The sequence below is a fragment of the Erythrolamprus reginae genome, chromosome 2, assembly GCF_031021105.1.
Source record: "Erythrolamprus reginae isolate rEryReg1 chromosome 2, rEryReg1.hap1, whole genome shotgun sequence".
In the NCBI taxonomy this organism is placed as follows: domain Eukaryota; kingdom Metazoa; phylum Chordata; class Lepidosauria; order Squamata; family Dipsadidae; genus Erythrolamprus; species Erythrolamprus reginae.
Window position 1 is genome coordinate 46,133,595 of NC_091951.1, and position 232,661 is coordinate 46,366,255.

General features: G+C 40.0%; 4 protein-coding genes across 4 annotated transcripts in view; 2 read left to right on the top strand and 2 right to left on the bottom strand.

The window, feature by feature from the left end:
* The window catches only part of SLC25A20 (solute carrier family 25 member 20), a 47,001-nt gene extending 39,550 nt beyond the window's left edge, over window positions 1-7,451 (top strand). The window contains exons 8-9 of the mRNA XM_070738095.1: window positions 1,814-1,938; window positions 6,143-7,451. Of these exons, the coding sequence (XP_070594196.1) occupies window positions 1,814-1,938; window positions 6,143-6,205 (188 nt within the window). The 3' untranslated portion in view covers window positions 6,206-7,451. The remainder of the gene's footprint in view (window positions 1-1,813; window positions 1,939-6,142) is intronic.
* Window positions 7,452-70,615: 63,164 nt separating this feature from the next.
* On the top strand, window positions 70,616-154,229 carry PRKAR2A (protein kinase cAMP-dependent type II regulatory subunit alpha). Its single transcript, XM_070738096.1, has 11 exons — window positions 70,616-71,369; window positions 90,332-90,367; window positions 122,378-122,430; window positions 122,812-122,895; window positions 132,757-132,863; window positions 137,200-137,353; window positions 145,784-145,885; window positions 146,632-146,706; window positions 147,189-147,254; window positions 148,392-148,530; window positions 150,290-154,229. Exons 1-11 carry the CDS (start codon window positions 71,099-71,101, stop codon window positions 150,421-150,423), a joined length of 1,221 nt encoding a protein of 406 aa, XP_070594197.1. The 5' UTR covers window positions 70,616-71,098; the 3' UTR covers window positions 150,424-154,229.
* Window positions 154,230-158,484: 4,255 nt separating this feature from the next.
* LOC139158410 (monoacylglycerol lipase ABHD6-like) lies at window positions 158,485-176,915 on the bottom strand. Its single transcript, XM_070735717.1, has 8 exons — window positions 176,803-176,915; window positions 175,355-175,511; window positions 173,679-173,792; window positions 168,864-168,996; window positions 166,967-167,124; window positions 164,952-165,006; window positions 160,620-160,720; window positions 158,485-158,661 (listed from the first exon to the last, which is right to left on the bottom strand). Exons 1-8 carry the CDS (start codon window positions 176,913-176,915, stop codon window positions 158,485-158,487), a joined length of 1,008 nt encoding a protein of 335 aa, XP_070591818.1.
* A 29,682-nt stretch (window positions 176,916-206,597) lies between these two features.
* On the bottom strand, window positions 206,598-228,159 carry LOC139158411 (monoacylglycerol lipase ABHD6-like). The gene is made up of 8 exons (XM_070735719.1): window positions 228,050-228,159; window positions 224,574-224,730; window positions 222,809-222,922; window positions 220,960-221,092; window positions 217,093-217,250; window positions 213,124-213,178; window positions 210,887-210,987; window positions 206,598-207,303 (listed from the first exon to the last, which is right to left on the bottom strand). The coding sequence occupies exons 1-8, from the start codon at window positions 228,157-228,159 to the stop codon at window positions 207,127-207,129; spliced, it is 1,005 nt and encodes a 334-aa protein (XP_070591820.1). The 3' UTR covers window positions 206,598-207,126.
* Between the last annotated feature and the right edge of the window lie 4,502 nt (window positions 228,160-232,661).

Genomic DNA, 232,661 nt, shown 5'->3' on the forward strand with positions numbered 1-232,661 from the left:
TTCCTAGAAATTCAGGCAGGTTGATAAATCTAAGACTTCTGTAAGCAGGAGGGGCAGGAGGGACTGTTGCTTTGCTCTGTTAGTGCAGCAATGTGAAAATCTTACCTTATAGTAAATAGTTTATTTTATTTATATTTACATTGGTACCTCATGATACGAACTCCTCGTCTTACGAACAACCCGAGATACAAACCCGGGGTTCAGAAATTTTTTGCCTCTTCTTACGAACTTTTTTCTTCTTACGAACCTGCCGCCGCCGAGAAGCCCCGCCACCCGGCTGTCGCTTTTTGAAACAGCCGGGGGACTTCCCAGCGTCCTCCTGAACCCGAACGCCAAACCCGAACTTCCGGGTTTTGCGTTCGGGAGGCCTCCGAGAAGCCCCCCGACTGTTTTAAAAGGTGACATCCGGGCGGCGGGGCTTCTCGCCGGCCTCCCGAACCCCGAACCCGGAGGTTCGGCAAAGGTTCGGGTTCAGGAGGCCGCTGAGAAGCCCCGCTGCCCGGCTGTCACCTTTTGAAACAGCCGGGGGGCTTCTCGGAGGCCTCCCGAACGCCAAACCCAGAAGTTTGGGTTTGGCGTTCGGCGTTCGGGAGGCCGCCGAGAAGCCCCCTGGCTGTTTCAAAAGGTGACAGCCGGGGTGGCGGCGTTTTTTTGCGGGGGGGGGGTGTTCGTTGCACGGATTAATTGATTTTACATTGTTTCCTATGGGAAACAATGTTTCGTCTTACGAACTTTTCGTCTTACGAGCCTCCCCCGGGAACCAATTAGGTTCATAAGACAAGGTATTACTGTACTTATAAAATTTATCGGGCTCTCAACTTACCAAATGGTAATTCTGGGTAGCTTACAGTCATAAACATGTGTTTATAAATCTACATTAAAACATGATAAATTATAACCAAAGGGGATCCATGGAGAGTGCAGGGACAGAATGGGGGGGAGGTGGGATCTGTTGTTACTTGAGGATATGCAAAACTGCAGAAAAAACAATTGCTACCAACCTGCCTTCCATTGAGGACTTGAATACTGCACAAGTCAAAAAGAGGGCTGGGAAAATATTTATCCTGGACACAAATTGTTTCAACCCCTCCCCTCAAAACTCTATAGAGTACTGTACACCAGAACAACTAGACACAAAAACAGGGTTTTTTTCCTGAATGCCATCAGTCTACTAAATAAATCATTCCCTCAACACTGTCAAACTATTAACTAAGGCTGCATTACTATTAATATTAGTCTTCTCATCGTTCCTATCACCCATCTCGTCCCACTTATGGCTATATGACTGTAACCTGTTGCGTGTATCCTTATGATTTATATTAATATTGATTGTTTCCTCATTGCTTATTTGACCCCTATGACAATCATTAAGTGTTGTACCTCATGATTCTTGACAAATATATATTTTTTTTATGTACACTGAGAGTATATGCACCAAAGATAAATTTCTGTGTATCCAATCACACTTGGCCAATAAAGAATTCTATTCTATTCTATTCTATTCTATTCTATTTATTCCATCCCATCCCACCCCATCCTATTCCACTCTACCTATTCTATTCCTTTTCCATTCCGAGTCTATGGAGAGGGGCGGCATACAAATCCAATAAATAAATTAAATAAATAAATAAATGAATTGTGAGATGATTAGGGACTGAATCATTGAGAGCAGGGAATCAATTAACTATTGTTCATTGAGGAGCATTATGGCAAGAGATAGAACTAAAGAGGATTGGGAAAGAAAGGGGAAGTTTGCTGAAAGCCTCTTGGGGAGGATGAGGTTCACAAAATGTATCTTGTGTTTTTTCTACAGCTCCTCCAGGGAAGTATCCCAACGGCTTCAGAGACGTCCTGCGAGAGCTTGTTCGAGAGGAGGGGGTGTTGTCTTTGTACAAGGGGTTCACCGCTGTGATGATCAGAGCCTTTCCTGCCAATGCAGTAAGCAAACGCTACCTTTGACTTCCAGTTCATCCATTTAATCATCGGAGAGGGGCGGCATAAAATTCTAATTAATAAATTCATTTGTTAAATTTATTGATTGCCCATCTTACATAACGGTATCTCTGGGTGTCTTACAATATGGGTAGTTCTCGACTTACAACAATTCATTTAGTTAACCTTCTAAAGTTGCAATGGCACTGAAAAGATAGTGACATACCCCGAAAATAAGACGTACCCCGAAAGTAAGGCATGTCAGAGGTTTTGCAGAATTTGCTAATATAAGGCACCCTCCGAAAATAAAGTGTAGTTAAGTTTACATAGGGTACGGTGGAAAAACATACGGTACCATTCAAAGCTGTTCATAGTGGTACCGTAATAATGTGGCGTCCCCTGCTGGCTCCTTCCATCGCTTTGTACCGTCCAGTAAAGCAGACACAGTCTGCTGCTGTCTCACCGCCATTACAGTCTCCACTACAGTGCGTAGACTGTAGCTCCTCTGGTGGCCGGAAGCTGCAATAGCGGGAGTATACTGTTGTACCATATAAGTGCCGTCGTTTGTGTGTGTGGGTGCCATACTGACAGATACCGTACCGTAATCAGTGTAACGTACGGTATACTTTCTTTGGGGGTGTCAGCTTTTCTGCCTGTGAATTTGTCTTATTTGAGAAATATAAGGCACCCCCCGAAAATAAGACGTATCACAACTTTTGGAGCAAAAATTAATATAAGACAGTGTCTTATTTTCGGGGAAACACGGTATGTTGCAGCATCCAGGTGATCAAAATTCAGACTGATTGGCTACCAACTCATATTTATAACGGTTGCAGAGATCCCCTTTTATGTCCTTCTGACAAGCAAAGCCCATGGGATAGCCAGATTGAGATAACAACGGGGTTGCTAACTGGCAGTGATTCACTTAACAATTGAGGCAAGAAAGGTCGTACAATGGGGCAAACATTCACTTAAGAAACGTCTCACTTCACAACAGAAATTTTGGGATCAGCTGTGTTCTGGTTTCTGGTAGAAGTTTAGTAATTACAAATAACTCTCATTAAATGCATCATTTCATGAATAAAGCAACTCCGTTTATTTCTCTGCTCTCCTATACTTCAACACATTCCAGACATCACTCGGTCCGTTATCTCTCTTAGCCGCGTTTCTAACATTCCTTTTCTTGCTTCACTTAGACAAGATTTATTCCTAACTACATAGCTTTAAAACAAAACAGCAGCACTGACTAAATACAATACAAAATACTTTGGCTTACATTAGCGTGGCGAAAACGCATCCATATTTCTTTTCAGCAACGTTGAAACTCCACCCTTCTTCTCCACTAGCCCCTTGACATGTCAAATACCTCACTACAATATTTAACCCATTCCTCTCCTTAATATCTTCTTCCAGACCTTTGCTCTCTACGTTTCTGAATCCTTCTGAATTTAGGGTTAACCCAGTGAGTGTCTGATTCTTCCTCGCTAGATCCTGGACTCATAGCCCCATCCTGTGGCTGGCCTCCCACCTGTCCTACTACCTGTAACCCCGGGCCCCCCACTACTTCATAAACACTATCTGAATCCGAGTCCTCAATATCTTCATCATCCTCCAACTGATCAGGAGTATGTACAACAAGCTGTGGTCATTTAAGTCGAGGACTACCTCATGAAAACAATAAAACAAATGGAAAACAGTAATAAATCAACCACATGCTTATTACAAATAGTCATCATTTAGTGACCACAATTTGGATCCGTGCCCTGGTCATGAAACAAAGTGGCTCTTGAAAAGACATAAGATCCAGTGGGAACTTCTTGGAGACCACTGAAATAGCTGGCTATTGTTAATTTTTCTACATAAAACTGAGCATCAATGTGCATACTATTCTGGATGATTCCCCAGTTCTCCAAAGCCTCTTTTGGAGAAACAGAATGCCAAACTTATTCTACTTTCCTTCCTTCGTCTCCAGCAGGTCTCCTTTGACCGATGTTCTACTTGACTGAACGCCTAGCTATTATATATGTGCCTATGCAGTATATTTATTGGAGACATTTCAAAGGTTAATGTTGAAACTGTCCCTTTTTTGTGGGTATTGTATCTTAGTAATTATGTAGAGCAATTCAGGCTGTGAAACAGCACATTATTAACACACAAATACACATGCATATACATATATTTTCCAAACTTACAAAGAACTGATAATTTATTATTTTATTATTTTATTTATTTATTTATCTATCTATCTATCTATCTATCTATCTATCTATCTATCTATCTATCTATCTATCTATCTATTTATCAAATTTGTATGCCGCCCCTCTCCGCAGACTCGGGGAGGCTAAACAAATAAACGGAAACTAATCTATAATAGACTAGATCTATTTTGAGTTATTTAGCTCTCATCAGCTAGCCGTACCCTTCTAGTATTCAGTATTCAGGAAGCAGTATGCTCCCTCCCATATTTGGGTATACAAGGTGACAACAGAAAAACATGTAATACTGTATTTCCCTGGCTCAGCTGATAAAGGGAGGAGAACCTGGGGTTTAGAGGGTAGAAGCACTGCCTAACAAGGCAAAAGTAGCCCAGGTTCAAATCCTAGAAGAGTATGGCTAGCTGATGAGAGTTAAATAGCTCGAAATACATCTGTACTAGTCTCCCTTTATTTTTTTATCAGTTCTTTGCAAGTTTGGAAAATATGGTCTTTGTTTAGGTGGCCCCTGCAGTGGAGCTGAAAGGCAAAAGGAAGCAATATGCTCCCTCCCTTATTTGGGTATACCAGATGACTCAACAGAAAAACATCATCATCATCATCATCATCATCATCATCATTATTATTATTATTATTATTTAGATTTGTATGCCGCCCCTCTTCATAGACTCGTATGTACAGTATGTATGTATGCATACCAAGCACTACAAGAGAATAATTATGGAAGCTATCAGAATAGAGAAACACCCCCACAACATGAATGTGACTATATTTGTGTGTGTGTTATGTATATGTATGTATGTATGTATACACACATACACACATATACATACATATGTCAAGTCACCTGGTATACCAAATATATGAGGGAGCACACTGCTTCCTTTTACCTTTCAGCCCCACTCCAGGGGCCATCCAGGCTACAAACCATATTTTCAAACTTACAAAAAATTGATAAAGAAATAAAGGGAGGGTAGAGGGTAAAAACACTGCCTAGCAAGACAAGCAGCCCAGGTTCAAATCCTAGAAGGGTATGGTTGGCTGATGAGAGCTAAATAGCTCGAAATAGATCTATACTAGTCTCCCTTTATTTCTCAATCTGAGTATTGCATTGGCAGTTCTGTGTTAGCAAAAACTTCAGAAGAGAAGGATTTAGGGGTAGTGATTTCTGACAGTCTCAAAATGGGTGAGCAGTGTGGTCGGGCGGTAGGAAAGGCAAGTAGGATGCTTGGCTGCATAGCTAGAGGTATAACAAGCAGGAAGAGGGAGATTGTGATCCCCTTATATAGAGCGCTGGTGAGACCACATTTGGAGTACTGTGTTCAGTTCTGGAGACCTCACCTACAAAAAGATATTGACAAAATTGAACGGGTCCAAAGACGGGCTACAAGAATGGTGGAAGATCTTAAGTATAAAACGTATCAGGAAAGACTTCATGAACTCAATCTGTATAGTCTGGAAGACAGAAGGAAAAGGGGGAACATGATCGAAACATTTAAATATGTTAAAGGGTTAAATAAGGTTCAGGAGGGAAGTGTTTTTAATAGGAAAGTGAACACAAGAACAAGGAGACACAATCTGAAGTTAGTTGGGGGAAAGATCAAAGGCAACATGAAAAAATATTATTTTACTGAAAGAGTAGTAGATCCTTGGAACAAACTTCCAGCAGACGTGGTTGGTAAATCCACAGTAACCGAATTTAAACATGCCTGGGATAAACATAGATCCATTGTACGATAAAATACAGGAAATAGTATAAGGGCAGACTAGATGGACCATGAGGTCTTTTTCTGCCGTCAGTCTTCTATGTTTCTATGTTTCTTTGAGTTCTTTGTAAGTTTGAAGACACACACACACAAATTTTTTTTAAAAAATGTGAACAATGTGAATTTATGCATATACTGTACTTCAGCGATGGATTGCTCCTGATTTGCATGTGCACAAAACAGTACCAAAATCATTTAGAATCCACCACTGACATACTTTTGTTTTTTCAGGCATGCTTCCTTGGCTTTGAAGTTGCCATGAAATTTCTTCACTGGATTGCACCAGGTTTTTGATGACCGAAAAGGAACCCGAGGGCAAGGAAAAGAACTGCATTGTAATTGCATTGGAGGAGAGAAAAAAAAATAGAATTATGAAATAAGCTATAAAAGGACTCATTTTCTACTAATCTTTTTTGCCTTACGCTTTCTGGGTGGTGCCCTTTTTGCCGTTTGGAATCTTGAGCCAAATCTCCTTTTGTGGAGAAATTCAGGAGAAGTTCACAATCACACTTTGCCTTCTCAATTCCAAAGTACCAAAGTGGTTATGCTGTTGATAGAAGACGTTGCTGCTATTAACAGGTACCGATGTTTATCTGCCTCCTTCTCATTTTCCTGTGATGAACAAAGGAAAATGATTTTAATTTCCCTCTTTATATTAATTTTTTAAAAATGCTGGTTATGGTGCCAAGGACCTTCCAAGAAGCCATGTGATGCTTGGAACTGGCCATAATGCACTTAATTCTCAGGACGGAATTTAAGTAATAGATAATACTGATATAAAAACATATGATTGCACTTAACAGGTTATTTGGCGCTGTTTGCCATGGTTTCTTGTTAGTTCCTGTGGAATGAATGGGAACATCTGAACAATTTTGTATTTCTGTTCATGCCTTATTCATGCCCTAGTAATCCTTGCTTATACAACACAGTTGTAGTACGTATTGACCACATGAGCCTTGTGATCTCTGATGCAAAATCCATGGCATTATAATTGCTTCTTTGACATAATCAATAGGAAAAGAAAGCCAGCTGGGAGAATAGTGCAAAAATTCTTAAAAAGTCATCAAAAATAAATAAGTATTAAATTAGTGAGCACATGCTATGTGTTTGTGTTTGATGAAAAACCTCAAATAAGTGAATAGCAGAAACTGGTGTAAACCCCTATTACTTTGGCTGGCATGGGCAGTCAGTATAAAAAGGCCTCTAAATTCACCTTTGGTCCTTTCTGGATAACTAACGATACCTTGAAGACAGTTTTACAAGAGGTGGACAATCTTCTTGTACATTATTATGTATTTTGTTATTCCTGGTGCCTAGGAATGTACTGCAATGGTTCCAAAGCCATTTGTGCCCCATCCCAGCAAGCTTTTAAAGTTTTGAGGAACCTGCAATAGGATAACTAACTACAATGCCGTTCTGTTTTAATGTGATCCTCTCTTACACTCATATATGGGTTTTTAAGTGCATCCCATGTACAAACAGCGTTTACAAAATGTTTCACTGGAACATGCTGAGGACTCAATAAAAGTTGTATATTGGTTTTCTTGTTTGTTTTGCCTCTTGGAAATAGCTGTATCAGTACTGGAAACCCGCCTCTTTCTCATAGCATTTTAAGAAAAGAGCCTTGATCAATGGGAAGGGACTGAGAAGTTCCTGAAATTGCATGTGTGACTGCAGCAACAAAAAGTACTAGAGTGGAGTGTTCATAAAAAGTTTCATTCTTTTATCCATTTTAGAAAGACATTCAATGCATTTCCATCTTAAATGGACACTTTGGAGAATTAAGTCAAAAATATCTGTTGAGCTTTATTGAAACGTGCAATTGTTTTGCTATCGTACATAAAAACAACCAGATTCTCCAAATATTAAAGGAGAGTTCATCGAACGCAATGAAGCTTGGTTCTACTTTCCATGAAGTATGGTTTGGTTAAGTTTGGTTCTACCATACGTTACTGTATAATGGCTTGCATTGGGTGCCGATCGGTTTCCGGTCACAGTTCAAACTGTTGGTCATGACCTTTAAAGCCCTACATGACATTGGACCAGAGTACCTCCAGAACCGCCTGCTACCGAATGAATCCCAGTGACCGATAAGGTCCCACAGAGTTCGCCTTCTCCGGGTCCCGTCGACTAAACAATGCCGTTTGGCGGGCCCCAGGGGAAGAGCCTTCTCTGTGGTGGCCCCGGCCCTCTGGGACCAACTACCCCCCCCCCGGAGATTAGAACTGCCCCCACCCTCCTTGTCTTTCGTAAACTACTCAAGACTCACTTATACCGCCAGGCATGGGGGAGTTGAGACACCTTTCCCCCAGGCTTTTTTATACTTTGTTTTATGTTTGGTATGAATGTGCTGTTTGGTTTTTAAAATAATGATAGGGTTTTATATGTTTTTTAATATTATATTTGTTCCACTACTATATTGTTTTTATTACTGTTGTGAGCCGCCCCGAGTCTTCGGAGAGGGGTGGCATACAAATCTAATAAATAATAATAATTAATAATAATAATAATAATAATAATAATAAGCTAGTGAAAGGAGAAATTTCTTTGTCCTCAGTCCAAATCCCATTCTTTTGTAGCCCGTCCTTCAGACAGAAAGAAGGTAAAAAAGAATTATTTGATATCAAGATAATGGAACATGAACTTCGATGGGTCAAGATCAGGTCATTTATAGTGGTACATTTTGTGTCAACTAATGCACTTTATAAGAGAAAAGTCTGGTGTTCTGATTCTTTCTACAAGGAGCATTTTGGAAGGAAGGGTGAAAGGTTTATGGATGGACCTCTATAAGTTGTCCCAGAAGTGCTTTTTCAAAGAATACATTCTTGATTCTCTTGAAAATACAAGGAGGGGATAGTCTTCTCGTGGCTTAGATGTTGTATTTATTGTTGACTGAGAGACTCATTTGTTTTGCCTGAGATAGAATGGCTGTGTTGATATAGTTTGGATTATCTCAGAGGCTGCCACAAAGAAGAGGGAGTCAACCTATTCTCCAAATCACCTGAGGGTAGAACAAGAAGCAATGGGTGGAAATTAAACAAGGAGAGAAATAACTTAGAAGTAAGGAGAAATTTCCCGACAGTTAGAACAATTAACCCGTGGAACAACCTGCCTCCAGAAGTTATGAATGCTCCAACACTGGAAGTTTTTAAGAAGATATTGGATAACCATTTGTCTGAAGTAGTGCAGGGTTTCCTGCCTGTTGTGGTTAGCTCTGGCCCAGCTCCTGCTCCAAGAACTGTGGGGGTGGATGTGGGTGAAACATCCAAATGTCACAGGCCTGTTTTGCTGCCAACAGCTTCGGGCAGCAAATTATCCTCTGAAGAAGGGAGTGACTGTGAGATGGGACCTTCAGAGGGGGGTCTGCCAGGCAGCCCAGGAAGAAGCCAGTCATCATCTTCCTTAGCTTCAATAGACTCCGATGAGGAAGCAGTGATAGACCCACGCATGCGTAGAGCTAAGTATAGAAGAGAACAGCTTAATAGGTATTACAAGAGATAATAGAGTCCACCTGTGGTTGGGTGGGGTTCAAGTAATTAGGGCTGCTGTTAAATGGGCAGCGTGCTGGCCTTGCAGTGTGGAAGATTATCTGATCGTGATTGTGGATTTTGCACTGCCGTTCCAGATTTTCCCAGGACCTTGAGTATGGATTTCAGGACTCTGACCATAAATCATAGTGAGTTTACAACGTCTGAAGAGGAGTAGCTGTGACGAATTCACAGCTACTGGTTAATTGACTTGAGTTCGTTGTTTTTGTTATTTCACTGCATTCAAGTTTGTTTGTTTTTAGAAGTGAGCCCTTTGAATTCAAAAGAGGGTTTTTCTTTTATTTTTCTTTGGATAAAGAAACTATTGTTGCCTTTTCCTGTGTGTGTGTCTGTTTTTGCTACTTTTACATTTAATTGAAGGCTCGTGCCAGGAGCCGGCAGAACACTGCCTAAGCAGGGGATTGGACTAGAACAGTGTTTCCCAACCTTTTTTGAGCCGCGGCACATTATTCATATTTTCAAAATCCTGGGGAACATTGAAAGGGTGGGTGGGGGGTGGGCTAAAGAAAAGTTTGGACAAAAAAACCCTCTCTCTTCCTCCCTTTCGCTCTATTTCTCCCTCTTTCTCTCTTTTCCTTCCTTCCCTTCTTTCTCTCTCTCCATCCCTCTTTCTTTCTTCCTCTCTTTTTTGCTCTTTCTCTCTCCCTCCTTCCCTTCCTCTGTCTTTCTCTCTTGCTATCTCTTTCTTGTTTTTTTCTCTCTTTCTTGCTCTCTCTCTCTCTTTCACTGTCTCTTGCTATATGTCTCTTTCTTTGCCTCTCTTGCTATCTCTCTGTCTCTCTTGCTATGTCTCTCTTTCTTTCTTTCTCTCTCTCTGCCTCTCTTGCTATGTCTCTCTTTCTCTCTTGCTATGTCTCTCTTTCTTTCTCTTTCTCTTTCTCTCTCTGCCTCTCTTGCTATGTCTCTCTTTCTCTCTTGCTATGTCTCTCTTTCTTTCTCTTTCTCTCTCTGCCTCTCTTGCTATGTCTCTTTCTTTCTCTTTCTCTCTCTGCCTCTCTTGCTATGTCTCTCTTTCTCTCTTGCTATGTCTCTCTTTCTTTCTCTCTCTCTCTGCCTCTCTTGCTATGTCTCTCTTTCTCTGCCTCTCTTGCTGCCTCTCTTTCTCTCTCTGTCTCTTTCTCTGCCTCTCTTGCTGTCTCTCTCTCTGCCTCTCTTATATGTCTCTCTTTCTTTCTTTCTCTCTCTCTCTCTCAGCTGACTGCAAGCGGGAGCCCTGACGGCAGCTGGACGTGCTGTTGGACGCCGTATATGCCAAGCCCGCAGCGCCAGCAGTACGGCGTCCAGCAGCACGTCCAATCGCCACCGTCAGAGCTCCCACTTGCAGTCAGCTGAGAGAGAGAGAGCTCCCGCCGCCTGGAGCTCCCTCTCGCCGCCGCCATCTCCCCGCGACTGCCTGCGGCCGCTGCAGCCACCCCCCCACTCCCCCCGCCAGTGCCCTCCCGCAGGGCCCCAAAGGACACTTGCCGCCGACGCCAGGGCCCGGCGGGAGGGCACTGGCGGGGGGACCGGGGGGGTGCGGCTGCAGCTGGGAAAGGGAAAGGCGCAGGGAGGGAAGGCGCAGGGAGGGAAGCTGCCTGCCCGCCTGCCTCGGGGAGCCGCGCTTGCAGCTCCAAACCAAAAGGGCAACCCCCCGCGCGCTCCCCAGCCCCGGCCCGCCTCTGCGGCCCGGCCCGGCCCGCGCTCTCTCCTGTCCTCTCCTGCCCGATGTCGTGGTTTCCGGCGCTCTCCTGCTAGGCCCCAAAGAAGGAAGGCGGGAAAAAGGCACGAAGAACGAAGCTCTCCTTCTTCTTCCTGCCTTCCTTCTTTGGGGCTCAGCAGGAGAGCGCCAGAAACCGCGGCATCGGGCAGGAGCCGGGGGACAGCTGCGAGCGGGCGCTCCAGGTCGGCACCGGCAGCGCCCTGCCCAGCTGGAGCTTCCGTAGCTCTGCGGCACACCTGCCAGTGTCTCGCGGCACACTACTGTGCCGCGGCACACCGGTTGGGAAACGCTGGACTAGAAGACCTCCAATGTACTTTCCAAGTCATTATTGTTGTTGTTATTATTTCTATTATTTCAACAATACAACATAGCAAACGAGATCACTATGCTGGATTTCATATTTCATCACCAGTTGGGCGATTCCCAAGCACCTAGGACTGCGTGATTTAGCGGCAAATTATGTGTGCCGACCCCAGTAAAGCGGCCTCTTGCAATTGACAGGTGGAGATTTTGTCAATTCCGATGGTTTTCAAACGTCTGCTGAGATCCTTTGACACTGCACCCAGCGTGCCTGGGACCACTGGGACCACTTTCACTGGCATATCCAGAGTTGTTGCAGCTAATAACAATAACAATAATTATTATTAACAGTATTAATAATATTAATTATTATTATTCATTGTAATTATTATTATTATTATTATTATTATTATTATTATTATTATTATCTTTCATCTACAGTCGCTTATTAATTGACCAACACTGCTGTTAACATCTTGGTTTTTTTTACACTCAAGATAATCTGAAATCAGTTTTCTCAAAAACACGCCATCTATTGCGTCAGACAAGGAGAATGAAATCTGCACTTCTGAATTTACGAAAAACCAATAGCTGGCTTTAAAACACTTTTCCTGTATATTGTTTTTCAATGGGAGGGAGGGCTCTTTTTAAAAAATGAATAAGTTAACTCACGATGCCCAGTAGTCAGTCTAAGAATACGAGAGTTAGTCATTGTCTCAATTACATAAGATGAAGTACTGAATTGCCTCTTTCTGCAGTATAACTGCATCATTCAATGTTTAGATCATCCTGAAAGATGAGTAATTCATTCCCTCCCACTTTAAGAATAGCAAATAGGAACTTCCTGGGGGTAGGCTAAATTCCAGCTCAAGTCTTAGAATATATCTTGAGTGTTTTATTTTAGTTAGAAATCTTTGTGATATAAGATTCCATTATTGACCTTGATTTATTGACCTGGGATTTATTGACCCTGATCAAAATATTGTGTGTGTGTGTGTGTGTGTGTGTGTGTGCGTGCGTGCAATGGAAGAGTTTCTTGAATGATAGCAATGCTCAATGTCTGTATTATATACAGCTGCCTTTTACATTGGCCGCCATGCCTTTTGACATAAAGCCATAAAGCATATATTGCACAAAGCCATTTGTGGGATGTATTTGGTTTTAGACTAACATATTGTATTAACTCTGACCCTTGTGGTTTGTTTAATAACTATGGTTAAATAAAGCTTAGAATACTGTGTGGACTCAGTCATTTAATTTAACAGGCGCTCCAAAGCAAATAAATTATCCCTCTCTTTTTAGCTTAGCACGGTTTGGATTCAGCACAGATCAATTAATGCTTGGTGCAACTGAACAGTTTCAGTTTAGAGCACAGCCATAACTCTCATATAAATCAGCTAACAACTCATATATTAATCCATTTAATTTACATGCCATAGTGTAACTATAAATGCCTGGTGGAAGGGTGGACAAGAAGTACACTGCTCAAAAAACTAAAGGGAACACTGAAACAACACAATATAACTCCAAGTAAATCAAACTTCTGTGAAATCAAACTGTCCACTTAGGAAGCAACACTGACTGACAGTCAATTTCACATGCTGTTGTGCACATTCAACTTTGTACAGAACAAAGTATTCAATGAGAATATTTCATTCATTCAGATCTAGGATGTGTTCTTTGAGGGTTCCCTTTATTTTTTTGAGCAGTACAGTGATACCCCGTCTTACAAACCCCTCGTCATACAAACTTTTCGAGATACAAACTTTCATACAGTTAGGTTGCAATCGTTATGAAAGTCTTACATACATACATATATACAACATTAGAACAATTTTTAATATTTACTCTGAATGAACATATACTGGTTCACTGCTAAGCAAAGAGTCAGATGGTCAAGTTTCAAGTTTTATTGGATTTATATGCCGCCCCTCTCCGAAAACTCAGGGCGGCTAACAACAATCATGAACAATATACAATAAAATCCAATACTAAAAGCAAATTAAAACCACTTAATACATAAAAACCAAACATACATATAAACATACCATGTATACAGTTGTAACGGCCTAGGAGGAGAAAAAAGTCTTGTCAAACATAAACAGAAGTTACAATTTCTTAATTTATCCTTTTTAAAATTTTAGTTTTATCAAATCCTTTTGTGTACAGCTCTGTGCAGTTGAAAAATATTATGTAAAATAAATTTGGAAAAATTCTATAATTCTAGCTGATGTTTAACAAGCAGTCTCCGGAGAGGGGCGGCATACAAATCTAATAAATTATTATTATTATTATTATTATTATTATTATTATTATTATTATTATTAATTATTAGTTATAAACTTTTGACGGTGAAAACAATTTTCATCTTGTAAGATATGGAATAAGTGAAGTAACATTCAGGCTGCTTTTAATCTTATTCCTGGGAATCTAATGTTTTCTAGGGGGAAAAAATGAAGTAACCCTGCATCTGCCTAATTTTTGCCTATCCTTGTCAAATGATATTGAACGCTGCTGAGGTGAATGATGTAAATTCATGTTTTCCTACAAAAGAGCAGATGTCAGGCCAAAGCCATTGTTGATTTGGAGACTTTGGCCTGCCACATTTTATGTTTAGAATGTATCCTTGCTGTGGGAACTTGGGAGGGGCGGTTGCATGAGGGATATAGAGATGTAGACATAACAAATTCCTTCTAGATTCTCTTTTTTTTTTTTAATAAATTTTATTGATTTTATAAGTTTACAAAAAACAAACGTATAACAGTGCACAGTGCATGTGCCCATCACCAAACAACACACACCCCCCATCACCCCCACCACCCCTATAGAAGGATTCAAAGACTTTTGAATTATTTGTCTATCTATTGATCCTTGGCTCTATCTTGAACGCTTTTTTTTTTTACTAAAAGAGTGATTGTAGTTTATTTTTCGTATTTACATCACAGATTCTACTTAACATATAATCTTTTACCTTGTTCCATCGCACCATCAGCTTCTCTAGTTTATTCTCATCAAAATTATTTAATCTTATTTCCATAATTTCAAAGTGTATGTAATCCACCATGTACCAATACCAATTCTGTAGTGTCCATTTTGTAGAGTCTTTCCATCCTAATACTATCACCGCTTGAGCACTTTCCAATGCTACAGTTTTAATTTCTTTAGATTCTCCTAGTTCCCTATATTTAATTAAGATTGCTGTTTCTTTTGTAATTATCCAATTAATATTTAACATTTTATTAATTTCATTCTGGACTACCTTCCAGAATTTCTGTATTTCTATACATTCCCAGATCATGTGCATAAAGATTCCTTTTTTCTGGCATCCATGCCAGCATTTACCTTTCTCTTTCCCCTGGTAGTATGCAAGTTGTGCAGGTGTATAATACCACTTATGTAAGATTTTTCTTCTCATCTCTTTAACTCTCGTGTTTTTAATCTTATATATGTTTACTATTATTTCTTCCATTTCTCTTTCGTCTATTTGTAAGTCATCCTGCCAACATCTTGTTAGACTTTTAACTACCTCTTCTTGCCTCTGCAATAGCATTCTATATATGTTACTGGCTTGTCCTTTACTTTCATTTATCTTTACCCTTATTATTTTTTCCAAGTTATTTTCTTCTCGTAAGAAGGCTTCTTTATTCTCACTTTTATTTAAACATGTACATATTGCATTAATCTGCAACCATTGCTGTTTACCGATCAGCCATTCCAATCTAGTTCTACTAACTCTTCCATCTTTCTCATATAGCTGTTCCATTCTCATTACCCCTTTACTATTTAATATTTTAATGATTCTAATTAAATTAGCCTCATCCCCTATATTCAGTGCATGCAACGTTGATAGCTTGGATAACTTTATTCCACTTGTCCTCTGCCATTTAAGCCATATTTCTAAACATGCTTTAAAAGAATCACTTAGGGTACTGATTTCAATTCTATTCCAATTTTTAAATAATAATTCTTTATTATTTATATTATTAATTTCTCTTTCTAATTCTACCCATTTCTTTTCCCCCCATAGCTGTAGCTCGATTAACCTTTCAATTTGAAATGCATTTCTATATATTACTAGAGATGGGCTTCCCCAACCTCCTTCTTTTTCTTGTGCATACTGCCAATGCTTCCTTATTCTAGATTTTTTCTCTCCTTCAATCCAAAAGTTTAGTCTATTATCCCATTCTCTTAATTTTGCCTTAGGAAAACTGCCCGGTAAAACTTGAAACAAATACATCATCTTTGGTATTATCATCATCTTAAGGGCCCTTATCTTAGCCATTCTTCCTAAATTTTTTCCCTTCCAATTTTTGATCTGCTTCTGGATTTTTTTCCATATTAAGTTATAATTGGCCGTTGTTATTTTGGATGGATTTTTAAATAACCAAATTCCCAAATATTTCATTTTTTTACAACCTAGTTTCAATCCTGAAATTTTTTGAATTTCAATTTGCTCTTTGGGGCCAGTATTTAAGCATATTATCTCTGACTTTTCTATATTAACCTTAAGCCCAGATTGATCTTTAAATTCTTGAAGTAATATCATTATTTTTTTCATCATTTCAATTGGGGTTTCAGACATTACTATAGCATCATCTGCAAATAAGTTTAATTTCAATTCAAGTTCCCCTATTTGATAGCCTCTCCATTCCTTATCATTTCTAATTTTATTTGCTAAGGTCTCAATTGCTAATGCAAATAGCATTGGGGATAATGGGCATCCCTGTTTAGTTCCATTTTGAATTTTAATCATTTCTGTTCTATTGCCATTTACTCTAATTTGAGCTACATTATCCTTATATATTGTTTCTATAACTTTACAAAATTTATTTCCCATATTTAAATCTTTACATAGTTGAAATAGGTATTCATGATTAACTTTATCAAAGGCCTTATAAACATCTAATTTTAAAATGCTTAATTTCCTTTTGGTACTGGTAGCATGATGTAGAACATTAATCACGTTTCTTATTGGTTCAAAGATTTTCCTTCCTTTCACAAATCCATATTGATCTTCTCCAATTATTTTTGGTAATATATTCTCCACCCTATTTGCCAATATTTTCATAAATATTTTGTAGTCCTGATTTAACAAGCTAATAGGGCGATAGGAACTAGGATCCATTAAATCACGATCTGGTTTTGGGACTGTTATAATTTCTGACATTTTCCACGTCTGTGGAGTTTCAAAAGTTTCCATTACATTATTAAACAATTTCTCCATATACGGTAATAATTCGTTCATATACACTTTATAATATTCAGCTGTAAAACCATCTGGACCAGGAGCTTTAGCAGGTTTCAATCCCTTAATAACTCTAGATATCTCCTCACTTGTAATTTTTGCATTTAACATTTGACTGTCCTCTTTCTTTAATTGCTTTTTAACCTCTGAAGTTTGTGAAACAACATACTCTTTTTTATATAATTCCCCATAAAAGTCTCTCATTATTTTTTCCATTTCTACAGTATTACGTTTTATTAGACCATCCTTATCTTTTAAAGCAGAGATAAAAGATTTCTCTTTTCTTTTTTTTAAATAATGTACCATTTGCTTCATAGATTTCTTGTTCCAGCTTCTAATTCTATGTTTCATAATCATCTTCATTTTATTCCAATTTTCCTCATCAAGTAATTGCAATTGCTTTTTCTTAAATGATAGTAATAAATTCCATTCTCTGTTTCTTGTAATTTTTAAAGTTTCTTGGATTAATTCTATCTCTTTTAATAGATTATTCCTCTTAACATTCCAGGATTTCCTAAGGAAAGCTTCCGTACTAATGCAATTACCTCTCATCACTGCTTTATGTGTATCCCAGACTATTGTTTCTTTAACCTCGCCTGTTGCATTAATACTAAAAAATCCATTGAGTTCCTTTTGTAATTTAGTTCTGCTCTCCTCATTTGCAGAGACAATGGGGTTATACCTCCAAATTCTTTGTTTGTTACAAACCCCTATTTCTAACACAGCTAACATAGGAGCATGATCTGATAGCCATATGGCTTTCACTTCCGCTTTCTTCAACTTAACCTTATCTGTTTTATTAATTAACATATAATCTATACAGCTAAATTTATTATGTCTTGCAGAATAGAAAGTGTCTCTTTTAACCACATTTTGATGAAGGTCCATCATATTAATTTTATTTAAATGTAACTTTCTCTTATCCCCCTTCCCTGTTGTTAGTTCCAAATTAAAATCACCTGCTAAAACCACTATACCTTGCGCAAAATTATCTAATTTCCGTTTTACATTTATTATAAATTGTTTTGCATTTACGTTAGGGGCATAAATAACCGCTAGAGTTACTAGATTATTTCTTATTTTCCCCTTAATAAATAACATTCTACCATCCTTGTCTCTCTTAATATTGCTTAACTGAAAATCCACTCTTCTATGAACCATTATTGCCACCCCTCTGGATTTATTCGTTCCTTTCGAATGATAAATTCTTTCCCATTCAATATTTGTTACTAATTTATTTGTTTTTTCCCTTCCCTTATGGATCTCCGACAAGAATAAAATATCTGCCTTACAGTCTTTAGCTAGCTTCATGATTCTACATCGCTTTTTCTGTGATGAAAGACCATTTACATTGAGAGATAGAAGGCTTAGATCACCCATTTACATAAACTAAATGCATTTCCTCTTTCAACAAAACAGAGCCTACCGGAGAATTGTTTATTTTCCCAAAGAATCCACACCCTTGTGCCCCTCCCCTGACCTTCCCACAGGGGAAGGCAACGGAAAAAAAACCTTCCGTTACTGAGAGGCACTCTTAGATCTACGTTCCCTCTGAAAGCCCTCCCTTCTCCCCCATTTTACAAAACAATAAAAGATTCCCCCCTCCTTCCCTCCTCTCCCTTTATTAACTAGCGTGAACCCCCAACAAGAAGTACAAAAGTATGAAAAAAAAAGTTAATTAGTTGAAAAACTTAATACCATATTAGCATGACAACTCAGTTCAGTTTATTATTTTTTCTTCTGTCTGGTCACACGAGGCTGATCACGCTTCTCCGATTGCAGTGAGGCCAATTCTCTTTGAAGTTCGGCAATCTTCTCCTCCTTGGTTTGTTCTGACTCGCGAAACTGTTCTGCTGCATCTGGCTGGTCGATCGATGCCTGGGTCTGCATTGCTTCCTCTGGATTTAATCCCAATTGTAAAAGCAGCTTCCTTCCTTCTTCTAATGACTTTGCCTGGAAAAATTTAGTATCTTTAAACACAATAATGGTGGCAGGATATCTCCAAGAAAATTTTATCCCATTTTCATACAGCTGAGAAGAGATCTCTCTCATCTGGTTTCTCATCTTGAGAGTCTCGGCAGATAAATCTTTTAAAACACGTATTGGAAAGGCTTTGTAGCGTAAGTTTAAAATCTGTTTGAGTTCTTTAAAAATCTCTGCAGCTCTTCTTTCTGAAAGAAATCTGATAACAATGTCTTTTGAATCACCCCTGCGAGGACCAAAAGCCCAATGTGCTCTTTCAAATTCTTGCAACTCACATGTAACTTTGTTCTCAATGAACCACTGGAGGATTTCTTGAATAAGTTGTTTGCCCCCCCCCCCAAAATCTTTGGGGAAGCCTCTCAAGCGTATGTTAGCACGGCGCTGTCTATCTTCAAGATTAATGATACGAATTTCCTGGCGAGATTTCCCCGCTTCCAGTTTTCCAATCCTTTGGTCTTGAGTTTTTGTTTGTTGTTTCAGTTCCGCCATTCCGGTTCCCAGTGCCGATAAATCTTTTTTCATCTCTTGGAGCAATTTGCCCATATCAGCAAAACCTTTAAGCAACGAGTCCATCTTCTCCTCCAGCTCCACAGCAGACGCTATCTTCGCTTTGTTCTTACTTCTTCACCCAACCGCGTCAAAAAGAGTTATTTACTTCAACTTTTAACTCCTTCTGGTGAAGTTTTTCGACAGTTTATCCAGTTCACTCTCCTCTCAGTCCACTTTTAGTAAGCTAGAGAGGGTAGTTAAGGGTTAACTTTTATTTCTTTTTCTTCATGTGGGAGAGCTTTCCCTTGGTGCGTCAATCCTGGCGACACATGCGTAGATTTTGTCAAATTCCTTCTAGATTCTCAAGGTCATCTTTTGTTCAGTATTTGCCCGGAAGCTGATAGGAGTAGCGGACACATTGGCAGAAGACAACTGGTTAACATGATGGGTGTGGGAGCAAGGAAATGAAACTCGGTGGAGAAACCCTCGTAGCTTTACAGTCGGGTTTCTCACAGATGTGTCAACATATCTCTGTTAATAAATTGGAACTTTGAGGAAATCCATGCCTCAGACTCTTGATTTGATTTCAGATGTATTTGGAACCCTGACAGCAGACTTATTTGTCTAGTTTGGTGAATTGAATTATAGTGCTGTGTATTGTGCTTTGGCTGGATGGGGATATGTAAATACAGTGGTACCTCTACTTACAAACTTAATTCGTTCTGTGACCAGGTTCTTAAGTAGAAAAGTTTGTAAGAAGAAGCAATTTTTCCCATAGAAACCAATGTAAAAGCAAATAATGCGTGCGATTGGGTAAACCACAGGGAGGGTGGAGGCCCTGTTTCCTTACAGGAGATTCCTAGAGAGGCCCCATGGAGACTTCTCTCTGCCTTTTCCAGTCCTGTTTCCTCCCAGGAGATTCCTAGAGAGGCCCCACAGAGGCTTCTCCATGACTTTTCCGGTTACAGTTTCGGAGGCTCAGGTTTGTAAGTGGAAAATAGTTCTTGAAAAGAGGCAAAAAAATCTTGAACACCTGGTTCTTATCTAGAAATGTTTGTAAGTAGAGGCGTTCTTAGGTAGAGATACCAGTGTATAGTGTTAACCACAGTCAACGGTTCATTCCTTTTATGGGAATTAAACAACAGCTATGTGATCTAGGAAAAGGAGTGGCTGCTTTAAGAAGCTGCAAATGAGTGCCACCTTTTGAACCTTTGCACACATCTGCTTTTACATCCAAAGTATAACAAGCAGGAAGAGGGAGATTATGATCCCGCTATATAGAGCGCTGGTGAGACCCCATTTGGAATACTGTGTTCAGTTCTGGAGATCTCACCTACAAAAAGATATTGACAAAATTGAACAGGTCCAAAGACAGGCTACAAGAATGGTGGAAGGTCTTAAGCGTAAAACTTATCAGGAAAGACTTAATGAACTCAATCTGTATAGTCTGGAGGACAGAAGGGAAAGGAGACATAATCGAAACATTTAAATACGTTAAAAGGTTAAATAAGGTTCAGGAGAGAAGTGTTTTTAATAGGAAAGTGAACGCAAGAACAAGGGGGCACAATTTGAGGTTAGTTGGGGGAAAGATTAGAAGCAACGTGAGAACATATTATTTTACTGAGAGAGTAGTAGATGCTTGGAACAAACTTCCAGCAGACGTGCTTGGTAAATCCACAGTAACTGAATTTAAACATGCCTGGGATAAACATATATCCATCCTAAGATAAAATACAGGAAATAGTATAAGGGCAGACTAGATGGACTATGAGATCTTTTTCTGCCTTCAATCTTCTATGTTTCTTTAGGCCTGTCTGCAAATTAATAAGATGGACTGATAGAAATTGAAGAACACCATTTCACCAAGTGCTGGAATGTTGCTGTTCCATTCTGCATGTCATTTATTGGCTCTTAATTGTAAGACTGAGCTAGGGAAACCAGTAAAATAGCCTTAAGCAGGACTGTCATAAAATCGTAACTTAATGGCTGAAGTCTTGATGTGCAAATTGATTTGGGGCACAGTTGCTGAAAAGAAAAGCTGTTGTTTGAAGGTGGAGGAAAGACCTGAAATGTAACTTAGCCTGAGCCCCTAGCCATTACAGTGATCCCTCGATTAGCGCGGGGGTTACGTTCCAAGACCTCCCGCGCTAATCGATTTCCACGTTATAGTGGTGCGGAAGTAAAAACCACCATCTGCGCATGCGTGCCATTTTTTTCATGGCCGCACATGCGCAGATGGTGGAGTTTGCGTGTGGGCGGCGGGGAAGACCAAGGGAAGGTTCCTTCAGCCGCCCAACAGCTGATCTGCTCCGCAGCGCGGAAGCAGCGAGGAGCCGAAGATGGGGTTTCCCCGTTGCCCAGGCAAAGGGGAAACCCCATCTTCGGCTCCTCGCTGCTGCCGCGCTGCGGAGCGGATCAGGTGTTGGGCGGCTGAAGGAACCTTCCCTTGGTCTTCCCGCCGCCCAGGCAAAGGGGAAACCCCAAGATCGCTTGCCGCTTGCCATATTGCAGCTTGGAGCCTTGCTTCGCCTCCTTCGCTGCAATACGGCAAGCGGCAAGCGGCAAGCGATCTTGGGGTTTCCCCTTTGCCTGGGCGGCGCTGGGGCCATGCGGAGCCACTCATCTAGGGGGGCGTGGACCGGCAAGGTGCCCTCCGCTCTCTCTCTTTCTCTCCCTGTTACCGGTGTGGTATAAGAGAGAGAAAGAGAGAGAAAGGAGGGCGACTTGCCAGTCCACGCCCCCCTGGATGAGCGGCCCCGCATGGCCCCAGCGCCGGACTCCGCCGTTGCCTCCGCCCTTGTTCGGCTCTGCAGCTGAGAGGCCACGTCCACCCCCTCCTCGGTGTCCCCGGCACCCAGCGTCCCCACGCCGCCTCCACCTCCCGGTAATGCGCCCGACCTCTGCCTCTCTCTTTCTCTCTCATATACCACGCCGGCAACAGGGAGAGAAAGAGAGAGAGAAATGATAGAAAAAAGGTGAGAAAAAAAGAGAAATGAGAAAATGATTGAAGCAGAGAATGACAGGAAAGAAAGAGAAAGAGACAGAGAAGTGACTCTTGGTGATGACGTATGACGTCATCGGGTGGGAAAAACCGTGGTGTAGAAAAAAAACCGCGGACTTATTTTTTAATTAATATTTTTTGAAAAACCGTGTTGTAGCGTTTCGCACTAATCGAGACCGTGCTAATCGAGGGATCACTGTAATGCAGTTAATTAGAAAGTTATCTACACCATCCTGTTTCCACCAGGTGTGTTTGTGTATAACATTTAGCTTATTTCATCCCGGGAAAGTAAGAGTGGTATCAACACTGTAAATGCAACTGCCGTATTTTTATTTATTTATTTATTTTGTCCAATACACAATGAGGGTTTTAGTGGGTATATATCTATATACACATAGTAAAATACATGATGAAGGTTATAGAGAAGATACTCATAATAAAATATATCTATGAAAGAATAGAAAAGAAGATATAGTAATAGAACATATCAATGAAAGAATAGAGGAAGAGATAGGAATAGAAGAAAGATATAGGAGATATAGGAGAGCAATAGGACAGGGGACGGAAGGCACTCTAGTGCACTTGTACTTGCCCCTTACTGACCTCTTAGGAATCTGGATAGGTCAACCGTAGATAGTAGAATATAAAATGCATCCTTTTCTCCTCCCTAAAATAGGATGGAAATGTTGGTGCATCTTATACACAGAATACTGCCACTTTAGGCCTCCTGAAGCCCTGCCCATTTTGGAGCCAGTTTTTCGCAAAAACAGGGTGCGCAGAGGGTTTGGGAGGCCTGCAGAGTGCTCCTTGGGGCTGGGGGAAGGCAAAAACATCCCCATTTTTGTACAAAATGGGTCCATTTTTTGCAAAAATTGGGGTGGTCTTGCATTCCCCCAGCCCCCAGGAACACTCTGAAGGCCTCACAAACCCTCGGTGGGCCCCAGTTTTTGCAAACAAAAAAAAAAGGGATACGCAGAGGGCTTGGGAGGTTTGCAGTGTGCTTATGGGAGCTGGGGGAAGGTAAAAACCTCCATTTTCTGAAAAATGGCCCGTTTTTTGCAAAAACGGGGGTGTTTTTTGCCTTTCCTAAGTCGTTAAGAGTACCGTACAGGCCTCCCAAACTCTCTGTGCTCCCCATTTTTTGCAAAAACAGGCAACAAATGTGGCGTGCGGAGTTTTTGGGAGGCCTGCAGAATGCTCATGGGGCTGGGGAGGACAAAAACTTTTTTTTCTTCTTCAAAATCTTGGTGCACCGGTGTGTCTTACAGTCCGAAAAATATGGCAGGTCAATAAAACATGAAATTGTTGACAAAGGTCTGCTATTTCCACATGCTGCCGTATTCACCCTCTCTGGGGAAAAGAAGCTTTTAGTTAAGGATGACAGGGCCGAACTTTGCAAAGGATCCAGTTTCAAAAAGTTGCTGACCATCAAATGCTGCTCAGTCATGAGGGGGGTCAGTATCTCTTGTGGTGAGCTGCATCCATCCCTATCGTCTCATTCCTGGAGCGCTCCTTGATGGAAGGACCAGATCTGTCCTTACTGTTTAAGGAAGGAAGATAACATTTGGTATGATGTACATTGCTCACCCTGTTGTCTCCATAGTAACCCAAAAATCCACAAAGAAGCTGAGAGTCATTGCTTAGCAACATGAGGCTGTTGACTCTTATTTGCTACTTTAGTTATTGAATCTGTTGGGATCTTTGACTCCAGCATGGAATGTAGGATATAAAACATTTAAGTCTAAGAAAAGTATGTACATCTGTATTATCTTTTCTAGATAAGAACCGGGTGTTCAAGATTTTTTTGCCTCTTCTCAAGAACCATTTTCCTCTTACAAACCCGAGCCTCCGAAACTGTAACCGGAAAAGGCAGGGAGAAGCCTCCATGGGGCCTCTGTAGGAATCTCCTGGGAGGAAACAGGAAACAGGGCTGGAAAAGGCAGGGAGAAGCTTCTGTGGGGCCTCTCTAGGAATCTCCTGGGAGGAAACAGGGCCAGAAAAGGCGGGGAGAAGCTTCTGTGGGGCCTCTTTAGGAATCTCCTGGGAGGAAACTGCCAGAAAAGGCGGGGAGAAGCTTCTGTGGGGCCTCTCTAGGAATCTCCTGGGAGGAAACTTCCAGAAAAGGCGGGGAGAAGCTTCTGTGGGGCCTCTTTAGGAATCTCCTGGGAGGAAACAGGGCCAGAAAAGGCAGGGAGAAGCCTCCGTGGGGCCTCTCTAGGAATGTCCTGGGAGGAAACAGGGCCTCCACCCTCCCTGTGATTTCCCCAATCACACGCATTATTTGCTTTTACATTGATTCCTATGGGAATTTGAAGGCAAGCTTTTCTACTTAAGAACCTGGTCACTGAATGAATTAAGTTGGTAAGTAGAGGTACCACTGTACAGTGGAGGAGAAGTTTGCATTGTAGGTATGACATGACTGAAAAATCCACCACAATTAAAAACTATCCCATCAGTTGCTGGTATTGTTCTTTTAATCAAGGTTGAATAGGTGTTTGTATATCAGCTGCAATGTTTTGGGATTTTTTATTTTAGAAAAGCGGGTCAACTATTTTCCAAAGCATCATAAAGTGAGACAAGAAGCAATGGATGGAAACTAATCAAGGAGAGAAGCAGCCTAGAACCAAGGAGAATTTTTTTTAGTTGAGAACAATTAATGGAACAGCTTGCTTTCAGAAGTTTTGAGTGCTCCAGAACTGGTAGTTTACTTTAAGAAGAAATCTTGCACACTATATTAAGAGACCTTCTATAGAATGACAGGGCATAGTGTTAGGTGAACTCGGCAGTCATTTTTGCTGAGTTCAGTTCCTTGCCTATGCTGTCAGAACAATCATGAAAATTCTGCTAGGCAGAAAATTAAATGTAGACAACAGTGTGAATGCAAGTCAACTTTGTTTGGATTAATTTAATGGGAGAAAGGTTCTACTCCTGAAGCAAGGGTGATCAAGATCCCTAGAGAATTAAGAATCTTGTCTAAATTATGTCAATGGAGCTAGAACAGGGGTGTCAAACTCGATTTCATTGAGGGCCAAATGAGGATTGTTTTTGACCACAGGGGGGATGGAGGGACGTGGCAAGAGTGGGCGTGGCCAGCTCAATGTCACTCATGTTGCGGGTACCTGTAGTGGCCAAGTGCTAAGGCAGGACTTCCCTAAGACCCTCACTCACTCTCATTATAGCATTTAGCATTAACGTTTAGACTTATATATACTGCTTCATGGTGCTTTTACAGTTCTTTCTAAGCAGTTTACAGTATTAGCATATTGCTCCCAACAATCTGGGTCCTCATTTTACCCACCTTGGAAGGATGGAAGGCTGAGTCAACCCTGAGCCGGTGGTGAGATTTGAACTGCTGAATTACAGCTAGCAGTTCGCTGAAGTAGCTTTATAACCAACCAACCAACCAACCAACCAACCAACCAACCAACCAACCAACCAACCAACCAACCAACCAACCAACCAACCTTCCTTCCTTCCTTCCTTCCTTCCTTCCTTCCTTCCTTCCTTCCTTCCTTCCTTTCCTTCCTTCTCCCTCCCTTCCTCCCTCCCTTCCCTTCCTTTTCTTCCCTTTTAATTCTCCTTTCTTTTTCCTTCAACTCTTTTCTTATTTTTTCCCTTTCTCCTTTCTTGTCCCTGTTTTCACTGGCAGAGGCACCCTGGGCTGGTCCTTTGCTGTTTCCATTGCGGCCCCATGGCCTTTAGTTTGACAACCCTGAGCTAGAAGGACTAACTGATTTGGCAGCGATCTTGAATCAGATCACGCCTATGCAGACTGTCTGTGTCTGTGGATTCTGGAACCTCCCCTGGTTTTTAGAAGAACTGTGAAATGAAACTCTGCAACTGGTGATACCTAAAGTGCTTCTAAAGGAAGATTGAGAGAAAAATAATTCAATCCAACCTTCCTTTTAGTGAGAAGTTTATTGAGAGTGTGGTTTGCTTTCCTGAAAGGTTATTTGGACCATTTTCCCCAGTCTGATTTTAGTTTGGGTTACAACAGTGCTTCTCAAATAGTGGGACACCCCTCCCGTGTGTGTGTGTGTGTGTGTGTGCGTGCGTGCGGAGTGATGCCAGGGAATGTGCTTTTTTTTGCTGCAAGGAGTAGTAGTAGTAGTAGTAGTAATAATAATAATAATAATAATAATAATAATAATAATAATAATAATAATAGGATAATATCAGGAACACACCAGACATCATGATTGTGGAGAAAAAGAAAGTATGGATCATCGACATCGCAATCCCAGGAGACAGCAGAATTGAGGAGAAGCAGCTAGAGAAATTAGTGAAATACGAAGATCTAAAAATCGAGCTGCAACGACTCTGTCAATTGCAAAAGGCCGCTTTACTGGGATCGGCAAACATAATTCGCCGCTACATCACGCAGTCCTAGGTGCTTGGGAAGTGCCCGACTGGTGATGAAATACGAAATCCAGCATAGTGATCTCGTTTGCTGTGTTGTATTGACATATTATTATTATTATTATTATTATTATTATTATTATTATTATTATTATTATTATTAACATTTGTATGCTGCCCCTCTCTGAGGACTCGGAGCAGCTCATAACAACAATACACAATGTACAAATATAATGTTAAAAAGCAGTTTAAAACCCTTCTTATAAAAAACTATCACCCAACCTAACGAACCATACATAAAAAACCATAGTAGCTAAGGGGTGTATCAGTTTCCCCATGCCTTGCGACATAGGTGGGTTTTTAGCTTTCGAAATGCAAGTAGGGTGGGGGAGTCCTAATCTCTGGGGGGGAGTTGATTCCAGAGGGCCGGGGCCGCCACAGAGAAGGCTTTTCCCCTGGTTCCCGTCAGATGGCATTGTTTAGTCGATGGGACCCGGAGAAGGCCAACTCTGTGGGACCTAATCGATCGCTGGGATTCGTGCAGCAGAAGGTGGTCCCGAAGATATTCTGGTCTGATGCCAGAATATGTGGAGATGTAAAGCTGGGTATCATCAGCATACTGATGATACCTCACCCCATGTCCTTGGATGATCTCACCCAGCGGTAGGGGGTTTTTTTGCACCGAACAACAGCACACAACACAGAGCAGGAGGTATGAAGTGCAGATAACAAAGCCTTAAGAGACACCATGGAAAAATATTTAACAGGGATGAAAAGAAAGAAGAGAGACTGAGATAATGAGACAAACATAACTCTCCTGAAAGCTAAGACAAGAAAATATGACAAAACGTATGTAGCGCTTGTCTTCACTGGGACTATGGTGGGAGACGAGGAAAGACTGGTATGTTGACTATGTCTAAAAATGTTGGCAGTGAACAGCATGAAGCGAAATAAATTAAGGCATCACTTAAACACATTACACCCCAATCATATTGATAAGCTGCTTGAGTTTTTTCAGCAAAAACGTGCCAAATATTGCAAACAATAATCCTGGCAGAGAGTTTAGGGGGGCGTGAAATGATAATTTCTTCCCCGGGGGGGGGGCATAACAAAATAATTGAGAAGCACTGGATTACAATATTGATCATGCTAGTGAATAATCTCTGGAGGGCTTTGGATGAGGGTGGGCCCTCCTAGCAGGGGTGGGTTCTGGATCCTTTTGTTGCCGGTTTGCTCAGGGTCGTGCCATGCGTGTGCAGCAATTAAAAAACAGCTTCTGCTCATGCGCAGAAGCAAAATTTAACTTCTGTGCATGCGCAAAAGCAAAATCCAAGATGGCGGCACCCACGGAGACACCGACAGAACTGACTCTGTGACGTCAATGCTGAACTACTAGCGGTTCTAAAGAACTGATTAAAACCCACCTCTGCCTCCTGGGTCTCCGTACCATTCATCAAGGTTCCTTCTGGAATAGCTTAGCAGGGGTGTCAAACTGACGGGCCCACACACCGTTCAGGCCACGTCCATGCCAGCTCCGTGAAGGGAAAAAACCACTGTGACATGTCACGCGATGGCAACGTGACGCAGCGAGTTTGGGATAATGGTTCTACTCCTTCTGATGCCAGTTAGTGTTGATTGGAGGTGAGGGATCTAAGCCCAAGGCCCCAGGGTTTGGCACTCCTCCTGCTCCTGTTTAACATACACATGAAGCTGCTGGGTGAGGTAACTTATCAGAGTGAGGAAGTGTCTAGACAGGCCGGGTCCTTTAGAAAGCCACTCATGATGTCACCTCTATTTCAGGAGATGAAAGAAGTAGTTAAAACTCCAGAAACACTTTTGGGGTGATACGCCAATCAAGCAGACATTTTGCCTGACATGTCTTTATCGCTATTTCAGACTCAAACGGCCTCTTATCTCCATGATGCCTTTCAGGATAAGTTTTTTTATTTTATTTTATTATATTTTTATTTTATTTATATGACTTACAAACATTTAGACATCAAACAATACAACATTAAACATTTACACTTAATATATTTACAAGATTTATTTTTTAACAATTCTATTTACTATACCTTTTTCTTGATTTCCACCCAATTGTAAATTTTTTCCCACACTTTGTAATAGTCCTTATTTTGTTGATTTTGAATTTCGTATGTTAATTTGCTAAATTTGGCGCAGTCTAATATTTTTTTAATTACCGTTTCTTTGTTTGGAATCTTATCTTGTTTCCAGACTTGTGCATATGCTAATCTTGCAGCAGTAAGTAAGTGATTTATTAAGTAGTAATTTTCTTTGCTATGTTTGCCTCTAATTATGCCTAATAAATACATTTCCGGTTTTATTTCAATTTTATAGCCCAATATTTCTTCCATCCATGCCCTAATTTGAATCCAAAATTTTTTTGCTTCGTTACATTGCCACCATATGTGGTAGTATGTTCCCACTTCTTTTTTACACTTCCAACATTTGTTACTAATGTTTACATTCATTTTGGCTAGGCGTGCTGGCGCATAATGCCATCGGAAGAACATTTTATAAAGATTTTCTTTATATGGTGTTGACAAAGTCATCTTATAATTAACTGACCATAGTTTTTCCCAGTCTTCTAGCTGAATTGCATATCCAAAGTTGGTCATCCAAGATATCATGTTAGGTTTAACAATTTCTTCGATGTTTTCATAGTTTAATAGATAAATATACATTTTGGTTATAAATTTTTTGTCAGATCCTGTCAATATTTTGTCTATTTCATTTTGTTTATTACATATTCCAAATTGTACCAAGTCCCTTTTATATCTGCTTTGAATTTGGTAATATGGAAGCCAATCTATTACTATACCTTCCTCTTTAAGTCTTTCTCTAGTTTTAAGACTTCCTTTAGTATTTAATAGGGCTTCGTAGGTTATTTTTTGTTCTTGGCTTATTATGTTTGGATGAATTTGAGCTTCTAGAGTGGATAACCATCTGGGAATTTCGTTGTAATGTTTTTTCCTGACTTTCCGCCAGTGTGTCAATAGTGTATTTCGAATTTGGTGTTGTTTAAAGTGAGAATGTTTTGAGTGTTCTTTTTCCCACAAATGTGCGTGCCATCCTTCATTTATATCGTGGCCTTCTATTGTTAGAATTCTAGGATTTTCAAGGTTGACCCATTCTTTAATCCATAGTAATTTAGTGGCTTGGTAGTATATTTCTAAGTTGGGTAAACCGAATCCTCCTCTTGTTCTTAAATCTTGTAGGGCTTTCATGTTTATTCTAGGTTTTTTATTGCACCAGATAAATTTAGAAATTATTTTATTTATTTTAGCAAAGAACGATTTGTTTAGTTGTATTGGTGCTGTTTGGAAGAGATAGAGCCACCTTGGAAGTATATTAGACTTTATTGTATTGATCCTTCCCATTAAGGATAGATTTAACTTTGACCATTTTTCTAAATCTTCTTTTGTTTTTGTTAATAATTTTGTATAATTTAGTTCTTTCAGTGAAGAATACCTTGTCGTAAACCAAATCCCTAGATATTTAATTTTCTTTTCTATTTGAAAACCTGTTTCTTTTATTAATAATTTGTTTAAATCTTGATTACAATTCTTGGTTAATATTTTAGTTTTGTTCCTATTTATTTTTAAGCCGGCCACTTTCCCATAGTTCTCTAATTCTTTTACTAAATATATCATTGAGCTAACTGGATTCTCTAAGAAGAAGACCAGATCATCAGCGAAGGCCTGTGTTTTATAAATTTGTTGTTTAATTTGGGTGCCCTGTATTGATGATTCCCCTCTAATTCGGTTTAATAGTATTTCTATAGACATTATATATATTAAGGGAGATAGTGGACAGCCTTGTCTCACTCCTTTTTTAATATCGAATGTATTGGTTAAATCTCCATTTATAATTATCCTTGCCTTTTGTTTGGAGTATATTTTATTTATTGTATTTTCAAAGTTCTCTCCTAAATCCATAGTATTTATTAATTTTTTGAAAAAGTTCCAATTGAGGTTATCGAAGGCTTTCTCAGCATCTAGAAATAGCATTGCAAACTCCTTATCATTATGGCTTTCATAATATTCTAGCATATTTAATGTAATTCTTATATTATTTCTAATTTGTCTGTTAGGTAAGAAACCATTCTGATCAGAGTGTATTATTTTGTTTAATATTTTTTTAAATCTGTCTGCTATTATTGCCATATAGATTTTGTAGTCTACATTTAACAGGGATATTGGTCTATAATTCTTAATATACTTTGGATCTGTGTCTTCTTTATGTATCAGCGTTATGTTAGCTTCTTGCCATGATACCGGGCATTCTCCGTTCGTTAACATTTTATTATAAATTTCTAATAATAATTCTCCCGTTACATGGAATGTTGCTTTATAGAATTCAATTGGGAAGCCATCTGGGCCTGGTGTTTTATTATTATTCTGTTTCATAATTGTTCTTTCCAATTCTTCTTTTGTTATTTCTTTGTTTAATATTTCTTTATCTTCTTTACTTATTAAATTGATTTTACATGTCTCTAAATATTTTAATATATCTTCTTCCTTAATATTTTCTTCACTATACAATTCTTTATAGTATTCTAATGCAATTTCTTTCTTTTTTTTTAACTGGTAATGTGTTATTTCTTTTTTATCTGTTAATTGTTGGATTAATTTCTTCTCTCTTTCTTTCCTCAATTTATACGATAGCCATCTGCCAGGTTTATTTGCGTGCTCAAATTGATTTTGTTTTACTTCTCTTAGTTTCTTAGTTACTTCTTCTATCTCTATTAATTCTAGTTTGTGTTTTATCAGCATAATTTGTTGCCTTATATTAGGGTTTCCTGGGTCTTTTTGGGATTCTTTTTCTAATTTTCCTAATTTAAATATCCACTCTTTTTGATTTTGTCTTTTTTCCTTGTTTTTTCTTGATTTATAGGCTATTGTTAAGCCTCTTTGATAGGCTTTTGCTGTATCCCATAAATTCTGGAGGGAGGTATCTGGATTGTTATTTTCTTTTAAAAATAATTTCATTTCTCTTTCAATCCAATCTATATATTCTTGTTCTTTTAATAATTGTAGATCTAATCTCCAACTCCTATTTTTTTTCTCCTCCTCATTCCATATAATTTTTATTGGGTTATGATCAGCCCAATCGTTTTTATCAATTTGAATTCGTTTTATTAAGTTTCCTATCTTATTATTAACCCACGCCATATCAATCCTAGACCAGCTTTGGTGCGCATTGGAGTAGAATGTATATTCTTTTTTATTTTGGTTCCTTGTTCTCCAACAATCCCTCAGGTTTAATTCTTCACACATCTGATCAAACGTTTTTGGCAGTACTTTTCTTTTTTTATATCGATTTTTATTAGCACTTTTGTAATCCTTAATGGGATCAATAATACCGTTAAAGTCACCTATCATGCAAATGTCTTCTACTTCTAATTCAATCAGTTTCTGGTGCAAGTTATAGAAGAATTTTTTTAAATTTTTATTTGGTGCATAAATTACTACTAATGATACAAATACATTAACAATTTTAACTGTCATGATTAAAGTTCTTCCCTTTTTATCTGCATATATTTTCCTTGGATCTAATTCTTTTTTAACGTAAACTGCAATCCCTCTTTTTTTGTTATGTGATAAGGACGTAAATACTTTCCCAATTTTCTCATTTTCTAATTGCTTTTCATTTTTTTGTGGAATGTGTACTTCCTGTAGACAAACAATGTCTAAATTTTGTTTTTGTAATTTATTGAATATACTATTTCTTTTCATAAATGAGTTTAAGCCATTTACATTAATTGAGATTAATTTAATTTCTGTTCCCATCCCCCTTTAATTCCTTATTTGTCTTCTGTTTGTCCTGTTTTCTTTCTGTGCTCTTGTCAATATTCTTTCTTCCTCCTGTACTATATCTTTAGAAGTTCCTTCTTTCCCGCTATCTGATTCTACCTGGGGTTCTTCTATCTCTTTTTGACTTCCTGTTTCCACCCTCTCTTCCGCTATTAATTCATCATAAAATTCTTGTGCCATTAGTTCGTTATTTACTTTTATTTTTTTCCTCTTCCATGTGATAAGCATCCCCTCCGGAATTAACCATCTGAAGGTAATTTTACTTTGATTTAACAAATCTGCCAACGGTCGGTATCCCCTTCGATTGTCCCTTAATTTTTTTGGGATTTGTTTAAGAACTCTGATTTCCTTCCCATTATGAATTATTGCTTCGTCTTTTGTAATTTTCAATATTTCATTTCTAATCTCCTTTTTTACACATCTCACGTGTACTTCCCTAGGAAGCTTATGTTTTCGGGCGTAGTTGGTGTTCACCCTGTAAATCTCATCTATTCCATTAGCTGTTTCTTGTTTATCTTTTTGTAATATATTAGCTATCATTTCTGTCATTGTCTCTACTAAATTCTCATCTTTCTCTTCTTCTACATTTTGGAATCTGACGTAAAATTCTGCTCTATCGACCTCAAAATTAATTATTGATTCTTCTAACTCTCTATTTAATTGCATCAATTTATCATCCATTGTTGCTACTTTTTTGTCATTTTGTTCTACTTTCTTTTCAATTTGTTCTATTCTCCTTTCATTTTTTTCCAAAATTTGATGGATTATTTCAATTTTATTGTCCATTTTTTGCATATCTTCCCTCATTGCCTCATGGTTCCTATCTAATTTTCCCTCCAGTTTGAGCATTGTTTCTTGAATTGCCATTAATGCCTCCTGCGTTGTTTGTGGGGTGTTGCTAATATTACCAGTACTGCTGGCCTTTTCTGTTGCTAACATGCTAACTATTGATTTTTGGGTTGAGGGGGAGCCAGATGGTTTTTTTGTATATTTCTGGAAAGTTGCCATTTTAATCTTTTTAATTGATTATTAACTTGAATGACTAATATTTTCTTGGAATCAGATGAGTCTAATATATAGTTAGACTTAAGGTATATAATGCGCTGTTAGACTTTTAATATTGAGCTACTTGTTGATGAGCTGTTATTGTTATTGTTCTTTTCTTATATTCCCCCCTTTTTCCCCCCTCTTCCTTTACTCCAATAGATCAGTATAATTCATACAATGTAATTCAATATATTCAATAGTAATATTAATATTATTAAGCTAATATATATATTCTAAGTATAGATATTGTAGATATGTTATAGCTGAGATAGAAATAGGAATACAGATTAATTACTTATTTCGTTGTATCGTTAATACCATTCACTTCATAGGGGTTCAATTCATCCAGAAAATAATAATAATCAACCTTTCTATTTGTTGTGGGGTTTTACCTAATTCTTCGTCCTTAGATTTTTAAGTTCACATTCAGGTTCAGTATATCAGAGTTCAATCAGGGTTCAATCAAGGTTCAATCAGAGTTCAATCAAAGTTCGGTCAAATTTCTTTTTCTTCCGCTATAAATAGCAAGTCATCAGTTAATCCGTTAATCAGGGAGAAAGTTAATTAGTGAATCAGTTATTCAGTTTTTTCGATTTAGGGAAGGTAAAGAGGAGAGAAAAGAGATATAAATAAGTGCTTAGTTAAGCTAACTTCCTCCTCCCCCGATGTTCCTCTTCTCTGCACCTTCTTTTGGCTCTTTCCGCTTATCTCGTCAGCTTCTGCAGGCTCCTTCGTCACTTCCAAGCACAGGATAAGTTGACTGTATTGGGGAAAAGGAATCCTCAATCTGAGTATTGTATTGGCAGTTCTGTGTTAGCAAAAACTTCAGAAGAAAAGGATTTAGGGGTAGTGATTTCTCACAGTCTCAAAATGGGTGAGCAGTGTGGTCGGGTGGTAGGGAAAGCAAGTAGGATGCTTGGCTGCATAGCTAGAGGTATAACAAGTAGGAAGAGGGAGATTGTGATCCCCTTATATAGAGCGCTGGTGAGACCAGATTTGGAATACTGTGTTCAGTTCTGGAGACCTCACCTACAAAAAGATATTGACAAAATTGAACGGGTCCAAAGAAGGGCTGCAAGAATGGTGGAAGGTCTTAAGCATAAAACGTATCAGGAAAGACTTAATGGACTCAATCTGTATAGTCTGGAGGACAGAAGGAAAAGGGGGGACATGATTGAAACATTTAAATATGTTAAAGGGTTAAATAAGGTCCAGGGGGGAAGTGTTTTTAATAGGAAAGTGAACACAAGAACAAGGGGACACAATCTGAAGTTAGTTGGGGGAAAGATCAAAAGTAACGTGATTTAGCTTGGATGCTAGACTGCAGCATGTGATCAAAATTCAGGTGCTTGGCAGACGACTCGTATTTATGACGATTGTATTGTCTTAGGGGTCATGCAATCCCCTTTTGTGACCTTCTGACAAGCAGAGTCAATTGAGGAAGCCAATTTCACTTAACAACCATGTTATTAACTAAACAACTGCACTTAACAATTGTGGCAGGAAAGGTAAAATGGACCAAAACCCATTTAACAAATGTCTCAATAAACAACAGAAACCTAGGGTTCAATTCTGGTCGTAAGTTGAGGACTACCTGTATTAAATATTCTGTGGATTTAAAACATACTTTATCCAGCAAAAAACCGCCAAAACCAACTCGTTTACTTGTTGATTTGTTTCCAGACTCGATTCAGAGGGCTTGTTTAACTCTCTGTAATTCTGAAGATCCATAAGAAAAAAAAACCACAATCTGCAAGTAAGATTAAACTGACATTGTTGAACAATCATACTAAGTACCTGAGGAAAGAAGCAATGAGTGGTTTCTTCCTGGGCTCCGTTCCAAGATTTGGGCTTAACATATGATTATCAAATTTGTGAGTGACACATAGATATCCCGCAGAGGGTAACAAGAACTTTAGAGGTCAAAACCCAGCAAATGAGTCTCAACAGAGATAACAGAATAACAGAATTGGAAGGGAGCTTGGAGGTCTTATAGACCAGGGGTCCCCAACCACCGGGCCGCGGACCAGTACCGGGCCGCGGGGCATGTTGCACCGGTCCGTGGAGTCAGCAGCTGCCGGCCCTCATGCCGCCACCCCCTCCCTCCAGCGCTTCGCCTCCCGCCGGCAAGAGGCCTCGGGAGGCAGGTTCTGCCGGCCACAGGACGATGGATGGGACAGAGGGGCGGGAAGGACCAAGAGGCTCAAGCCTCTTTTGGCTTCTGCCGCGGGGGGCTTTTGCATTTTTGGCTGGGGGGAGGCAGGAGGGCCAGCCTGACCCCCTCTCTCCAGCGCTTAGCTCCCGCTGGGCAAGAGGGCTTGGGAGGCAGGTTCTGCCAGCCATAGAGCGATGGCGGTAAAGAGGGGTGGGGAGGACCAGCACCCCCATGCTTAATCCCGCCCCCAACCACACCCCTTTCCGCTCCCACCGGGCCATGGAAAAATTGTCTTGCTGAAACTGGTCCCTGGTGGAAAAAACGTTGGGGACCACTGTTATAGACAAACCTGCTGCTAAAGCAGGAGAGCCTCTACCATTTCAGACAAATTTCTACTTTAAAACCTGCTATGAAGGAGGCAAGATCCTACCATTAATAAGAAAAAGACACAGGTCTCATCTGAGGAGGCCTGTGAGTCTTGGGGGATCACAAGTTGAACTGAGCCAACTGCATACAGGTAGTCCTCAACATACAACCATTTGTTTGAAAATATCATAGGAAGCTCGCTTCCTGTTATTCAGGATACTGCTTATGAGCGCTATGTGCCTAGAGCTCTGACAAAGCATTGTCACAGACACTACACACCCACCCACTTCATGGCCTGTCTCTGTTGCTCCCTTCTGGGAGGAGATTTTAAAGTATTTCTAGAAGGACTACCAGATTATGTAACAGCTTTGTTTCCCCATGCCATGTGAACTAGACTGTGCTGTTTCTCCGTGGCATATATTATATGTGCCTATATGCATACATGGCATTGGACCAGAATACATCCGGAACTGCCTGCTACCGCACGAATCCCAGCGGCCGATAAGGTCCCACAAAGTTGGCCTTCTCCAGGTCCCGTGGACCAAACAATGTCGTTTGGCGGGCCCCAGGGGAAAAGCCTTCTCTGTGGCAGCCCTGGCCCTCTGGAATCAACTCCCCCCGGAGATTAGAACGACCCCCACCCTCCTTGTCTTTCGCAAACTACTTAAGACCCACCTTTATCGCCAGGCATGGGGGAACTGAGACATCCTCCCCCAGGCTTTTATATTTTATGTTTGGTATGCATGTGTTGTATGGTTTTAAATTGTTGGGGTTTTAGATATGTTTTATTTTAATATTAGATTTGTCTCACTGTTATATTGTTTTTGTATTACTGTTGTGAGCCGCCCCGAGTCTTCGGAGAGGGGTGGCATACAAATCTAATAAATAATAATAATAATAATAATAATAATAATAATAATAATTATTATTATTATTATTATTATAATGTATGTATGTATGTGTGTATGTATGTATGTATGTATGTACGTACGTACGTACGTACGTATGTATTTATTTTTCCATATTCAGGTAGTGTATAGTGGAGGTGGAGACCCTTTGAGAGCTGTATGCACCGAAATATCATTTAATGTATTCTGATTAGTCTACAAAGTGACAATAAAGTTATTCTATTCTATTCTATTCTATTCTATTTCACTCTACCCTGTTCTATTCCTTTTCCATTCCATTTCGTTCCATTCTTTCCTTTTCTTGTCCTACCCTACCCTATTCTTTCCTTTTCCTTTCCATTTTATTCCCTTCTTTCTTTTTGCTATCCTATCCTATCCTCTACCCTACCCTACCCTTCTCCAGGTCCTGTCAACTAAACAATGTCGTTTGGCGGGCCCCAGGGGAAGAGCCTTCTCTGTGGCAGCCCCGGCCCTCTGGAATCAATTCCCCCCGGAGATTAGAACTGCCCCCACCCTCCTTGTCTTTCGTAAACTACTCAAGACCCACCTATACCGCCAGGCATGGGGGAGTTGAGACACCTTTCCCCCAGGATCTTTATATTTTATGTTTGGTATGTATGTGTTGTTTGGTTTTTAAATATGATAGGGTTTTATATGCTTCTTTTTTAATATTAGATTTGTTTCGCCATAACATTGTTTTTTATTATTGTTGTGAGCCGCCCCGAGTCTTCGGAGAGGGGCGGCATACAAATCTAATAAATTATTATGATTATTATGATTATTATGATTATTATGATTATTATGATTATTTTCCATTCCATTCCTTTCCTTTCCTACCCTACCCTACCCTGCCCTTTCCTTTCTTATACTATTCACAATTGAAACTTAAAATGGCACTTAACAACCATCACAGTATCCCCATGCTCACATGATCAAAATTTGGGCACTTGGCAGTGGGCATGTATTTACAATGGCTGTAGCGTCCTGGGCCCACATAATCACCATTTGCGTGTGCCTGCCACTTACATCTCCCCCACCCCACCCCCCCCTTGCGCCGGGCTGCCAAGCTGTAAAAGTTGAGGACCATTCTGCTAGGTAGGATATGCTTTTATACTGCTACTGCTGCCTCTTATATATTTCATTTATGTTACTTCCTCTTCCTGTTCTATTAAGCTTGTGTTTTAAGAATTCCAACTGTAAGTATGTATTTCACATTCTACAAAATTGGGATTATTTATTTAGCAACATTTCTATAACACTCTAGTCTGAAAGAGGTAAACCTTCCTTCGGCTCCAAATCACCTTGGAATCTCTCACCACGACTTCATTAAAGAAAGAGAAAGGGGGAAGTGTTTGAACTGTTCCATTCCATCTAGTGTACAAAATAAAACAGGAAAAGGGAGGGAGGCATTGGGCAGCATAGAAGAGGTCACCCCCCCCCAAACTGGATAGCATTATGTGTTGTTTAGTGTAACAACAATGTGAATAAAAACCAATAGAGTTTACCCTTATCCCGAAAGAAGGGATTGTGTAGGTGGAATATTTATCGTAGTTATTCCTATCCCTCTTTTATTTTTATGAACAACTCAAGGTGGCAAACATACCTAATGCTTCCTCCTCCTCCTCTTCTATTTTCCCCACCACAACCTTGTCAGCTGGGTATGGCAGAGATGGAAAGTGACTGGCCCAAAGTCACCCAGCCGGGTTTCCTGTCTAAAATAGAATACCCCATGAGACTAGACTTTCAATCCTGGGCCTAGAAAGCTTAGAACTAAAATGCCTTAAACAAGATCTAAGTATTGCCCACAAGATCATATGCTGCAACGTCCTGCCTGTCGGCGACTACTTCAGCTTCAACCACAACAACACAAGAGCACACAATAGATTTAAACTTAATATTAACCGCTCCAAACTTGACTGTAAAAAATATGACTTCAGTAACCGAGTTGGCGAAGCGTGGAACTCATTACTGGACTCCATAGTGTCATCCCCAAACCCCCGACACTTTACCCTTAGATTTATCTACGGTTGACCTATCCAGATTCCTAAGAGGTCAGTAAGGGGCGAGTACAAGTGTACTAGAGTGCCTTCCGTCCCCTGTCCTATTGCTCTCCTATATCTCCTATACCTTTCTTCTATTCCTATATCTCTTCTTCTATTCTTTCATTGATATGTTCTATTACTTTATCTTCTTTTCTATTATTTCTTAGATATATTTTACTATGAGTATCTCCTCTATAACCTTCATCATGTATTTTACTATGTGCATATAGATATATACCCACTAAAACCCTCATTGTGTACTGGATAAATAAAATAAAATAAAATAAAATAAAATAAAATAAAATAAGATAAGATAAGATAAGATAAAATAAAATAAAATAAAATAAAATAAAATAAATAAAATAAAATAAAATAAATTAAAATAAATTAAAATAAATTAAAATAATTAAATTAAAATAAATTAAAATAAATTAAATGTAAATAATAAATAAATAAATAAACAAACAAACAAACAAACAAACAAACAAAAATGGGATTAGAACTCACAGTCTGCTGGTATCTAGTCTTGGGCCTTAACTGCTAGACCAAACTGGCTTTCGGCTAAATCTCTGATTTATTAAAAAATCATGCAACTATCTGGGAGAGTCTAGCATGGGGAAGTCATAAAACTTGCAGTCGCCTTGTGAACCAAGGGCTATGCAATAAATATGAAAGGTAGGTCAGCAGGTCGGCGATGCTTCAGTAAAGTTGGCGGAAGGAAATATGGGGACCAAGGTAGGATAAATAACAATGTGCTTTAACAAAGTTCTTTCACGATGGACATTAGGGTTCCTACAGAGTAGTGACTAAATACCATCAAAAGCACAAGGAAGGAGGAAATGTATGATTTGCACATGTTTCCGCGGTACATAACGTACTCGCTTGACAAATCTGGAGATCAAAGTCCCTTATTAAATCTAAGTAGTGACTCCTATCTAGGCTTCATTAAAGGGAACAAAAGCTTTCTATTCTAAAGGAACATCCAAAGGTCATATCTGGTGTGCCAGTTGCAACTCTTTCCAGAAGAGAAGACTTTGATTACAGTCATTCACTCATACCCTTCCATTGGACTACAGTGTTCCCTTGATTTTCGCGGGGGATGCGTTCCTAGACCACCCGCAAAAGTTGAATTTCCGCGAAGTAGAGATGCGGAAGTAAATACACTATTTTTGGCTATGAACAGTATCACAAGCCTTCCCTTAACACTTTAAACCCCTAAATTGCAATTTCCCATTCCCTTAGCAACCTTTTAGATTATTACTCACCATGTTTCTTTATTAAAGTTTATTTAAAAAATATTTATTAAAGGTGGATGAAAGCTTGGCGATGACATATGACATCAACGGGAGGGAAAAACCGTGTTATAGGGGAAAAAATCGCAAAGTATTTTTTAATTAATATTTTTGAAAAACCGTGGTATAGACTTTTCGTGAAGTTTGAACCCGCGGAAATCGAGGGAACACTGTATTGCAATCTGCTGTACATCAGTTGCCCTTGAAGAATATTTGGAAGCCGCAATTGATCCAAAATGCAACTACCTGATTAGTTATGGATCTATCTTGCTCCCCTCATACAACACAGCTATTGTTAGAGCTTTACTGACAACCTGTTGACTTCAGGGTACACTGAATTCAAGGCACCAATTATGAAACAAACTTTTTATGGTTAGTTATTTATATGGGACTGCTTTTTCCCCATTGCATCTGCCCATCTAATTCCACCTTGGAGAGTCGCCATCATCTGACTTCCCATCTCCTGGCTCAATGAATGCCATTTGCAAGGGCTGCAGAACTATGTCTTCTCTCCTGCTACCATCTTCCTGGGGAACAGCATTCCACTAGACGTTCAAATGGCTCAGTGTTTTTCAACCAGTGTGCCGGGGCACACTAGTGTGCCGTGAGACATGGTCAGGTGTGCCGTGGGGAAATTAAACATGGGTCCCCAAGCTACGGCCTGCGTGTTGGATATGGTCCACAGAGGCCATTTATCCGGCCCGCCGCCAGCCGCCTCCATCCGAACATAAACATTCCCCTCACAATCCCTCCAGCTATCAGCGACAGGAAGAGTGGAGGCACAGGGAACGCTCACTGACCAATCACCTTCTAGGATTCATCCCGACCACTAGCGAGGAACCAATAACAGGCTGCCTCTCATCCACACCCAGGAAGGTCCCCGCTGGGGCTGCCGTGCACTTGTCATTGTATGGCCGCGGTGAGTGGTTGAGGCTGCTACTTCTCCCCATGGCTCCAATTTATAATCCTGGTCAGGACTGTCTGGAGGTAAATGTTGCCACCACTAGATGAAGCCTCAGCCTCAGCTGGTTATATTTCTCCTGATGGTGTATATTATTAACTATATGTATAATATGTACTGTGTTAGAGTGTCATTTTGTGTCATTTTGGCTGGTGGTGTGCCCCAGGATTTTGTAAATGTAAAAAATGTGCCGCGGCTTTAAAAAGGTTGAAAATCACTGAAATAGCTCCCTTCATATTTAGAATATTCTGACCTAGCTATTTAGAGAGGCCCCCTGATCTGAATGATTGTGATTTCTCTCTTGAGCTATCAAAGGTGCTAACCGAGATTTCCTAAATTGGTGTTTTATTCTTGGGTCATACAGAAGCAATTTTATTGCTCAAGCTAGGTGATGTTAGGGTGGGGTTTTTTTGTATGTTCAGAGTGTAAGGTGTACTTTGCATTTTGGTGTGTGCGTGTTATGTATGTAGGTAGGAGATTTTGGATAAACTTTAAGGGATTTGGATGAAGCGTTATAGACTCAAGTTTCAAATCCATACTTAGACAGAATATATTGACTTGGAATGAATGTTGTCTTTTCAGTGCAACCAGCCTTACAGAACTGATGTAGAGTGATGGTGAACCTATGGCACAGGTGGCACACGGAGCCATGTTTGCTGTCAGACAAGCCATTACCCTAACTCAGCTCCAATGTGCATGTGTGCGCCAGCCAGCTGATTTCCGGGTCACCTGGAGGCTCTGGGAGGGCATTTTCAGCTTCTGGAGAGACTCCGGGAGAGATAGGGGAGGACATTTTTGTCTCTGTAGCCTGGGGAGGGCCATAAACGAGCCTACTGGGCCCACTAGGGTTTGAGAAATGGGCTATTTCAGGCCTCCAGAGGACTTCAGGGGGGGGGCATTTTTACAATCCCCAGGCATTGCATTATGGGTGTGGGCACTTGCGCATACGCGATAACACACGCACACACACTTTTGGCCCCCGAGGGGAAAAAGGTTCGCCATCTCACTGTTATATTTATGAAAAAGATGACCTTCAATTTAGGATGATTTCCCCAACCACAAAATAGGAAAAGACAAACAATAATCTGCGTAATGCTTAGCTTCCTATCTTGTTGACTTACGCTTGCCAATTCCAGCTGAAATCACTATTTACACTTCCCAATACAAGTGTATGTGATACATCCATGCGTGCCTATATGCATTTTGTACATACAGTATTTCCATTAGGAGGGAGTGTAATAACTTGTTGATTTTTAGATGTATTGTTGATTTTTCATGTATTGTTATGTTGTTCTGATATGTTGGCCTGCACTGGTTGCCGATCAGTTTCCGGTCACAATTCAAAGTGTTGGTTATGACCTTTAAAGCCCTACATGGCACTGGACCAGAGTACCTCCGGAACCGCCTGCTACCTCACGAATCCCAGCGACTGATAAGGTCCCACAGAGTTGGCCTTCTCCGGGTCCTGTCGACTAAACAATGTCGTTTGGCAGGCCCCAGTAGGAAGAGCCTTCTCTGTGGCGGCCCCGGCCCTCTGGAATCAACTCCCCCCGGAAATTAGAACTGCCCCCACCCTCCTTGTCTTTTGTAAGCTACTCAAGACCCACCTATACCGCCAGGCATAGTAGGAACTGAGACACCTTCCCCAGGCTTTTATACTTTATGTTTGGTATGTATGTGTTGTTTGGTTTTAAATGATAGGGTTTTATATGTCTTTTTCTCTTTTAATATTAGATTTGTTCCACTGTAACATTGTTTTATTATTGTTGTAAGCCGCCCCGAGTCTTCAAAGAGGGATGGCATACAAATCTAATAAATTATTACTATTATTATTATTATTATTATTATTATTATTATTATTATTATTATTATTATTATTATATTGTGAGCTGCTCCAAGTCCTCGGAGAGGGGCGGCATACAAATCCAATTAATAAACAATTGTTGCTATCTCTCTTAGGAATACATATAATAAATGCATTGTAAGATGGCTGAAAGTTAGTTTTTTAATATTTCCAATATTTATTACACTTGCAATGATACTGCAGTTTCATCCTTCACCTCCTGGTCATCCTTAAGTAGGCCATAGCTGTTGTCTTCTTGCCTGAAACTAGAACTGTGGGGAGAAAATCAATCAAAGTGTCCAGCATCTTAATGAATACACAAAATATTGGATTGCTTTTGCATAAACGTTGTAAAGAAGAAAGTATTGCTGGGTAATGCAGCACTTAAGGGGCTGTATTAGGAGCAGAGAAACCCAGGCCAGAGAGGATCCAAATCTCACTCTCTTTCAATCTAACGTGCACAAAAGGTTTACTACTTTGGGGGAAAAATGGGAGAGGGAATGCTACATACGTTGATCTGGATCTATAGAAGTGGGGGGGAAATATAAACCCAACCAATAGTCTTCTTATAAATTAAGTTGGCTAATGGGATTGCAGTATTTGTGTATGCGTTTTTCATGTTTGTGGTTTGGTTCTATTGGTTTATTTTAAATTTGGGAATGTAAATAAAGATATTACAGTCACCCACCATTGTTCCTCCTAAATAAAAGTTGCAAGTATAAACATCAGTGTTTTGTACTCATTTTCCTTGTTGGAAAGATTCCTAAAGAGACAAGATAGAATGAGAAGACTAATAGCAATGCAGCGTTAGTGAATAATTACAGTGGTGAGGGAATTAATTTTTAGTGTTCAGGAAAATAGAATAGAATAGAATAGAATAATTCTTTATTGGCCAAGGGTGATTGGACACACAAGGAATTTGTCTTTGATGTCTATGCTTTCAGTGTACATAAAAAGACAAGATACATTTGTCAAGAATACTTAATGATTATCATAGGGTACAAATAAGCAATCAGGAAACAATCTACAGTGATCCCTCGATTTTCGCGACCTCGATCTTCGCAAAACGCTATATCGCTATTTTTCAAAAAATAATAAATTAAAAATACGTTCGTGGTTCTCTCTCTCTCTTTCCTTCTCTCTCCCCCCCTCCACTTGCCCACGAGAAGAAAAAAAGCAACCTCTGCCGGGCAGCTCCCCTTGTGCCCTCGCTTTGTGCCTGCCTCTTGTCCCTCTCTTTTGGGGATTTTTTTTTTCTTTTCTTTTTTCGCCTTTGGTCTCCCATTACTGTAAACCTGCTGCTTGGCCGCCGCCGAGGAGAAGCAGAGGGGGTGGCTGAGGCGGCGGAGGCGTAGCGGCGGCGGCGGCAGGCGAGCTTGGAGCCTTGCTTCAAGGGGGTCAGACGCAGCCTCGGCGAGCCGAAGGTTTCCGCGGCTCTGACCCAGAGCAGGAAGGGCTGGTGGGGGCGGCGAATCCACCTCCCCAGCCACCGGATCCACCATCTGCGCATGCGCGGCCATGGGGAAAAAGGGCGCGCATGCGCAGATGGTGTTTCCACTATATCGCGAAAAATCGATTATCGCGAGAGGTCTTGGAATGTAACCCTCGCGATAATCGAGAGATCACTGTATATCAATATAAATCCTAAGGATACAAGCAACAAGTTACAGTCCTACAGTCATAAGTGGGAAGAGATGGGTGATAGGAACAATGAGAAGACTAATAGCAATGCAGCGTTAGTGAATAATTACAGTGGTGAGGGAATTAATTTTTAGTGTTCAGGAAAAAAATGTTCTTATATCTTGTCTTGGCGTGCAGAGTTCTATAGCATTGTTTTGAGAGTAGGAGTTGAAATAATTTATGTCCAGGAAGTGAAGTGTCAGTAAATACTTGCACAGCCCTCTTTTTGACTCATACACAGTATATAGGTCCTCAATGGAAGGCAGGCTAGTAGCATTTTTTTTTTTGCAGTTCTAATTATCCTTTGAATAACTGTGTCTTTGTCTTGTTGGGTTGCAGAATCAAACCAGACAGTTATAGAGGTGCAGATGACAGACTCAACAATTCCTCTGTAGAACTGTATCAGCAGCTCCTTGGGCAGTTTGAGATTTCTGAGTCGGCACAGAAAGAACATTCTTTGTTGTGCTTTTTTGATGATGATTTTGATGTTAGGTGACCATTTTAGGTCTTGAGATATGATAGAACCTAGGAATTTGAAGATTTCTACTGTTGATACTGGGTTGTCTAGTATAGTAAGAGGTGGAAGTATGGGTGGGTTTCTCCTAAAGTCTACCATCATTTCTATGGTTTTCAGTGTGTTCAGTTCCAGATTTGTTCCGGTCGCACCACTAGTTGTTCAACCTTCCGTCTGAATGCGGTTTCATCATTGTCTCAAATGAGACCAATCACAGTTGTATCATCTGCAAACTTCAGTAGTTTAACAGATGGATCATTTGAGAAGCAGTCATTGGTAGATAGAGAGAAGTGGTGAGAGCACACAGCCTTGCAGCGGGAGTGTGGGGGAGGGCTGTGCTAATTGTACAGGTATCTGATGTGATTTTGCCTAGCTTCACCTGCTGCTTCTGTCTGTTAGGAATTTCCATTACAGAGCTCTGAGTAGGAGGTTTGACAGTTGATGAAGTTGTGGGGAAACATTGGCACTGTTGTGTTCTTGACTGCATTCACTTTATGGTGATCTTGAAGAGGAACATTTACTTTGTCTGCTCATAGTAAGAAATATTACTACAGTGGTACCTCTAGATACGAGCTGCTCCACATGCGAGTATTCCAAGTTACGAGCCACAACGCGAGCGAAATTTCTGTTCGACACCCGAGCTCAAATTCGGGATATGAGCCAAACTTCCGCTAGGTGGCGCAGGAATCTCCTTGCTTCCGGTTATCTCGGCGCGAAAAACAAAGTCTAAAGGCATTCGTTCGAGATGTGAGTTGATCGACTTACGAGCTCGGGTCTGGAACGAATTAAACTCATATGTTGAGGTACCACTGTATTATCCCTGATTTGCAGCTGCTACGATGAAGGGATACAAGATGGCTTAATTGTATAAGGCACCTAAATGATTCTGCTTTCAACCTATCAGGACAGAAATCAACTAGAGATTGGTAGAAGTTTGAACATAGTCAATGAAGCATTAGATATGGAAAATATGGATATATCATATATACTGTAGATAATGTAGTATATTAGAGTATATGGTGGTATAAGTATATGGTATAGCCATATTTCTTCAGCACTCCACGGACTGCATTGGCTGCTGATTGGTTTCCGGACACAATTCAATGTTGGTTATGACCTATAAAGCCCAACATGGCATCAGACCAGATTAACTCAGAAACCGCCTTCTGCTGTATGAGTCCCAGCAACCTGTTAGATCTTACAGAATCGGTTTCTCTAGGTCCCGTCAACTAAACAAAGTCATTTGGCGTGACCTAGGGGAAGAGCCTTCTCTGTGGGGGCCCTAGCCCTCTGGAATCAGCTGCCCCCAGAGATTCGCACTGCCCCCACCCTTCTCGCCTTCCATAAAAGTTTAAATACCTATCTCTGCTGCCAGGCTTGGGGCCATTAGACCTTGCTCCCTGGCCAACGAGTGTAGTATGTCTTGCTGAGTGAACGGGAATGAATGATTTTAAATGTTATTAGAGTTTTAAAAGTTTTTTAGTTACCGGTATATTAATTGGATTTTTTAGATATGTATATTGTATATTGTTTTGATATGTTGTGAGCCGCCATGAATTTGGCCATGAAAGGTTTCAAAATTCTGATTGAAACAACATTCTGTTAGCTAGAAATGGTTTTTTCAACCAACATTAAATTAAACAAATGATCAATCCACCAACACAGACAGATCAATCTGATGGAGATAACAAGGACACCAAACAACGACTGTGTTTCCACAACATGATGAGTCACAGATTTTGCTTGGCTAATGCTTTCAAATAGGAAAAAAGACAACCTAAAAACAATGCTAAAAGTTCCAGTTATTTCAATATCTTCCATCAAGTTGATCTTGCTTTAAAGCTTGAATAATCATTTATAGGTGTAATATGACTGTGTGCACTTTGAGAATAATTGGGAAAAAATACTTCTGCACAAGTCTGAAAAATACCTTGGCTTCTTTAAGAAATTGCAAAAGCCCAAGGGGAAAAAAGTGAGGTCGTTTTGGTAAAGAGCAGAGAGATAATGTGCTTGACCAAATCTAAAACATCCCTTCTGAATCATTTATTTGCATAGTCCCAATAAGGAGGGCCTGCTGTCCATGAAGATTCGCCTTCAAATTCCATTCATAAATTCATTTCTAAGGTCTATCAAACTGGTGGCTGCAAGATCTTTTTTTTTTGCAATGGGCTCATTGCTCTGGGATGTTTTAATAAATACCTTATAACATCTTGACTGTTTTTCACAATTACAATAATAAAAACAACAACAACAAAGGGCAGAACAGCATGTTAGCAATAGCACTTTTTAACAGAGCCAGCATATTGCCCCCACAATCTGGGTCCTCAAAATGATTGCAAATAGGAACATAAAGCATAGGGTGCAAATATTTTTAAAGTTTTCAAAACTTGATTGATCACCTTTATTTTAAACTGTTCACGCTGCAACAATATCGCCAAAAAAGCTTCTAGAGTTGTTAACCTGATCCTACGCAGCTTCTGCTCAGGCAATCTCACACTACTCACAAGAGCCTACAAAACCTTTGCCAGACCCATCCTTGAATAGAGTTTATCTGTCTGGAACCCATACCACATCTCAGACATTAACACCCTTGAAAACGTCCAAAGATATTTCACCAGAAGAGTCCTTCACTCCTCCACTCCAAACAGAATATCCTACGAAAATAGACTAACAATCCTGGGCCTAGAAAGCCTAGAACTACGGCGCCTAAAACACGATTTGAGTATTGCCCACAAGATCATATGCTGCAATGTCCTACTGGTCAATGACTACTTCAGCTTCAACCACAACAACACAAGAACCCGCAACAGATTCAAACTTAATACAAACCGCTCCAAACTTGTCTGTAAAAAATATGATTTCAACAATCGAGTTATCGAAGCGTGGAACTCATTGCCGGACTCAATTGTGTCAACCCCTAACCCCCAACATTTCTCCCTTAGACTCTCCACGATTGACCTCTCCAGGTTCCTAAGAGGCCAGTAAGGGGCGTACATAAGTGCACTGGTGTGCCTTTCGTCCCCTGTCCAATTGTCTTTCCTTTCTCTCACTTATCATATATTTTCTTTCTTTCATATATCCTCTCCTCTAAGTTCACTTTACCCTTATATATATTACTACATGTCTATTTTTCTTCCTATGTATTTGTGTATTGGACAAATGAATAAATAGATAAGTAAACACTGAAGCACATGAGTTTTCAGAGTGTAGGGGAGTTTTTTAAAAAGTCAGTTTGAGTTTGCCTTATTGAATTGTGTTGAATTTGTTGAATTGTGGAGATGAGTTTTTTCTTCTTTGTTTTATGTACATTTAAGAGACAAGGTGATCATGGTAAACCTTTTGTGGAGCTAGAGATATAAATAAATTAATCAATTTTTCAGGCTATCGTGGTCAACTGGCTGTACTTACTGATATTCCGCTTCCTCTGTTACACATTCTAATTCGATTTTAAACTCATGTAATTGAACAATTAGTTTTAAGGAGTTGAGGTTGATTCAGGAAACCAGAAGCCCCACATCCCATTTCAATTCTGTACAGCAATTTATTTACCTATAAATGCTCTTAATTCCTGATTATTCTAAAACCACAGCAGGTGATGGCTATTGGAAACACAGCCCCAGGGGCACACTTGCTGATATTCTGAGAAAAATGTTTCTAATGATACCCAATTTGCTTCTTAAATTATTTGTAAATTGAGCACCATGCTGTACTACAAGCTTAATTAAAAATAGTACTAACAAACATAATGGAGATGTTGTAAAGATTTTTTAAAGTGCATTGCAAAAATGGAGGGCATTTGATGCGTGGATTTCAGCTTACAAAAGCTGTTTAAAACACATTCATTAATTTTACAGAAATAAATATTTAAGCTAAATAACGCTAAACAGCTTGAAGTAAATGAACACATTAAAAGGTACTTTCAGGGGCTTGCCACAATATAACTTTAGCTTATACAGTGGTACCTCTACTTAAGAACTTAATTGGTTCTGTGACCAGGTTCTTAAGTAGAAAAGTTTCTAGGTAGAAGCAATTTTTAGGAATAAGTTAAAAGCAAATAATGCGTGCAAACCCATTAGGAAAGAAATAAAAGCTTGGAATTGGCTGCCCAGAGTGAAGAGAGCGTTTATTTTCTCTGGGCGTTGGTAGAGGTTTATTCCCTCTCCAAGTGCCTTTCTTTAGGCACTTGGAAAATGCTTTGTTCGCTCTGGACTGCCAAAGCCTCCTTAAGCGCCACCAAAAGGGTCCTCGGGCAGCCCAGAAAAGCCCAAGATGTTCGGGATTAAAGGGGGAATGGCAGGAAACTGGCCGGGCCTTCGTGCTGCTCTCAAATTTCCTGGGAATTTTTTTCAGGCTCGGGTTCTTAAGTAAAAAATGGTTCTTAAGAAGAGGCAAAAAAATCTTGAACACCCGGTTCTTATCTAGAAAAGTTCTTAAGTAGAGGCATTCTTAAGTAGAGTACCACTGTACAAGAAAACTCCCTTCAGTAAAATGGAAACTAAAAGGTTATAGAGTCAATCATAGTGTAATGGAAAGTTGATTTTGTCTCCTTTTATCCTCACTCCCCATGTTTGCCTTTCCCAAGTTAAAGTATTATGAAGAAACAAACTACATTCAAACACTGCTCTAGGCCCAGCATAAATTGTGTTAGCTATAGTTTATTCAGTAAACAGTGGTTGAGCAAGCCATGGCTTAGTTTATAGCCTAACTGCAATTGCAGGTAGAGAATGGAAAGTTCCTTCCCTATTATTGGATCTTCCAAGCAAAAGATGCTGATGTGGTGACTTCATAGAAACATAGAAACATAGAAGACTGACGGCAGAAAAAAACCTCATGGTCCATCTAGTCTGCTCTTATACTATTTTCTGTATTTTATCTTACAATGGATATATGTCTATCCCAGGCATGTTTAAATTCAGTTACTGTGGATTTATCAACCACGTCTGCTGGAAGTTTGTTTCAAGGATCTACTACTCTTTCAGTGAAATAATATTTTCTCATGTTGCTTTTGATCTTTCTCCTAACTAACTTCAGATTGTGTCCCCTTGTTCTTGTGTTCACTTTCCTATTAAAAACACTTCCCTCCTGAACCTTATTTAACCCTTTAACATATTTAAATGTTTTGATCATGTCCCCCCTTTCCCTTCTGTCCTCCAGACTATACAGATTGAGTTCATTGAGTCTTTCCTGATACTTTTTATGCTTAAGACCTTCCACCATTCTTGTAGCCCATCTTTGGACCCGTTCAATTTTGTCAATTTTTTTTGTAGGTGAGGTCTCCAGAACTAAACACAGTATTCCAAATGTGGTCTCACCAGCATTCTATATAAGGGGATCACAATCTCCCTCTTCCTGCTTGTTTCCTTCGACAGCTTAGACTTCCTTAGACTTCTCCCAATGCTACACATGCCAGTGGAGCCAGTAATTGTTTAATCAGATCACTGCCTTTGTAAGAGTTCAGAAACAGCTGACTCAGACCAACCTCCTTTAAAGAGCCCCAGAAATAGAGAGAGAGAGAGAGAGAGAGAGAGAGAGAGAGAGAGAGAGAATTTATCATAGATTCTAACACTTTCTATATTGCTACTAGTCTGTGTTACATTCAATTGTAATAATGATTTATTTATTAAATGTATAGCCTGCCCAACAAGTCTGTGAAAGACACTTTATCCAAACTAAACTTCATAATTATACCAGAAATGAAATGATTATAAAATTAGGGGGGGAAATGAAGTATGTAGAAGCAATGTGGAGACATTCGTTCTTCCACAAAACTATGCTTCTGGAAAGTTATATCTCACTATTTTTTATCGGTGTCTAGTTGAATTTCTATTTTTTACACTGACACATCCAAATGAAATACTGTACTAACAAAACAGCTGCCATGTATCTGTAGCAGCCCTTTGGTTTTGAGGAAGCAAAATTCCCTTTCTAGATTAGGGTGATTGTCTTTAATCCTGCACAGAGTTGAAAAAAAGCAAGTTCCATTAAAGGCAATGGTTTCAGTAGTCAGTTGCTGTTGACATGATTAATGTAACTGTAACAATTGAAATGATTGCCATAATTGAGGACAAACCAGTTTGTATCAGTTCCAGGACTCACTGACCCATGGATTAACAATAGGATCTGTAATTGTATAATATGCTAAGATAAAATATGATTAATTCGTGGTTTTATACTTCATATGAACAAGATGAAAACCTGCTGCCTCCTGACTTCACTTCCTTAATTAATTTACAACATTTATATGGCTGTCCAACTCAAACAATATGACTCTTGTTGCCATTCAGCTCACTAAATGTATAAAAGAACAATACCAAATGCCATTAAAGCAAAGAAAAAGAAATAATGAAAAGGATTACAATATATCCCATTAACTGGGAACTCATTTTGATCCAAATGCTTGGGGAAAAAGCTAAGTTACTGTCTTTCTGAAGGCTTCCTCTAGCCATATATTGGGTATATTTATTTATTTATTTATCAAACAATTATAGGGTGATAATTTGTACATATTAAACATTAGATAAGTACAGTAATGACAAAAAGTAACAAAAGAAGACAATAGGGCAGGGACCGTAGGCACAATGGTGCGCTTATGCACGCCCATTACAGACCTCTTAGAAAGGGGGAGAGGTCAACTGTATATAGTCTAAGGTTAAAGGTTTTGGTGTTAGGAGTAGAAACCACAGAATCAGGAAGAGCATTCCAAGCGTTGATTACTCTGTTGCTGAAGTTGTATTTTTTGCAGTCAAGTTTGGAGCGGTTGACATTTAATTTAAATTGATTTCGTGCTCGTGTGTTGTTGCGGTTGAAAGTGAAGTACAGTAGTCATTAACAGGAAGGACATTTTGGTACATGATCTTATGAACTATAATTAAGTTGGAACGGAGACGACGGAGTTGTAAATTGTCTAAACCAAGAATTTCAAGTCTGGTGGAGTAAGGTATTTTGTTGTGAGAAAAGGAATGAAGGACTCTTCTTGTGAAATATTTCTGGACTCTCTCAATTGTGTTGATGTCAGATATGCAATGTGGGTTCCATACAGGCGATCTGGATTCTAGGATTGGTCTGGCAAATGTTTTGTAAGCTCTTGTTAGCAGTTCAAAATTACCAGAGAAGCTGCTGCGAAGGATTAGGTTAACAACTCTTAATGCCTTTTTGGCAATGTTGTTGCAGTGGGCAACAACATAATTACATATATTATATTTGTAAATGGCTCATAAACTTCCTAACAAACATGAAGCAGCAGGAGAAGCTAAGCAGAATCCTATCAGATACCTATAAAATCAGCATAGGGGCCATTAAGGCTGTTTGTTTGCTTGCTTCACCTCTCTCTCTATACCAATGGTTGCATCTCTAATGATCCACCTGTTAAACTAGTGAAGTTTGCAGGTGAGATGACCCAACAATGATCGGACTCATTCGAGACATTGATGAATCTGCGTACAGACAGGAGGTTGAACAACTAACCTGGTGGTGTGACTGGAACAATCTGGAACTGAATACACCATAGAAATGGTGGTAGACTTTAGGAGAAACCTGGCCATACTTCCACCTCTTACAATACTAGACAAAATAGCATCAACAGAAGCAACCTTCAAATTTCTAGGTTCGACCATATTGCAAGATCTAAAATGGACACTTAACATCAAAAACATCATGAAAACAGCACAACAAAGAATGTTCTTTTGGGCCAACTCAGAACGCTCAAACTGCCAAAGGAGCTGCTGATACAATTTTACAGAGGAATTATTGTGTCTGTCATCTGCACCTCTATAACTGTCTGGTTTGATCCTGCAACCCAACAAGACTGACACAGACTTCAGAGGATAATTAGAACTGCAGAAAAAACAATGGCTACCAACCTGCCTTCCATTGAGGACTTGTATAGAGCACGAGTTAAAAAGAGGGCGGTGAAAATATTTACGGACACCTCTCATCCTGGATACAAATTGCTTCAACTCCTACCCTCAAAATGATGCTATAGAGCACTACACACCAGAACAACTAGACACAAGGAGTTTTCCCCCGAATGCCATCACTTTGCTAAAAAAAAATTCCCTCAACATTGTCAAACTATTTACTAAGTCTGCACTACTATTAATCTTCTCATCATTCCCATTGCCCATCTCCTCCCACTAATGACTGTATGACTGTGTACTTTGTTGCTTGTATCCTTACAATTTATATTGACTGGTTCCTAATATGATTTGATTGCTTATTTGTATCTGGACTAATATTAAGTGTTGTACCTTATGATTCTTGACGAAATTGTCTTTTCTTTTATGTACACTGAGAGCATATGCACCAAAGACAAATTCCTTGTGTGTCCAATCACACTAGGTCAATAAAAAATTCTATTCTATTCTGTTCTGTTTGGAAACTTCTCCAAACCATTGAATGATATATCAGATTGCCCATAGACAGGAATAGATAAACTATATTTTTCAGAATATAAGACACACCTTTTTCCTCCCTAAAAGAGGCTGAAAATTTGGGTGCGTCTTATACTCTGAATTTATTTTTTTTTTAAAGTTTTTTCCCCAGCCCTAAGGAGGCACTAATGATCTTCCCAGCTCTTACCTTTTATTGTTTCTCTCTGAGAAGAATGTTTTCCAACTCTTAAGTCTTTGCGGGTTTTTTTTATTGCTCTACTTGCTCAGAATGTTTCTTTCCAGCCAGAACCAGCTCCTAACAATGTTTCCAACTCTTACCAGCTTGCAAGCTTTTTCATTGTTACTCTCTCCAAGTAAGGTTTTTGTTTAAGCCCTAACCAGGAGATAAAATAATGATCTGAAGCTGGCCAGACTAAGGATGCTAGCTAGATGAATATCTGGTAGGCCGATTTGCCCCCCTTTTTCCCTCCGCAAAAACTAAGGTGCATCTTATACTCCGGTGTGCGTTATACACTGAAAAATATGGTAGATAACCTTGATGAGTCCCTCTCTCCAAAGGGCAGGAACTATATATTTTGTGGAATAATTATAATTTCTACAATATTCAAGGGATCCCTTCTTGACCGGAGATAAAAGGTAAACTGAGTATGTGCCCGGTTGTACACATTGGTATGATGAGAATTTGAGATCAGGTCTTCTGGTTTGAAATTACTCCTCAGCAGGAATGTTGATGTTCCACACTCTTGCTTTAACTCGGTGAAGAATGTAGTACTGCAGGCTACTTCTGCTCACTGCTGGTTGCCTGCAATTTGGCAGTTCAAATCTTATCAGGCTGAAAGTTGACTCAGCATTCCATCCTTCCAAGGTGGGTAAAATGAGGACTCAGTTTGTTGGGGCAATATGCTGACTGTAGAAACTGTTTAGAGAGGGCTGTGAAGCAATGAAACGATATATAGGTCTAAGGGCTATTGCTAATGCCACTTCAGCCAGGAAAGATATTGGGAAGCAATATTGATAGTATTTTATAAGTACAGTGATACCTCATCTTACAAACGCGTCATACAAACTTTTCGAGATACAAACCCAGGGTTTAAGATTTTTTTGCCTCTTCTGACAAACTATTTTCATCTTACAAACCCACCGCTGCCGCTGGGATGCCCCGCTTCCAGACTTCCATTGCCAGCAGGTAATGGCAATGGAAGTCCGGAGGTGGGGTTTCCCAGCGAGGGGAGCCTCAGTGAAATCGCAGCATTACAAAAACACAGAGGTCCGGAGGTGGGGTTTCGAGGACTTCGGTGTTTTTGCGATGCTGCGATTTCACTGATGCTCCCTTCGCTGGGAAACCCCACCACCGGATTTCCGTTGCCAGTGAAGCGCTCGTTTTTTCGATGCTGGGATTCCCCTGCAGCATCGCAAAAACATAGAAGTCTGGAGGTGGGCTTTCCCATGGAGGGGAGCCTCAGGGAAATCCCAGCAGCACAAAAACTGGTGATTCGGCTGGCAAAAGGGGTGAATTTTGGACTTGCACGCATTAATCGCTTTTCCATTGATTCCTATGGGAAACATTGTTTCGTCTTACAAACTTTTCACCTTAAGAACCTCATCGTGGAACCAATTAAGTTTGTAAGACAAGGTATCACTGTATATCCAGTTTAGTATTCTAACAATATGTCTACTACCAGGTGTCAGCTCCAGCTCAGAAAGTTTTTCTAGCAAGCATGTAAAAAGACAGAAAGCCAAATGAATGTCTTTGGCAGTCTTTCTATAAGGCTACAACAGGTGTACAACCAGCGATGGGCTCCTATGGGTACGGTCAGGTACGCAGTACTGGTAGCAAAATTTTGATTTTTTCCTCCCCTTTTTTCCCCCTTCTCGGCTCTGGGTATGTTTTTTCTATTGTAATAAATGAGGTTGAATGTGTACAATTTTAGAAGAGTTGTATGTGTACACACACATATAGTTTATATAGTAGATAATGTATATTTTTGGGTGCCTGTGTGTAATATGTATGTACAGATATGGCATATATACATAGAATTAAATAGTATATTTTGGATGTTCAGTAATATTAAATAGAGAGGAAAATTGTATCTCTTTGAGGCGAAGAGAGGCCAGGCACCCTAACCCAAACCCTTGATGTGAGTAATGTCAAGTTGACCACCTTTAATCACATGACTTTTCAGCCACCCCAATCACATGATCATCAAGCTGACGACATGGCCAGCAAGCCACACCCACAAAATAAGCCACTCCCACAGTGTGGTAGTAAAAAAATTTGCAGTCCTTCACTGTGTACAACTCACTTTCCAGCCTGGATCCTTTACATCAAGAAACTTCTAAAAAATCCTCTTCTGACATAGGAGAAATGTTTTATGAAATGTAAATAGGACCTATGGAAGGTATAATTATTTATTTTTTTTTTATTTTTTTATTTAAATTTTTTATTACAAATATATACACATTTACATACAATATATGTTTTATATTAATACAAGGCTAAATCAACGCGTAACAAATACACGAACAAACAAACATGACAAACAAAAAAAAAAAATATTCTTTAAAAAAAGATCTAATTGCTTATTTAAGTACATTAATAACAATAACTATTCACTTAGCATATTTTATAATATTTGTACTTGTATTCCCTTCAGGAGGTAAGTTTTGAATGATTTTTGATTTTAAATTATTTTCTGGTGAAGCATGTTGTGTCCTCAGCGTATACCATTTTCTCTTGTAGGTTGTCACTGTTTTTTAAATCATTTAATTCTTTCTTATCCGCCTTCTTTTATTCATATTCAATTTCTTTAATGTCATACAGATCTTTTTTTATAAAAAGGTTTTTTGTATATATGTCTTTTGTATATATTTTTTTTCTATGTAATGAAAAGGATATAAAGTATTGTTAATTTGATTTTTTCTTTTGAATTTTATTTCTTTTCTTAAACCAGTTATAAAGATGTATCCAGGTTTTATCGTGTTCGGAATCCTCTTTGTTTTTTAATTTAATTGTTAGTGCGTCAAATTCAGCACAATCTAATATTTTTTTAATTATCAAATCGTCTTCAGGTGGTTCGGGTTGCTTCCAATTTTGAGCTATCGTTATTCTAATTGCTGTTAATATATGAATTAATAAGTAGTGTTTGTTTTTTTCAATTTTTTGATCTATAATTCCCAGGAGAAAGGCTTCAGGTTTTTTATTTATCTTCATTTGTAAGATCTCTTCTATCCAATTCTGCATTTTGTTCCAGAATTTTTTTATTTTTGAGCAGGTCCACCAAATGTGGTAATATGTCCCCATTTTTTTGCACCTCCAACATTTTGGGCTTGTTCCTTTATACATTTTGGCTAATGTTGCCGGTGGAAGGTGCCACCTATAATACATTTTGTATATGTTTTCCTTATAAGCTGTAGATTTTGTTAATTTATAGTTCTTGGTCCAAATTGATTCCCACTTATCTAAATTTATGCTATAACCAAAATTTTTGCCCCAACTATGTATACTATTTTTAACGATATGTTCCTCCATTTTATAGTGTAGCATATATTTATATATTTTGGAAATCATTTTTTTTTCTTGGCCTAAAATTATCTTATCTAATTCTATCTCTTTTATTTGTATTTCCTTCCTTTTCCCTTCTTGATATTTTGATTTAATTACGTTATACGCCCACCAGTCGATTTTGATTCCAATTTCTTCTAATTGTTCCCTAGTTTTTAATTCCCCATTTTTTTCTAATGTTTGATAATAATTTAACATTTTGTTTAGTTCTCTTGAGTTTGGATATATCGTCGCCTCTAAGCTTGAGTACCATTTGGGAGTTTGGTGATAGTACATTTTTTTGATTTTTTTCCAAGTTGTGTATAACGAGTTTCTTATTATATGTTGTTTGAAGTAACTATGTGTTTGTTCTTTATTTTCCCACAGGATAGCATGCCACCCTATTCTCATATCGTGTCCTTCCAGTATTAGAAGTCTCTTATTTTCCAATTTAAACCAATCTTTCAACCAATCCATAATTGCTGCAGTATAATATAATTCGAAATCTGGTAGTGCAAATCCTCCTTGTTTGATATTATCTTGTAGATATTGTATTCTAATTCTAGGTTTTTTTCCGGCCCAGACGAATTTTGTAATCATTCTATTTAGTTTTTGAAAAAAGTCTTTTCTTAATATAATTGGAATCGTCCTAAATAGATATAGAATCTTGGGTAAGATAGACATTTTTATTGTTGAGATTCTACCTATGAGCGAAATAGGCAATTTGTTCCATTTTTCTAATTTCTTTTTTATTTCTTTCATCAAAACCGTGTAATTATCTTCCTTTATTGTGATCGCTTTTGCTGTTAATTTTATTCCCAAATACTTAACTGTTTTTACTATTTGTAAGCCTAATCTGTCTTCTAATATTTTCTTCTCTGTATTTGTTAAATTTTTTGTCAGTATTTTGGTTTTTTGTTTATTAATTTTAAGTCCTGCTACTTTTCCGAATTCAGTAATCTCCTTTAATAAAACTTCCCCTGATTCAATTGGATCTTCTATATTGAATACTAGATCATCGGCAAATGCCTGAATTTTGTATTCTTGTCCTTTCAAATTTAATCCTTTAACATTTTTATTTAACCTTATCTGATTTAATAAGGTTTCTATGGCCAAAATAAATATTAATGGGGAAAGGGGGCATCCTTGCCGTACTCCCTTTTCTATTTTTATATTTTGCGTTAATTGGTCGTTTATTATAACTTTTGCCGATTGTGTAGAGTATATCGTCTTGATTGCTTTTATAAATTTTTCTTTAAATTTCATTTTGGTCAGTTGTTTAATGAAGAAGTTCCAATTCAAATTATCGAATGCTTTTTCCGCATCTAGAAATATTAGTGCCAAATTCTTTCCTGGGTTTACCTCATAGTATTCTAAAATATTTATAATGTTTCTCAAATTATTTTTTATATTTCTGTTTGGTAAAAAGCCGTTCTGGTCCGGATGTATGATTTCATTAATTATCCCTTTAAACCTTTCTGCTAATATTGTTGTAAAGATTTTGTAATCTGAGTTTAGTAATGCAATTGGTCTGTATTGTTTTATTAAATATCTTTGTTCCAAATCTTTTGGTATTAGTGTTATTAAACCTTCCTTCCAGGATTCAGGCATTGCTCCTTTGTCTAACACCTCGTTCAACATCTGTAATAATAATTTTTTGACTGGTTCATATATTTCTTTATAATATTCGGCTGGTATTCCATCTACTCCTGGGGTTTTGTTATTGTTTTGTTTTTTAATTGCTAGCTCTAATTCTGTCATAGTTATAGTTTTATCCATTCTATCAATGTTAGTCTCCGATATTTGGGGTAATTCAATCTCGTTCAAATATTGATCTATTTCTTCCTCTTTTATCTCATCATTCCTATATAGCTGTTCAAAATAGTTTTGTATTATCTTTTTTTTTTCTTCTATATCGATTTGTTTTTTTCCCTTTTCATCTTCCAATTGTTGGATATATTTCTTCTCTTTCTGTTTTTTAATTTTATAGGCAAGCCACCTTCCCGGTTTGTTTGCGTGTTCGAAGTAATTTTGTTTTACACTTTTGATTTTTTGGGCTATTTCTTCCTGTGCTATCAAGTTTATCTTATGTTTAATTACATCTCTTTTTTCTTTTAGTTCGATTTTTTTTGGATCTTTTATCCATTCGGCTTCTATTTGTTCTAATTCTTTTTGATTTTCTCTCATCTCCCTATTTTTATCCTTATTTTTTTTACTAGTGTATGCAATGGTTATCCCCCTTATATAGGCTTTGGTTGTGTCCCATATGTTTTGTATGGTTGTGTCTTCATTCCAATTTTTTTCTAGAAAGATATCTAATTCTTTTTTTGAAAATTCTTTGTATTTATTTTCTTGTATAATTTTTGTATTCATTGTCCATCTATTTTTTTTGGTTTGGTTTCCTCTAATTATAATACTTACTGGGTTGTGGTCTGCCCAAAAGTTGGGTTCTATTTCTGCTGATATTATCTCTTGTTGTAATTCTATATTTGTCCATATCATGTCCAATCTGGACCATGAGTCATGTGGGTGTGAATAATAAGTATACTTACATTCATCTCTGTGTCTTTCCCTCCACGTGTCTTTTAGTTTAAATTCCTCTATAATATCTTTGAGTTTTTCTGGTATTGTTTTTTTCTTTTTACTCTTTTCTTTACCTTTATAGTCTTTGTCGTAATCTATTATTATATTGAAGTCCCCAATCACACAGATGTTTCCTTTTTCAATTTTTATTATTTTTTGGTACAACGTTTTATAAAAAGATTTTTGGTCTTTGTTGGGAGCATAAATCACAATTAAATTTGTTTTTTTTTTTATTAATTTCAATTTCTGTTATAAGTATTCTACCCTCTTCATCACTGTCAATTACTTTTGGATTTAACCAGCTTTTGATATATAGTGCAATTCCCCTTTTTTTTTCGTTTGCAAGTGATGTGAATAGTTTCCCTAGTTTCGGGTGTTCCAATACTTTCTTATCCTTTTTCCTTACATGAACTTCCTGAAGGCATATTACGTCTAAATTTTGTTTTATTAATTTTGTAAATGTTTGTCCTCTTTTTTGAGGAGAGTTCATTCCGTTTATATTCACAGAAAATAATTTAATTTCCTTATTCATTCTTCGTCAACTATCTTGCCCTTTTGCTGCTTCTAAGCTCTCTGTAATTTTCTGTTTTCTCCCCTTTCCCCTTGCTTATCTTGTCTGTTCTCTCTTCCTCTATCTCTCCCTCCTCTTGGCTTGTTGTCTCCAGTTCTATGCTGCTTTCCCCTTCTTTTTTCAGGTGTTCTCGGATAAAGTTATCTGCTTGTTCTAGTGTTTCTATATTTATTTTCTTCCCCTTCCACGTTAGCATCACCCCCTCTGGCACTAGCCATCTAAATTGTATCTCGTTTTTTATTAATTTGTTTGTGAAGTAGTGGTAATCCCTCCTTCGTTCCCTAATTCTTTTAGGTATTTGTTTTAACACAATTATGTCTTTCCCTTTGTACGTTAAGACCCCTCTGGTGTTCCTGTATATCTCGTCTCTCAGGGTTTTTTTTGTAAATCTAAGGTGGACCTCTCTGGGGAGTTGATGGCGACGTGCGTAATTGGTTTGCACTCGGTATACCTCGTCTACGTGGTTAATTAGTTCACTATCATTTATTTTTAACTCTTCCGCAAAGAGTTCAACTACAGTCGCAAACAGGTTCTCCCCTTTTTCTTCGGGTATATTTTGTAGCCTGAGATAGAATGAGGCTTTTTCGAATTCTAATTGGGCAATGGCCCCTTCTAAATCTTTATTTACCCTCCTAAGGTCTTCTTCGTTTTTAGTTAATCTCAGCTTGTTCGCTTCTGTTGTCTCTTCCACTTGTTGAATTTTAATTTCCTGTCTGTCTACTGCTTCCTTAACATCTTCTATTATACTGTTAAATTTGGCAAAGTTTTCATTTACTTCCTCAAATTTTTTTTGTGTCTCTTGGTGGTTTTTAACTATAGTTTCTTGGGTTTGATTGGCGGATTCCTGTTGTTTTATCATAAATTCTTGAATTTTGTCTAGGGAATTTTGTAAGCTTTGAAGCGAGGGTGCCTGATCCTTAATTTCTCCTGTAACTATGTCGGAAGTTGAAGAGGATTTCTGCACAGCTGGTGATAGTAGGGTTAAATTACCCCTTCTCAATGACTTGGTTAAAGTCTGTTGAGTTGCCATTTGTAATAGATTTTAACCTTCTAATAATTAAATCAATATCTAATCAATCTATTCTATATCTAATCAATTAGTCAAATTACTCTTTAACAATTAATTCAGTATATGACCAGTCGAACCAATCAATTTATACAACTTATTTTTCAAAAAAGAGAAAGGGTAGAATTAATGCTTTCAATTATTATCGGTGTTTCAATATTTAAACAGTATTTAATCTAACTTAGCTTATTCTTTTCAGACTTATGCTTGATATTCTAACTTATATCTTAATATTTAATATTTAATCCTTAATATCTAATATCTTAATATCTAATAATATCTAATACTTAATGCTATAGTATTTAATACTTAATACTTAATCAATATTCAATATGCAATATATAATACACAGTTAATTAATTAATGGTTAAGAGATCAACAGTTGAGTAGTTAAGTAGTTAAATAATAGTTGAATAAATCCTTATAAATATTATATATAAACAATTTTTAAGAGTAGAGGTAGAGGTTTAAATAATAATAATATAGTTATAGCTTTAGCAAGTCCTTACATCAATTAATCACTTAATTAATTTGTTAGTTGATTGGTTAATTACATTTATTAGTATTGTTAGTTAATAACAGCAATTACTTTGATTTCATCTAGTTAGATTTCATCTAATTGTATTCCTGTCCAATCTGGTTTCTGTCCTTTATTTTCCTCTAATTTTATATATTGTCCAGTATACGTTTCTTGATCCTAATATTGGCTTTAGTCCAGACTATTGCAAAAGTAAGTGAATTTAGCAGTCCCACATTCAATATTCACAGTTTAGTAGATTGTAGCTTAGTGTCTGGTAGTTTAATTTCGCGTAAATTTCTAGTTTCCTATGGGAGGATCTGCTATGATAACGTTGATGACGTTGAAAAAAAAGACCAGCCCAGTCAAGTTGATATCTGATTGAGTCAAATTCCTGTCTCTTTAAGGTTATACCTTCTTGTATTTTATGGGATTTTAAGTCGTTGCGTAGTCCAAAGGCAAGCACAAACCAGATAGACCAGATAGACCAAAAGAACCAGCCAAACAAAACGAAGGGGCGTAGATCTCCACGATGTTATCTTGCTGTTTCTGCTTCCTGCTTTCGTAGCTCTATGTTTCCGGAAGAGGGGGAGGCTTAAACACGTAAATGTAACGTCTCACGCCGGGGGAGGTTTTTTTTTCTTAAATCCCCGCTTTCGCTGCTCTTATTCCACCTGGTGTTCCTGGTATTCCAAATGTTCGTGAAATAAAATCATATCATCCCCCGGTTATATCCGTCTTTAGTTCCCGATTTTTAGTTCCTGATTTTTCAATCTATCTCCGTTCCGTCTCCGCCCCTCGACCCAGCTCTCCTGTCACACACCCGATTCTCCTGTCACCGCACGCTGTCTCTTGCTTCTCCTGTCGCTCAACCTTTTAATCGCCGCTTCTTTCAATTTGAGCTTTTCTATCTTTTATCGTCTTTCCCACAGTTGTTCTGGTACACAAGAAGTTTCCGAATTCAAAATATGTTATTTTAGGGTACTTGCTGAGGTTCACCGATCTCTTCTCACTTCCTCCTCGATGTTTACGGGGCGGCCATGTCTCAGGGCCAGCAAACGCTGGCTTCTTTTTTGCCCGGTCCTGGCGGTTCAAAAAAGCTTGTGCCGGTGTGAGCTAGCGACTCTCACATCGGGCACAGCATAACCACCTCTTACGACACCCTTCCCTCCAAGTTGGGTGTCTGATCTTATATTTAAAGGCAATAAAAGTCGTGCTGGGAGAGCAGCGGTTCACTCACCAGCTCCGCATCGACCAAGCCCCGCCCCGGAAGTTCCTCGGAAGGTATAATTATTTATATAAGGTAAATATTTATATATTTTGTTTTTGCATATGGGAAATGCTGTTGTTACCAATCTAGGGCCTCTGGGAATGATACGTATAGAAAGCAAATAAACCATCCATTACAAATATCAGAGCATGATCTGTTTGGAAATCCAGTTAATTAGGATTTATTCAGTATACAGTACTATATTTAAGCTATGGATTTCCATAGTGGGAGAGTGGCAAAACAGGGATGAGAGAAGGAGATGGACTATGCTGCATACCATGTGGCCCACCCTATCTTATAGAAAACTGCCATTTAAGGTCAGTGAAAAACATTGCTGTATCAGCAGCCAAGAGCCAGTTGTAGGCAGGTTCTGTTCCTTTGGCCTTGGCAATAAAATCCTTGGAGCCAGTCTGCCCATAAGTTGCCTGGGAACTGAGCATTAAGCTGCTTTGAGTTCTCCGTAAAAAGGCAGATAAAAGAAACATTTTGGAATATGTGGGTTTTGCTTTGTGCTTGAGTAACCTTCAGAGATATTAACGGAATGTTTCTTGTTATACTTTGCCATTTTACTGCTTATCATATTTCCCTATATATGGGCATACAAACACCAAGACCAAACCCATTGAAATTCTTTGCAACTTTGTCAAACTGCATTAGCAACCCATCTTTCCCCATTTTGTATGCAATAACTGGAATTGCATACAAAATTCAAATAAACTGAAACCATCACTGATATGTCCCAGCTTGAGGCAGAATGGATTTGTGCCAAAACAGAGGATGGCCCCCTGGCAGGCTGCTCACTAACAGCCTTGGAAAGAGAAATTAGCTTTTTCTCTTTTTTACTCTCAAAACCTTGGTTTAAAATTAAAGGCTCCCTGGCTCTAAATAGTGCTTCTAGCATATTCAGTTTAAAAATCAATTTCAGAAAACTTCCAAGCAAGCAGAATTAATATTTTGGGCAAGTTTAGCAAATGCTAACCTGAAATCAGTGAGAAACCTATAAGTATAAACAAAATGTGAAAAAAAAAATCCTTTCACTAATTATTTTTGCCTTGACGTTTTGCTTTGTGCATTTATCATGCTAAACACACCCACACTATTTGGTTCATAGTATTGAATAGGGTGATGGCACACACGTCTTGTACATTTGCAGCTGTATTTACAAAACAATTGCCGAAACTATGCACTTTCCTTTAAAAAAGCAAAACATAATCAAATTTCACTGCTTTTCATTAAAGCCTGCAGTTGACAAGCTGGTATGGTTACTTCTGTACAGCCATGGTTTATAGCACTGATTTTCAACCTTTTTTGAGCACATTTTTTACATTTACAAAATCCTGGGGCACACCAACAACCAAAATGACACTCTAACGAAGTACATATTATATATATAGTTAATAATATAGTTTCTAAATGTATTTATACTCACTTAGTGTGAAACCTGGACCTGTTTCTATGAACACAAAAGGGATATCCTGGCAGAAAGACACACAGGAAGCTCTTCCTCAACAGTTCTCAGTCTCTCTTTGTTTTTAGTTTTCCCTCATCCCTCATATATATAGTCCCATGTAACAACAACAACAACCCCCCCCCCCTATATACAGTCCCGCTAATAGATACTGGAGCTTTTACAAGGGTTATTTACAAGTTATTCCCCAAATAGTGGAGATTAAAATGAATTGGGGTGTATTGCAGCAGTGAGAACAGCATTTATAAGAAAATGTATAAGGATTTCCATGAAAAAAACATTCTTGCTGCTTCTTGATTGATATATAAGGCAAATGGGGAATAACAAGCAATCTTGAAGAGAAAGGTATTTATTTTTTATGCCACATTTTGAAATTTTGCTGGCCATGTGTTAAAAAGCTTTAGGGCTTTTTCTCCATTTTCTTTGTGTGAAAGGAGCAAATGTAAACATTAATTTAAGAAGCAGACTCTTTGTATTTCATACAACCATGCTTAAATGTTTTGTCCACTGCTGAGTTAAATGCCTACCTATCTCTATCAACCCTGCCTCTCCTCCAGTTTTCCTTCTCACTGACTGCTGAATGGGGTTCTCCTGAGTTTGGATATGCAGCCAGTAACAAGCAAAATGATTGGTTGATTCTTTTGGCTTTCCTTCTCTTAGAGTCCCTAAGGAATTGAGCGGCAAAGAAATTGAAGGAATAATAATAATAACAATACAGTAGTCCCTCGCTATATCGCGCTTCAACTACTGCGGCTTCACTTCATCGCGGGTTTTCAAGAAATATTAATGAGAAAAATCATTCGCGGATCTTCGCTGGATCGCGGGTTTCTGAGGAGGTCGATCGGCAGATTTAAACAGCCTGCGGAACTCGATCGGCAGGTTTAAAAAAAAAATATATCTAAAATTGTAAATACTGTTTTTAAATACTGTATCTAAAATAAATACTGTGTGGGAAGGGTTTATAAACACTTAAAACAATGAAAACTTACCAAACAATTACAATATAAATACTTAAATAAGTACAGTGATCCCCCGGTTATTGCGTTCCCGACCATTGCGAACAGGCTAATTTGCGATTTTTCAACCCGGAAGTCAAAACACCATCTGCGCATGCGTGCCCTTTTTTCTATGGGCACGCATGCGTAGATGGTGCCGGGCAGATCAGCTGCTGGGCGGCTTCCCTGGGTCTTCCCCCTCTTGCTGGCGGGAGGGCGAAGCCCCCCCCAGCACCCGCTCGCCCGCCGTTCGCCCGGCCACCCGCCGCTCGCCCGCCCTTCGCCCGGCCACCCGCCGTTCGCCCGCCGTTCGCCGCTCGCCCGCCCTTCGCCCGGGAAGTTCGCCAGGAGTCAGCGGAGAAGCCGCGCGCCTGTTTTAAAAGATCGGAGCCGGCCTGGGGGGGCTTTCCAGCAACCCCCGAGCCCCCAACCCAGGCTCGGGGGTTGCTGGAAAGCCCCCCCAGGCCGGCTCCGATCTTTTAAAACAGGCGCACGGCTTCTCCGCTGACTCCTAAAGCGGGGAAGTTCGCCAGGAGTCAGCGGAGAAGCGGCGCGCCTGTTTTAAAACGATTGGAGCCGGCCTGGGGGGATCGGAGCCGGCCTGGGGGGGCTTTCCCTTTCAGGGCGGGCGAGCGGCGGGCGCGGCAGCAGCGAGGAGTTTGCGTGGGCGGCGGGGAAACCCCAATCTTCGGCTCCTCGCTGCTGCGGCGGAAGTAAAAACACCATCTGCACATGCGCAGATGGTGTTTTTACTTCCGCAGCGCTACTTCGCGAAAACCCGCTCATTGCGGGGGGTCCTGGAACGGAACCCTCGCAATGACCGGGATAAATTCCCCATCGCGGATTTCACCTATCGCGGCCGGGTCTGGAATGTAACACCAGCGATAGGTGACGTCTTACTGTAATAATAATAACAATAATAATAATAAAAATGTACAGGGTTTTCTCCCTTTGAAGTAAATTCAATTCAGACTTAACTTGATTTATGTGCTGGGAGCGTGATCTGATGTTCAGTTAACTCTCTGTGTTAAATAGTTAAGAAATATTTGTTTCCAGAAAATGAGAAGGATTTGGGAATATTAATGGGACCTCTTGCTAAAGGAATAATAAATTTGCTGTCACTGACAAGCTCAGCCAAGGTCATAATTCTGAGTAGAACTTAACTCAAATAACCATTGCTTTCTTCCTCCTCCTGTCAGTCCAAGAGCAACACAGACATATTTATACCAACAACATACAATGGCGTCATCAAATCAATACCCTGTATGTTACTGATGCTTCTGGGTGTTAAGAACAGGCAAGTGTCAAATTGCTTGTCTATATGCCAAGTTCTGTGTTCTTATTTAAAAGTACATACTAAACTTTATTGTGTGTGTGTGTGTGTAGTAGCTGTACCTTGTACTTCCGAAGGGCCCTAAAGTCAATGCATAGATTTTGCAGACATATAGTTGTAATCAGCGAACAAGGTTTCCCTTGTAGGGAAAATGCACTACATTCATAACCTATTTGCAAAGTTCATTTTCAAAGATATTGACTGCTTGAGTAAACAACTTTTTATGCATGAGGAAAAATAATGAGTATTTCTTATAATAATCTTCAACAAATTTAACGTTCATTTAACTTTTTTTTTGTTCCTGTACATGCTGCATTTTTGTTTCATAATTTAAATCTAACCCATTAATTTTCGTCCATTAGGGACAGGACACAAATGGATGAATATTAAAAGTGGGAATTACTCGAAAGTCAGAAGGAAGAGCTGCAAACTATTAGACAACCATCATGGGAAAAGGTGCCTCTAAGCACTGATTTTATCTAGTTGAGTAATTCGATGTATGCAAGAAAACAACCAAGCTCAGGGAGCACCAAGGACTTCAAAGGCATCTCAGCCCACAAAAGCAAAAGGAGTGTGGGAAGTATCTCAGAAGGGACACTTCCAAATTTTCTGGAAAGTAAAAGTGCTTTCACAAGATTTTATCATTTTAATCTGACAATAAAAATAGGTTTGATACTCATGGTTTCCTGCCTGGACTACCGCAATAACCTGGATAACCTAGAACAGTGATAGCTAACAGCTACCACAGGTGGCACGCAGAGCCATATCTGCTGGCATGGGAGGTATTGCCCTAGCTCAGCTCCAATGTGCATGTGTGACTGGCCAGCTGATTTTTGGCTTTCACAAAGGCTCTGGGAGGAAGTTTTTGGCTTCCAGAGAGGCTCCCCTGGCTCCTATGGAGCCTGCGGAGGGTGAAACATGAACCTACTGGGCCCACCAGAAGTTTGGAAACAGGCCGTTTCTGGCCTGATGGGGGAAGCTGTTTTCGCTCTCCCCAGACATTGAATTGTGGATGTGGGCACTCACACATGCGTGATAGTGCACGTGCATGCTCTTTCAGCACCCGAGGGAAAAAAGGTTCGCCATCACTACCTAGAACTATAGAGCTGCTGTTAAGGAAATGAAAGCTTAGAATAAGTAGCAAGAGATACAAAAATCAACTTTTTTTAGTTATGTTCAAAGGATAAAGAACGAGCATGCCAACTGCTCAATAGAGAAGGTTAAATGCTAACAGGTAATAAAGAAAAATCAGAGCTACCCAACTCTTATTCAGTCTAACACCCCCCCCCCCCAACTCTTCACTAGGAAATGTATAGAATTTACCATAAGTTTGAAGTTAATAAAGTTCTGGTCAGCGAGTAACTCCTTACTTTGAGTTTACATTTCCAGGATTGGATAAATTGTATACTTGGAAACTAGCTGCAAGACAGTTTGTGGCAAAACATTTATACATTATCCTTCAAAAATCCTCCAGTGAAGTACCAAATGACCAACAAATGTTATTTCTGACCTTCTAAAAAGAAAAAATTTAGGGAACCAGAATGTCTGACATTGATCCTGAGAAGATTCCAGAGCACATCATAGATTAGTCTATAAACAACATGAAACAAATGCTATCCAGCCATGTACAAATCCTGTTAGATGAAACTTATTTTTTGGTCAGATTGCACATATACTGGGGACACCATATGCTTTTACTTCAGCAAATTTTTGACAAACTAAGTATAAATTGAATGGCCTGATAACTAAATGAATATATAGGTTGATGGATATATTTTGCTTTAGTGCTCCATCTATGACTTGGAGTCTTTCTCTAATGCAGCATGTGAGGCTCAGCTGGCTTGTTGAACAGCATACCAGAGGAATACATTTATTGTTTTATTATTTTAAAGTGTTTTAGGCTAGCAAGATTTTTTAAATGATTTACTGATAATTCATGAAAACATAATATTTTTTGCATGGAATCTCTCAATCTGAAAGACGACACAAAAGGAATAAAAACAACAAAGAGAAAATCTCAATACCGATAAAATTAAATATTTTACATGTAACATATGGTATATGCAAATCAGAAGCAGTTAAGGGCTGATAGGACAGCTTTGTGAGCAGTTTAACATTGCTATGCAATAGTGAGAATATAAAAGATGAAGTTGCGTAAGTAATATTCAAGTATAAATCATGTTGAGATTGAAGACACATTTTTAGATAAATATACAAAATGTAGCAGAAGGAAATATGGATGAAAAAATTAGTAGTTTAATACAAAGATTAAAATTTCCTGTCACAGAAGGAAAAACTATCACTTGGGAGCATTTGATCTCATGAGGTTTTTGTGATATCACTCAACCCAATATTATTACATCACCAAGGCTAATCTCTTGAAATTGAGGTTTTAGGCTCTTGCTAAATCTAAGATTAGCAAAAGCTAACTCCAAGTAGTCAGGTTATGAACAATCCGTAGTTTAATATATCAGAAATGAATGAGATATGCAAGTGATTAAATATAAAAGCTTGTTGGCCCATAAGACTCATGACCCTAGTGGCCAAATCCTAGTGGCTACAGCATTAAGGCCCTTTCCCTACTCAGTCCAAGAATCCAGATTAAAGTACCCTGCCACATAAGGTAATTGTGTACTTGTATACAACTTGTATACACCCAATGGAGTCTCGCACTTCTCTGGATATTTGGTGGCCCTTCCACAATTTGGTGCTTGCTTCCCTTCCATTGAGAAAAAAACTGAAGGCATCTAATCCATACTCAGAGCAGCATGTCTACCTTTTGTGAGAGGCAGGGTGGTAGAGATTTAGTTCAAATGTTTTTATCCACCAGGAAATACATTTTAGGGACCTCTTGGATTAGTAAAATAGAAGGGCTAGAAGGGGACAACAACTTTTGTTTACAGAATTGATAAGGAAGAGCTGGCATAAAACCTGCCAATAATTCCACTACCTGAGCTAACACTGATGAAATAGGAAAAGAAAATTTTGTCTTAGTTTTACTTTTTTATGTAATGTATTTCTTTTTTGCAATGTTTTTTTTAATGTATATAACTCAATAAAAATTATTTTTTAAAAATAGCAAGATAAAATCTTTCCTTTTACTCAATGTAATGCTTGTCTCCCCCATACATCAAAAAATAATGTCGCCACAACCAAAACATGATTTTTTTAAAAAAAAATATCCGGACTTTTATCTCTCCACCCCCCTTTGGAAAATCAGGAAAACTAAAAAAAAAAAGATCCGCTTTGGAAAAATGTTTACATTTGCACGTTTGACAAGCTTAATTCACATTTTTTCAAACTTGAGGTAAAAGCAGCTGGATGGTTAGTTGGTGGTTAATTGTCAAGTTTGAGCTGAGTGACAGTTTCTGAACAATTCTTTGAGAGGGGTGTGTGTGTGAGAGAGAGTGAGTGAGAGTCATTTACGGATTGGGAAAGTTACTAAAGAGTCGTCATCGCGTTGTTTTCCAACAATCATCGGGAAGACGACGAACCGACGCCCACCCGAAGCACAACCTCCCCCAACCCTTTCCTTTCCAGCAGCCGTCTTAAGAACCCGCGAAGGAATTTACGGTACCCAACGCGGGTCACCCACCTTGAAACCCAGCCTTCCTCTGCGCACGCGCGGCATCACACCGCCCACCCTTCCGTCTTAATAACAGTCGCTCCTTTAAAAACCCGTTCCATTCGCGCGCCCCTTCTTCGGCGTTGTGACGTCAACGATTCCACCCATATTTTTTTAAATTTCACGCCTCCTCGGGCGCCGCCGCCCCCTTTTACTCCACACCCCTTCCCCCCCCTCGCTCGCTCTCTCGCTCGCACTGTTGGCCGTTTCCTGCGCGTAGAGCGTTGTGCGCTTCCGTCCCAGTCCTCCCTCCCTCCTCCCTCCCTCCCCTTAGCCCCGCCCCCCCGCACCCTCAGTCCCTTTCTTTCTCGCGTGTCAGGCGGCGGCGCGAGCGCGGCTCCCTCGGTGCTGAGGGGGAAGAAGAGGGCTGGAAGAAAGGGGAGTGAGCCGCAGTTGGGAGGCCCCGGCGCCGGACCCCCGTTTCGGAAGCTCAGCGGGGTGGGGGCGGCGTCGGAGTCGGCGACGACGACGGTTGGCAGTTATAAAGGCGACTTCGGGGGGCTGTTCGTGTGTCTCCCCCCCTTTTTTTACTTGAATTCCTTTCGGCTCAACCGCCAAAATGAGTATCGAGATCCCGGAGGGTTTGTCGGAGCTGCTGCAGGGCTACACGGTGGAGGTGTTGCGGCGCCGGCCGCCGGACCTCCTGGACTTCACCGCCGAATACTTCACTCGCCTGAGGGATTCCCGCGACCAGCAGCTGCGAGAGGAGGCGGCCGCTGCCAGGGGCAAAGGAGTCAACTTCGGCGGGGAGCCCATGCAGACCGAGTCCAACGGCGAAGAGTCGAGGAGGGAAGCGGCGGCCGACGAGGACTCCGACTCCGACTTCGAGCGTGAGTTGGAGGGAAGGGGGGGGGGGGTCGCGTCTCTCGCCACACGCTGCGCAACCTTTTCTCCCCCCTTTTTCCTGGTGCGGGGGGGGGGGGCGAATCCGAAGGTCCTCACGTGCGGAAGATCCCCCTCCCTTTTTTTTTTGCACGCGCTCTCCACCCGTCCCGGCAGCTCTCAGGTTAGGATAAGGGAAGAGGCACCCTCCCCTCCCGGCGGGTCATCGGCCCCCGATTTTACGGTACTTCCAAACATGTCGTGAGAACGGTGGAGAGCGGAGGAGAGAAAGAGAGGAAGATAGCTCCCTCGCTGCGCGAAATCCTGCCCTGCCGCCCTCAAAGCAACCCGGGGGCAGCGGCGGGAAGCAGGGTATAGAAATTGGCCAGGTTAATATAGCAATGTCCAGAATATTTTAGATTAGATAGATAGATAGATAGATAGATAGATAGATAGATAGATAGATAGATAGATAGATAGATAGATAGATTAGACAGACATATACATATACACACACACACACACACACATGCCGCCTCTCTCAGTGGACTCGGCTCGGCTCACAAGATATAATGAATACACAGTATAATAAAACACATCTAAATCCAATTAACATAAATAATTACCTTAAAATATTCTAAGAAGCTAAACATTTGGATTAGATTAAATTAATATTGTTTATTTGGGATTTGGGTGGGTGGGGTGGATGGGGAGGTGGTGCTTTGAATGCGGAAAAAGAGGTGTGACCTTGTGTAGGAAAAGAAAGAGACCCCTTTTTAAACTGGTTTTCCTCCTTTGCCTCTCTTTGAGATGGCCCTGGAGAAAGAAGGGGAAAAGAAAAAGGTAGCTGGATCGTTTTCAAATTTTACTGCTTACATTTCTGGCCTCACTTCATTCTATATGCCTGGGCAGATTATATTATTTTGTCAGTAATAGAATTATCTTAGTCTTTGAACACAAGGACTATAGTACTAACAAAATAATTTATGGTTTCCGATCAGTTCTCCTTTGAAATTACATTTTCCCCCTAATGCACATTTGTGTCTCTCTAAATGTTGCTTATCTCCAATTTCCAGCATAAAAATGGTTAAAGATTATACTGTACTTCATCAATAGCTGTATCTCACTTGATTCAACTTCTTATCATAAAGGAGTAATAATCCATTCTGGCTAGTTAGAACTCTTTTCCCATATTTTAATCCTCTTTTCAATAATCCGGGTAATCACTAAGACTTATGCTCAATTCAATAGCCAATTTACCTTTATAACAATATAGCAAACATACTAAGGTGTATTTTATTCATTTTCCTTTACACTCCTGGACTCATTTCATTCAATATGTCTAGGCAGACTATTGCTCCAGGAATGGAGATGACTTTTTGAATGAAAATCTTTCCTTCTCTGTTCTTTTTTAAAAAGAGAGCCAGCTAAAAAAACCAAACATGCTTCCCATGTATTCCTTGTTTCTTAATTAAAGAGAAAGGGAGGGGGGAGGCCTTAAGGGGGCATTAAATGTCTTGTTCCTTAGATTTTAAAAGGTATGGGCAGCCTTTCCAGTGTCCAGGTTTTTCAGGGCAGAGGTGTGTGATCAGCTGTCTGTCTGTGTGTGTCTCTCTCTCTCTTTAATTTTTATGCCACCCATCTCCTGAGGGACTCTAGGCAGCTCACAACAATCATTAAAACATATAAATAATGTTAAACATATAAATAATATTAAAAGCTCTAAAAAAGTACAGTATTGAGAAGAAAATAGAGCCTGTAAGGTTGGAACACAACAATGTATGAATAGTAGTTTGTTTTAAAATAATATATAGGAAGGAGGGAGGGAGGGAAAGATTGGAAAATATCTTATCTTGAATGATATCCACTCCTAAAGGAATTTCTTGAAGATTCTTCAAGAATCTGTCTATATTTTTTCTACAATATTTTTTCTTGAACACAGCAGCTTTTTACATCTTATCCATTTTAACTCCTCCCTTTAAAAGACTATCTAGAGAATGTTTTCTGTATTGTCTCATTATTTTATTTAGAACACATTTTATACTTAATTGTGTAGGTAAGCAATGAAAAATATTGTTAAAACTCATTTCTAAATAGTTATTTGCATATTCTTGGTCCAAAATTGGATTAATTCATGTTAAAAATTGTCCAAAGGAGCATGCCAAAGTGTGGATTAATTATCTCATAATTGGAACATGGTGCAAGTAGCTAATCCACAAAGCAAGTGTTTAAAAGTATTCTGAGTACAGGGACCATAAATTTGAGAAGAATATACCATAATGTATCAGGATTCCATTACTGTATTTAGTTTACCACGCATTGGGGGACATTTAGGCAATCTTAGAATTAAGTGATATCAATGTTGTCAGACACACATTCTATGTTTGTAAGTGTCAAAAGTGAAGGTGCTGTTTGAAAACTTTACTGATAGAATAGTTAGTGACTAACTTTGGATTACTAATTAAGAGGTTGTTCAGTTGATGTTTACAGCTTTCTGATCTCCACCTAGTTACGTGCTATGTACTGAATATAAATTAGTTAACATGTTTCTAAGGTTGGTGTATGAGGGAAGAGGAAGCTTTCTGAGAAATGAGTATTCTGAATTGTATCTTTGTAACTAAAATGGTTATGAAGCCAAAGAGATACTTTTCCTGAAATGGGAAGCAGGAAACACCCAGTTAAAAAGCTGTTTTTGTACAGTGTGTACGAGGCTGTTGCCAGGGGGAGCAAAAGTGAACAGAAATGGAATGCTGTGCATTATGGGGCAAGTCTTCACTTTCTATCTAAGTGGTAAAATATTGGTAGGTCTTTTTGTAGAAAAATATCATTTCTGAAGACCTGAAATTAATGTAACATGCAATATATACCATGATTTACACAATTTTTAAAAAAATGCAGATTAATTAAATAGTGTCAAGTTTTACTAGGCATGGCAAATATTAACCAAAATGAATATTAACCTTGCTGTTAAATTTGGAAAAAATCATGGCATTTAAAAAAAAATGTGGATCTATTTAGTGGGTCCGGATTGTGTTTTTACCTCCAAACCAGACTTGCAATAATGAATTAATATTCTGAATTCAGAAATAGTTACCTTTATCACTATGAATGAGAGCAACTAATTGAAATAATTAAGATGTACAAAAAAAATTAAATCCGTTATTAACAATAATAACTTAGAATCTTAGTAGTTAAGTAGCTTCAAATGCCATTGAAATGATAGAGGATATAAATCAGAATGTTTTCTAGATACTTTGCAAAATATTTATGTATGGTAAAAATAAAACTTTGTCATGAGCCTTTAAAGAGTTATATCCATTAAATTAAACATTGTTCGAAAAGCACATGCATTTGTAGAGCATGCTTCAGTTTTAATTTGTTAAGGAAGACCAGTTTGGAAAAGAAAGCAAAAATACAGAGTTTCCTAGTAACTGTTAAAATAACAACATAGAATGGTTGGAGTAAAATGATAAATCTGATAGTGTAAACAGCAGCAGTTGGTGTACAGTAATTAAAAAATTCTGTCTGTTAACCATGTTAAGATTCATAACATACTTATTGGGAAGGAAGATTAATTGAAATAGATCAATTTTGACAAAAAATTGTTGAAATAAGATGCTGAAACAATGGTGATTATGCAGAATTTTAACATAACACAGTGGTCTATTTTAATTTGACACAGTTTTTTGTGAAAACTCATTAAAATAGCCAAAACACTCATGTTATTGGTATATTAAATATCACAGTACTGTACAAGAGTAAAATGAATAAAACACACCTTGGCATGTTTGCTATATTGTTATAAAGGTAAATTGTCTATTGAATTGATCATAAATTTTAGGGATTACACAGATTATTGAAAAGAGGATTAAAATATGGGGAAAGAGTTGTAATTGGTCAGACTGGATTATTACTCCTTTATGATAAGAAGCTGAGACAAGTGAGATGCAGATATTGATGAAGTACAGTTACCTTTAATCATTTTTATGCTGGAAATTGGAGATAAGCAACATTTAGAGAGACACAAATGTGCATTAGGGAAAAAATGCAATTCCAAAGGAGAACTGATTGGAAACCATAATTAATTTTGTTAATACTATAGTCCTTGTGTTCAAAGAATAAGATAGTCCTATTACTGACAAAATAATGTAATTTTTGGCATATGATAAATTCTGAGCAATGTTTAGTCTGCTTTTATTTTCTTTGGAAATTGATATATTTTGTCAAGCATTATAGGAGTCCAAAAGCCAGAGAGCATTGCTTTTTTTAAAGGGTTTTTGGAAATCTTTCTAAAATCTCTTGGTGGATGCTGTCCTTCAGACTTTTTAAAGCAACTATTATACTTAGGACAAAACAGGTTTGCCCTTAATGAGATTTCACAGTTGAAAAAAATAAATCTTTGTCACATTCTATTACTTTCAGGAGTATAGAATATGTATAATTGAATTATGAAATACAACATTGTCACTCTATGGTTCTACGGTATAAGAGCATTAAACCTTTAAAAATATTATAATCAAAAGGAATAATATAGATATGGTATTCTCTGTGCTTTTCTTTTTCACCTGTGTTCCTTTGGTTACAATATATGCCTCTCTTTATCCTTCACCTGATAGCATTTTAAGCAGATGCATTTTAATTTTTTTCATTGTAGTCATAAATCATTTCTAAAATGGCAATTATATTTCTTCTCCCCAAATCCCAAAAGTAGGATGAAATATTATTGACTTTGCTGGAGCTCTCTACCGTAATGATGTTATATCCTTGTTATTGTGTGTTAAAAGTAAATGTTCATGTCATATAGTTTATAACTATTGAACATTGTAATTGAACTCTCAACTGTATATTTATATCAACTAATAGCTGATTAGTTTATTCTGACATAGTAAATGTCTGTTGGGTATTCATTATGAAGTTGGTGCTTTGAGTATTATTGTTCCCTAGTTTATCCATCTATTCGTATGGTAAATGTGTCAAAATTTTAAACTACTTTGGGAGTTTGGATGATGGATTAATTCTTATATCAATAGTAAGGTAATATAGTTAATATCTGCTTCTTAAAATATATTAGATAATATAACCAATTGATGGTTGAAATTGTGCTACTGTATATCTAATATTTAATACTTGCAAACTTCCGAGATTTCCCGAGGAAGTAGAAAATCATCATTGCTCATTCTTTGTCTAAGATGCAAGTGAAGTTATACACTACTGTACATGTAGCCATATAGTAAATATATGTAAATATTGCAAAAGATGTGTGCATAATACAGTGGCAGTCAGGCAGGCAATCTTCCCCTACTTAAAAAAAAGTTTTCTTTACAGTAATAGTGGGTTGCCAGTCAGGTAAACCAAAGATTTCAGTTAATGTTGAATTTGGTGTCTCTAGTTTATCAAATACCAGTTAGAGAAATGTTCCTTATATAATGTGCTAAATTACAAGGATATCCAAAATATCCTCTTACATTGAGTTTAAAATATTTCCAATTAAGTTCCTCATTTCCTAAGTACTATAATTGTTTCAGAGTGCCCAAACTGGAAGGCATGTGCATGCATACACGTGTAAGTGTGCTGGAAACCAACAACCAGCTGGCCGGCGCACATGTGTGCCTTAGGAACCCTACAACCAACTGGCTGAGGAGTGACAGCATATGTGCCCACAGAGAGGGCTCTGTGTGCCACCTCTGACACACGTCCTCTTGGTTCTGTTCTTTTGCTTATGGATTATACAGGAGGTGGACAAAAAAATGGAAACACTTGACTTTTTGGCATCATAATGTTTGAACATGTTCAAATCAATCAAAACTTTACATATTTTAATTTTTTAAAATTCTGTTATTTTATGTGTTTTTTTAAACTACCTTTTTTAAGAGAGGCCAAATTGTTGGTGCTTGAATGGCAGGCGCTAGTGTAACAGAAAGTGCCCAAATGTTCGATGTTCGGCATTTCAAGAGGTAATGTCTCAAAAGTAATGACTGCTTTTGAAAGAGAAGGGAAAACGTCCTCAGCCAAGCACAAGTATGGAAGCTCGCAGCTGGCAACTGACTGCGGGTTACTCACGAATCCAATGTGAGAGAAAAAACCTCGGACAAGAAACTTGACTCTTTGGTGAGGCAACCTGGATTTTCTCTCTGGTGAAGCAACCTGGATTTTCTCTCTGGTGAAGCAACCCAGATTAAATCCAGGATGACCCTTTTATTGAAAGCAAACAAAGAAAGGCAGGCTTCTGTGATGCTACATTTCACATGGGTCTGTTACACCAATTCAAACTTATAACGTATTAAGCGTACAAAATATAACCAATAAAAATCACATAACTTGTGCTACATTTCAAGGTGCTGATTCATGAGAAAAATAAAGCAAGAGCGAGAGAAGGGCCCCATCAGCCCACCTCATGATATATAATGTTGCACTTTTCTTAGGCTAGCAGCAAGGAAAGCAAGATAAGAGTGCAGGGAAGGAGAATGTTGCTAGAGAAACTGGGTCATCATACGTGTCATGCTCAAGGTCTATGCTTTTCGCATGCACATTCCAAGACACTAGTTCCCGCGTTCCCACATCTCCCCTGTTTTTATTTTTTAAAAGGTAGACTCTTTCTCCTCGCTGGGCAGAGAGAAAGGTTGCTTCTTTGATATAGCTTCCAGCTGATGCAAGTGGGCCTCTAAGTCCAGAAGGGGTTTAATTTCCCGAGTGAGAATGACCTTCCTATTAGAGGGCAGAAGACTTTTAAAGATTTGTAGTAATGATGGAATGCATTGAATACAGCAGCAAAGTGTTACAAGAACTATTACCACAACAATCATAGCAGTTAGGATAATACGTAGCCAGGAGCCATCCGGAAGCCAGGACCAAAGGGCATCCCACCAGGCAGGTAACACATCCTCTCGAATGTGAGATGCAAGATCCTTTAAGTTGTCCAATTGCTTTTTTATCAAATGTGAGTTTTCTGAGATGTTAAAGCAACACATGTTTTTTACAGACTCACATCCTAGATGATGTAACAATAACAAAAAGTCTATAGCAGCTCTATTCTCCAAAATTGCATGTCGGAGCTCTATTTGTTCTTGTGTTAAGGCAGCAATGGCTATTGATGTAGCGTTAATGGTTTTTGCTAAAGAACAGGCAATAATAACAAAACTAACAAACAATTCAATAAGCACACAGGGAAAAAAAAAAGAGTGATGATTAGGTGTTTTTTTGATGAAGCAACAAATATCCCCTGGGAGATTCTTCACGTTCTTCGCAAGGCAGTGGTTGTGGGTGCCCCTGCCCAGTCTCCAGGTCAGGCAGGGGGTCAGCCAGTTGTTGGAGTGCTGTCATCTCTGGAGGTTCCCGCAGGAAGGGGAGGTGTGTGTGAATGTTCATGTCCCCCTTTTGTGCCTGCATGTTTAGGAAGATATGGTCTTACGTGTCTTCCTGGTACCCACAGCACCCGATCGTCAAGCTGCACTGCAGCGTAGCCTCGCCCCCAGGTGATAAGATCTGCTGGGCCTCTCCAAGTGAGATCCGGTAGCTGACGATAGTAGACCAAAGGCCTGGGGGAAGAGACTGGAACTGTGGAAAAATGACGAGTCGCAGCAGAGGATGAAGGAGTGCCAGTTAGATTAAGAAAGTTTAAAGTATATAAACAAAGATTAAGAGTGTTTTGCACCGCTGGGAGGTTAGGGGCGGTTTTCCCCTTCATCTGATCGTATCTGTCCAGGGCACGCTTTAGCGTTAAATGAGCCCTCTCTGCGAGAGATTGGTCCTGGCTGTTGGAAGGAATCCCGAATTTATGCACAATGTCCCACTGGTTACAGAAGGCAGCAAAGGCTGCACTTGTGTAAGCGGGTGCATTATCAGTTTTCAGTTCTTTTGGACGTCCCAATGATGCAAAGGTGCGAATACAGTGATTTATAACATATCTTGTGGCTTCACCTCTTTGTGGAGTAGCCATAATGTAGCCTGAGTATGTATCAATGGAAACATGAAGATATTTCCAAGAAGCGAAGGGAGGATATTGCGTTACATCCATTTGCCAAATCTGGCAGCATTCCGTACCTCTAGGGTTGACCCCCATAGGTATGGAGTTCGCTTGTTGGCTACAGGTGGGACATTGCTGAATAATAGCAGATGCTTCATTTGCTGTTATGCCAAATTGTTTCATGAGTGCCTTTTTATTCTGGTGAAAATAAGAATGACTTTCCCAAGGAGTCGGGGCTGAAACAACAGCCATGAGGGAGACGGAGGCAGTTGCTGCTGAAGCTGCAGCGTCTGCTACATTGTTTCCTTCTTGCAAAAATCCAGGAAAGGGTTGATGACTCCTAATATGGGAAACAAAAAATAAACACTTTCGTGCCATGATTAATTTTTGCAAAGACAAAAACAAAGACAAAAGGTTTGCATCCAATGATGGTGACAGATAGGAATCAAAAATGGAAGAAACAATTTGAGTGACATACAAACTGTCAAGGATCAAATTAAAAGGTTCCTTAGAAAAAATTGTAAATGCCAAAATAGATGCAGCCAATTCAGCCCTCTGAGCAGAGGTCTGAGGGGGAGTAATTTTTGTTGACCACTTACCCTTGTGCAGCCAGGCACATGCCCCATAAGTCTTGCTACCATCTGCAAATACAGTGACAGCGTCAGAAATGGGAGCAGGGGACAGTGGGGAGCACCATTGAAAAGGGACTGTCCTTACAAGTGACAGTCTTGGGTCAGGGGGCGCATGACAAGAAACCTCCCCAGGCCAATCAGCCAGTGCGAACTGAAGATGATCAGAGTTCACAAACAAAGGATCCCATACTGATAAAGAAAAGGGTATATACAACACAGAAGGTTCAATTCCAGCCAACAATTTTGCCCTGTGCCGGCATTTGACAATGAGTGTAGCAAAAAGATGAAGCTTCTGAGAGACAGTGGTGCGTGGGGTATGAGAAAGATGAATCCATTCCAGAATTAATAATTTTGAGGACTTTTGTGCAAGAACTGCAGTGGGGAGACCCACAGTGTTTAATAAAATCATGACAAGAGGAAGATTGGCTTCCATCCTGTCCACCCACATGTGCTGTAAAGCAGCATTGACTTGTTGCAAGGCTTCTAAATGAATGGCAGTTAATTGAATGAGATCATGGGGTGTTGAACCCAAAGTGAGTGCAGAAAATAAAGGAGCCAATTGAGAGGTGGTAAGTCCCACATAGGGACGCGCCCAATTTATGGATCCCAAATATTGTTGCAATTTAACCAAAGTAGTTGGTGAAGTTAATTTCAAACAAGGTAACTCAGGAGAAGCATGAGAAGCAAGCAATTTGTGACACAAATAAGAAAAAGGTTCAGATTTTTGGATTTTTTCTGGAGCTATGTGCAAACCATGTTGATGTAATATGGCTGTTAATTCTTTTAAGGTTTGCTGTAATAGGACAATCAACAAACACAAATAACAAAAATGCCTTTTTAAATGCAGGATTAGTGCAAAATCTCACCCCCACATGTTAACATGCAAAGGCAAAACAACAGGTTTAATGTAAACAAGTAATGGCAAAGCAGGAGAAAAAAAAACCAGCTTCTACAATCTTGCTAGCTACAAACAAAACAGAGACCAAAGAATGCTCATATGACATAACAAAAACAATCTTTGGAGCGGGGCTGGCTGCATGCCCCCCCCTCCTCTAGTTTCCCGATGAAAACCATTTTTGCACCGGGACATACAGTTTTTGGCTTGCTAATTTTTAAAGTGCCTTTAACAGCACCTCCCCCGGGGGCTCTGCATTGAGATTTCCCCACATTTTGCAGTGCCAATGCAAGTGTTTCCATATTATAAACAATAGTTCCAACTATATGACACACTTAAATATAATCAGCCAAACCCACATCACATTTACTAAGCAAAGGTTAAATTATGCATTTGCAACAATTTCAACAAGACCTGAGACATAATGATTAGTGATTCCACACAAAACATATTGGACAAAATGAATAAAATAAAATAAAGCTACTGCTTGCTTAAAATCTCTAATTAGTTTCATAGAAAACGACTCAATGTTAGTAATTCTCTAAAACACAGAAAAACAATAACTATATTCATCCACCAGCAGCTCCCCCCTTTCTTTTGCCTGTTGGAAACCTTGTCTCACTTGTTTTTCCCTTCAGAACAGAGGCTATCAGGGAGCTTTCAGCAGCAGGGGGCAATTTAAAATCAAATTTAGAGTCAGATTGATAAGGTGGCAGAGTGTCCGAAACCCTGTTCAGTGCACTGTCGTGAGACCAAAGACAGTCCATGACCACCCTCCAAGTGAACAATACCTCATGAAGGTATGTTCCCAATTTAGCCCAAACAAAGGATTTAAGAGAGCCTTTCTCAGGATAAGCAAGACAGTTTTTATAAATATATTTGAGAAGGCTTTTGAGGTCAGTTTTAGAGGGACTATACAAATTTTTCCCATTAGGTTTTAAAATTATTGAAGCCTTGACTAGTTGTCTAAGTATCTGAAGGTGCGCGACCTGGGGCTCAGAAAACTCTGCCCCCATACTCACATAAGGGTACTTCGTGCTCTGACGACCGGCCCTGGTTCCTGCTCTGATGAGTACGGAGGTGTCAAGGAACACAGTCAGTTGATGGGGTAGACCACAATGCAATTAATCACGTCGTAGGTCACCAGTTATGGAAGCTCGCAGCTGGCAACTGACTGCGGGTTACTCACGAATCCAATGTGAGAGAAAAAACCTCGGACAAGAAACTTGACTCTTTGGTGAGGCAACCTGGATTTTCTCTCTGGTGAAGCAACCTGGATTTTCTCTCTGGTGAAGCAACCCAGATTAAATCCAGGATGACCCTTTTATTGAAAGCAAACAAAGAAAGGCAGGCTTCTGTGATGCTACATTTCACATGGGTCTGTTACACCAATTCAAACTTATAACGTATTAAGCGTACAAAATATAACCAATAAAAATCACATAACTTGTGCTACATTTCAAGGTGCTGATTCATGAGAAAAATAAAGCAAGAGCGAGAGAAGGGCCCCATCAGCCCACCTCATGATATATAATGTTGCACTTTTCTTAGGCTAGCAGCAAGGAAAGCAAGATAAGAGTGCAGGGAAGGAGAATGTTGCTAGAGAAACTGGGTCATCATACGTGTCATGCTCAAGGTCTATGCTTTTCGCATGCACATTCCAAGACACTAGTTCCCGCGTTCCCACACACAAGTCTGGTCGAAAGTCGATGTTGTCTGAGAGAGACCGTCAGACTCTAAAGTGAATTGTTACAGCGGATCGCAAGACCACAGCTCCTAACATCACTGCATAGCTCAGTAGACATGTACAGAACTCAGTTTCCACAAAAACTGTTTGAAGGGAGCTTCACAAATCTGGATTCCACAGAAGAGCTGCAATTAGAAAACCTCTGCTATCAAAGGCAAATGTTTCAAAGCATTTAGAGTGGTGTAGAAACCACCAGAAATGGTCCCTCGAGCAGTGGCAAAATGTGATTTTCTCTGACGAACCATCGTTTACCCTTTTTTTGACCTCCAGCCCTGTTTACTTTTGGAGACAGCCAAAAGAATCATTTCATCCAGACTGCCTTCTCCCAACCGTCAAACATGGCAGGGGTTCAGTGATAATCGGGGGTGCTATTTCTTGGAAATTCACTGGGCCAGTGATTTCCCTTTATGGAAGAATTAACATCCATCACTATTTAGGACTTTTGGCCGACCAAATTCATCTTATGGTTCAAGAACTGTTTCCAGAGGGGGATGCAATCTTTCAAGATGATAATGCACCAATCCAAAGAGCAATAATTGTTAAAGAATGGCACGAGGAACGTTCTAATGAAGTTCAGCATTTCATCTGGCCACCACAATCACCAGACCTCAACATTATTGAGCATTTATGGTCGATTTTAGAGATTCAAGTAAGAAGTCAATTTCCACCACCACCGTCTATTAAAAGAACTGGAGGGTGCTTTAACTGAAGAATGGGCTAAAATTCCTTTGGAAACAATTCACAATTTGTATGAATCAATACCTTGGAGAATTGAGGCTGTATTTGCCGCAAAAGGGGGACCAATACCATATTAAAAGATATTTTGATTATTTTTCAAGGTGTTTCCGTTTTTTTGTCCACCCCCTGTAGCTTAGCTGAAGATGGGAAATTAGCACCGTTATTTCTGTTCTGTAATTTCCTCTAACCATTTCCAAATTTCGTACCAGAATTTATTTATAACAGGACAAGTCCACCCATGTGATAGTAAAATTCAATTTTATAGTGGCATTTCCAAAATTTGGGGGCTAGGTTTGGATACATTTTGGCCAATCTCATTAGTGATAAATGCCATTGGTAGTATATTTTGTATAAGTTTTCTTTATAGACAGTTTCTTTTGTATGTTTATAGTTTTTATTCCAGATTCTGTCCCATTGTTCTTAATTTATGTTATACCCAAAATTTATGGCTCAACATTGAGCGTCAATGTTATTTTATTTTTAAGTTGAATCCAGTCTTTTATCTATGTTAAAGCAGATGCTTGATAATAAGAGTTCCCATTCTGGAAGTCCAAATCCCATTTTATTCCTGTTATCTTGGAGATATTTCAATTTAATTATTGGTTCCCCCCCCCCCCCAATGTTATTTTATTTAAATGCCCAAAATATTAGTACATTCATTTTTATGGTTGATCCTTCCAATTAATAAAAATTGTAATTTGTTCCATTTTTCTAAATCTTTCTGTTTGTTTTACCAATTCCTTATAAATGTCTTCCTTAAGTGTACTACATTTTTGTGTTAGTGTAATATTTGATTTTCTTTACTATTTGAATTTCCAATTTCTCTTCTAGTTCTTGATTTTGTATATTTTTTAGATTTTTAGTTATTATTTTAGTTCACATCCTGGAAATGATCAGATTGCTTCAGTGTAGTCCTTCATGATATTCCACATTCATTAATCATTCATTCTTATCCCACTGTTGTACAGTATTTCAAAATGCACACTTAAGCACTTTATCATTTTTACATTCAACAGTTTTGTGTTTCTCCTGACATATCCGATTTAATTGACAAATCCAACTTAATAAATTGGTTAGAAGTCTGCTTTTCTATACAACTGTTTTTGCTTCCTTAAGCCATGGAATTTTTATTTTCAGTAAGTTGGACAGCTTCTGGGTCACATAATGGTTTATTAGGTCGTTCCCAACTTTCTAGTGAAAATATTTTTCCTTATGCATCAAAGATCTTTGACTATACTTTATAGAGGCCTCATAAAATAGCCTGAATTTTATTTCAACAAATGTTTACTGCTCACAACTGATCTCATACTCTTCATCATATTTCTGTCAAGTTTTTGCACATTTTAAAATTTCTTTATCTCCTTTGATAAGTATTCTGTCAAGGTATTTAAATTCATATACTTGCCTTCCATTTTGTCTAACAAAAGACAACCAGCTACCTGTAGATTAATAGACCTTGGTTTTGTAGATTCAGTGAATAAAATCAATTTGCCATTTTGAACATGCATTATACATTTTGGATTTTATGCTTTCTGCAAATGTATACAATGTATATGCAGCTCATACACATTTGTCAAATCTATAACATACAATATGCAAAATCTATCCCATCCATTGTTTTGTGACGGTATAAAATCCTCCTTGGGTTTAATGGGCCTATTTTCCTACATTAGTTAAACTGGTGTTTCAACTTTGATCCACTGATTTCATATCCATACTTTTATTATTTTACTTTTAACATTTGCTACAAAACGTTTGGGTTCTCAGCTATCATTTGCATACAGAGGAACACATGAATGACAGATTCTTCCCAGAGAAAGCAGTCCCAAAGACATCCAGGTCTAGATTTAGAGGTAACATCAGCATCTTGAATTGCATCCAGCACCCTACTGACAATTGTGGCAGCTCCTGAAGTAATGATGTTACATAGGAGAGACATTATTATACCCATTGTTTCTCTGGCCATTGCATTCTGGACCAGCAGAAACTGCCAAATCATCTTTGAAGACAGCTCCATAAGAGCAAATTGCAATGCTAGCCCTCCATTTATAACCATTCATTAAATGACCGTTTGAAGTTACCACTGCACTGAAAAGAAGTGAGTTGTGACCATTTTTCACTCGGCCATTGCAGCAGCCCTACGGTCACATGATCAAAATTTGGATTCCGAGTCTTTGGGGAAGCTGGCAGCAAAGATTGCAAATGGCAATCATCTGATTAGTGCTGCAACTGGTTGTATGTTTGAATTGGCTGAAAACTGTCCAACTCATAGACATACGCATGAAAGTGCTGGGACAGTGGGAACTCTGAAGACCAGTCATAAATGGCATTTAGGGCTATTGTAACTTTGCATTGTCACTGAACAACAACAGCAACAACAACAACAATAACAACAACAACAACAATAATAATAATAATTTATTAGATTTGTATGCCGCCCCTTTCCTAGTTGTAAGACAAGGATTATCTGTAATATCTGGCTAATATTTATTTATTATTTGGATAATAAATAAAGCTTAATATATACATAATACTAGCAATATCTGACTACAGATTTCTTTGATTTTTGTTGAATCGTTCAGTATCAGGTGGCGTATAAGTTTAATAAAATATGATTACACATATAAATTATCTGCCAAGATATGCTTTTGTTCAACTGATCCAAGTACCAACATTCATGTGGATAGGTGAAAGAAATAAGGGAAGTGTGTGGAGAAGTTGGAAGGGGGACTTCAGATATTCTTACATTTACTGAGTATTTATACTCATGCGATGACAAAAACCATTTCTAAATACTGCAGCCATAGAAGAGATGGTCTTGGAATTAATTACTGTATTTTTCAGAGTACAAGACTCACTTCTCCCCCTAAAAGAGGGATGAAAATTTGAGTGCGTCTTATACACCGTATGTAGCCAAAAACATGAGGCACGGAGGAGGCAATGGTCTGTGGCAATCTCTGCAGTCTGGAACAGCTGATTGGAGGTGTTCTGGGAAGCCAATCCACCTACCAATCAGCTGATTGTGCTGAATTAGGCTGCAATAATGTGTTGAAGCTGTCCTGGCTGTTCGCTTTTTGCTGCAAGAACATGTCAGTTTGCAGCAGCAGCAATCGCATCCAGAAAGCATACACAAGTAGCTGATTCAGCAGGATTCAATAACTTCTCTTTATATATAATATATAATACATGAAATAAATATACAATACCAAAAGCACATTTTCCAATGTGGTAGTAAATATAAGCAAAACACAAGCAGAGGAGAGGAAAAGTTTTAGAGCACACTAGTTTCAGAGCTCAGCATAGACTCAGAGCTACAGAGGTAAGCCATGCCCAGGCTACTTGCTGTCTCCTTGTTGCTCACACAGCAAATACTGTTTCAGTTTCCAAACAGCCCTCAACTCTCACACACCGATAGGACGCTTGCTGGATGAATTTTAATGGATGCTGATAAGCAGGGGCATTTTCCTCCCCTTATTTTCTTCGCCCAAAACTAAAGTGCGTCTTATACTCCAGAGCGTCTTATATTCCGAAAAATACAGTAGATAGAAAATCACTCCAAAATTAATCCTAAGTGAGGTTCACTATCCAATGCAAGATGTGTTACTGATAGGGAACAGCAACCACAATATTCTGTCATTAAAAATGGAAGTAGAAATTGAGAAGAGAGTAAAATATAATCACATTTGATTACGAAATGGGTAGAAAAATCTAAAAAATGGACTAGCAATAAAGAGGCTTGACACTCTGATCTCTTGAAATGCCAAAAAACTATCAGGGAAACAATATAACATCATTTTTTTTAAAAGGGGGAACCTAAGGAGGATTTGAGAAATTATAGCTTGGTCGTTGTCTGTTACAGCAAAATTATTATTCATATTCAATCATTCTGAAAGAAAATCAGCATGGATTCCACAAAGTTAAGTTCTGCCTCATTAAGTTTCTGGAATTTTTTTAAAAAGTCAATTAGCACTTGAATGAAGGTGACCCTGTCAGTGTTGCACGTTTGAATTTACACAAATGTCCTTATTAAACACTCTTGAGTAAACCTTATTATCGTAGTGTAAGAAACCCTCTATCCTCTTAAGTTTTGATTAAAAAGCAAAAGCAAAAAGTGGGAAATAAAATGAGATTTTTTTCTTTGTGGAGGGAAGTTTGTAAAGAATTTCTTAAGTATTTGTGCTGTTTCATTTTTTGCAAACTTGACCATAAATTACTTGAGTCCTGCAGTTAGATAATTTGTGGGTGATAAAAACTAAAGGTTTTTAAAATACTAGTTAACAGTGGAACAATGGCAGGAAAAGGCTATGTCTTGCTCTTCTGTTTGGAAGCACAGCAGAGGCACTTAGGTAGCTGTTACAGTATGAGAAACAATATCCTGGCCAAAGCTGTTCCTTTTAGTTCCTTAAGTTGCTGTATTCTTTTGTGGATCTCAAAGGCAGATTTCAACAGTTTGGTAGAGGAGTTCTTGTGGAAATCTTTAGGGTTCTTTTGTCTGAGCATGCAGAAAAAACCTTTTTCTTATTCCTAATCTACAGGATAAGAATACATAGCTGACCATGCTTCTGCATTTGTGGGTCCTCAAGACCTTACCAAAATGACAGAAACAGATTCTTCAGTCTAATATATAGGAGAAGAGATGCCATCTATTATTCATTTTGCCTTCCAATAGTGAGAGCTTCTGATTCTGTGCAGAAGGAAGACTAGAACCCAAATGTTGGAGAGAAAGAGAATGCCCATGTTTTTCTTTGAAGGAAGTCATGGTTATATGGAGATTTTGTTAAGCAAAAAGATGCAGTCAAAGGAATAACATTACTTTCATGATCCATACACCCCTTTCACAGGATCTGTTTTTGTTCCTTGTGTTTTATTCCTCTTAAATTCATTTTTAGCTGAATGAATTTTCTGTTGACATAGATGCTATTTCTGTTGACATACAGTTGCTGTTTGTTAGCCTGGTTGCTGTTGTGATATCAACTTTGAATCATTTATTTTGTTAACATACAGCTGTTTATACAAGGTATGTCTGATTAGACCAGGGTCTCCAAACTGGGTAACCTGAGGACTTCAACTCCCAGAATTCACCAGCTAGCAAAAGTTGCCAAGGTTGTACATCCTGATTTATTTTTGCCTGAGACAAAGGGAAATGATTAGGTTTAATATTACATGAATATGCATAACATGGATTAGGCTTTAAATGAATAGAAATTGTTTCATACTGATTGATGATCTTGTACAGCTTTAAAATTTGTAGCAGAATATTTGATAGTAGCTAGTATCCTATAGCATGGGCAACTCAAAAACATAAATTAGTACTGCAGACCTTTAAAAAATGTATTCTCACTCTCCACCCTCACTTAAATGAAGCCAAAAGTGTTTCCTCATTTTATTGGTAATACAAGATACCAGTGATGAAGTAGATTAATCCACATATAAAGTTGAACGTTCATCTTCATGTCCCAGTTACTTATAGATAGCTAAATGTATTGCCCATCTGGCTGCTATTCCTTGACCAGAATTATATCCCGGTAGATGTTTTCAAGAGGAATGACTATACCCAAAGAGTGATTCCTGGAAAGCAATTTTACAGCAAGATTGATTATGACAGATATCATAAAAGTAAAAAGATTATCCCAGTTAAAAGTTTAATCAAGAATTAAATGTAGTCCTTGAGTTACAATCTTAATGGAGTGTGCCTATCATGGCTGTAATAGAAGTGGATTCCTCCAGATTTGGACCAATTTGCCTGAACTGTTACTGACCACCTGGTGACATCACAGTGACATCATGGAACCAGTTAATGCTGGTCTGGGGGGGGCCACCATTTTTTAAAAAAAGTTTTATTTTTTTATTTTTGTTTGAGCATGCCCAGAAGCCAAGTTTCCAGCACTGTGCATACTGTCGCCATGTTCTAACTATTTGCACCAGTTATTAAGCAAATTACTAGAATTATTGAGCAGTTTTACTGAAAATAAAGATTACTAAAGAAGGGGCAGGTTTGAACATAACTGGGCGGGGTGGAACTGCTAGAAGTTTGAATCTGGGTCATAAGCACCCCACAGGTGTATCATCTATTCTAAGCAACCATTTGTAAGTTGTGGATTACTTATACTTAAGTTCTTACTGTGTACTGTAACATTTAAGTGTGAGCATCTTTTTCATGAAAATTAAATCGTATGAAATACTGTAAAAGTACAACAAAATTGTTTTGGGCAGTTCTCACCTACAAAGAAAAACCTTCCTCTAACAAATTACTGAGCTTTGCATTTTATTGTATTTTAGATATATCAGCCAATCTGACATTTAAGCAGCAATTTACTTTAGTCAACAAAGACTTTCATACTTGTTCATGGACTGCATATAATACATGTTATATTTCTCCTCTATGTTCATGAAAAAAAGTGAAGAAAAAAACCTGTAATAAGAAGGAAAGCCTTTCTCTGTGCCCAGTTTATAAAGGCAGTTTTTTATTCTATTCTCTTCCTGCAGCACAGAATTTGTTTTATACTTAAAGTTCTTAGAGGTAACGTTTTGTCAGGGCTTCAAGTTAAATTCAGGAAAATCTTAACATTAAATATGCGGTTAAAATAAAGCTTTGGAAGTTTAATTAAAATCAACAACAATCGGAAACCAATCTGTTTATAAGATAACAAGTTGATAGAATAGAATAGAATTTTTTATTGGCCAAGTGTGATTGGACACACAAGGAATTTGTCTTGGTGCATATGCTCTCAGCGTACATAAAATATAATACACATTTGTCAAGAATCATGTGGTACAACACTTAATGATTGTCATAGGGGTCAAATAAGCAATGAAGAAGCAATATTAATAAAAATCTTAGGATATAAGCAACAAGTTACAGTCATACAGTCAACATGGGATGAAATGGGTGAAAAATGGGTGATAAATCTGTTGTTAGATAATTATGATCTTCTTTAATAATTTTATCAACCAGTTATTTTTTAACTTACTGGACTTTTTTGTTTCTGTTGTAGCTCCTGTTATTAACAAGTATAACAGAAGAGTATCAGGTCAGTATTCTTTATATAATATAAACATTTTTCAGTGTTTACCTTGGTTGTGTGTGTTGTGTTCCAGTGTTGTCAAATAGTAAAGAAAGAATTTGAAAAAATTAACACTTTGTGTAGCTGGAAGTGTTGAAAAGACCCATGTATTGACTTCAGGAAAATGAGAAAAAAGAAGAAAAAGAAGAAAAATTGCAGCCCTAGATTGTTTTAGTATGGATTCTGTTTGCTTTTACTAATATAAAGGCTAAAATTAAGTTTATGGGATAAAAAGCGAAAAAGTCATAATAGTGGCTAAAATATTCAGGCAATTCCTTGGACAAACATGTGAGAAGGTAGAATATTTTTAAATTTCTTACACGACAGACTGCCTTATTTTGTTCCAAATTTTTGATTTTGATTTTATTTATTTCTATTATATTTACCAAGGGTTATACACTGCTCCAGTTAAAACAATGATTGGGTATCTTATATTCCTCAGAACTATGTAGAACAAACAGAACTACAAATAGCACAGCAATAAAATCATAATACTGTTATATTGAACAATATCATAGATTTTTAGTAATATAATAAACTTCACCAAGCATGAATATTTGAACCAAAAAACATTTGCAATTCATAAGCTTGTACCTTTCTGAAATTCTGGGAATGTTATACAAAGATTTTATGTAACACTTTGTATAAAAGTGAATCTGTTGAATCACTCCATCAAATTTTGTAATTTCTTAGTATGCTGTTTCATTAAGAACTAATTGAAATAACCCCAAATTGTTACTTTACAAAATAAATTTATATTGAAATTATAGTCCAGTTTTAATATGGACTTATTCTTACTATAACAGAAGTAAAACAATCTATTGATCATGCTTTTACTATTTATGTACTGAATTTTAATCACTAAGTTTTAAATAATAATAAACTTGAAATATGTTAAACTCTCTTTTGAGTTGAATTTGATGCCTGGTGATTGCAATATGGAAGTAATTTGTGATTGCCTTCTTCTTGGATGGTTTTTTTTTTTACACCCCAGTCTAATCTTTAGCCCTATGACATAACTCAATGTTATCTATTGAAATTAATATTATAAAATTATTACTTTTATCAGACTTTAAATAATGTAAATTCCTAAAATCTGGTCATTCTGCATTGTGATTTCAGTGTTTTCTAATCCCTAGGAAAGCAATATTTTGAAGAAAATAATTCTTTAATAAAAAAGCCTACCTGGAATTGATTTTTAATGTGCATCATTATAACTGGGGCCTTTAAAACTATCTTAGTTAAGTACTCAAGTGTATTGAAACTGGAGAGAAGATATGTAAAATAAAGGGCATATGAAATTGCTTTAAAAGATAGAAGAAAGAGCCACCACAAGGCAGTGGTCAGACAAACATTAGAGTCTGTGGTAGACAAGTCGTTCCCCCCCCCCCAGTTCACAAGAAGAAGTAATGAGGGGGAAGCCCATTCATGTTTATAAGATACTTTTACTATAGTGGTTACGATAAAAGTAATCCTGGACTATATGTCATTGGGCTAGCTTGTTGGGCTAGCATGTAATTATGTATGCATGCTTTAGTAGAATTCGAGATGTTGCTAGAATTGATTCATTAACCAGAGGCAAACAAACTATAAATAATAACTCTACAGTGGTGGTGGTGGTGTGTGTGTGTGTAAACAAATCAGGGTTAGCAGTGGGCTTGCACAAAGAAAGGATAGATGACGGAAATTGCCAAGGGAGTGTACCTAAGGAGCCTGAGCTAGGCAAGTCCCAATCACAGCAGTATGTTGCAAGTTAAGAAGAGCAAAAGAAGCAATCTACTTGACAGGAAGAAGCAGGATCCCGCCAGTTATATAAAGGAGATGATGTGTGTTCTTGATTCTTTTCCTGCCTGTGACTCTGTCTATACAGGTAGTCTTGAATTACGACCACAATTGAGCCCAAAATTTATGTTGCTAAGTGAAACATTTGTTAAGTGAGTTTTGTTCCATTTTATGACTTTTCCTGCCACATTTGTTAAGTGAATCATTGCAGTTGTTAAATTAGTAACACCAATCTTAAATGAATCTGGCTTTCACATTGACTTCACTTGTGAAAAGGTCACAAAAGGGGACCATATGACCTTGAGATTCTGAAACCATCATTAATATGAACCAGTTGTCAAGCATCCAAATCTAAATCACATGACCATGGAGATGTTGCAGCGGCCGTAAGTCTGAAAAATGGTCATAAGGCACTTTATTCAGTGCTGTTGTAACTTTGAATGGTCACTAAAGCTATCCAAGAGAATCCTGTTTAGAAGAAGGTTTTGACAAAGCCCTGAAGATCTGGATCCCTGCTAAATTGTATTCTGGGTTCCGCTTCACTTAGGCAAGCCGACACTGATTCTGTTTTGTGCATGCAAGTCATTGGCTCATTCTAATCCATTCACAAGAGTGTGAGGAATACACTTGTAAAGTGCTAGATTGCCCTATTTCATAGTCTCTGCTGCTATTTACTAATTAACCTACAGAAAATCAGTCAAGGAAATTGCTTTTACATTTTTAAAATTATGTTTCAAACAATTGCTTAGCAAGTTAGAAAAACAGTAGCATAACTGAACTTATTGAAGTGCAGTGTAGATTAATTTCAACACAGGTCATGTTTAAGAGTAAAATAATATTTTTCTGATAGTTATTTTTAGGCTTTCTAATGTTTGTGCAGAGTTCACACTTTTTGTATTTGGCAATGCATCTGCAAAAGTTCAAAAATATGAGAATAGAAATAGTCTTTTAATACACATTTTTGCACTTGGCAACCTCAAAGTTAAACAGCATAGCATCCCCATCAGTAATGTGTTGTACGTGTAATATATTGTATACAATTAAAAAATCTTGTTAGGAACCTGGTTTTGGATGTCTATTGCCTTCTGCATTGTTTTCAGGCACTGCATATTCTGTGTTTGGAAAATCTGTAAAAGACTTGCGAATCTTTTAATTGGAAATCGATCGAAGCAATTATTTAGATCTTTTTCAAAATGTGTACTACATATATTTGTTGATGAATGGAGAAACATAAATGAGATTAATTCCTCAAGGTGACATCATCACATTTCACTGCATGAACTACTCTCTCTGGATTATTAATGTGGCAAGTTAAAAGTATATAGGATTACTGTTTGTGGGGAAAGGAGAGAGAGAGTGCAGGAAGTTTTTGCATGAATGAATCTCTCTCTTGGAGCTCCCATGTCTCAATTTATGATCTCCAGCTGCCACAAAGCAGCAGTCTAATATGATGCTTAATCTCCCAATGCGAACAGATTCTGTCACCCACATACTTCCTCATTCTTTAACTCCTAGTCAGTAGCAGCAGGGATTTGAATGTGTGTGCTTACTGTTTTGTTGGCTGATGCCTTCTCAGAGTATGGTTTGGAGAAATGACAAAAATAAATAAGCCAACTGAGAAACATAGAAACACTTGGAACAATATGTTCCAGGCTACGGATAAAATTCTGTAGCATGTGATTTAAACTAAATACAGTACTCGAAATGCATACTCTCTTTAATCATGTAATAGAAAAACTTCTTATCTGTGGGACAGTTAATGCTGTATGGGTAGAAATTAAATTGTTCACCAGAGTTTAATTAATTCTATTTTTGTCTTGGTAACAATGGAAAGCATTGTCTTATATTGTAGCAAGGGTAGTAGAGTTCTGCGGAGGCAGGTTAAATGTCTTTCATGGCAGGTAGGGAAAGATAAGTTTTTAATATTTGCATATTCAAAATATATATGGGTAAAGATAATACCCTATGTATTATGGGTAAGCTAGAAATGTATCTGTCTAATATATTGTTTAAAAATGCAAACAGCTAATTGTACTTTATATATGGTTGCATTTAATAGGGTCATTCCCCAATTGCAAGATAATTATTTTGTGCAACTTCACACTGCTCTATGGGTAAACCAGACCTAATTAGCATTTAAATTGAGGAAAGCTCAGCTGGCTTTCTGCAAGAGAAGAAATTGAATTTCCAGATATAAGGCATTAAGCATGTGTACACAGCCCTGTTCTTGCAATGGATATGCATGCATACATGTGACTGGCTATGTCTTTTGCAAGCATTTTCAAATGGAGTTTAGGGACTTGAAAAAAATAGCAGCTTGATCAAACAAATCAGGATTTTTAACAAGCCTTTCATGCTTCAGGCAGCCTTTCATCCTTTAAAATGCTTGCCAGTGGATGATTTATTGTGCAGAGAAGACAGATTTATTACTGTTTTTATATGTGAGCAGCAACAGAATTGTTTTTGCTTTATAATGAATTTTGTACCAGTGTGAGCTTGTATCTTGATCTGTTTGACAGACAAACTTTACATGTCTTGTTCATAACGCTGTCAGATAATTTTTAGGATAAGGCTAGTGTCATGACAGTAAGAACAATGCAGTATTATTTCTTCTTCTTTCTGTTATACTTTGAAATTTTCAGGAATTTGTCCTCTGTCTCTCTACTTTCTTCCTGCCATGTAGTAAGATTTCAGCTGTCAAACAAGTAATTTTCAATAATTTAAATATTGTTTGCCCTATAGTTGATAGATTTAGGTTTTATGATTATTTCTTAAAGAAATTCAGATTAAAAAGATGTTGTCTTTTTCATCTGTGTTTTTTAAAATGTGAATGTATTTTTCAGCGATGGTTTAAAAAGTCATAATAGAAAGCAGCTAAAATGTTTTTCCTGATTATAGCATTGCCTTGCTTTTAAGAAAAAATTTCTACTTCACCCATTTATTTCAAATATATTTGTTTCCTTTGTTATCTCAGGGATATGTAATTTATATAGGCAAGTTACCATTTAATCATATTTTTTTTCAATAAGAATCTTTTTTGGGTGGGGTTGGGGAGGATTTTGTGTACAGTGCATGAGTATACCCCCCCCCTCATGGATAAGGATAATAGCTATATTTTAGCACCCTGCCTGTAAAGTCAGACTTATGTAAATTAGGATTTATAACACAGAAAATGCCTATTAAAGAAATAGAATATAACTGCAAAGTGACATTTCTTGAAAATTTCAGGTGTTATTACTTAGGAAAACCTTGTTACCTTGGGTAAATCTTTGTTTTCAAGGAATGAGTGGGAAAAGTAGTCAGCTAATTGCTGAATATCCAGAGTCAAATTTGGGTTAAGAAACTTTCTCCTTGTATCAAGACTGTATTTTTTCTGGTAGAATGTTCCAATAAAAAAAACATGTTATTCCCTTTTAAAGGAAACATAAATAAGCAAAGAAATGGAACAATAAGAAGGAAAAATACAAATTAAGCAAGGGGTTTACAAACATCACAGAAGTTGTGTAATTTTCCAGGATATCATTATTTAATTGTGAATTAGTTAATATATTTATTAAATTTATGTAACTGCTCATCTCATCTAAAGTAACTCTGGTTGATGCATAATAATAAATAAAATAGCCAATATAAAAATTCTGTTTCAGGCCTAGGAAGTAGTCAGTGACAAGCACCTCCGAAAATCCTTGCCGGTTTGAAATTAACAGAATAACAGGAGGGTTGGAAGGGTCTAACTTCCTGCTCAATTTGACAAAAATGGACAAAAAATTGATGCAAAAGCAAAAATATTCACGTTATAAGATATTCTGGTTAAATCTTTAATTCATGTAATAAATAAGAATTAGGAACATGAAAAACTTTCTTCATCATAGAAAGAAGCCTTTATTCTTGTTTATAAAGAAGGAAAAGATTTGCCCAAAGTCAAAGAGACCCATTTCTTTACTAAATACACAATGTAAGTTTTTCCTGGCAGTACTCAGAAGAAACCATTTTTAAAAAACTGAAATAATGCACACTGTTGAGGATGAATTTGTTCTGAAAAGATGCATGAACATTGGACATATTTTGGAGATTATTAAAAAAAGTGACCACAATCTTTTTTGAGGATATTATGTTTTTTACAATTTAGCATGCTTTTTTATGCTTATTATTGCAACTAAAAGATGAACTATGGCTTTTAATTTTTTTCATATGAATACAGAATATTCCTAAGCAAGAAACCATGATAAATAGAGAGGGCTGTAAAGCACTGTGAAGCTGTATATAAATCTAAGTGCTATTGTTATAATAGTACCGGTAAATGATTTTGTCATCACTATAATGTACTATACTGAAAGACACAAAACATAGTTTACTTCTCCTCCCCATTTTTGTTTTAAATTGGCTTTTCATTTGACAGTGAAACTGTTTCAAGAAAATAAACTTCCAGGAGTTCAATGAGCAACTCAAAGCTTAAAGAACTACATAATGAACTATGTATGGTTCAATAAAAGATCAAAGACTAAATCCAAGATTTTACAAGATTCAAAAAATTATTACAGAATGAATTATATCTTTTTTAAAAATAATCTGGCCTTTGAACTCATTAAAACCACAAGCAATCTGTAAGAGATTATGTATTAGTCCCTTGTAATGTAATAGATGCTTGAGATAAATACAGAAAAGAATATAATCCCAAATATTTCACTCTTGCTTTATTTTAAAAGGCTTATTTTTACAAAGAGAAAAGCATCAAGAAATATAGTACTGTACATACACTGGAGTGGAGTGGGGATGGGATATTACTGGGAGGAATAAGTGCAGAACATTAGTAGAAACATAGAAACATAGAAGTCTGACGGCAGAAAAAGACCTCCTGGTCCATCTAGTCTGCCCTTATACTATTTTCTGTATTTTATCTTAGGATGGATTTATGTTTATCCCAGGCATGTTTAAATTCAGTTACTGTGGATTTATCTACCACATCTGCTGGAAGTTTCTTCCAAGGATCTACTACTCTTTCAGTAAAATAATATTTTCTCACGTTGCTTTTGATCTTTCCCCCAACTAACTTCAGATTGTGTCCCCTTGTTCTTGTGTTCACTTTCCTATTAAAAACACTTCCCTCCTGGATCTTATTTAACCCTTTAATATATTTAAATGTTTCGATCATGTCCCCCCTTTTCCTTCTGTCCTCCAGACTATACAGATTGAGTTCATTAAGGCTTTCCTGATACGTTTTATGCTTAAGACCTTCCGCCATTCTTGTAGCCCGTCTTTGGACCCGTTCAATTTTGTCAATATCTTTTTGTAGGTGAGGTCTCCAGAACTGAACACAGTATTCCAAATGTGGTCTCACCAGCATTCTATATAGTGGGATCATAATACTATAGTATATAGTATATAGCACTAGTATATAGTATATAGAGTATATAGCCAACAGGGTTACTCAAGGCCTGAAGGTCATCCCAGCTGCCCAGATAAAACAAACATGCACCTATATTGGGAAACAGCAATATAGGAAGATGCTCGAGGCAGACGATCGTTTTAGGATATCAATTCATATTGTGCGGGAAAAGATCATGAAAAGCCACTCCTGTATTTCCAAGCAAACTCCATATTGATAGAGAACGTTAAATAATAAATAACATGGTGCCAAATGAAAGTTTATCAGCATGCTATTAAGAAAAAAGTGAGAGTTGTTTTAGAGTTCTAATGGTATTGATGATTATGGATAGATTAAAGCCTTCAGACTATCTAGTTATGTTTGAAAGTTTGTTTTTGCTGCTTATAAAACTTGCATATTGCTGGTACCAAAATAGTGCAAGCAAGATTGTATATTTTTCTTATGTATATCTTACTTTATTTTATTGCGTATGTTCTATTTTAACCTCTGCATTGTAGATATTACGAGTATTTGGTAAGTTTTATTTAGTCTGGGTCATTTATTTAGTCTGGGTCATTTACTTTTAGTGAAGAATTTAAGCAAATATTTGAACCCAGGACATGAAAAACAAAGAATAGAATTGCTTTTAGGAAGGGTATAGCAAGAACAGTAGTTGGCTACGATGCAATCAGTTGCCAAATAATACCAGTTAGAGCTTGTAGATGGCACTTTGATATGGCAGCCATCCAAGTTTCTGCTGTAGTCATTTGATACAGAAGAAGTTGGTGATTTTTTTTATCAAGTTCAATTTGTAATTGACAGAACGTGCAGCAAAACATGTTGCTTCTGATTAGAGACTGGAATGTTCAAGTTGGAAATATTGAGGAATATGTAGTTGCATCATATGACTTAGGAAACAGAAATGAAGAAAGAGACCGACCTGTTGATTTCTGCCTATCAAATGATTCCTTCATTGTGAACACTGTATTCAAACAATGACAACAGTGGTATACCTGGACATTACTAAATAGAGTACTGAGGAATAAAACTGACTTCATTATTTCTAAAAGAAGTGGGAGACCTTAATTACAACATTCAAACGTAGACAGGTGCATCCTGTGAAACAGATCATGAACTGTTCATGTGCAAGTTCCAAGATAATCTGTAAGAAGAAAGCCAATCACGTTTCACAATATATTTTTGAGCATATTCTCACCATCTTCAAGAAAAGCATTGGGAATCACTTTGAATGAGGTCCTGAATCTCATTGATAAGAGAGCCAGAGGAGCAGAGGAACCGCCCCGAGTCTATGGAGAGGGGCGGCATACAAATCTAATAAATAAACTGTAGAATAAACTTAAATAACAATTTAAGGAAGAATTTGAATGCTGAAGATGAAAACTGAAGGATGGATGTCAGAAAAAAAAACAACCTCTAGAAATTGCCAAAGAGAGAAATCAAACCCAAGAAAGATTTTAAAAATCTCAGGAAGGAGCTAAATTAAAAATTTAGAGTTATTCAAAGAGGCAAGAGGCAGCATTATTATAACATCTATAAAGTCATTGAAGATGAAAACAGATGTAGAAAAAAGTAGGAAGATTTATTTATTTATTCTTTGTCCAATGTACAATACATATAGAATGAAATAGACATTAAGTAGTATATCTTCTAAAAGTTCTCTGAAATCTGAAAATGACTCCCAACTTTGAGCCATCTGTAGAAGGATACCAAGGAACAGATATTAGTTTGCTAATTGCACAGTGACAGATAGGAGAGTACTCCAGAGGGTAAACATCATTGCCCATAGCAGGGGTAGGCAAAGTTGGCTCTTCTATGACTTGTGGACTTCAACTCCCAGAATTCCTGAGCCAATCATGCTAGCTCAGGAAATCTGGGAGTTGAAGTCCACATGCCGTAGAAGAGCCAACTTTGCCTACCTTTGATCCAGGGAATCATTGGTTGCCTTCTTTCCTCTTTGGAAGAGTTTTGTAGCTCCCGCTGCCTTAAGAAAGTTCAAAACTTATTTTAAAAATCCATCCCACCCTGGGCACTCTTTTTTTTAAACTATTGCAGATGGTACAGGATAATAAAAAGAAGGACAAATAGGCTGAAAAACAGCTTTTATCCCAGGGCAATAATTATATTTAATTCTAAGGTATAGTGCAATGTTGGGTATTCAATTTCAATTATATAGAATGTAAAGGATGAATGTTTGTGTTTTTATTTTTATAGTTATAATGTACATTGAAGACAGCATTTAATTTTGTTGTACCATGTGTATTGGCAATAAAGTAAACTAAACTAAATACAGTAGTAAGCAATTCAAAGAAAATCAAACAAATGAAAGTATACTAAAACATTATACAACAGACTTGTCAAAAGCCAAAATATTTAGAAGATATTTCCTACTGTCAAGAACCTGTAGTATTAGAAGATGAAGTTAGATCAGCACTCAAGGAAATTGGAAAAGTACAGAAATTGATGGAATAGTCATCAATAAACACAGAAGAATCACTAAAGGTTCTAACCAAGCTATGCTAGTCAATCCATAGTGGGCAACAGGTTAGAAGTGTTCATTCTATGTAACAGTACCAAATATAGGAAACGTAACAAGAGTGTGCAAAGGATCCTATAATATCTTAAATTCACACATTAGCAAAATAAAGTTTAGAATGATCTGACTTGATTAGAGTCCTGTATGGAAAAAGAGATATCAGAACTTTAGATAAGGCCACAAAACATGAAATGATATTGTTATGATGCACACTGGATAATTGAGGAAGCCAATGGATACCAAAAAGATTTTCTCCCCCCCCCCTCAATAGAAGCAGATGTGTTTGCCTGCAAATATTCCAAGTAATTAGGAAGCTCCTGGCTGCCTATTTGCACCTTGCAAGCAGATAAAAATACAACTTTGAGAGAGAGAAAAACACCAGAACACCAGCACTGATGGCTATATCACAGTTGGTAAGGTCTTTTAGAAAATCATTTGAGCACAACAGCTTTGTTTGGAGTTCATGTAATAGTTCAGCACCCCTGTCATGTTTCAAGTCCAAATAACTCCAAAGCCCCAGGTAATGTCCATTGTCCAATGGGCAAGGGCAGACCTAACACATTCTACTGAATACGAAATGCCATGTGCAACATGGTTGCTATGGACATAATGAATTCAAATTACTACATACAACAAGATCTTGGCATGGATGGTGAAGTCCCTAGAATAGTGATGGCAAAGTGCCGAAAGCGTGCATGGGTGCGCCAGAGCACTGGAAATCCAAAGACCAACTAGCCGGCACATGCAGGCCTGGTTTTTTGGTCATTTTCAGGCCATTTTCCAGCGCTCTAGCATCCATGAAAACCACACCCATGAACCCTAACCCTCTCTGTGGATACACGAGCTGAAAGTAGAAGAGCAGCTGGTGACACTGCACGTGCCCAGAGAGGTCTCTGTGTACATAGGTTCAACATCACGGCCGTAGAATACATGTCAAATTATTTAAACTAATTGAGACACCCTTCTGTGCATGCAGACCCCAATGATTTAGAAACATAGAAACATAGAAGACTGACGGCAGAAAAAGACCTCATGGTCCATCTAGTGTGCCCTTATACTATTTCCTGTGTTTTATCTTAGGATGGATATATGTTTATCCCAGGCATGTTTAAATTCAGTTACTGTGGATTTACCAACCACGTCTGCTGGAAGTTTGTTCCAAGGATCTACTACTCTTTCAGTGAAATAATATTTCCTCACATTGCTTTTGATCTTTCCCCCAACTAATTTCAGATTGTGTCCCCTTGTTCTTGTGTTCACTTTCCTATTAAAAACACTTCCCTCCTGAACCTTATTTAACCCTTTAACATATTTAAATGTTTCGATCATGTCCCCCCTTTTCCTTCTGTCCTCCAGACTATACAGATTGAGTTCATTAAGTCTTTCCTGATACGTTTTATGCTTAAGACCTTCCACCATTCTTGTAGCCCGTCTTTGGACCCGTTCAATTTTGTCAATATCTTTTTGTAGGTGAAGTCTCCAGAACTGAACACAGTACTCCAAATGTGGTCTCACCAGCACTCTATATAAGGGGATCACAATCTCCCTCTTCCTGCTTGTTATACCTCTAGCAATGCAGCCAAGCATCCTACTTGCTTTTCCTACTGAAACACTTCAAACACTTTTGCTGGGGGTTGTGAGAATCATAAGCTTGCATTTACCTTTGATCAAAAGTTGAACATTTTTATTCTTGCTGAAAGCTAAGTTACTATATCCTCTCTCTTTACTGCTTGTTTCTCCTCTCCTATGCTGTCTCCTTGCTATGCCCTTGCCCCTTCATTTCCCACTGCAGTTTTAGTTGTATTACTTTCAGGTGAAGTTTACTTTTCTGTCTTAGCAGTGTGTGAGATCAGTCACTTTCTCTCCTTACGTAGAGATTGCTGCAGGAATGTAATTCCTAGTAAAATTTAAAATGGTATATGAACACCTTTGATGCTCTGTAAGCTGTAACCTGAGATTCTCGAAGGCCCACTAAGGGAATAATAGAGACAGCAACATTAACAGGTATTGTCAACCTCAGTAATCACAGCATTGAAAAAATAATCTGCCAAACTGCTGGCAGCCAGTGATCAACAGAAGTAGCCTGTAGTACTGCACTCTAACCACTCTGCCACTGCAGCTCTAATAAGATTTGTTTGTTTTTATCATGAAAGTTTAATGTCTCAATTAGTTTTAACCTATTTTGTTTGCCTTAGGGACCGACCACATTTTATCTCCTCATTTATTCCCCTCTGCCCCCATTTCTGTCTCAGAATGGCTTTATTTCAGTAATTCATATATTCAGGTTTAAAAATAGTCAAGGGGAACACAGAGTATTCTTCAGGCAGCATGTATCTGAAAATAGATTTAATTGTGGCAGTACGTGTTTTAACTTCCTGGAGGTGAGAGAAACTAGTTTTGAATAGTGAATTAATTTAAAAAAAAAACAGTTTCTGACAGAAAATGGAAAAGGTAACTAGAGCATAGAAAAACAATCTTCGTGTTTTATACAATTTAACATGGATTCATTCAAATATTTGATGCAATTAACATTATAAAATACTGTTTACTGTTTAGGCTTCTTTCGCTGAAAATAATGCTTTAAAAATCCTGCAAAGAATAGATCAGATGAGGGAGGGAAATCATTTTTGAGAAAGATTGAATTTACAAAAAGGACCATGAATAATGTGGCTTCATTGAAGTTTAGACAACAGGGGAAAGTGTGAATAGAGTTGTTTTCTCCATTTTTCATGCTGGAATTAGTTATTAAATGGCGACAGACTCATTTAGTGTATGATTGAGATATGGAACAGCAATATTGCAATACCAGTACCACTATGCTAACCTGACTCTGCATTACTGTCTTTATTTGGTTACTATTTTCTGCACTAGTAAAGAATCTTTTTCTTTTGGGAGCTTCAAATTCTGGGTGGTATCCTCCATTAATTTCAGAAAGGAAATTAAGATTTAAATAGTCCCTTAGCAATCATCACCCTGGAAGTGGCTTCTTAATATCTTATTGATGAACTATGTCAATTGTTACAAAGATACACCACAGGCTCTGTTTCATAGGTAGTGCTTTGAAGCTAGAGTCATTAAGTCTTCCGTCCCATACTGTGACAACTGCTGTTTTAAAGCAATGGACCTGACCTAGCACTCTTGGTTATACGTCAGAAACTGAATAAGTAACAATAGTTTTTAAAGAGTCAAAGTGTTTTTGTTTTAAATCATAATAACTTCAGTTTTGTACAGTAGTGCTATAATTAAAATCATATTTCATTATGAAGGCCAAGGTTATGCCTATGAATATATTTACCACATTGTATGCAGTTCTGTAGCAATGATAAGATGACCTTCCATTTCAGAAAAGTATGTGATGAGTCAGTTGGCTTTCAAATATATAGGACTGAAGTGAGTTTATATTTTGACTAGCAATAGGTATTATTATACTGTTTTAGCTTGCCAGGTTCTAAATGTCATGGTAACCTAAGGAAAGACTTTGTTGTGGAATAACAAACAGCTGTTAGTCTTATTTTATGTATTTCACAGAATTAGATCCATGGATTATTTATTTTTATTCTGTGAGTTTTATATCCTGCCTTTTTTCTAGGAGCTCAAAGCAGTATATATAGGACTCCTACCTCAAGACCCCAGGGAAGGGGGGGAGCAGTGGGTTGAGGTTATGTGAGGCCATCTTCTTTAATCACCATTTGTGACCATAAGGGATAGACTCCAGTATGCTCGTATATCGAGGACTTGCTGAATGTTTCATAGAATTCAAAATTGAGTGTGTTAATGAAACTTCAGAAACTCAAACATGACAATTTTATATCTACATTTCATTTTGAATACCCGATAGAACTGCAAAGTCCAGGTGGCAAAGATTTGTCCAGCATTGTTATGCTGGTGTGTTTTTGTCCCTTGAGAGGTAATTGCAGCTTCTGGCATTCATTTTTTCTTTATATAAATTCTTAGCAAGTCATTTAACATACTAATGTTAGGACAAATTTGTAAAGTATTTTTTATTACATATGCATGCTCTTGAGAGATAGCTATCTAAAGAAATACACCAAGAAACCCGAATATACCAAGACCGTCATACCTGTACCCGTGAAAATCTACGAAAACACATACATACACACATACATACATACATACATACATACATACATACATACATACATGGGTATGGCTAGCTGATGAGGCCAAAATAAGGCCGAAATAGATCTATCCTAGTCTCCCTTAATTTTCAAATTCAGCAAAAAAAACAACCATGTGACACACACACACACACACAAAAATATATAAATAAATAAATAAATAAATAAATAAATATGCTTGTAGCGGGATGATACCTCTCGCTTACCAGACATCTGGAAACCAGCCCTCAAACGTATCCCAGCCATAGAAACCAGACTCAGAACACACATTGTAAAGCAATCAAGTAGCCTGCAAGTTCCAACTACTCAGGATATCACGCCTAATCTACAACCATTAACTAATCAGCATACCTCAGCTACATCAACGACCCCAATTGTTACCCCACTGACTCACCAGGAAGTTTCTACACAGCAGGCAATTGCTGAGCCATCAAACCACACCCAGCCACCAGTATTTATAGAAGGAAGGCAGCTCAGGTCTCGCAGTGTTCGCCTGAGAACAAGGACAGAAACACCAGCCTGAAGATGACGAGTGGGACCTCGTCGAAACGTCGCCAGAAATTTCCAAATCCTACACGAGAAGAAACCCGAATATACCAAGACCGTCATACCTGTACCCGTGAAAATCTACGAAAACAAATACACACACACACACACAGACACACACAGTGATACCTCGTCTTACAAACGCCTCATCATACAAACTTTTTGAGATACAAACCCGGGGTTTAAGATTTTTTTTGCTTCTTCTTACAAACTATTTTCACCTTACAAACCCACCGCCGCCGCTGGGATGCCCTGCCTCCAGACTTCCGTTGCCAGCGAAGCACCTGTTTTTGCACTGCCACAGGGGAATCCCAGCAGGACTTCTGTGTTTTTGTCATGTTGCAGGGAAATCCCAGCAGGGGAATCCCAGCAGCGCAAAAACGGGTGCAACGGAAGTCCGGAGGGGGTTTCCCAGTGAGGGGAGCCTCAGTGAAATCGCAGCATCACAAAAACAGAGGTCCGGAGGTGGGGTTTCGAGGACTTCAGTGTTTTTGCGATGCTGCGATTTCATGGATGCTCCCTTCACTGGGAAACCCCACCTCCGGACTTCCATTGCCAGCGAAACGCTCGTTTTTGCAATGCTGGGAGATGCTGGGATTCCCCTGCTGGGATTCCTCTGCAGCATAGCAAAAACATAGAAATCGGGAGGTGGAGTTTTCCTATGGAGGGGAACCTCAGGGGAATCCCAGCAGTGCAAAAATGGGCGCTTCGGCTGGCAAAAGGGGTGAATTTTGAGCTTGCACCCATTAATCGCTTTTCCATTGATTCCTATGGGAAACATTGTTTCGTCTTACAAACTTTTCACCTTACGAACCTCCTCCCGGCACCAATTAAGTTTGTAAGACAAGGTATCACTGTGTGTGTGTGTGTGTGTGTGTGTGTGTGTGTGTGTATGTATATATATATATATATATATATATATATATATATATATGTCACATGTTTAAGCTGAATTTGAAAATTAAGGGAGACTAGGATAGATCTATTTCGGCCTTATTTTGGCCTCATCAGCTAGCCATATCCACTGGGACTTGAACCTGCAACCTTTGCCTTGTAAGGCAGAATTATCCTCTAGGCTACAGTATCCAATCCCTTCAGCTCTGTACCAGGGAAGGGTTACATTTTATGTCGAATCACCCTGGTATATTGAAGGAACATCACAGCTCCTTTTTTGCCTCTCGGCCCAACCCAGGGCCATTTCCAAGGCAGTTAATTTTATTGATAGCCGACAATTCTATCTGTATGTGTCACATGTTTAAGCTGAATTTGAAAATTAAGGGAGACTAGGATAGATCTATTTCGGCCTTATTTTGGCCTCATCAGCTAGCCATACCCACTGGGACTTGAACCTGCAACCTTTGCCTTGTAAGGCAGAATTATCCTCTAGGCTACAGTATCCAATCCCTTCAGCTCTGTACCAGGGAAGGGTTACATTTTATGTCGAATCACCCTGGTATATTGAAGGAACATCACAGCTCCTTTTGTGCCTCTCGGCAAAAAATGATACAAACTTAATTGGTGCTGGGAGGAGGTTCGTAAGGTGAAAAGTTCGTAAGACGAAACATTGTTTCCCATAGGAATCAATGGAAAAGCAATTAATGCGTGCAAGCCCAAAACTCAGAAACCGGGAAGTCGGCCGCCACCACCAAAGGAGGCTTCAGCCTCCCTTTGCCCCATGCTGCTTCGCCCTGCCTGTTGTCCTGGGTGAAGTGCTGGGGGGAGGGAGTCAGGAAGGTCCTCCTGCTCCCCCCCCATCCAAAAATACAAAGGCAGGGCGGAGCAGCGTGGAGGAAAGGGAGGCTGAAACCGCCAGCGGCTTCAGCTTCCCATTGCTCCGCGGGAGCGGCAGACCGCCTTTGTATTTTTGGCGGGGGGGGGGAAGCAGGAGGCGCAGGATCAGGCCGGCGGCGGGCGCGCCGCGAGGTAGCAGGTCAGCATCCTGGGCGGCTGGGCAGCGGGCGAGGAGGCACGGCCGAGGGGACCTGGCTCTGGTTCCGGCTAGACCTCCAGCAAGGATGGGGCGGGCAGTGGGCGCAGCGGTAGCGGCGAGGGTGCGTCCAATTCGGGGCTGGCGGCCCCCGACGCAGTGGGGAACATTGGCGCGGGAGGCAGGAGAGGACCGGGCGACTGGAGCAGCAGCGCGGCTTCTTTTTGCCTGGGAGGGAAGGTGAATTGCCGGCGGCTCTAGCAGCTGCTACGAGCGGCATTTCACTTTCCCTCCCTTGCAAAAAGGCTGGCATTCTGGGATGATGGGGCCGGACTTCCCAGGCGGAAGGCGTGCCCCTCTCCCCGGCATCTTTTTGCCTGGGAGGGTAAGTGAAATGCCGCTCATAGGGCAGGTTTCCAAAGCCTCCACGACACTTTTGCCTAAATTAAAAAGCAACCAATCGGAATGGCCGGAAGGGGGGGCCTCATGCCCTGAGCAAGTCATCCCGGGCCTGTAAATCACTCAGCGGGTAGCCAATCAGAGGGGCCCCTCGCGCTCGACTTCCTTGTGTATTTGGGGTAGTGTGGTGTTGGTGTGTGCGCGCGCTCGGCTGAGGGTAAACATTCGGCAGTCTCTGCTCTGCGAGGGAGGGACGCGCGAGAGAGCTGTCAGAGGGAGAGAAAGAGAGAGCGAGGAGGAGAAGGAGGGGGAGGAGGAGAGCAGGAGGCGGCGGCACACCAGCACCGGCAACGAGGGGAAGAGCATTACCGAGCCGAGCCGCCGGAGCAGTGAACCTGGTAGCCAACTTTCACCGCTGGAGTTTAGCGGCTTAAAGGATACCTCCTATGCGCGCACCGCCACCGCACATCTCTTCTTGCCCGGGCGATTTCCAAACCTTCCCTCCTCACAAGAAGCTGGACCGCCGCCTCGCCTTCTCCCTTCCCGCCCACCCCAATTAGAAGGGGGTCAGAAACCGTAAAACTTTTTTCTCCCCCCCCCCCTTGGTTTGTTTTGTTTGGAAGAAAAAAAGGAAGAATTAACCATCCGCGATTCCTCCCCCCTCCCCCCGTGTGAAAAAAGGAAAAGAAAAGAGGCAACCCTCCCCACGCGCCAAAAGAGCTGAGGGGGAAACATGTCTTCTCCAGACTCTCGCAAAAAGGTTGCCGGAGGACTCCTGTTTCCAAGGGACCCGGGCGCTTCGGCCGGACGTCCACTTTGAGCGATGCGGTCTCCTCCTCAAGCTTCGCCTCAGCCGCCAGCCACGCCAGAAGTTTTCTCAAGTTTTCTTCCGCCTGGGAAGTCCAGCCCCATCATCCCAGAATGCCGGCATCTTTTTGCCTGGGAGGGAAAGTGAAATGCCGCTCGTAGCAGGCAAAAAGGCCGGCATTCTGGGATGATGGGGCAGGACTTCCCAGGCGGAAGGCATGCCCCTCTCCCCGGCATCTTTTTGCCTGGGAGGGAAGGTGAAATGCCGGCGGCTCTAGCAGCTGCTACGAGAGGCATTTCACAGCCGGGCTGGGGGGATTCCCAGCAACCTCCCGAACCCCGAACTTCCGGGTTCGGGGTTGGGGGGGGTGCTGGGAAGCCGCCCAGCCCGGCTGTCACCTTTTAAAACAGTCGGGCGGCTTTCCAGGAGCCTCCCGCAGCCGAACGCCAAACCCGAACTTCTGCGTTCGGCTTCGGGAGGCTCCTAGAAAGCCGCGCGGCTATTTTAAAAGGTGACCGCCGGGCTGGGGGGCTTCCCAGCACCCCCCCGAACCCCAAACTTTTGCCGAACTTCCGGGTTCGGGGTTCGGGGGGGTGCTGGGAAGCCCCCCAGCCCGGCGGTCACCTTTTAAAACAGCCGGCGGCTTCCCAGGAGCCTCCGAACGCCGAACCCGGAAGTTCGGGTTTGGCGTTCGTAACTCGAAAAACGTTCGTAAGAAGAGGCAAATTTTTCTGAACCCTGGGTTCGTATCACAAGTTGTTCGTAAGACGAGGGGTTCGTATCTTGAGGTACCACTGTATGTATGTATGTATGTATGTATGTATGTATGTATGTATGTATGTATGTACTGTATATATATATATATATAAACACACACAAACAAACACACACACATAGATTCTTTGGCAACAAAAAACAAATCAGAGTAATTTTAAATTACAAAGTGTATTACAAAACAGTGCATAATATTTGTTATATTCACTTTATTAATATTATTGACATGGATCAAATATCTGCATCGAGTGGATTCTGACTTACCTCACCACTGTTTCACTTCCTCCTGTGCCACATGGCTGCATCCCGCCGCATGTGCATGGATGCGTAGTGCTTAAAATTTGCAAGAGAGAGAGAGAGAGAGAGAGATGAGAGAGAGAGAGAGAGAGAGAGAGAGAGATGAAAACAAGATAGTGGCATACACACAGTGCCAGAAACTCAGTTTGTATGCGTACACAGAAGAGTCAGGAAAAAAAATCATTAAAAAAAAATTTCCCCCAAAAATATGGTGGTGTCCATGGACCAGCACCGACAGAACCGACTCAATGATGTCGCCAGCAGTTTGCTACCTGTTTCTATAAAACCAGTGTGAACCAAGAAGAACCCACTCTGATATATATAGAAATATGTTGAAAAAAATAAAACATTTCAGTGAAACATATTTGTTTTCATATGCCTGTAGCATAATTGTTGTTGAAGTTAGTACCGCACTAGAAAAATCTTCCATGTACAACACTTTCTACTGCGTACATTGATAAATTACCATGCGGCTTGATTCATTCAAACTGCTCTTGAAAAACTGGCTGAGTTCTAGAGAAGCCAGCTGCATCCTGTTAATTAAAGGCATAATGTATAGTATTTTTAAACACCAAATTTATAGTATTTTTAGTGCAGCTAAAAGTGTTTAGCTCTCACAAAAACAAGCAAAATCTTGTGTTTTGAAAGTGGAATTAAACAAGAGTACTAACATCTTAAATTGATCCATAACAAGGCATGCACTCATTTGTGGTAAAGGGCTATATTTAACATTTTAGAAATGTGCAATACTTCAACTGTTACACACTTGCAAATAGTGATGTCACTAAAAGATTTTCAGATTCTCCTGTGTGCTGCTAAGGAGAGTCCAAGCATGGGTTAACCTCACCAGTTGTCATGAGGACTAAGTTAATTGATTGAATTAAACATACCCTTTCTGCTTCACCCACTGTGATGAGTCAGTTTTTAAAACTCAGTTGGTACAAGAGGGATGGAAACTTTTTAGTTCAGCTACCTTTTTCAGCAACATCTGGTAATTTATGCTTGGAATCTTCTTATTACTCACATATTGCTGCCGGCATGTGTGCAGGTTTGCTGATATGCTGGTGAGAACCACCACCGCCTAACAGCTGAGGCAGCCGGAGTTCCCTGCCTTGCAGGACTATACTCTTTACAGAGCGGCTGTAGGCAGAGGCAAGTCCTTTTCTTTTCTTGTTTGGGAATGAGCTGCTGTTTCTCCTGAGGTTTATGATTCCTCGTGTGGAGGTAGGAATGTATTGGATGTTGATTTTGGCTCCGTGATTGACAGTGGCAATTTTAAAGGCATTTCTAAAAGCATCAGCCATTTTTATTGGAGCTCTTACCTGTTACCAGACAGAATTTGTCATGGTGGCCAATTTGTTTGATCATCACTGCAATTGCAGTTAGTGCCAGTGGCCATTTTGAGAGGCAATTATTGCTATACAGCTTTCAATTGCCTTTTTGTTGGTGTTTTCGGCTTTAGAGGACTACTGGTGATTGCTCTGAATATAATAGCTGTTGATCACTTATTTTTCACTGTGCCTTGCTCTTTCTAGCCATTATCCAGCTACTATTTGTTAGTGCTTTGGGTGAGTGCAGTTCCTGGGGATCCGTCGGACAGCTATAGTCTCCCACAAGCACAGTCACGTTATAGGAGTGCCTGCCTGAGGGCATTACTCCTCTTCACCCCAAGAGTGTGGGTTTGCCCTGATTCTGTATGATAGGCAGCTTCACTTGATTTAATCATGTCTGGAAAGTCTGATAAAAGGCAGAAAGCCACTACTTCTGCCCTTAAAAAAGCCACAACTTAAACTCATGGCCAACATTGGGGTGTTTTCAAAGTCCTCGGATCCCCTGGTGGGTATTGATCCAGTTGCAGGCTTGTTTTCAGAACCTGAGCATGAATTTGATGACATTCCATCCTCTAAGCCTTTTATTGATGCTATCAAGAGGTCCTGGGGACCATCCATCTGCTGCTCCCAGTCCTACTTCGGCCGAAAGGAAATTCTACAGTTTAGGCCCGGAAGTGGAAGACTTGTTACAGCTTCCATCTGTGGACCCTCCTGTCACCGATCTGGTGTTTTCAACCGTATTTCCCTCTGATGTGTTGGAAGGCCTTAAGCCTGATGACTGGAAGGCTGAAAACATGCTGCATAAGTCTTACCAGCCTGCTTCTTGGTCTATTAGGGCAGCTACAGCTGCAACGTTCTTTAATAGAGTATCCATTATGTGGCTTAGGGAGATGCAGTCTAGGTTGCAACTGGAAACAGGGCCTCTCTATCACACACTATTTCTTATTTGTATCTTGGCAACTAGCCATAGGTAAGGGCGTCCACACAGCTTAGAGGATACCAATAAACTGCCACACTTGAGTCTAGTCTTCAGGATTTGTCAGATCTGGGGGGTCTCAAGGCAGATGCTAGCAATTATTCAAATGAGACTGACTCGATCCTCAAGATGATTGGTTGTGGACAAGTCCATTCTGAAGGCTGGTTCTACCGGATGAGAAGAGGCATTCAGGTAAGATTACAACGCCTAATCTGCATGCTATAATTAGCAGAGGCCAGCATAAATTTGTTGCAAGCAATTTGTGTCTGATTAATCTTCCTTAATAGCATTACAATCTTAGTAGCTGAAGACAATGCTGTAGATTTAAAGTGTCTGAGCCCTAGCAAAAGTTTTTGCATCTCAGTATGAAAAAATATAAGGCACAATGATAGAATGAAACGTAGCCTGGTAGTGGTAACTGGAGAAAGAACTGAATGTTCTTGCAAGCACTAATTAAACATTAGCCATCAATATGGTGCAACTATTAAAAAGACAGGTGTAATCTTTGAATTTATTAATAAGTAAGTACATAGACCCTAAATCATAGGAAGTAGTGGAGCTAGGTTCTAGCTCTCATCAGTTCTTATTTGGAATATTTAGACACTAGTGTTCATCAAGAGTACTGATAAGTTCAAAAAAGGGGCTACTGCTGAGTCTGAAAACCAGATCTTTGAAGATGTATGAATTTTTTATCCAAAAGAGATATATGACTGAGTGACAATATAATAGCAGTCTTCAAAGAAGACTGTCATCTAGAAGAGGAAGTAGCTTTGTTCTCCATTGTCTCAGAAATAAGGACTGGAGCCAGTGGATAAAAAGTATTAAAAAAGAGGTTTGGGAACTTCCTGTGGGAATGCGTAGAACAGCCAGCGGAACAAGATGGTTGGTTGGTTGAATATATATTTTTATGCTGCCTATCTTCTTTCTGCACCTTATGATAAAGCTAAAAGACAGTTTTTTGTTTATACAACAATATCTGATTCTATTTCTCAGATTATCAGAAATCTTTGTAAAGTTACATACAGTGTCTACTGAATTCAGTAAAGTACTAGTTGATTAAAATTAGAATATTAATGTGTTGTGTCAAAAAACCCTTTTAACATTCACACATTTTTTCTTCACTCTTGTTAAAGTGATGACACAAGCATAATTCTGATTATTTTTGAAACATGATGACATTTGGCACATAGTGCTGTACTAAATTTGCTTTAGTTACATGGATCTGATATTTTTAACCATTCTTTAAATAAATAAAGCAGAATTGTAAATCATATTTTCTCATGGGAGAGACAAATTTCTATGTAAAAGCATGTTCAGAAATGATCCTTCTGTGGAAAGATTTGGAATAATATAAAAAACATGGTTTCTTTCTGCTGCACTTTAATTACACTGGAAACAGGGATGCTCCAAAGATCAGTTCTTATTTTCAGCTATGTTTTAACATTTTAAACTATAGAATATGTTAAATGTAATCCTAAATGGTGCTGTTAGATGACAACTTGCTGAGACAATATTTGAGATGAACCAACATTAACTAGGCTTAAACATAAACTTTACCTGTGCTCCATAATATTCACTTCCAATGCTTGAGGTTTAGGACAACTTGCCATGGATAACTCACCATGGCAATCTTGCCATCATCATTTCACCATAGGACAGCTTACTACGGAATAATCCATGCAAGAGTTATCTGCTGCTGTTTCCAAAACTGTATTTCTGAAACTTAGTGAAAATCATTAATGATTTTTTTACTGAGAAACTAAGGAAACTTAATATGTTATCTCTTGAATAAACACAGGAAACTTAAAAGAAAAAAAGACATGTCATCTCAAGGAAGAAAGGATTCAAAATTCTAATCCTTTCCAGGTCAATGACATTTTATTACTCTTCTGCTTTCTACAGCTCTTGGTCATCTTTAAAGTGAGTGTGGATTTATATCCTACCTTTATTTTGTCTAGTTGACATATTGGTACATAATGCTCCTGCCTCTTATTTTCTCCACAATAACTGGGGGCTCGGGCAGAAAGAAAATGATTGGCCCAAAGTCATCAGCTTGTTTTCATGCCTAAAGAAAGGTCATGTGCTTCCACTTTCTAATTCAGGCACTTTAAGCACTACATCAAAATGGCCCTCCTTTATTCAAATACAGTGATACCTTGTCTTACAAACTTAATTGGTTCCGGGACAAGGTTCTTAAGGTGAAAAGTTTGTAAGACAAAACAATGTTTCCCATAGGAATCAATGGAAAAGCGATTAATGCGTGCAAGCCCAAAATTCACCCCCTTTCCCAGCCGAAGCGCCCGTTTTTGCACTGCTGGGATTCCCCTGAGGCTCCCCTCCATGAGAAACCCCACCTCCGGACTTCTGTGTTTTTGCGATGCTGCAAGGGAATCCCAGCATCGCAAAAACAAGTGCTTCGCTGGCAATGGAAGTCCAGAGGCGGGGCATCCCAGCGGCGGCGGTGGGTTTGTAAGGTGAAAATAGTTTGTAAGAAGAGGCAAAAAAATCTTAAACCCCAGGTTTGTATCTTGAAAAGTTTGTATGACGAGGCGTTTGTAAGACGAGGTATCACTGTACCATATTAAGCGTTTTTGTAGATGGCAAAAATAAAAGCATAATGCTAGGTTTATTTCAGCACAATCTGTTTCTAGTAATGAAAATCCTTGATTTTACCTGTGTTTTCTTTTTGGTTTTTAAACTAAATGTTGTTGATACTCGTTTATTGTTTAATGCATAAATGCATTTCAATAGTAGAACATTCACTTTACAAGTCTTAAGAAGTGTAGAGATGTAAATATTAATGCAGTTTTCAAAACTCTGACATATATGCTATAAGTGATAGTCTCTTTTTTTTTACTATCTTTAAAAATTGCTATGTAAATTATGCTTGGTAGACTGACTTGTACTTACACTAGCCTTATATCATGTAGTGCTTGAAAGAGAGATGAGTGTAATAGGTGGAAGCAACAATTAACAAAAGTTCACTATGCTTTAGGTAGCCTTTCCAGCTCAACAAATATGGGTTGTATTTAAAGGACTTTCAGAATTATAAAAACATCCTATTTCACATGCATGACAGCTTCTTGCATCAGAGATATCTGCTTCAAACTCAAAATGAAGTGCTGCAAATTTAAAGTGATCCAAATTTGATACACTTTACACAATCAGTTTTCTGCTCCAAAATAAGTGGTGGGTTCCTCCTGGTTAGGACTGGTTCTATAGATAGTAACTTGGTGACTTAGGTTGTTGGAACTGGCAGCGACCCAGGTCTGTCACGCTCCCGAGCCGCTTTTCTCAGCGGCGCTGTAGGTGCTGCCATCTTTGTTTTAGCATTGCGCATGCGCAGAGCACGTCTCTGAACGAACTGGCAGTGAAGAAAACCGGAACCCATCCCTGTCCAAAATATGTTACGTATAAAGCAGTACAAAGAAACATTACCTATCTTTATTTCGACAGTCAGGTAAATAGCATTTCTGTAATTTATCTATCTATCTATCTATCTATCTATCTATCTATCTATCTATCTATCTATCTATCTATTTATTTGAGTTGAAAAGGACCTTGCAACTTCTCCAACTGCATCTTTTTAAAGGCTTTTTACATGAAATATTTAAACAACTAGAATATGTTGCTGGAAACATATTGGTGAATCCTTTACCATTCTGCATGAATATTCAGGGGATTTTTTCCTGATTATTAGCAGTCTTCATTGGTTTTGCTTCTCAGATTTAGTGTTCTGTAGGAGGATAGATGGTATTGAAGGAAAAACTAACTGAAGAGGCTGAAATGTATTTGTTTCATTTGAAGTCTGACTTAGGTTACTAATCCAAATGATATAAAGTCTTAATTTAATACTTCCACAGTATATTTTTGTTGTTTATATCTCTTTCTGGTTGTACAGTATTTTGAAAATAATAATTACACAACCAGAAAATGTTTTGAAAGCTGCACAGGAAAACCTAAAAAGTATAACAGTTAAAAGTAAAACACCACTAACAATTAATTAGTCCTGGCTTGAATTTAATGATACTCTATAGAATTCATTGAAATAAGAAAATATTCATAGACCTTGGAAATATTTGTAATAAAACTATATGAAAGCTTGATTTCATTAAGATATTAAAGATCTCGTGGGATTAAAAAAAATATCAAGGCACCTTCTTTCACCTATGGTGGTTATGTCCAGAGACAAGAAAATACTGGGAAAAAATAAATAATTGGTTGTGTCAAATAACAAATACAAAAATAGAATATACGCCAGAATTTTTTCTATTGGGTATTATGAGAGGTAACTATTCTAAAAATGTAAAATATTTAAGCTTGCATATTACAACAGCTGCAAGGATTGTATTTGCACAGAAGTGGAAAAATCCGCAAATACCTGAAGACAATGAGATCATCAAGAAAATATACGACTGTGCAGAGATGGACAGATTGACAATGGAACTTAATAATTGAAAAGAATAGGACTATTATGAAACCTGGACAAAATGGTACCAATGGACAAAAAAAAGAAAATTAAAAGAAGCATTGAAATAAAACATCAAGAAATCTAAAAGTAATTAGAAGACAATGTCGATAAGAATGTATATACGATGTAGATTCATCTGTAAATATGACTATGTACTTTGAAAAAAAAAGAGGAAAACATTAATAAATATATATATTAAAAGAAAATCATATACTGTACTCTCAAATTGGTCTTGGCTCTTAATTATATAGGGGTAAATCTTCAGGACCTATCCCCACCCTGGCCATCCAGGTTTTCTGATAGTATGACCTTTGACATTGTAATTGAGTCAGTCTGGTTTACTGCTGGCCATCCTCTTCCCTTTTTCAGCATTATAGACTCGTCAAAGAAGTTGGATGTTCACATAATGTATTCAAAATAGAATAATTTGTGTCTGTCCATTTGTGCCTTGAATATAAACTCTAGATCAATATTCCCCCCTATAATCCATTTGTTTATTTTCTTGGCTGTTCATGCTCTCTCAAGAGCCTTCTCCAGCCTTGAAAACATGAATAATCCTGTTTCTTTTTTTCAGTTTCATACAGGAAAACCATTATCTGCACAATTATTTTGTATGTTTAGACACATCCTGACATGTGAATATCCTTTTCAAAGCCTTCACTGCTATCTTGTTAAGTGCCAGCCTGTGGTATATTTCTTGTGTATTTGCTCCTTTACGAACAGGAAAGGAACAAGCAGTTAAGAAATGCACCACAGAATAAAAAGCACCAATCTTAAACGGCATAAGGTATTTACCACTTCAGTATTTTCATTTTCAATTCTAAGGCGGGTTATATATTAAAATGTCGAGTTAGCATTGCAGTGTATCTTCATGCAGCTATAATAATGAAACAAATACATGAAAGATATTAAAGCCATGACATAACATTATGATATGTCAACAATTGCATTGACCCAGTACACTTTTGTTACATTTTATATACTTCATATATACTGTACTCATAGTTTTTTGAGAGTTGTGTAATAATAAAGAAACAAGAACTAAGCTAGCACTAATTTAACAAGCTTCCAAACTGTTTTGCTAATCAATAAAATTTTAAAACAAATATGAAAATGAAATTGAATTATGGAATGATTTTGAAAAGTAATCTTCTGAAGGTAAAAAGAAGAAAAAGAGGTGATGGTGCATGGAGATCTCCAGCAGTTCAATTCTCGTATTATTCCTGCTGCAGTTTTGCCATCTGGTTTACTCACTCCTTTCCTTCCCAGTTCTTATTTTCCTTTTGTCAACATTGGTCAGCTTTCGGAATGCATATTATTTATTTTATTTTATTTTATTTAAATTTATTGGGAAGCTAACTCCAGTAAACAAAGTTTTTAGCAAGTTTAATTGTAAAGTTATGGTGGAGAATATTCCGTAGTTTTTCTCCAAATTTGTGAAAGAAGCAAGTGGATAACAGAATAATAACAAACTTTAAATTTAGTTCCCCTCGTCTAGGAATTACTTTGCTGAATATTCTTTTAAGTTTATTAGTCTTGATGTGTTCAAGAACTTTGTTTACTTGCCTCATTATTTTTTAACCCTTGAAAATTTGAATAGAAAAAAATGATAATGCAAATTATGTAATAATAGAACCAAAGTAATGTGCTAAAATAAGTGCTAAAGTTTAAACAGGTTGTATATTTTTATAATGGCAGTCCATATTTTTTGGAGTATAAGACACACTTATATTTTAGAGAAGGAAAACAAGGAAAAATATATTCTGAACGAAATAGTGTAGTAATATATTATTTAATAAATACCAGTGTAGCAGAATTCTTTTTACAGTCATGTATATATTTTACAACCATATACACTTTTTACAACTATGTACACTTTTTATAATTGAATTGAATTGATTTATTATATTTGTATGCTGCCCCTCTCTGAAGACTCGGGGCGGCATACAACTTCAAACTTGACAGTTTTAAGACTAGTGGACTTCAACTTGGGAAGTCTGCAGAGCATTCCTAGGGTGTGGGGAAATGCCCCCCCCTTTTTTTTTTGCAAAAACGGGGCATGCAAAAACAGTGTGTAAAACGCATCAAAATTTCCACCCTATTTTGGGAGACAAAAAGGTGTGTCTTATACTCCGATATATTTAGATGCATAGCTATCTCCTACAAGTATAAATCTATTTATACATGGACATTTTTTATGGATGACTTTAATTAAGGTATTTTATTTTAAAATCTCTTTTTTTTCTAACTTGCTGCATAATGACATGATGAAAATGAACAGGAAGAAAAATCATTAATGATTCTGTTTGTAATTTAGAATTAGAACAATAGTTCATGTTGATCTGCATTAATTACTGAACTGATAATTAGTTTAAAAAGTAACACTTCTCTTGTATTACATTCAATATCACCTGAGGTGGTTCCTTCTTTCCTTTTTCAGAAGTGATTCTGCTTAAGTTTTGTCATTGGAAAACAATAATAATAATAATAATTAATAATAATTTATTGGATTTGTATGCCGCCCCTCTCCGCAGACCAAACCTACATCCTCATAGCAGAAGAACAAAACTTTAATATTTAGAGGCTTACTGGATTTGTGAGTGAGCTATGGTTTTTTACATATTTGTGGAATTGCCAGTTTATTTCAGATTTTCAGAAATTTACCTTTTCTTATTCTTTCCAAGGCTATTTAGTTCTGGGCAATCTGTCAAGGCTCCAGAGGCTCTTCAGGCGGGGTGGGGGTGCAGGGGTTGTACATTCATGGGTGGGAGGCTTGGGGAGCGCAGGGCACATGCACGCATGCGCACGGGGACCGGGGGGGGGGAGATGTTGCATACATTGCATTATGGGTGTTGGCACACGCTTTTGTCATGCAACAAGAAAAAGGTTAGACATCTCTGGTATAAACTCTCCCGTTATCTTCAAATATTGTGCTAATTTTATTCATATATTGATTGTGTTGATTATGTCTGCTCATAGTATGTGCAATGCTTCGTTTCCCTTTTGTCTGTGTCTAACTCTATATGTTGCTTTCTGGGATGAAAAATAAACTCTTTTTTAAAAAAACAAAATAATCAAATATAAGCTTCGGAAAGGATCTGATTTTAGCCCACATTATTTTATGATTGATAGCTCAGACAACCTCTGTTTAAATATCTGCTGTGAAGGATTCTGACACCTTCTGAGCAGTCTGTTTCATTGATGAACAGCTCTGTTAGGGCATTGTTCCTGATATCTATCTTCTATTCTACTAGTTTTTCTCATCATTCCTATCACCCATTTCCTCCCATGTTGAATGTATGACTGTAACTTGTTGCGTATATCCTAAGATTTTTATTAATATTGCTTCTTCATTGCTTATTTGACCCCTATGACAATCATTAAGTGTTGTATCACATGATTCTTGACAAATGTATATTTTATTTTATGTACGTTGAGAGCATATGCACCAAGACAAATTCCTTGTGTGTCCAATCACACTTGGCCAATAAAATTCTATTCTATTCTATTCTATCCAGTCAACATTTCTGCCCTTTTAATTTAAATTTATCATCTCTTTTCCTCCTTGAAACAACTTTGAACAATTCTTCCTTATCTTGTACCCAATCCCCCCCCCCCCCTTGTGAGTGTTGATAGAATAACAGAAAGGGCAAGGCTTGTTTTCTTTGCAGAAGCACCACAGCCACTATTTTACAGATAGGGATTCCAAGGTTTGTTTTTTGTTTTAAACTAACAGGTTCTACAACCTGAAAAAAAAAATTATAAACTCTTGTTCTACACAATAGCCCTTCAGTTACTTGAAGATAATTATCATGTCTCCCTGTAGTCTTCTCTTCTCCAAGGCTAAAAGTACTTGGAGTCTCCAACTATTTCTCATCCATTTCCCCCTCTAAGCTCATCATCCTGTTTGTTTTCCTTTGGACGTGCTATATTCAGTGTCCTTCCTAAAATGCAGTGCCCAGAATCAAATCCACCCAAACCACTTAGAACCTCTTTTTCCTTCTGTCAGTCTTGACATGGACCTATTGTCAAACGTTCCTATAGCTGTAATTTGGGGGTCCCTAAGCCCCAAGCTGTGTCCACTACTGGGCTGTGGCTTATTCAGAATCAGGCCATGTGAAGAAGCGAGATGCCACACTTGACTTGCATGAATGGCGGGGTAGCACAGCTCAACTTGCATTTCAACTGCATAGCACGTGCATATGTGCTGACCCCCCACTTTCATGGTCTAGTTCCCCTCTCCTGTCCTCCAGCCAGGTCTCCAAGCTGCAAAAGTTGAGGTCCGCTGTTATAATTGATCAACAGCTGTATATATATGTCTTGATATTATAGTTCAAGCTACATTTTTCAATATTTTCTATCCAAACTTTATGGGACACTTTGCAAAATGTTTTGTTTAACTGAAGACATGGGAAATAATTTTACATATATTCAAAAACAAGGTAAATATTACCAAATTGTTACATGGTAGGAATGGAACCAACTTTGGCCCATTAGGATGATCCACTCAAGCTCAAAGTGGTTATTTTTCTTATTGCTAGCTGTTCTTCTGCTACTTTGTTAAAGAAATAGACCAATTTAGAGGCATGTTACACTTTCCCCAAGCAAGGATTTTTGGAGTGTATTCTGTTTATTTGTCTTCTCTACATAGGAAACGTCTGCAATGAATTCTGAGAGCTGAAATCTAAACATTATTAGACTTCATTAGAAGTTTTATTAGATTGAAATCATATACAAGAGAATAAATTTCACAGAATTCAATAGGGCTTAATTCTGCTTGAACATGCCTGGATTCTATTATCTACATAAGGAAATGGAAGTAGAATTGGACTAGCATAAACGTCATCATTAAACTTAGGTTGTATATGGCAAATATACCCTGGAGAGTTCTTTTTTTCTAAAAATTCAAACTCGAATCTAGTTTTGATCAAATACATTTCCTGATAGAAAAGAAATAAGTATTCTCCAGTGTGGTTGTGGGAAACTCCTAGAATGGGATTGACAATATCCTTTCTACCCACAGACTAAGTTATCAAAGTTGTAGCCCCGCCCCATTGCCTCTCTCTTTGGCTCCAGTTTTCGACTCAGTGTAGCCCGAGAGAGGTGCTAAATAAGTATTTTCATGCTCTAGGTTTTGTATCTTTTCTGGAATAATACAATTAACACAGTGTTAAGATGATCTTGAAAAAGCTAAGTAATCAGGAGACTTGAATTGGAGACCCCAGGTTAAGAGGTAAAACTGGGCAACTAACAAAAAATACATTCTGGAAAGCATACATTAGCAAACTTTTCTGAATTATCATCAAGAAAGCTATATAGCTTGTATCCATGAATTCATCAGGAATTGAGTGAAGTCATGCATACTATTAAAGACTAGGAAAACCACTTTTGACACTCACCAAAGCAAACATTTTGCAAAGCTCTTCATGATATGCTTTCAAAATTCCAGATGAGCTTGCTGATCAGGTTTGCAGGCTCTTATTGAGGAAGCAAATTGATTGGTTTAACGTTTTCTGGTCCACGTATTTCCCCTTTCTTTTGCACTTTGTTATTTTAAACTCTACAGTAAATGTAAATTTTATACCCTTGTCCAAAGTCCAAGATATTATTTATTGATGGATGTAAAATATATCTCAGCTTTTCTTTGGGAAAGTTTCAAGAGCAGATCACATTGAAGCAAGTAATTATTAACTTGTATTTTGTTCAGATATTCTTTCAACATAATTTTGGCATAGATCTTCTTTGACTTTTTAAATATATGCTAGGTTCCTGAAATTTTGAATATAAATGTTTGACTTCATTATAAACTATGGGAAGTTCTCATCTTCCAACACATAATTTAGTGACTGTTCAAAATTATAGTGGCAACTGAAAAAATGATTTATGAGTATGACTGCTGCAGCATCCCTACAGTCACATGATGCTTGACAACTGCTTCATATTTATGACAGTTTTTCAGCCTTTGGACAAGCAGAGTCAGTGGGGAAACCAGATATGCTTAACAACCACTTTACTAGCTTAAAAATTGCAATGATTGACTTAACAACTATTGGAAGAAGGGCCATAAACTGGAGCAAAACTCATTTAACAAATGTCTCACTTAGCAACAGAAATTTGGGGCTCAGTTGTGGTTGTAAGTTGAGGGCTATTGTATGCTAAATCATGCCCAAAAAATGCACAGGGAAAATTGTTGGTGCAATGTTTATTTGCTTGGTGCAGATATAGGCATTCCTATTTATTAAAAAAGAACATTATTTTCTTCGTGCTTGACTTTTATATGTGAGATTAATTATTGCTTTTTTTCCGTCTCATGCAAATCGGCAATATAAGTCTCACAAGCAATCCTGTTCCCTATGCTTTCTTTGTCATATGTTGATATAAAATGCTGCAACTGAGAGAACCATTGTATTGCCTTTATTTTGTTTACCTTGGAATAAATCCTGAATAATAGTTAACCAAGTGTCTGAACCATTAAAGTGTTAAGTATTTTACATTATATTTTATGTTATTTGGGTACTTAAAAATGGCACTGACTGGTATATCCATATAGAGTTCTTGCAACCCTAAGTATGACAGCTCTGTTAAAGAATAACAAATATTTCTTTTTCAAGTCTGTGCGGAAGCCTTCAACCCAGATGAAGAGGACGAAGAAACAGAGCCAAGGGTAAGTAAGATTGAACACATTATATTATTTTCTGATGCAAAGAGCAATTTATTTTATCCTATTCCTTGCGTGAAGTTACGAACTAAAGTGATGAATAAAATAGCTGCATTTGTTCTTTATTATGACTTTTGAATGAATACAAAATGATTCTCAAAATTGTTCCTGAAGGCTTTCCAACTGGGTTTTGTTAATTAGTAAAACAGTTGAAGCCAGATTGAAGCCATTCTTACTTCTCAGGCCTTCTTTACTGAAGGAATGTGAAAAGTGTTTCCTGCTACAGTTAAAACATTTTCAAAATGTTTTTCCTAAATATCTTCAGAATTATAACCCCAAACATGTTTAGCCTAAAATGTGTTGATATCTAGATATTTTTTTTTTTAGATAGTTCATCCAAAAACAGATGAGCAGAGATGCAGATTGCAGGAAGCCTGTAAAGATATTCTCATCTTCAAAAGCCTAGATCAGGTAATTAGCTTGACCTTTATTTACTGTTTTAATTTGACTTGAAATTACTGTTTTAATTTCAATTTGAAGATTAGATTAAATTGAGTTACTTATTTATTTCAAAATACAGTAATACCTCATCTTACGAACCTAATTGGTTCTGGAAGTAGGTTCATAAGGCGATAGGTTCGTAAGACGAAACATTGTTTCCCATAGGAAACAATGTAAAAGCGATTAATCTGTGCAAGAAGAAAAAAATACATCGCAAAATGGCGCTCCGCTGGGCGCCGCCGCCCAGCTGTCACCTTTTAAAACAGCCGGGGGGCTTCTCGGCGTTCTCCCAAACCCAAATCCGAACTTTTCGGGTTTGGGAGGCCGCCAAGAAGCGCTGCCGCCCGGCTGTCACCTTCTGAAAACCCGGAAGTTCGGGTTTGGGTTGGGATTCCGGCAGCCGCTGAGAAGCGCCGCCGCCTGGCTGTCACCTTCTGAAACAGCCGCGGGGCTTCTCGGCGTTCTCCTGAACACCGAACCCGGAAGTTCGGGTTCGGGTTCCGGAGGCCGCCGAGAAGCGCCCGGCTGTTTCAGAAGGTTACAGCCGGGTGGCGGCGCTTGCCGGAGCGCCGTTTTTGCGATCAGCGGTGGTGTTTTCGGCCGTTCTGGAGGCTTGAAAGGAGGTGGGGAATCCCAATAGGGAATTCCATAGGCGGAGCTTTGACGTTTCAGAAGGTGACAGCCAGGCGGCGGCGCTTCTCGGTGGCCTCCTGAACCCGAAAAGTTCGGATTCGGGAGAATGCCGAGAAGCCCCCCAGCTCTTTTAAAAGGTGACAGCCGGGCGGCAGTGCCCAGCGGAGCGCCATTTTGCGATCTGCGGTGGGTTCGTAAGCCGAAAAAAGTTCGTAAGAAGAGGCAAAAAATTTCCGAACCCCGGGTTCATATCACGAGGGGTTCGTATCACGAGGCGTTCATATCATGAGGTACCACTGTATTCCTATTTTAGAATATTTAATTTGTAACAATCAATATAAAAAGGAAGAGAGTTCAATATTTAACTTTAATACATCAGTCAGATGAACATGTTTTGACAGAAGATACAGAACAATTAAAACTCAGACCACATGTTTTCTGAATAGTTTTTAATCCCAGAGCTATATTCACACTTAACAACGAACTAAATGGTCACCAACAGTGAGCTCTTAGACAGTATTCTTTGGTTTGTTGTGTAGATGTTGGGTGGTTCAGGTTGGGGAATTTGTGGTGGGTGGGGCATTTTGGGGGGGATTGTGTGTTGGGACTGGTCTTTAGGAGGCATATGAATTTCGTATGGGTATACTGTGTATATACATACAATGACAATAAAGTATTTATTTATTTATTTTATTTAGATACCAAATTTGTAAGGAACTTTACCTTATTTAGAAAGGGGTTACTGATTTGACTAATCTTTCTTGTACATTGTTGCCTAGATGCAGGAATCTGGCTTGTTCCTCTTCAACAAGCCAGAATTATTACCGTATTTTTTGGTGCATAAGACACACCATTTGAATGTTTTTACCCTGTTTTGCATTGCATAGTGTTAAGTTAATATTATCCATATAACAACTGTAACCGGTAAAAAAGTTGGATAAGACCTGTAAACTGTATAAACAAATTGTGATATATGTATCTATAAAACAATAAAAAGATTTGCAAAAAAAAAAAAAAGACACACCGGTATATAAGACGCATCTAGATTTTAGAGGAGGAAAATAAGGAAAACGGTATTCTGAACCAAATGATGTAGTATTATATTGTTTAATAAAGTACCAGTGTAGCAGAATACTTTAAAACCATGTACACTTTTTACAAACTTCAAACCTGACAGTTTCAAGACTTGTGGACTTCAAATCCCAGAATTCCTCCACCTGTCATGCTAGCTCAGGAGTGGGAGTTGAAGTCCACAAGCCTTAAACTTGCCAGGTTTGAAGACCCTTGCACCCCTAAACCCCAACTTGGGGGTCTTCAAGCTTGACAGCTTTAAGGCTAATGGACTACAACTCCCAGAATTCTTCCACCAATCATGCTAGCTCAGGAATGGGAATTGAAGTCCACAAGCCTTAAACTTGCCAGGTATGAAGACCTTGAACCCCTAACACAGGAGTCTTCAAATTTGACAGCTTTATGACTAGTGGACTTCAGCTCCCAGAATTCCTGCTCTAGTCACATTAGATGGGGTAATTAGAAGGCAAAACCAGCCCCATTTTTGTGAAAAACGGGCTGGTTTTCACCCATTTGTTCACAAAAATTGAGGCATTTTTGCCTTCCCCAATCCCCAAGAACTGTCTGCAGGGTCCCCAGACATAGTTCCCTCTAAGCTGAGCAGTGAGCAATCGCTCACTTAAAAATCATCATCAACTCAGAGTTTTCCAAACCTGCCCAGAAGCCGAGAGGGAAAGAGTGAGAGGGAAGGAGAGAGAGGGGAAGAGAGGAAGAGAGAGAAACAGATAGAAAAAAGAGAGGAAGGAAAAGAGAACGAAAAAGAATGGGAGTATGGAAGAGAGAAAGAAAATCAAAATGTAGTTTGAAACTAGCTCAACTATTTAAGTGGCATTTTGATATTGATAGAGTTGCCCTATTATGAGCTCAATGTTATAGACACACAGTACAGTATAGTATTTTATTTTGAAATTCTCTAGGGCAAAACAGGGTGGGTTTTTTGTTTGTTTGTTTGTTTGTTTGTTTGTTTATTTATTTATTTATTTATTTATTTATTTATTTTTTCTGTGCCGCCCAGTCCCAAAGGGACTGCTGCTCAGAAACTATACTTTTCCGCCCACCGCCCCAAAAAATTAGAGGGAACACTGTCCCCAGACCCACCCCCTACCCCCATTTTTGCAAACTAACCCAGGTGAAAAAACGGCCTGCTTTTTGCAAAAATGGAGGCATTTTGCCATTCCCCCAGCCCCCAAGAGCTGTCTGCAGGGTCTCCAGACCCTTCCCCCACCCCATTTTTTCAAGAAAAAAAACCCCAGGTGAAAAATGGCCTGTTTTTTTGCAAAAACGGAGACATTTTTGCCATTCCCCAGCTCCCAGGAGCTCTCTGCTGGTGGCGGGCAGGGCTTTGGGATAGCAACCAGCAAGCTTGATAAGTCTGCGGAGGAGAAAGCCAACCTATCTGCTGCCACCAATTAACCAGCAACTCATTTCGGCATGCCTGCATGACGGACGGGGAAAAGGAAGAAGATGCAATGATCTGCCTAGGAGGGTTTGTGGGATGGAAACAGATACCTCCTGTTCTGTAACGCTCTATTATTATTTTTTAAAGTTTACAGTCGGATCTTTCCTCTTCTTCTTCTGCCTTGTTTGTACAGAGTTTGCCTCTTTTTGCTTTGTGCAAATAGCCGATCCCGTATCTACGTGGCAAGCAGGCCGAACCACCTTGCTTTACATTTGAACATGTTTTGGAACAGGCGAGATAAAGGCGTGGGGTTGGGAATCTACTCATAATGGGTTTTTTTATAGCGGTTTAATGAATGACCCTGCAAACCATTTGCTTTCTTTAAAAACAAAACAATCGGTTGATTAACTGGGATGGAGGAAGACAGAATAGGTATCATTGTGCAAAGACAGCTCCAACTCCGAATTGGATTCTTTAAAAAAAAAAAAGATAATTTTAAAATTCACTCCATAACCTGCAGCCAGCAGCAGTGGCAGTGACTCCTCGCAGGCTTCGAGCAGGAATGGGGGCGGCAACAGCTTCTCTGTAGCTTTCTCATGTTTTTGCAGCTGTGGTGGCAGCCAGCCGCCAAATTGCGTGAAAAGCGGCAGCTGCAGAATATGGAAAAGCCACCACTGCCGCCACTGCTGACCACTGCCCAACTCCCTCCCATGCAACATTCAGTGTATAAGACGCATCTAGTTTTTGATGTACTTTTTTGAGGTAATACACGGAAAAATACGGTAGTTTTTTTATTCTTAGCATCTATAGTTATATAATTATTTCATTTTAAGAATTGTGATACAGGGCATTTATTATTTATTATTATTATTTCACTTCCTAGAGCAGTGGTTCTCAACCTGGGGATGGGGACCCCTTTGGGGTCGAATGACCATTTCAGAGGGGTTGCCTAAATACCATGAAAAAGATACGTTTCCCATGGTGTTAGGAACTAAAACTTCTATTCAGACACCTTGGAGAATATTTTTACAATCCAGCCAATCAGGCATTTACAATGGGAGTGTCCCTCTGACCTTCCTGCCAATCAGCTTAAAGCTCTATTGGGAGAATTGGCTCTAGACTTCTGATTGGGTGTCACCACAACATAAGCAACTGTATTAAGGGGTCATGGCATTAGAAAGGTTGAGCACCACTGATCTAGAGTATTCTAGGTCTAGGACAGTAATGCCGAACCTTTTTTGGTTCGCATGCCAAAAGGGTGTGTGCAGGTGTGCTAGCATACTTGCACATGCCCACACCCCTTTCCACCCTCCCCACACATGCGCGCGCACCCACCCACGCTGCAGCCCCCCTACATGGGCATAAGCCTTACTGAAGCCTGGTATGTAAAAAAAAAAAGCCCAAACAGGCAAACCAGAAGTTTGGGAAAATGCACGGTTTACTGTTGTGCTCTTTTTTTGCACTCCGGGATTTCAGGAAGCTTCCCTGAACTTACTGGAGTGCAAAAAATAGCACAACAGCAAATCGGAAACACATTTTTCCAAACTTCTGGTTTGTCCATTGGACAATTTTTTGCCTCCGGGCTTCAGGAAACTTCCCTAAATTCTGCAGAGTGCAAAAAACAGCACAACAGGCAAACCAGAAGTCTGGTTTTCTGAACTTCTGGTTTGGCCAGTTTTTCACATGTCACACTCTTGTGCACATGAATTAGGGAGGTTGTGCACATGCGTGGGGGCAACACGGGGGTGCGCATGCACAGGGGGGGAGGGGAAGGGTGTGGGCATGTGCACGCTAGCAGATCCATACTTCCCCTTTTGGTACGCGGACCAAAAAAGGTTCGCCATCACTGCCTTATACTAACTTCCCTTCAATCCAATCATTTTTAAAGGCATGGATAATATAAGGAAAATAAATAGAATAGAAATTCAGAAATATTTAAATTAGCATGAAAATATTGCCCATCACTTTACCAAAAATGTTTAAAAAAACAAAACAAAACCAAAACCTGAAGTGCTATCTTCCAGGGTTATTGTTAGTGAAGATTATGTATTTGGTTTTACTAAAATACATTTTTATTCTCTTCTGTTGCCATGTTCTACTACTTGGCAGTAATTAGGAAAGATGAATACACATTTTCTAAAACTATTACCCTTTTAGATCTTGAGGTTTCTCAACAGTGACTTTGCTACAGGTTGCTTAGTTACAATTTGATCCTTTTAGTAACGATTCAAAAGTGCTGCATGAACACTGCTAAACCTACTACGATAACTGTTGATAGCATTCAAATAAGTGAGAGCTGTCTTCCCTCTGAATGTCAGCTTGCCAAATTACTATAGTCCTTAACCTTTCCAGCCTCCACCTGCTTCTCTTAGAAGATGCTGCCAAGTTTATTTCATGGTTCTTAGACACCTCTTGCTTAATCCCTTATGTTTTTTATGTGTTCTGCAGCATTGTAGGTTTTAATAATTCAAACGGTAATAATGGTGAATTGAAAAGGTAATAATGTGAAATCCGATAACATTCAGGACAATGTTTGTAAAGATCGGTATGAATGAAAAACATAATATTGGGTAGATCACAAATAAAAAGTGTACCAATTTAACATTAAACATTTATTTAAATACCACTTGTAGGAAGAAATAATATGTTAGGTAAACTGGGAAACAGAGAAAAAATATAGCAAGCAAGTCCAAGAATTGGATTTTTTGGGGGAAATCTTTGTTGCTAGTAGGGTAATGTAACAGTCTTGAAAACCAAAGAACTCCCCAAAAATTAAAGCAAAATTATTCTGAGTCTCTTATTCTAACTTTCTTACTTGAACTCAAGAACTCCACCATAGTTTTCTAATCCACAATATTGTAAAATGTTTGCACCACTACATAAAAACAATATTTGAGTAAGGCTGCTCATTTGAGATATTTTGATTAGTCATATTCTACCCTAATTTCCTGCATCCTACATTTCCATTTGACATTGAAAGATATTTCAGTTGTACTGAAATTCTGTCACCAGCAACAGAGTGGAACTGCGTTGATAGGAATGCTTATTATGGTTTTTATTCCCAGTTTAGACTTTTTTTAAATATGACACATTTCAGAGAATAGGGAATATTTAAACATGAGAATAATACATCTTAGGTTCAGAATAAAACCAAGTTGATTTTACCTGAGAAAATATGTTAATAAAAACCATCCACCAAGGTTTTTTTTAACCCATTTCCAGTGTATTTAAATTGGACAGAGCTCTCTATAAATCAACCTGGTATGTCCATTTTTAATGTCCTAAAATTTATGCTGACTTACTAGAAATGATCACCCCATTGCTGTATCAACTGGCTGCCTGTAGAAAATGAAACACTGGTATGTTTAACATCTGTCTGTCTGTCTGTCTGTCTGTCTGTCTGTCTGTCTGTCTGTCTGTCTGTCTGTCTCTCTCTCTATGAAATTTATTACCATCCATCTCATATCCATTTCATATTCAATAACTGGGCAGCAACAATCATAGAACGTACTGGATAAAATAATTAACAAATACAAATTTTAGCTTGTAAACGATAATGTGTATTACATATTTGATATGCAAATGATGCACAATGTCTTTTTAGAATAACTTTAAAAAATAAAATAAAATAATATCTGCTTTTGACAAATGTTCAGCGCTTACTACTATTGAGAGATTTTCCTCTTGAATTTTGAACTTACAATGTGATGACTCCTTCAAGTGTTCTCTTAAGGGAGTTATATGGATATATTTTTATTTTAACAAAGGTAGAGTAAATATCTGTTCATTTTTCTTGTGGATATATCTAAGCAATAAGCTTTTCAGTAATTCAAGCGGTAATATTTAGGTGAAAATAGGCTTTCCTGAAGCAATGTTTTATCTTAAATATATTCAGTGGAGATTTATACATCCCAAACCTCAGAGATTTAAACAGTAATTTATTTTGGTGTTTGTTTGTTTTTTAAAAAAAACTACCCAACAATTTCAGTTAATTAAATAATAACCCTTCCCTCATACTAAGGGAAACACTTTGTTGCAAGATAAGAGTAGGACATTGATATTCCTATAATCTTTAATATAGAGGTTGAATTTTTTCTCTTATTTTAAGGAATAGGATAAGTAGCTTTCTCTTGGCCTTTGATTTTATTAAAGTACAGTATTTTCAAAATCTTCAAAGAGAGTATCAGTTGAAGAAAGTAGTTTAAAAAAAACACCAATCAGCCCATTTTAAAGTCTGCATTTAGATTGATACTATCTGCTGCCGTAAAATTCTAATTCGCTACCCTTCAGACTATCATCATTCTTTTCTTATTTGACTTAAACCTTACGGAGAATTAAATGCATTCATATTCTTCTAAGCTGACTCTCATATGAGCAAGCCAACTCACTGAAGGATAACCCTGCTTATTAAAAGGTTACAAAGGAGATCCATGGAATGTTACCTTCCTCTAAGGCTAAAGGACATAAACCCCTAATGTTTGGCACAAATGATAAGATTTTATTCTGAAGCCATAGAAAAATATAAATGTCTTACAGATAAAACATATCAACAGGCACATTTTTATGTTTGATCCATTTCTGTAATGTATGCCATAATTTCCTTCCTCCAATTTTCTCTTAACTGATTTTTATATGTACTAACCAAGGATTGTAAAGTAGCAGATAAAGTAGATAGGTTTTATAGATCATATTTTACAGGGTGAGTTAACTAGGCTCCACAGGTTTTATGGATGTTATGTCTGCAATTTTCTTTATTATCTTAAGCCTAACTGTTTGTTTATCTAGATGTACATGGATATTTTGTTGTGATTATGTTTTGGGTTTTTTTGAATTGGTTGCTAACTGTAATAAAATTTATTTTCAGAGATCTAAATGCCACTGATGTGCAAATTTAAAGATTTTTGTAGACTGTTGTTTTGAAATTCTGTCTGTAAAAACAATCATAAATCCTGTTGCTTTCGTCCAAGCTTGCTGCTACGTGCATTTCTGAGAAGTAGCAAGTCTGGCTTTGATGCAGAATTTGATGCACCAAGATATAACTGTCCCAAAGGTGCTTTTTCCAAGAGGGAACTGGACTTTCTGATTCTTCTTTGAAGCATCCAGGAAGTTTCCAGTGAGCTTCTTCAGCTCTTCTTAAGTTTTGCTGTTGTGATATTTTTGAACTGATTAGGAAATTTGGGAAGTTCTGCCCCCAGAAAGCAGAATCAATGGACCATTAGGTCTTTTTCTCCTGCCATTTTTCTATATTTCTCTGCAGAGATTATCTTATAATGCCTTAATGTCTCTGGACTACTAAAATAGATTTGGAGTTAGATCTGAAGGAAAGAATCCCCATCTTTTTCTTTTGTGGAATTTGAATCATTTGGCGTGAACTTTTCCCTTTCCTTCCTTCAAGAGATGGTGCTGGCTGCCTTATCACAGTGTAATTGAACTTTCTCAGATTGCCACTTGTGTATAGGTGCTTCCTACTCATTTTGATCAACAATAAATCAAGTTTCATAGGCATGTCTCCAATGAATGTCAAAACCACTAGACTAAATGTGATATAGACAAAACTTACTGATCTTTTGGAGACCGTGCCTCTGTTTATCAGTTACCTAGCACTATCCTGAAACATTTTCAAAATATTTCAAAGCAGCAAAGCAAAGAATCTCAAAGTCGACCCTGAGAACAGTGGCTGCACAGATAGCATTGTAGCTTTTAAATTCTTTGGCTTAAAAAAAAAGGCAGACTTCTATATGTTCTTTGGCATTAGAAGACCCTAGGAGTAGAAGGGAGTATTCTCATTCTCTGATATAGGAAGGTAAATTCTATTTTTAGTTTGATTTATATATATTTTGCATTAATGAACAAGTGAGATGGCACCCCATTCAGAAATACAGTGATACCTCATCTTACAAATGCCTCGTCATACAAATTTTTCGAGATACAAACCTGGGGTTTAAGATTTTTTTGCCTCTTCTTACAAACTATTTTCACCTTACAAACCCACTGCCGCCACTGGGATGCCCCGCCTCCGGACTTCTGTTGCCAGCAAAGCACCCATTTTTGCGCTGCTGGGATTCCCCTGAGGCTCCCCTCCATGGGAAACTCCACCTCTGGACTTCCATGTTTTTGCGATGCTGCAGGGGAATCCCAGCAGTGCAAAAACGGGCACTTCGCTGGCAATGAAAGTCCAGAGGTGGGGTTTCCCAGCGAGGGGAGCCTCAGTGAAATCGCAGCATCACAAAAACACAGAGGTCCGGAGGTGGGGTTTTGAGGACTTCAGTGTTTTTGCGATGCTGCGATTTCACTGATGCTCCCTTTGCTGGGAAACCCCACCTCCGGACTTCCGTTGCCAGCGAAGCGCTCGTTTTTGCGATGCTAAGATTCCCCTGCAGCATCACAAAAACACAGAAGTCCAGAGGTGGGGTTTCCCATGGAGGGAACCTCAGGGATATCCCAGCAGTGCAAAAATGGGCGCTTCGGCTGGCAAAAGGGGTGAATTTTGGGCTTGCACGCATTAATCGCTTTTCCGTTGATTCCTATGGGAAACATTGTTTCATCTTACAAACTTTTCACCTTAAGAACCGCATCCCGGAACCAATTAAGTTTGGAAGACAAGGTATCACTGTACTCTTCTCTGTAGTTAAGAAAGCTCATCGCATAGACAAGAGTATTTGGAGGATAATAAATGAACAACTTATTCCACATAAGAAATGTTAATTGAAATACTTTTATCTTTTCAGGAACAATTTTCACAAGTTTTGGATGCCATGTTTGAAAGAAAAGTGCAACCTCAGGAACATGTAATTGACCAAGGAGATGATGGAGACAACTTTTATGTCATTGAAGAGTAAGGAGCCAAATGTTTGTGACATAAATATTAAATTAAATTATATTAACTACCATGTTTCCCCGAAAGTAAGACAGTGTCTTACTTTCTTTTTATCCCCAAAAGCCCCACTATGTCTTACTTTCGGGGTATGTCTTATATTGGAAAAAAATTGTCGAATTTTTTGTTTTAACCATAAAATTAACATTTAGACGCGGTGACGTATGGAGGGGGGGCAGCGTGGAAGTGGGCAGGAGGCGGCGCTCATTTGGATCAGACGGAGGCGGCAGACGCGGTGACGTATGGAGGGGGGCGGTGCAGAAGTGGGCAGGAGGCGGTGCGCAGCTAGATGAGAGGGAGGCGGCAATACCCCCGTGTTTCCCCGAAAGTAAGACATATGTCTTACTTTCGGGGTATGGCTTATATTAGCCGACCCCCCTGAAACCCCCGATATGTCTTACAATCGGGGGTGTCTTACTATCGGGGAAACAGGGTAGGAATGAGGAAGCTGAACTTTCTAACTTTCAGATAAAAAGGACAGGCTTTGGAGTGCATGCTATGATTGTAAGAAGATTTACTAAAGGAACACAATTTAAATTACCATTTTATACTGCAGAAATCAAGTGAAAATTATATATGAGAAGCCCATATTGATATATAGAAGTTATTGATAGATGTTAATGATTAAAAAAACCCTTTTGGTCTATTTCACAGATAGTCATATCATCTCTGTAAAGCAATATTTCAAGAAGAAAGATTTTTGTTTTGCAAGAATGTGCTTATTGGTTTTAAAGGTTAAAGGTAGCTTTGCTAGTTCATTCTCAAATATTACTGTGCTTATTGCTTTTCACAATGATTGCCTTATTAGGTTTTTGATGTACAGTATATGGTAAAATATATGTGTTTGTAGCTTTCTGTGAAACTGAAATGGTCATGAATGTGAATTTGAGAACTATGGTAGAAATTACTACAGCATTGTATATACAGTACAGTGAAATTTGGAACAATTCAACTTAACTGAGTTGTTGGACAGGTTATTAGGGTCCATGGCTCCTTTTACTGTGTGTGTGTGTGTGTGTGTGTGTGTGTGTGTGTGTGTGTGTGTGTAGGTCTTGGCATATTTGGGTCTTTTCCCATATAAGATTGATAGAATCTTGGCGACATTTTGATGAGGTTCCACACGTTATCTTCAGCTGGTGCTTTTGACTTCATGCTGGGGTGAACAACACGTGGTCTGAGCTGCTGTCCCTCTATAAATACTGGTGGGAGTGTGTGGAGTGCTGGCTCAGTTGGTGGGGTAATATCTTGAGTAGTTGCTGCAGTTGATGTTTGCAGATTAGTTGATGTTTGCAGATTTTTAAAAAGTCTGTGATCGTACACAGATTAAAAAGGCAAAAATTTTAGGATCTGGGCTGAATTTACAAGAATCCTGTTTATGTTATTCTGAACCATTGGGAATTCTTTCATCAAGTCTGGTATGCCTGTTTATGGAAATTATTCTATAGGAATTTGCTTCTTATTGTTTAAGCATACATTTAAGGCATATTCAACAAGAATCAGGTTATTTCCTTGTCTTGGGTTCATTCAGTAGTTTCTCATTTCTGATATTGTTGAGATTGTGTTTTACCCATAGAACTTTTATTATGAAAGAAAATTGAATTATCAGTTCCATATTTACATAGTTTGCTAATAGCTCTGATATACCAGTAATATGTAATGTTTTACTTACCTGTGTGATCTTCCACCAGCATAAGAATTAACATGTATTCATTTCTTTAGCCCCAAATCTATTTAGTCATAATAGCATACAAATAAAATTCTGTATGAAACGCTGTTACAAACAGGGTTATCCAAAAGCTACTCATTTATGATAAACCAGCTCTGGAAACTATCTAGGGATCACATAAAGAGGTTATATAAACAAAAGTTATTTCTTGACAGCCTCCAAAAATTGTTTCCTCATTCCACTTTTTAAAGCACAAGGAAAATGCTATTTTTTATTGTGATTGGTTTTAATCCTTTCTAGGAAATATATTTTAGAATACTATTGTCCTCGTGCTACCTTGGGAAATATAAATATAAAACTGTCAGATTGGAAAATGTGATCTGATATATCCCTAAAGGTGTACAAGCCAAGGAACCTTATGAAAACACAGGAAGAAATAATACCCAACTAGTGTTTCTTGAATAGTACCTCTGTCTTGAGAATTGTATATACAGTGGCGAGTTCTATAGACTGGTCCTCTTTTTTCCCCAGATAATTAGTGCTAGGTTTCTGAATGAAGATAGCTAGTCAGACAGATTAATCATTTGAGGGGAAAAATTAAGTTTTGCAGAATAATTTACAATGGGGAAAAAAGTATTTAGTCAGACACCAATTGTGCAAGTTCTCCCACTTAAAAAGATGAGAGAGGCCTGTAATTGACATCATACGTAGAGCACAACCATGAGAGACAACATGAGAAAACACATCCAGAAAATCACCTTGTCTGATTTTTAACGAATTTATTTCCAAATTATGGTGGAAAATAAGTATTTGTCACCTACAAACAAGCAAGATTTCTGGCTCTCACAGACCTGTAACTTCTTCTTTAAGAGGTTCCTCTGTCCTCCACTCATTACCTGTAGTAATGGCACCTGTTTGAATTTGTTATCAGTTTAAAAGGCACATGTCCAGAACCTCAAACCATCACACTCCAAACTCCACTATGGTGAAGACCAAAGAGCTGTCGAAGGACACCAGAAACAAAATTGTAGCCCTGCACCAGGCTGGAAAGACTAAATCTGCAATAGGCAAGCAGCTTGGTGTGAAGAAATCAACTCTGGGAGCAATAATTAGAAAATGGAAGACATACAAGACCACTGATAATCTTCCTTGATCTGAGACTACACGCAAGATCTCATCCCATGGGGTCAAAATGATCACAAGAACGGTGAGCAAAAATCCCAGACCCACACGGGGGAACCTAGTGAATTACCTGCAGAGAGCTGGGACCAACGTAACAAAGGCTACCATCAGTAACACACTATGCCACCAGGGACTCAAGATTCTGCAGTGCCAGACGTGTCCCCCTACTTAAGCCAGTACATGTCCGGGCCCGTCTGAAGTTTGCTAGAGAGCATTTGGATGATCCAGAAGAGTATTGGGAGAATGTCATATGGTCAGATGAAACCAAAGTAAAACTGTTTGGTAGAAATACAACTTATCGTGTTTGGAGGAGGAAGAATGCTGAGTTGCATCCAAAGAACACCATACCTACTATGAAGCATGGGGGTGACAACATCATGTTTTGGGGCGGTTTCTCTGCAAAGGGACCAGGACGACCGATCCGTGCACATGAAAGAATAAATGGGGCCATGTATTGTGAGATTTTGAGTGCAAACCACCTTCCATCAGCAAGGGCACTGAAGTCCGTGTTGCCCAGCGACAGCCCTAAAACATCACTGCTCTTAAGGAGATCTGCATGGAGGATTGGGCCAACATACCAGCAACAGTGTGTGCCAACCTTGTGAGGCCTATAGAAAATGTTTGACCTCTGTCATTGCCAACAAAGGATATATAACAAAGTATTGAGATGAACTTTTGTTATTGACCAAATACTTATTTTCCACCATAACTTTGAAATAAATCTGTTAAAAACCAGACAATGTGATTTTCTGGATGTGTTTTCTCATGTTGTCTCTCATGGTTGAGGTCTACCTATGATGTCAATTACAGGCCTTTCTCATCTTTTTAAGTGGGAGAACTTGCACAATTGGTGTCTGACTAAATACTCCCCCCCCCCACTGAATATAATAAAATACCTTTCTGTAAAAATAATTAAAATATGGGCAGGAGCAACAGGAAGAGAAAGAAGTGAAAAATATTATTTCACTATTCTCAGATCCCTCCCCCGCACCCAACAGTTTGATGTATCCGCCCCTATTGCAAACAATGGAAGGGAATTAACCCCAATTTAGTTGTATAGATTAGAAGCGTATTTGGTTGTTATTTCTGCAAGCCAAGAACGCCTCTTTTTCTCAGCTATGATTGCCCATAGTGATCACTACAGTGAAAAGATAGGAGCTGTGGACAGCCAATGTTTGGTAGCAAATAGGGATACTGTATATCCTGACAGGGCATGTACTGTTCCAACCAGTTAGAAATGTTTTATTACATTTTTACTTTAGAGAATAAACTACTTCTATTTTTATTCAATTGAGCTTTTATTAGCAGTTCTTTCCATTTGAACTAAGGCCCAGGGTTTTTATTTTCCCATCTTTCTAGGGGAATCATATGATAATTTTGTATCACAAGAAAACCAAACTCGCTGCATTTGAACTAATGCCCGGGGTTTTTATTTTCCCATCTTTCTAGGGGATCATATGATATTTTTGTATCACGAGAAAACCAAACTCGCTGTGTTGGTCGCTACGATAATCGTGGAAGTTTTGGGGAACTCGCCTTGATGTATAACACTCCTAGAGCTGCAACTATTGTTGCCACCACAGAAGGAGCACTTTGGGGACTGGTAAGTTTTATTTGCGGAAAATTTTCCAATATGTTTTGAATACATAAACACAGTTTCTATTATCATTTATGTCAGTATATATTGAAACATGCAGAGTTCTCTTAGCTTCCTGTCTTGTTACTACTGTCAGAGTTTTACTTGCTTTTAGCCAAACGTCACTGTTGTAGGGACTTGTAAAAAGCAAAAGGAAGGAAGATGAAGCAAAGATAGTAAAATAGAAAAAAGAAAGTTGCAGACATGCAGATGAAACCTGATTTCATCTGATTCATCTGAAAGAACTAGTATTAAATTGAAAAATAAATATATGAGAAGAGCCAATGCATCAAGAGGGAGAAGAAGACCAAATCATGGTTGGATGGCGCTGTAGAAACCCTCAAAAGTAAAGTGAGAAATGTAAAGCGGAAAGGAGGGATATTTGCAAGCAAGGATAGTTTGCAAGGATGGAGAGGTGTGAGGAATGGTAAATAGGTTTAGTTTGTACAGTGGTACATCATCTTACAAACGCCTCTTCTAACAAACTTTTCAAGATACGAACTTGGTGTTTAAGATTTTTTTGCCTCTTCTTCCGAACTATTTTCACCTTACGAACCCAAGCAGCTGCTGCTGGGATGAAGGGGTTTCTTTTTTTCCCCTTTTTTGAAGAAAGAAAAGGGAGGGGCTGCTTGGAGTAGGAAACATTTTGCAGAGAACAACGTGCTTGCAAAGGCACTGAAAGGGTGTCTTTTTAAGAAAGAAAAGGGAGGAGGGAGGGGCAGCTTGGAGGAGGAAGTTTTTTTTGCAGAGAACAACGTGCTTGCAAAGGCACTGAAAGGGTGTCTTTTTAAGAAAGAAAAGGGAGGAGGGGGGGCAGCTTGGGGGAGGAAATTTTTTTGCAGAGAACAACGTGCTTGCAAAGGCACTGAAAGGGTGTCTTTTTAAGAAAGAAAAGGGAGGAGGGGGGCAGCTTAGGGGAGGAAAAATTTTGCAGAGAACAATGTGCTTGCAAAGGAACTGAAAGGGTGTCTTTTGAAGAAAGAAAAGGGAGGAGGGAGGGCAGCTTGGGGGAGGAAAAATTTTGCAGAGAACAACGTGCTTGCAAAGGCACTGAAACGGTGTCTTTTGAAGAAAGAAAAGGGAGGGGTGCCCCCCTTGCCTTTCTTCCTTCCCACTCACCCTTTAGCCTAGCCTTGCTTCTTCCATCTGCCCCCTTTCGCTGCTTGTCCCTGCCCTCTGTTCACCTCCCTTCTAAAGTTTGGGATTTTCCTGAAGAATTTGCACGCATTATTTGCTTTTACATTGATTTCTATGGGAAACATTGTTTCATCTTATGAACTTTTCACCTTACGAACCTCCTCCTGGAACCAATTAAGTTCGTATGATGAGATACCACTGTATTTTGTTTTATTTTCCTTAACTCAACATTTTTAACTTTTTTAGTTCAGTGTTTCTTACTCCATTTCTGCAATTTGCATAACATTGCTTGGCTCAGAAGGGAATTGATATGTTATGAGCACAGGAAGGATAAGGCAATTTGCATGGATTATCTAGCAAGCAATTCCTACAGCAGTTTTGGAGAGCCAGTGAAAAACAAAACAGAACAAAAACCATATGAGCTGAGATGTTGGATAAGGAGCCATTAAAACTATAGCACACATCCTACTATACTGCATCGTCTATGAAGACTCACAGAGTCAATTCATAAAACCTAACCTAATAAAATATCTGGGAAATGCTGATTTTTTAATATGCAATTATTATTATTATTATCATCATCAGATTGGTATGAAGTAGTTTCTCTGAATGTGGCCAAATTCTGCTTTGTCGCATGTAAAATTAGTTCTAAGAAAGTAGAACCTGAATCCACCTACACCTTGCTCAGCATCTGAATCATTGCATCATGGGAATGATGATAATCTCTCTTAACTGGTCAGAGTAAAATAAAATATTTTTAATTTTGTTTTACATTGTAAATGGAAGATACTAGCGAAAGGTAATGATCAGAATGTTGGAATAGGGTCAGACCGCCACTAGCTATGGTACTTATCACTGTAGATGATCTTTGGCTAGTCACTTGTATTTCAAGGTAACCTACATAGATCAGAGGTGGTTGTAGCAATGAGTGAGAGTAGAAATTAATATATACATTCCTGGTGGAAAGACAGAATATACATGTAAAAAAATAACATTAAAACCCTTTTAGGTCCAGTTTGTTCCACGTTAAACTTGTGGCCAAATGTAGTAGAGAAACTACTTGATAGTTCATGATCTTTTTTTGTAATTATACTTTCATTTGCATGTACCGTATATACTCGAGTATAAGTCGCTCCGACTATAAGTCGAGGCCCCTACTTTTGCCACAAAAATTGGGGTAAATTTATTGACCCGTGTATAAGTCGAGGATGGAAAATGCAGTGGCTACTGGTAACTTATTAAAATGGAAACCAATAAAATTACATCAATTGAGGCATCAGTAGAGTAAATGTTTTAGAATATTTATTTCAAAGAAAACCAGTAAACTAGCTCTGTAAGTTTAAAAGAGGGTAAACAGGTATATGTACCCCAAGGCAGTATAGGCAAAAAAATTGCAAGTACTGTACTTACCTCAAGCCCCCACTGCTCCTGCTGGTTTGGGTTAGGGTTACGATATTTGGCCTCTCCTTGCCTCAAAGAGATACAATTTCCCTCTCTATTTACTATTACTGAACATCCAAAATATACTATTTAATTCTATGTATATATGCCATATGTATACATACATATTACACACAGGCACACAAAAATATACCGTACATTGTTTACTATATAAACTGTATATGTACGGTATATTTACAGAGAGAGAGAGAGAGGGAGGGAGCTCTTGTAAAATTACCGGTATACTGTATACGGTACATTCAACCTCACTTACTGTAATAGGAAAACCAAACCCAGAGTCCACTTTCTGCCACACATTTAACCATAACTAGAACATTACACATATGGTACCTTCAGATGTACCAGTACTTCCCTAGCTTGCACATCATTGTTAGAGCTAGGAAATGCCATGGATTGAGTAAAATGTGGTGATTCTCACTGAACAATGCTTTTGTTTAACAACCACAATTTTGGGCTCACTTGTGGTCATAGGTCTTTCTTTCTTTCTGTCTGTCTCTCTCTCCTTCCTTTCTTCCTTCTTCCCCCCCTTTCTTTTTCTGTCTGCCTATCTTCTTTCCTTTTTCTTTCCTTCTTCAGTCCCTTCCCTCCCTCCCTCCCTTTCCTTTTTTGTCTTTTTTCCTTCCTACCATCTTTCTTTGTCTCTCTTCCTTTCTACCATCTTTTTTTTCTTTCTTTCTGTCTTCCTTCTTTCCTAACTCCTTCCTTCCTTCCCTCTCTCCCTCCCTCTTTCCTTGCCACCCAAGTCCAACAGGACTCTGGGTGGCTCACAACAATCACAACAACTAAAAAGCAATATAAAATGTAACAACAATACAACAGCATATAGCATAAAATGCATAAATAACCCTTAAAATGCCTTGACACTGGCAATGAGTAAAATGCCAACTGTATAAGACAGGGACTTTAAGACAGAGGAGGGGGCACCCCTGCTCAGGTGCAGAGCACAAAGCAGGGCTAAGTCTCCAAATGAAAGATGCAGAGAACTACCGTAATTTTCCTAGAAGGCTTGAGCACCGGTGCTTTTCATTCTAGAAAAACAACTCAGCCTGGCATCCCCCTCCCCCCTCCTCACCACGGAAATACCCATTGACAGGACGCCTGCCGGTGTCTCTTTCGGCTGCATCCACAGTTTACGTCACGCTCCCTTTAGCCTTCTGGGAGCTGTAGTGTCTCTTTGGGCAGAGCGGCTGAGCCCGCCTCCTCGAAAAGACTACAACTCCCAAGAGGCACCGGGAGAGAAGTGTGGGCGAAGGGGGCGGGTGCCCGCGGAGTTGGTCGTGGGAATAGAATGAAAAGGTAGTCAAGTCGGCAAAATAAAGGCGAGTGAGTGAGGGAAGGGAATATCGGGAGGGAATGGCTCACTGCTTTTCCACCCAGCCAGCCCCTTCCCACTGAGACGAGGGGGGTCATGCAGTCTGGCAAACGTTTTTCACCTGGCAGGAGCCTTGGTGCGGGGCAGGCAGAAAGTGAAGTCCCGGCAAATGGATAGCTGGCTAGGACCACACGCTCCCATCCGCCCCTTGCTCTGGCCATTTCAGAGGACAACCTCCCTCCATCGCCCACTCCGGTAATTTTCTATTGGAAAAATCCATTGCTGCAATCCCAAACGGTCATTTTTTTAAAAAGCTGAGAAGCTGGGATTGCAGCAAGGAATCCCAGGGCGGGCGGGGGAGGTGCCTCCATGGATATAATCACCTTCTTTTGGTGATTGCTGCCTGCTTGGAACCCCCATCACCGTCAGGTCGCGATTTCCTTTCCTACAACGAAAAGAGGCGGCACCTTCCTGAAGCGCTCGGTTAAGCGGCTGGAGGAAGGCGGGGCAATTGCCACCTCTTTCGAGCTGAAGGAAAGGCAGACCACCACCTTTCCCTCAGCCGCTTCCTGGAGACCGCTAAGGATAGCGCTCTGGGAGAGGGGGCAACTGCCCGGTTAAGAAAGAAGAATCCACCCCCTAGCCAAACGGCTTTTTTCCTGTTTAGCGCGGCGTTCGAGTGGTTGGCAGGTTCCTTTGCTTGCACGCAAGAGCCAACCACTCGAACGCCGCGCTAAACAAGAAAAAAGCCGTTTCGCTAGGGGTTGGATTCTTGCTTCTTAACCGGGCAGTTGCCCCCTCTCCCAGAGCGCTATCCTTAGCGGTCTCCAGGAAGCGGCTGAGGGAAAGACAGCCGTCTTTCAGCTTGAAAGAAGCGGCAACTGCCCGGTTAAGAAGGGAGAATCCACCCCCTAGCCAAACGGCTTTTTTCCTGTTTAGCGCTCGAACGCTGCGCTAAACAGTTAAAAAGCCGTTTGGCTAGGGGGTGGATTCTCCCTTCTTAACCGGGCAGTTGCCGCTTCTTTCTGTTTAGCGCAGCGTTCGAGCGCTAAACAGCAAAAAAGCGGCAACTGCCCGGTTAAGAAGGGAGAATCCACCCCCTAGCCAAACGGCTTTTTTCCTGTTTAGCGCTCAAACGCTGCGCTAAACAGTAAAAAAGCCGTTTGGCTAGGGGGTGGATTCTCCCTTCTTAACCGGGCAGTTGCTGCTTCTTTCTGTTTAGCGCAGCGTTCGAGCGCTAAACAGCAAAAAAAGCCGTTTGGCTAGGGGGTGGATACTCCCTTCTTAACCGGGCAGCTGCCCCCTCTCCCAGAGCGCTATCCTTAGCGGTCTCCAGGAAGCGGGTTAGGGAAAGACAGCCGTCTTTCGGCTTGAAAGAAGCGGCAACTGCCTGGTTAAGAAGGGAGAATCCACCCCCTAGCCAAACGGCTTTTTTGCTGTTTAGCGCAGCGTTCGAGCGCTAAACAGGAAAAAAGCTGTTTGGCTAGGGGGTGGATTCTCCCTTCTTAACCAGGCAGTTGCCGCTTCTTTCAAGCTGAAAGACGGCTGTCTTTCCCTAAGCCGCTTGCGCCCTCTTGTGGTGACCTGTCAGTCACCCGAGTATAAGTCGAGGTCGGGTTTTTTCAGCCCATTTTTTGGGCTAAAAAACTCGACTTATACTCGAGTATATACGGTAATTATCAGTCGTTTTCAACATTCCAGAGATTCTTTTATCAATGTTTAGTTTGCTTCACAATTAAAGTTTACTTACTTTGCCCTAACTGTTTTTTGAAGCTCTGGGGGAGACTATTTCCCTTGTTCTCAGGAGTTTAAAGCTGTTGCCAATAGTATGGCTCTAAATGCTTTGAAAATTATTACAATGATGTGCCTGAGACCTCTTGCAAGAATAGCATCTATATTCTAAAAACTTAAAGCAGCAGCAGCAGCATCTTTATGCAGAAATCAGGAAAAAAAATGACAACTTTAATGATTGAGAGAAAGATGTGCTCTGTTCACACGATGCCCCAAATGCTTTTTCCAAATCATTTTGAAGCATGGACAGTGCTAATAAACACTTCTCCAATTTCATCCTTATAACAATAGCCCTATAATTTATGTTGTAGGAAGAGTTCGTGTTTGACTGAGATTTTCCACAGAAAGTTGGATCTTTCTAATCTTGGTTCCAAATTCTAAAGTATGATTTTTTTAAAAGACTTTTTGTATTCCTACAAAGTAGGAATTTATCTCTGGCTTCCTATTTGAAAAGTACAGCATCATCTTAGAAACATTGCAAAGGCTGCCATATTTACAGTTTTGATCAAACCAGAAAATATAGGTATTTTTCTTTCATCAAAACGATAAGCATGCAAAGAAAACATTGAAAGTGAGAGGGCGGCTTTCAAAATTAAGTTTGAAATTGTTACCATTTCAGTGGAGAAGCACTTCTCAGTAGATATCTTAATTGAAGATAAGCAGTCAATAAAATAAAAATATTCCAGAATAGTGAGGACTTCATCCAAGTCTGGAGCACATTATAAGCAGGTTTTCTAACACACCATGGGTAAACACGTGTATATAAATGGAATCTTATTTTGGTGCCACAGGAAAATGATTACCGGTATACCGTTTTTCTGATTGCAATGCACACATGATATATACAGTGATCCCCCGATTATTGCGAGGGTTCTGTTCCAGGACCCCTCGCAATGATCGGTTTTTCGCGAAGTAGCACTGCGGAAGTAAAAACACCATCTGCGCATGCGCAGATGGTGTTTTTACTTCCGCCGCAGCAGCGAGGAGCCGAAGATTGGGGTTTCCCCACCACCCACGCAAACTCCTCGCTGCCGCTCACCCGCCCTTCGCCCGCCCACGCCGTTCGCTCGCGCCGCTTCCCAGCTGAGTCCTGAAGACAATTCGCTTCAGGACTCAGCTGGGAAGCGGCGCGAGCGAACGGCGTGGGCGGGCGAAGGGCGGGCGAGCGGCAGCGAGGAGTTTGCGTGGGCGGTGGGGAAACTCCTTGCTGATGCCCGCCGTTCGCCCTCCCGCCAGCAAGAGGGGGAAGACCCAGGGAAGCCGCCCAGCAGCTGATCTGCCCTGCGCCATCTACGCATGCGTGGCCATAGAAAAAAAGGGCACGCATGCGCAGATGGTGTTTTGACTTCCGGGTTGAAAAATCGCGATTTAGCCCGTTCGCAATGATCGGGATCGCGATACCCGGGGGATCACTGTACTTTGGAAAAAAATAATATTGCCATGGCATTTGAAATGTTACAAGTTAAACTGTGAGTTGTACACATATAAAACTGATCTTGATGCTTGTGCAGGATCTAAAGAATCTCAAATTGACCATTTGCTGCCATCTAATGGAAACATTCTTGCAAAACAAAAGCCCAAAACCATTAGAGCTACAATGCAGAATCAGCACTGTGTGTCAGTTCAGATTATTCCTCCTCCTCAAGTTGTCAGTAGATTTTGATGTAAATAACATTTAAATTATTTGCCTCTGCATTTTTAAAAACCTGGTTTCCTGAAGTGCCCTACAACTGAGTAATTGCAGAATGGGGAATGCATAATCTCCAGAAATGGCTAGATTCATCACCCGTTTATTGGATTTTCTGGTTTGAAATCCACCAGTCTCTAGCGGGCTACAAGTTCCCCTTGTCAATACTGACTGTAGTAGTTATTGTCAAGTTTAATATGCATTTAAGTGAGCAAGATTTCTTTGACGGTTTAAGGCAAATGGGGGTTTTCCAAGAGGTCAAGCGAGGCAAATGATACATGTTGATGTGATTATGCAAATGCCTTGACTTAGTTATTTCCATCAAATATCCTAGTGCAAGTACATAATTGTGGCATTTGTATAATTATATCATTGCATGCTTGTCATCCTTTCAATATTGTTTGAGGTATTTTGGTTTATTTTTTATAGTTAAAAGATCAAATCCTATCCCTCAATCTTTGGTAGAAAAACCAGTTAAAAGATAGGTGTCCTGAGAAACAGCACATACTGATACATAGAGAGATTATTGTCATATTCTCCTGATGATTAAGTGCTTTTTAAAAATGTTTTTATTCCACCTTTATTATTTCTTATTAATAAGTCAAGGTGGCAAACATACATAATACTCCTTATACACATCTTAAAGAGAAGGCAAGAAGAGAAAGATTCTTAGTTGCCTATATTTTGAACTTGTTATTTTTGCCAAATGAAATATTAGAAGATATTGACCAAGGTATTGAAGCTTCTGCACCTTTTTCTAATGGTCCATGTAGATGTTATCTCAGCTGCTGTTCACTTGGAGATTCATTAAAATATAGAATTAAATCAGGGTGTATTAATGTAGACTGTTTAAAAAAAAAGAAGTAATATTAATACAAATGGATAATATACTACTTATTCATACAAAAATGGCCATTGTTCTATATAGGTATATTTTATGTTTGTGTTGATGTTCTAAATTGATTAGCTCAGAAATAACCAAATAATTTTTTTATTCTATTTCTTGAAGGATCGTGTAACATTCAGAAGAATTATATTGAAAAATAATGCAAGGAAAAGGAAAACGTTTGAATTATTTATTGAATCAGTGCCTCTTCTTAAATCACTGGAGGTAAAGTACTTTGTGGAAATGAACTGGAAAGCATGTCTAATTAGATTTTCCTCAGCATTGTAAATGTTTAAGAGGAGGTTGGGAGTTAAGGAAAGCATCTATGACAGCAATTACTTTATAATCTTGATAGGTTTTTCAGTAAGCTCTTCAGACAGATTTGGCTGGTTCTCTATGTATATTTTTCTTTGAGTCTGCCAAGAAATATATGATTGAATCTTGCTGTATGACAGTTGGCCTCTATAATCTAAACTAGTTTCTTTACATTGGGAACTTACTTGTATATCATGATAGCATGAACATTTAGCAATAACAAGTTAGTTGTCAGATAAGTTAACATAGACTACAAGCTAAGCTGTAATCATCGTTCTTCTAATCAATTTAGTAATGAAAGCAAAGAAATGTATTAGCTTCTATAACTAATGGTGATGGAACCAGTCCCTGCTGCTCCTCTTCAGTAGACACACACACACACACACACACACACACACACACCTGAAAAGGCCTAGAGTATAATGTGTCCATTTTTGTGGGTTGAGATGTATGCAAAAAGTGAGGGGGACATGGGAATAGATATGGATGGGAAAAAAACTGGTATATGATATCTGCAGAATGTAGACGTTCCGAGTAAAATTATGCATGATTATAAAAGTTAGTATGAAACATGTAACCTCCATAGCATTGGGGAAATAGATTATGCCAAAGAAAGGGGCAGGCCATATTAAATTCATTTTTTGTTACTGTTGCAGCCCTCTGAGCGAATGAAGATTGTTGATGTAATAGGAGAAAAAACATATCAAGATGGAGAACGCATCATTGCTCAGGTATATAAGTGCAATTCTCCCCCTTTAATAAATATATCGGATTTGGAAGAATTAGAATAGAATTCTTAAAAATGGATTGCAAAGAATGTTTAGTAAAATGTAAAAAATATTGTCTTAATTATTTTGTATTTTGTAGAAAATTGCTAATTTACATTCTGTATTATTTGGATTCTAAAATACAGAATACAGTGATTACTTTTCAAAATCAAAACGATTGCTCAAACAATACTTGGAAAGTATGCCGTAATTTTCTAAAGCAGCAGTAACCCTTATATTAGGATATCCTTTTCCATCGAAATATTTCAGTATCGTCCCAAATTTCATTTATATTTCCACAATTTAGATTAGTGGCATAGATTCTTTTCTCTGTCCTGCTGTGTGCTTTTCGTAGCTCAGTCTCAGAAATGATATTACTTTGTTTGAAACTGATTTTGATTAACACTTCAGAAAATCCAAAGACATCTGTAATCTTGTTGTCACAGGGTGATAAGGCGGAGAGTTTTTTCATTGTAGAATCTGGTGAAGTAAAGATCATGATTAAAAGCAAGGTGAGTTCATTTATTTCTGGTGTAATGGTTAAAATTTAGAATCATTTAATATTTTTAAATATCTCATTGAATTGACAGTCAAGGAATCGTTCCTGAAAATAATCCATACTGTGTCATATACTATATACTTGGAAGAAAGATGGAGGATAGCAATGAAGAAACCATAGATGATTCACCAATTATGGCAGTTTAAGATAGGATTTGAAAACAGAATTGCAATGAGATGGGAAGTTAATCTTGTTAAGTTGGAAAAGCAAGCTTATTCTGTAAAGCCCCTTTGTGAGGTTTTAAATGTGCTTTTAAATAGCCTGGGAAAGAGAGTGTGTTAATTTAGTAATGGGCTTCATCCTCCATATGTTGTTATTTAATTTATTGTAAATCCATTTATACTTTATATAATCTGATTTCCTTGAGCTATTTTGGTACTATGATTCCTAGACTTTCCTAGCTAATTAGTTTTATATAGCACTACATTTATTGTGAATTTTTGGGTAGTGTTCCTAACAGATCTAATGGACATTAAGTTAGAAAGGCCACTTACATTTTTCATTAATGAAATTGCCTTTGCAAATACATTTTTATTGGTAAATGTTTGGCTTAAGAAGTGCTTAAGATGTGTGTGTACTATTAGGACTCATTTCTTGGCTTGGCAAAAGAAATATCCTATGAACAGGTTACATGTCAAGAAGTTAGGACTAGATCATATTAATTTACTAATATGGACACATGTTCCTGGATAACCTAATTTGCAGAGCGTATTTTAGAGTAAAAGGATCATAACCTCAAAGCATTTAATTCATATAAGCTTTAATTTATTGATTTGATTTGATTTGATTTGATTTGATTTGATTTGATTTGATTTGATTTGTATGCCGCCCCTCTCCATAGACTCGGGGCGGCTCACAACAATAACAAGAACAATGTAAGAACAAATCTAATAATTTTAAAAACACTAAAACCCCATTATTAAAAGCAAACATACACGCAAACATACCATACATTGATGTGACATCTGACAGATATGGAACTGAGAACAGGACAATCTCAGTTAATCTCAGGATTATGTGGAAAGTGAAATATTTTTCCTAACAGTTTGTCAGCAAATAATCAATTCTGTGTCTTGAATTTCTTTTGTAGACGGTCCTGGTAAAAGATGCAAGCCAAGAGGTAGAAATTGCTCGATGTCAAAAAGGACAGTATTTTGGAGAGCTTGCACTAGTTACTAACAAACCAAGAGCAGCCTCAGCCTATGCTGTTGGGGTAGTTAAATGTTTAGGTAAGAACTCTGTTTTCCTTTGTGATAATTACTATTAGAGTTGGATTCAGTTGGTTCTGCCTTCCATACTGTTCTGTTTGGATCCATCATTTGTTTCCAATGACTTTTTTTTATACTTCTGATACAAATCACAAGTTTCAGGAATCCCTTGAATGCATACTGTATATGATACTTGGTTTTTAGAATATTGCCATGAAGCTTGAAGAAACCTTTTCTCCCACTATTAGCACCTTATATTTCAAAGCATGTTAGCCTTTTATGATCACTTAATTAATAAGGTGTTGTATGGGATTTCCATTATTACTTAGGTTTCTAGGAATGTTAAAAGGAAGTGAGAAGTTGCAGCTCCTCCTTAACTGAGCTATATTTCAAAGTATTCATTGTTGTAATTAAATAGCCCTAAATGACAGATTCTATAAGTTTGGACTTTGCAGATCTTGTAATATTATCTACTTCAAAGATAGTGAAGGGAAGCATTTAATATTTCCAAGATTCTTTTGTCCGTCCTTGGGAGTTCTTACTTCTGGGACTATTTTGTGATTGCTCTAATTTAAAGGTAATAACTAGTGTTGGGCGAACCGAACTTGCATAGTTCGGGTCCGTGCTGAACGTTGCGGGGTTCAGCATACCGAAACCAAACCCGGGCTTTTTCAGAAGTCCGTGTTCAGGTTCGGCGTTTGCTCAAACACCATGGTGGGTGGGAGGGGGAGGTCTCTGAGGCTCAAGCTGCCGACTCGGCTTGAGGGGGGGCAGGAGGGGCAACTCCAGAACCAGAGCCTGACCTCCCCCCCCCCCAGCACTTCACCTCACTCCAGGCCAGAGGGGTGGGGAGGCAGGTTCTGCCGGCTGGCTATTCAGGATCCCAGCTGGCAGCTTCAAGCGGGTGGTGGGTGGGAGGGGGAAGCGGGGAGGGCTCTGACTCAGAGCCCTCCCCGCCTCCCCCTCCCACCCACTGCCCGCTTGAAGCTGCCAGCCGGGATCCTGAAGTGCTGGGGGGGAGGTGTCAGGCTCTATTGAGCGGGTGATGGCCGGTGTCGCCGAAATGAGAGAGAACTGGGGGCAGGGATTTTCAGCAGCTCCCAGCCATCGCCCGCTTGATGGAGCCTGACACACATCCCTCCAGCACTTCACCTCCCGCCAGGCCAGAGGGGTTCGGGTTCGGGTTCGGGTTTGGCAAACCTACCCGAACTCCGACGTCAAGTTTGTCCGAACCCGCTGAACCCGAACTTCAACGGGTTCGCCCAACACTAGTAATAACTGAATTACTGAGTCTGTAATAATGGCAAAATCTCTTTGGTCACATTAAGGCATATACAAAAAAAGAAAGAGCTAATTGTTTATTCCTGTCCCTTCATTCATAATTCCATTTAATTAAATATTCCCTAGATATGCATGATTCCCATCCTATGAGCTTCCAAAAATCCTTAAAAATCAGACTGTTCTCCTGGGCCTTGGGGTGTTGACCCCCCCCCCCCCCTATAGGTTGTTTTTTTTCAGTTTTGCTTTGTTTCTTGCTCTGTTTTGAATATCTGCAATAAGTTCCTCAAGTTTTTATTTTTCTTGCTTTTCAATTGTCAGTTGCTCAGAGTTAATTAGATTGAGGATCTTTAAAATAAAATCATTTATTCATTCTGCAGGGATCCCCCCCCCCCCCGCTTTTCTGGGTAATTTATTTCATTGTTTTTTTTAAAAAAAAGAATTTGGACTGGCAGTCTCCTTGGAACTGATGTAAAAATCACATTTCTCTATTTCTGTGCAGTTATGGATGTGCAAGCATTTGAGCGGCTACTTGGGCCCTGCATGGACATTATGAAGAGGAATATAACACATTATGAAGAGCAGCTGGTGGCTTTGTTTGGTTCAAGCATGGACCTGGTCAATCCAGGCAATTAGGCGCAGAGTGCCTCAATGCCTTCTCAGTTCATGGCGTAGAAAAGTCTCCTATTAGTAACAGCGCAGCACCACACAAATGAAAAAAAAAAAAGGACACTACGGGACAGTGGCTGTTGGTGTCTTCTTGGGCATTTTTTAAAAAGAAACTTATGCAGGTCTCAGCATAGCTGGAGGGTTCAGGGCTCACTCCAGGCCTCCGCTTTGCTGCTGAAATTTTGTTATTAGACCTAGCCTACTGCTGAGTCTCTTAATCCTCTTTTCACATTGCTTGGTTCAAAATGGCATGTTTTTCCCAACAATTCAAGTGCCTGATACTAAAGAAATGGAGCAGTCTGCTGTTCTTGGTTTTTTTTTTAAAAAAAAAGGAAGAACAAACTTTGAAATCAGAGATCTGGAAGGTTGGTGGCTGTTCCTACACTTGGAAACAGTCCCCTTCTTAACATTACCTTCTTGCTGGCAGCTTTCCCCCCTCCTTACATGATTGAAATCTGATTTTAATAATGATACATTTGGATTTGAATGTCAAAAAGAATGGGACATTTGTAGAAACTGCAGGTTAACCAGTTTGTTCTTGTTTTTTTCTGGAAATGAGAGTGTGGTTGTTTAAAGCTGAAGGGTTCTGAAGGAACCTGGTTGATAAATAATGGACAGTGAAGTAAAATGCTGAATTGTGAGATGTCTTAAGCAGAGTTTCAAGGCTCTAGTGAATTTGAATCATAGGTCATGAGGTTCAGGAGCCGCAAAGGTTGCGTAGAAGGTTTGCTGCTGTTTTCTAAATTGGACCGATTTTTGGCCTGCTGGGAAACAGCAGAATTTTATTTTAAATTTCTGCTTATGGGTATTCTTGGTACTTCTAGATTTTGCATGGCATTGCTATTGGCAAAATCTGTTTTAATGCTTTTTAAAATAAGAAAAAGAAAAAAGGGTTGGGTTTTTTTGTAACTTAAGAAATATTTATGTACTAATGGGGTCCATTGTACTGTAATATTTTACAATGTTATATAACAATTGGGTATACAGTTTCCAAATACAATACCTATTTGCTAAGTCCTTTTTGAAAATTAACAGCATTTTACTTCAAAAATGATTTTTAAAAAAGCTACAATAGAAAATAACCTCATCTCTGGACAATTAACTTGTATTGGAGGCACTTTTTAAATGCAGGTTTATTTAGCTGCATTTCTCTTATGATCTTGCTTGAATTGGCATATAGCTGTCAGTTTATATATAATTACTGAAAAGAAGTAACTCTTAAGTTTTACCCAAGTATTAACCATGTAAGAAATTACCATAAAAATCATCTAAATGTAGCATCAGAGATTATTAGGGAAGAGGTTGCTGATTCTGTATGAAATTGACCATACAATTGCCAATTCCATTATCAGTGTTTCTCAACTTATATGTGTTTTAGGAATAAATTTTCATTCATTGTGGATTTTCAGCTTATACAACAAGCCAAAATTTAAGTCATTTTGCCATCAAAATTTGATTTATAATTCTGAATTCCCATTGGCAAAGCTATAAATCCAATTCATAGGTTGCCTTTTGGCTTGGAGCTTGTTATCCCTTTTTACAAAGTCTATTCTGTGTTATTAATTTAAGATTTAAGTGTTTTATATTGTTGAATCAGGAAATAGCCCTTGAAAATATTTTTTTCTTTTTATAATCATTGCCTTTGAAAAAAATCACTGATGCCCTGGCCATCATGTTTTGTTTCTTTCCCCCAATACTGTATATAAATTCAAACTTTGCTACAATTTGAACATCTGAGAAAAAAATATGCTTTATTTATGTAAAAATTTTACACCAAAGATTTTAAATGTATGTTTCTCAATTTGGGCAAACTGTTACTTGGCTCTGAATCTCATAAAAGGGATTGGTGAGGAAAGGTAAGTGGTACAGCCTTTATTCTTGTATAAGTAGCAAATCATTTAAAAAAATATCTCAAGTCTTGGCCAAGTTATAGCTGAACCCAACAAATGTGTTCTAGAACTACCATTTCGGCCACAGAGTCATTCCTTTCCATTTCTTGCTCTGAGCCTGTGTCTTTTGTGATGTAATTTAAAGGTTATACAATTGGAGTGTCTCTCCCACTTACGGTAGTTAATATTTGGAAGCACTTGCTAGGGTTCGGATATTTTGAAGAGGATTCTACATTGATAAGAGAAGGATCCAGGAAAAATGAACTGAGGATATAGTCAAAGTAAAGCCATTTTCAAATCAAAGTGAATAGGATGAATTAGTACCAATTTATACATGTTCTGCTTTAAATGAAAATCCTATATTATTTTTGAAAGCAGACAAACTGAAGGGCTGATTTGCACAATCCTAAAGTGGGTTTATCTTCAATTGGTGCAAAATTTTTTAACCTATGTGTGTTTATGGCTGACCAACTCGGTCCTACGGATCACTTCATTACGATAGTAGGTCACTGACATTACTGTGAGTATTGTTTGAGACTTCCATCCTTAGACTTAGTTGGAACAGATTCTTTTGTCATCAGTTGATTTTAATACAAGTTCAACTTTTGGTTGACTATCTCATTAAAGAAATTATTTTTTAAAAGAGCCTTTGGGAAGTGTCACAGTAGAAATTATTTATAATGTATAACTTAAAATGATTTGTTGTGCAGTATTTGGAATGAAAGCTAGAGCAATCATGTAAACATCTGTTCCTTCCTTTGTGGATTTCCCTTTCATTTTGCAAATCCAGCTGGATTTCACCGAAACCAGCTATGAATAATTTATTTCCATCCTTGTATCCCTCCTTTACCTTGGTTTCATTAACCTCTCATGTTGCACATCGTTTCAAAATGTTGTGTAATATTCTTTTCTAAGGGCAAATCTAGTGTTCATTCACGTGGTAGTTGGTGAAGTCTAGCTTTAATAAGAGAACTCAGCAGCAAAGTGGCTAACCAGAGTGGTGTCTTCGGAGACTGCCTTTTTTAACCTACATATCTTTTTTGAGGTTTCTGGGAAGAGTTTATAGTGTCCTATTCTTAAGATATGTCTATTGATGTCACAGCACAAATATTCACAATGTATTAAAATGGGGGGGGGGGGGGGATGACAAACCCTAAAACAAATTGACCAGACAGTGCAGCTTTTAGGAGAAAAAAACCCCCTCTGACATCCCTTTTGTCATCTTTTCCCCCCCTTGAAATGTCTTTGTAAAATTAGTTGGACAAAAATACAAGTCTTCTCCACTGATTTTGGGGTGGTTTCTTTGTGAATACTATGTGTAAGGCGAATGTTTTCTGTTTGTTCTAAGCACATGTTTCCTTTGAAGAGGCCTTTTCTGTGGGTTCTCCTTGAGCAGGCTGTAGGACTATGCTGGACCTTGATCTTCCAGGAAAAAGAAAACATAGTCCCTAAATTGGCAGGAGCATGACACATCTTTACTGAGCCTAGCTAAAGCTTAAAACCATGTGGATTGCTGTGGATGCTTTCCAGCCTGGTCCAAAAGGTAATTTTAATTTTGCATCAAGATGCTACCTCAAGGCTCTTAAGAGCTTTAAATGTGTCTTGCCTGTGAGAAGGACACACATTGATTCTGATAAGCTGTTCTGTTGCATTAGGTAGGAGGGATAGTTTCTGTCTTTTTTGGGGGGGGGGGCATATTTTAAATCACTTTTACATCTGCCACATGATTGTTTTCAAAGTGTGAGCAGTTTTGCAGAGTGATCTGTTCTTGCACTGTAGTGTTGCCCAAGATGGGAAGAAAGTATCTTCCACATAAGACACTGGTCTCAATCTGATCTGATGTTTGATTTTACTTTCAACTAATAAAAGCTGACATGCCATGTCCATCCTTTCTGACTAGAGGTTTTACATGTGTGAGTGTGCTTTCTTTAATCCAACAAATGAAGTCATTTACCCAAAGGAGCAGTTAAAATCAAGCTTTGCCAATCAGTTACCAGCAGCAAAAACTAAAATGAAAATGCATAGTGCAAGAAGTAGGAATAATTTCAACCCAACCCTCTTTCTCAAGAGCTGTGTTATTCTCAGATGGAAAAAAAAATGCTCATTTAAGCGGTTTCCTCACTTTTTATCAACTAAGAAGATTGCCTTCTATAGGAACTCTGTGCTTGAACCTTCCTAGAGATGACCTCCTTCCCTGAAGCAATCTATCCCCAAAGAGACATACTGTATTTTCGGAGGATAAGATGCACCTTTTTATCCCCCAAAAGAGGGTGAAAATTTGGGTGTGTCTTATACACCAAATGTAGCCTCACCCAGCCATCTTTGGCCTCTGACTCCCAGCAATTTACCTTCTTGCAGCACATAGCCTGTTAAGCCAAGCAACTGATTATCAGCTTCCTGACCCTCAGCTGATTTGAGACTGCAGGCAAGCGAGGTGCCAAAACTGAAAACTGAAACTAAAGCTGCAAGGAGGCAAATTGCTGGGAGGCAGAGGCAGAATTTTATTATCTTGTGCTAATCAGACTGCTGAAACAATGTAAGGAGGTAAGTCAATAACTATAAATATCTGTAGAATGTTCAAATTATACACCATTCTACAGGTTAAAAGCTGCAAGCGTGAAAAATAACTTTGGGTGGTAAAAAATGAAAATAACATTTAAAATGTATAGGGGCTCTAGTTTAGATCATATAAGCAACCAACTAATGAAGTAAGGTTCATAAAATGCATAATGCAACTTACACTATAGATTACATAGTATTGGTGACCAATAGAATAGAAACTTCAAAAATGAAGGATCACAACCATGATTAAGAAAGCCTACAACTTGGATTTCGGTTGCAAAATAGGAGACCAGGACAAAAACTGGGTGCCACACATGCTGTAATTCATGTGGATTGAGACTTGTCCAATGGTTGAATGGGAAAAGGCCTTCTATGCCTTTCACAGTGCCAATGCTTTGGAGAGAACCAACACATCATGTCAGTAATTGTTATTTTTGTATAGTGCCTCCCATTGAGAAAGACCTTACTAAGAAAAAAAGTTTTTGTTCAGAATCCAAACATTCCATAAGCAATATGTATTGCTGCATATGGCAATTAGCTACCATCCATTCCAGTTGTTTGTGCAGTTGCAATGAAAGAAATGCATTTATTACGGTCAACATCAGTGGTCAATCTGTGGTGACCTCAAAGTGGTTGCTATCTTACATGGTCTTCAAGGTGGATATGCTAAGTATTGCTGCTTCCTGTGTGAATGGGACAATCATGCGAAAGAATTACACTATATCAAAAGAGACTGGCTGCTACAGCAGACACTGCAACCAGGGAATACAAATGTAAAGTATCCAGCACTTGTAGACAGCAACAAGCTTTTACTGCCTCCATTACATATCAAGTTGGGATTAATGAAAAACTTCATGAAGGCAATGGTCAGTTTTCATGTACCTGGTAAGTAAATTTCCAAGGCTCAGTACTGCAAAAATAAATGAAGGAATTTTTGTTGGCCCACAGATCCGCAAACTTATTAACAATGCTGAGTTTCTTTCTCTTGCCTGGCAAGGAAAAGACTGTGTGGATAGCATTCATGTCAGTGACATCAAATTTTCTTGGAAACAATGAAGCAGCAAACTACAAGGAAGTGTAAATTCATCCAGGCCAAAAAAATCTTGGTTGTACCATGTCCTTTAAAATTTATTTTCTACACTCTCATCTGATTTTTTCCATCAAATTGTGGAGCAGTGAGTGATGAGGATGGGGAGCGCTTCCATCAAGACGTTGCAGCTATGGAAAAAAGTGATTGAGGTACATGGAGCGTATCAATGCTTACAGACTACTGTTGGACAATTGTAAGAGACCATCCTTTCCTTGAATACAAAATAAAAGCCAAGAGAAGCAAAAGGGACACAAACTGAAGACAAGTTTAATGAGAAATTTAAACTTGAACATTTTAAACTTGTTTGCTAATTTAGTTTTTCTTGATAAACATATACAATAGATTATTTCATGTATTCACTGTTGTGAATGTAATTCACTTAATTTTAATAAACAAATATGGGTTTATATATATGTATTAAGTTTTGGCACGTTACTTGCCTATTACTTTTTGTGGAAAATGGAAAATGTCTGTTGCATGAAAACTAGAGCCAACTAACAAATTTCATTATAATATTTGAATTCAGCATGTGAAATTAATTAAGAAATGGCACCTTTAATTTCTGCAACTAAAAAAATTTGTAGTGATTAGACTTATTTTTTTTAAAGACTGCTTTATAGACAACTTAACAAAATGAAGCTTTTTAAAATAAATGTTTGATCTGAAGAGGCCCAGAACTTCTGTATCTTCTTTTAAATAGCAGAGAATAATGTATACTTCCAGAAAGCCACATCAATTTTAACAGCATCTGTTCAAGTGTAATCTGAAATGTAACAGTGTCCTGTTTTAGTATTAAGATAAGGCAGCTGAATGAAACCCTGACTTGGTCATTTTTGGAATAAATCTATTTAAACAATTGAGAAGAGTTAGGGTGGCTACATTTAAGAAAACGTTCTGGGATTAATATACTGCCATAATGTAAATTTCTCCAATTCTTTGCTATTTCTATGGGTCAGGCACACATGCACAGAAATACACAGCAAACGGTGTATATCATCTGTACTGTCTTCTGGGAGGCAGAGGTAGAATTTTTTCCCCTTGTTTTCCTCCCCCCAAACTAAGATGCGTCTTATACTCCCAAAAATACGGTACTGCTGTAATGCTTTCTACATGGGGCTTCCTTTGAAAAGTGTTCGGAAACTTCAGATCGTGCAGAATGCAGCTGCGAGAGCAATCATGGGCTTCCCTAGGTATGCCGATGTTACACCAACACTCCACAGTCTGCATTGGTTGCCGATCAGTTTCCGGTCACAATTCAAAGTGTTGGTTATGACCTATAAAGCCCTTCATGGCACTGGGCCAGGTTATCTCCGGGACCGCCTTCTGCCGCACGAATCCCAGCGACCAGTTAGGTCCCACGGAGTGGGCCTTCTTCGGGTCCCGTCAACTAAACAATCGTTTGGTGGGACCCAGGGGAAGAGCCTTCTCTGTGGCGGCCCCGACCCTCTGGAACCAACTCCCCCCAGAGATTAGGATAGCCCCCACCCTTCTTGCCTTTCATAAGCTTCTTAAAACCCACCTCTGTCATCAGGCATGGGGGAACTGAGAAATTCTTTCCCCCTAGGCGTCTACAATTTATGCATGGTATGTTTGTATGTATGATTGGTTTTTAAAATAAGGGTTTTTAGCTGTTTAGTATTGTTGTTTTTACCACTGTTGTTAGCCCCCCCGAGTCTACGGAGAGGGGCGGCATACAAATCCAAATAAAACTAAACTAAACTAAACTGCATTTTCAAAAAACGCTCACAGGCAAGCCTCTTCACGGAGACATTAGGAGACGATTGAAGATCTTGTTGCCTGCATCATGTTACATCAGTACCTTCTTCATGTTACATTATTTCATGTTACCCAAGTGACATATAAAGTGAAATAATAAGCATGACCAAGTCAAGCAAAAGTGGTTCTGCCAATAGCTGGTTGTTGCTCACTCAAAGTCTACCAAGAAGCCTTATTCTATCTCTGTCGTCGTTGGATTTTTTTCTGATATCCGGGTTCCTAAAATAAATAGATTTCAGAGGCAATAGGTTGGAGCGTCTGACTTAACTGATTTATCTTCATATTTGGAGCTCTGCCTCCTGATATTGGAGAAAATTGAGGAATTTGTGGCTCTGGGTCACTGTTCCAGGAACCGATGCAGAAATCTGAAAAGCTGTTCTGACCATATTTGGAAATATTGTTTGCCCAGGCTTCAATTTCAGCCACAGAGGAAAGGCAATTGGAGTGAAGAAGAGGTAAGCATAGCTACATGGAGTAACATAACAATGCTACACACAGAGAAGTGCAAGTTCCATTAGAAAATTGGATCCATTCTTGAGCAGTTTTTATGAAATGGTGGTGCAAATCTATTTTCTCTAGGTCTGCACCTTCTCTGCTGCCTACTAAATATCTTGAGTTGTAGCTCCCATTGTATCAGCCAGAGAAGTTAATATGGGCCTGGAGGTGGGGTAGACCTTGCCCTGTCTCCAGCCACCTCGCACTTCCTGAGACTCAGGCCACTTTCTTCAGCTCAGCAGAGTCACAGACGGATTTGTAGAATTCCAAGAGGAGCCTTGCAGATGTCCTGGGCCTCTCGAAGGTTATGAAGTGTCCACATTTTTCCAGCCGATGCACTTGGGAATTCGGAATGGCGGCCGCCAGAATTTCTGCACCAGAAGAATCAAAAACCTATGCAAAAGGAAGCAAGGAATGTCTTCTCATCACAATTGAAATATTTTAAAGTGTGTGTTGAAAAATATTTTTTGTGCCACCTTACATTTGCTTTTGTAGCAACGTTTAGTACACAAGCTTTCAGTTGTAACTGACGTTTTATGCAGCATCTCTGCTATTATTCTCAGATATCCACGTTTTAATGGCTTGAATTGTACAGCCAGATTACATGTGAGTTCTGTTAAGATATAAAGGTTTCTTGGTGCTTTCTGAGCTTGGTTGTTTTCCTGCAGACATTTCATTATCCAAAGAGAATCAGTGCTAGTGCTACCATTGTTTTTATTTACTGTTAATAGTTCAGCCTCTTGACCACTAAGGTTCACCAGGATATTCCCTCAACCATTATTTTATTTGTTTGGACTTCAGCAAAGCCTTTGATACAGTTCCACATAAAGAGCTGATAGATAAATTAGTGAACATTGGACTTAATCCCTGGATAGTTCAGTGGATTTCAAGCTGGCTGAAGCGTAGACATCAGAGAGTTATTGTTAATGGCGAGTATTCTGAGCAGAGACAGGTTACAAGCGGTGTGCCACAAGGGTCTGTTCTGGGTCCTATTCTTTTTAATATCTTTGTGAGTGACATAGGGGAAGGTTTGGTAGGGAAGGTTTGCCTATTTGCCGATGACTCTAAAGTGTGCAATAGGGTTGATATTCCTGGAGGCGTCTGTAATATGGTAAATGATTTAGCTTTACTAGATAAATGGTCAAAGCAATGGAAACTGCAGTTTAATGTTTCCAAATGTAAAATAATGCACTTGGGGGAAAGGAATCCTCAATCTGAGTATTGTATTGGCAGTTCTGTGTTAGCAAATACTTCAGAAGGATTTAGGGGTAGTGATTTCTGACAGTCTCAAAATGGGTGAGCAGTGTGGTCGGGTGGTAGGAAAAGCAAGTAGGATGCTTGCTTGCATAGCTAGAAGTATAACAAGCAGGAAGAGGGAGATTGTGATCCCCTTATATAGAGCGCTGGTGAGACCACATTTGGAATACTGTGTTCAGTTCTAGAGACCTCACCTACAAAAAGATATTGACAAAATTGAACGGGTCCAAAGACGGGCTACAAGAATGGTGGAAGGTCTTAAGCATAAAACGTATCAGGAAAGACTTAATGAACTCAATCTGTATAGTCTGGAGGACAGAAGGAAAAGGGGGGACATGATCGAAACATTTAAATATGTTAAAGGGTTAAATAAGGTTCAGGAGGGAAGTGTTTTTAATAGGAAAGTGAACACAAGAACAAGGGGACAGAATCTGAAGTTAGTTGGGGGAAAGATCAAAAGCAACATGAGAAAATATTATTTTACTGAAAGAGTAGTAGATCCTTGGAACAAACTTCCAGCAGACGTGGTTGGTAAACCCACAGTAACTGAATTTAAACATGCCTGGGATAAACATATATCCATTGTATGATAAAATACAGGAAATAGTACAAGGGCAGACTAGATGGACCATGAGTTCTTTTTCTGCCGTCAGTCTTCTATGTTTCTATGCCTTATTGGTTTTAGGATAAATGAGATTCATCCATCCATCCAATTTCTATTGTTGCTCAATTCAACCAAATGATTTTAGGTGGCTTCTAAGTAATGTATGAAAACCGCTCTGGTGCCATCTTCGCCAGTCTGTTGGGCGGCACCATCTTTTTTTATATATAAAAAGGGTCCTTTTTTGCTCCCTGTGCATATGCAGAAGCAAAATCTCACTTGGGGACACTCACACGCACAAGATTTTGGCATTTCTTCTGCATGCGCAAATGCCCGAATTGCCAGGATGCGCGTATATCACACCAATATGCTGGTAAGTGCAACACGCCCCTGAACCAGAGCAGCACAATTTCCATTGCAGGATTGGTTCTCTTGCCTGGTTCCAAAATTACATCAGTGTGCCCAAAACCCCAGATACAGATAAATCCCTTACCTTGTCATCTTTTCCCCAAATGATCTGGGTGGGAGCTTTGATTTTCCTCATGTTGTCATGGAGGCTATGCTTTGATTCAGTGCTGGTGAGGTCCAGAAAACCTTTCTCAATAAAAGGAAACAAAATCGTGGGTGTATATCTTAATAAGCAAGGGTTTAAGACCTCATCCTGGGTTTGCCCTGAGTCTGATCTTCAGTGTTCTTGTTATGAATGATGGGGATTTATTTTATTTATTTAGCATACGGTGATGTTACATTAGCCAGGAAACTACAATGCGATGCAGAGGAGAGGTTTGGCTGTCTTGTTTACTAGCTCTGTTTGATACACACTTGTGCACTTCCCAAGGTGGACCACAGGAGGGCGAGCTAACTTTGCAGCAGAAAGAAAGACAAGTGGATTTCCTGCAGCGGCATCTGAGGCCCTTTACCTCTACCTAAGCGGGCATTGCAACTGGGACGGGTTCAGGACTGGCAGGATTCTAACCATTTGCACAATTCATCCTCGTTCCCCGCCACCAAAATGCTATCTACTCGTGTAGAACATGCTTCTGAACTATTAGGTGGGCAGAAGCTGGGGTGAGCCACAGGAACTCACCCCACCAGGCAGTTCTAGAACTCAGACTGCTAGAGCAAAGACCAGAGTCACCAATGTTCCCTCTAATTTTTTTTCTGTGTGGGCGGAAAGGTATAGTGTCTGAGCGGCAGTCTCTTTGGGACTGGGCGGCATGGAAGTAGAAATAAATAAATAAATTGAATAAATTGAATAAATTAGATAGATGGATGGATGGATGGATGGATGGATGGATGGATAGATAGATAGATAGATAGATAGATAGATAGATAGATAGATAGATAGATAGATAGATAGGAAAAAAATTCCCTTCTTTTTTATTAAAAGAAATTAATAATAAAACAACCAAAATCTATTACTATTATTACTATCTTCTCTTTTTCCATCCCTGTCTCCTCCCCCCTTGTGTGTGTGTGTGAACTCTTGAACCATTTCCAATAACAGGTGAGCTATTGGAAACGGTTCAAGAGTTCACACACACACACACACACACACAAACGGCTGGGGTTTTTTTTCTCTGTTATTATTTGGGTGCTTTTTACCATATGCTTTAAATCAAGAGTCATTTCTCTCTCTTTCTCTCTCCCCCTCTTGCTCTCTCTCTCTTTTTCTCACTTTCTCTCTCCCTCTCTTTCCATCTCTCCCCCCTCTCTCTTTCCCTTGTTTTCTTTCTCTCTATTGCTTTCTTTCTCTCTCACTCTATCTCTCTTGCTTTCTTTCTCTCCCCCCCTTTCTCTCTCTCCCTCTCTCTCTCTCTGTCAGCGAGGGGGCTGCGAGAGTGCTTTCTCCAAGCGCTTCGGGAACGCCTGCCCTGCCTTTACTGCCGCCCCCTTGCTGAAAGTCCAGACAAAAGCGCTCCCAGCGAAGGGGCTGCGAGAGGGGCGGGGCGGGCATTCCTGTGTGAATGGGACACGTGGAAAAGGGTGCACGTGGGGGTATTTTGGGGCACGCGCGTGCGCATGGGCGCAGTCTATGGGGAATGCTGAGAGTCACTGAGCCACTGAGCTTCATAGTAATAATGGGAGGAAGAAATCTGATAAGGAACGTTCAGCTGCAGGAGTAAATTTCACACTCCCTCATTTAACTGATCCCAGCCCTGCAGCTTCTCCGATTTGTATCTTTCGAAATGTAGCTGGGCAACAACTACTTCACCCGATGGGGATTGAGCTGACTGGGAATCATGGGGGTTGTATTCCTAACTCCCTTGGAGGGCTTGTAAAATAGGAAAGTCTGTCTCCTCGTGTTTATGATCCTGAAATGTGTGGCCAAGGGCATTCATTAGCTCAGAACGTTAGTGTCTCTTCCATTGTAAGCTGCTTTCTTGCCCGCGATGTGATCCAGAACCCAGCTAATGTTATTATTCATTATTAATTAGATTTGTATGCCGCCCCTCTCCAAGGACTCAGAGCGGCTTCCAACAACAGCACAATTTACAAATCCAATATTAAAAACCAGAACATATTAAGAAACCCTTATTAAAAACAACCACACAATTCAGCAAACCATACATAACGCGGGACAGCTAGGGGAATCAATTTCCCCATGCCTGGCGACATAGGTGGGTTTTCAAGAGTTTGCGGAAGGCAAGGAAGGTGTGGGCAGTCCTAATCTCCAGGGGGAATTGATTCCAGAGGGCCGGGGCCGCCACAGAGAAGGCTCTTCCCCTGGGTCCCACCAAGCGACATTGTTTTGTCGACGGAAGACGGGAGAAGGCCGACTCTGTGGGACCTAATTGATCACTGGGATTCGTGCGGCAAAAGGCGGTCTCGGAGATATTCTGATCCGATGCCACGTAGGGCTTTATAGGTCATAACCAACACTTTGAATTGTGACCGGAAACTGATGGGCAGCCAATGCAGACTGCAGAGTGTTGGTGTAATATGGGCAGATCGAGAGACCCAGTGAAATGTTAAAACAGTGGAAAGAATTTCAGAAGCCTTACTTAACCTGCTTTCCCTGCCTCCACATTTTGCTGATATACCAGTGCTTTTCAGGATTATTTTCCCATTTTAGAAAGTAGAAATGTCCAGTTAGGTCCCACAGAGTGGGCCTTCTCCGGGTCCCATCAACTAAACAATGTCGGTTGGCGGGGCCCAGGGGAAGAGCCTTCTCTGTGGCGGCCCCGACCCTCTAGAACCAACTCTCCCCAGAGATTAGAATAGCCCCCACCCTCCTTGCCTTTCGTAAGCTCCTCAAAACCCACCTCTGCCGTCAGGCATGGGGGAATTAAGATAATCTTTCCCCCTAGGCTTCTACAATTTATACATGGTATGTTTGTATGTATGATTGGTTTTATAACAAGGGTTTTTAGCTGTTGTAGTATTGGATTTTTACATTCTGTTTTTTTGTCACTGTTGTTAGCCGCCCCGAGTCCACGGAGATGGGCGGCATACAAATCCAATATATAAATAAAATAAATAAATATCTGAAACAAACCCGGTGAAAATGCCTTGAATGAAGGGCTGATTTTGGCTGCACCTCCCTAGATGGATTCTCTTGATATCAAATGTATGTTAGTGCCTCTAAAATGCATCCTCAACCCCTTTCTGGACCATGAGCCATTTGAAACCAGGCTGCGGAAACGGCAGGAAAGTGCACGGCATGCGCGCACAACCTCACTTGCACAAGCAGTGGGCCAGTGTAAGTGTACCAGAGGTGGGTTCCTCCCAGTTCGGAGTGGCTTGCCTGAACTGGTAGCAAACCGCTGGTGATGTGATGATGATGTCACAGAACTAGTTGTCGATGCCGGTCTGGGGATGCAGCCATCTTTTTTTTTTTTGGAATTTTTTTTGGAATTTTTTCTGAGGGTTTTTTTGGGGGGGGATGCATGCACACAAGCTGATTTCCCAGCACTTTCAGGGAAGTTGGAATTTTTTTTAAAAAAATGCAGCACTGCACATGCGCATGTGTGCAAAGCTTGTGTGCAGCCACACGGAATGCCCGGAAGCAAACCGACAGTAAGTTAGAACCCTCCTGTGATGCGTACACCCTCCATTTGCACAAGTGGTTGTGCATTCCTAGCACTGGCACAAATAGAACTGCACATGCTTCTCAGCCACTTGTGCGGAACATTATTATTATTATTATTATTATTATTATTATTATTATTATTATGGTTGTTATTATTATTATTATTATTATTATTATTATTATTATTATGGTTGTTATTATTATTATTATTAATTAGATTTGTATGCTGCCCCTCTCTGTAGACTCGGGGCAGCTCACAACAATAATAACACAATATATAACAAATCTAATAATTAAAAGTCACTAAAAAAACCCTTATTAAAAAGAAAACATACACACAAACATACCATGCATAAACTGTATAGGCCCAGGGGAGATATCTCAGTTCCCCCATGCCTGGCGGCAGAGGTGGGTTTTAAGAAGTTTACGAAAGGCGAGGAGGGTGGGGGCAGTTCTAATCTCGGGGGAGCTGGTTCCAGAGGGTCGGGGCCACCACAGAGAAGGCTCTTCCCCTGGTTCTCGCCAGACGACATTGTTTAGTCGACGGGACCCGGAGAAGGCCAACTCTGTGGGACCTAACCGGTTGCTGGGATTCGTGTGGCAGAAGGCTGTCTCGGAGATATACTGGCCCGATGCCATGAAGGGCTTTATGATCAACACTTTGAATTGTGACCGGAAACATCCCCTTCCACCCGTTGCCCAATGGTCCATAAAGTCGGAAAGGTTGGAGTACTCTGCTTTAAAATATGGAGGAGTAGCCAAGTTGGGTCCATGCTGTGTCTTGTTACCTACACAATGTAAAGAACATCTTACTTGGTTTCCGATCCTCAAGGTATCCCTTTAGGAGCTAAAGGTGAAAGGAGAAAAGTACAAATCAGCAGTGCTAAAATTTATTGTGCCATCCCCACCCCCAGCAGTTTTTCTATTTTATTCTTAGATAGAAGCACAGAAGACTGACAGCAGAAAAAACCCTCATGGTCCATCTAGTCTGCCCTTACTATTTCCTCTATTTTATCTTAGGATGGATTGTTTATCCCAGGCATGTTTAAATTCAGTTACTGTGGATTTATCTACCACGTCTGCTGGAAGTTTGTTCCAAGGATCTACTACTCTTTCAGTAAAATAATATTTTCTCATGTTGCTTTTGATCTTTCCCCCAACTAACTTCAGATTTTGTCCCCTTGTTCTTGTGTTCCCTTTCCTATTAAAAACACTTCCCTCCTGAACCTTATTGAACCCTTTAACATATTTAAATGTTTCAATCATGTCCCCCCTTTCCCTTCTGTCCTTCAGACCAGTGTTTCCCAACCTTGGCAACTTGAAGATATTTGGACTTCAACTCCCAGCATGGCTGGGGAATTCTGGGAGTTGAAGTCCAAATATCTTCAAGTTGCCAAAGTTGGGAAATACTGCTCCAGACTATACAGATTGAGTTCATTAAGTCTTTCCTGATACGTTTTATGCTTAAGACCTTCCACCATTCTTAAGCATAAAACGTACGAGGAAAAACCTAATGAACTCAATCTGTTTAGTTAGTTGCAGAGCTGCAGGAGGATGCTAGCAATAATCCTCAATTTATGAAGATTTTGAATGATTGAGCTCAAAATTTCTGTTGCTAGCAAGATATCTGTAAAGTGAGTTTTGCCCCATTTTAGAAGCTTTCTTGCCATGGTGGTTAAGTGAATCACTGCAATTCTTAAGTTAGTAACGTGGTTGTTAAGTGAATCTGGTTTCCCCACTGACTTTGTTTGTCAAAAGGTCGCAAAAGAGGATCATATGCATCCCAGGCAGGAGTGGGCTACTGCTCAGATTGGGGGGGGACGGGACATGCAGTGAGGTAGTGAAAATGGAGGCACATCCCAGAGCACCCAATTTGCACTGAAAGATGTTGAAAGAAAATGCAGGGAGTCTTGATTGATTGATTGATTGGTTGGTTGGTTGGTTGATTGGTTGGTTGGTTGGTTGGTTGGTTGGTTTACTTACTTACTTACTTACTTACTTACTTACTTACTTACTTACTTACTTACTTACTTACTTACTTACTTACTTACTTACTTACTTACTTACTTACTTACTTACTTATTTATTTATTGGATTTATATGCCACCCCTCTCCGTAGACTCAGGGCGGCTAACAACAGTAATAAAAACAGCATATAACAATCCAATATTAAAACAGTTAAAAACCCTTATTATAAAACCAAACATACAGACAGACATACCATGCATAAAATTGTAAAGGCCTAGGGGGAAAGAGTATGTCAGTTTCCCCATGCCTTGCGGCAGAGGTGGATTTTAAGAAGCTTACGAAAGGCAAGGAGGGTGGTGGCAATTCTAATCTCTGGGGGGAGTTGGTTCCAGAGGGCCGGGGCCGCCACAGAGAAGGCTCTTCCCCTGGGTCCCGCCAAGCGACATTGTTTAGTTGATGAGACCTAACTGGTCGCTGGGATTCGTGCAGCAGAAGGCGGTCCCTGAGATAATCTGGTCCGGTGCCATGAAGGGCTTTATAGGTCATAACCAACACTTTGAATTGTGAGCCACGCTCACAGTGTGGTAGTAAAAATTTTGGTAGCCCTTCACCGATGCCAGGATACCTTCCTTGAACAAAAGCAGAGTGAATGAGAAAGGGAGGGAGGGAAGAGAGAAACAGTGAATCTCTTGTTATTCTAGAATTTGGGAAATATTTACGTTGCATTCCTTTCCACCCGACATTTCAATCTTGTGCACTTCCTGACTATCTTGTAAAAGAAATGGGGGAGGAGAAAAGGGACACAGAGACCAGCATCTAGGAAAAGGTCAAATCTTCACCTGCATTTTTAAAAAACTCGGTTGGTAGAGGCAAATTTTCATGAAGTTTTCTATTCGGTCCTTAGTAACTGAAACAAGGGCAGTCTCGGCAGGTTCCTTTGATAAAACTAGCTTTTTTAACCAGAGAAAGAGTTCACTTTGTTTTGGAATCTTCAGACCTAAAAATAGGGTGAGAATATGGAATGCATGTTTTTTAAAATTACTATCACTCTAGAACTAAACTAGTAAGAATCTTTAAAATATAGAAATAATACGTAAAATGTGTTAAAGTGAAGTAATTTCATTTCATTTCATTTCATTCAGATGCTTTGGAGAATAGGTTGACTCCCTCTTCTTTGTGGCAATCCCTGAGATATTGGAACACTGCTGTCATGTCTCCCTGGTTCTTCTTTTCATTAAACTAGACATTTGAGTGGATTCAGAAGAGCCAGCAAATCATGAAATCGGAAGTGATACGTCTTGCAAGGCAACTTGGTTCCACATGGAAAGTGTGATTGTGTTGTGCATCTTGATATGGTTAAGATATAATGCCTCTTTAAGGCAATACCAGGGAAAAATAGAAACATACAAACATAGAAGACTGACGGCAGAAAAAGACCTCATGGTCCATCTAGTCTGCTCTTATACGATTTTCTGTATTTTATCTTAGGATGGATATATGTTTATCCTAGGCATGTTTAAATTCAGTTACTGTGGATTTATCTACCACGTCTGCTGGAAGTTTGTTCCAAGGATCTACTACTCTTTCAGTAAAATAATATTTTCTCATGTTGCTTTTGATCTTTCCCCCAACTAACTTCAGATTGTGTCCCCCTGTTCTTGTGTTCACTTTCCTATTAAAAACACTTCCCTCCTGGACCTTATTTAACCCTTTAACATATTTAAATGTTTCGATTATGTCCCCCCTTTTTTTTCTGTCCTCCAGACTATACAGGTTTTATGCTTAAGACCTTCCACCATTCTTGTAGCCCGTCTTTGGACCCGTTCAATTTTGTCAATATTTTTTTGTAGGTGAGGTCTCCAGAACTGAACACCGTATTCCAAATGTGGTCTCACCAGCACTCTATATAGCAGGATCATAATCTCCCTCTTCCTGCTTGTTATACCTCTAGCTATGCAGCCAAGGATCCTACTTGCTTTCCCTACCGCCTGACCACACTGCTCACCCATTTTGAGACTGTCAGAAATCATTACCCCTAAATCCTTTTCTTCTGAAGTTTTTGCTAACACAGAACTGCCAATACAATACTCAGATTGAGGATTCCTTTTCCCCAAGTGCATTATTTTACATTTGGAAACATTAAACTGCAGTTTCCATTGCTTTGACCATTTATCTAGTAAAGCTAAATCATTTACCATATTACAGACGCCTCCAGGAATATCAACCCTATTGCACACTTTAGAGTCATCGGCAAATAGGCAAACCTTCCCTACCAAACCTTCCCCTATGTTGATGTTTCCAAAATATGGAAAGGAAGGAAGGGAAGTGGCACCATGATTCCAACCGACTGAGTTCAGTAGTTATTACCGTACGTATTATTATGATCAAGTTTTTTTGGTATAAATAGATATGCTGGAAGATCAGTTATTTTTAAAGGGTTTTATTGGATCTGGAGGTGAACTCTAGAAGTAGCTATGTAGAAATGCAGGAAGAAGTTTCTGATCAGAGAAGGCATCTCCAAACAGCCCATCTACTTCTCGTTTTATAATTTAGAGCAGGGCTCCCCAAACTTTGCAACTTTAAGATTTGTGGACTTCAACTCCCAGAGTATGCTGGCTGAAGAATTCTGGGAGTTGAAGTCCACTTGTCTTAAAGTTGCCAAGCTTGAAGACCTCTGATTTAGAGTTAAAGCATTCTGGCTTTTGCCTTCACCACTTACTTGATGTAAATACTTACCAGCTGGGCAGAGGAGCGCTAAAGAGGAGATGTGGGCTGGATAGAGAGCAGCATAAACCCCAGCAACCATGCCTCCCATGGACATGCCAACCAGGTGGAAAGGCTTGTGGTCCAGGCCAGCACATTGGACAAACTGAAACAAAGAGATTGTGGTGGCTCTTTCATTAGATGCTCACCCACCCTAATCCCTTCTTTCTGGAACTAATTGCACAATATAATGAACACTAAATTAGTTACATGGGCTGAGGTCACGCTGCCTGGTAGGCTGAGACGTTGCTCGGGATTCAGTGATTCATGCCTATCACTGTTTCTATGATTAATACAGCCGCAGCTGACATGACAAGTAAGCATGTCATCAAGCAATAAGGACAGGATTGATTAAAGAAGGAATTGTGGTAATAAAATGCATTTCGTAAACATTGGTACCTCTACTTACGAACTTAATTCGGTCCATGACCAGGTACTGAAGCAGAAAAATTTGTAAGAAGAAGCAATTTCCCCCCCTAGGAATCAATATAAAAGCAAATACAGTAGTACCTCTAGATACGAGTTTAATTCGTTCCAGAACGGAGCTCGTATGTCGATCAACTCGTATCTGGAACAAATGGCTTTAGACTTTGTTTTTCCCCGCCGAGATAACCAGAAGCAAGGATTCTTGCGCCACCTAGTGGAAGCTCAGCTCGTATCCCGAATTTGAGCTTGGGTGTCGAACTGAAATTTCGCTCCCGTCGTGGCTCGTAACTTGGGATACTCACATGTGGAGCAGCTCGTATCTAGAGGTACTACTGTAATGTGTGCAATTAGAGATTCCTAGAGAGGCCCCATGGAGGCTTCTCCTCACCTTTTCTGGCCCTGTTTCCTCCCAGGAGATTCCTAGAGAGGCCCCACAGAGGTTTCTCCCTGCTTTTTCCGGTTACAGTTTTGGGGGCTCAGATTCTTAAGTGGAAAATGGTTCTTGAGAAGAGGCAAAAAAACCTTGAACACCCGGTTCTTATCTAGAAAAATTCGTAAGTAGAGGCGTTTTTAGGTAGAGACACCACTATACTGTATAAGCCTAAAGAATAATGTTGATGTTTCCAAAATATGGAAAATGTATCTCATAGGGATAATGATGAAACAAATGTAATAATGGCAAAGTTGATAACATCTGCTACAGCTCTTTATTAATGTTCCCACAAGATAAGATTCATACTAAATATTTGAAAGCTTTCCCTCTACAGGAGAGTGCAGAAGACTTACTGATTCTTGGACATGATAGTTGATGACCCATTTTCAGTCTAAAACATAGCAATATCAGTAGTGCTTAAGAATTATATGCCACTTAACAGTGCTTTACAGCCCTCTCTAAGTGGTTTACAGAGTCGGCATATTAGAAACATAGAAACATAGAAGTCTGACGGCAGAAAAAGACCCCATGGTCCATCTAGTCTGCCCTTATACTATTTTCTGTATTTTATCTTAGGATGGATATATGTTTATCCCAGGCATGTTTAAATTCAGTTACTGTGGATTTATCTACCACGTCTGCTGGAAGTTTGTTCCAAGGATCTACTACTCTTTCAGTAAAATAATATTTTCTCATGTTGCTTTTGATCTTTCCCCCAACTAACCTCAGATTGTGTCCCCTTGTTCTTGTGTTCACTTTCCTATTAAAAACACTTCCCTCCTGGACCTTATTTAACCCTTTAATATATTTAAATGTTTCGATCATGTCCCCCCTTTTCCTTCTGTCCTCCAGACTATACAGATTGAGTTCATTAAGTCTTTCCTGATACGTTTTATACTTAATACTTATACTTATATTATTGCCCCGCAATAATCTGGGGCCTCATTTTACTGACCTTGGAAGGATGGAAGGCTGAGTCAACCTTGAACCTGGTGAGATTTGAACTGCCAAACTGCAGGCAGACAGCAATCAACAGAAGTAGCCTGCAATACTGCATTCTAACCATTGTGCCGCCATGACTCAAATATGCACAAATTAAGTGTTGGGGGAACCTTTAATCACAAGGGGCCTGAAGACTGTCATAACATTCACACATCAGACTGAAGTCATACTTAAGTAAACCCCAAGTAATTAGGATTCATTGAGATCAGTAAAGGGACAAGGAACACACAATTGAGATGTCTTCCATGTTGGACTAAACTCTGAAGATTTGGGTTCACTTCTTTAACTCTCTGAAGTTCGTTAAGTAGCTATGGGCAAATCATAACTAGAGGCTATTTTTCTTTGAACTGTTTTGAGGTTAAAGCTGGACAATCTATATCTCAGAAGAAATTATTGTATAGGAGTGAAAATAATACTATTTAGGAATCATACAATGCACAGCTACTTCACACATCTGTGAGACTTTGGAAGGGACTGGGTTTCTTTGATGTGCACTTTTAACAAATACATTCTTGCTAGATGGCAACATCTTACCAACCTTGGTCCATCTTAGAAAACCAAGCAGGCTCTCCAAGAAATTAAATGGACAAGCTCATGAAGCCATGCTTGACTCAAAAGACAGTCTACATCTTTAATACAAAGAATAAACATTTTTTAATATATTTTCTCTTTTTTTTTTTAAAAAAAGAGCATACTAACATTTATATATTTATTAGATTTATTTATTTATTAGATTTGCATGCTGCCCTTCTCTGAAAACTCCGGGTGGCTTTACACAATATACCCTTAAGATTCTATTACAGCAATTCATATCAACGATTTATAATAATACGGTTTGCATACCTTACATATTTCTCTATTATATATATTTTTCCTTTAGTATATCTTTACAGCTCAATTACTACAAACATAATCTCATATTATATACAAAATTCCATGTTAAATGTTAACATTTCTATATATTTTATTTATTATTGTTATTTCCCCCCTCCCTTCTAACCAATCATAAAACAAGTCCCAAATTTCATAATACTCCAAGTCTTCTTTATCTTTTAATTTCATTATCATCATATCAAGTTCTGCACATTTCATAATCTTCTTAATCACTATACTTTCACTTGGGATCAATGTTCCCTCTAATTTTTTCTCAGTGTGGGCAGAAAAGTATAGTGTCTGAGCGGCAGTCCCCTTGGGACTGGGCGGCATACGGGCAGGGCGTGCGTTCCTGGTGTGGGAGGAGCTGCGCCCAAAGGCAGGAGGTGGCACAGGAGCAGAGGGGGTGGATCGGGCGGGCAGGGGGCAGCGCCGAAAGGCCGAGGGGGCCGGAGGCACCATGGGGAGGCAGGGGCAGCCATGGCTCCCTCCCTTCTACTGTCGGTGCCTCCCTGCCCCTGCCCCCCCGCAGGCTGGCATGGGGATGGGGAGCGCGCGCCCATGAAAATGGGTGCACGGGGGGTATTTTGGGGCGCACGCGCGTGCACGCACACAGCTTACAGGGAGTGCTGCTTGGGATATCTTTTTGTTTCCAATGTTGCTCTATATCTGTGATGGTGAACCTATGGCATGAGTGCCACAGGCAGCATGTAGAGCCATATCTGTTAGCGTGTGAGCCATTGCCCTAGCGCAGCTCCAATGTGCATGTGTGTGCCAGCCAGCTGATTCTTGACTCACACAGAGAATCTGGGAGGGCATTTTTTGGTTCCAGAGAGCTCCCCGGGGATGGTGAAGGGCATTTTTAACCTCTCCTGGCTCCAGGGAAGCCTTTGGAGCCTGGGGCGGGCAAAACATGAGCCTACTGGGCTCACCAGAAGTTGGGAAACAGGCTGTTTCTGGCCTTCAGAGGGCTTCTGGGAGGTGGGGGGAAGCTGTTTTTGCCTGTCTCAGGCACTGAATTATTTATTTGTTTGTTTGTTTATTTATTAGATTTGTATACCGCCCCTCTCCAAAGACTCGAGGCGGCTAACAACAATTTAAAAAGACAATGTAACAAATCTAATATTAAAAAATAATCTAAAAAACCCCAATTTAAGAGACCAATCATACAAACAAGCATACCATGTATAAATTCTATAAGCCTAGGGGGAAGGGAAAAAATTTCAGTTCCCCCGTGCCTGACGACAGAGGTGGGTTTTAAGGAGCTTGCGAAAGGCAAGGAGGGTGGGGGCAACTCTGATATCTGGGGGGAGCTGGTTCCACAGGGTCAGGGCCGCCACAGAGAAGGCTCTTCTCCTGGGTCCCGCCAAATGACATTGTTTAGTCGACGGGACCTGGAGAAGGCCAACTCTGTGGGACCTAACTGGTCGCTGGGATTCGTGCGGCAGAAGGCGGTCCCGGAGATATTCTGGTCCGATGCCATGAAGGGCTTTATAGGTCATAACCAACACTTTGAATTGTGACCAGAAATTGATCGGCAACCAATGCAGACTGCGGAGTGTTGGTGTAACATGGGCATATTTAGGAAAGCCCATGATTGCTCTCACAGCTGCATTCTGCACGATCTGAAGTTTCCGAACACTTTTCAAAGGTAGCCCCATGTAGAGAGCGTTACAGTAGTCGAACCTCAAGGTGATGAGGGCATGAGTGACTGTGAGCAGTGAGTCCTGGTCCAGATAGGGCCGCAACTGGTTATGGATGTGGACATTTGCGCATGTGCGATAGTGCACATACATGATCTTTCGGTACCCAAGGAAAAAAGATTCACCATCACTGCTCTACACTGATCCTTGCTGCAGTTAAAATGTATAATGTGATATAGTAATATTTTTTATCCATTCTCTGATCATATTATATTTTTTATGTTTTTCATTGCACGGTAAGCCTCACATTAGTTTATATCCAATGTCTCATCTCTCCTCACTTTCCCTCTTTGCTGCCACTCCCCAATTCAAAGAATAATGCATTACATCACAGTTCAAGAGATAGCCCACCTGGTGTATCCTTTTAGCCTGTGCAACTGCTGTGTGACTTTCTCCAAGCAAGCGAGTGGTTCCCCCGTGACCTGGCAGGTCAAGGCTGATCAAGTGGAGATCCTTAGGAAAGACCTACGGAGAAATGGTTTTGCATGTGAAGCCTAGGAATCCAAACAAGAATAGCTGGTTCTCCACACTGCCAAAAGCAGGGCTAGAGAATAAATGATATTCTTGGTCCCAGGCTAGATCCAGTTCCCTGCCCCAACACCCACACCTACCCTACCCCATCGTTTTATTTATTTATTTATTTATTCATTCATTCATTTGTCCAATACACAATACATATGGAAGAGAATAGACATGAAGTAATATATATAAAGATAATATGTAAAAATAGAGGAGGAGATATATGAAAGGAAGAAAATATATATGATATATGAGATAAAGGAAAGACAATTGGACAGGGGACGAAAGGCACACTAGTGCAATTATGTACGCCCCTTACTGACCTCTTAGGAACCTGGAGAGGTCAATTGTGGATAGTCTAAGGGAGAAATGTTGGGGGTTAGGAGTTGACACTATTAAGTCCGGTAATGAGTTCCACGCTTCGACAACTCGATTGTTAAATTCATATTTTTTACAGTCAAGTTTGGAGCTGTTAATATTAAGTTTGAATCTGTTGCGTGCTCTTGTGTTGTTGCGGTTGAAGCTGAAGTAGTCATTGACTGGTAGGACGTTGCAGCATATGATCTTGTGGGTAATACTTAAATCGTGTTTTAGGCGCCGTAGTTCTAAGCTTTCTAGACCCAGGATTGTTAGTCTATTTTCGTAGGGTATTCTGTTTCCTTTTTATCTACTCCTCTCATCAACTGAAGCATTTTGGAAAGTGTTAAGGAGTATGCAGAGTGACCCTCTAGTCATCAAATATACACATATGCAAAGGGAATGTGGAATTCTAGCAGATATAGAATACTATCAAATATCCAGCAGATAGTCAGTAGATATGAATAATGGTTCAGTCATGTAAACCAGATACATTAAAGTGTATACAATGGTATTTACTTTAGCAAGTAAATAGCTAAATACTTAAACAGTCCAGTCATACACAGTCAAATCAGTCAATAACTTTCATTACATTAACAATGCTGCAAGCTAGCAAATACATAAACTATCATCGAACACACAGTTCTTACTACAGCAATCACAATGAATCAGCAGAAAATGAGCATAAAAACAGAGAAAAAAATGCTTCTGGCTCCCTCTTATGGCAATTCCCAACCATAACTCTTAAAGCTATAGTGCTTCAATACATACAAGCATTCATTGTTAGCTTGTTTATATATTGCCAACCCCAACTGTTATGTACATAGTACTAACAGAAAGCAGTGAGCATGCTCCAATCGAGGAGTGGGGAGGGAATGGAGATTTTGCAGTATCTTTCCCCTGCCTTGCCCACCAAGCCACGCCCACCAAGCCACGCCCACAGAACTGGTAGTAACAAAATGGATTTCACCACTGTCTTCCACCCATCCTACTCTGCCCAAAGGCAAAGAGGTTTGGTGGACATAAGAAGATGGGCACATTTCTGTTAAAAGAAAGAAGGATTCAGCAAGCACACAGGAAGTTTCGTCTATGACTTCTAGCACTCACGGCCAGGTTAGCACCATCCAAGCTAGAATAAAAGGGAGACCTACTTCAATGGTATTTAACCACATGTCTTTGTTGAGTGAGAATCCATGAAGCATCAGCACCGATGGTCGGGATCCAGGTTTCCCTCGCGTTAAGTATCTGAACCGGTAGCCCTCGCTGTCGAGATACTTCACCTTCACACCCATACTTAGACGCTTGGTCCTTAAAGAATGGAGAACAGTATAGGAGGCTGATGGGGCTTCGTGGAAGAAGCTATGAAAGCTGCTGTAATTGTTGTAGTCCTTCCTTCCTTCTTTCCTTCCTTCCTTTGTTCCTTCCTTCCATCCATCCATCCTCCTTCCTTCCTTCCCTTCCTTTGTTCCTTCCTTCCTTCCATCCATCCATCTTCTTTCCTTCCTTCCTTCCTTCCTTCCTTCCTTCCTTGTTTCCTTCCCCCTAATTAGGAAATTTCCTGGCATTGCTTCCCCTTCCACCCAGTATTTGCAACTGGTGGGAGACACCCCCCCCCCCCGCAATTGCTCTCCTTAGAAACAGGGTAGGCTAGAGCAGTGATTTTCAACCTTTTTTGAGCCATGGCACATTTTTTACATTTACAAAACCCTGGGGCACATTGAGTTGGGGGGGGGGTGGCTAAAAAAAGTTTGAACAAAATTTTTTTTCTCTCTTCCTCCCTTTCGCTCTATTTCTCTTTCTCCCTCCTTCTTTCTCTCCCTTCTTCTTTTTTCTGTCTCTCCATCCCTCTCTTTCTCTCTTCCTACCTTCCTCTCTCTTTTGCTCTCATTCTCCCTCCCTCCCTCTATGTTTTTCTCTCTCCCACCTTCCCTCTCTTTCTCTCTCTCTTTCTTTCTTTCTCTCTCTTTCTTTCTCTCTCTTGCTCTCTCCCTTTCTTTCTCTCTCTTGTTCTCTTTCTCTCTCTCTTTCTTTCTCTCTCTTGATTTCTTTCTCTCTTTCTTTCTCTTTCGTTTTCTTTTTCTCTCTCTTGCTTTCTTTCTTTCTCTCTTGCTTTATTTCTCTCTCTCTTGTATTTTCTTCCTCTCTCTGAGCTTCGTGGCACACCTGACCATGACTCACGGCACACTAGTGTGCCCCGGCACACTGGTTGAAAAACACTGGGCTAGAGTGAGTGTGAATGGATAGTTGGGATGGAGGCCTAGCCTTCTTTCAAATTGCTCATGTGACAGATGACAGGTGTAGAGACGCTTTAGACCAAACTATTTCTGAAGGTAGAGTCTGCTTCTGGAAGACTGGCAGACCCATGTCCAAAAAATAGCCCAGCTGACAGGTGAAGGAGAGGTAAAGAGGAAGCTCTCGTGTCCTTTTAAAACAGTTCCATACCACTTCATCCCACCTTGTCATTTATATCACCCACATGCCAACTGAGCTATTTTTGGACAAGACTTCAGAAAATGGATACTGTAGATCAGTACACAATATGTGAGCTATGATCTAACTGACCAAGTATGTCATGTATTTTGATAAGAAATAGACTTACCAGATAATGAACCTGAATATCAATGAAGGTAGCTGATTGTACTTTGAGATAAAAAAGTTAATTAAGATGTCCAAAGCATGGTGTGTGATCATTTTGACCATGTTGCAATCCATGCCTGCCAGTCAAAGGGCTTCTTTATTGCTTTTGTTGCCTAAAAGAAATATAAATATGTCGTGATTTTACATCCTGTTAACCAATGACTCAGATGATAAAAGCAATGATTTAATTATGATGTTTATTTAATTATATCATAGCTAGTGGGATGGTCAATAACACGGACAACCTCATTATAAAGTTTGCGCATTCATGAAGGACTATGCTATTTATTATTAGTAATGTATACGTGATTATTCATATAAGAAGGAATTTTATGGATTTGAAGTACTAGGGCCCCTTTAAATAACAGGAATGCCTTCCTGGTAGAGTCAGCAAATAACCTGTGAAATTTGCACCCACAAAATAAACAATTTGGATAGTTTTCAAAAGAAATCAGACATACTTATGGGGGATAAGACTTTTAAAAGTTTTGGAGCTATAGAAGCTATGGATTACCTAAAATCCTAGGCCAGTATAGCTCTTGATAAGCATTTCTGGGAACACCAGAAGTGATATTTAGATGGTTCAGACTGAAGGAAGGAAGGAAGGAAAATGAATACCACCACTGAACAAGAGCAATATCTGGTCACCTCCAAAACAAAATGCTGAACTAGATAAGTCTTTAGATATATCCCACAAGGTTCTTCTTATATTCCTATGATCAGAAAGTATTTAGAAACATAGAAACATAAAAGATTGACAGCAGGAAAAGACCTCATGGTCCATCTAGTCTGCCCTTATGCTATTTCCTGTATTTTATCTTAGGATGGATATATGTTTATCCCAGACATGTTTAAATTCAGTTACTGTGGATTTACCAACCACGTCTGCTGGAAGTTTGTTCCAAGGATCTACTACTCTTTCAGTAAAATAATATTTTCTCACATTGCTTTTGATCTTTCCCCCAGCTAACCTCAGAGTGTGCCCCCTTGCTCTTTTACTTTCCTATTAAAAGCACTTCCCTCCTGAATCTTATTTAACCCTTTAACATATTTAAATGTTTCGATCACGTCCCCCCTTTCCCTTCTGTCCTCCAGACCAGTGATTTTCAACCTTTTTTGAGCCGCGGCACATTTTTTACATTTACGAAACCCTGGGGCACATTGAGCGGGGGGGGGGGGGGGCGGCTAAAAAAAGTTTGGACAAAAAAATTCTCTCTCTCTCTCTTCCTCCCCTTTGCTCTATTTCTTTCTCCATCCCTCTTTCTCTCCCTTCCTTCCTCTTTCTTTCTCTCCCTCTTTCTTTCTCTTCCTTCCTTCCTCTCTTTTTTGCTCTCTTTCTCTCTCCTTCCCTACCTCCCTCTATGTCTTTCTCTCTCTCCTTCCCTCCCTCTCTTTCTCTCTCTCTCTCTCTTGCTTTCTCTCTCTTGCTCTCTCTCTCTCTTGTTCTCTCTCTGGCTTGCTCTTTCTCTCTCTTGCTTGCTTTCTCTCTCTCTTGCTTTCTCTCTCTCTTGCTTTCTTTCTCTCTGAGCTTCACGGCACACCTGACCATGTCTCGCGGCACACTAGTGTGCCACGGCACACTGGTTGAAAAACACTGCTCCAGACTATACAGATTGAGTTCATTAAGTCTTTCCTGGTAAGTTTTATGCTTAAGACCTTCCACCATTTTTGTAGCCCGTCTTTGGACCCGTTCAGTTTTATCAATATCCTTTTGTAGGTGAGGTCTCCAGAACTGAACACAGTATTGCAAATGTGATCCCCAAATTACCTGGACAGAAAGGAATTTTGTTAATTTTGGGAATATAACCAGGAGGCAGGTGACACTATCCTCAAGCGAGGTCCACAGTCTGTGTGTGGTCTTCTTCAAGCTTTTTTAAACTGGAAAGAACACACAAACACATAGGAAAATGTAAAAAGTGATGGATTAATTTATTCAGTATGGGGAAAATATCGGGCACAATATATAATCCTTTCAACAACGTAAAATTACATTCATGACTCAGAGGAACCATATGCCACACCTAGGGGATCCTTAGCAATCTAAATCATCCTCTGGATGAGCAGGATTTTATTTATTATTTATTTATTTTATTTATTAAATTTCTATGCCTCTCCGGATGAGTCAGGATGAGGGAGTTTATCTCGGTGACTATGGTATTTACCACTTTGTTTACATTGGTCATTCTGAACAAACACCCATGGAAGTGATCAGGTATTTATTTATTTTTATTTATTCATTTGTCTAATACACAAATACATAGGAAGAAAATAGACATGTGGTAATATATATAAGGGTAAAAGTGAACTTAGAGGAGAGGATATATGAAAGGAAGAGAATATACAGTATATGATAAGTGAGAGAAAGGAAAGACAATTGGACAGGGGACGAAAGGCACACCAGTGCACTTATGTACAAAATAGATTTGAAATTGTGGAAAACCTAATCCAAATTGTCTATAAACGTAAAGATTACAGGCTGCAATCAAATTGTCCTTGGGAGAAGAAATAAGATTCTCTCTTCCAGGGTGAGGTACAGTGTTCCCTCGATTTTCGCGGGTTCGAACTTCACGGATAGCCTACACCATGGTTTTTTAAAAAAATATTAATTAAAAAATACATCACGGTTTTTTTTCTATACCACGGTTTTTCCCGCCCGATGACTTCATACGTTATCGCCAAACTAATAATTTTTTCAAATAAATAACAAAAAAAAAATATTGTTAATAAATAATTATGTTTATAAATATCAGGATCACTAAGTGTCTAATTCAACGGTGAGTACCAGTAATAATGGTGAGTAAATGGTTGTTAAGGGAATGGGAAATGGTAATTTAGGGTTTTAAAGTGTTAAGGGAAGGCATGGGATACTGTCCATAGCCAAAAATGGTGTATTTACTTCCGCATCTCTACTTCGCGTAAATTCGACTTTCGCGGGCGGTCTCGGAACGCATCCCCAGCGGAAATCGAGGGAACACTGTACTTCTAATGGAGGAGGAGGAAGAAGAAGAGGAGCCGTGGTGGTGCAGTGGTGAGAATGCAGTATTGCAGGCAAATTCTGCTGACTTCCTGGGGTTCAATCCTCATCAGCTCAAGGTGGACTACCATCTTTCCAAGATCAGTAAAATAAGGATCCAAATTGTTGGGGGGCAATATGCTGACTTTGTAAATTGCTTAGAGAGGGCTGAAAAGCCGTATATAAGTGCTATTGCTATTGTTAAGTGCTAAGCCAGGGGTGTCAAACTTAGGGGTGCTGCAAGCCGCTTCAAGGCCGCAGGGCAGGGATGAAATGCTATCGGTTCTGCCTGGTCTGGGTGTGCTGATAGTGGTGGCCACTGGTGGTTCAGAGAATTGGGAGTGGCAGCAACTTGAGGCTCCGCTCACCCTCCCAGATGTCACCATTTTCATGTTTTTTACCCTCTGCGCATACGCAAAGCCTTCTGTGCATGCGCAGAGGGTGAAAAGGTGCACGGGTGCAAAGTGTGCACTTCCAAACCAGTAGGGAAGGTAAATAAATTCCACCGCTGCTGCAGGGTACTTAGGGGCCATCCTGGAAACAGCGAAGTGCTGGCCCGCAGTTCCTCTGCCAGCAAAAACAGAGCTCAGGAGGATCGCACACACCTCCTCAAGGTCCATTTTCTCTGGCAGAGGGATAGAAAAACAAAAGGACCAATTTTCCCCTTTTTGCATTTGAGCATTCAAGTTAGCGTCTACGAAACTGCCTTCTGCCGCACGAATCCCAGCGACTGGTTAGGTCCCACAGAGTTGGTCTCCTCTGGGTCCCGTCAACTAAACAATGTCGTTTGGCAGGACCCAGAGGAAGAGCCTTCTCTGTGGCAGCCCCGACCCTCTAGAATCAACTCCCCCCAGAGATTAGAACTGCCCCCACCCTCCTTGCCTTTCGTAAACTCCTTAAAACCCACCTCTATCGTCAAGCGTGGGGGAACTGAAACATCTCCCCTGTCTATGTAGTTTTTGTGCATGATATGACTGTATGTATGTTTTTATATATTGGGGTTCCTTGTTTTTTAGACTTTTTAAATGTATTATTGTTATTTTAGACTCTAACTATTAGATTTGTCATTATATATTGTTTTGATCACTGTTGTAAGACACCCCGAGTCTACGGAGAGGGGCGGCATACAAATCTAATTAATAATAATAATAATAATAATAATAATAATAATAATAACCGCAACAACACACAAGCACGTAATAGATTCAAACTGAATCTCAACCACTCCAAACTAGACTGCAGAAAATATGACTTCAGCAATAGAGTGATCAATGCCTAGAATTCACTACCTGACTGTTGTTTCTTCCCCAAATCCCCAAATCTTTAACCTTAGATGACCTACTGTTGACCTCTCTCCTTTTCTGAGATGTCTGTAAGGGGCGTGTATAAGTGCACCATTGTGCCTACCATCCCTGTCCTACTGTTCTGTTGTCTTTTTTCATCATTACTTTCTATATTATGTTTATATAAACTACTGTCCTATACTCGACTGATAAAAATAAATAAAATAAAACAAATAAAGAAGGGACAGAAAAGGAGAAAGGGAAAGATGAGAGATAAAGAAAAAGACGGGAAGAGAGCCAGGGAGGAAAAACAAGGAAAGAGGGGAAAGAAGAAGGAAGGAGAAGGAAGAGGGAAGAGAAAAAGAAGCAAGCAAGCAAGCAAGCAAGCAAGCAAGCAAGCAAGCAAGCAAGATTATAATGAGAGTGAGGTGTGGTCTGAGGGAAGTCCTAACTTAGCATTTGGCCACCACAAATGCCCCCAACACGAGTGATGTTGAGCTGGCTACACACACACACCCAGCCCCTAAGGTCAAATAGAACTCTGATATGGCTCTCAATTAAATCCAGCTTAACACCCTTGTGCTAATGAGACAGAGTTTTGCAACTGTGGAATTGATCAGCAAAAGCTTTGCAACCAAGGCTTTCTCAGATCTTTAAGTCCTATCCTCCACCTCCATCTCTGAGTCTGGGGAAGTTGGCAGATGACTCTACATGTTGGCCTCCAATTATTCACTCCACCATTTGTAACTGGGAGGGTTTTCTTTTTTTAAAAAAAGGCATTTTGTAAAAAAAAGTAAACTAATAGGGAAAAGCTGTCCATTGGATTGATTTGGGTATAGGAAGAGAGAGTAAATGTGATGAATTCACTTCTGCTAGAGGCAATCTCTCTTCTGTTTGTCACTTTGGAACTGTCCTTCCAGGCCTAACATTTTAAGGAACATCTGAATTCTTTAAAAATTGAGGATTTCAAAAAGGATGCTGAAATCTCAGAAGGTGCACACAGAAAAGCAACAAAGATGATTAGGGGTCTGGAGGTTAAATTGTATCATGATCCATTACAGCAGTTTTTCCCAACCTTGGCAACTTGAAGATATCTGGACTTCAACACCCAGAATTCCCCAGCCGGCATTTGCTGCTGGGGAATTCTGGGAGTTGAAGTCCAAATATCTTCAAGTTGCCAAGGTTGGGAAACACTGCATTAAGGCAACTAAAGTGTGTCTAGCTGATCAAAGAGAATGACTAGTGGTACTCTCTTCCAGTACTTGAGTTGCTATAACAGAGCATTTATTTATTTACTTATTTACTTATTTATGGGCTGTGCTGAGGTTGTGTTGGTAATGACCTATAAAGCCCTTCATGGCAACGAACCAGAATACCTTCAGGACTGTCTTCTGCCGCATGAATTCCAGTGGCTGATAAGGTCCCCCAGCGTTGGCCTTCTCCGGGTCCCGTCGACAAAACAATGTCGTCTGGCAGGCTCCAGAGGAAGAGCCTTCTCTGTGGCAGCCCCGACCCTCTGGAATCAACTCCCTCCAGAGATCAGAATTGCCCCCACCCTCCTTGTTTTTCATAAATTGCTTAAGACCCACCTATATTGCCAGGCATGAGGGAATTGAGACATCTCCCCCAGGCTTATATAGTTTTATGTATGGTATGTTTGTGATGTATGGTTTTTAAATGACGGGGTTTTAGATACTTTCTTTTAAATATTAGATTTGTTACATTGCACATTGTTATTATTATTATTATTAATATTATTATTATTAATAATATTATTATTATTATTAATATTATTATTATTATTATTATTAATATTATTATTATTATTATTAATATTATTATTATTATTAATATTATTATTATTATTATTAATACACTATTATTATTATTATTAATACACTATTATTATTATTTATATCTATCTATCTATCTATCTATCTATCTATCTATCTATCTATCTATCTATCTATCTATCTATCTATCTATCTATCTATCTGACCTCTATGCCACCCAAGCCCGAAGGATTCAGACAATAAAAAGACATCAAATAAAAACTGAGTTATAAAACCATTAAGTAAAAACCCTAATAAATATGATAAACTAACCCAAAATGAGAGCGGGACAAGAAGTAATGAATGGAAGCTAGTCAAAGAGAGATCCAACCTAGAACTATGGAGAAATTTCCTGGCAGTGAAAATAATCAGTGGAAGAACTTGCCTCCAGAAGTTGTGAATGCTCCAACACTGGAAGTTTTTAAGAAGATGTTGGATAACCATTTGTCTGAAGCAGGGGTTGGACTAGAAGACCTCCAAGGTCCCTTCCAACTCTGTTGTTATGACATTTACTTTGTCTTAAGAAGTTATTTAACCGTTCTTTTTTCAATTCACAAATTTGAGTTACAACATATAGAAACCCTGTCAGCTTTAATGATAACTTCCTTCCAGCAATATTTGTATAGGATTGTAAACAATAGACCAGTGTTTTTCAACCAGTGTGCCGCGGCACACTAGTGTGCCGTGAGGCATGGTCAGGTGTGCCGCGAAGCTCAGAGAGAGAAAGAAAACAAGAGAGAGAGAGAGAAAGAAAGAGAGAGAGAGAGAAAGAAAGAGAGAGAGAAAGAGAGAAAGGAAGAGAGAGAAAGAAAGCAAGAGAGAGAGAGAAAGCAAGAGAGCAAGAGAGAGAAAGAAAGAAAGAAAGAAGGAGAGAAAGAGCAAAAAAGAGGAAGGAAGGAAGAGAGAAAGAAAGTGGGATGGAGAGAGAGAAAAAAAGAGGAAGGGAGAAAAAGAGGGAGGGATAGACAAATAGAGCAAAAGGGAGGAAGAGAGAGAGAGAGAGAATTTTTTTGTCCAAACTTTTTTTAGCCGCCCCCTCCACCACTCAATGTGCCCCATGGTTTTGTAAATGTAAAAAATGTGCCGCTGCTCAAAAAAGGTTGAAAATCAGTGCAATAGACAGAGACAGATATTTGGAAACTAACTGGAAAAGTCCCTGGTATCTCCGTAGAATCTTACCTGGGATGTGTAAGTCTGATGGCTGTCCATCCACTCTCTCTGCTTCCGTGCAATTGTTGTCTGATCTGCATTTTGAAGCTGGGATGGAAGAGGCTTTAAAAGCTGTCTCGCTCGTGTGGAGGTGTTAGGACAAACCAATTCTTCCTCCCACATCTGGAGTCTTTGGAAACTGCTTTTTGGAACCTGGTTAGCTCTTCTCTTCATCGCTCTGGCACCTTGGGGGGAAAAAACCAGAAGGGTTTTTTAAAATATAATTTTATTAGAAGTTTTGAATAGAAGAATAAAAGATGGTACATTTTTTTTAAAAAGACAAACAATGTAAGAAAGCAAAAAGAGATATACCAGTAGCCTTCGACTTACAACTATTTTAATGGTAAGTGACCATTCAATGTCACTTTTCATATTTGTTTATTTGATTGTTTGTTTGTTTGTTTTGTTTGTTTGTTTTGTCATGTACGTATTGGTGGTATGCAGAATGCAGCTGCGAGAGCAATCATGGGCTTCCCAAGGCATGCCCATGTCACACCAACACTCCGCAGTCTGCATTGGTTGCCGATCAGTTTCCGGTCACAATTCAAAGTGTTGGTTATGACCTATAAAGCCCTTCATGGCATCGGACCAGAATATATCCGGGACCGCCTTCTGCCGCACGAATCCCAGTGACTCGTTAGGTCCCACAGAGTTGGCCTTCTCCGGGTCCCGTCGACTAAACAATGTCATTTGGCGGGACCCAGGAAAAGAGCCTTCTCTGTGGCGGCCCCGACCCTCTGGAACCAGCTGCCCCCAAATAACAGAGTTGCCCCCACCCTCCTTGCCTTTCGCAAGCTCCTTAAAACCCACCTCTGTCGTCAGGCATGGGGGAACTGAATTTTTTTCCCTTCCCCCTAGGCTTATAGCATTTATACATGGTATGCTTGTTTGTATGATTGGTCTCTTAAATTGGGGTTTTTAGATTATTTTTTAATATTAGATTTGTTACATTGTCTTTTTTATTGTTGTTAGCCGCCCCGAGTCTTCGGAGAGGGGCGGCATACAAATCTAATAAATAAATAAAATAAAATAAATAAATAAATGATACTAGTAAAAGAGAAACATTAGGACAGGGGACGGAAGGCACTCTGGTGCACTTATGCATGCCCCTTACTGACCTCTTAGAAATCAGGAGAGGTCAACAGTGGACAGTCTAAGGGTAAAGTTTTGGGAGTTAGTTAGGTGATGATACTACAGAATCTGGTAGTGAGTTCCATGCATCAACTACTCGGTTATTAAAGTCGTACTTATTGGAGTCGGGTTTAGAGAGGTTTACTTTGAGTTTGTCTCTGTTGTGTACTCAAGTGTTGTTGTGGTTGAAGCTGAAGTAGTCGTTGACAGGAAATTTTTGTAGCTGATGATTTTATGGGGCTATGCTGAGGTTGTGTTTAAGACGACGTGGTTCTAAGCTTTCTAAACCTAGGATTTTGAGTCAAGTTGCATAAGGTATTCTGTTGCGAGTAAAGGAGTGTCTTCTAGTAAAGTACCTCTGGACATTTTCTAGGGTGTTTATTTATTTTATTTATTTATTTATTCAATTTTTATGCCACCCTTCTCTTTAGACTCAGGGCGGCTCACAACATGTTAGCAATAGCACTTTTTAACAGAGCCAGCCTATTGCCCCCACAATCCAGGTCCTCATTTATGTCCTTATTTAGTTTATGTCCGAAATGTGGTGCGGGTTTCAGACAGATGAGCTGTATTCAAGGATTGGTCCGGCGAAAGTTTTGTATGCTCTGGCATCATCTAACACAGTGTTTCCCAACCTTGGCAACTTGAAGATATTTGGACTTCAACTCCCAGAACTGGCTGGGGACTTCTGGGAGTTGAAGTCCAGATATCTTCAAGTTGCCAAGGTTGGGAAACACTGATCTAACAGCATCTTTAAGGCAAGATGATCAAAAGTTGGGCTTTTGGCAACTGGTATGTATTTATAGCAATAGCACTATAGCAAAATCACTTAAGCTCCAATGGCTGCTACCCAGCCTGCATATACTGTACAACTGTCTGTAGCATAACATGATTGTGATTTGCAATGTTTTTGCAGCAAAACAGAGTTTTGCATATACAACTGTCTGTAGCATAACACATTGTTTCCCAACCTTGGCAACTTGAAGATATCTGGGAGTTGAAGTCCAAATACCTTCAAGTTGCCAAGGTTGGGAACACTGGCATAACATGACTGTGATTTGCAATGTTTTTGCAGCAAAACAGTTGTTTTTGCAGCAAAAAGGCGCCATAACAAACAATGGATTTACTTAACCACCATGGTGCTTGATGGATGATTCTGGATTCATTTAATAACCATAATGATTTGCTTAACACCTGCTGCAAAAAAAAAATGGTTGTCAAATCATGTTGGTCATGTGGTGACTCGTTTTACAGTTGTCACCCTTTACGACTGTAATGAGCAGGCTACATTATGATCATAAGTCAAGAATTTACTTGTCTTCTGAAAAAATATTTCTCCCTGGGCTTTCAGGATTTAACGACATACAGTGGTACCTCTACTTATGAACCTAATTTGTTCCATGACCAGGTTCTTAAGTAGAAAGGTTTGCAAGAAGTAATTTTTTCCCATAGGAATCAATGTAAAAGCAAATAATGTGTGCGATTGGGGAAATCATAGGGAGAGTGGAGGCTCTGTTTCCTCCCATGAGATTCCTAGAGAGGCCCCATGGAGGCTTCTCCCTGCCTTTTCCTGCCCTGGTTCCTCCCAGGAGATTCCTAGAGAGGCCCCACAGAGGCTTCTCCCCGCCTTTTCTGGCCATGTTTCCTCCCATGAGATTCCTAGAGAGGCCCCATGGAGGCTTCTCCCTGCCTTTTCCTGCCCTGGTTCCTCCCAGGAGATTCCTAGAGAGGTCCCACAGAGGCTTCTCCCCGCCTTTTCCAGCCCTGTTTCCTTCCAGGAGATTCCTGGAGAGGCCCCACGGAGGCTTCTCCCTGCCTTTTCTGGCCATGTTTCCTCCCAGGAGATTCCTGGAGAGGCCCCACGGAGGCTTCTCCCTGCCTTTTCTGGCCATGTTTCCTCCCAGGAGATTCCCAGAGAGGCCATACAGAGGCTTCTCCCTGCCTTTTCCAGCCCTGTTTCCTCCCTGGAGATTCCTAGAAAGGCCACATGGAGGCTTCTCCCCGCCTTTTCTGACCCTGTTTCCTCCCAGGAGATTTCTAGAGAGGCCAAATGGAGGCTTCTCTCTGCCTTTTCTGGCCCTGTTTCCTCGCAGGAGATTCCTGGAGAGGCCCCACGGAGGCTTTGCCCTGCCTTTTCTGGCCCTGTTTCCTCGCAGGAGATTCCTGGAGAGGCCCCACGGAGGCTTCGCCCTGCCTTTTCCGATTACAGTTTCAGAGGCTCAGGTTTGTAATATATACAAATTTATGAATGGTATGTGTGTATGTATGTGTGTTTAGAAAATGGGGTTTTAAAAATGTTTTTAGCAGTAATTTAGATTTGTTGTAAATTGTTTTTCACTTTGTTGTGAGACGCCCCGAGTCTGCGGAGAGGGGCGGCATACAAATCTAAATAAATGAAATGAAATGAAAATGGTTCTTGAGAAGAGGCAAAAAAATCTTGAACACCCGGTTCTTATCTAGAAAAGTTCATAAGTAGAGGCCATTGTAGGTAAGAGCACCACTTTATTGTGAAACCACCAATGAAACTTTTGCTTTTCCAATTTCTCTGTTTCCAATTGCTCTTCCTTTTTAATGTCCTTGTGCTTAATGGGATGTCCTTGGCCCTACTGCTCTTCTGGTAAAATGGAATAGGGAACAAGGGCAGGCATTTAAAGAATGTTGATATCATGTCCCTGGAATTGTATTTTATTTTATTTACAGATACATAAAAGCTCTACCTAAAAAAAGAGGAGAAATGAAATCTGGGAGAGAGGAAGGCAATAGAGGTCTGTAACGTGTGAAACTGAGGAAGAATTGCCAAAGTAACTTTACATTAATAATGCACATTGTCATCTTATTGAAGTAAGACCAGAAATCAATAATTAATAAAAGTAGCCAATATATTAAAGTCATCATTAAAAAAAAATTCCCATTATATCTGAGAGAACTGATCCTTGTTTTAGCAAAACCAGAAAGATCATTTCTTTTAAAAAATATTGCATTAAAGAGAAACCCAAATTTGGGATACAGAACAAGTCCTTGTGTATAACTAGCCTTTCATTCCCTGTCCAATTGTCTTTCCTTTCTCTCACTTATCATATATATTTTCTTTCATATATCCTCTCCTCTAAGTTCACTTTACCCTTATATATATTACTACATGTCTATTTTTCTTCCTATGTATTTGTGTATTGGACAAATGAATAAATAAATAAAATAAATAAAACTATCAAATTCTGTGTTTTTTTAAATACAAATTTATTTTGGAGATCAATATTCAGTAAAATGTCTTACAACTTATTCTGCTGTAATTTTAAAAAATGCAATTATGTTTGATTTCCAGTACCTGCGTAAACCTTTCTGGCAACCGTTACCCTATAAAAAACCAACTCTATATACTTTATTGGATATTTCATTTAATAATGAAAATTTAACAAAAATAAACAAAGAATCTCTAGAGCTGACAAGAGAAAAATGTAAGTTTTGTTTAATTTGGTACTAAATCATGTTCCAGAATTGTTGAACATCGTAACATTGCCAGCAAGTATGAAAAAGTGGTATAACCTAATTATTGTACTTTCAGTAATTTTGGGAGAATGAATTATCTAACAACATTGGGTAATATAGCAGCAATACAGTATGTTATATCATTTTTTCCAATATATTTCATAACTTGTCTAATGAGTCTACGGAGAGGGGCAGCATACAAATCTGATTAATAAATAAATAAATAAATAAACTTCAATATACATTTATAATTGGCATTTCCGTTGATCATATCCTGTATATCTGTGGATTTCCTGTGTACATTCTGCATAAATTTAGTCTTTGATTTGATCAATCTCAGTGTGTTATTTTAATAACAACGTGTAAAGAAGCCTCAGTAAGTATTCTGAATTCTGTGCTGTCGACTTTTGAAATTTGAATATTCCACCTTGTTTTTATAATTCTTGGTGGAATTTGTTACTTATTGAAACCAGTGAAAGGGTTCTGATACTTCAGGGAGAAAGTTTTGAAAATAGATTATTTTTATTTTGTTAAAGAGTAAACTTTGCAATCTATATGAATTATCCTCTGCTGATCATTTTTAGTACATTCCAGAAAAAAATGTTAATATTGAAACTATCTAATATGTTCAGATTCATTCTTCTTTTGTGTTCACTTTTAGTATGTAGCTATAATGAAGTATTTTCTTACATGCTGTACACTTCTATTATTTATATTATATAAAAACCCTCTGGGTATCCTGTTCCTTTATGTGAAGAAACCAGCTCCTTGATAATACAACTCAGTCCATAATCCCTGTTAAATTACAGGTTTGATAATATCATTTGAAATTTGGTATTGCCAGTCCACCTTGTTCTTCTTTCATGTCTTGCAAAACCCTAAATTTAATCCTTGGTCTTTTGTTTGACCAATGCAATTGATTCTGTCCCTCTAATGTATTTTCTCCAGGTCGTTGGAAATATTTTAAATATAATTATTTTGGGGGTGGTAAAATGATTTATACTGCTAATATTTTTCCTGACCAGCATGTTTAATGTTTTCCTTCTTAAAGTAGCTGCCATTGTGTTTTTCTAAACTAGTGAGTAATTATTTTTGAATAAGTAGAATAGAATATAATTCTTTATTGACCAAGTGTGATTGGACACACAAGGAATTTGTCTTTGGTGCCTATGCTCTCAGTGTACATAAAAGAAAATATACATTTGTCAAGAATCATGAGGTACAGCACTTAATGATTGTCATAGGGGTCAAATAAGCAATCAGAAAACTATCAATATTAATATAAATTGTAAGATTATCGTAATATAAATCGTTGCAATCTTACATCACATGGAAGGAGATGGGTGATAGGAATGATGAGAAAAACTAATAGTAATAGTAATGCAGCCTTAGTGAATAGTTTGACAATGGTGAGAAAAATATTTGTTTAGCAGAGTGATGGCATTTGGGAGAAAATTGTTCTAGTGTCTAGTTATTCTGGTGTGCAGTGCTCTATAGCAACGGTTTGAGGGTAGGAGTTGAAACAATTTATGTCCAGGATGCGAGGGGTCCATAAATATTTTCATGGCCCTCTTTTAGACTCTTGCAGTATACACTCACTCACTTACTTACTTATTTAAAATAATAATATACAATCATATGTATAAGCTGTTTATAAAATTATAGAAAATAATTAGTCAAGTCAAAATATAGCATAGGAATTCAGGTTTAGACACACAGAGAGCTAGATAATTTGAAGCATTTTTTAAAAATGCAGTTATTTTAAAAAAATTAATACTATAATTTAATAATAATAATAATAATAATAATAATAATCTATTAGATTTGTATGCCGCTCCTCTCCGAAGACTCGGAGCCTGTAAAACCTGTTTTTTCAATCTATTTAACTTTTTTTGGTATTACTGTATAGCAATTTTAGGCAACCTTATAATTTTTAATTTGCCAACTGAAATTGTGGCACTGGTTGCTGTTTTATCCTTAATTAACACTTACATGAATTATATGTTTCTTAAAGTTTCATTAATTTCCCAATTTCCTGCCAGTCATATGTGCCATTATGTGCATTTGTCCAAAATCTTGAGAATAGATTGGAGTTCTTCTCGTCCAGGGGTGTCAAACTCAAAGCCTGGGGGCCACATCCGGCCTGTGGGGTGTTTAAATCTGCCCCACGGGGCCTCCCTGGAAACAGCTAAGGACTGGTCCATAGTGCCTCTGCCAGCGAAAAGAGAGTTCAGGAGAGCAGCCCTCACAAGCTCCATTTTTGTTGGTAGAGTGCTCAGGACACCATATTCACCCCCAACACCAGTGATGTTTAGCTGGGCACGCACATACTGTTCAGCCCCCTGAGGTCAAACATCTCTGATGTAGCCCTCAATGAAATCGAGTCTGACACCCCTGGCCCCTGTTGAGACTCTAGAAAAAGTGCAGAGAAGAGCAACAAAGATGATTAGAGGACTAGAGGCTAAAACATATGAAGAACAGTTGCAGGAACTGGGCATGGCTAGTTTAATGAAAAGAAGGACCAGGGGAGACATGACAGCGGTGTTCCAATATTGCCACAAAGAAGGAGTCAACCTATTCTCCAAAGCACCTGAGGAATGGGTAAAAGCTGAACAAGGAGAGAAGCAACTTAGAACTAAGGTGAAATTTCCGGACTGTTAGAACAATTAATCAGTGGAACAGCTTGCCTCCAGAAGTTGTGAATGCTCAAACACTGAAAGTTTTTAAGAAGATGTTGGATAACCATTTGTCTGAAGTATTGTAGGGTTTCCCACCTAAGCAGGGGGTTGGACTAGAAGACCTCCAAGGCCCCTTCCAACTTATTATTATTATCTAGTCCAACCTTCTGCTCAAGCAAGATACCATACCATTTCAAATAAATGGTTGTCCAATCTCTTTTTAAAAACCTCCAGTGAACTCTATTTCCATCCCACATTAAGGAAAGTGAAGCATGGGCATTTACTGGCTTGAAGACCTTGTCAGGTCAACTGTCCCTCTATGGCAGTGGTTCTCAACCTGGGGGTCAGGACCCCTATGGGAGTCAAATGACTGTTTCACAGGAGTTACCTAAGACAAATTTCCCATGGTATTAGGAACTAAAGCTTCTATTTTTTCTGCAGTTCTGGTTATCCTCTGAAGTCTGTGTCTGTTTTGCTGGGTTGCAGAACTAAACCAGACAGTTATAGAGGTGCAGATGAAAGACTCAATGATTCATCTGTAGAACGGTCTCAGCAGCTCCTTGGGCAGTTTGAGCTTCCTGAGTTGGTGCAGAAAGAACTTTCTTTGTTGTGCTATTTTGATGATGTTTTTGATGTTAGGTGTCCATTTTAGGTCTTGAGATATGATAGAACCCAGAAACTTGAAAGTCTCTGCTGTTGATAGTGTGTTGTCTAGTATTGTAAGAGGTGGAAGTATGGGTGGGTTTCTCCTAAAGTCTACCACCATTTCTATGGGTTTGAGTGTATTCAGTACCAGTTGCTTCTGGTTGCACCATAAGGTTATTTATTTATTTATTTATTTGTTTGTTTGTTTGTTTGTTTATTTCATCCAATACATAACACACATTGAAGAGAATAGATATTTAGTAATATAATTAAAGAAACAAATAGAAGAAAAGATATAAAAGTATAGGTGAACAAATTTGAAAGGAAGAAAAGATAAATGAGATAAGGAGAGATAATTGGACAGGGGACGGAAGGCACACTGGTGCACTTATGCACGTCCTTTACTGACCTCTAAGGAACCTGGAGAGGTCAATCGTGGATAGTCTAAGGGAAAAATGTTGGGGGTTAGGGGTTGACACTACTGAGTCAGGTAATGAGTTCCATGCTTCGACAACTCAGTTGCTGAAGTCATATTTTTTACAGTCAAGTTTGGAGCGGTTAATATTAAGTTTGAATCTGTTGCGTGCTCTTGTGTTGTTGCGGTTGAAGCTGAAGCTGAAGTAGTCACTGACAGGTAGAACGTTGCAGCATATGATCTTGTGGGCAATACTTAGATCGTGTTTTAGGCATTGTAATTCTAAGCTTTCAAGACCTAGGATTGATAGTCTGCTTTCGTAGGGTATTCTGTTTCGAGTGGAGGAGTGAATGGCTCTTCTGGTGAAGTATCTTTGGACATTTTCAAGGGTGTTAATGTCTGAGATGTGGTATGGGTTTACATAGTAAAATACATGATAAAGGTTATAGAGTTGTTCAACCTCCCGCCTATATGCAGATTCATCATTGTCACAAATGAGGCCGATCATTGTTGTGTCATCTGTGAACTTCAATAATTAAACAGATACAGATCATTAGAGATGCAGTCATTGGTATACAGAGAGAAGAGAAGTGGAGAGAGCACACAGCCTTGTGGGGGGTGGGGGCTGTGCTAATTGTACAAGTATCTGATGCTTCACTGCTGCTTCCTGTTTGTTAGGATTGTATGATTCACTTACAAGTGTGTTCAGGTGCCACTAGCTGGTTCAGCTTAGTTAGAAGAGTGTCTGGAATGATGGCATTGAATGCTGAACTAAAGTCTACCAAGAGGACCCTTGCATAGGTCTTTGGAGATTCAAGATGTTGTAGGATGTAGTGCAGAGCCATATTAATAGAATAATCTATTGATCTGTTTGCTTGGTATGCAAATTGCAGGGGGTATAACAGTGGATCTGTGATGGTTTTCAAGTGGGACAGCACTATCCTTTCAAAGGTTTTCATAACTACAGATGTTAGAGCAGTGTTTCCCAACCTTGGCAACTTGAAGATATCTGGACTTCAACTCCCAGAATTCCCCAGCCAGCATTCGCTGGCTGGGGAATTCTGGGAGTTGAAGTCCTAATATCTTCAAGTTGCCAAGGTTGGGAAACACTGTGTTAGAGCAACTGGTCTGTAGTCGTTCAGTTCCTTGGTAGAGGGTTTCTTTGGCACTGGGATTGATAATATAGCAGTGATGGCGAACCTATGACATGGGTGCCACAGCTGGCACGCAAGACGTTACCTAGCTCAGCTGCAATTTACATGTGTGTTCAACCAGCTGATTTTCGGCTCGCCTGGAAGCTCTGGGAGAGCAGTTTTGGCTTCCGGAGAGTCTCTGGGGGAATAGGGGAGGGCCTCTGGAGCCTGGGTAGGGCAAAACATGGGCCTACATGCCCACCAGAAAAATTGACTGTTTCAGGCCTCCAGAGGGCCTATGGGGGCGTCATTTTTGCCATCCCCAGACATTGAATTATGGGTATGGGCACTCGCGTCTATGCGGTGTTGTGGTTAGCTCTGGCCCAGCTCCTGCCCCAAGGAATGTGCAGATGGATGTGGGGGAGACATCCACATGCCCCAGGCCTGTTTTGCTCCCGATGAAATCTGCCGACGAAGCCTCCTCTGACCAAGTCAGCATGAGTGACAGGGAAGAGGGGAGTTTGGCATACAGCCCAGGAGGAGATCAATCATCTGTATCATCTTTGGATTCTGAACAAGAATTAATGACACATCCACGCACGCGTAGAGTGATGCATAGGAGACAACAACTGAGGGATTATTACAAGAGAAAATGAGGCCACCTGTGGTTGGGTGGGGCTCCAGTAATTAGGGCTGCTGCTATAAATAGCAGCGTGTGGGTTTGGCCGTTGTGAAAGAGTATCTGATCGCAGTTCGTCAGGAATCCTGGGTTGCTGGTTTCTGGACTTTGTTGCTTTTTCATGCCTTTGAAATCAAAGCAGAGCAACGTGTGTGTGTGTATATCTCACTTCATTGGAAGAAGAAGGGGTGTGAAGTTTCTTCACAGCTGCTAGCTAAGTACTTAATGACTGCTTAAGGTTAATTGTACAGACTACCCGGTTGTTTTGGGACGAGTGCTCTTTGCAATACAAAAAGAGTGCTTAGTTTATTCTGACTTTTGGGATAAAGAACATTGTTTTGAATTTTCAAACGTGTGTGTGTGTCTGAAATTTGTACCCTTGAATTGTCGGGAGGCTCCTACCAGAGAGCCCGGCAGAACACGTGGAAACACATAAACACGCGCTATTGGCACCCGAGGGGAAAAAGGTTTACCATCATTGTAATAGAGTGTTTGAAGCAAGAAGGAACATGGCATATGTCTAGTGATTTGTTGAAGATTTGGGTGAAGATGGGGGCCAATTGGTCAGCACAGACTTTTAAGCAAGGAGGGTTATCTTGTCTGGGCCTGGAGCATTTCCTGCCTTTGTCTGTGAAAATGGTCTTGCACTTCCTTTCCTGTGATCTCCAGAGGTTGTGAACCCAATGATGTGGGGTCAGTTGTAGGAGGCTTGGCTGTTGTTGTTATGTCTGGGAGGTTGTGGAGATAGGTGGCTTTCAAACCTGCAGTAAAACCTGTTCAAGTCATCTGCCAGTTGTTGGTTTCCTTCAGCCTGGGAAAATGGTTTGCTATAACCAATGATATTTTAAGCAACAAAAACGCCTTTCCACTGATTCACCTGGTTACAGACAGGCTCTGAATAATTTTCTTGATAAATGCACAGTATTGCATGCTGACACACTCACACGCACAGCTCTTAATTTCAGCCAGACTTCATTTGCAGTATTTATTTATTTATTCATTCATTTATTCATTTATTAGATTTGTATGCCGCCCCTCTCCGTAGACTTTAAATCAGCTACATTGAAAAACTATTCTTTTCTTTTTTAAATTTATTTATTTTTTATTTATTTTTTTAAAATAGTTTTTTTTAAATTGCAAAGACAGACAAAACATACATTATGTGTAACATTTAGTGGAGCAACAATTGCTCCTCTCAAAGTAGAAGTCATCTTTATATTTGTAATAAGTAAAAAAGAAAAAAACCTAACTCTATCATTGTTTATATAATACTTAGTGTTGTGATTCAGCCTGAGGCTCCTCAGGGACCGGCTGGAGCTCTGCCGGATCCATGCCCAGAGGAGGAGAACAGTGAACAGGAGGGGGAGGACCAGGCAGACGGGGGAGAGGAACGTTAGGAAGAGGAGGGAGAGCAGCCTGAGACCCCCGGGGGGGGCCTCTCCCCAGCTAGTAGCCTGGATTCATTGGATGAAGACACACAGGCTATAATAGACATGAGGCAGCGACGTGCAGCTCAAAGACGGGGCCAATTAGAAAGGTATTTCCATCCCTGAATTGGCAACAGCTGGGTTTGGGTGTGGTTCTCCTCAGCAGGGTTGAAAAGGCAGGCCCGCCCTTACAGTCTTGTGGAGAGTTATCAACTGGGAGTCCTGTGACCTTGCTTCGATTCTTGGCATCTCTGATCTTGGCTTGTGGCCTAGAAGTCTGGAAGACTTGGGGGAGGCGTGGGTTTTATTATCTCCAGCGTTGTTTTTGCCAGCAAGAATCCTGTTTTATTGCCTGGCCTTCGTAAAACCTCTGTGAAGCTTCATAGTGTTCCTGTCTGTAAGAACAGTTTTTGTTACCTGTGTTTGCTTTGAATTATATAAACTGCCTTTGCTTTTTACCAGTGTGTCTGATACTCTTTTTGGTTGGTGTTGGCGTCTGGGGGGACCCAGACAGAACAACTTAGATATATCAATTGTAAGATAATAAGTAAAAACACATCTAAAACATTTAAAAATATATAGAAATGTTAAGATTATAACTTAAAATGAACTATGAAGAAAACAAAGAGGAATGGTAGAAGAGGAAAGAAGGAGTTTATCTTTATATTGTAAATAATCACTGTCTAATACAATATAACCACTAGATACAAATATATTTGAAATAGTGTAAAAATAAGGTTATCTCTGTTTCTTTGTATCCCACCAGATATATACCTTTTGCCAAACCTCATAAAATTCTGATTCTTCTTGATTTTTCAACCTTCTTGTCATCATGTCAAGCTCAGCGCATTCTAAAACTTTCTTAAGTATATCTGTTTCTTTTGGAGTCTCAAAGTCTATTCTTTTCTAACTTAATAAGATATAAGCCATTGCTTTATCAAATTCCTTTGCTCTGCACTGCTAAATCTCTCTGTGGTTGAGTCATAAGGGAATCCCACAGCTCCTTAGCCTTCAGGAAACATTCTATTTTTGTAGCCCAAATTATATAGTTCTTGTGTCCCAAATGAGGCACAGAGCTTTTTTTACTTTCAACAGCTGCCGTCCTGAAATTTCTGCCTTGTTTCTCTTTCTAAACACAAGCAGTCTCTTCAGCTTAAATTACAATGCAATCTTCTGTGTGCTCTGAGCCTGTAACCTATTAAGGTTTGTTGTGAAATCAAAACCAGAAGCACACACCGTCGACTGATTCAGCTGGATTCATAAACTTCTTTATAAACATAGTAACAGATGAATTTACAATGCCATTAGCAGAGTTCTTCTCCCATGTAGCAACAGTTAAAAGTAAAACACAAGCAGCTTCTAATTCAGAGGACAGAGAGCACAGAGTGTGGATAGAGTGCAGAGAGGAGTGAGCCATGACCAGGCTTAAGCTTACGTAAGTATTCAATTTTGATTCTCTGCACAGACTCAGAAATGGTTAGCTCCCATTGACTGACTTAACTGTACATTAGCTCCCATTGACTGACTTAACTATACATTGGCTGACCTTGTTGCCACTGACTGTCCCAGTTCATGAATATCTTAACAGTTTTCAGATGAGCTGAATTCAAGAATTGGTCTAGCAAAGGTTTTGCATGCCCTAGTTTGCAATACAATACAATTGACTCTGCTTGTTAGAAGGTTGGAAAAGGGTCTCACATGACCCTGGCACACTGTTGTTGTCATATGCATGAATCAGTGGTCAAGCATCTGAATTGTCGACTAAGCAAAGCAGGTTGGTAGGGCCGCGGGGGAGGGCCTTCTCTGTTGCCGCCCCGGCTCTATGGAATCAACTCCCCCTCGAAGTCCGTACTTCTCCCACCCTAATGGTTTTCCATAAGACCACCAAGACCTGACTTTGCTGGCAGGCCTGGGAGCCATGAACCAACAACAATCATGGCCAAATTGTAGTAATGTCAAGCATGCATGTTTGGTTAGTTTATTATGGCTTTTAATTATGGTTTTATAGTTCAGATTCTATATTTGAGTTCTTTTTTACTGTTTTTGTATTTTATACTGTTGTAAACCATCCTGAGTTCTTCGGGATTGGGCGACATAGAAGTCAAATTAATAAATAAAATAAATAAATAAGTATGGAAAAATGGCCATGTCACTTTTTTCAGTGTCATTGTAACTTTGAACAATCACTAAACGAACTGTTGTAAGTTGAGGATGACCTTTATAGTTTATAGTTTATTAGATTTGTATGCCACCCCTCTCCAAAGACTCAGCGCGGCTCACAACATAACAGTGATACAATACATTACAAATCCAATAGTAGAAAGTTAAATCAATTTTAAAAACATTAATACATAGTAAAATCCCTAACTATACAATCATACACATTCAACCTAATCCATCATACAGTAAGGCCGAAAACATAATAAAAAGGGGGAGAAGGTGGTAATTATCCCCACGCCTGGCGACAAAGGTGGGTCTTCAGCATTTTACGGAAGGCGAGGAGGGTGATGGCTGTTCGAATCTCTGGAGGGAGTTGATTCCAGAGGGCCGGGGCCACCACAGAGAAGGCTCTTCCTCTGGGTCCCGCCAGCCGACATTATTTAGTCGACGGGACCCAGAGAAAGCCAACTCTGTGGGACCTAATCGGTCGCTGGGATTCATGCGGCAGAAGGCAGTCTTGGAGATATTCTGGTCCAATGCCATGCAGGGCTTTATAGGTCATAACCAACACTTTGAATTGTGACTGGAAACTGATCGGCAGCCAGTGCAGGCCGCGGAGTGTTGGTGAAATGTGGGCAGATCTTGGAAGCCCCACGATGGCTCTCGCGGCCGCGTTCTGCACGATCTGAAGTTTCCGAACACTTTTCAAAGGAAGCCTCATGTAGAGAGCGTTGCACAGTATATCTCATTATTTTTGACTGATTGCTATTTCTGTGCGTCATTGATTTATGTTTTTATCCGGTTCCGGTGGGGGCAGCAGGAAGGAGGAAGGAGACTGCTGCTCCGCTGGACTATGGCAATTGACATCAAAAATATGGGGTAAATTTGGTCAATTTTGAAAAGTCAGCACATGGTCCAGCGAGGTGAGAGTCCCCCGTCTCAGAAGACCTCGTTGTCCTTTCTTTCTGCAGTGTCTTTGTGCTTTTTTACCGTGAAAGAGCTGGAAGCCCCGATCAGCTGGGGCTCGAAAAAATTGTGACAGACTGAGGTCAAGAATTAGCCTACCAACCAAACAGACCTGGTTAATCGAGCCAGGCAGCCCTGGGACACTGGGGCGCCAAATGGTGGAGGCGCGAAGTGTCGTAAGGACTGTGTTATCGCCGAGAGAGTGAAAGTTACAGCGGAGGAAGAAGAGAAGATCGAGGAAAATACGGCGGGGCTGGAGGCTACCCAGAGACTGTCGAGGAAAGGCTGGACATTATTTGGAGATTGCCGAGGAGAAAGCACGGAGCTATAGAGACTCCCAAGTAAGGAGAGTCAGAGATGTCACCCGGTACAAAAGACAGAGACTGGAAGTACTGGAGGGCGACTGGGGTGACTGACGGAAGCCCGAGACATTGTAGAGATGGAAGAGGCACACAGATAAGATCGGGGGATGCTGGCTGGTGGCAGCAGCCGGCATCAAAAAGACTAACCCACTTAGAGACTCGAACATTTATTTTTAGACCTTTTAGAACACAGCCAGCTTAGGGCCTGGCGCCCTCTACTGTTGACTATTAAGACTGCTGAATGCTTTTAAGAACTGCTGATTGACTGACTTTCCCTATACAGTGGTACCTCGAGATACGAGTTTAATTCGTTCCGGACCTGGGCTCTTAAGTCGAGCAGCTCTTATCTCAAATGACTTTTCCCCATAGGAATTAATGTAAATAATTTTAATTGGTTCCAGCCCTCAAAAAACTCACAAAGTTAGTCTAAATTATGCAGAAAGACATGTTTTTAATGAAGAAATGTACATGTACATATAAATGAATAATGAAGTTTCTTTCACTTAACTTGTAAACTTTCTTAAACTTTTAAATTTACATATGTTCAACTTCTCTGCCACCCAATCCTGTAGGACAGAGGTCCCCAACCCTTTTTGCACCAGGGACCGGCTTTAAGCGATCAAGAGAGGAATGGGTGAATGAATGGACGGAGGGTGGGAAGGAAGGAAGGAAAGAGGGAAGGGACAGGAACAGAGGAAGGAAGCAAGGAAACTTATGAAAGGGGAGAGTAAGAGAGGAATGAGTGAAGGGAGGGAGGGAAGAAGGTGGGAAGGAGAAAGAAAAGAAGAAATAGAGGAAGGGAAGGTAAAAGAGAAAGAAAAAGAGCAAGAAAGAAAGAAAGAAAGAAAGAAAGAAAGGGGGAAGGGACAGGAACAGAGGAAGGAAGCAAGGAAACTTATGAAAGGGGAGAGTAAGAGAGGAATGAGTGAAGGGAGGGAGGGAGGGAAGAAGGTGGGAAGGAGAAAGAAAAGAAGAAATAGAGGAAGGGAAGGTAAAAGAGAGAAAGAAAAAGAGCAAGAAAGAAAGCTGCAAGCCCCCCCCCCGAGCCCCCCAGGCCGGCTGCAACCTTTTAAAACATGCGCGCCGCTTCGCAGCTGTCTCCTGAAGCCGAACGCGGAAGTTAGCGTTTGGCTTCAGGAGACAGCTCCTTGGTGCTTGTATCTCGAATTTGGGCTTGTAAGTAGAACAAAAATATCTCTCCCCTCCCAGCTCTTATCTCGAGTTGCTCTTAAGTAGAGCAGCTCTTATGTCGGGGTTCCACTGTACAGTACTGTACTGTATTGTTATCGTGTTTTTAATGCTTTTATTGTTTTTTACTGTTTTTTAGCTAAATTATCTGTTTTATTAGTGGGTTTAATTATTTTACTAGTGGGTTTAATATTAATATTAGTAGTAATTAATTTAATTTTCTTATTTCAAATTATGGATAATTGGGGTGGGTTTAATAATATGTATGGAATGAGTGAATGGTATGAATGGTATGGGTGGGGTGGGTGGGATTATGGTATGGATGGGGTAAATGGGTATGATATGAATGTCGTTTGGCAGGTCCCAGGGGAAGCGCCTTCTCTGTGGTGGCCCCGACTCTCTGGAACCAGCTCCCCACCCATGATTACAACTGCCCCCACCCTTTTGCCTTTCGTAAACTCCTTAAAACCCACCTTTGCCGCCAGGCATGGAGAAATTGAGATATTAATAATGGGGTTTTTTAAAAATGTTTTTAAATTATTAGATTTGTCGTGAATTGTTTTATTGCTGTTGTGAGCCGCCCTGAGTCTATGGAGAGGGGCGGCATACAAATCTAACAAATAATAATAATAATAATAATAATAATAATAATAATTTGTTGTTGTTATTATTATTATTATTATATAAATTATTTAAACAAACATATCAATGGTCACTGACTTATCTACCATGCCACGATGAACATTTTTCTAATTTCTTATATTATGCTACATTCCTTCTTTGCTCAAGCTAGGAGTCTATCCTCTGAGTTCTGGCAACAGGGAGGGAATTTGCCTAAAATAGGAACTACCTTAAACCTGTTAGAATATTCATGACTGGGAGAACCAATGGTAACAAGGTCAGCCAATGAATAGGCATAGCAACTGAGTTGGCCAATGGTAGCTAACCACTTCCGAGTCTGTGCAGAGAATCGAAACCGAATACTTAAGCTTAAGGCTGGGTGTCAGGTGGTGGGCACTTTTTCACTATACTGTACACTTGTTTTATGTTGTGTGTATCTAAAAATTGTTAAAAATCAATAAAAATATATTTTTTTAAAAAGCTTAAGGCTGGGTGTGGCTCCAGTCTTCATTCTGCACTCTCCCCTCTGTTCTCTTCCACTCGGAACCCTGCTGAAATGAAATTAACTCTCCTGCTTGTGTTTGTCTGTAACTGCTTGTAGAAGAGTTCTGTTAATGGTATTGTAAATATATTTATTATATTTATAAAGAAGTTATTGAATCTAGCTGACTCAGTCATCTCTGTGTGCTTCAGGTTTTGATTGTCTTTCCTTTATCTCATATATCATATATATTTTCTTCCTTTCATAAATCTTCTCCTCTATTTTTACATATTATCTTTATATATATTACTTCATGTCTATTCTCTTCCATATGTGTTCAGTATTGCAGCGTTTCCCAACCGGTGTGCCGCGGCACACTAGTGTGCCGTGAGACACAGCCAGGTGTGCCGCGGAGCTCCTAGGGAAGCTCCAGCTGGGCGGGGCGCTGCGGGTGCCGGGGCGGGCTTTCCCGAAACAGACGGAGAATGCCCTCTCTCGCAGCCCCCTGGCTGGGAGCGCTTTCGCTGCGAGAGAGGGCTTTCTCCGTCCGTTTCGGGAATGCCCGCCCCGCCCCTCTCTCGCGCGCGCCGCTCCCCTTTTCTCTCAGCCCTCCCTGGCTTCGCTTCTCAATCCCTCCCTCCTTCCGTCTTTCCTTCCCCTCAGCCGTTCTGTCTGGGGGTCTCCCGCTCTTCCCTTCCCCGCCTCCCAGGCTTTGCCTTCACCACCCCCACCCCCTTTTTGGTTGGCAAGGAGTCCTTTGCCGCATCCTGCAGTTCGCACATGGCTCGAGGCCGCTTTCCCTGGCTGCGCTCTTTCTTTCTCTCTCTCTCTCTCCCGTGAGCTGGGGGAAGGGAAAAAAAACAAACAAAAACTTCTTGCAACGGGCCCACGCGCGCGCTCGTCCCTTCAGCAGCGAGGGAGGGAAGTCAGAGGGCGAGGGAGCGAGCAAGCGCTCTTGTCCTCGGTGCCCTCTGCAGCCTTCCTTCCTTCTTCTTTGCCGCCGCTGAGGGACGGAGAGAAGGATAGAAAGGAAAGAGGGAGGGAGAGATAGAAAGGAAAGAGGGAGGGAGGAAAGAGGGAGGGAGAGATAGAAAGAAAATAGATAGAAAGGAAAGAGGGAGGGAGAGATAGAAAGGAAAGAGGGAGGGAGGAAAGAGGGAGGGATACAATGGAAAGAGGGAGGGAGAGATAGAAAGAAAATAGATAGAAAGGAAAGAGGGAGGGAGGAAAGAGGGAGGGAGAAATAGAAAGGAAAGAGGGAGGGAGGAAAGAGGGAGGGAGAGATAGAAAGAAAATAGATAGAAAGGAAAGAGGGAGGGAGAGATAGAAAGGAAAGAGGGAGGGAGAGATAGAAAGAAAAGAGGGAGGGAGGAAAGAGGGAGGGAGAGATACAATGGAAAGAGGGAGGGAGAGATAGAAAGAAAATAGATAGAAAGGAAAGAGGAAGGGAGGAAAGAGGGAGGGAGAGATAGAAAGGAAAGAGGGAGGGAGGAAAGAGGGAGGGAGGGATAGAAAGGAAAGAGGGAGGGAGAGATACAATGGAAAGAGGGAGGGAGGAAAGATGGAGGGAGAAATAGAGTGAAATGGAGGAAGAGATGGTTTTTTTGTCCAAACTTTTCTTTAGCCCCCACCCCCCGCCCGAGAGAGAGAGAAAGAGAGACATAGCAAGAGAGAGAGAGAAAAAGAAAGAGATAGCAAGAGAGAGAAAGAGTTAGAAAGAAAGAGAGAGAGAGAGAAAGAAAGAGACATAGCAAGAGAGACAGAGAAAGAGAGAGAAAGAGAGAGAATGAAAGAGAGATAGCAAGAGAGGCAGAGAGAGAGCAAGGGAGAGAGAAAGACATAGAGGGAGGGAAGGAGGGAGAGAGAAAGAGCAAAAAACAGAGGAAGAAAGAAAGAGGGATGGAGAGAGAGAAAGAAGGGAAGGAAGAGAGAGAGAGAAAGAGGGAGAAATAGAGTGAAATGGAGGAAGAGATATTATTTTTGTCCAAACTTTTCTTTAGCCCCCCTCCCCGTCCCCCCGTTCAGTGTTCCCCAGGATTTTGAAAATATGAATAATGTGCCGCGGCTCAAAAAAGGTTGGGAAACACTGGTGTATTGGACAAATGAATAAATTATAATAAATAAATAAAATAAAAATTTTGCAACAAACTTTAATAAAACAGGAAAAGGTAGCAGATAAAAAAGGCTGCAGAACATAGAAGCAACAGAAGCAGGTCAATTCCATCAGCCAGGTAAAATGCAGTAAGAATTGGCATCTTGAACTTTCTGCCTGTTGATATCTGGTAACAAGACATCTTCTAACAAGATTGATATCTATTCACATGCTATACAATGGATGCCCCTTAGGTCATTGATTATGTGCCACCCAGCTAGTGTCGACTCTTAGAGATTGTTCCCCCTGACATTCTGTTTCCATCCTGGTCCTTCAGATCTTCCAATGGTGAACCCATCATCTAGGTGCATAAGTACACCCACATCACACCAACACTCCGTCTGCTGCACTGTCTTCCAATCGGTCTCTGGATGCAATTTAAGGTGTTGGTTAACATCTATAAAGCCCCACATGGCTTAGGGCCTGACTCCTTCTGGGAACATCTCCTGCCACATATCTCCCAGCAAATGATTAGGGTCCACAGTGTCGGCCTACTCCAGGTCCTGTCGACTAACAATGTAGGTTGGTGGTGCCACATGGGAAGGCCTTCTCTGTGATGTTCCATCTCTATGGAACCAACTGCCCCCGGAAGTCCGCATCGCCCCCACCTCCTAGCTTTTAGGAAAGCCATAAAGACCTGGCTTTGTCGGCAGGCCTTGGGCCATTGAGCTGTACCATCCAAGTAGAATTAATGGTTCTCTTATATTCTGGGGTTGTATTGTTTTGATTGCTTTAAAATGTTGTACGTTGCCCAGAGTCTGCAAGGAATTGGGCGGCTTATTTAACTAGCTAACAAATACAGTGATCCCCCGAGTTTCGCGCTCTCGATCATTGCTAATCGCTATATCGCAATTTTTCCACCCGGAAGTAAAAACACCATCTGCGCATGCGCGCCCCTTTTTTCTATGGCCACGCATGCGTAGATGGTGGAGTTTGCATTCCCCGGGCAGATCAGCTGCTGGGCGGCTTCCCTGGGTCTTCCCCCTCTTGCTGGCGGGAGGGCGAGCGGCGGGCATCAGCGAGGAGCCGGGGTTTCCCCTTTGCGTGGGCGGCCAGTAAGACCCCAGCGCCGCTTCCCAGCTGAGTCCCGAAGCCAAACGCGGAAGTTCGCCTTTGCCGTCTGGCTTCAGGACTCAGCTGCTGCAAGCGAGCAGCCGGGCGGGCGGGCGAACGGGCAAGCGGCAAGCGATCTTGGGGTTTCCCCGTTGCCCAGGCAAAGGGAAAACCCCAAGATCGCTTGCCGCTTGCCCGTTCGCCCGCCCGCCCGGCTGCTCGCTTGCAGCGCCGCAGCAGCGAGGAGCCGGGCGGGAGGGCGAACGGGCAAGCGGCAAGCGATCTTGGGGTTTCCCCATTGCCTGGGCAACGGGGAAACCCCATCTTCGGCTCCTCGCTGCTGCCGCGCTGCAGAGCAGATCAGCTGTTGGGCGGCCGAAGGGGTCTTCCCCGCCGCCCACACGCAAACTCCACCATCTGCGCATGTGTGGCCATGGAAAATAGGACGCACATGCGCAGGTGGTGTTTTTACTTCTGTGCCGCTACATCGCGAGTTTACGATTATCGCAAGGGGTCTTGGAACGGAACCCTCGCGATAATCGGGGGATCACTGTAAATAAAAATCACCATTGCAACTGACTTCATTCATCTTTCTTCTTCGTGAAATCCAGCATGTTCTGACAGGTGAACCAGTAGCAGAAATTTGGAGTAGTTGGGAGAACCAGCAAATACTGCCTCTGGTGGGCCACATAATGGGGTGGGAATGGAGATTTTGCAGTATCCTTCCCCTGCCACGCCCACCAAGCCACACCCACCAAGCAATACCACACCTACCAAGCCATGCCCATAGAACCAGTAATTTTAAAAAAAAGGGATTTCACCACTGCCTTGTGATATTGCTCCTCTGGAGTGTACTGTAGTGTTTCTATAGAGCAGTGCTTCTCAAATAGTGGGGTGGACCCCCCTGGGAGGGACACATAGCGATGCCGGGGGGGTGCATGATCCCGGGGAACATCCTTTTTTTCTTGCCTCAGGGAGTAGGGGTTTTTTGCACTGAACAATAGCACACAGCACAGAGCAGGAGGTGTGAAATGCAGATAACAAACCCTTAAGAGACACCATGGACAAATATTTAACAGGGATGAAAAGAAAGGAGGCAAGAGATGGAGATAATGAGAGAAATGTAAGTCTCCCAAAAGATAAGGCAAGAAAATATGGTAAAGTGTATGTAGTGTTTGGCTTCACTGTGACTATGGTGGGAGACGAGGAAAGACCGGTATGTTTACAGTGCCTAAAAATGTTTGTAGCGGACAGCATGAAACCAAATAAATTAAGGTGTCACTTAATCATATTGCATCCCACTTCAGTTTTTCAGTGAAAACATGCCGAATATTGCAAACAATCAATATTCGGCAGAGAGTTAGGGGAGGGGGAGTACAAAATGTTTGCTTCTTCCGGGGGGGACATAACAAAAAATAATTGACTGCTATTGTTGTGGTTAGCTCTGGCCCAGCTCCTGCCCCAAGGACTGTGGATGTGGGGGAGACATCCACATGCTGCAGGCCTATTTTGCTCCCGGTGGAATCTGCTGATGAAGGCTCCTCTGACCAAGAAGACATGAGTGACAGGGAGGAGGAGAGTGTGGCAGACAGCTCAGAAGGAGATCAATTATCTATCTCCTCCTTGGATTCGGAACAAGAGTTAATGATACAGCCACGCATGCGGAGAGCGATGCATAGGCAGCAACAACTGAGAGATTATTATCAAAGAAAATGAGGCCACCTGTGGTTGGCTGGGGCTGTGGTAACTAGTGAGGCTGCTATAAATAGCAGCCTGTGGGTTTGGCCATTGTGGAGGATTATCTGATCATTGTGTTTCGTGCCTGCTTTGCTGACTTTGACCTTTGTGTGCTGATTTTCCCCCACTTTGAAACTAAACCAGAGCAAAGTGTGTTTCACTTTGTGAAAGAAGAAGGACTGTGAATTGCCTCACAGCTGCAAGCTAAGTATCACAGAACTGATAAGGGACTTGTACAAATTACCAGTTTGTTTGGAGATGAGTGCTCTTTGCTATACAAAAAGAGTGCTTTGTTTATTTGCATTTTCGGTATAAAGAACATTGTTTTGAATTGTCAAACGTGTGTGTGTCTGAAATTGTTTCTGTGCATTTTCGGGAGGATTCTACCAGAGAGCTCGACAGAACAGTTATAGAGTGACATTCCAGTCTATCTGATCACTATAAGCAGACTGTTGTACTTTGTTAGGAAAGATGGACCGATTCTCGATTAGTCTTTCTGGAACGGTGGTGAAAAGCTTTGTTCTCTCTAGGTCTGTGCCTTCTCTGCTCCCATTGTATCAGCCAGAGAAGTTAATATGGGTCTGGAGGTGGGACAGACCTTGCCCTGTCTCCAGCCACCTGGCACTTCCTGAGCCTCAGGCCACTTTCTTCGGCTCGGCTGAGTCATAGACGGATTTGTAGAATTCCAAGAGGAGCCTTGCAGATGTCCTGGGCCTCTCGAGGGTTATGAAGTGTCCACATTTTTCCAGCCAATGCACTTGGGAATTTGGAATGGCAGCCGCCAGAACTGCTGCGCCCGAAGAATCAAATACCTACACAACAAAGAAACATTGCATTTCTCCTTTTCCTTGAAAGTCTCTTTAAAGTGCATACAAAGGACCGCCTGATTTGAAAGGCTACTAACGACTGAATCTGTTGGACTGTACAGTGGTACCTCTACTTAAGAATGCCTCTATTTAAGAACTTTTCTACATAACAACCAGGTGTTCAAGATTTTTTCCCCTCTACTTAAGAACCATTTTTCCAGGCTACCCGAGCCTGGAAAAATTTCCCAGGAAATTTGAGAGCAGCATGAAGACCGGCTAGTTTCCTGCCATTCCCCCTTTAATTCCGGCCATCCAGAGCTAATGAAGCATTTTCCTTTCTCTGGGTGCTTGGACAGGGAATAAACCTCTGCCAGCACCCAGAGAAAAGAAATGCTCCCTTCACTCTGGGCAGCCATGGAGTCACCACAGCGAAGGAAAGGCGCCGGCTACAAAGCGAGCGAGCGAGAGGAGGGGGGAGCCCTTAAGCATGAGAAGGAAGAGGCAGCAGGTAGCAGCAGCAGCAGCCAGTGTATGGGAGGCAGTGTACGGGAGGCAGCCTCGTGCCGGGTGTATGGGAGGCGCATGCTCCTCCTCGCCGCCTCAGAGTCCTTCCTTTTTTAAAAAGCTTTAAAGTTTTGGAGTTTTTTTATTCCCCTCACCTCACCTTCTTCTTTCGGCAGCGACTGTCCTCCTCCTCTTCTTCTTCTTCCTCCTCCTCCCACCCAAACTCCGAGCTTTTATTTCTTTCCTAATGGGTTTGCATGCATTATTTGCTTTTACATTGATTCCTATGGAAAAAATTGCTTCTTCTTACAAACCTTTCTACTTAAGAACCTGATCACAGAACGAATTAAGTTGTTAAGTAGAGGTACATATTGTGCATATTATTGTTTCTTCAGGAGAGAGTCATTAAACTTGATCTTCTCTTTTATTCAATCTTTTTGCTAGGTATCAGCAGTGATGGGCAGGAACTGGAACTGTGGTAGTGCAGTGTTGAGAATACAGTATTGCAGGCTAATTCTACTGACTGTCAGCAGTTCGATTCTCACTGGCTCAAGGTTGACTCAGCCTTCCATCCTTCCGAGATTGGTAAAATGAGGACCCCGATTGTTGGGGGCAATATTCTGACTCTGTAAACCGCTTAGAGAGGGCTGTAAAGCACTGTGAAGCGGTACATAAGCCTAAGTGCTATTGCTATCTAGTATGTCCTTATGAACCCAGGCAACAACTGAGTTGTATAATTTATGTCTCACTATATTTTAAATGGGAGAGACACTCTTTGATTCCTCTGTTGAGACATGTCCAGTATGGCTGAACCTCTGGCATAGCTTTTATCTTCTCAGAGCCCCCCAAAAATCCCACAATCATATCAAGATAGTATCTCACTGGAGGAGGAGGATGGTGAAAAATCATCTTATTTTAACTCTTTACCTTAGCCCAGGAGAGAACAAGAAAACAATTTCTCTCCCTCCCTCCCTCCCTCTCCCTCCCCACCTCTCTCACATACACAAGTTTACAATGATTTCCAAAATCATGAAATCAAATCTGTGGGGGGGGGGGGGGTTTCATTCAACCTGTAAATTCCCTTAAAAAAAGAATAAAAATTACCCTTCACCTGGACCCAGCCAATGAGGAGAACCCAGTCTCTGTGTCTGAATTTTGGGAAAGGGACATAAAAAGTACTGTACAGTGATCCCTCGATTAGTACGGTCTCGATTAGCGCGAAACGCTGCAACGCGGTTTTTCAAAAAATATTAATTAAAAAATAATTAATAATAAAATAATCAAAATAATAATCAGTCTTCTATGTTTCTATGTTTCTATAAGTCCGCGCTAGTTCTCTCTCTCTTTCTCTCCCTGTTGCCGGCGTGGTATATGAGAGAGAAAGAGAGAGGCAGAGGTCGGGCGCATTACCGGGAGGTGGAGGCGGCGTGGGGATGCTGGGTGCCGGGGACACCGAGGAGGGGGTGGACGTGGCCTCTCAGCTGCAGAGCCGAACAAGGGCGGAGGCAACGGCGGAGTCCGGCGCTGGGGCCATGCGGGGCCGCTCATCCAGGGGGGCGTGGACTGGCAAGTCGCCCTCCTTTCTCTTTCTTTCTCTCTCTTATACCACACCGGTAACAGGGAGAGAAAGAGAGAGAGCGGAGGGCACCTTGCCGGTCCACGCCCCCCTAGATGAGTGGCTCCGCATGGCCCCAGCGCCGCCCAGGCAAAGGGGAAACCCCAAGATCGCTTGCCGCTTGCCGTATTGCAGCGAAGGAGGCGAAGCAAGGCTCCAAGCTGCAATACGGCAAGCGGCAAGCGGCAAGCGATCTTGGGGTTTCCCCTTTGCCTGGGCGGCGGGAAGACCAAGGGAAGGTTCCTTCAGCCGCCCAACACCTGATCCGCTCCGCAGCGCGGCAGCAACGAGGAGCCGAAGATGGGGTTTCCCCTTTGCCTTTACCCCATCTTCGGCTCCTTGCTGCTTCCGCGCTGCGGAGCAGATCAGCTGTTGGGCGGCTGAAGGAACCTTCCCTTGGTCTTCCCCGCCGCCCACACGCAAACTCCACCATCTGCGCATGTGCGGCCATGAAAAAAAATGGCGCGCATGCGTAGATGGTGTTTTTTACTTCCGCACCACTATAACGCGGAAATCGATTAGCGCGGGAGGTCTTGGAACGTAACCCCCGCGCTAATCGAGAGATCACTGTACTTTAAGCCTAACAAGCTCCTTTGATACTTAAAAGCCCCGGTCTCCAAATACAGTGATACTTCATCTTACGAACCCCTCGTCATATGAACTTTTCGAGATACGAACCCAGGGTTTAAGATTTTTTTGCCTCTTCTTCTGAACTATTTTCACCTTACGAACCCAAGCTGCTGCCACCGGGATGCCCCGCCTCCAGACTTCCGTTGCCAGTCAAAGGCTCTCCTCACTGGGAAACCCCACCTCCAGACTTCTGTGTTTTTGCGATGCTGCGGTTTCACTGAGTCTCCCCTCGCTGGGAAACCCCACCTCCGGACTTCCATTGCCAGCGAAATGCCCGTTTTTGTGCTGCTGGAATTCCCCTGCTGGGATTCTCCTGCAGCATCGCAAAAACACGCAAGTCCAGAGGTGGGGTTTCCCATGGAGGGGAGCCTCAGGGGAATCCCAGCAGTGCAAAAACGGGCATCTCGGCTGGCAAAAGGGGTGAGTTTTGGGCTTGGACGCATTAATCGCTTTTCCATTGATTCCTATGGGGAACATTGTTTCGTCTTAGGAACTTTTCACCTTACGAACCTCGTCCCAGAACCAATTAAGTTCGCAAGACAAGGTATCACTGTAAATCCTTATCCAGCCCTCTTCTGGAGTGTGACCATCTGCAGGCCATGCAAAAGCCTCCCACTAATGAAAATGGTTTGCTTCTGCTACCTAAGAAGGCACATGTTTCCAGCCATTCCTTTATTGGTGGACATCACGTTCCAATGTAAAAAAAGGCAGGCAGCAAGCCTTGAATTCACGCCAAGTAAAATAATCTAGCAATACAACATTTTCCATTGTTGTTAGGGCTTCCTCAACTAATTGTAGTGCACAGTGTGCACAAAACCCCAGATAAATATACATCCCTACCTTGTCGTCTTTTCCCCAAATGATCTGGGTGGGAACTTTGATTTTCCTCATGTTCTCGTGAAGGCTGTACTTCGATTCACCACTGGTGAGGTCCAGAAAACCTTCCTCAATAAAAGAAAGAAGAATTGGTTTGGTTTCCCCTCCCCCACATTCTTAATGAGCAATGAAACTTGTCAGGGCTTTGCCTGTTTCTCGTCTTCAGGGTTTTTTTTAATAAATAAGGAGATGAGTAAATTTGATTATGGAACCTTTGGCTGGACAAGTAACTTGAACCTTTTGCTGTCCCATTTGGCTGATTAAATGCCAGTCCAGCAGCTTTTCCAACTTGCACCACTCTAACATAGCTGGACAACAACCTCTGGTCTCCACACTCAATGAGGATTGAATTGACTGGGAATTATGGGAGTTACCCAGGGGTGGGCTGCTGCCCAGATAGGGGGGAACGCAGTGGGATAGCAAAAATAGAGTTCCACCCCAGAGCACCCAATTTGCACTGAAAGTTGAAAGAAAATGCAGGGCATGCTGCATAAGCCATGCCCACAGTGTGGTAGTAAAACTTTTGGTAGCCCTTCACTGGGGTTACTGTTGTGGTTGGCTCTGGCCCAGCTCCTGCCCCAGGGAATGTGGAGGTGGATGCAGGGGAAACTTCAACATGTCATAGGCCTGTTTTATTGCCGACAGAGTCAGTTCAGAGTTTAGTTTCCTCGGACGAAGAAGAAGGTGGGAGTGACTTGGAAGAAGGGGGCTTGGCACACAGCCCAGGCAGTCAATCTCCATTATCTTCCATTGATTCGGATGAAGACGTCTTGGACCCACACAAGCGCAGAATTATGTGTAGAAGAGACCAAGTAAGGACATATTACTGGAAATAAGAGAGGCCACCTGTGTTTGGGGGGGGCTCCAGTAATTAGGCCTGCTGCTATAAATAGCAGCGTGTGGGTTTGGCCGTTGTGGAAGAGTATCTGATCGCAGTTCTTCAGGAATCGTGCCTTGACTTGTTTGTTGATTTTTCATGTCTTTGAAACCAATGCAGAGCAAAGTGTGTGTGTGTTTCACTTCGTGGAAGAAGAAGGGGTGTGAAGTTTCTTCATAGCTGCTAGCTAAGTACTTAAAGACTGATTAAGGGAAATTGTACAGACTACCTGGTTGTTTTGGGACGAGTGCTCTTTGCAATACAAAAAGAGTGCTCAGTTTATTTTGAATTTTGTGATAAAGAACATAGTTTTGAATTTTCAAACGTGTGTGTGTCTGAAATTTGTATCCTTGAATTTTCAGGAGGCTCCTACCAGAGAGCTTGGCAGAACAGTTACCATATTTTTCGGAGTATAAGATGCACCTTTTTATAATGCCACTCCCAAAAGAGGGTGAAAACTAGGGTGCATCTTATATACCGAATGTAGCCCCATCCCCTACCTTTTGGCCTCTGCCTTCCAGGATTTATCTTTCTTGCAGCCAACAAAAAGAGCCTGTTAAGTCAAGCTGACTCTCAGTTGAGTGAGGCTGCAAGCCTGCAACTATGTGAAAGCGAAACTAAACCTGCAAGGAGGCAAATTGCTGGGAGGTAGAGGCAGAATTTTATTTTCTTGTGCTAAGTGGCACGTGGAGCCATATCGGTGGGTATGTGAGCTCAGGTCCAACCAGCTGATTTTCAGGCCTTCTGGGCCTATTGGGAGTCGGGAAAGAGACTTTTTTCCAGCCTCCAGAGGAGGTGGGAAAGGCCTGTTTTTTGCTCTCCCCAAGCTCCAGAGCCTTTCTAAGAGCCTGTGGAGGACAAAAACAGTCTTTCCTCTGGAGGCTGGAAACATTCCATTTGCCGAATTCTGGTTGCACCGGAAGTCCCGTTTTTTTACTCTCAACTTGAAACAGGCAAGTTCTGGCCTCCGGAGGACCTTGGAGGGGAGAGGCTGTTTTCACTTCCCCAGGCTCCTAGAAAGGCTCTGAAGCCTGTGAAGAGCAAAAAAATGGCAGGGGCAGGGGAGGCATCCCCTCATACTCCCCCCTTTTGGCACACAAACACAAACCAAACAAGGTTCGTGTAGGGTCTCCTGCTTGAGCAGGGGTTGCAACAAGATGACTTCAAAGGTCCCTTCTAAATCTGTTATTTTGTTTTGTCAAATATAACATGCAAATGCAATCAACATGTGCTGAATGGGGATGCTGGGGTTGATTGTATTGGTGCTAAATGTAGGCTTGTCTTTTTGAAATGTGGTCTGACCCGTACATTGTCTTGTACTTACATTTTACAAAAACTGACTTGTGTGATGTCCGATTTTCAAGATATCCTTTTAAGAGCTAAAAGAGGAGAAATCAAAGTGCATGTCAGAAGTTATTAATTTTAATTTATTTTATTTATCAAAGTTATATGCTGCCCATATTCCCCCATAAGGCAACTCTGGAAAGCATACAGAAAAAGAAATATTGAATTATGTTTGAATGTAATTTGAAATTTCTTAAAAGTTTTTGAAAAGTGTGAGCAGCCAAACATAAAAATGTCCATTCCCAACTCTAAGGACACCAACCTGATAAAACAAATGTTACATTTTTCTAACGCAAGTTTACCCTTTCATATTTGAGTCATGATATGATATAAGTAACTAAAGAGTGATCCATGAGTCCTGTGTGGTATGAGGGCCACTCAGAAAGGAATACACCACTTTTTTTTCTCAGCCTACAGTAATGGTATGAATGCAAAACTTCAGATATAAATCATTTGAATTGTCAGGAGTGCGTGTGTAAATTTTGCATTTCTTCAGACAGATAGCATAGCTGCAGCAGTGTTTCGAAATGGCGTCTATACGTGATGTACATTACAAACCGGGTGTTGTCATTGAATTTCTCAATGCGGAGAAAGAAACTGTTGGGAACATTCACAAACATTTGTGTACAGTTTATGGAGAATCTGCAGTTGACAGAAGTACAGTTAGTCGCTGGGCACAGAGGGTGAGGCCATTAGAAGACAGTTCGGCAGAGCTCCAAGGCTTCGTGATCAGAACAAGGAGTGGTACCAACAGAGAATGGGACGGAGATTACGTGGAAAAATAGGCAGTGTAGAAGAAACATTATTCTTTCTTGTGTGTACGAATCCCAGCAACCAGTTATGTCCCACGGAGTTGGCCTTCTCCAGGTCCCGTCAACGAAACAATGTCGTCTGGCGGGACCCAGGGGAAGAGCCTTCTTTGTGGTGGCCCCGATCCTCTGGAATCTACTCCCCCCTGAGATCAGGACTGGCCCCACCATCCTTGCCTTTCGCAAACTCCTCAAAACTCACCTCTGTCGTCAGGCATGGGGAAATTGATTTCCCTGGGCCGTTTCCGCTTTATGTATGGTCTGTATGAGATGTATGATTGTTTTTATATTAAGGGTTTTAAATTGTTTTAAATGTTGGATTTGTATTGTTCTTGTTGTGAGCCGCTCCGAGTCCTTGGAGAGGGGCGGCATACAAATCTAATCAATCAATCAATAAATAATTGTTGAAGAAAAAAAAATTTGGCTCATTACTTTCTGAGCGACTCTCGTACATTTTGTCATTTGCTCCAGACGTGGGTTCCTCCAGTTTGGACTGGTTCGCTTGAACTGGTAGCAGCCCACTAGTGACATCATGGAACCAGATTGGTTGGTGCCAGTCTGTGGAGGCAATCATCTTTTTTTTTAAAAAAAATGGAATTTTTTTTGGTGGATTTTTTCCAAGTTTTTTCTTCTGCGCATGTGCAGAAGCTGAATTTCCGGCACTGCATATATCTCACCATCTTGTTTTCGAGGGGTGTGTGTGAATTTTTTCTGATTTTTTGCTACTGTGCATGGATGCGTGCAGCCACGCAACGCAGCCACGCAACACAGCCACACAACACAGCCACACAACACAGCCACGCAACGCAACGCAGCCACGCAACACAGCCACTTGTCATAGAATCCCAAAGGTCCTTTTTCAAAGGCAACTGGACTTTGTCTTTCCTTGAAAATATTTTGTTTCTCATCCACGAATCTTCTTCAGAAGTTCTGAAGAATTTTCTTGGATGAGAACCCAAAACATCTTTGAGGAAAAACAAAGTCCAGTTGCTTTTGAAAAAGCATTTTTGGCACAACTATAACTTGGATAGTTGAGAATCTCCATAGACACTTGTCGTAGTATGATGCCTTTTGTGGTTATTGTTGAAAATAAATTATTAGCCTTTAGCTGATAATAACCCACATTGACAACTGATCAAGTGCTGTGGAGAACATTTTGACCTATCCAGATTCCTAAGAGGTCAGTAAGGGGCAAGTACAAGTGCACTAGAGTGCCTTCTGTTCCCTGTCCTATTGCTCTCCTATATCTCCTATACCTTTCTTCTATTCCTATATCTCTTCTTCTATTCTTTCATTGATATGTTCTATTCCTATACCTTCTTTTCTATTCTTTCTTAGATGTATTTTACTATGAGTACCTCCTCTATAACCTTCATCATGTATTTTGCTATATATATGTGTGTGTGTGTGTCAAATGTTTTTAGCTGAAATTTTAAAATTAAGGGAGACTAGGATGGAACCATTTTTAAATTTTAAAATTTCAGCTAAAGACATTTGAGACATACAGAATATAGTTGTCGGCTATGAATAAATTAACTGCCTTGAAATGGTCCTGGGTTGGGCCTAGAGGCAAAAAGGAGCTGTGACGTTCCTTCAATATACCAGGGTGATCTGACATAAACACACACACACACACACACATATATACACCAACTAAAACCCTCATTGTGTATTGGACTAAATAAGTAAGTAAGTAAGTAAGTAAGTAAGTAAGTAAGTAAGTAAGTAAGTAAGTAAGTAAGTAAGTAAGTGTTGTGGTTCCGTCTGAGGCCCCTCCGGGAACGGCTGACCTTCTGTCGGTTTCCAGCTCAGAGGGAGAGGCTGAGGAACAGGAGGTGCAGACAGACGAGGAGGAGGAATCCCAGGCTGAAGAAGAGGGAGGACAGCCAGAGTCCCACCAGGGGGAGCTCTCCCCAGCAAGCAGCCTGGATTCCTTAGAGGAAAGTGCACAAGCCATAATTGATCTGCGACAACGAAGAGCTACTCAGAGACGGAATCAATTGGCTAAATACTTTCAGCATTAAAGTGACAACAGCTGGGTTTGGGTGTGGTGCTCTTGGGAAAGGCTAAAAGGCAGACCCACCCTTCCTGGCTTGTGGAGTTTTATCTTTGAGAGTCGTGGGATCTGACTGTGAACTTGGGCGTCTTGGAATCCTGGTTTGTGCCTTTGACTATTGAAACCTTGGGGGGGGGGGGGTGCCAGCAAGAAGCTTGCTGTGTTGTCTGGACATCAGGACCCTGCTGTACCGTATTATATCCTGTCTGTTGGGAAGAACAGGTTTTCCTCTGTGCTTATTTTTTCCAGTTATAAAATACTTTTGGCTTTTACCAGAGTGTCTGGCTGTTTTTTCCAGTTGGTGTTGAGGTCTGGGGGAACCCAGACAGAACAGTAAGTAAGTAAGTAAGTAAGTAAGTAAGTAAGTAAGTAAGTAAGTAAGTAAGTAAGTAAGTAAGTAAGTAAGTAAGTAAGTAAGTAAATAAATAAATAATAAATAAATAATAAATAAATAAATAAATAAATAAATTTTATAGCAATGGGATAAGCTACTTCATTCTTTCTTCTGCATCTTTAAATTTACTTACTTACTTACTTACTTACTTACTTACTTACTTACTTACTTACTTACTTACTTACTTACTTACTTACTTACTTACTTACTTACTTGGTCGGTCGGTCAGTTTGTTAGTCAGTTAGTTAGCTAGTTATTTCATGATGAGCAGTTCCAGGATAGCAATAGCAACAGCATTTAGACTTATATGCCATTTTACAGTGCTTTATAGTGCTCTATAAGTGGTTTAGAGTCAACATATTTCCCCCAACAATTTGGATCCGCATTGTACCCACCTCGGAAGGATGGAAGGCTGAGTCAACCTTGAGCCTGGTGAGAAATGAAATGCCAAATTGCAGGCAGCCAGCAGGGGGCAGACGTAGACTGCAGTATAGCACGATTGGGAATGAATGAACCTGCCTACACCTCTCTTTTCCAGTTTCAGTATTTTTAAAATGTTCTATTACCTTCTTGTTTGTGTGTTCTCTCTAGCTACCCCATTAAAATAAGAGGGTTAGGGAAGGAGAAAGAAGATGTTATCGGAAGAGACTGGGTAGTAACATAGCAATCCATGAAGGCTCAGATCTTTACCTGAATCTTTAAAAAAATGGGATGGTACAAGCACATCTTTATGAAGTTATCCATCTGCTCTTCTGTAACTGGGATAATAGCATTCTCCACAGATCCCTTAGAGAAAACCAGCTGACGTAACTGGGCAAAAAATTCACTGTCAGTTAAATACCTCACGCCTGTAAGTAAGGGAAATGCAAAATCTATAAAGCTAATACAACATATATGCTATTCCATTTCAACATTGCCATCCCATTTCAACAGGAATTGCAGACATAGATTTGTTTAAAGAAAGCATATACCATTTTTTCTCATAATAAGATTTAACAACAATAACAACAACAACAACAGAATTGGAAGGGACCTTGGAGGTCTTCTAATTAATCCAACCCCCCTGCTTAGGCAGGAAACCCTACACTGATGGTTATCCAATATATTTTTAAAAACTTCCGGCATTTACAACTTCTGGAGGCAAGCTGCTCCACTGATTAATTGTTCTAACTATCAGGAAATTTCTCCTTAGTTCTATGTTGCTTCTCTCCTTGTTTAGTTTCCACCCATTGCTTTTTGTTCTAACCTCAGGTGGTTTGGAGAATAGATTGACTCCTTCTTTGTGGCAACCCCTGAGATATTGGAACACCGCTATCATGTCTCCTCTGATCCTTTCATTCAACTAGCCAAGCCCAGTTCCTGCAACCGTTCTTCATATGTTTTAGCCTCTTAATCATCTTTGTTGCTCTTTTCTGCACTCTTTCTAGAGTCTCAACATCCCTTTTGACTTGTGGCAATAAAAACTGAATGCAATTTTAATTATTATTTTTCATATAATAATTATATTTATTATAATATATTATTATATATTATTACAGATATAAATGTATATTTTATTATTATTATTATTATTATTATTATTATTATTATTATTATTATTATGTCAATACAACACAGCAAACGAGATCACTATGCTGGATTTCGTATTTCATCACCAGTCGGGCACTTCCCAAGCACCTAGGACTGCGTGATGTAGCAGCGAATTATGTTTGCCGATCCCAGTAAAGCGGCCTTTTGCAATTGCATTGATTGCCAATCAGTTTCCGGTCACAATTCAAAGTGTTGGTTATGACCTATAAAGCCCTTCATGGCACCGGACCAGATTATCTCAGGGACCGTCTTCTGCCGCACGAATCCCAGCGACCGGGTCCCGTCGACTAAACAATGTCGTCTGGTGGGACCCAGGGGAAGAACCTTCTCTGTGGTGGCTCCGACCCTCTGGAACCAGCTCCCCCAGAGATTAGGATTGCCCCCACCCTCCTTGCCTTTCGGAAACTCCTTAAAACCCACCTCTGCCGTCAGGCATGGGGGAATTGAAACATCTCCCCTTGCCCATGTAGTTTCTGTGTATGATTCGAGTGTGTGCTTGTTTTTTATATATTGGGGTTTCTTTTTGATTTTTTAACCTAAAACTGTAATTTAGATTGCTAAATATTAGATTTGTTACTATGTATTGTTTTTTACCATTGTTGTGAGCCGCCCCGAGTCTACGGAGAGGGGCGGCATATAAATCCAATAAATCTAATCTAATCTAATCTAAATTATTATTATTATTATTATTATTATTATTATTATTATTATTATTATTATTATTATTATTAAATTATTATTAAATTATTATTATTAAATTATTATTATTATTATTATTATTATTATTATTACAATTATTATTATTTTATTATTATTATTATTATTATTATTATTATTATTATCATCATCATCATCATTCAAGTATTTGAATTATTATATTAACAGCTGGTACTAATGGAATAACTGGTGGGTAAAAGATTAGATATGAAAAATGGTGGTAACCCAAACATAAAGCTTAACAATCGTGGCAGGTAGACCTTATATGAAGAGTATTACTACCATCAAAACATCCAGTTGATCATCACTTAATAGAATAACAGTTGGCATGGGCTTTGGAGATCTTAAAGCAGGAGATCCTATGCCAGAGATGATGAACCTATGGCACACTTGTCACAGGTGGCCCGTGGAGCCATATCCAAGAACATGCAAGGTGTTGCCCTATGTCAGCTCCAGCACATATGTGGACGTTGGCCCACTGGTTTTCAGTTGCTTTTGCTCTCCCCACGCTTCAGGAAAGCCTTCTGAAGCCTGGGGATGGCGAAAAACAGCCCAACTTTTCTGGAGTGTTTAACCTGTGGACATTCTCGCTTGATGCTCCAACAATAGTCAGCCATCATATGTACATCCCATCTACCTTGATACCGTGACCAGTGTTCCCTCTAATTTTTTTTTGGGGGGGGGGCGGAAAAGTATAGTGTCTGAGCGGCAGTCCCTTCGGGACTGGGCGGCACAGAAATAACAAACAAACAAACAAACAAATAAATAAATAACCCACCCTGTTTTGCCCTAGAGAATTTCAAAATAAAATACTGTACTGTGTGTCTATAACAGTGAGCTCATAATAGGGCAACTCCATCAATATCAAAATGCCACTTAAATAGTTGAGCTAGTTTCAAACTAGATTTTGATTTTCTTTCTCTCTTCCTTACTCCCATTCTTTTTCTTTCTCTTTTCCTTCCTCTCTTTTTTCTATCTGTTTCTCTCTCTTCCTCTCTCTCTCTCTTTCCCTCTCACTCTTTCCCTCTCGGCTTCTGAGTAGGTTTGGAAAACTCTGAGTTGATGATGATTTTTAAGTGAGCGATTGCTCACTGCTCAGCTTAGATGGAACTATGACCGTGACTCCATGACCTTCACATCTTGGTGGAATCGCTCACCCTGCTCATCACTGACTTGCACCAAAATTTTCCAGGAGGTTAGCAAGATGGCTTTGTAAAAAATGCAATTTGATGCTCATGTTGCCTATTTAACTATATTATATATATAAGGTGTGTTGTGGTTAGCTCTGGCCCAGCTCCTGCCCCAAGGAATGTGGATGTGGGGGAGACATCCACATGCTGCAGGCCTGTTTTGCCCCCGGTGGAATCTGCTGATGAAGGCTCCTCTGACCAAGAAGACATGAGTGACAGGGAGTGTGGCAGACAGCTCAGAAGGAGATCAATTACCTAGCTCCTCCTTGGATTCGGAACAAGAATTAATGATACAGCCATGCATGCGGAGAGCGATGCATAGGCAACAACAACTGAGAGATTATTATCAAAGAAAAATGAGGCCACCTGCGGTTGGGTGGCGCTGTGGTAATTAGTGAGGCTGCTATAAATAGCAGCCTCTGGGTTTGGCCATTGTGGAGGGTTATCTGATCGTTGTGTTTCATGATTGCTTTGCTGATTTTGATCTTTGTGTCCTGATTTTTCCCCGCTTTGAAACTAAACCAGAGCAAAGTGTGTTTCACTTTGTGAAAGAAAAAGGACTGTGAATTACCTCACAGCTGCAAGCTAAGTATCACAGAACTGATAAGGGACTTGTACAAATTACCAATTTGTTTGGAGACAAGTGCTCTTTGCTATACAAAAAGAGTGCTCTGTTTATTTGCATTTTCGGTATAAAGAACATTGTTTTGAATTGTCAAATGTTTGTGTGTCTGAAATTGTATCTGTGCATTTTTTGGGAGGATTCTACCAGAGAGCTCGACAGAACAAGGTGTAGAGGAAAAAAATTGATGTGGGAGAAGAAAACTAACCACAATTTTGAAACCCGCATGCCTAATTAACTATTAAAAAGTTCAAAAATCAAACTCAACAGAAATTGTGTTACAAATTGTTCCCCAGTATTATAAGGCTCGTCAAACGTGGCAATTTTAAGACTTGTGTACCTTCAATTCCCAGAATTCCCCAGCCAGCATGAGCTATGGTTTGAGCCAAGCATTCTACCTTTTCCTTTACAGTTTACTGACTTGATGTAAATACTTACCAGCTGGGCAGAGGAGCGCTAAAGAGGAGACGTGGGCTGGATAGAGAGCAGCATACGCCCCAGCAACCATGCCTCCCATGGACATGCCAACCAGGTGGAAAGGCTTGTGGTCCAGGCCAGCACACTGGACAAACTGAAACAAACATTGGGAACAAAGAGACTGTGTCTGTGTGTTTCAAGAGGTGCTTACTGGTGCTTACCCATTCTTTCTGAAACTACAGTAATTCCATTTTTTTTTGGTTTTGGCTTTCCACAATGTTCCTACGTAGCTTCTGCTCTGGCAATCTCACACTACTTACCAGAGCTTACAAAACTTTCACCAGACCCATCCTCGAATACAGCTCATCTGTTTGGAACCCATACCGCATCTCAGACATTAACACCCTTGAAAATGTCCAAAGGTACTTCACCAGAAAAGTTCACTCCTTCATTCCTCCACTCAAAACAGAATACCCTACGAGACTAGACTTTCAATCCTGGGCCTAGAAAGTTTAGAACTAAGACGCCTTAAACAAGATCTAAGTATTGCCCACAAGATCATATGCTGCAACGTCCTGCCTGTTGGCAACTACTTCAGCTTCAACCACAACAACACAAGAGCACACAACAGATTTAAACTTAATATTAACCGCTCCAAACTTGACTGTAAAAAATATGACTTCAGTAACTGAGTTGTCGAAGCGTGGAACTCATTACCGGACTCCATGGTGTCATCCCCAAACCCCTAACACTTTACCATTAGATTATCTACAGTTGACCTATCCAGATTCCTAAGAGGGCAAGTACAAGTGCACTAGAGTGCCTTCCGTCCCCTGTCCTATTGCTCTCCTATATCTCCTATACCTTTCTTCTATTTCTATTCTTTCATTGATATGTTCTATTCCTATATCTTCTTTTCTAGTCTTTCTTAGATATATTTTACCATGAGTATCTCCTCTATAACCTTCATCATGTATTTTACTATGTGTATATATACCCACTAAAACTCTCATTGTGTATTGGACAAAATAAATAAATAAATAAAATAAATAAAATAAACATCTAACCCATTGATGATGAACCTTTTCTTCCTTGGGTTCCGAAAGAGCATGTGTGCGCACTCTTGTGCATCCACGAACGCCCACACCCATAATTCAATGCTTGAGGAGGATGAAAATAGTTTCCCCCACCCTCCCAGAGGCCCTCTAGAAGCTGGAAATAGCCTGTTTCTCAACTTCTGGTGGGCCCAGTAGGCTCGTGTTGTGCCCTCCGCAGGCTGCAGAGGCTTCCCTGGAGCCAGGGGAGGGTAAAAACACCCTCTCCCATCCCCCTCAGAGGCTCTCTGGAAGTCAAAAACGTCTCCCCCCGAACCTCTGTGCAAGTCAAAAATCAGCTGGCCAGCACACACATGCACACTGGAGCTGAGCTCGGGCAAAGACCTGCGTGCCAGCAGATATGGCTCCGCGTGCCACCTGTGGCACCTGGGCCATACGATCGCCATCACTGATCTAACCAATAGTGCTCCATTTTGGAAAGGAAGCAGGATTTGATATTAGAAATATCTGACTGAAATGGAAGTAGGAGTGAAAACATTAAAACAAAAACTTATAAAAGCAGGCAATGGTAAAATATTTTCCTTTATCTCCAAGAAATCAAATAGAGATGTCCATGAAGTCACCAGAAGTCATGCTTGATTGAGAGTCTACATTTTTAATACAAAGAATAGACGGCTTTATATATTTTTCATTGCACGGTAAAATCTCTTCTTGGTTTATATCTAATGCCTCATCCCATCTCACTTTCCCCATTTGTTGTCACTCACCAGCCTTCAAAGAACAATGATTGCATCACAGTTCAAGAGATACCCTACCTGGTGTATCCTTTTAGCCTGTGCAACTGCTGTGTAACTTTCTCCAAGCAAGCGAGTGGTTCCCCCATGACCTGGCAGGTCAAGGCAGACCAAGTGGAGATCCTTAGGAAAGACCTGTGGAGAAATGGTTCTGCATGTGAATCCAAGGAATGAAAATTAAAATAGCTGGCTGTTCACTGCCAAGACTAGAGAAGAAACGCTGTTCTTAGTCCTGGATTCAGATCCAGTTCTCTTTTGCCCACTCTTCCCCACACATCCAACACCATATTTTCCTCTTCTTCCACTGATACAACCAAATGATGCATTTTGGAAAACAAAGCATGTTTACACCTCACTGATTTATTCCAGAAGATGATTCTCTCTCCCCCTCACTCCCCACATCTCCTCTCAGCTATCATCTAGCTGTCAACTCTCTCTCATCTCTCTTTCTCTCGCTGTCTAGCTATCTATCATATCTCTTTCGCATCTCTCGTGGCTTATGCAGGATGCCCTGCATTTTATTTCAACACCTTTCAGTGCAAATTGGGTGGAGCTCCATTTTTGCTACCCCACTGCGTTCCCTCCAGTCCGGGCAGCAGCCTACCCCTGCATCGATCCATCCATCCATACATCTACCATCTTTCTCTCATCTCTCATCTAGCTATCTCTATCTATCTGTCTGTCTGTCTGTCTGTCTGTCTGTCTGTCTGTCTGTCTGTCTGTCTGTCTATCTATCTATCTATCTATCTATCTATCTATCTATCTATCTATCTATCTATCTATCTATCTATCTGTGAGCCGCCCCGAGTCTGTGGAGAAGGGCGGCATACAAATCCGATTAAATAAATAAATAAATAAATAAATAAATAAATAAATAAATAAATAAATAAATAAATAAATAAATAAATAAATAAATATCTATCTATCTATCTATCTATCTATCTATCTATCTATCTATCTATCTGAAGATGACGAGTGGGACCTCGTCGAAACTTCACCAGAAATTTCCAAATCCTACACGGGAAGAAACCCGAATATGCCAAGACCGTCATACCTGTACCCGTGAAAATCTACGAAAACATATACTGTATATATATATATATGTGTGTGTGTGTGTGTGTGTGTGTGTGTGTGTGTGTGTGTGTGTGTTTTATGTCGGATCACCCTGGTATATTGAAGGAACGTCACAGCTCCTTTTTGCCTCTAGGCCCAACCCAGGGCCATTTCAAGGCAGTTAATTTATTCATAGCCGACAACTATATTCTGTATGTATCACATGTTTTTTGCTGAAATTTTAAAATTAAGGGAGACTAGGATGGCACCATTTCGGCCTTGTTCTGGCCTCATCAGCTAGCCACACCCTTACTGGGATTTGATCCGGCAGCTTCTGCCTTGTAAGGCAGAGAATTAACATCTGAGCTACCAGACCTGATCCCTTCAGCTCTGTACCAGGGAGGGGCTATATGTTTTTCATGTCGGATCACCCTGGTATATTGAAGGAACGTCAATATATACCCACTAAAACCCTCATTGTGTATTGGAATAAATAAACAAACAAACAAACAAACAAACAAACAAATCCAGCAACAAAGCAAGAAATAAGTCTGTTTGGTGCCAGCTGCTAATTTGAGTCCAAAACAGAAACCAAAATACACAGCTATTTTCTTTGATCATACAGCTCTCCATTAAATGACTCACTCTGAGTTGGAAGAAAAGCTTCCTCCCTGACATCTAGTATCCAAGATCAGACCAGCATCACCCAAGCTAGAGTAGAAGGAAGACCTACTTGGAGAGTATTTAACCACATGTCTTTGTTGAGTGAGAATCCATGAAGCATCAGCACAGATGGTTGGGATCCTGGTTCTCCTCGGGTGAAATAGCTGAATTGGTATCCCGCATTATTGAGGTATTTCACCTTCACACCCATTTTCAGACGCTTAGTCCTGAAAATAGGGAGAACAAAATGGGAGACTGATGAGGATTTTATGAAGAAGACATATTGTGCAATGACTTCCATCCCGAGTTCCAAGAGGCTGTGAAAGGTGCTGTAGCTTCTAGAATGGTTGTTACATTGTGGATGAGGACTGTGGGGAGATGGCAATGACGAGACCAACAAGGCAATCCAAAATAAACAAGAGCAGTGGCCAGTGAGGAAGCTATTAGTATAAGGGATGTCAAACTCAAGGCCTGTAGGCCGTATCCAGGGGTGGGCTACTGTCCAGACCGGGGGGGGGGACGCAGCGGGGTAACAAAAATGGAGCTCCACCCCAGAGCACCCAATTTGCACTGAAAGATGTTGAAAGAAAATGCACAGTGTCCTGAATAATAATAATAATAATAATAATAATAATAATAATAATAATAATAATAATAATTTATTAGATTTGTATGCCGCCCCTCTCCGAAGACTCGGGGCGGCTCACAACAGTAATAAAAACAGTATAACAATGGAACAAATCTAATAATAAAAATTATATAAAAAACCACAACTGTTAAAAACCATACAACACATACATACCAAACATAAAATATAAGAAAGCCTGCGGGAGATGTCTTAGTTCCCCCATGCCTGGCGATAGGTGGGTCTTGAGTAACTTGCGAAAGACAAGGAGGGTGGAGACTGTTCTAATCTCCCGGGGGAGTTGATTCCAGAGGGCTGGGGCCGCCACAGAGAAGGCTCTTCCCCTGGGGCCCGCCAAATGACATTGTTTGGTTGACGGGACCCGGAGGAGGCCAACTCTGTGGGACCTTATCGGCCGCTGGGATTCGTGCGGTAGAAGGCAGTTCCGGAGGTATTCTGGTCCCAATGCCATGAAGGGCTTTAAAGGTCATAACCAACCATAAGCCACGCCCACAGTGTGGTAGTAAACATTTTGGTAGCCCTTCACTGGCTGTATCTGGCCTGCATGGTGCTTAGATCTGGCCTGCGGGGAGAGCAAAGGAAAGAGCAAAGGAGTGGCCCGCAGTGCCTTTGTCAGTGAAAATGAGACTGGATGGGCTGCACAGCCTTCCCCCAGCTCCATATTCACTAGCAGAGGCCTATCAAAACAAACTAAAAACGAAACAAAAGGAGAAATGTTTACAAGAAAGGGAATGTTTACAAGAAGGGACAGGAAAGGAGAAAGGGAAAGAGGATTGACAAAAAAAAAAGGTGAGAAGGTGGGAAGAAAGTAAGGAAGGAAAAATAAGGAAGGATCGGAAGAAAGAGGAGAATGAAGAGGGAAGATAAAAGAAGAAAAAGAAGGCAGGAAAAAGATTATAATGAGAAAGAGCGTCTCCTGCCTTAGCACTTGGCCACCACAGGTGCCCCTGACACGAGTCCTGTGTCACACCCACCCTGCACATGCCCCCCCAGCAATGCCCCCCTGCCCTCTAAGGTCAAACACAACCCTGATGTGGCCCTCAATGAAATCGTGTTTGACATCCCAGGTGTAAGAAAATAAGGCAAATGACCCCAGGGAACGTGCTTTTTTTGCCGCAGGGAGCAGAGTTTTTTTGCACCAAACTATAGCACACAGTACAGAGCAGGAGTGCAGATAACAAACCCTTAAGAGACTCCATGGAAAAATATTTAACGGGGATAAAAAGAAAGGAGGAAGAGACGGAGATAATAAGACAAACATAAGTCTCTGAAAGCAAAGACGAGGAAATATGATGAAGCGTATGTAGCACTTGGCTTCACTGTGACTATGGTGGGAGACGAGGAAAGACCGGTATATTTACTGTGTTTAAAAATGTTGGCAGCGGACAGCATGAAACCAAATAAATTAAGGCATCACTTAAACACATTTCACCCTTATCATGCTGCTAAGACGCTTGAGATTTTCAGCAAAAATGTGCCAAATATTGCAAATACAGTAGAGTCTCAGTTATCCGTCCTTCGGATATCCGACACTCTGGATTATCTGACATCGTGGCTGCTTGGGGGCCTGGCTGTAGGCATTTCTGAGCCCCCCCCAGACACGCCCCCAAACATGACAGCCATGACGGGGAAGCAAGCTGGGAGGAGGGAACCAAGTGAGCGAGCGAGAGAAAGCTGAGGAGGGAAGTGAGCTAGAGAGGGGGAGAGAGAGATAGACAGGGGCAGGAACAGAAGCGGGTGAGCAAGAGAGAGAGACAGCCAAGGAGGGAAGCGAGCTAGAGAGAGAGAGAGAGAGATCCAAGGAGGGAAGCAAGCTAGAGAAAGAGACAGCTGAGGAGGGAAGCAAGCTAGAGAGAGAGAGAGAGATGAGGAGGAGGGAAGCCAGCTAGAGAGAGAGACAACTGAGGAGGGAAGCAAGCTAGAGAGAAAGAGAGAGACGAGGAGGGAAGCGAGCTAGAGAGATGGAGAGATGAGGAGGGAAGTGAGCTAGAGAGAGAGAGAGGAGGAAAGTGAGCTAGAAAGAGAGAGACGAAGAGGGAAGCGAGCTAGGGAGAGAGAGAGACGAAGCGAGCTAGAGAGAGAGAGACGAGGAGGGAAGCAAGCTAGAGAGAGAGAGAGAGAGAGACAGCCAAGGAGGGAAGTGAGCTAGAGAAAGAGACAGCTGAGGAGGGAAGCGAGCTAGAGAGAGAGAGAGACGAGGAGGGAAGCGATCTAGAGAGAGAGAGAGACGAGGAGGGAAGTGAGCTAGAGAGAGAGAGAGACAAGGAGGGAAGCGAGCTAGGGAGAGAGAGAGACAAGGAGGGAAGCGAGCTAGAGAGAGAGAGACGAGGAGGGAAGCGAGCTAGAGAGAGAGAGAGAGAGACAGCCAAGGAGGGAAGTGAGCTAGAGAAAGAGACAGCTGAGGAGGGAAGCAAGCTAGAGAGAGAGAGAGAGACAAGGAGGGAAGCGAGCTAGAGAGTGAGAGAGACGAGGAGGGAAGCAAGCTAGAGAGAGAGAGAGACGAGGAGGGAAGCGAGCTAGAGAGAGAGAGAGAGAGAGGAGGAGGGAAGCGAGTGAGCGAGTGAGAGAGCCGGGGATGGAAGCATTACAGTAGAGTCTGGATTATCCGACATTTTGGCTATCCGACTATCAGCCCACCCGTTTATGTCAGATAACTGAGACTCTACTGTAATCGTTCTGGTGGAGAGTTGGGGGCATGCAAAATGTTTACATCCTCCTGGGGAGTGGGGTGTAACAGAAAATAATTGAGAAGCACTGACTTAAATGATGGGGCCAAAAACAAGTGTTTATCAGCATTTGACTAAGCACATCTGATATTTTTTTTTAAAAAAACCACCTTTCTTCTGGTATTTGAATATATATTTTCTCTTTCTCATATATTTCACAAGAAATACACTTACCAGATCATGATCCTGAATAATAGTGAAGGTAACACACTGAACTTTGAGATGAAGAAAGATAAGAGAGCCATAACCATGTGCAGAATTGTCCTGAGCATATTGTGATCCATGCTTGCCAATTAAGGAACCTTTCCTGCGGCATAAAATCAAAGGGTAATACTGTATAATCTTAATAAAAAATACCATTAAATTATGTGTGGCCTCATAATTTTAATAGAACTGGTTAGTTAATGACTTGGGTAAATAACAAATTTCCTCACTATTCTGCTTAACGATGGCATGATGGCCATAATTTGGATGCCTTCATCGATAATTGTGGAAATTCATGAACAATTAGCAGGTAATCATGATGGTGAAATGCTATCTTTAAGACAGAAGCAATATGTTTGTCCCTAGGTGTTGATTGCAGAGGACCAGGAGTAGAAGGATTCAATTGATTATGGGTTGAGAGAAGGAACAGTGATTATTATGATTTAAGAGAAAAAGTATTTTCTGTATTTTATCTTAGGATGGATATATGTTTATCCCAGGCATGTTTAAATTCAGTTACTGTGGATTTATCTACCATGTCTGCTGGAAGTTTGTTCCAAGGATCTACTACTCTTTCAGTAAAATAATATTTTCTCATGTTGCTTTTGATCTTTCCCCCAACTAACTTCAGATTGTGTCCCTTTGTTCTTGTGTTCACTTTCCTATTAAAAACACTTCCCTCCTGGACCTTATTTAACCCTTTAATATATTTAAATGTTTCGTCATGTCCCCCCTTTCCCTTCTGTCCTCCAGACTATACAGATTGAGTTCATTAAGTCTTTCCTGATACGTTTTATGCTTAAGACCTTCCACCATTCTTGTAGCCCGTCTTGGACCCGTTCAATTTTGTCAATATCTTAGCTTTGGGTTTGAACCAGCAGTGAAATCCATCAGGTTCTGGACAACCAGTAGCAGAAATTTTGAGTAGTTCGGAGAACTGGCTAATACCACCTCTGTCTGGTCCCAGAGTGAGTTAAGAATGCAGATTTTGTAATATCCTTCCCCCAGGAGTGGGGTGGGAATGGAGATGTTGCAGTATACTTCCCCTGCTGCATCCACCAAGCCACGCCCACCAAGCCACACCACGCCCACCAAGCCATGCCTACAGAACCGGTAGCAAAAAAAAAAATGGATTTCACCACTGGTTTGAACTACTAAAGCCCCTTTGAGTAACAGGAATTGCTTCTTTGCAAAGAGACTTGTGAAATTTGCAATCACAAAACATACACCTTGGGTAGCTTTGGGGGGATGGAGGAAACAAAATATAGGTATGGAAAATAGGATTGTTAAAAACTTCTCTGGCAACAGAATTTACGGATTATTTAAAATTCTAGGGACACTGTACCTTCTAATAAAGGCTTCTGGAAACAAGATGGATATCCGGTTAGATTTGAAACAGAATGTTGAATTAGATAGGCCTCCAGACAGATTCCATATGGTTATTTTTATGCTCTTATGACCAGAAGATTCATCATTTTCAAGTTACTTGAACAGAAATTAATTATGCATGATGTTAATTTTGAGAATATCGAAAGGAGGAAAGCAATAATATTCTCAAATGATGCCCTATCGCCACTGTGGTATTCTCTCTCTCTCTCTCTCTCTCTCCCTCTCTCTCTCTCCCCCTCCCACCCTCATTCACTCACTCATGTGGGTGCTATGTATATAGTGGGAAACTGATAGATTCTCTGTTTATTTAACTTTAGTAATAAAATTACATTTTTTTAACTCTCTTGCCCCACACATGTAATTTAATATAATGATAGTAAACATTTTAAGCTATTTAAAATTATGTAATTGTGTAATAAAAGCTGACTAGATAGCAATCACCCAGATGTTTGCATGGAAATTTCAATAGCTACTTCTGTTCAGTTTTCTCAAAAGACACCTTACAAAATATTACTATAGAGGGATATAGCATTGCTTCCAGCTGTACGGATTCAGCTCCAGTGATCTTAGAAGCCGATGTCTTAGAAGAACTTGAACAATTAAAGATAAATAAGGCAATGGGTCCAGATGGCATCCACCCCAGAGTTCTTAAAGAACTCAGATCTGTCATTACTACCCCCTGACTGATTTGTTTAACCAATCCCTGTTAACAGGAGAAGTTCCTGAGGATTGGAGAATGGCCAGTGTTGTGCCTATTCACAAGAAGGGCAGTAGAGAAGAAGCTGGTAACTACAGGCCAGTTAGCTTGACATCAGTTGTAGTTAAAATGATGGAGACTCTACTCAAAAAGAGGATAAATCAGCACCTAAAAAACAATAACTTATTGGACCCAAATCAGCATGGCTTTACTGAAGGCAAATCATGTCAGACTAATCTCATTGATTTCTTTGACTATGTCACAAAGGTGTTGGATGAAGGTGGTGCCGTGGATATTGCCTACCTGGACTTCAGCAAAGCCTTTGATACGGTTCCACATAAAGAGCTGATAGATAAATTAGTGAAGATTGGGCTTAATCCCTGGATAGTTCAATGGATTTGCAGCTGGCTGAAGCGTAGACATCAAAGAGTTATTGTTAATGGCGAGTATTCTGAGCAGAGTCAGGTTACAAGCGGTGTGCCACAAGGGTCTGTTCTGGGTCCTATTCTTTTTAATATGTTTGTGGGTGACATAGGGGAAGGTTTGGTAGGGAAGGTTTGCCTATTTGCCGATGACTCTAAAGTGTGCAATAGGGTTGATATTCCTGGAGGCGTCTGTAATATGGTAAATGATTTAGCTTTACTAGATAAATGGTCAAAGCAATGGAAACTGCAGTTTAATGTTTCCAAATGTAAAATAATGCACTTGGGGAAAAGGAATCCTCAATCTGAGTATTGTATTGGCAGTTCTGTGTTAGCAAATACTTCAAAAGAAAAGGATTTAGGGGTAGTGATTTCTGACAGTCTCAAAATGGGTGAACAGTGCAGTCAGGCGGTAGGGAAAGCAAGTAGGATGCTTGGCTGCATAGCTAGAGGTATAACAAGCAGGAAGAGGGAGATTATGATCCCGCTATATAGAATGCTGGTGAGACCACATTTGGAATACTGTGTTCAGTTCTGGAGACCTCACCTACAAAAAGATATTGACAAAATTGAACGGGTCCAAAGACGGGCTACAAGAATGGTGGAAGGCCTTAAGCATAAAACATATCAGGAAAGACTTAATGAACTCAATCTGTATAGTCTGGAGGACAGAAGGAAAAGGGGGGACATGATTGAAACATTTAAATATATTAAAGGGTTAAATAAGGTCCAGGAGGGAAGTGTTTTTAATAGGAAAGTATACATAAGAACAAGGGGACACAATCTGAAGTTAGTTGGGGGAAAGATCAAGAGCAACATGAGAAAATATTATTTTACTGAAAGAGTAGTAGATCCTTGGAACAAACTTCCAGCAGACGTGGTAGATAAATCCACAGTATCTGAATTTAAACATGCCTGGGATAAACATATATCCATCCTAAGATAAAATACAGAAAATAGTATAAGGGCAGACTCGATGGGCCATGAGGTCTTTTTCTGCCGTCAGACTTCTATGTTTCTATGGAAATAAGACCTGTTCTTCATAGTGGGAATTCCTTCTGAATAAATGTGCATTATATTATACAAGTATCTGTGTGTACGTGTAAAACCAGATAACCTGACGTGACTGTAACAAGGTGGGCCTGGAGAGGGGGAAAATGGGTTCCTACCAGTTCTATGGTCTGCTTCAGGGGTGAAATGCTACTGCTTCAGCCCGATTCAAGCTTGGCAGTAGTGACAACCGCCAATGTTTTGGAGAACCAGTAGTGACGGCAGTGTGAGGCTCTGCCCACCCACCTGAACATTGCCATTTTCTTTTTTTAACCCTCTGCACATCAATAGTAACTTGCCAGCCTGGGCCGCGATCCAACCCTGCCATGCCCCAAACTGGTCCTTTCAACGGCGCCATAGGTACCACCATCTTGCGTGCACATACTGCAAATGGATGCACAATAATAATAATCATCATCATCATCATCATCATCATCATCGCAATCCCAGGAGACAGCAGAATTGAGGAGAAGCAGCTAGAGAAATTAGTGAAATAAGAAGATCTAAAAATCGAGCTGCAACGACTCTGGCATAAGCCAGTGAAAGTGGTCCCAGTGGTACTTGGCATGCTGGACGCAGTGCCAAAGGATCTCAGCGGACATTTGAAAACCATTGGAATTGACAAAATCTCCATCTGTCAATTGCAAAAGGCCGCTTTACTGGGATCGGCAAACATAATTCGCTGCTACATCACACAGTCCTAGGTGCTTGGGAAGAGCCTGACTGGTGATGAAATACGAAATCCAGCATAGTGATCTCGTTTGCTGTGTTGTACTGACATAATAATAATAATAATTCCAGAGGGCCAGGGCCGCCACAGAGAAGGCTCTTCCCCTGGGGCCTGCCAAACGACATTGTTTGGTCGACGGGACCCGGAGAAGGCCAACTCTTTGGGACCTTATCAGCCGCTGGGATTCGTGCGGTAGAAGGCGGTTCCGGAAGTATTCTGGTCCACTGCCATGTAGGGCTTTAAAGGTCATTACCAACACTTTGAATTGTGATCGGAAACTGATCTGCAGCCAGT

Bases quoted from the DNA above. Each gene is read 5' to 3' on its own strand.
- PRKAR2A (XM_070738096.1), top strand. From the start codon at position 71,099: ATGAGTATCGAGATCCCGGAGGGTTTGTCGGAGCTGCTGCAGGGCTAC. The intron at 137,354-145,783 runs GTAAGTTTTATT...TATTTCTTGAAG, and splicing joins AAGGAGCACTTTGGGGACTG to GATCGTGTAACATTCAGAAG. The intron at 145,886-146,631 runs GTAAAGTACTTT...TTACTGTTGCAG, and splicing joins CTCTTCTTAAATCACTGGAG to CCCTCTGAGCGAATGAAGAT.
- LOC139158410 (XM_070735717.1), bottom strand. From the start codon at position 176,915: ATGGATTGCAACATGGTCAAAATGATCACACACCATGCTTTGGACATC. The intron at 168,997-173,678 runs GTGGGCTATCTC...TCTTTGTTTCAG, and splicing joins AGGCTAAAAGGATACACCAG to TTTGTCCAATGTGCTGGCCT. The intron at 167,125-168,863 runs GTAAGTATTTAC...CCCTATTTTTAG, and splicing joins AGCGCTCCTCTGCCCAGCTG to GTCTGAAGATTCCAAAACAA.
- LOC139158411 (XM_070735719.1), bottom strand. From the start codon at position 228,159: ATGGATCACAATATGCTCAGGACAATTCTGCACATGGTTATGGCTCTC. The intron at 222,923-224,573 runs GTAGGTCTTCCT...ATTTCTCCACAG, and splicing joins TGTGGTTAAATACTCTCCAA to GTCTTTCCTAAGGATCTCCA. The intron at 213,179-217,092 runs GTAAAGATCTGA...CTCCTCTTTTAG, and splicing joins CCATTTTTTTAAAGATTCAG to CTCTTAAAAGGATATCTTGA.